General features: G+C 38.7%; 2 protein-coding genes and 3 pseudogenes across 6 annotated transcripts; 2 read left to right on the top strand and 3 right to left on the bottom strand.

Moving 5' to 3' along the window:
- The first annotated feature begins 17,725 nt into the window (after positions 1-17,725).
- On the top strand, positions 17,726-18,976 carry LOC105881293 (glyceraldehyde-3-phosphate dehydrogenase pseudogene; annotated as a pseudogene).
- An 8,708-nt stretch (positions 18,977-27,684) lies between these two features.
- Positions 27,685-29,609, bottom strand: LOC105881292 (SWI/SNF-related matrix-associated actin-dependent regulator of chromatin subfamily E member 1 pseudogene; annotated as a pseudogene).
- A 3,786-nt stretch (positions 29,610-33,395) lies between these two features.
- On the bottom strand, positions 33,396-77,142 carry VPS26C (VPS26 endosomal protein sorting factor C). 2 transcript variants are annotated; one of them, XM_012782903.3, is made up of 8 exons: positions 76,857-77,142; positions 50,668-50,811; positions 49,221-49,370; positions 44,142-44,222; positions 43,106-43,180; positions 39,453-39,603; positions 39,001-39,153; positions 33,396-34,922 (listed from the first exon to the last, which is right to left on the bottom strand). In XM_012782903.3, the coding sequence occupies exons 1-8, from the start codon at positions 76,911-76,913 to the stop codon at positions 34,840-34,842; spliced, it is 894 nt and encodes a 297-aa protein (XP_012638357.1). In that variant the 5' UTR covers positions 76,914-77,142; the 3' UTR covers positions 33,396-34,839. The 2 variants fall into 2 exon arrangements, with proteins under 2 accessions (XP_012638357.1, XP_075856366.1); XM_076000251.1 differs by lacking the exon at positions 76,857-77,142 and adding an exon at positions 66,316-66,395.
- A 48,093-nt stretch (positions 77,143-125,235) lies between these two features.
- LOC142875445 (uncharacterized) lies at positions 125,236-125,328 on the bottom strand (annotated as a pseudogene).
- A 22,384-nt stretch (positions 125,329-147,712) lies between these two features.
- DYRK1A (dual specificity tyrosine phosphorylation regulated kinase 1A) lies at positions 147,713-287,680 on the top strand. 4 transcript variants are annotated; one of them, XM_012782891.3, is made up of 12 exons: positions 147,713-148,745; positions 198,502-198,587; positions 247,367-247,563; positions 253,807-253,926; positions 255,937-256,125; positions 259,612-259,759; positions 264,091-264,377; positions 266,777-266,923; positions 268,681-268,821; positions 276,935-277,241; positions 277,749-277,873; positions 284,416-287,680. In XM_012782891.3, the coding sequence occupies exons 2-12, from the start codon at positions 198,578-198,580 to the stop codon at positions 285,034-285,036; spliced, it is 2,292 nt and encodes a 763-aa protein (XP_012638345.1). In that variant the 5' UTR covers positions 147,713-148,745; positions 198,502-198,577; the 3' UTR covers positions 285,037-287,680. The 4 variants fall into 4 exon arrangements, with proteins under 4 accessions (XP_012638345.1, XP_012638346.1, XP_020140351.1 ...); XM_012782892.3 differs by having other exon boundaries at positions 147,716-148,745; positions 253,834-253,926; XM_020284762.2 differs by lacking the exon at positions 147,713-148,745 and adding an exon at positions 188,347-193,779.
- Positions 287,681-288,358: the final 678 nt, after the last annotated feature.

Raw genomic sequence — 288,358 nt, 5'->3', positions numbered from 1 at the left:
AACAGGAAGTACCAAAAGTGGGTAAGAGAGGGTTAGGGCGACTTGTCTGGCTGGGGACTGGATAACAGCTGGGAGAAACTCAGGGACAGTGGAAACAGTAAGAGAGAAACCCCCAGGGCTCCACTCTCCAAGATAAACTTTTACAATCTTGGCTACAAGAGAATCCCCCAACCACACAGGGAGCTGCTTGGGGATTGCACAGAGACAGTGCTCCAGAGAGGAAACCCCCATGCAATCCCACAGGCCTCCAAGCTTAGAGCAGTCAGGTGCCATTCTGAGAGCCTAGATACCAGGGAACTGCGGGTGCACCTGCAGCCACTGTGTGGCACCAAGGAGGGATAGAGGAGGCCAGCACTCCATGCACCCCTGGGAAGGTCCCCAGTGCTTTGCTGCATGCTGCTGTTGAAACTGACACATGAGTGGACAGCATTTTCCAGTTTCTTGTTTACACTGCTTCCCCGGGGGGGAGGGGGTGGCCTTTCTGGTCTTAGGTCAAAGGAGCCATTTTGAGAGTGTAACACTGGGCTATGCCCCACCCTCAGGCTGAGTTCAGGCTGATGCAGCTGCAGCCCCCATCTGGCTGGTGAGGGTCAGGGAAACTAGGCTTTCCAGCACATGTCTGGGATAGGGTCTACCATCCTGCAGCCAGCTGCTGAGTCTCAAGCAAACTGCACTCCCCACAATTTCCTGCCAGTACAGCCCGCCAGAGAAGGGCCCCACTCTCTCTGGTCATAGGCCCATGCCCATTTGGGGAGTTTAAAGCTCAGCAGTGTCCATCCCTCAGGCTGAGGAGGGACAGGGAAGCCCAAACTCTCCTACATATCAGAGTACAACTCCCAACACCTTCCTGCTGACTGCTGTGACACTGAGTCACAAGTGATGGCACTCTCAAAGTTACTTACCCATGCTGCTTTCCTGAAAGGGGCCCTGCCCTCTTTGATTGCAAGCCCACAGCCAGGGCCATTTTGAGAGTTTAAAACCCCATCCCAGAGTTGATTTCAAGGTCATGTGGCTGCAACACCACCAGCTGGGAAGGGATAGGGGAGACCAAGCTCTCCTGAGCACACTTAGGACAATACCCACTGCCTTGTTACAGGCAGCTGTAGGACTGGGACTAGCCTGCCCAATCCACTGCAGCTACCAGTAACACCAGCAGAGAACACAAGTGTCCTAGTAGGTAGCTCCACCACTAGTAGTGCCACCTCTCACATCACACCAGCTGCTTAGGGGCCTGAGAACTCACTCACACACCTGGCCTTCTCCTCCAACTGCTACCTTCTGAGCAAGCCACCTGAGTGCTCAATAATTGATTCACTAGGACACATTAACAATGCTGCCAGCATAAGCTGCTCTGGGACATAAAATGAGGCATACTAAGCCCACTGCTTTTACCACTGGTACCCAAAGACTGGTTAAGCTGGGGTCCAAGTCTCCAGCAAAACTTCACCACAACCTCAACTAATAACTCTTCCCTAAACCAAGGAAATCACAGTTACTACTGACCTGTGTACTGCCTAAGAAATCATACAAAGACCATACTACTTCAGGCATCCAAAATCAAAGCCCAAGTATTCCTCTCAACCAATAACTGATATACATCTTCAAGAAACAATTCTCTCCCTAAAAAGCAATTTCAAACAATTGGAACAAGTGACTGCTACACATCAGATGTGCAGATATCAAAGGAAAATGTCTTTGTCTACTAACTCCATCACTTATATCCTTTTTTGATTTTTGATTGATTTTTATTGATTGATTTTTCTTATCATTATAGGTCATATTTCCTGGCTTCTTTGTATGCCTGGTAATATTTTTGTTGAATGACAGTGTGACTTTTGTTGTGTGCGTGAGAGTGATATTTTTCTATACCTATAAATATTCTTGAGCTTTGTTTTCAATGCAGTGAAGCTGTTTGGAAATAGTTTGGTACTTTTGCCATTTGTTTTAAACTTTGTTAGTTGAGACTAGAGTAGATTTTGGTCTGGGGCTAATTTTTTCCTCCACGACTGAGGCAATACCATCTGAGTATTTTATCTGACACCTTGTAAATTATAAACCTTTGTATTCTAGCTAGCTGGAACTATTCCCAGTCCTAGGTGAAACCTAGAGACTATTCTTTCTGGTCCTTTCAAGAGATTCTTTCTCCAGCCACTGTTAGTTTCTTCCTACGCATGTGCCAATAATTTCTCAGCTGAAGACTCTTTGCAGGAAGACCCTCTGCGAATCTCTGGGACTCTTTCTGTTTGGTTCCCTCTGCCTTCTTCACTCTGGCTGTGTTGGACTCCTTTAACTCCCAGAACCATTTCCTCAAACCAGGGAGACCACTGGCTTCCACTGGAGTCTGCCCTCCCTGTGCTGTGGTCTTGAGACTGGTCGGAGGGAAACTGGAGGGCTCCCCACCTTTGTTTCCCCTCCCTGAAGGATCACAACCTGTGCTGCTAGATTCTCACTGCTTGAATATCACTGTTTCATATATTTTTATGGTGTTTTGGTGTTTCAGGCATTAAGACACTCCTTGTCTCCATTATCCTGGAAGCAGTAGCCTTATGGGACATTTACAATGTAAATATACATAACATTTACTATTTTAACCATTTTTAAGTATGTAGCTCAGTGGCATTTAAATGCACTCGTATTACTGTGCAAACCATCATGACCATCTCTCTTCAGAACTTTTTCTTTTTCCCTCTTTTTATTTCATCATATTATGGGGGTACAAATATTGTTAAGGTTACATATATTGCCCTTGCCATCCCTCCTCCCCCCACGTCAGAGCTTCAAGCATGTCCATCCTCCAGGTGGTGCGCATCGCACACATTATGTAAGTATATACCCATCCCTTCCTCCCCCCTGTCCACCACCCGGTAAACTTTTTTGTTGTTGTTGTTTTGTTATGTTTTTTGACATTTCAGTTACATTTTATATCTTTGCCTCTCACTTAGAAGGGTTAGAGGTAAGCCCTCCCCCTCCACAGTGCTCGCCATATCCCTAAGACGTGAGTCTCCCCCCACTCCCGAATCCCTGGTGAGCACTACCACCATTTGAGAGCCATAGTTTTAATCAGTCAGTACCAATTTGATGGGAGTACATGTGGAGCCCATTTTCCTGGTCTTGTGTCGCCTCACTTTGGGTAACGGGCTTAAGCTTAATCTAGGATAGCATAAACAGTGCTAGTTAGCTGTTGTTTCTTAGAATTGAGTAATATTCCATTGTGAGCAAATACTAAATTTTGATTATCCACTCATGAATTGACGGGCACTTGGGTTGTTTCCATGTCCTTGCAATAGTGAATTGTGCTGCCATAAATATTTGGGTGCAGATGTCTTTATAACAGAATGTCTTATGCTCTTTTGGGTAGATGCCTAACAATGCTATTGCTGGGTCAAATGGTATTTCTATTTCTAGCTGTTTGAGGTATCTCCAAATTCTTTTCCACAAAGGTTGCACTAACTTGCAGTCCCACCAGCAGTGTAAGTGTTCCTGTCTCTCCACATCCATGCCAGCATTTGTTGTTTTGGGATTTCCTGATACAGGCCATTCTCACTGGGATTAGGTGGTATTTCATTGTGGTTTTGATTTGCATTTCTCTGATTGGAGATGTTGAGCATTTTTTTATATGTTTGCAGGCCATTATTCTGTCTTCTTTGGAGAAGTTTCTGTTCATTTCTGTTGCCCATTTCTTGGTGGGATTGTTTGCTTTTTTCTTGTTAATTCTTTTGAGTTACAGATAGATGCTTGTTATTAGACCTTTATCAGAGGTGTAGAGAGCAAATATTTTCTCCCATTCTGTGGGATGTCTATTCTTCAGAACTTTTTCATCATCCCAAACAGAAATTCTGTCCCCACGAAACAGTAACCCTCCTGGATTGTATGCCGGATATGGTATGTGTTTTATTGTTGAGAGTCTGTATTTTGTTCCCTTCCCTTAAAGAATATGTAGTTTTATTCTGAAAGCACTAAATTTGCTGATAGATCCTGACCTTCCAAGTCTTGCTAATAGGTTTTGTGAAGGAAAGGTTAGTACAGCTCTTACCCTAAGATTAGAATAGTCCTACTAATGAGGTCTATCCATCCTAGATCTTAACTAAATGGCCAGTGTTTTAAGCAAACTCTTTCTGTTCTTGGTGGTCAGAACTCTAATGTTTACCAGAAGTGTGTGATTTCCAAAGTCCCCATCCACTTCTCAGCCCCTCAGTAGCTGTTTGCCAGGCCTGTGGAGTCTTATCCTACACATGCAAAAGTTAGGATTTGGCTATAGCTCCAGGGAACCTCCACGTAGATTCCTGGCACTCCTCTGTGCAGGCCTTTTCCTCTCTCGTACCCTGCAAATTCCAACCCCCTCAGTAGCCCAGTTTCTTTTCCCCAGGGAAAGCCAAGCTGTTCTGTTTGGGCTCTACCTCCCCATCCCCTGTTATGGAAAGTGTCCCCCAGCAGAAAGCCATGGTGACTGTGGGACTACCTCATGTTCCACTTTCCTCAAGGATCATAGTCCTATATAAAGGATTTTTATCCAGTGCCTGACGGCAGTTGCCTCCTATATTTTTGTCATTTATATTATGTATTGTATTGTGGGAGAATAAGCCCAATACCTATTCTTTAACTCTGACCAGACCTGAAAGTCTTGGAGGATATTTTAAAATAGGATATCTAATAAACAATTTAAAGTTGTTCCCATTTATATAACATGAATTATTCCTTCTCAATTCTCCTGCTTCTTCATGAAGTCAATTACAGTCACAAATTCTCTATGTTAGTCAAGGTTTTGTGGAGGGGACAGATTGAGGAAGAGTTTCACCATTCAAGGAGGTTTGGAGCAGCAGACAGCTGGAGAGAGAGCTGACCTAAAGAACAGAAGCCCCCTGGAACCCATTAGTATATTTGGGGGAAATGTGGACTTCCACGTGGCAGAGAAACGGTAGATTCAACTTACTTTGCCTGACACTCACAGATCTAAGAAATCCTTCTGACACTAGGTTGCATTTACATTCCTCATGGCACTGAATGGGGGCTCCCACTTAGAAAAGTAAGAAATTATCACAGAAACATATTGAATGAACAAATGAAATATATTCATGTTCTCACTTCAAAGGCAAAGGAGAATAGTTTCTTATGTTTTTTTCCTCAAGTGGTCAAAACATTTTAGACTTTTAAATTCTGGTATCAAACTCTCATATGTTAGCCCATTTCCCCCATGCCATGTTTTGAAAGAGGTCAGCGTTTTCTTTCTCAAGAAGCTCTGTGTGTCAGGGCAGCCTGACCACCCAGATGTAGGTCATTAAGCAGCATAGCACTGCCACCCCTGACAGGGCCAGAGATATTTGAGCCTGCACTGTCTTGACAGGGCAGTTGGTCTGAGCCTTCATTTGCCCAAAAGGGCCCGGTGGGGAAGGGAGGAGAGGAAAATGACTGCGCAGAATGGAATCTGTAGCTTGTCGCCCAAGTTTCTGCTGCTCTGAAACACAGCCTTTTAGTCTCTGTCAGCCTGGGGACCAATCCTGTGAACGTAGAGGCCAGGGCAGGGGTCCTCAAACTATGGCCCGCGGGCCACATGAGGACATTTATCCGGCCCACCGGGTGTTTTTGCCCCCACTGCCTGTCCTGCTTAGCAGCCGACTCGTCCCGGGCCCACAGTGCGCGTGTGTGGAATGTGCCCGCACTCTCCAACGGCCCTCCAACGGTCTGAAGGACAGTGAACTGGCCCCCTGTTTAAAAAGTTTGAGGACCCCTGGCCCAGGGAGTACCTCCCATGGCATCTCCACCTCAGGCGTGAGCAGCCAGAGACCAGAGCTGGGGACAAAGAAGGGGGCAGAAAGGCTGAGGAGTTCGTGCACGGGAGCTGGCCCTGGTCCTCGTGGCCTTCCTGGTTTCCTTTCTTCCTGCTTGACTTTCTCACTGCCTGCTCTCAGTTCCTTTGCTCCCCTCCCTAGGATATCGGGAAAGGAGCTCTACTGTGGCCAGAGCAGGGACCTGTGCAGCAGCCCCAGAGTTTCTTCATTTGAGGAGGTGCAGCCAGGCTCTTGTGCAGCATCCTGCTTGGACAGGTCTGGGAGAAAGGGGCAGGAGGGAAGAGCCCACGAGCCACTGCCCATTGTCGTAAAGAAGTGAAGGGAGCCTGGAGCTCAGATAAAGTAGATAAAATGCTGGAAACTCCTTCTGTGCCTCTTGCCAGTTGTCACCACACTGAATCTAAAAATAGTCTCTTTATTCCTGAGGAAGCAACTGGAGGAGAACTTGACTGCATTTGCTTTTCAAATCTTCCACATTAGACTGGCTGTGGGACACTCCTTGGTTCTGTCAAATCCTACGGAGTTGGTGGTGTGGTGGGGAGTCAAGGAAACAAGAAGTGGCTAGATCATTGCTAAATGGCTCTCCAAAAGCCAGCAGCATACAAAGACAGGACTTTAAAATGAATAAAAACTACTAACATCCAAACATTGGGTGTTTTGGTTAAATACTAGCTTACTCTCGTCTTTCTCTCTCTTTTTTTTAACTGCTATGTTTCTTCACAGCCTGAAAGTCAGTATGGTTTAGCAGGAAGAGCTGAACTCTGCAGTGAAGCAGATGTGAACATGTCTGGCTAATGGCTTCTGTGTAACGAGCATCACTTTGGGCCTGGCATCGGGCTGAGCGAATTGTATGTGTGACCCCAGGACCACGCCAGCGTGGGGCAGGCGTCTGAAGTAGAATTTTCTTCCTGTCAGACAGTGATTCAACAGAGCAGTCCTCAGGGTGTCCAGTTCATATCACCAGTCAGAGTTTGTATGGCCCAGGGGAGCCTGCGTCACTTAAACTCATCTGCAGGTGTGAGCCCTTAGCCCCAGCTTGGCGGTTCTCAACTGTGGCTGCTCATTAGAATCCCTGGAAGCATGTGAGCATCCTATGACCAAATCACATCTTCAGTCTGATGAAATCAAACTCTTTGAGGGTAGGATCCGTGGAATGGAATGAATTGTGTCCCTCTAAAATTCATGTGTTAAGGCCTTACCATCAATGTGACTGTATTTGTAGATAGGGCCTTTTAGGAGGTAATCACAGTTAAATGAGGACACCAGGGAAGAGACACCAGGAATGCACAAATGCAGAAGAAAAGGCCATGTGAGGACACAACAAGAAGGCAGCTGTCTGCAAGCCAAACAGCGAAGCCTCAGAAAAAACTATCCCTGCTGACACCTTGGTCTCCAACTTCTACTCTTCAGAACTGTGAAAGGATACATTTCTGTTGTTTAAACCACCCGGTCTGTGGTATTTTGTTATGGCAGCCCTGACAAACTAATACAGTCCAGCATTAGCATTTTTCTTTTCCAAAATTACTTTGGCTGTTCTAGGTCCTTTGCATTTCCAAATACAAATTTAGAAGCAGATTGTCATTTTCTACATAAAGCTGACTGGGAGTTTTGGGATTGCATTGAATCTATAGATCAATTTTGGAAGAATAAACACCTTAACAATGTTGATTCTTCCAATTCCTAAACATGATATATCTTTCTATTTATTTAGATCATTTTAAATTTCTTTCACCAATGTTTTTATGTCTAGACTTTAACACTTTCTTTAAATATATTCCTAACTATCCTATATATTTTGATACTACTAGAAATGCTATTTTTAAACTTCATTTTCCAAATACCACACAAAAATATAATTTTTGTGACCTTGTATCCTGTAATCTTGACAACTATTATTAATTCTAATACTTTTTTTATTTCTTAGAATCTTCTATGTAGGTAATCATGTCTACAAATAGTTTTACTTTTTCCCTCTCAATCTTTTTATATCTTGTATTTTATTTTTTGATTTACTGCATTGACTAAGATCTTTAGTAGAAGACATTCTTGTCTGGTTCCCAATTTTAGGGGGAAAGCATTTAGCCTTTCATCATTAAATATGATGTTAGCTATACGTTCTTTGTAGATGCCCTTTATCCAATTAAGAAAGTTTCCTTCATACTTCTAGTTTATGAAGAGTTTTTTAAAATCATTAATAAATGTTGAATTTTGTCAATTTTTTAGTGATCATATGATTTTTCTCTTTTATTCTGTTAGTCTGGCAAATCATATTGATTGACTTTCAAATAATGAACCCCTGATTATACCCTATGTCTTACTCTGTTTTTTGTTGCTTTTAACAGAGTATCTGAAATTGGGTAATTTATAATGGAAAGGAATTTTCTTTCTTTTTTTTTTTTTTTTTTGACAGAGTCTCACTGTATTGCCCTGGGAAGAATGCAGTGGCGTCAGCCTAGCTCACTGCAACCTCCAACTTGTAAGCTGAAGTGATCCTCTTCCCTCAGTCTCCTTAATAGCTGGGACTACAGGCACGTGCCACCATACCCAGCTAATTTTTCTATTTTTTGTAGAGATGGGATCTTGCTCTTGCTCAGGCTGGCCTCAAACTCCTGACCTTGAGCCTTTAGCCTTGGCCTCCCAGAGTGCTGGGATTACAGATGTGAGGCACTGCACCCAGCCCAGCAATTTATTTCTTACAGTATGGAGGCTGAGAAGTCCAAGGCTGAGGGGCTGTATCTGGTGAGGGCCTTCTTGCTGGTGGGCTCTCTGCAGAGTGCTGAGGTGGTGTATAGAGAGGGGGTTGAGCATGCCAGCTCAGGTCTCTCTTCCTCTTCTTATAAAGCCACCAGTTCCACTCCCATGATAATCCAACAATACATTAACCCATTAATCCATGAATGGATTAATCCATTTACAAGGAACAAGCCCTCATGACCCAATCACTTTTTTTTTCTTTTTTTGAGACAGGGTCACTCTCTGTTACCCAGGTAGAATGCAGTGGTGTCATCATAACTCACTACAGCCTTGAACTCCTGGGCTCAAGCAATCCTCCTGTCTCAGCGTCCCGAGTAGCTGGGACTAAAGGTGTGAGCCACTGAGCCCAGCCCCAATCACAGCTTAAAAGTCCTCCCCAATGTTATCACATTAAGGATTAAATTTCAACATGAGTTTTGGAGGGGACAAATATTCAGACCATATTTGTTCATGATATATATATTGCTACATTAACTTGGTTACATTCTATTGGAGATTTTTGTATCTATTTTATGAGGCATATCAGTCTCTAATTTTCTTTATTGGGTGTTTTTGTCAAGATGTGTGGTTTTGTTGGCCTTATGAATTGCAAAGTGTTCTCTTCATTTACCTTTTCTGAAAGAGTTTGTGTAATATCAGTATTATTTCTTCATTAAATGTTTAGTAGTTGAGTTTTTCTCCTTGGGAAAATTTTTTATAATGAATTTTTTTTTTTTTTTTATAATGAATTTTTTTTTCTAGCACTTTGTTGTCCAGGCTAGAGTGAGTGCCATGGCGTCAGCCTAGCTCACAGCAACCTCAAACTCCTGGGCTTGAGTGATCCTTCTGCCTCAGCCTCCCGAGTAGCTGGGACTACAGGCATGCGCCACCATGCCCGGCTAATTTTTTTATATATATATCAGTTGGCCAATTAATTTCTTTCTATTTATAGTAGAGACGGGGTCTCGCTCTTGCTCAGGCTGGTTTTGAACTCCTGACCTTGAGCAATCCGCCCGCCTCGGCCTCCCAAGAGCTAGGATTACAGGCGTGAGCCACAGCGCCCGGCCTATAATGAATTTATTTAATAGCTATAGAACTATTCCAATTTCCATTTCTTCTTGAGTCAACTGGTTATTTGTGTTTTCAAGGAATGTTTTCAGTTCATCTAATTGATGAATTTGTTTAAATAAAATTGTTTAAGTATTTCCTTAATTAGCTTTTTAATATCTATAGGACCTATACTTTCTTCATTTCTGCTGCTCATTATCTGTAGTCTCTCTTTTTTCTGCATTAATATTGCCAGTTTATCAACTTTGCTAATCTTCTCCAGGAACAAACTTTTGACTTTGTTAACTTTTTCTAATACTTATTGCTCTTCTTCTTTCTAGGTTCTTAGATCATTGGTTTTAAATTTGTCTTTTCTATTATATGCATATAAGTTTATAAATGTCCCTTTGAAAAGTGCTTTAGCTACATCTTATACATTTTGATATTTTGTATATTCCTTTTCATTCAGTTCAAAATATTTTCTAAATTCCCTTGTATGTTCTTTGACCCATAGATTATTTAGAAATGTGTTTAATTTCCAACATCTGGAGTTTTTCTAAATACTTATTTTTTATTGACTTCTGCTATAATTAAATTATGATATGAGAACAGATTTTATATGATTTAAATCCTTTTAAACTTACTGAGATTTGTTTTACGGCCCAGCATATGAACTAAGATGTTTGATACTAATCTTCAAGTGTTCAATATTTGTGCTGGGTTGTTTTATCAATTACTATTATAAGCGTCAACATTTTTTACCATATTATGGATTTATTTCTTTCTTTGGTTTTGTTACTATCTTCAAGTCCACTGACTTTAGTCTTCCATGTCCAAGCTGCTGTTAATCCCTTTCAGTAATTTTTTTATGTTATAGTGTTCAGTTTTAGCATTTCTATTTTTTATAGTTTCCATCTCTATGCTGAAATTACTTATCTGTTCACCTGATGGACAATATTTTCCTCCAATTCTTTGAATATGTATTCTTCATCCTTTGAACATATTTATAATAGCTTAACATTTTTGTTTGGTACATCTGGGCCATGTCAGGGTCTGTTTGTATAGAGTGATTTTTTTCTTGATTATGGGTCACATTTTCCTGTTTCTCTGCATATTATTTTTTTATTATATATTAGACATTGTCAATGACATATGGTAGAGACCCTGAACTCTGCTAGCCTCCTCTGAAAAGAGTTAACATTTGTTTCAGTACATAATTCAAATATTGGATAATCACCTTTAAATAGTGATGGTCTTATGTTTTGTTAGGACATATTCGTGGAAAGCTCAAAGCTGTTTCCCAAGACTTTCTAACTTTGAAAGACTCAACCTCTAACCGTTGTCTTCTCTGAAGCTCTTGCCAGCACTTGCCTTTAGGTTTTACTAGGCTAGAGTAGGTCTTACTCATGGACCAAGTAGTAAATAATTTTTAATTTAAATTTTTTTTTGAGACAGCTCTTGTGCTGTCTCCCAGGCTGCAATGCAGTGGCCCTATCATAGCTCACTATAACCTCCAACTCCTAGGCTCCAGCAATCCTCCTACCTCAGCTTCCCAAGTAGTTAGTACTACAGGCACACTACCAAGCCCAGATAATTATTTTTTATTTTGTTTGGTAGAGACAAGGGTCTCACTATGTTGTCCAGGCTGTCTTGAACTCCTGGCCTCAAATGATCCTTCTGTCTCAGCCTCCGAAGTGCTAGGATTACAGGTGTGAGTCACCGCATCCAATCAGACAGGAAATGTTTTAGACTTGCAGGCCATAAAGTTTTTGTCCCAAATACTCAATTCTACCTATGTACCATGAAAACAGCTTTAGAGAATACATAAATGAAGCATTGTTGCTTCAATACAACTTTAAGAAAACAGCAGCAGGATGGACTTGGTCCATGAGTTGTAGTTTATGACAGGATCAGTATTATTGAATTTTTCTTTTATTAAGACTTTAACATGGCTCAGCACAGCACTATTGATCTTATCTATATTTAAAATTTTAATGTTTTGCCCACTACAAATTTTTTACATTTTGATTTTTAACATTATGTTAAAATATTATCTTGATTGCTGAGCTTTTTGACACTTCCTCAAATTTGTGATGAGTATCTCATTTGCACTTACACTAGTCCTGGCTCTGTCCACAGAACCTAGTGTGGGAAAGGGGCCTACAACAGCATGTTTAGTTTTGGTGCCAAAATCCAGAAACCTGTCCTCTCTTGTCTAAGCCACAGAATTTTCTGAGGGGCTCACATGGAGACTCTCTAACTGTGAAGACATGAAGACCCCAGAGAGACACAGTCTCAATGGTAAATTTCCCCAAGATGAGAAACCCAAGTACAGGGTACATGAAGAGAAGCAGCATAGCAACTAGGTGGGGCAAGGCAGAACCCTAGAGGACAGAGTCGCATAGGGCCAGGGCAGAGAAAGGAAGGCAGGCACAGGGAGAGGCAGGGGAGCTATAGAAAGGACAGGGGATGTCAGAGGACAAAGGAGATTTCCTGGATGTGCAGACACCCCAGCTGAGTTCTAACAGAGGAGGTGGGCCCTGGCTGGGGAAAAGGGGGAGATGAGGGCCTGGGCCTCTGCAGCATGGGCCTTGGGACTGGCTCCTGGGCAGGGATAACCTACAGGATTTCAAGGACAGGGGAGAGGCAGGGACCTGTACTCGTTCCCTATGGATGCTACAACATAATACCACACTTAGTGGCTTAAAACAGCAGAAATTAACTTTCTCACAGTTCTTGAGAACTGAAGTCAGAAATCAGTATCACTGGGCTAAAATCAAGATGTCAGTAGGGCCAGGCTTCCTTGAAAAGTTTAGGAGAGCATCCACTCCCAGTGTCTTACATTGTCTGGTGGCTGCTGTCAGCCTTTGACATGTATTGTGGCTTTGTCACTCCAGTCTTCAAGGTCAGCCTTTCCACTTCTCTCTGCTCCATCTGCATGTTGTCTTCTCCTGTGTGTTACTTCTCCCTCTGTCTCCCTCCTATATCAATACATGGGATTATATTTTAGGGTCCACCATGATAATCCAGGATAAAAAGTCTGATCTCAAAGTCCCGAACTTAAATCACATCTGCAAAGACTTTTTTTTCCCCCAAATAAAGTAATATTTATAGGTTTCAGGGATTAGGACCTGGTATCTTCGGGGGCATTATTTAACCTACTCCAGGGGCCAGTGGGAAAAGACAGGAGGAGGAAGTGTGTTCAACAGGACATAGTGGGCTAAGACCTAGACCCCCAAACCCCAATGGGACCTGCCACATTGCAGAAGATCCTTGGAAAGGGGCTGGGAGGTTTTTCCAGGGGCCTGAGTCTATGTGACTAGTAGGGAAATTTGAAACACTGTCAAAGAAGAAAGTAATCTAGGGGCAAACTCAGGGTCTGAGAGTCCCCAAGGAATTCACGGCTGCTAAAGCCTGAGTGTGAGGCTTCGAGTTCTGAGAAGAGGTTGGGAACTGGATGGGGCCAGACGCTGGTGGGCCCTGGGGAAAGGAGCTGGTTGTCACCCTGTAGGGCAGTGTTTCTCAACATGGGTGGTGCTGCACTCTCTGCCCCCTGGAGTATGTGGTTTTGGAGGTATGTGAGGGTGTCTGGAGTTGTCACTATGATGAGGAGTGAGGTAGAGGGCCAGTGATGGGGGATATTGTGCCATGAGCCTGGCAGTCCCATAGAGTGATGACTGGTTCCTGGCCCACTAAGACTTTCCAATGTCTCACCAAACTCAGTCTACATCAGTGCTGCTGCCCAGTGATACAAGCCATATATATAATTTTAAGATTTCTAATAACTACATTTAAAAAATGAAAATAAACTAGAATTTTAGCAATATATTTTATTTAATCTAATGTTTAAAATATTTTAATATAAAATCAATATAAAAATTATTAATGAGGCATATTACCTTCATTTTTATCCCAGGTTTTTAGCCATATTTTCAATTGCTCTATTTGTATCTGCCTCTTCATTTCACATTTTGAGAGAATAATAATGGCCACCATTTATCCAGCACTTTTTATGGGCCCAGCCCTGTGCCAGGTGTTTGAATCTTTACAGCAGCCCTTTGGGGTGGGAGTTATTATCCATGCTTTACAGATGAGGAAAGATTTATCTTTCTACTTGCCACAAAGGCAGGCCTGGTGATTTACATGCAATCATTTACTAAATATGGGTTGAGCTAATTTAGGTTTTAACCTCATCTGTTTTTCAAAACAATGACCAATTCAACTGTACTAACCACAGGCTGGTGATCTCATTAGCTCTTCTCCAGGCCCTGCTTCTCATTCTGCTTATTTGACCAACATTTGTTGAGCACTTGCCCTGTGAAAGGCCCAGAGCCAGAAAGCATACAGAAGCCACTCATGCTCTGCAATGGGAGGTGGGCCCATGGGGGAGGGAAGGGAAACCTTGTGCCCCCCAAATTATTGCTCCACATCTCAGGGTGAAGTTATCAAGCTGGTCAGAAAGCACCGTCCTCAGTGACTGAAGCTCCAAGGGTGCACCTGTGATCGCCTGGGGAGCACTGAGGTTCTGGAGTAGCTGGTCAGGTTGTGGCCCCACGGGCTTGTAAAAGCCCCACCCCAGGTACTTCCAACACACAGCCAAGGTTGAGAACCAGGGCACCTGTGGGTTGCTGACGTTTGCCAGGCAGACAACTGATGAATCACGTGCAGACCAAGCCTGAAAGGCACTTGAGAAGTGCTCTGGTGACTTCTCTCTGAAGTCAGGGACCTACTTGGGGATCAGCAGTGGCTGAGAGCATGAGCTCCAACACACCACTGGGTAAACTTGGGCAAGTTACACATACTTCTCCATGCCTTAATCTTCTCAACTGTGAGATGGGGGCACAAGAGTATGTCCTTCACAGGGCTCTTGTGAGATTTAAATGTGTTAATAGGTGTAACACTAGAGCAGTGCCTGGCACACACACAAAATCTAGACAGGTGTCAGCTGTTACTGTTACAAACAACGTGTCAGATGAGAGAATTGGACTCTCCTGCCTTTAGAGACTTTATAGCAAAATAAAAAAGGAAACTGACAGCTGCTATGGTTTGAATGTGTCCCCTTAAAAATTCAGGTATTGAAAATTAACAGCCAATGGGATGGCTTTAAGAGGTGGGGGCCTTTAAGAAACGATTAGCTCATGAGAGCTCCTCCCTCGTGAATCGGATCAAGTCACTTCTGTAAAAGAGTCTTCATGCAGTGTTTGCTGCTTGCTCTTCTGCCTTCTGCTACGTGAGGATGCAGCAGTAAGGCCACCTTGGAAGCAGACATCAGCCCTCACCAGACAACCAAAGATGCCATGCTTTGGTCTTGGACTTTGCAGCCTCCAGAACTGTTAGGAAATTTCTGTTCACTATAAATAATTCCTGTTCATTATAAACTTCTGTTTTGTTTTTTTTGAGACAGTCTCACTCTATTGCCAGGGCCAGAGTGCCATGGCATCAACCTAGCTTACAATAATCTCAAACTCCTGGGCTCAGGTGATCCTCCTGCCTCAGCCTCCTGAGTAGCTGGCATGTGCCACCATGGCTGGCTAATTATTTTTCTATATATTTTTAGTTGGCCAATTAATTTATTTATTTTTAGTAGAGACAGGCTCCCGCTCTTGCTCAGGCTGGTTTCAAACTCCTGACCTTGAGCGATCCACCCGCCTCAGCCTCCCAGAGTGCTAGGATTACAGGCGTGAGCCACCACACCCGGCCTAAATTTCTGTTCTTTATAAATTATCTGGGCAATTATGAAGGTTTTTGTCTGATGTTTTTTGCCAGGGCAGCAGAAATGAACTAAGGCAATAGCCTTCCTTATTCATCCCATCAGCTAGCTTCGGCGGCTTCATTTGGGCACAGATTTTCCTGACTAGTGTGGACAGGAACCAGGTCATGGACGTAGGTGTGACGGGGAAGCCTAAGCACTTGAAGGACATCTTCCCTTGGACTCTTTGAGTTAAACAATCTCTTCTTCACGGGTCTCAGTTTTTGCTCTTGGTTTTCTAAGTTCTCTGTGCTATTTTCTTCTGTTTCAAACAAGTTTATGTAAATCCCAGGATGAACTGTGTATGCTAGTAAAGATGTAATATGAAAATTATCATAGTATACTTTCTCTTTAAAAATATTTTTGTAGGCTGGGTGTGATGGCTCATGCCTATAATCCTAGCACTCTGGGAGGCCAGGGTGGGAGGATCGCTTGAGGTCAAGAGTTAGAGATCAGCCTGAGCAAAAGCAAGATGCCATCTCTACCAAAAATAGAAAAAATTAGCAGAGCATTGTGGCATGTGCCACAGTCCCAGCTACTTGGGAAGCTGAGGCAGGAAGATCACTTGAACCTGGGAGTTTGAGGTTATAGTGAGCTATGATGAGGCCATGACATTCTAGCCCAGACGACAGAGTGAGACCTTGTCTCAAAAAAGAAAAAAAATTGTAGATCCCTTTTTCCTTAATCTGTATATATATTTGTGTGTGTGTGTGTATACATATGTGCATATATGCCAGTGTACAGTCCTCTCAGTGACAGAACATGAGAACACATGGCATTTCTTACAATTTAAAATTGTTTTAAATATGAAAAAATACATGGTTAGGATAAAAATCCAAATACTACAGAAAAAACAAACAAAAACCCAAATTGTTTCTCTGTATCCCTCTACTTTTGCCCCTTTCCTAGAGGAAACCACTTCTAAAAGCTCATTGTGAATACTTCCATATCCCAGTTTGCTGTGTATCTATTTCATATACAGACATGATGTGCATCCTCAAAATTCACAAATGGGACCAATGAATATGTATTATTTATATACCTTTCTCACTGTATACTATACCTGACCTTTCCATATTAGCACATTAGGATAAATTTATCTGATTTAACAACTATCTAGCATAACATTGTGTTGATATTGATATAACATAATTTGACTGTTTTAATTTTCAAATTTGGAAAAATTTGCCATGTAAGTATTTTTCTACCCCCACCCAACACTTTTTTTAAAATTTATTTTTCTTTTTCAGAGATGGAGTCTCACTCTATTACCTAGGCTAGAATGCAGTGGTGCACTCATATCTCTTGGGCTCAGGCAACTCCCCCCACCTCAGCCTCCCAGGTTGCTGGGATTACAGGCATGAGCCACTGCACCTGGCCCAACACTTTTTTTTCTGGAACTTCAGTTATATGTGTGTTAGACTACTTGACATCACCCCACAGGTCACTAAGTCTTTGTCCATTCATTTTAGTCCTTTTTTCCCCTGCTCTGTGCTTCAGTCTGAATCATTTCAGTTGCTTTCTTTCAAATTCACTCTTTTATTCAGTAGTGTCCATTTGTTATTAAGCCAATCCATTTTTCATTTCAAAATTTTTATATCTAGAACTCTGGCTTTTAAAAATATATTCATTTTCTCATTATGTTCCATGTTTTGCCATAAATCTGGACATATTTCCAACAGCTGTTTTAAATTCCTTGTCTGCTAATTATATCATTGTTGGATATGTTTCTTTTTACTGATTTTTCTACTTTTTATGAATCATATTCTCTGGCTTCTTGAGAATGTCTAGTAACTTTGATTGGATGCTAGATATATTATCCTCTTGAGTGTCTGGATTTTGTGGCTTCCCTTAAAGAGTGTTGAGTTTGCTTTAGCTGGCAGCTAAACTGCTTGCAGATCAACTTGATCCTTTCAAGGCTAGAGTGGCCATTATTTTAGGACTATTTTAGGCCTGCTACTTAAGTGTGACCCTTCTGGAATCCTTATTGAATACCTCAGGTGTTTAGTGAAGTCTCTTTACTCTGGCTGGCTGGAATTCAAATGTCTCTTGGCACTGTGTTCATTCTGGGAACTGTCCAGTTTACAGATACCTGGTTATTTCCTCCCCATCTGGAGTTTCATCCTACACAAATACAACTAAGTTTTTAGCAAGATTCTAGGGGAACCCTTTCTGAAGAAATTTCTGGAGCTCTTTCTCTATTTAAATTTCTTCTTGCCAGTATTTTGGCTTTGACACTCCAATCTCTGACTCAGCAAACTGATGAGCTTGGCTTGGCTCCCACTCCAGATGCTGTGGCGCAGACTGTGCATCCAGGCACAAGCCTGGGTACTCACAAGGCTTATCTTATTTGTTTCCCTTTTTCCAGGGATCTTAGTCCTGCGCTAATTGTTGCAATGTCTAAATGCAGGTGTTGGCTCTCTGGTCCTCCCGTTCGACAGACAGCCGCATCTTCTCACGCAGCACCAACACCATCTCCGAGACACCATGGTGAAAGTGAAGGCCAGAATAAACAGCTTTGGCTGTGTTGGGCCCCTGGTCACCAGGGTTGCTTTTAACTCTGGCAAAGTGGATATTGTCACCATCAACAACCCCTTCATTGACCTCAACTACATGATCTACATGTTCCAGTATGACTCCATCCACGGCAAGTTCCATGGCACGGTCAAGGCGGAGAACGGGAAGCTTGTCATCAATGGCCAGCCCATAACTATCTTCCAGGAGCGAGATACCACCAAAATCAAATGGAGTGAAGCAGGTGCTGATTACGTTGTGGAGGCCACTGGTCTCTTCACTACCCTGGAGAAGGCCAGGGCTCACCTAGATGGGAGTGCTAAAAGGGTCATCATCTCTGCCACCTCTGCTGATGCCCCCATGTTTGTGATGGGGGTGAACCACGACAAGTACCAAAACAACCACACCATCGTCAGCAATGCCTCCTGCACCACCAACTGCTTAGCCCCCCTGGCCAAAGTCATCCATGACAATTTTGGCATCATGGAGGGACTCAAGACCACAGTCCATGCTGTCACCGCCACCCAGAAGACCGTTGATGGCCCCTCTGGGAAGATGTGGCATGATGGGCGTGGGGCTCTCCAGAACATCATCCCTGCGTTGACTGGCGCAGCCAAGGCTGTGGGCAAGGTCATCCGCGAGCTGAATGGGAAGCTCACTGGCATGGCCTTCCGCATGCCCACTGCCAACGTGTCTATGGTGGACCTGACCTGCCGTCTGGAGAAGCCGGCCAAGTATGATGACATCCAGGTGGTGGTGAAGCAGGCGGCGGATGGCCCTCTCAAGGGCATCCTGGACTACACTAAGCACCAGGTTGTCTCCTCCGACTTCAACAGTGACACCCACTCTTCCACCTTTGATGCTGGGGCTGGCATCGCCCTCGACGACCACTTTGTAAAGCTCGTTGCCTGGTATGACAATGAATTTGGCTATAGCAACAGGGTGGTGGACCTCATGGTCCACATGGCCACCAAGGAGTAAGAGTCCTGGACCATCAGCCCCAGCCAGAGCACCAAGGAAGAGAGGGGCCTCAGCCGCTGGGGTGTCCCTGCCTCCTCAGTCCCCACCTCACTGAGAATCTCCCCTCCTCACAACGCAGTTTCCATGCCAGAGTCCCTGAAGAATGGGAGGGGCCTAGGGAGCCCCACCTTGTTGCGTATCATCAATAAAGTTCACTGTACCAGGCCAAAAAAATAAACTAAAATAAATGCAGGTGTTTTAATCATTTTTCACAGATCTACAAAAAGTAATTCTATGCTTCCTATGGAACCAGAGAAGACCCGATATAGCAAAAACAGTCTTAAACAAAACGAACAAATTGGGAGGCATCAGTTTACTAGACTTCAAGCTACACTACAAGGCTGTACTAACTAAAACAGCATTGTATTGGCACAAGAACAGAGACATAAACCAACAGAATAGAACTGAGAACCCAGATCTAAAAACATCCTCATACAGCCATGTAATCTTTGACAAAGACAACAAAAACATACACTGGGTAAAAGAATCCTTATTCAATAAATGGTGCTGGGAAAACTGGATAGCCACATGTAGAAGACTGAAATAGGATCCACACCTTTCACCTCTCATGAAAATCAACTCATGGTGGATAACAGACTTGAACCTAAGGTGTGAAACCTTTAGAATAAGAATTCTAAAAGAAAATTTTGGAAAAACTCTTAAAGACATTGGCCTAGGCAAAGAATGTATGAAGAAGACCCCAAAGGCAATCACAGCAACAACAAAAATATATAAATGATACCTGATCAAATTAAAAAGCTTCTGCACAGCCAAGGAAACTATCATGAGAACAAACAGACAACCTACAAAATGGGAGAAAATACTCACATGTTACATATCCAATAAAGGGCTGATAACCAGAATCTATATAGAACTCAGGAAAATCAGCAAGAAAAAAATCAAACCACCCTATCAAAAAGTGGGCAAAAGACATGAACAGAAACTTTTCAAAAGAAGATAGACTAATGGCTAACAAACATAGGAAAAAATGCTCAACATCTCTAATCATCAGAAAAATGCAAATCAAAACCACAATGAGATATCACTTATCTCCAGTGAAAATGGCCTTTATCAAAAAGTCCCAAAACAATAAATGTTGGTGTGGATGTGGAGACAGGAACACTCATACACTGCTGATGGGACTGTAAACTAGTACAACCTCTGAGGAAAGCAATATGGAGATACCTCAAAGAGATATCTACCATTTGAATCCCATTACTGGGCATCTACCCAAAAGAACAAAAGACATTCTATAAAAAAGACATCTGCACTCAAATGCTTATAGCAGCACAATTCACAATTGCAAAGATGTGGAAACAACCCAAGTGCCCATGAATACATGAGTGGTTTAATAAAATATAGTATATGTACTCCATGGAGTTCTACCCAGCCACAAAATCAATAGTGATATGGCACCTCTTGTATGATCCTGGATAGAGCTGGAGCCCATTCTACTAAGTGAAGTATCCCAATAATGGAAAAACAAGCACCACATATACTCACCATCAAATTGGTATTAACTGATCAATGCTTAATCACACATATAGTAATAACATTCTCTGGGTGTTGGGCAGATGGGAGAGGGGAGGAGGAGATGGGTATATTCACACCTAATGGGTGCAGTGTGCACCATCTGGGGGATGGACATGCTTGAAGCTCTGACTCGGGTTGGGCAAGGGTAATATACGTAACCTAAACATTTGTACCCCCATAATATGCTGAAATTAAAATAAATAAATTAAATAAATGCAGGTGCTTTAGATATTTTGTCTAGTTTCTAGTTATTTACCATAAGAAAGCAGTTCTGATACCAGTTACTCCTCCATGGGTAGAAGCAGAAGTTCCTAAATACAACTTTTAAAATCTGTACCTTTCATTCTCTGTAATTGTAAATTCTATGAGGACATAAATGTTGATCTGTAAAGATCTAGGTTGTGCTTATGCTTAGAAAGTGTAGAAAACACTAATTCTTTAATAATATGTCTATTATACTTTCTGCATCAAGGAGATAATAAATCATAGAAGCTATCTCCCAAATTAGAAGCTTAATGGAAAACACAGAAAGCAAGAGGAAAGATGTGATTTCATATATAACATAGGTAAAAATAATAGGCATTAACTTGCGAATGAACATTATTTAAAAAAAATTTTTTTTTGAGACAGAGTCTCGCTCTGTTGCGTAGGCTAGAGTGAGTGCCGTGGCATCAGCCTAGCTCACAGCAACCTCAAACTCCTGGGCTAAAGCAATCCTTCTGCCTCAGCCTCCCAAGTAGCTGGGACTACAGGCATGCACCACCATGCCCGGCTAATTTTTTTCTATATATATTAGTTGGCCAATTAATTTCTTTCTATTTATAGTAGAGACGGGGTCTCGCTCTTGCTCAGGCTGGTTTCGAACTCCTGACTTCGAGCAATCCGCCCACCTCGGTCTCCCAGAGAGCTAGGATTACAGGCATGAGCCACCACACCCGGCCTAAAATTTTTAAATTAAAAATTAAAACCCATGTTCCATCAAACAATTCATTTGAAACAAGAGGTTGAAGAATATATTACATGTAGTTAAAGACTGTCTAGATTAAAATATTTAGTAGAAAGAGAATACTTTCTTTTTCTTTCATCTAATTAAATAATTCACCTATTTATTTTGTATTACTGATTAGCAAAAAGACACACAACAGAATTTGACACTTATGATGGAGCAGAGCCAGGAATTAGGCTTAGTGTTCTTTGCTTGTCTCAATGGGATTCATTGGCAACAGGTTATCTTCCTGAGTCATAAATATTTTGTATCCTTTTGTTTCTGTTGTGAGCAGAGAACAGAAATTTGTAACATAGAATCTGAACAACGACTTAGGCCATGTGAACTGCATTTTCACATTTCTGATTTCGTAGCTTTCTGAATCAAAGAAAATGTTTATATAATTTTGTTCGTACATTTCCCTTAATAAAGAGAACTTACTTACCTTTCAATTTCATAGAAACCATACTTTTTACTCCATCACTGGGTATCCATGAGCAATGGCAGACAAATGCTTAATAAGCATGTTTGTATACATGAGGAAATTAAAGAAAACTTTTTTCACATGTTTACTGACTTTGTGCTTTCCTTTTTATTTTGTGAATTGCCTATTGACATCTTGTCTTTTCTTTTGGAATGTTCATATTTTTCATATTGATTTGTAAGAATACTTATATGTTAATAATACTTATATGTTAATAATTGTGTGTCGTGTCATAAATATTTCCCAAATTTTTCCTTTCACTTTAAATTATGTATTAAAATTTTTTACTTTTTCTAGCAATATTTTTTCTTGATGACTTTTGTCCTTGGTATGATTCTGAAAGTTTCACCATCTAATGGATATCTGTATTTTCTGGTATTGTGTCATTATTTACTTTTACATCTTTATACATTTAGAATTGAAGGTGAGCACTGGCAATAACACAACTAATCAGTTTTTCAACTAATTTGAAATATCATTTTATAATATACTAAATTCTTACATATACACCCTATAGATTTTATATTTAACTGACTTGTCTTTCTGGCACCGCTACCACACTTTCAATTTTTTGTATCTTTTTAATACTGTCTGGATTGGTACTACCTTTTAATATTTCATTTTCAAAATGTCAATGAAATTCTGACATATTTATATATGAATTTTACATCCAAAGAAAATATTACATTAGGATTTTTGTATAGAATAAGGTTAAATGTTAAAATTTTTTAATTTGGGAATTAGCATCCTTTCTATATAATAACACTGGATTTATTTCAATTTTAAAAGTGGTTCTAAATAATATTTTAGAAAGTTCTTCAAATAGGTCTTGTGCATGTCTTATTAACAAGTTTGTTAAAATTATTCCTTGTATTTTACACTTTAGTCTCTACTGTGAGCAAAACATAGATAAAATTAAATGATTTCATGTCTTTTGCAATGTGCATACCTAGTACAAGGAGTAGAAACTCACTCAGGTTAGCTTAAGTGGAAAACAAAGTATAGTTGACCCTTGAACAACACGAGTTTGAACTGCACAGATCCATTTATATGTGGATTTTTTTTCTGCATCCAAACACAGATCCAAAATACAGCATCATGGGACACAAAACTTGCATATACAGAGACCTGACTTTTAGTATCCAGAGGTTCTGCAGGGCTGACTGCAGGACTTGAGTAAGTGCATGGATTTTGGTATCTGCATGGGACCTTGAACCAATACCCAGAGGATACTGAGGGAAGACTGTAGTTTGTAAGGATACATTTAGACAGAAAGGAATGCTGTCTGGTACCCAGTTAAAGTCTAGAGACTTCTATTTACCCGCTTTCACAGTCCCTATAATCTCATGCATGATGTGCAGATAGATCTACATCCCTTTCCCTAATCATGCACCCATGAAAAGGTTCTGGATTGATTTATCACTGTGTCAGGTGGAACTACCCTGCCAGGCTATACTAGTTTAAGTAGCTGGCCCACTCAGTTAAATCCAGGTTAAGAGCATTTGTTTTGTTAGAAACACACGTAACTATCACTATGAGATCTCCTAGTCCATTTAATAAATCCTTCTCTTATCTTACTGCATTGGCAAAGACTTCAAAGGCAAGTCTGAATAATTATTTAAGATGCATTAATTATTTAAGATGCAATCATTATTAAAATGCAATAATTATTTAAGATGATTATTTTAGCTCTCAAAATTAAGATATATCTAATGTTTTATTAGGCAGGGTGATGTTTCCTATTAATTTTTATAAGTCTATTATTTAAGATATTTAAAGTTTTAAAATTCTGTATATTCCTTCTTTAATGAGTTATTAAATGAATAATAGATGCCTCGATCAATTGCTTTTTTGAATATAGATGCAAAAACCCTCAACAAAATACTAACAAACCAAATCCTCCAACATATACTATTAACAAATGAGATTTATACCAGGAATGCAAGGTTGACTTAATATATAAAAGTCAACTAATATATCATATTAGGAGTAAATGGCAAAAGTCATATGGTCATCTCAATAGTTGCAGAGAAAGCATATGACAAAATACACTCTTTTATGATTAAAATGTTCAACAACTAGGAATAGAAGGGAACTTCCTCAACCTTATAATAACATATAACATCATACTTAATATTGAAAGACTGAAATCTCTCACCCAAGATCAGAACAATACAAGGATGTTCACTCTTACCACTTCAATTAAATAATGGGTAAAGGGTCCAAAAAGATACTTCTCCAGAGATGATATACAAATGGCTAATAAGCACATGAAAAGATGCTCAATATCATTAGTCATTAGGGAAATGCAAATCAAGATCACAATGAGATACTGCTTCATACGCACTTTTTTTTTTAATGATAAAAAATATGGACAGTAACAGTGGTGATGAGGATGTGGAAAACTAAAACCATCATGTATTGTTGGTGGGAATGTAAAATGTTTGGAAAACATTTTGGCAGTTCCTCAAAAAGTTAAACATACAGCTGGTATATAACCCTAAAACTGTATTCTTAGATGTGTATCTAAGAAAAAGAAAAACATGTCCACACAAAAACTTGTATATGAATGTTCATAGCAGCATTTCTTAATAGCCAAAAAGTAGAAGCAACTCAAATTTCTGTCAACTAATGAATGTATAAACACAGTATGGTATAAGGTCCTGACACATGTTATAATATGGATATAATATAATACACTATGCTAAGTCAAAGAAGCCAGTCCCAGAAGACCACATAACTGATATATGACTCAATTCATATGAAATGCCCAGAACAGGCAAACCTATGGAGACAAAGCAAATTAGTGGTTGCTTAGGGATAAAGGGAGAAGAAGGGGAGTATTGAGACTGACTGCTAATGGATTCAGTGTTTCTTTTTGGGGTGAAAAATGTTTTAAACTTAGATTGTAGTGATGGCTACACAACTTTGAATATACTAAGAGCCACTGTACACTTTAAATGGGTGAATTTTATGATCCATGAATTATATCTCAAAGACGTCAACAAAACAGAATGGAAATGACATGGGTATGACATCATCTATATGATTCCTTTTCTGTATGTTTGAAATTTCCAAAATATAAGTGAAAAGAATACATACTTTATGGCATCCATCAAGATGATCATGTGTCTTCTCCTTTAACCCATTAATGTGGTAAGTTATTGTAACAGATCTCCTAGTGTTGAACTGTCCTTGCATACCTGGAATAAACCTTCCTTTCTGGTCATGATATATGAAAGGACTTCAAAGAGTTCATGGAAAAATGGAATTAAAGTAAAAAATAGAAACAATTTCTCAACTTAAGCTCCATCAAGTTCAAGACACTTTTGTAAATGATGATACCAGCCATTTAGCCCATCTCTAAAGAACTGAGAATCTTAAGGAATTTAACCATGTCAATGCAGTCTTTCTTACATTATTTTCTCCTGAAAAAAAAAGGTACCTTTTAAAGTTTTTTGGCTTTTTTGTTTTTATTTTTTGACACAAAGTCTCACTCCATCACCTAGGCTAGAGTGTGGTGGCTCAATGATAGCTCACTGTAACCTGAAATTCCTGAGCTCAAGCAATCCTACTGCCTCAGCCTCTGACTACCTGAGACTACAGGCAAAGGCCACCACGCCCAACTAAATTTGAAAATTTTTTTATAGAGATGGGGTGTTGCCATATTGCTCAGGCTGGTTTAAAGATTTGTTTAAAATTGGGAAACAAAAAGAGGTCAGAAGGAGCCAAATTAGCACTGTAAGGTAGGTGCTGATTTTCCCACTGAAACTCTCACAAAATTGCCTTTGTTTGATGAGACGAAGGAGCAAGAGCATTGTTATGATAGAAAATGACTCTCTGCTGAAGTTTTCCTGGGTGTTTTTCTGCTAAAGCTTTGGATAACTTTCTCAAAACACTCTAATAATAAGCAGATGTTATCATTCTGTGGCCCTCCAGAAAGTCAACAAGCAAAATGACTTGAGTATCCCAAAAAACTGTTGCCATGACTTTTGCACTTGACTGGCCCTTTTTCTTTGACCAGATCACTTCCACCTTTTGCTAGCAATTGCTTTGATTGCGCTTTGTCTTCAGGATTGTGCTGGTAAAGCCACGTTTCATCTGCTGTTACAATTCTTTGAAGAAATGCTTCAGGATTTTGATCCCACTAATTTAAAATTTCCATTGAAAGCTCTGCTCTTGTCTGCAACTGATCTGGGCACAATGGTTTTGGTACTCATTGAGTGGAAAGTTTGGTTAACTTCAATTTCTCAGTCAGAATTCTGTTAAGTTGAAATAATTCAGATATCTATGATGTCATCTATTGTTTCTGCTGTTAATCATAAGTCCTCTTCAATTAGGGCATGAACAAAATTAATTTTTCCCTCAAATTGATATGGATGATCTGCCTTCATTTTCATCATCTTGTCCCTTCTTAAAATGAATTATCCATTTGCAAACTCCTAATTTCTGTGGGGGTACCATTCCAATAAACTTTGTGTTAAGTATCAGTGGTTTCACCAGTCTTCTATCCAAGCTTCATCATAAAGTTGATGTTTCTTCTTGCTTCACTTTTATTAATAGCAGAATTCATGATGCTCTGATAGGGACCTTTTCTAAAGTGATGACTTATCTATCTTAGTGCCTCAAACTAGATCCTGTTCAGACATGTTAGTGTTAGTTTATTTTGGTACAAAAAATTTTTGAAATCCATGCATAGTTTTTTCATAATGTACATTTTCCATTAATTTTTTGAAGATCCCTTATATTGGTCTTTTAATACATTGAAAAATCAACTTGCTAATATTTTATTTAGGATTACTGTACCCACATTGGGGATGTGAGTTTGTAGTTTTTTCTATCTTATTAATATTCCCTTTTTTCTCAAACCTCTGATTTCTCTTTTTCTTTTAGGCACATGACAACACTGAATAAATACAATGTTTCTATGCAGCAATGTGTGGCCATGTCAGGAGTAAGTTCTTGATTATAAGATATAGGCTGATATGTTAGCTACTGAAAACCTTCCTTAATAGAGAGCTGGCACCTGGCCTTTGCTTCTCCCAAACCTTTATTATTTTGCCTTCATCCCTCCCCCCACTCTACTGCCCAGAATGCAGATGTGATGACTGGAACTAGCTGCTACTATCCTAGATCATGAAGACAAGGGCCAGACCCTAGAAAAGGTGGCACAGTAAGCTGTAAGTAATCTAGGTCGCTAAGGACTTCACAGCTCTAAGTTGTCAAGCTAGCTCTGGACTCCCTACCTGTGGACTTTTATGCAAGTCTTACTGAAGCCACTCTTTGGGTCTCCCTTATTCACAGCTAAACCTAATCCCAATTTATACGTCAAGTTTTGATATTAGGGCTATGCTGGCTTCATAAAATAAACCGGGAGACTTTTCATCTTTTCCCATAACCTGTAACAGTTTAAAGAGCAGAGGAACTATCTGATCCTAAAGGTTTGATAGAAACTTGCTATAAAACCATCTGGGCTTGGCACCTTCTTTAGTGATATATCTTTGACAATGTTCTCAATTTCTTCCATAGGCAATCATTTTATTCTGGTAGTTTACCTTTTCTGGAGTAACTATGTATTTTATTGATGTTACCAAATTTATTAATAGAGATGGTAATACTGTACTATAATTTTTATCAAGTTCCTATCTGAAATTGTTCCTAGAGTTATATACTTTTCTCATTGCATTGTGTTTCATTCTATTAAAGATCTGCCAATTGAAGTAGACTTTTCAAACTATTATATTAATACCAACTCACGGCCTTATTTATAAATTTTCCAGTGTTTTTGCTTTCGTATGCATTTAATTCTTTTTTTTTTTTAAACCAAAAAACATTTTTCATTTAAAAAAGTATTTAGAACACATAAAACAAGGCAACATCTATTCCTTTTTCTCGTCTTCTGGTATGGGATCTGTTGGTGGCTCCTCCACTGTGGCACTGTTGCTCTCTGAGCCGGTGTTGCTGTCACTGGTTCCTTCCTCTGCCATACTGTCAACCCCCTCCTGCCCACTCTCCTTGTCCTCAGGAGTTGAGGTGCCTTCTTCACCATTCTGTTGGCTTTCTGTTGTTTCTTCAAGGTGTGTCTCCTCTGTCTCCATTGGAATGTTCTCGTCATCTTTCTTTTCCTCAGCTTTATTTGCCACTTGCTCTTCCTCAGGAACAATGCTGCTCTGACTGCGCTCCGCTTGCTCTGCTGCCTCCTTTTCCCTTTCCTCCTGCCTTTTGCGGGCTTGCTCCTCTGCCTGTGCAATCTCAGCTGCAGTCTTCTCCATATCCACTTCCACCTTCAGACCGCACAACCTTTTAAGTTCATTGTTAAATGAATCTGTGCTTTCCAGGAATTTCCTCTTCTTTTCCTGATGTCGTTCCTCTATTTGAAGAAGTTCAGCCTCTAGTTTGCGCTGATGAACCATTAAAGATTGGACCTGTCGTTTGAGGACCTGCATTCTGGCTGTCGTGACAACTGACCGAACATCTGGCACCGCACTCTCACTACGGATTTCACTGATGAGGTGGTGGTTTCTCTGGAAACGGGCAGTGGCTGTATGCTTCATTGAAAAGCCATCATCATAATCATCTGGATCTTCAGCAGGCTGAATGCTCATGTACGGTTCTCCTTTCTCCATGCGAGACTGTCTCTGTCGACTTTCTTCCTCTAAAGCAGCTTCTGCACGACTTTTTGCATTTATGTAAGCAAGGTAAGCGGGGGAATTATGATAGGCCTTCATAGATTCATTGTATTCTATCTTTTCTGCTTCATATTTGTTTAAATATTCTTGTTTCTCTTCATCAGTGAGATCTCGCCACATGCCACCAATAATCTTGCCAATCTCCCACAACTTTAGGTCAGGGTTAGAAGCCTTTACTTGGTCCCAGACCTTTCTGCTGTACCTCATGTAGGGCATCAGCGGCTTATCTGGTGGCTTTGGGGGTTTTGGAATCGTAATACCAGAGGATGCCGTGACCCGGCTGTTGGTGCCCGGGTTCCCTCCCAGCCTGTAGTTGTTGTAGGCGAGATGACTGTATGGATTGTATCCCACAAACCCTGGTGTGCTGGGCATTTGTGTTGCAGGAGCTGGGGTGAGAGGTGGGGCATAAGATGGTCTTTTTGACATTTTGGAAGATTAAGTTCTCAGTTCCTTAAGAATGAATCTGAGACACCGCGGGCAGAAAAAGCGCCCGCAGCTCCGGCTTCGCTTCCCTTTGTCCGGCGCCGCATTTAATTCTTTTTACTGCTATTCTTTCCTCTTTATTTCGTTCTTGTTTTTCTAGACTTTTAATCTGAATGTTTAATTTATCAGTTTTCATTTTCTCTGGTGCAATGATAAACATATTTAAGGCTATGAATTTTTCTCTGTGCACAGTAGCTAGCCATACTGCAAACCTTTTGCTATATAGTATGCTAATTTTCATTAAACTTTAGAGTTTTAGTTTTCTCTTTGAAAAATGTTACAAAACTTTTGAGTGGTCATATGAAATTTGATTTTTTCCTTTTGGTATTTCTAATTTTATTACACTAGAGCATATAAGGCTTGGGCAATTTCTACTTAATTTTATTGAGATTTTCTTTTTGGTAGTATAATTGATTTTTATAAAACTTCCATGGATATGTATTTGTTATAAGATACAAAGGACCATGGTGGTGAAAATATACTCATTTCTTACACTTGCCTTATCTTTTTTATATACAGGATTTTTAGATTTGACTTTTGGTTTTCTTAATACATCAGTATGTATTGAAAACAGTATGTGTTGAAAACTGTTTGAAAACTGTTTTAAAACACAAGTGAATAAGATTTTAATTTTCTGCTCTTTTCCACCACCTTCCCACAGCTAAGTCTGAGGGCATCCTTTTCTTGGTGTATTATGCAGCAGTATATCTGGGTGACTGGCCTCACCTCCAGGAGACCTCATCAGTGACTACACATCTGCAGACAGAAAAGATGGTCCCCTTCCTTTAAGACCCAGAGGTTGTGGTCTAGTTTTTGAATCTAGTCCTTGACCCAAGTGGGAGACAGTGACTACTAAGGAAGTGACTACAACCTACCTTACAGGGCCTTTGCTACACAAACCCAATGTTAGTAATCCTTTTCTCTTGAGCTGCTTTCTCCATAAGCCTTCACACTTAGCCTACCACAGCTGGATGTATGTAAAGGGAACCAAACAAAGACATCTTCTCAGGAGATGACGTAGATGCAGGTCACTGACAAACCAAACATTGTGGCATTATCCTAACCCTTGGTCTTGACCAAGCTGTCGCCCCTCATAATCAGACAAAATGTTGCAGACGAGAGCACAAATCATGTCTTTGTATTTTTCTAAGTACTTAAAACCTCCACAGTATGATTTTTGTATATTATATGCAAGGTTTTAGAGGGACTGGCTGAGTGTGGATATGAAAAAGTCTATAATGTCACAATCCTGCCCACCTGGACAGGGCAGGGGGTCTGAGGCATTCCCATTTTACCAGCAAAATTCACAGAAAAGTAAAGTGAGGCATCAGGGATCCTTGCTGAGTTTTATTTCCTGAGTCTGCCTTTTCCTCCTTTCTTTTGAATGATATACTCTGATTTTTCCACCTACCAAAGTGGCTAGTTTTTTTTTGTTTGTTTTTTTTTTTGAGACAGAGTCTCGCTTTGTTGCCCAGGCTAGAGCGAGTGCCGTGGCATCAGCCTAGCTCACAGCAACCTCAAATTCCTGGGCTCAAGCAATTCTGCTGCCTCAGCCTCCCGAGTAGCTGGGACTACAGGGCATGCGCCACCATGCCCAGCTAGTTTTTTTCTATATAGATTAGTTGGCCGATTAATTTCTTTTCTATATATACTAGAGACGGGATCTCTCTCTTGCTCAGGCTGGTTTTGAACTCCTGTCCTAGAGCAATCCGCCTGCCTTGGCCTCCCAGAGTGCTAGGATTACAGGCGTGAGCCACCTCGCCTAGCCAAAGTGGCTAGTTTTGACAGCATTGGGACTACAGAATTATATCCAAAAGAAGGTCTTATCTTCACACAGTGTTTTCCAAGGCAATTTCTCTGCCTTGCAATTTCTTCATCTTTACTCTTATTCAGAGATCAAAAATGAGTTACCTTGGATAAATCTCATAATGAAAACAGATTTTTTTGCATAAAACTTTATTCCACCTTTTTGAAAACCAGCTGGAAACTATGAAGAATGGCTTCAATAATAGTGGTTCATGAAGAACTGATTGTGGCCCCATGAACGAGATCACACCCACACTATAGCAATGGCTATCTACTATAATCCTCTCTTGCTTGGAGTAAGCAGTTGTGTGTGGGGGTAAGGGTGGGGATATTAGACCAGGAATCAACAGATCTATGTGGCATAGGCAGGTCATAGCTTCTCCGTGTCTCAGCTTGCTTAGCTCTCAGGTGAGAATAATAAAACCTTCAGAAGGCTACTGTGAGGACATTTACTAAAGGACATTTTAGTCCTTTCATACCCTGATATTTTTACTCTACAAGGAAATCCAGGACCGAATGTAATTTAGCTTGCACTTTCTGGTCATTTAATCACTCACCTCATTCTTAACTGAATCCAGCTGCAAAAGATTTCCTCAGTCTCATGACTTCATTTTCATTTAATTCAGCGGATCCAAACTGAGGCAATTAGAACCACAAACAAAGGTAGCAGAGCCCATGGTCCATCTCAACATATGTAGTGACACAGCTAATAACTAACATGTGATGCACAAACAGGCAAATACCTAGAAAAGCATGTCAATGCCATGGCAAAGTGAAACCCAAATGAATCAAGGTGAGGAGGGAACAGGCTTCATTGCAGATAAAACCGTACCACGTTAAATGGACTGCTTTCCTGGTATGGGAGTGGTGCATGAGGAGTCACGAAAAGGTGCCTTGGCTCTCCCTGGACTACAATTCCATCATCTGTAAAATGGGACTAATAACAGTTCCCTCCTCACAAAGTTGCTGTAACAAATAAGATAACACACAGCACTTAGAACAGGGCCTGATCCAGAGTAACAACTAATGTTCACACAGCTATTGCTCTCTCGAGACCAAAACCCTTACTGGTGTCTCCGGGCACTTCAGCAGCGCAAGACTACCAGGGTTGAGCTCCGCTGAGCATAGCAACGTGCCTCACGACCCTCCCCACAAGTGGCGCCCCAGAAGGCTTCAAGGGGTGGCCCTAGGCAGACCCACAGCGGACGTGGTCGCCCTGCCTCAGCTCTCCTCCCAAACCTCTGCTGAAAGGGAGAGATGTGTACGCTGCCACAACCAGGTACCCTTGGTACTAAGGTGACACTTCTGCCTGGGAAAGCCGTAACTTACTCTCTTCTGTCGCCTTAATGGAGAGCAGCAGTGAAACACGCCCACTTTCCTCCCACTCTGGTCAGAGTTTTGCTGGGAAGGGCTGGGCTAGGCCAGCGCCGGCGCCAGGAGAACGTGGTCCACACCCTTGCCCGGGAACGTGACCGCCGCCCGAGTCTACCGGAGCCCGGGTCTGGCTCGGGGGCTGGGCAGGAAAAGGAGCCCACCAGCCCGTCCTCAGCGCCACTCACGCCGCAACAGCAAGGCCCGGCCGGAGCCGGGATTCCTTCCCCGTCACCTTCGCCAAGGCTGGGCGGGCTGTGTAACCCCGGCTCCCACCGCACAGCGGCGCAAAGAGGGGTCACCTACCGGCCGCACCCGCTGCCCTCGTGCCATCCTCGGCTCAGCAAACACGTACCTCAGTCACCTCCCGACACCATTGCTAAGGGCGCCGGCCCTCTGCGCATGCTCCGCAGGCATGGCCACGCCCCACCACGTGCCACCGGGCTCGGTCACGTGACCACGCCTAACTGCCGAAGTACCTGAGCGACCCCAGGCCCTGGGGTCTGGGAAAAGGCAGCCCTGTTTTAGAGAAGGAAGGGGGAATCTGCTGCAGTACTCGAGTGACAGAAAGTGGAGGAAATCTGAGCCCCCCAATTTTTAAAAAGGTAATTCAGACAGAATCATGGTGAGGTTACGGTTCCCCTTGCCCAGCAAGCTGCCAGAGCAGGCGGGCTCCTGGTCCCTACTGTGGACGAAGCCCTCGCAGCTGAGAATTGGAGCCCGGCCGCATTTCTGCGGCAGCCATCACACCAGAGAGCAAAAGTGTGTTCCTGCCAAAACGGCATTTCCAAGACAGCATGTTGTTTTAGATTCACGTTCACAGCCTCTTTCCTTCATCCCCCTGTTCCTTTCCTCACCTCTTGCTCTAACTGGAGAACTTGACAACGCTGAGCCTCCGACAACGGACACCCCCAACTCCAGCGGGGCAATATTGGGACTGTTGCTGTCCAAGAGTGCCAGGCATCTGAGTTTTGTTTAATAATTGATCATGGAGATGTCAGGCCAAGAAGTGGAAAGAAATGGCCAGCGTGAGGCCCTTATCTGGGCCACTCAGGGTTGAAGGAATTGATAAAGGTAGTCAGGACGGCTGGCCGTTCTTCAGGGAATAATTATTCTCTCAGGAGAGCACTCATCATATTTATATCTATATAATCAGTTTACTAAAGAAATTATATAGCAATATACATCCCAAACCTTTACTCAAAAGTGTCATTAGCTTTTTTTATTCATTAAAAACATTTTTGTTTTATTAAAAATGATTTCTTAAGTTTTCCTAGAAAGTATGGCCTCTTTATTTTCTGCTACTCAGTTTAAACAATCATCAAAGACATAATTATTAATGTCATGTGAACATAAAGTGGAGATTTATAAACCAGAAATGTATTTTCTGGGAACCAACTTTCAAATGACTCAGATAGTAAGTTTTATCAATTTCAATGGTGAAGCCCTAGGATAAAGCAGTGCCTAAATCAGGATTGATTACCTGCAGCATTACAAGTCACCTGTCACTGTTACAGGACAATGGAAGTACAGCCCAGGAGGCCTTCAGCATAAGCTGACCTTGCCCAGGCCTGCCCAGAAGGACTATGACAGTGTGCAAAGTGGCATGGGTTATTTTGAGGTTCCATTAATTGTGAGCAGAATTTGAAGGAAGAAATGTAATGCAACAGACTCACTATATACTTCAAATCACAAAGGGAGACTGAGGAAAAACTGGCTTCAAGACCAAAAAATAACCCTGGCTCAAAACACAGGTACCCCAGGAGGGTCAGATGCAGGCCAAGTTTATCACTTCAAGGAAATTTTCCTGGCACCACCCTTAGTAGACAGGCCTTCGCCAACAAACCTTGGGCATGGATCTCCTGTCATTCAGAACACACCCAATAACAACAGGAGCAATGATACATTTTCCCCCCTTACATAACCTTCATTTAAATATATTCAAGATATATGGCAGCATGAGATTTTATGCCAGTTCTTGAGACTTCAGGAATACTCCAGCAACCAGCCAAATTCCTTCAGTTCTATGAGACCAAGAATCACTTTTTTCCAGTTCCCTGAAAATTCTAAAGTTATAGTGAAAAATATAAAAAGAACTATAGATTGGAGTGGAAAACAAAACCAAACCAAACCTCTGTACTCCTCCTTGGAGGGTATCTACAGACTTCCTAAGCAATGAATATGCTTATAGCCGTCCTGGATGTGGCCTGGCCACAGACACTTTGCAGTGGGGCGTTCCAAGCTTGATCCATTAGCAAGTTGGAGAGAGTTTCCTGTTATCCCCATGATCTCATTTTCTAGAAAAGCACAAATTGTCACAAGTGTTTCCCTGGGCCTAAAAAGGAACAGGTAAGTCAGGAGGAGCCATAGGAAATGTTTTCTGTGAAATGATCTTACAAATAGCATTAAGAAATCCTGTTAAATTTCAAAGAGAATGTCTGATTAGAGGCTCCTGGTGGAAGCAGAAGTCTCAAGGAAATGAAGAAAAGTAACTGTAATTTAAGGAGTCCATTTCATTTCTGATACAAAATAATCACGGAAACAAGTACATGCTGCTGGTTGTAGCTCCCTGAAAAAGTCAGAACCCAGCTGGATTTCCACACGGTGATGCTTGTTTTCTGTGCTTCCTTCCTCCCGGGCTATGTCCTGCAGAGCTTCAATGGGAAGTTCTCAGTGATGAGGTGATCAGCATGAAGGAGCACAACAATGTTCACCTCAAATTCTGAGAACAGAGGAAAGAGAGTTTATGCTTACACTGAGCAGTGGAAACCAGACACCAACTCATCTACAGCACAGCAAGCTCTATCAGTGAGGGGCGCCCAGCTGCTGTTTGGGTTTCTGTTATCATGCCCCAGGCAGTGTCACTCTGAACTTTCAGCAAAACCAGTGAAGGCAGCTACACGGACTGCCTTTGTAAACTTTCTCTAAGTAAATTTCCATCTTCTCATCTTGGAACGGTATGTCATCAGGCTTCTTCAACCACACTTTCCTTGTACTTTTTCTTTACTAAAGAGAATATTCTAGAATCCTTTCAATTCATTAGTATTCATTTGGCTTATTTTTACATTTCCTACAGTTCCTAATGGACTATCAGACTCTGAACTGGCCTGGAGCTATCTGAGTACATGTCTCCAATCCTCAAGTGAGAAACCATTTTCAGAAACAGCATACAGTTTAGTTTAACTACTCCTTTGAGTATTGGTCATTTATCTGAAACACCTGTTTAAACATTCACCTGTTACCTTCAGCAAAGAGCCCTTTAGCTGCTATGGGCAAGCTCTGTTGATCACAGAGGGAGCTCTCAGAAGACAGGCCCCATGTCCTTGCCCAGTGTGAAGGGGGTACTGTGTGTGGCAGAGTGGCACATGCCAAAGGGAAACGCCAAGCACCACACTGCAGAAGCTCAGCTGTGGGAAGGGTTTTGGGGTCAATGCCCCACTGGGACTACGGCCCTCAGGACAACATCCCCATAGTGGGTGGGAGGGGTCCAGCTTTGCCCAAACATAAACCATGACAGGAGTTGTGCACCAGCAGCGCCCATCCCATTTCTTTCCTTCCTTCATCATCACTACACTAGAGCAGCCCTCTGGGCCCTTCCCGCCACCATTCCCTTCAACCGTTCCTCCACCCATCTCGGAAGGCAGGAGGCTGTGGCAGGAGAGGACAGAGAGCAGGCAAGGTAAGGAGCTGGCGCTGGTGTTCCTTTTCAGCAGAAAACACTCGGCAGAGCAGCTGCGTCAGAACAGGCATTCTACTAGGTGCTTGCTATACTCCGAGTGAGTTCCCAGCCCAAGCCTGACCATGTATCTAAGGTCACTTGTGACCAGCACCAACACAGCTGAGGGGGCACATGCAGAGATACTGCTCTTAATGCAGGATGCAGTGCTCGCTCCCGGCCCCCCAACCTAGAGGAACCCAAGCCTTTTCGAATCACTGTCCACCTGTCCACCTCCCTGAGACTTGGAGCCTAACCTCAGCCAGCCTCACCTGCTCTCAGTAGGCGCACGAGGGCAGCACAGTGCTGGGATGGCCACAGCTGCCCTTTCTCCAGACTGCCCTCCACAGCTAATGGGAACAGCAGCCCCAGAGCCTAAGAGAGGCTGCAGCTATTCAAACAGGGATTACAGGTCACCTCTTTTCTGTAGAGACCTCCCAAACTAACAGCACCTGTCATTTTTCAAGTCCTAAACCATACTATACTCAGGCACAAGGATAAGAATATTGTTAATTCTTAAATGGTAGAATGGGGCATTATTTAGATGGCAGAATCAGAGGTACTGTAATAAGTGTTATTATTACAACTTATAATAATAACACAGTAAGTGTTATCATAAGTTATGGACACTTTATCAGATTTGCTGCCTCTGTAAAATTCTGATGAATCTAATACAAATAACATGCAAAATTTAGGTGCTTAACGTTTAGTACAACAGACAAAAATAATTTTTTGGGCCGGGCGCGGTGGCTCACGCCTGTAATCCTAGCACTCTGGGAGGCCGAGGCGGGCGGATTGCTCGAGGTTGGGAGTTCGAAACCATCCTGAGCAGGACCCCGTCTCTACTAAAAATAGAAAGAAATTAATTGACCAACTAAAAATATATATACAAAAAATTAGCCGGGCATGGTGGTGCATGCCTGTAGTCCCAGCTACTTGGGAGGCTGAGGCAGGAGGATCGCTTGAGCCCAGGAGTTTGAGGTTGCTGTGAGCTAGGCTGACGCCACGGCACTCACTCTAGCCAGGGCAACAAAAGTGAGACTCTGTCTGAAAAAAAATAATAATAATAATTTTTTGTACCTTTTGATGTTTAGGTAGGAAAAACAAGCTGAGAAATCAATAGATAATATCCTTCTCTTAAAGTTAAGGTAGTCTGTGGTCAAAAGACCACAAACTTCAGAGTAACATGCAGTGTGCCACGGAGTATAAAGGGAAAACCCACTCGACGCCTGTCACAGTGGGAGCAGCTCCAGGATGGCACATAAAGGGCTGGTGGGAGGGGCTGTGGCTGGGTGTGGAGACTGAGTTTAGGGACAAGGAACTCACTCTGCACTTAAGACCCCTGGTACCTTTGGGTTTTATACTTTGGGCATAATTACCTATGCGATAGTAATTGTACACACGTTTTTCGAGAAAAGTCGTGGCACCTTAGCTTGGGTCAAGTTTGACTCTCCACGGTGTCTCTCAGCAGACCTTGCTGTCCTTTTATGTGTTTGGTGAATAGCTGAGTCTCTTGCCTTCTTTGCTACTGACATAGGTGTCCTGACTCCATTAAGCTTTTGCTACCATGTAACATTTCATTTAAAGGACCGAAGGAACTCCACATATATTAAATTGTGCCTCTAACCCCACTGGGCCAGGTGTACTCTAGAACTCCCAGGCAAGAGCAGAAGCACAGAAAAGTCAAAGAAGCGCTCAGTGATTTAGTGGCAGATGCGACAAAATTTCCCTCTCGTAAAACAAACTTGGGTGATGGAAATGTACTTACGCTTTGAATTACATTATTTACAATTATTTAATGTAAAATCATGGCATAATTAAAAAAAAACAGATTCTCACTGGACTAATAATGATAAGGCACAAAGATTTAGGGGAATATGGCATTAATAAAAATGCATCAGCCTTAGGGCTAAGTTCCCATTTATTAATGAAGCAGTACACTGGCAGAAGCAACTACCAAAACCCCCTACTGCACATGATTTACCAGAGAGCTTCAGGCACGGCCAAAAGGATATCCCAGGAAAGCCCAGGAAACTCTTTTTATGGCCTTTTCTTTCTCTTTTTTTTTGAGACAGAGACTTGCTCTGTCACCCTGGGTAGAGTGCAGTGGAGTCTTTGTAGCTCACTGTAACCTTAAACTCCTGGGCTCAAGCGATCCTCCTGCCTCAGTCTCCCAAGTAGCTGGGACTACAGGCACATGCCACCATGCCCAGATAATTTTTCTATACTTTGTAGAAATGGGGTCTCACTCTTGCTCAGGTTGGTCTTGAACACCTGAGCTCAAACAATCCACCCGACTTGGCCTCCCAGAGTGTTAGGATTACAGGCATGAGCCACTGTGCCCAGCCTCTGGTCTTTTCAATCAGTCTGCAGAAGATCATGTCTGTTACGGCTGAAGTCACACACGATCCCTTCCTACTGTGTCTTTATTCCACTTTCTTATACTGTGGGGTGGTCTCCTAATTGAACTTAATTAATATGACAATTCTTATTAAGATGTATGTACCATTAAAATATTTTATAAGAATGTATATAAATGCAGAAATGTTCATGATATGATGGTAAGGGGAAAAAAAGCAGGATATAAAACTGACATGAGTCAGATCTTGTGGTTAAAGTACTTACACACAGATTCATGGAAAATGACTCGAGCCACCCTAAACTGGCAAGCTCGAAGCCTTCATGATGTTGAACGTTCACTTTGGGTTTCTTCATACATTCTGGGTCTGTACTCCAAGGCCACCCTTTCTGTGATGCCGACCCTGCACTGCCACCCACACCACCCCGCCACTCCCGTGCCTCTCACTCATGTTAGTTTTCTCTGCAACACTTGGTGTCACCTGCCCTAGTCCACACCGATGTAGGTACTGTGTATATTGCTACATTCCACAAGAGCCAGGACTGCACATGGCTGTCTCCTAGGGTCGGCAGGCCAATTCTCCACGAGGCTTTGTTGAGCAACTGAAGGAGAACGTTCTGAGCTGCGTGACCACAGCAGACCTGGTGCCCAGTGGTCCGTTCCGTGAGCCCTGCTCTCCACAGAAGCCCAGCAGGCCCTCAAGGGCTGAAGGTGGACGCGGCTTACCGACTTTGAAGTTGGTGGTCTCCAGCGTAGGGCAGGTGAACAACCTGGGGAAGACCATGTAGATGGGGACCGAGAGGCTCCTGCAAACATCCCCATCAGCGATCTGGATGTTCTGAATCTCTGTGGCATCGCGGGCGTAGCCTTCCGCACACCCTGGAGGAGAGAGGAAACGTGGCAAGATCAGGAAACAGCAACAGTCAGAATGAGCTAACACCAAGAACCTGCGTCAACACACTTAGCTTCTTTTTCATTTTGGATTCTAGAGAGTTCCCTCTAGAAAAGAGAGGATTCTAGAAGATTCTAGAGAGTTCCCTGCCTTTCCACATTTCGCTTTCCTCAAATATATATTTATTGCGATGGAGAGATCCCCCCCTCCTGATCCCCCCCCTCAACCTCGCAACTGCTGAAGGGGGAGGGAGGCAGGCAGAGCCACCGCCACCACGGGAGCCTACCGCAGGTCTCCACGCGCACCAGCTGCAGCTCTATGCTCCTGATGGCGGCCTCCGAGCTCTCCACCACCAGCTCCCCCGTGAGCGGCTGCGTGATGACACAGTTCGTTGAGTTGAGATGTCCTCTGATGAGAAATTTGGGGAGTAAGGCTCTCTAAAACAAAATGAAAGCAAATATACCAGGAGCAGAAGGAAAAAGGAGAAATTACTTAATCGTTACTTTGGTACAAATGAAAAATGGAAACAAAGCTGTGTGATTGTTGCATGAATATAATCCACTGGGACCCTGTTTTGCAAAATGGGAAGAAAGAAACAAAAGTACTTATATCTTCTTTCTGGACATTAACAGACTGAATTATTCAACTCTGTACATATTGAGGCACCAACTGACACTTCCTACCCAGAATGACCAGATATCCCGGAGAATTATCCTAATTGCCTAGACTCAGATCTGGAAAGCTCCTTCTTACTAAGCAGTAAGACATTAAAAAATAAAGTCTGAGGAAGTTGCCGTGGGTGTTCAAGGACAATCAGCCACATATAAAAAAGGTTTTAAAAATATTATCAATTTAAAGATATTCCCATTTATGCAATTTTGAAAAACCAGGACACTTATTTCAAGGAAATTTTTAAAACACTTCCTTCAATGCTTGATGAAAAGCCTATGGACCTTTACTCTGTAGACACAGGAAACTGGGCAAGGGCAATGGACAATGGTCTTGTGAAGAAAAACAGCTCTAGAGTTAGAGACAGTTGTCCCAGCAATCTCAACTTCTGGTGGTGTCCCAGTTCTTGAAGGTATCAGAGTTTAGCATGCCACTATCCAACAGAAACAGGGTGTAAGCCACACATGTGAATCACATATGTAATTTAAAATCTTCTAGTAGCCAAATTAAAGAAAAAAACAACAGGTAAAATTAACCAGTATATCCAAAATGTTAATACTTCCACATGTAATCAACATAAAAAATATGAATGACGTTTTACATTCTCTTTTTCATTCTGGTCAGTTTTTACACTTATAGCTCATCTTAGCTCGGCCCAGTCACATCTTAAGGGTCAATGGTCACATGCGGCTGTGGCCACCAGACTGGGTGGTACAGCCTTGACCCGAACAGTGAGGGGCTCTGGGCCTGGTGGTCCCCAAAGGTACACACCTCGGAAAAAGTCTCCATTGAAGACAGTTTCAAAAATAACAAAAAGTAAAAGAAGCTATTTGTTTAGAAAAATAAAAAGCTGTAGCAGTTCACATTAAGATTCTTTTAGGAAACTGATAAAAAGAAAAGCTTTCAAAGTCCAGCTCAAGATACTGACTCATTCTCCCCTCCTCCCACTGACATAAATATTAACATAGACAAATAAAATATAAACCCACACTATTTTCGGAGTCTGATCTCCAGCCTTCCTGTAGTTTCTGTAAGCTATCTTATATCCTTCCAATGAATCCTTTTTCTACTTAAAAAGCAAAACAAAAACACCAGTGATATTTTATGGATAAGCAATTTTATTTGCTTTACGTGTTATTTTCTCATTTTCCAATAATAAACACAAATGGTTCTGTCATAATGAAAGTTCTTTTTCTTTTATAAATAAATCTACACCTAGGGTAGCTATAGGGAACGCTCTGTGGAGACAAACCCAGTGAAGCGTATCTGTCAGATAAGAAGTGGATGGACAACGAAGCTCCAAGGAGTGCAGGGCACCCCAGTCCTCCTGCTGGCAGAGGTGAGTGTGCCTGGCAGGGCCTGGTGATAAGAGGCAGGGCCTGGGGAAGGGTATTGCAGGAGAACTCAGCACAGGGGGTGAAGCTGGGAGAGGGTGGCACCACAGCTTCCCTCTAGGGGGATCTGCCACCTGGGAGACTCCAAAAGCAGCTTGGGGCAAGGCAGGGCAAGTGTCCCCAGCCGTTTATGGTCACAGTGCAGGACAGCACACCTGTCGACCCAGAAGACAAGCTACCTGCACACACCTCCCTGTCCCTGTGCAACACGCGAGGCAGAGCTCCTCTGGTCCTGTGTGCTTATGATCAGAACAGATTCTCCCTTGGGCTAAGGACACATAGTCTCTTTAACAAGGCCATACACACTAGATCCTCATCTATAAATATACACTGACAACCAAGAATCAATAAACATTTGGGGAAAATAAAGGCAAGAAAAAGAGGCACACACTCAACAAACAGAAGACCCAGCTCCTGGGAAACAGAATCAATATAGGAAACACAGGAAAGGCCCCACATCTGTAATAATAGAAGGTGCTACCTTGAAAAAGAAATAGTGCTTAGAAACGGAGTTACACTGTTGTTGAAGTAAACCCTTCTACAGACGGGCTAAAGAGGTAGGAGAGGAATGGGACTGGCCAGAGGGCCGCGTGCTTTCAGAACCTGGCAAAGGAGAGAAGAGGGATGGACAAAGAGTGGCCGTTTCCTCCCCACGCCTCTGGAAGGGCTCCCTGTGACACACTCCTGTCCCAACTGTGCCTGCCAGGGACGAGGCCAATGATCTCCCCTGTGCTCTAATCCTCCCAGATGTGCCCTTAACCTGATTCTAATACCTATGGGCCAGAGAGTCAAATGTACACTTGGAGGAAGGAAGACGTTATGTCCAGAAAGAACTGCAGGAATTCACTGCTTTCTTTGAGACAGATATCATTAAAACAATACATAAATCAAAGTTGGAGGAAAACTGATGGCCATGGATGAAAGCGCTGGACCGAGGAGGCCAGACGCAGCTCTGGACGGGGCCTAACTCTGTCTGCGCAGCCCAGGCGGCAGCTGAGGCTCGGCCAGGGGCCGCCGTGGAGAGCCAGGCAGCCCTCGTCCTGACGCAGGATGCGGGGGCTGGGCTGGCACTGCCAGGGCACCCGTGTCCTCGCTCAGTCTGCCCCTGCTATGAGGAATCCGCCACCGAGGGAAGTGCTGGGCTCCTTAAAAGGCACGAGCACCCTCTGTGTGGTGGGGATGAGGTGAGAGAAGCTGCAGACTAAAACCAGGGGAAGACAGCACGAGGCCAGGTGGGCAAGCACAGGCTGTGGCTAAGTACAAGGGCGAAGGGCAGTGGGGGCTCGGGGCCCAAAATGCACTAAAACTGAGAGAAGAGAGCAAAAAGTAATAAACATACACCCTCCTTAAAGAACTTTTAAGGCCGGGCATGGTGGCTCATGCCTATAATCCTAGCACTCTGGGAGGCTGAGGCGGGAGGATCCCTCGAGGTTAGGAGTTCAAGACCAGACTGAGCAAGAGCGAGACCCCATCTCTACTAAAAATAGAAAGACATTAATTGGACAACTAAAAATATATAGAAAAAATTAGCCAGGCATGGCAGGGCATGCCTATAGTCCCAAGCTATTCAGAAGGCTGAGGCAGGAGGATTGCCTGAGCCCAGGAGTTTGAGGGTGCTGTGAGCTAGGCTGACGCCACGGCACTGTAGCCCAGGCAACAGAGCAAGACTCTGTCTCAAAAAAAAAAAAAAAAAAAAGAACTTTTAAAAAATATTCTTCTTCTAAGCTTCTTTACTGAGCTCATAAAGGAAATCAAATTGAAAATACAGACTAATCTGCAACAGTTAGGAGTTTCTTCTCACTGACGACTTGATTCCCAAATAAGGAAAAACTGGACGACAGCTGGGTCCAGTTGTGGCCGGCATGTTGCAGCTTACCTCTTTGACATTCTGTAAGGTTTCGGGTGTGATTGTGAAGTCCACAGGACTCGGAGTCAACTTCCCCTTCTGAGGCTACAACGAGAGGAAAAGCCACAGTGAGTAGGGTTCCACCAAGAGTTCTGCAGGCCAGTTATTTTCCCTTTAAAAAAACGAGCGGCAGCATAATGAACCAAGAAGGACTCGGGACTAAGAGGCAGGATACCTGGGTTCCAAACACAGTTCTGCCAGAAAACAACACTGTGCCCTTTGTCAAATTTCTCCATCCCCCTGGGCCTCAGTTTCTTCATCTATAAAATGTGGGGACAGACATCTTAAACTCCACGGTGACTTACAGGTTTAGAATTTTGAAATTAGATCTAAGAAACAGAGTAGTTTCTGGGAGGCATTTATTTTAAACCTCCCTTAGAATAGAGGCTAACACAGGAGTGTCTGTTACATGCCACTGAATTGGCACCATGGCTCTTGGAGGTGCTACTTGCACCTCACAGATGGTCCCACTTCACAGATGAGGGAGGTGAGGCACAGAGAGCTCAGAGACTTGCAGAGCTGAGCGTCAAGCCCAGGTAGTCTGGCCAGTGCTGTCCATGCTGAGCTATGCAGCTGTCTACCTGGAAGAATCACATGTATAATGAATTATAAATGTCACCCTAACATCATTAACCATGATCACCTCCATATTATATATAATTCCAGAATCCATTCATCCAGACAAGCTTCATTAGAACCCGCCTGACCATCTTTTTACTCAGGGGCCGAGATCCAAAGGGCCATGGCCACTATAACACCCCGGGAGCCAAGTGGAGGAAGGGCACTGACCAGTGTGCGACAAGTGTGGTGTCCCCCTGGACCCACGGCACCAACTGGGGGACCCTGGGCCAGGGGGGACGATGCATGTGTGGTTGCTCATGCTGCTCGCTATCTCTGACCCAGGAAGCAGCAGGAGGTTAACTGATTAGCTTGTAACCAGGAATAAACCCCAGACCCCACAGGAGAATCCCGTTATTCAGCAGCAGACCCCCCAAGTGAAGCTTACAGCAGAGTGAACGATAAATTCACAGGTCTTTGTCAAGTCCTTGGCCAACAGGGACCGCCTCATGTCACAGCGCAGTGTATACTAGAGGAAACAGTTGGAAAAGAAAGGGTCATTTGAGTGAGATGTCCTTTCATCTTGGTATTATATTCACAGAGACAAGTCAGTCAATATATTTTAGGGAGACTTTGTTCAACTAATGTATGAAATTAGTATACATTACAGGGAATTGCAAAATTATCTTGTTTCTGCAAAAGATAAGATGATTTGCTTGTTTTGTGATACTGCAATATCAACATTAAAGAAATTCAATGTTCATCAGCATTATAACTCATAAAGACCACAAATGTTTTAGATTAGAGGGAGAGGCATGAAAGGTTGTATTGTAGAAATTAAAAGATGAAAAACAAAAGCAAAGACAATTATTTCAAGCAGCAATAAGACCTGGAAGTAATGCCACTGAAGCAACTTACAAAGTAGCTTACAAACTCAGGGGAAAAAGGGAAGCCATTCAGTGAGGTAGAATTTGTGAAAGAATGCAGTTGTAGGATGCTTAGACCCTGATAACGTTTCAAAGTTCAAACAACTGCATCTTTCAAGGAGAATCATAAATGATCGGCAGCATGAATTAGCCTTCAACTTAACAACTTCATGCAATACTTCAAAAGGAAAATATATATTATTGAATCGCTTTGGATGAATCAACTGACACTACTGACTCAGCACAGGTTTTATACTTCATTCGGGTCATAACAGAAGATTTTCTTTGCTATAAAGAGTTACTCATTTTGGGCACTCTTGCAAACAGAACACAGGGAATAAATATCTTCAACAACTTTCCAGATAAATGTTGTGAAGTTGGAATGAATTTGGTAAATCTAGTGAGTGTATGTACAGACGGTGCACCTTCCATGACAGGAAAATACGAAGGATTTATTGCATGATAAAAAAATTATTAACAGATCCAGATGCTCTCATTTCTTTTCATCGTATCTTGCATCAGCAAAATCTCAGTGCTAAAGCTACTATTTTAAGTGATACTTTGTAACAAGTTATAAGTATTGTTAACTATATTAGTTTTATAACATGCTAACGTTGAAAGATCAGAAATTCCGTGTGTATGTGCTGTATCATTCGAAAATGTGTTGGCTATCACAGGGTCAAGTATCAGCCAAAATTTTATTTCTGCAAAAATGGTTAAATTTTATGAAGAACAGAATTAGCAATGTGAATTACTGAAAGAAGATTTCCATAGGAATGCAACATTTCTATATGATATCATGTCAAATCAAAATGACTTGAATATTTCTTTGCAAGGTAAAACTAAGTTTATATATGATATGTGGCCCAAAATCCAAGCATTTTGAAAAAAGCTATCTTTTTTCAAAAACTTTTTCTTTAAAAGGAAATTTAGGATGAACATTTTCCCTTGTTCTGGCTTGCCTGGTCTCTCTGATTCTTTTCCCAGTGGGGACTTCCCCTTCCTCATTTTCAGTCTCAGTTTGGGTGGGCTGACCTCCCCCTCACACTCCCACCTGGGTGCAAAAGTGGGCAGAAAGCCAGAACTGCCATGGCAACTATGAGAAAGAATTCCCTTTCTGCTGGGGTTACAAACCCTGTAGACTGTAAACCTGCAGCAGCTTGCTGGCAGCGGCTTTGCCATGGCAAAGAGGGAAGAGGCTGCCCGAGAATGAAGCCTGCAGGAAAGCAAGCTGAGCTGAGACACGACTGGAGCCCTGGCATCCAACCTGGCCTCGCTGTTCCTCTGCAATTGGAAGTTCTATGATCCAATATCCCTTTTTGGCTAAGTTGATTTGAGTTGGATTTCTGTAAACTTGTGAATGAAAGGATGTGAATTACAAGCATCAACTTTTGGCCACTAACTATTTGCTAAGTGTGAAAGCAATAATTAGTGATATAAGGCAGCTCGTAACGAGTCGAGGAGGGGAGGAGGGTGGAGGAAAAAGGAAAACGTGATGTTCTAGAGACAGTGGTAAGCTCGAACCACCTCAATTAATTCCAACAATACTAATAGAAGAATTGTTGGGCTAATATAAGGATAGTCACCATTAATTCGAGCAAACATTCACTTAGCACATCCCATGTGCCAGGCACACTATGCCCAGCATTTTACACAATTTCCTCATTAATCCCCTAAGAGAGAGGTCAGGGAGGTTGCTCCGGGTCACAGAGGTGGGATCTGAATTTACACCTATCTGTTGCCAAAAACTCATGTCCTGAATCCTTATGAAACTCCGCGGCAGAGCTGTAATTCAAGCCCAGATCTGCCTGCTGCAAAGGCCTAGATCTTTTCAGTTTATCATGATCCCCAAGTACTAAAGAGTGATCCAGGCGGTATGAGCAATAGTAGGTCAGAGGGGGCCAAGAGGATGTCAGCCTTGAGCAGGGCTTCGAAAGGAGGTGCAAGATTTGATCTTTCTCAACTGTCAATGAACAGGAATAAAGGAAGACACCTGTCAACAGATTTAAAGCTGACTCCTATAAAAGGTATTTTTAACTGTGAACAAGGATGACTACAATCTCTATAAATTAATTCTGAACATGCAATTTCAGCAGACATATTTTGTGTGATATTTTGTGTTATTGTATAAAACCTTGCTTGCATAGCCACAAGAGAACAAACATAATAAAACTTGTCTACAATTTAAATAATTTTTAAAAGAAAAATTAGCTACACAAAAGACAACTGCAAAAGAATGACAGATTCTCATATGAACTATCTAATAACAAAGATAAAGAATGAACTCCATGTGACTGAGAATAAGAGCAAAAAATCATGAAGCCTTGCTCTAAGAAATAACAAGTAAACCAAGCCTCTCTGCAAGTTATGAATTTAATACTGGTCATATTTTATTTTTGTTATTTTTCAACCTTTTTAAAGAGATGGGGTCTTGCCATGTTGCCCAGACTAGCCTCCAACTCCTGGGGTCATGTGATCCTCCCTCTTCAGCCTCCAAGTAGCTGGGACTACAGGCGTGCACCACTGTGCTTGGCATGGCTATATTTTAAGTCCTTTATTTTGTCTTATGATTTTTACCATTTTTATATTATGTTACAACACAATTCAAATTATAAATGAAAAATTTCTATGCGTCTATGTGATTTAAGAAAGACATTAGGGCGTAATAACAAAACTTTCTATCCAGAGAAATGTACCTATGTTAATCTTCCGAGTAAGTGTATGGGTGTCAAAAAAGGATGCTGGCCTGTGGACCCCCATGCCAAGATTGGCCTGTGTGACCACAGGAGTCATTGTCCTGTCTGGGTGGCACTTGCTCATGACAAATTTCAATATGGATGGGGAATTAGATGATATTTGAGAATTTTTGTTAATTTTGATAGGCATGAAAATGTTAATTGTGATTATGTAGGACAATGTCCCTATTTTTGGGGAGATGGACATTGATGTATTTTGAGATGAAGTATCAAAATTCTGTAACTAACTTTAAAATGATTCAGAAAAAATAAATACTGATTAACAAGGAGGACAAAATATTAATCTATGTTAAGTGGCAATAAGTATAAGGGTGATAAGCTCATAGAAATCAGAGGTTAAGCTAAGAAGAAATCTCTTCATTTTCAGAAATTTGTAAGGTATTTGCAAAGGTATAGAATTCCAAGTTGTAGCATTCTGGAGCAAACCCCCAAGTAGGGACAGCTGTTCACGTCACTGAAGAATTTACCACCTGTAACTCTCCAACTGCATTTTAAGTAGTCTCCAATTTACACACAGCTCTGCAGAAACACAAGCACACAAGTTTTATGTGTATATCTGTGCATTTTTCTTGGCAACATTTGGAAAAGGCTGGGATTTCCAATTTGATTTTAAGCAAATTACTCTTCTTTTAATAAGTCATAATAAATATAGGAGAAAGTAACAGTTATGATCAGTGAAAACTTGATCTTGTCCCATTCAGTGTCTAATGAACATAATTCTTATATTTTAAAATAAATAGTATTAAAGAACCACTGTATGGATAATGCAAGTTGATTCTGATTCTGGATAGATAATAAAAATCATGATCAAAATAAAACGTTCAAGATATCAATCATTACTGTTACTTCCTAGGAACCGTCCAAAGCCTTTGGTATATCTATATCTATATATATTGCCTGACACAGGCATGCTAATAATGAAGACTCAAAACATGTTTTTTCTTCACAGAAAGATATTTATTGCAATAGAGTACATCATAATACATGTGCTTCTTCTTGACAGATTTCTTAAGCAATAAAACCCACACAACAGACAAAACTTTGATGAAACCCTTGCAGGTGTTTACAAGATTTTTATTCTAAAGATGCTATTATTTTAAGCAGGGGAATGGTATCTATCATACCAAGACCAAATTATCCACTAAAACTTAATTCATAAACCAAAAATATTCCTAACTTTCATCCCTCTTATACATAAGACTGAATAGTTTTGTCTCATCTAGCAAGGAACCGGTGCAAGGCTATCACAAAAGTATCTTTCTTTCTGCTGAATAAAGGAAAGGCTTTTTCTCCTGCCCTGAGTCATGACTCCATACTGCTCCTGAGACAACAACAGCAATTGTGAAAGGCATCTTTAACTAGCAGAGGTAGACAGGAAGTCATAAATTCACTTCCCCTCATTGACAAGGTTTGTTCAATAAAGAATACAAGCCTATGTTAAAGTAGTAGCCTTTGGGTATTAAACAAAGAGATATTTATAAGTACAAAATAGACAAGTTAATGCTGGTGCCAGAAAGAAGTTAGGGCATATCTGCTACCAAACAATAAAAGCACCCCTTACAGTGTCAACGTGGTCAGAAAAGAGCCCAAAAGAAACAAAGGAAAAAGAAGCTACATAATAGCATGGGTCCTTCAGGGTTCCTATGAAAAATAATGGTCAAATATCAAATTAGTATTTTGCAGCGCAAAATAAGAAATCAACATAGAATATACAAGAGAGGTCTCAGCAATTAAGACAGTATTAAATTCTTGGGTCCATCTATTAACTTTCAGTGAAAGAAAGACCATGCTGTTTTACAGAAGAAAAACTATGAAGTCAATCGCATGGGATTAGGAAACTCTCACCTGAATGTTGACAAACACGCCGTGGTAAGTCTCATACAGAACTTTGTTACCCTTTACGTGCAGAGGAAATTCAAAAGGAACTTCTGTTTTGCCACTGGGAAATTTCCCCGGCTTCACCATTTCTATGGTGGTGTTGATAATCTGGATAGGCTGTAAACAAAAACCAACTCGGTCCATCAGCGTGTTCTTGTAGATATCCTTTCACATTATAGTGCTATTAATAATCTCTGTTAAGACACAACACCCTGAGCCCCTGGACGGTCCCATCCTGGTTTCTTGGGCAGCACAGTGCTGGGTTTAGAGTTGAACGGTGAGTCAGCTTCATTTTTTAAGTCTCTGGCACAATAATAGTTCATTTACAACATTAGACACTTAGGTGCTTAGCATGCAGCAGTAAGAACTGAACTGATATATCCCTCTCTCCTTCCCAAGTATCTCATTTAACCATCCTAACAGCCCCTATCTTCAGAATGAAGAAACAGACCCAGCACAATGAGGCCACGTGGCTAGCAGGGCTGGCATGTGAACTCAGGTGCCGTCCCCGCCTGGCCCTGGGCTCTTCTCGACGGTGTGCCACCTCTGCTCCTGACAGCACACCAGCCGCCTCTGAGCCTCCCCAGTGCAGCCACACAGGGACAGCAGGAGGCCTGTCGCTCAGCCCTGTGCCCCTGCACAGACCTCCTCAGCTGGGCCTCCGGGGAGGAAGAGGGTACTAATATTTGGAACCTACGTAAAAAGTAGGTTTTAATGCTTTTTAAGCTTTGGTTTAGTGCCATTCTGGGAAAATCCACAATTTATGAAGTGAATCTCTAAGTACCAATGGATTAAAATAAAATTATGGGAAAACATGAGTTCTAAATCTGAACACTGTTAATGTACTCTTCTTCCCTCTTAACTTTTCCCCCTTCAAAACTTAAAGAGTTAATATGTCCTTCAGGAAAAGAAAACTGTAAGTATAGAAAAAAAGGCACTCTAGAACACAAACCTTTACTCTAAACGACAATAAGAAAACAGTTTCTTGCTCTGTCTGCATCTTAACTTAATGTCAAATCCAACAGTAGCAGTATGCATAGCTAATAAAAAATCATTTCTGATTTGGGAAGGCAAGTACCATAAGCCACAGGTACAACTTCTCAGAAAAGAGCTTTGATCTTTTTAATGACTAAAATTAATACCATTATAGTTCGAATCCTGTTTATCAAATAGGAATAAATACAAGCAGACTTTCAGTAACAGGATATACGTAGAAACAAATATCTACATTTTTTCAGGTTGATTTTTAAGTACTGAAAGTCTGACTATCACCAGCCCTTGCAAGACAACAAAAGATAATACAGACAGACAGCACTCACCTACCACCAAGAATGGGGGCAAAAAGACAAACAAGTAAAAACCACCACAAACATTTGCATACTGAACTAAAAATGTGCAATCTAAGCATTCTTACCTTAACAGAATTATAAAAGGCTTCAAACACGCCCACACTTTTGGCACTGAGCTGGAGGTTTACAGTCCCTTCCATTGTCAAAGACACCCCTTGGTGCTGGATGGAATCCTTACTAGATATGACCACCACACCGGAGAGTATTTCCTGGAAGAGAAAAGAGAGCCACCAATCCAATTAGCACGTCTCTTTCATTTACCTCATTTATCAGCAAAAGTTAGTCTCCTTAACAATCAATTTGTTCGAAGATCCAGACATCCACCAAGATGCGTGGCTGCCGGGGTGGAGAAAGCCCAGCCCTGGTGGGGGCCAGTGCCCACTGGTATGGACAAGGCAGGCTAGACACGCACTGCCAGGGAGCACCGAGGTGCAGGCCGAGGAATCTCGTCCCACTGCTGCCTTCCAGACACGTCTTCATTCCCGGCTGGGAGAATCCCAACAGAGGTCTGAGTTCAAAGGCACAAAGAGAAGGCCCAGGGCAATGGCAGGCTCACAGTGATGTTATGCACGGGCATGTACAGTGATCCCTTCAGAAGGAATACAGAAGAAATACAAGAAAAGGAATACAAGAAAATAAAATCCTGGTGTCCGTTCTGCCCAGAACCTCACCGCAGGCAAGACTGGAGGTTATCGGCACAGTGCATGAGGGCGGCACAGAAGGACCGTCCTCATCCCTCGTGTTTCCGCTCATTCAGGGAGACATTTGAGCCTCAACTCCCCTGGTTCATAAATCACTGGAGAGGGACTTCACAGCAGATCATCTATTCATTTACCTGAAGATAATTACTGAGTGATACCACATGCACATTAACTACTTGCTTTATTGGACGGCAGTTTCTTCCTGTCGCCATAGAACTTGATAGTCTCAATTTGTCACGGGCTTGTGAGTGGAAGAGGAAGTTTAGGAGATTAAATAGCATCAACTGGAGTAGAAAGAGAATCCACAATAAACGCGAAAGAAGGTGTTTCTGAGATGACCTTCAGAATGTAGCCCAACCGCTGTCAAAGAGTAATAGGATGGCAGAAAACTGTTGGCAACAAAACCAAAGAAGAAAAACAAAACTTGGTCGGCAGATCAAGCCATCAAAACATTAAATCTGCTTACTTTCAATTTCCTCTGGTCATCCAGTGAAAATTTTTTATCACGTTCTTATATCGTGCGGAATTTTGGGAGCAGGGAATATTCTGTGTCTCTTAAATGTGCTAAGTATTTTTTTTTTGTTTCCCACTCCCCATCCAAGGCTCTGAAGCCTAATAAAAACAAACCCAATCCTCTCCATTTTAAGCAGAATTCAAGGAAAATCCATTTTGTTTCTAAGAACACATAAAGCCCATAAGTAAATTTAAGAGAAAATTCCTCTTAAATAATTTAACTTCTAAATTTAATTAAAGTAGTTTTTTTTTTTTTTTTTGAGACAAGATCTCACTTTGTCACTCAGGCTGGAGTGCAGTGGAGTGATCATAGCTCACTGCAGCCTTGAACATGTGGACTCACGTGCTCCTCCTCTCTCAGCCCCCCAAAGTGCTGGGCTCACAGGTGGGAGCCACCACACCTGGCCAATTAATAGTAATTCTACTAATTTTTGTACGATTCAATCCAATAGAAACCTAATTTGTTTTTTAGAAACCTAATTTTGAAAAGTTTAAATTCACTAGTATATTTTTAAAAATTTACTTGGCTAGTAGATCCCACAAATGTATGAGATAAAATGATTTTGTCAATTTTATCATAGAATAGCACTTGAGGTCAGTTCTCTTCCTATGTAATCATAACATTTTCAGTTAATATCACGGGAACAGATCTCTGGGTTGACCACTGATTAATTGGCATATTGTAATTATGACATCAATAGAGCCTTTTCCTTCCTTAATCTCGGTGGCATAAAAAGGAAAAAGCTTGGAAGGAAGCAGAGTAAATATTTTATGACTCAGGGATTCTTCAGTCATTCTTTAAGTAAGAAACAATATAATAGAGAAAATAGAAACGTAATGAAATATTTGTAGGCAAATTAAGCATTCTTATTATTTATAGGTTTATTCAATTCCTACCAACAAAAGGATACAAAATCAACCCAAGTGTGGCTAAGGACTTTAGAAACAGAAAATGGTTCAACAAAAAGTTAAGACCCACGGGAGTGAGAAAACAGACAATTCTTGATTAACCTCTGGCATAGGAGGCAGGAGGAACGTGAATAACTGAAATTAAGGAAAACCCAAGACCTCACCAAGAACTTCCACCTCAGACTTTTGTCTAGACTTTCAACAAGAAACAAGATTTATGGTCCAATCGGCTAACAAAAAAAGCAGGGGCCTTTCGCTGGAGGCCATGATGCCAAAGGGGACCCCCTGCCTAGACTTTAGGATGGCAACGAACCCACAAACGACACGTGGAAATTCTGTGCACACGTGCTGGTGTTTAGGGCGAAGAGCCACAGCTGCTGTCGCATCAAGGGGACCCTTGACTTGAGAAAGGTTTTATCGTCGGCAACACAGATGAGGGTGAGGCGCAGGCCCCGGGTCGTACGTGTGTATAAGACACACATAGGTGACGCCACGGGGCCCAGGGCTCTAGACTACATGTCGCCCTTTACAGGGACTTGCAACTGTGGGCTTTGTCACAGAAGGCAGCACAGACGCCTCGGGTCCACCAGCATTACGTAAAACTGACCTCTCTGTGAGGTGACGCAGCCAAGAGAAGAGAGCCACACCACCCAGAGCCTGAGCCTGGAGGGGCTGGGTGCAGGAACAGGCCCGCCGTGGCCGGTCTCCACCGCGGCCCACAGACCCGCCTGGGGACAGAGCATGAGGCAGGCAACCGGTCACTCTGGTCCGCTCCCTCTCGCTGGCTCCCACAGCATACACCACGACCACATTTGTCCAAAGCGGGGTAAAAGAGACTATTATTTTCTGACTTTGTCTTCTCTAAATGTAAAAAAGGTCACTACCGAATTGCACAACTTTCTTTGTTTCCTTTTTGTTCTCTGGAATAAAAAAAACAAAACCATAATCGGGTCTCTGGGTTTGAAGGTGGTGGAGTCAAGTCAGCGTTCCCCCCTCGGCTTCCTGGAAATCACCCAAAAGAACAAGAAACAAAACCACACACTCGATTTTCAGTGAAGCCAGGAGACAGTCGAATACCATGAAATAGGTGGAAGAGCTGATAAAAGCGAAGACCAGGCAGGGGACATGCAGTGAGAAGCCGAAACAGGGCCCCTCGGCGGTAGAACGCAGGAAGAACCATCAAATGTGCTTCTGGAAAGTGGGGGTGCCCCTGGGAGGGGCTGAGCCACACCCCAAGAGGACTCCTGTACAGACTCCACGAGCTGTAAGCTGTCGTCTCTGTGGCAGAGGGAGCCACAAGCCCCTGGGCATGGTGCAAACCTCCCCCAGCCGGTCATCTCATGGGCTCAAGAGAATGAAAGATACAAGAAACTCACACATAAAACCTCAGGCTTTAAGAACACTCCCAGCCAGCATGGCCTAGGAATAAATTCATGTCCTGCAGGAAGGATACATTAAAAAGAACCAGCAGAGGAGCACATGACATATAATGGATTAAGAAACGAGAGGGAAGAAGGGGGCGAGGGGGAAGTAGGAGAGGAGGGAGGAGAGAAATCCAAGTGGTAGATGATAACAGATCATCACGTCACTCTTCTACTTAAAAGAACTCTAAGCAGCTCCCATCTCACTCGGGGTAAAAGCCAAAGTCAGCTGATGGCCCATCAAGGGGGACCTGCCCCTCTTCCTTGCCTGTCTGACCTCATCTCAGTCCCTCCTGCTAGTCCTTTACCATGTGCACATGCTCTTCCCTCCACCTGGGGCTCTTCCTCACCCCCATCAAGTCACTGCTCAAATGACAACATCTGAGTGAGGCCTGCCCTGAGCCCCCACCCAAACACTCACTTATCCTCTGATGTGGTTTGGATGTTTGTCCCTCCAAATCTCATAATGAAATTTGATCCCCAGGGTTGAAAGTGGGGCCTGGGGGCAGGTGTTGGGGTCATGAGGGTGGAACCCTCATGAGTGGCTTGGTGCCCTCCCTGTGATAACAAGTGGGTTCTCATGAGTGAGTTCTTGCTTTATTAAGAGCCGGCTGTTTAAAAGAGCCTGGCACCACCTCCTCCCTCTTCTTGCTACTTCTCTTGCCATGTGACACGCCTGCTCTCATTCACATTCTGCCTTGATGGGAAGCTCCCTGAAGCCCTCACCAGAAGCAGATGCTGGCACTGTACCGCTTGTACAGTCCACAGAACTGTGAGCTGAATTAACCTCTTTTCTTTATAAATTACCCAGCCTCAGGCATTTCTTTATAGCAATGCAAACAGACTAATACTTTCCCCCTCCCCAACTCTGCCCTGTAGTACTTATCACCTAAAGTCCTACATATGTATTAATACTTCCCTATTTTATTTATTGTCTGTCTCCCACCCTGGAACATAAACTCCACAAGGGTAGAGTGATCAGCAAGAGTAGGTGCTCAGTGAATGTTTACTGAATAAATAAACGACCATTCACCAGAAAAAGCAGTACCATCAAGTAGATGAAAATTATGGACATGCATTTCACCATGAATTTTTAAGATGTAATAAAGCAGCTGCTTCTATAAAGGATGAGTACAACCAGACTGAGCAATATGATGAGATCTCATATAGGGTGTTCATCTTCCAAGTACAATACAGTTTTACAGAACACCCTTTTTTCTACAAAAAAAAGAAAGAAAGAAAGAAAGAAAGAAAGAAAGAAAGAAAGAAAGAAAGAAAGAAAGAAAGAAAGAAAGAAAGAAAGAAAGATAGATAGATAGATTACCCAAGCATGGTGGGGAACACCTGTAGTCCCAGCTACTTGGGAGGCTGAGGCAAGAGGATCACTTGAGTAGGAGGCTGCAGTGAGCTATGATGATGCCACTGCACTCTAGCCTGGGCAACAGAGCAAGATTCTCTCTGAAGAAAAAAAGAGGATGAGGACAAAACAGAGCTATAAGAGCTCAGAGATGAAATAGTAAGGCAAAAGTAAGAGATAAGAATAAAGAAGAGCTTAGAAAAGAAATGGAAAGGGAAAAATAAAGCCACTACAGAAAAGTAGGTGAAATTAAAAAGGACATAAAATACATACAGGACAGAAAAGTGAAAATCCAAATAAATTAAATGAAAATTTAAGAAAGAATTAAAAAAAGAATTGCAAATACAATAATAAAAATGGGAGACAGGTGAAGAACATCCAACAAATGCATAATGAAGTTCCCAAATAAGAAAACTGAAATAATGGAACGGAATAAATATTTACTGAGATAATTAAAAAATGCTGAAAGATCCAGTGAATCAGGAAGAGTCAAAGAAAGACTGTAGAAAAACAATGCTAATTCAAAAAAGAAAGAACCCTTTAGGAGTCAGGGTCACTTTTAAGTCACTTAGAACAGGGGAAAAAAAACCAAATTTCTTCACAGCAAAATGCAATTCAAACTGAAAGTAGAGAAATACAACAAAGCTCAAGGAAATAGACTGATCCTAGAATTTTACACCTACCTAAACGGTCATTCAATATAAAGGAAACAGGTTTAAACATGTGGAAAAGAAAAGCAGAAGACCCAACTAAACAAACAAACAAAAACCCAATGAATGCTATATGAAAGTCCTTCTTGAGAAATTTATTAAATAGTAAACTATAACTACCCAAGAGATGGGTAGAAAAGCTATGACAAAAGAACCAATTGTGCACAATGAATTCCATTTAATTGTAAGAATAAGACTAAGAGATATGTGATGATTTTTTTTTAAGAGATGGAGTCTTACTACATTGCCCAGACTGGACTCAAACTATTGGGCTCAAGTGATTCATGTGTCTTAATCTCCCAAGTACCTGAGACTACAGGCACATGTCACTATGCCCAGCTAGATGTGTGATAATTATAGTGGGAAAAAAAAAGAATGCGAAATATTAAGTCCTGACAGTGTAGAAATTATTTAATTAACATTAGTTAGGAGACTAAGGGAATAAGAATGTGGAAGGTAGTATAATATACATGGTTTCCTTTTCTTTGACAGCTGGGATTTTAAAATATATTAATATTATTAAGACCATACTTTTCACAGGATTGTAGGTATGAGCCATATATGGCTATTTAAACTTAAGTTTATATTAATATTTAACATTCCTGTCAACCCATTTCAAGTGTTTAACAGACACAAATAGATATTTCTCAAAAGAAGACATACAAATAGCCAATAGGTATATTAAAAAATGCTTAACATCACTAATCATCAAAGAAATGCAAATCAAAACCACAATGAGGTATCTATCATCTTAACCCAGTCAGAATGGTCACTATTAAAAAGACAAAAAACAAACAAAACAAAAAAACCACAAACAAAAACCAAAAAACTGAACAAACCAGAATTTGGTGAGGATACAGAGAAAAGTGAACTCTTATATACTGGTAGTGGGAATGTAAACTGCTACAGCCACTATGGAAAACAGTATGGAGATGTCTCAAAAAATGAAAAATAGAATTACCATTTGATCCAGCAATCACACTACTGAGTACTTACCCAAATGAAAAGAAATTCATATGTCAAAGGGTTACCTGTATTCACATGCTTACTGCAGCACTACTCACAACAGCAAAGATATGGAATCAAACTAAGTGTTCATCGATGGATGAATGGATAAAGAAAATGTGGTGTATATACAAAATGGAATATTATTCGGCTATTAGAAAGAATGAAATCATGTTATTTGCAGCAACATGGATGGGACTGGAGGTCATTATCTTAAGTGAAATAAGCCAGGCACAAAAATACAAATATTACATGTTCTCACTTATATGTAGGAGCTAAAAAATTTGATCACATGAAAGCACAGAGTGGAAAAATAGATAACACTGTGAATGGTGAGTTGACGGGAATAGAGAAGATGAAGAGAAGTAGGTTAGAGGGTACAAACATACAGTAAGATAGAAGGAATAAATTCAGTGTTTGATTGAGTAGGGTGACTATCCTTAACAAAACTGTATTATACTTGGAAGATGAACACCCTAAAAATCCTGACTTGATCAATAGATATTATATATGTAACAAAATTTCTCATGTATCCCATAAATTTGTACAAATAAAATAAATAGTTAAAATTAGTATATCAAATAATACAGTACAAATAAACTTAATGAAAGTAAATATCAATAAAAACAATATTGTAAATAACTAAGATCAGGAGGTAGAAGAGGAGGCAGAAAGAAAAGAGAATATATTAAATTTATCATTGTTCATACTAGAGAATTAATAAATCATGTCTAAAACATAAAGATTAGGGCATAAGAAAAAGTTGTAAGGATAACATTCAAAACAAAAATAAAATTGCAAATGACTAGAAAATCATACAAACAACATAAAGCAAACAAAACAGACTGCAGAGAGAAAGATGTTTTAAAGCTACTTAAAAATCACATCCCCCCAAAAAAACCGCATTCCCCCCAATGAAGTAGCAATGGCAGAATTAATGCCAAACATATGTCATATTAATAAGTGTGCTAAATTAATGTCTATTAAAACATTTATATTACAAAGGAAAACTCAATTTTATGTTGTATGACAGAAAATCACCTAAAATGGCAAGAGTGGAGGGTAGGTTTAGAAAGTATGAAGAAAAAAGGATAAGCAAAGATATATGAAGCAAATTCTAAGAAATAAATCATGGGTTATAATCTTAATATTAGACAAGGCTTAATATTAGACAAGGCTGAATTCAGAGGATGAAGACAAAGAAAAGCACTTTACAATTCTAAAGGATACAATTCATGATAAACACATGAGGTATTAATATCTGTGGATCAAATAACATTGCATCAACACTCATAAAGCAAAACTATAGGGGATATAAGGAGAAATTGAGTAAAACACATTAGTTGTGGGAGACAATAATTTACTCCTTTCAGATCATGACCAATAAAAGTAGACAGAAAGAAGCAATGATAAAGAAGCCCTAAGTTACATATTAATAAGGCATAACTAACCGGCATATGTAGAATTCTATACTCTGAAAACAGAGAATATACTCTTTTCAATGTCCATGGTATATTCACAAAATCTGACCAAACTGTGACCTAAATAAGTCCAACAGCTCTTTCTCTGGGGAGAAGGAAAAAAAGGCAAAACAAATCATTAACTAATCTAATCAAGAAAAAAAGATAAAAGCATACACAAATATCTAAAATATGAAAACTAACAGAGAGGTAATGAAAAACATACTAAGAGAATACATTATTTAATTCCATATAAGTAAATCTGAAAGGTTAACAAAGTGAAATATTTTTCTAGGAAAATATAATTTACCCAAAATAATTCCAAAAGAGACATGAAATTTAAGCAAATCGATCACTATAGAAAAAATAAAGTCATATATTAATCTAAGCCCTCCAAAAAGCACTAGGCCCAGACAGTTTTATAGGAGATCATTCTCAAATGTGTAAAGAACAGAAAATTCCAATATAAAACTACTCCAGAGCAAGGAACTTTTAAAAAAATAAAGCAAACATAACAATGACAGCAAAATAAAACAAAATCTATGTGCAGAGAGAGAGAGGAGAACACTAGGCTATTCTCACTTATATATATCAATGCAAAGGACCTAAATAAAATATTAGCAAATAGAATCCAATAGTGACTTAAAGGAAAACTATACCATAACCAAGTGGGACTGAGATGTAGTCCAACAATGTACAGATAGTTCAATATTGAGAAAAGCTAATAACACAATTTTCTCCATTAATAGCTCTTGAGAGAAAAATCATAGTCATCTCCATAAATGCTGAAAAGGCACTTGATAAAATTTAATATCCATTCTTTATGGAATTCTTAGTAAAATAAGAACAGAAGGACACTCCTTTAAAATGGCCAAATATATCTACCTTAACCAAAAGTCAGCATATCAAACTTAACGGGAAAACAAGACACAAACCATTTCAGTCAAGAACAAAACAAGGATGTCCACTATCACCACTATTAATGTACACCAAGTACTAGTTAATACAATAAAACTAGAGAACGAATAATACTACCTCAAAAGGAGGAGGTGAAATGATTATCTGTAGATGGTATGACTGTATACCTGAAAAAATCCAAAGAAATCCACTGAAAAACTACTACCAAACAAGGAGAAGATTTCAGAAAAACTGATAGTTGGGTATAAAATTAATACACAGAAAACAATTGGCATCATGCACAAACCAACGAGCAGTGAGAAGATACTGTGGAAGAAAAGACCTTATTTTCAAAAGCAATAAAATGTGAAAATATTATAAATCAACTTAATGGGAAATGTCTAAAACTTCCCATATGACAAAAACTTAAAACATGCCTGAAGGCCACAGAAGAAAACTTGAGCAAATGGAAAACCGCACCATGCATTTGAATAGGAAGGATTTAACACCCTTACCATCCCTACTTTCCCTAAAGTAGGTTTATAAACTAAGGCAACCTAATCGTAAAGAAAATAACATCAGAATTGTTTTTCTTTTGGAGTAGATGTGGTGAGGGTGGGAGGAATAGAGCTAGATAAGCTCATTCTAAAATTCATATGCGGCCGGGCGCGGTGGCTCACGCCTGTAATCCTAGCTCCTGGGAGGCCGAGGCGGGCGGATTGCTCAAGGTCAGGAGTTCAAAACCAGCCTGAGCAAGAGCGAGACCCCGTCTCTACTATAAATAGAAAGAAATCAATTGGCCAACTGATATATATATAAAAAAAATTAGCCGGGCATAGTGGCGCATGCCTGTAGTCCCAGCTACTTGGGAGGCTGAGGCAGAAGGATTGCTTGAGCCCAGGAGTCTGAGGTTGCTGTGAGCTAGGCTGACGCCATGGCACTCACTCTAGCCTGGGCAACAAAGCGAGACTCTGTCTCAAAAAAAAAAAAATAAATAAAGTTCATATGCAATAATATGTCTTGAAAAAAAGAAAAATGAGGGAAATCGCCCTCTGAGATATTATAATGCGGCAATAATTTACAAAGTGTTATACAGGGCACATGTACAGGCTGAAAAAATCAAAAGAACACAATAGGAAATCCAGAAATAGACCTAGATAGTATGGGAATTTAATATATGATAAAGGTAGCATTTTAAATCCATGGGAAAAAGATGGAATATTCAATAAATGATATTGGAAAACTAGCCAGAGAACTCAACCAAAAAAAATGAAGTTGGATCCACACTGCAAATCTTTGTACACACAAGTTCGAAATGCATCAAAGACTTAAATGTAAAAACTAAAATAATAAAAGTTTTGGACAAAACCATACAGAATGATTTTTTTTTTTTTTTTGAGACAGAGTCTCGCTTTGTTGCCCAGGCTAGAGTGAGTGCCGTGGCGTCAGCCTAGCTCACAGCAACCTCAAACTCCTGGGCTCAAGGGATCCTTCTGCCTCAGCCTCCCAAGTAGCTGGGACTACAGGCATGTGCCACTATGCCCGGCTAATTTTTTCTATATATATTAGTTTGCCAATTAATTTCTTTCTATTTATAGTAAAGACGGGGTCTGCCTCTTGCTCAGGCTGGTTTCGAACTCCTGACCTCAAGCAATCCACCCTCCACAGCCTCCCAGAGAGCTAGGATTACAGGCGTGAGCCACTGCGCCCGGCCGAGAATGATTTTTTATCACATCCAAATGGGGAAGGCCTTTCTAGGAATGACCAAATGCTGAACAATAAGACTAAAACTAAGTTTCTGTTTGACAAAATGATTATGAACAATATCAGCATATAAATGGTGAACTAGGGAAAATAACTACAACTTAATACAACAGGCAAAGGGCTAATTGCCCTAATATTTTAAGAACTCCGAAAAGAAATCAATGAAAAAGATTTAAAAACTCAGGAGAAAATGGACAAATGTTATGATCAAAGAGTTCACAGGAAAGGGAATGCAAATTTTTCATAAATACATGAAAATATGATCAATCTTATACTCTCATAAAAATATGGTCAAAAATATGAGAAATATTAAAACAAAGATCAAAATATGCGATCACAGAAGCAACAGGCACCCTCACACATGGCTGCAGAGAACCTAAAATGTTACAATCTCACCAGGGCTACGTGGCAATATCAAAAACATGTGACAAACACGTGGATCCCCCAGATACATTTCAGATGTGAAATGACTTATGAACATAGTTATTCATTGCAACATTGTTTGTAATAACAAAAGATGACTGTCAACAATCTAAATCCCAACAACAGGAAAACGATGGTTTTTTTCCCTTTAACAATAACTTGGAGATCATTTGCATTAGTACATATGGGAGTATGGGCTAGTTTCCCTCATTTCTCCTCTTTTCAGAATTTACTTACTACTGTGTATGAATCAGCTCATCTAATCTATCCTCCCACCCCAAGGCATTCTTTTTTTTTAAGGCTCTATATTGTACTATTTGGGGAAAAGAGGGAGAAAAAGAACATGTGTACATATTTACTTATATGTGCATAAAATATCTTTGGAAGGAATCACAAGAAATTGACAGCTTTGGTTGCCCCAAGGAGAGGACCTTGATGGACAGCGTTGGGAGGGAGCTAGATGGTATCTGTCTTGAAACTCATGAATGTTGAACCATGTGAATTAATTACTTATTAACATAATAAATCTATTTAAAAAATAATAAAATCCCTTAGTGGGCAGCCTCTAGACCCAAATTTACCAAGTTCTAAGCCTCTTAAATTTTGATAATCCAAAGGCACAGTGGTCTCTTCTCAGAAAAAGATCTGAAGATTTTGTGTTAAAAAGTCACATTTCTCTGGATCATTTCTTATTCTAGTTTGAACACAACTGCTAGAAAAATAAATGCCTCTTGGTTAAATGCCTCAGCCATTCTCTCTCCAACACCTTTCCTTTCGAGGGTCCTGGCACATGGTGAGCCATGCCAGCCATCTTTGTTCCTCAGAGTCCTCTGCACATCTAAACGAGAAGCACCTGGGATTCTCATTCCACATTTGGTCTAGAGATCTCACACTCTACTAGTGAGCCGCCTTTTTATTTACCAGTGAGGATTGAATGCACTTAATTAACTAACATGAAAACAAGCCACAAGGTAAGTTATTGAGCTGGGTGGGAAAACATGAGTAAGACAATTAATTGCTTGTTGAAACACTCTACTCTTTCTTAGTAGCACTTAGAGACCCATTTTGGTTGGAAATGAAAATCAGAAGCATTAAAGAGATTTCAATTCAGGTATCCCCCATTCTACTCTCTGTATAACAACTGGTTTTTTTGTTTGAAAAACAGAATAAACAGTCACCAGATATTTCTCCATATATTAAGTAATGGCCAGTAATATGTGGTATTTACTTACGTTCCAGAAAGGAGAATTTTGAAGAGAACGCACCACCTCCAAACCACCATTAAAACTGAGATAATGCAATGCCACTCCTAGATTTTACCCAAATGAAATGAAAGCTATGCTCACACAAAAACCTGTAGGCAAATTTTCCAGGAGCTTTAGGCATAATCACCCAAATATTCTTCTCTGGGTGAATGGATAAATAAACTGTGGCACATCCACACAAGGGCAAGTAACTAGCAATACAAAGGAATGAACTGCTAATACACAACAACTTGGATGAATCGCAAACCCAGTATGCCAATGACAAAGCCAGATTCAATGCCATTTATGTAACATTCTGGAAAAGGCAAACTAGAGGGCTGATGGTGGGAGAGAGGGTTTGACTACAAAGGAGCACAAGGGAATTCTGGAGGCTGATAGACTGTTCCATATCTTGTGATAGCCTCAAAGAACTCTACACTGAAAAGGGTGACCTATTGTATACAATTATGCCTCAGTTTTAAAAAAACATGGAAATTATCAAGTATAGAAGAAAATACAGTTATACTACTTTCTGCACAACAGTATTCTAAAAGTGATTAATATTTAACTAAAATCTACAAAAGTCAGTTCACTAGTAATGGAACTGTAACAAAATATCAAGATATCAATTTATGTGGCCTACATACACTTCCTGCCAATATAGCAGAAATATTATCACCACTAAACAAATATTTTTGGCCTGCCTACCACATGTCAGACACCATTCTAGGCACTCGGACACCGCAGTGAACAAAACAGGCAAAGCCCATGCTGTCAGGGGGTTACATTCTAGTATAGTATCTCACTCTGGTGCAACATTGATATGGTAAAACATAGCTAGTTTCTTCTAAGTATGGCATAGTATAAATACAGGTATAAATACTAAGTAAAATGGGCTGACAAAAAACAAGGCTAAGGCCGAGGTAGGAGGATCACTTGAGGTCAGGAGTTCGAGACCAGTCTGAGCAAGACCGAGACCCTGTCTCTACAAAAAACAGAAAAATTAGCCAGGTGTGGTGGCATACACCTGTAGTCCCAGCTACTCAGGTGGCTGAGGCAGGAGGATTGCTTGAGCCCAGGAGTTCAATGTGACATTACCCCAGCTAGAGACTCTGTCTCAAAAAAAAAAAAAAAAAGCAAGGCTACTGTCCGATGGTGAGATCTGAAATACCTAGTTCTGAAACTTTCTTGAGACCCTGGAAAAGAAACTTCAGCCACTAAGTAAAAGTTGAGAAGAAAGAGGCAAAATAAGATTGGCAACAGTATCCACAAAAAGTAAAATTTGACAAAAGTCCATAATATGGGGTCTTCACCACAGGAATAAAGTCTACTACTGGTGTGCTGTGTGGTTTCAGGTGTTAGCTACTACATATTAGCAAAATTATGTGTTAACAGAAATGACCTGTTTTCAGATTTCAATATGGGTTGAGCATCCCTGATCTGAAAATCCAAAATCTTAAATGCTCTGAAACCTGAAACTTTTTGAGCACTGACATGACACTCAAAGGAAATGCTCATTGAATTATTTTAGATTTTGGATTTATGGATTATGGATCCTCAATCAGTAAGCATGTGCAAATATTCCAAAAATTGAAAACAAAATCTGAAATCCAAAACACTTCTGGTCCCAAGCATTTCAGATAAGGGATACTCAACCTGTAACATTAAAACTTACAGAAGAGGCTAGGCACGGTGGCTCACGCCTGTAATCCTAGCACTCTGGGAGGCCAAGGTGGGAAGATCGCTCAAGGTCAGGAGTTCAAAACCAGCCTGAGAAAGAGCGAGACCCCGTCTCTACTAAAAATAGAAAGAAATTAATTGGACAACTAAAAATATATAGAAAAAATTAGCTGGGCATGGTGGCACATGCCTGTAGTCCCAGCTACTCAGGAGGCTGAGGCTAAAGGATTGCTTGAGCCCAGCAGTTTGAGGTTGCTGTGAGCTAGGCTGATGCCACGGCACTCTAGCCTGGGCAAAAGAGTGAGACTCTGTCTCAAAAAAAAAAAAAAAAAAACTTGCAGAAGATTTAGAACAGTGGTCCCCAAACTTTCTGGCATCAGGTACTCGTTTCACAGAAGACAATTTTTCCACAGATCCAGGTGTGGGGGGATGGCTTTGGGATGATTCAAGCTCTTTACATTTATTGTGCAGTCAAAACTCTCCGCGAATGATAATCTGTATTTGCAGGCGCTCCCCAGCGCTGGCATCACTGCCTCTGCTCTGCCTCAGATCATCAGGCATTAGATTCTCATAAGAAGCACACAATCTAGATCCCTCGCATGTGCGGTTTACAGTAGGGTTTGCACTCCTATGAGAATCTAATGCCACTAGCTGATCTGACAGGAGGCGGAGCTTATGTGGTGATGCAAGTGACAGGTAGCGGCTGTAAATACAGATGAAGCTTCACTTGTTCGTCTGCCACTCGCCTCCTGCTGTCCAGCCTGGTTCTTAACAGGCCATGGACTAATACCGGTCTGCAGCCCAGGGGTTGGGGACTGCAGGTTTAGAAAATTGACACTGGTTTGGAACTATTGGCATAAGTGCATAAAAAGACTCCAGACTATAAACCAGACATTTAGGAGGGCTCCAATTACAAAGGAGTCTGGAGCTGGCATAATTATATGCCAAAGTAATGACAGTGGAATATAGGGAGCTGGCCAAAGAAAATGCTTTGTATAACCAGCCCACACTTACATAACGAACAACCCGAACAGCCATCAATTTGAAATCTCAGAGTGAAATCATGTATGAAGGATAAATAATAGTGTATCATCCAAGTCTGAGCCAAGACACAGGCAAACTTCAGGAGTGAAAGACAGGAGATGAGTCCAGTAGCAAATGAGACCAATGGCCTAAAGGGCTGTTATCATAAAGCAAGAGGAGCTCAGCAGAAGCGCATCATAGGGCAGACTGTGTGTTAGGTAAGCAGCACAGAGCAGGGTCTCTGCCCCAGGTTAGTCCAGAGTGGGCTCCCTGGGCCAAATCACCCAACGCCACTTTAAGAATCTACAAGGGGATGGCAATGCCCTCATAATTAATAGTTAATTCTGGGGAGCGTTCATGGGGCAGTAGAGGAGAAGGGGCAGAAGAATGTTACTTTTCATTTGATACTATTTTATATTAGTTGAATTTTTCTTAGCAAGTAAAAATATATATTATTTAATTTGCAAAACTAGTTTAAAATTTTTTTGAAAGATCTGAAAGGTATGGTCAAACTAACACTACTGTACTTTTTTTACATTAGAAAAAAGTTGTTTTTTTTTTCCTGATTATTATTAAAGAAGGGAATTTCTGCTCATCTACTCCTACCTTTCCCATTGACAGAACTTCTGTTCCTTGCCCGGAGATGATCGTTTGGGTTTTAGAGTAATTGTCTTTAACAATCCTTCCTGACAAAACAAAGGAAGGGCCAAATTTTAGGATGACATCATGCCTGGTATGTGACAATAAAACTGTAAGCACAAATAAATACCACGGGGGCTGGGGGGGGGTGGGGAGGACAGCAAGGATTAACAGAGCTCAGCCATCATTGGAAAGCATGTGAGCTAATGCTGCACCACCACCAGAGACTGCCCAACAGATGAGAGGACAGCAGGTGTGACTCTCACAGTTATTCAGAGGCAAGTTCTACCTGAGCATCAGTAGCCCAGTCCGGAGAGCTTGATCAGGTGCACGTTACTATCAAGAGTCAAAGGGCTGCGAACTCATCAACACAAGCAAGGGGACAACAGAGAGGCTGGCCAGAGCCCACCAGCTCCTGCTGAGCCCAAGGACCCCAGGTAGCAGCTTATTAGGAAGCAAACTGGCAGAAGACTAACCAAGGAGGGTCAGTAAACTGGTGGGTCTAGACTTTTTTGGTTTAAATCACGTAGTAAATAAAAGCAAAAAGTTCAAAGCCTCATCCATGCACTGCATTATATTTGAAAGTTCATAGAGCCTGTAAGTTTTGGCAAAAGATCAAATAAAATGGGTAGGTATGAAAAAACTTCACCCTGTTGGCTCTGGCTGGTCATACGTTATAGGATGTATCCTACAACCAGTCCTTTTCCAGGGCTCTAGTCCCGTACAGACACCCCAGCAGGGGCTTTGAGGAAGAGTCAGTGAGGGCAGGAGGAAATGGATATTCTCACTTCAAATATGACAGCTCTGCTTTTATCTGTTTATAAAATAAACATGTACATTTATAAAAATTAATGTGTACATTTATAAAAATTAACATTAGAATTACATATAAGACTTCATTGAATATAAAAGAGTTTCACTGCTTGATTATTTTTGGAAGGTCTTTATCCTAAACAATGTTCATTTTACTGAGCTGTTTACAAGGAAACATTCATTTGTAACTGACAAGATGAAAGGTAAAATATATTTTCCATCACCTTGAGAAAGATGCTGTTTCTCTAAGCCTGGATTTTTTTCTACCTACAAGTGAGAGTAAGCTGCCTCTTCACCAAGGCACTGTCGTGCATGGTTGTTCACCATGTAAGTGTGTCTGAAAAATCTTCTGTGCACATAAATTAGAGGACAATAATTGAAACCAATAAAAATTCTTCATTTCGCAAAAGTATTTTACAAAAATTTCATCTGTACATGTTTATGTTTATATGAAAAATATCTAAAAGGACAAACTGCAGGAAGTGGGATTTGCCAAGGGAGGAGTTTTCACCTCTCTCTTTTATTTGTGGTAATGTTTAAGTCTTATCATTTTTATAATTTAAAAAATGTAAACATGGGCCGGGCGCTGTGGCTCACGCCTGTAATCCTAGCTCTTGGGAGGCCGAGGCGGGCGGATTGCTCAAGGTCAGGAGTTCAAAACCAGCCTGAGCAAGAGCGAGACCCCGTCTCTACTATAAATAGAAAGAAATCAATTGGCCAACTGATATATATATATAAAAAATTAGCCGGGCATGGTGGCACATGCCTGTAGTCCCAGCTACCAGGGAGGCTGAGGCAGAAGGATCGCTCGAGCCCAGGAGTTTGAGGTTGCTGTGAGCTAGGCTGACGCCACGGCACTCACTCTAGCCTGGGCAACAAAGCGAGACTCTGTCTCAAAAAAAAAAAAAAAAAAAAAAATGTAAACATGGAGCCAGGCATGGTGGCACCTGCCTATAGTCCCAGCTATTTGGGAGGCTGAAGTGGGGGCATCACTTGATCCCAGGAGTTCGAGACCACCCTGGGCAACATAGTGAAAGATTCCAGCTGAAAAAAAATGCAAATAAATGCAGTTTCCCAAAATGAGGTCTGGAAACGACTGATCTAGAAAAATTCTCTGGAAAACAGAAAAAAGGATGTGAGGTCAACCAGGTTTGGCAAGCGCTGCACACTCACCCCTGAGAGAGCACAACATCCTTCAGCATTGTGAAGGCTCCACAAAGTCCTGCCAGGAGCGACAGGGGGGCCCAGATCGCCACAGCCGGAGAGCAACCGTGCCCAGCACGCCACAGTGCCCAGCGCACTGGACCACACCACACACAGGAATCATGAGCCAGGACTGGAGCACATCGGTGCATTAACTGGCCTCTCCCTGAGCTCTAGACATCCGAACCGGGCAAAGTTTATTTCTGAGCTTTGGGACATTGCGGGTTTCCTTGTTGGCATACTACTGTCACTTGGTGATTTGTTAGCAACGCTCTTCTGAAACCGTGGCCCAATGGCCCACCGGCCCATGGCTAACCAGTCTGTTTTCTGAACAGAAGTTGAAACCTAGAAAAGTAACTGTGTTTGGGGGGGGGTATAGATATGTCTAGTAAAAGAACTGCATGTATGTATATTAACAACTACCTGATGAAAAAAATGCAAGGAGTTAAAGAGATATTCAGAGCTGGGGGTTACAAACTCAAGTGGAGCTAGAAAGAAAATGGAAAACTGCCTTCACCTGCGAATTTTTCTGGAATCTGTCTGGCTAAGAAGTTGGCTGCTGAGCAAACGGCAGAAGAGAAGACTGGAGAGAACGGGGCAGCAGTGCGACACTGATCCCAATAGAAGGAACACATAAAAGGAGCAAGAGGGCACATGCCTTAGCGGTGCAGAAAGACAAGGGGACTGGGGTGGGTGGGTGGTGCAACAGCAGCGATGAACTTCCTGAAACAGGCTGGGAGCTGGGACTATCTATAAAGGAAAGTCAGCCTTAGGTTGAGTTGGAAACCACAAACAGGTAGACCAAGTACAGTAGACAGGGCTCTGCTGGCTAAGGGTGGGACATTAATCAGGGAGAAGGCAATGAGGGGAAAGAAGATGAAGAAAAGAGAGGGCCCATCTCTCCAAAACCTGGCAGTGCTGCTGGCCCTCCAGCTTGTGAGCAGCACGGCTGGATATTTAGCACTGGGGGACAACTGCCCCAGGAATTAGGTGGAAGGTGTAGGCTGCAGATTTTGGGTCTCAGAGAGGGCATGGCTAGTGACACAGGGCAGAATCCAGGGCGATGCAAGGGCAGGAGGTCCAGACAAAACACTCGGCATTGGGAGGAGGGCAGAGGAAAAGCCAACCACCGTGGTTGAGGGAGGTCTCAGCCTAGGTGGAAGTCAGAGCAGCTTGCTGGGGGTGAAGGGTGCACAAGACATGCTGACACTTGTCCAGCTGCAGAGTCTGGAAGTCCACACATCCCCAGTGGTCAAGCAGGCTCTACGAATGCTCAGGCCAGTATGAGATCTGCTGCAACAAACACCAAATGAAGAACTACATGGACAAATTTATTGCATCCCAGTTTTCAAAAAGGCTCAGATCATTCTGAAAGTACCTCTCATGCATTAGGTAAGGGTTTAGGTTATGATTCAGGAGACAAGCTTTTTCAGGAGTATTAGATTGTTAGTGAAAAAAGAGACCCACTTAAAGTTTAGATTATTGTGTTTCTTAAAAGGTTCATAGCTCCCTTAATTATCTTGAGATCCCTCCTAGCTCAAAGATCTACATTTTTATACCCTAAGTCCTTGCAACAGCATTCCTTAGTAAATGATCATTCATTTACTAAGAATCCAGTAGGCCAATTATAGTAAAATAGTTAGGAGTTTTTTAAAAAATAGCATTTTGGCTTTGTAATTTTTCTTTATAATAATGAGCTGCTAGGTATGGGGTTTCTCCTCTTTACTTTTTTTAAAACAAGAAATTACATGCAAGCCAAATAAGACAAAATGCAAATATGGAGGTTCTTGTGGTAATGGTAATCAGCCCACAGTGCATAAATCCCCTGTCATTGTAACCTGGCTATGCTGGGGAGTAAATCTCTTATTTATGTTTTTCATAACCATAATATTTAACAGTGTCATTTTCATGAGTACGTATGCCAGGACTTAAGAATGTAAAACATTCTGAATTTATAAAAACAAATGAATTATATTTACATTATAGAAAGATTTACTGCAGGGTTCTTCTAACCAATACACTCCCCTACTGCACTGAAGACATAAAGTAGTCTACAAGATGCATGAGTCCAACTTTTTGATCAAGAGCACATCTACCACACCAAGCAATGTACACAGCAACAGCAAATTACACTCAGCTCTCAGGGCCCAAAATGCTATAATCTCTGTATATTCTCCTCAGTCACTGACCCTCCTTTCTCCAAGCGGACAGTAGGCAAGTATCTCACAATCTGTTAAGCACTGACAAGCACTCGCTATGCCGTTTCTAGGGTGTACTAGCAATGTGATTAATACTGTGGCAGACAAAGGCAGTTCTGGGGTGTGGGGAAAGCCTGGCAATGCCACCACCTACCCCTTGAGCCCTACTAGGGTTCAGAAGCTAGGATAAGTATCTTAAAACATTATCTCATTTAATCCCCAAAACACAACCTTTGAGTAGGTATCTTTTCCATCCTACAGACACAAATTAAGAGCCAGAGAATGCACACAGTTCCTGGACTTGGGAATAAAAAGATGCAAATTCAGATATTTGTTCTTATTGGTGCCCTTGGCATGTCTTTGAATTCTCTGAGCCTCGGTCTTCTCAACCACAAAATGGGGAATCACCACCTTTTCACAGTATTTGCAAGGATTAATGCACTCTGTGAGCTGGAAAGGGCTATACTAGCGTACGTTATTTTAAAACAATATCAGTTAAGTGTTCTCATGGAAAAGTAAAACTTCTGCTAGAAATATGGAATTAGGGAATTTTTATCACACATTCCCAACTGTCTCATACCACACATGGGGCTTTGGAAACAGAAGTGAAGTTTTTAGACTTAATGAGAAGGATTCTTAGGGAGAAGGTGGCATGACAACAATGCTCAAGCCATGAGAAAGGGTCTACGTTCACGCTGAGCAACGTGAAATGGGACAAAGGCCCTAGAGGATCAAACTTTGGACAATACTCTATTATTTTCTGTTCTTGAGTTTGAGAGAAAACCATATGTATAAGAATTCTGAAATCTCTACTACCACATTTATTTGAATCATTCTCTTAAAAATGACTATTCTAAAGCAAATGCAAGTAATGAGGGGTTCAATGTGCAGCTTTGGGGCTATGTCAAAGTAAGAATAAATCTTACCAACATCTGTCTAGAATATCTAGATTATTTACAATGACAAAGTAAAACCCATAATGCGCCTGTAAGACCAGTTTCCCTTTTCTAATCAATGCATTTAAAAAACTGTTAGTCTTATGAATTTTGTTTAAATACTTTAAGGCTTCAACTCATCATTTAATAAACAGTTTTTAAGCACCTATTAAGTGGAAAGTACTTCTAGGCCTAGGAATACAAATACAAACAAAACAAAAATATTTTAATTGAGTCACAGAACAAATTTATTACAGAATTTGACTACAGAAAGTAATCAGTACAATGAGAGAGGTATATACATGTTTATGAACTATTACCATTACTATTGAATTTCAGAACACATTTCCATGTTATTCTGTCTTTTCCTGATAACTAGACCTGATGTTCCTCTACTCCATCATAATCTCACCACTTTCTTGTTAATGTTACTCTTCATAATTCTGCTCTTAAGGAATTTTCTAAAAAGGAAATATTAAAATTAGGAACTATTGTAAGCCTATGGGCGAAAGAGTTGTTCTAACAGAAAGTGAAGCACAAATTTCTAAATGACTCATGTCAAAAAAAATCATAATGGAAATTAGAAGATATTTAAGGTGTATAATGATAAATGCTTGCTTGCTCGCTCTCGCACACTCTCTCTCTCTCTCCTGGTGCCCTGATCCTCTCCAGCATGAGTTGGGTGGGGTTACAAGGGTGTTTGCTTTATAATAATTCACTAATCTATTAAAAACAAAAAACTTAAGGGATGCAACTAATGTGGTACTTAAGGGGAAATGTTTGCATTTTTTTTAAAGGAAGCTACTATTTAATACGCTAAACAGTTAACTTATGAAGTTAAAAAAGAGAGAGAGAACCCAAAGAAAACAAAAGACGTATTTTAGAAAAATAAAGCCAAGTCTGATTTAAAAAATGCTGTTCCTGCCAAATTAGAGGAAGATGAGCAACTGTAAAAGCTTGAAGAATAGAGTGAAAGAAACCTTTTCTGGACTCATATTGCTTCTCAAATGCCTACATAGTCCTGCTCACTTGGCTCACACTATTTGTTCCTCCTGACTGGAACCACCATACACAGTGGGCAAGGAGACCCTGGTCTAATGGTTTTTGAACCTCCAGAAGGATCCCTGGCTTTCCTCTTGCCTCTCCAAAATGACTACACCCCACCTTTGTGCTCCTTCATACACCACAGAAGCTCCTATTCAAGCATTTTATTATCTTTCATTTTCCATATTTGCCTATCTCTACTGATCTGTAACCTTGTGAGATCAACAGACAGTGATTGAATGAATTTGATTGATTAAAATAAATCTAAAAAAAAGAATGGGATTGGTGGAAATGTGGTGATATGAAAGGTATTCAAGACACACTATTAAACAAGAACAAGTTTGTGTATGTGTGCACATGTGTGTCTGGAATAGCACACACACCAGTGGATACCTCCAGGGACAGGACAGAGGGTTGCAAAGGAAGAGGACTTAACTCTTCCCCTTACCTCTTCTGTAGGATGTCAAAATTTTAACGTGGCATAACATTTTTTTTTAATGCTTCGACTATGAATTTTTTAAAAATCATTTTTTTCAGGGATCATTTTTTTCTAGGAAAAAACCCACATATCAATTTTAAACCCGAGTATAATAGGCTTCTCTGGTGTCCACAGAATCAAAGCCATTTCCAAATGCTTCTACAACAACTAAGAGAGCACAGTCACAGAATCGGCATATATTCAAAGTGGAAGTCATATCAGTCTTTTATTGAAATATCACAATGTTATTCACAGCACTCCTAGGAAATGAATAACAACCATTTCTATGTTACAAATTCCTCCATTTTGCATAAAAATGGCCAGTCTTAGGGAGGCAGTATAATAGTGTTCAATGGACATGCTTTGAAATCTGAGTTGGAACCCAGGCTCTGTCATTAGTTGGGTGATGAAATTCACCTGTCTAGACCTCAGTTTCCTAGAGTGATGAGAGTGATCCTGCCTGCCTGTCACACCCTACTCCAGTACCTCTGCTGGAACACAAGCTTGCTTTCTGTGCGTACGTGGACAAACATGTTTTACTTAAGTGACAACCACTTATGACCTCAAGCAAGGGATAGTACTGCTTTGGACCAGGCTAAAGTAGGTGGCAGCCACCTGAAGCAAACCACGAGAATTATAGGCACTGTGATCTGGCAGGTCCATGGATAAGTCAAATCTTTAGTAACTGAATCTTTATCAAAGCCATTGAGATACACAGAAAAAATAGAAAATCTGTATGCCATTAGTGTCACTTATAGCCAGCTGAGGGTAGGGTCAGTATGAGACAGAAGCTACTCCTCCTACAACCATGGTGCAAACTACATTTGCCATGTGCACTGTCACAGGTACTGAGAGCTAACCAGCAAGGGTCCTGCTACCTGGGGCTTGGGAAGAGCCATGACAGTGCTGGCTGCCTACTCCACCTATCCCAAACCCCAGATCATGATCATGGAATCTAGCTCATGAGTCATGGGCACACATATCCACGTACAGATGTGAATCAACTGATTAGATTTATTGATTTATTTTTAACTTTTTCTTTTTTTCTTTTTTGCCTTTAAAAAAATATAGCAACCATCTACTTAATAGAAGTTATACTAGTTCTTCTTTTATAATCATCAGATAAGATCTCCTTTTAAAATGTATTTAAGTGTAAAAAGTGACTGAAAATTGAGAGACACTGCCTTAAGCCAACAACTGCAGATTCTGTTTCTGATACTAGCACAAGAAAAGTGCTCTAGATGGATGCAGCTGACACCATCTTCAACTATGCCATCCACGAGGAGTAGCCCTGGCTGTGTATAACTTCCGCTGGGGCAACGTTACAATTCCATTTCTTCCATCTTTTCTAAATGTACTTTTCATTACTTGTACTTTATTTATTTATTTGTTTGGTTTTTATTTTAGCGTATTATGGGTGTACAAGTGTTAAGGTTATATTGCCCATGCACTTGTACCATATTTAAAACCACAGAAAACATCTCAGCATCTCAGCTGGAGTAAAATCTCTGAATAGAATGTGCTAATTCTTTAATAAAACAAGAACTAAAGTTAAATGTGTATACTCTCCTGTCATTGTCCCCCCATTCTTATTTTGAAAATGTTCCAAGCTCCAGAAAAGTTATGAGAATACAAAGTGGTAGAGAAGTTAGAATCCTCAAATGAGGCTGGTGGACTGTGAAGGAGTGCAGGCACTATGGACAACAGTTTGGCAGTTCCTCCAAAAGTTAAACATAAAGTTACCCAGCAAAATGCACTCCTCGGTATAATAACAAAGAGAAATGAAAACATTTGCTCACATAAAAAATTGTACTAGAATGTTCATATTAGCGTTATTCTTACTAGCCAAAAGGTAGAAATAACTGAAATGTCCATCAACAGGTGAAAGGTTAAACAAAATGTGTTCTATCCATTCAATAGAGTATGAGGAACTGACACATGCTACAACATGCATGAACATTGAAAACATTATGTGAGGTGAAGAGAAGCCAGTCACAAAAGGCCACACATTGAATGATTCCATTTATATGAAATGTCTAGAATAGGCAAATCCATAGAGACAAAGTAGATTTCTGATCGCCAGGGATTGGGAGGGAGGGGGAATGAGTAGTGACTGTTAATGGGCTCAGAGTTTCTTTTTGGAATAATGAAAATGTTCTAAAATTAGAGAGCGGTGATGGATGTACAACTCTCTATACTAAAAACTACTGAATTGCACACTTTAAAAGGGTGAACTTTATGGTCTTTGAATTATATCTCAATAAAACTGTTATTAAAAAATATAAAGGAGACCTATACAGCTTTCAACTACATTCAGCAATTATTAATATTTTGCTGCATTTGCTTTCTTTCTTTCTACTATACAAATACATGTATGAACATATACACATACACAACTTAGGGCTGGACACTTTGCTCCAAAATACTTTAGGATATGGAATATTCTCCCACATAACCAAAATACAAATATCACACTCAGGAAATTCAACAGCAATACAAAACTATTAGTTAATATATAGTCCATATTAAGATTTATTTTTTATCAAAAATTATGTATTATATTTGGTTCTCATGTCCTTTTAGTCTTTTTTAATCTGGAAAAATTTTCTAGCCTTTATTTTTTTCATGACATTGACATTTTTGGAGAATCCAGCCCAATTATTTCACAGAATGTCCTTCAATCAGGATATGCCTGATTGTTTCCTTTTGAATCAATTTGGATTAAACATTTTGGCAGGAATTACTGCATAGGTGAGTTGTGTCCTTAGTGCATCATGCCAGGGGGTATAAAATGTCAGTCTCCCTAGTGGGGATGGTCAAATGTTCATTATTGGTCTTGGTTAGGGTGGTGACTACTAGATTACTCCATTGTAAAGTTAGCTTATTCCCTTAGTAATTAATAATGGGAGGGGTGTGACCATTTGAATCTGTGTAAACATCAGGTTTCCCCAATTGTCTTTTATTCCAAAGTTTTAGCATCCACTCAAGATCTTTGTCTGGTATTCTATCCCTTTTGAGATTGCTATGCACTGATGTGACCAACCACTGCTATCAATGTTATTCCACAGAGCACTGGAGCTAGCTGTGATTTCAACCCTAGATGCACATGAGACTCACTGGTATCCCTGGGTGTGGAACCCGGGCAATATTATTTTTAAATTCCCCAGGGTGATTGACTCTGATACAGAATAAAGGTTAAGATTCCCTAAGTTAGAGGAATCTAACAACACTGTCATTTTACAAATAAGAACACTGAGGCCCAAGAAGGTTAAATGACTGGCCAATAGCAGAAAACAATGGCATAATTAAGATTTTACTTTTTTATACTTGTGTTTTAACATGCCATACCTTCTGTATGTTATTCAAAGAATAAAACCAGAAAAATGAGTAACTTCTGTAGTATGTTGTTAGAAGTGACCACCACCTTAAGTATGCTGCCGCCAGATGTGCATATTTCCGCTTTCAATGGTAATTTTGCCTTTCGTTCACCAGACCTCTCAGATCATTTTAGGAGAGAGGGAAAGCGGAGTTTGGTCTTCGGGCTCCTCCGCCCTCTGGGATCACTGCAGTCTCAAGCTTGGGGGCCCCAGATGAGCGGGACGTTCAAGGGGCCAGACGGTCGGACCTGCAGCCCCGGCGCCAGGGGCTAGCCCACGCTCGCGCCACAGACGCGGCGGCGCCTCCTCCCGGTGTCCCTAGCAGGACAGCCAGCCTCGCGCGGGACTCACCTGGTGAAGATGCACCTGGCGGCGCGCCCCTGCCCCGCCCAGGGACACGCCCACGTGCGCTGGGCGCTGGGGACCACAGAACCTGCAGGCCCGCCCACCCCCCACTTACCCCGGCGTGATAAACCTTATTCGCTCTTTTAATCTTGATGTCGAGGGAAGTCCCCATCTCAAATTCTCCGCAGCGGCCACCACTTCCGGCAGCGCGTGACCGAAAGGGAACGGGGGCGGTTCCGCCCCTCCACGCTGACAGAGGTGTCACGTGACCCCGCACCGACGCGGGACCCACTCCCCAGCTCCAAGAGGGCGTACGCCCCACGCCTTCCTCCTTCCGGCGCAGGAGCCGGGCTTGGCGCGTCCAGAGGGGCTGTCACCCTTCACCCCGCCCCGCCGCGCGTGAGGGGCGGGACCAGACTAGCCCCACCCCTTCCGTAAGGACAGTATTACGCCGGAAGTACTCTTCTGCCCGGTTTAGGGCAGTGGGGGGGAACTCTCGGCTCTCCCGGCGTGCCCCGCGGCAGGGGGCCGGACCGGTGCTGGCAATGTCAGGCCGCGTCGGGCTGTGCGGCGCGGGGCTGCAGTATGGAGTTGGCTTTCGGGAGGTTGTAACTAGGGAATGCGTTCGGTCCCCAGATCTCCTTCCTCTCTTCGACTCTAGCCATCCCCTACTTCGTCCCTGCTCCCTGGGCTTCTGAGGAGGCGGTGCCCGCTCCCTGCCCTTCCCGCGAGAGTCGTCCGGCTCGCCCGCAGGGCCGCGACCCTGCGCTCCCGGCCTGCAGGGCGCTGATTGGCTGGCGGCCCGGCTGCTCCGCCCCCTCCCGCCGGGCCTGGGGCCAAGGTCTCGGGCAGCGCCGGGTGACCTCGCCCTGCTGCGGGCCGGGCGCCGGGGCGGCCGCCAGCCGGGCTCTGCGCGGCCGCGCGGGCTTGTGGGTATTCCCCAGGCGCGTGTCCTGGAACCGGGTGTCAGATTCAGAGCTGCGCGCCCCGCCGCCTGCCGCGCGGTCCCCTGCGCCCGGACGTGGGAAGCCTCGGAGATTGGCTGGCAATGCAAGGCTGTGGATCTGCCTATCCTTTTTATTCCCAGCAACAACTGACTAAAGTAGACTGGAGATACATATTGTGGTTTGGGGGGGCGGGTACTTCCTCCAGGCAGGGCAGGCAATGCAGTGTTAGGCAACATACTACGTTTATTGAAATAAAATCTTTGTAAATCTTTTAAATAAGGACTTTTCCAATAAGCAAAAGGTCAAATTCCATTATTTTGGTAAACAACTTAATTAAATAATGCGGTGAAGAAATGCTTGTTTAAATTCCTTGATTCTGATACTTGTTTTTTACAAGTGCATTACTTTGGGGAATGACATCAGAAATTTTCTATAAAATGGTTTCATGAATTAGTGTCACGAATGCCTCCCTCTTGAGAATTTAAGTGTTTTATACACCAACAGTGATGATACTACAGCTACAATTGCCCTCAGGGCTTTGGTCTCTGTCTTGAATATTTTCCTGGCAACTCAAACTTTGCAATTCTAGAGGAATCCATTAGGGACGTAATCACAGACTAGTCTGTTTGAATTCCAGAAGTGTATCCCTCTCCACTTTACCATCATTTTCAACTGGTAAAAAATCAATCTCAGTAGACAATGCAGGGAAACAGGAAAAGAAACATATGTGTCCAACATTATATGTTTGCTCCAGTAAACTTGCTTTATACTTAACTTTATAAAAGAGCACTTCTTGGTCCTTGAGGATGAGTGTGTCATATTTTACTCATCTTTGTAAGGTATACACAATTTTTATGGAATACCAGCGCAGCGTGAAGAGTTCTGGTTCTAACAGTTGCCTGTGTAATCAGGATATTAAGCCCTCTCCATGCGATGGCTTCTGAACTTAAAACATTTTTCTCCCATCGCTGCCCTTTTTAATCTTGCAAAACAGATCTGCAAGCAACAAATGAAATACCAGCCTCCCCTTCCAGTCAGCCCCTGATAGCTAGGAGAGATTATCATGCAGCCTCCCCCACTACATCGCTTCCCACCAGATACACCACACTCCAAAAGACTGACTGCCTCCTTTCCTTTCCCTGCCTTCTGTGTAGACTGGGAGGGAGAGCATTGGGGAAGTATTTGGTGGAAGCAGGACTAGATCTGCAGCTTTTTGTTAATCTCTGGGGACAATGTCTGGCCCCAGTTGTTGCATCTTTCATTAGACGATGGGGTACTATGCCTGTTTTTCAGTTATGAGCCTTGTGCCAATTCTGGGACAATAGGAGAGATCCCACTGTACCTCCTTGAGTGGGTGCTGTGGTTTTCTGCCCAGACTCCTCCTTCAGGACTGAAGGACATGTTCCCCGAGCTGCTAGGTTGTTGGTCTCAACAGCTCTCAGCTAAGTCACTCTTCAAAACTTGCCCTTAGCTGAAGAAAACTACCTTGCCCAAGGTCATGGCCCTTTCTCAGGGGCAGCCCACACCAAATGACTAACCGATTTAAAATATAAAGGCCTCTTTCCCTTGCTCTAGTTTAGGACAACTCTGAAGGGCCATTCCAGCTCCAAAGCTCCCAGTCTTAGTTGTATATCGCTGTGTAGCAAATTACCCCAACATTTAATAGTTTAAAACAACACACATTATTCCATAGTGTCTGTGGGTCAAGGAACTCAGGAGTGGCTTAACTGAGTAGTTCTTGTTCAAGGCCTCAGGTAGTTGCAGTCAAGATGTTGGACAGCCAGGTGTGGTGGCTCATGCCTGTAATCCCAGCACTCTGGGAGGCCCAGACAAGAGGATTGCTTTACTAAATATAGAAAAAATTAGCCGGGTGTGGTGGCACATGCCTGTAGTTCCAGCTACTCAGGAGGCTGAGGCAGGAGGATTGCTTGAGCCCAGGAGTTTGAGGTTGCTGTGAGCTAACCTGATGCCATGGCACTCTAGCCTGAGCAACAGAGCAAGAGTCTGTCTCAAAAAAAAAAAAAAAAAAAAAAAGATGTTGGACAGAGACAAGTCACCTGAAGGCTGGACTTGGGCTAGAAGATCCACTTCCAAGATGGCTCCTTCATGTGGCTGACATCAGGAGCATTCACCTGTGAGTCCTCTCGGTGTGGCAGCTAACTTCACCCAGACCAGCAGTCCAAGCGAGGGAGCAGGGGTTTGCAACACCTTGTACGGCCTACTCTCTGACGTCTCACAACTACTTTTCTCCTCTTCATTAGAAAAGAGTCACTAAATCCAGCCCACAGTCAGGGGAAGGGCTCTGCATTTGGGAGGGAGAGCCAACGAACCTGTGGACATATTTTATCCCACCATGTTCCCCATCACTGTTCAACTTCTTCCTCTGCCCAATCCTGCTTCATACACCCCAACCCTCTGCACTTGTTCATCCAGAGATCACCTCCAACAAACTTCCTGCACATTTAGACCTCCACCTCGCAGTCTGCTCTCCGGCAAGCCAACCTGCAACAATCCTGCTATGCTAGCCTCGTGACTTAGCCTCTCCTAACAATTGTATGGTATAGAACGATGACTATCACCTCAACTTACAAAAGTGAAGAACCTAGGCAAAGATGAATGTACTTGCCCAAGGCTGTGTAGCAAATAAGCGGCAGCCACCCATTCTGACTCTAAAGCTCACAGAGGCAATCACTGATCAACGTGCTACATATATGTGCACACAACTAATGCCTGAATGTATAACAAGGGGGCTCATGAGATCTTAATTAAAAGACTAGACAAAAGACTGCCAATCAAATATGAAAATCAAGAAGGCCTGCAATGTTGTAGTCAAAGGCAATCTTACAGAAGGGAATAGAGGGTCATTGTGTCAACTGATAGTGAAGATACAATATTAAAACCATTGCAGAATAATGCAGTGTTTTAGTTTGGCAGGATTTCCATTACTATAAACTTGGTGACTTAAAACAACAGAAATTTACTCTGTCACACTTCAGGAGGCGACCCCTTCAAAATCAAGGTGTTAGCAGGGTTGGTTTCTTCTAAGGATTGTGAGGAACTGGTCTATTCCAGGTCTCTTTCCATGGCTGGGAGACTGCCGTCTTCTTTACAAGGTCTTTTTTGACGTGTCTTCACTTTCACATGGTGTTCTCTCTATATGAGGGTCTGATTCCAAACTTTCCCTTTCTGTAAACACACCAGTCTTATTGGATTAGGGGCCCACCACTAATGACCTTTTAAAACTTGCTTACCTCTGTAGAGACCTTATTTCCAAATCCAGCCACATTTTCAGTACTAAGGGTCAGGGCTTGAATTTGACAGGAGCACAATTCAACCCAGAACGTATCACAACAAAATATATACAACAAAAATATCAGACATCTAATGATAAAAAGATAGAGACAGTTGTTAAGAGATTTTAGCATAGTCTATCTGAGATTGAGCCGATAAAAAGAAAGACAGGAGGATTTTAACAAAATAAGAAGTACAATTAGTAAGACAGAATCACAGGGAATTCACTTTTCAAGTGTCTGTGGTGCATTTATAGGCATGATTGCTTATAAATCATGCTCCATCCATGACGGATGGGATTAGTACCTTATAAAAGGGACTGAAGGGAGCTAGCTGGTCCTTTCACTCTTTGGTCCCTTGGTCCAAGTGAGGACACAGTGTTCGTCCCCTCCAGAGAATGCAGCATTCAAGGTACCATCTTGGAAACAGAAACCAGTCCCTCACTTTACAAAGAACCTGCTGGAGCCTTGATCTTGAACTTTCTAGCCTCCAGAACTGTGAAAAATAAATTTCTGTTATTTATAAATTACCCAGTCTGTGATATTTTGTTATAGCAACCAAACAGACTGAGACAATTGCATCCTAGGCCATAAAGAAAATCTCAAACTCAGTTAACTTAGTATGTTCTAGATAACTTAACTATCAAAACTTTAATCACTTGGCAATTAAGACATACTTTCCCAAATATATTAGGTCAAAGAACAAATAAAATGTGATAACCCCTGGCACAGTGGCTCATACCTATAATCCCAGCACTCTGGGAAGCCAAGGTGGGAGGATTGCTTGAGGTCAGGAGTTCAAGATCAGTCTGAGTAAGAGCAAGACCCTATCTCTACTACACCTGTAGTACCAGCTACTCGGGAGGCTGAGGCAGGAGGATCACTTGAGCCCAGCAGTTGGAGGATGCAGTGAGCTATGATGATACCACTGCACTCTAGCCTGGTCCAAAGAGTGAGACTGTCTCAAAAGAACAAAACTGGCCGGGCGCGGTGGCTCACGCCTATAATCCTAGCACTCTGGGAGGCCAAGGCAGGCGGATTGCTCGAGGTCAGGAGTTCAAAACCAGCCTGAGCAAGAGCGAGACCCCGTCTCTACTAGAAATAGAAAGAAATTAATTAGCCAACTAATATATATAGAAAAAATTAGCCAGGCATGGTGGTGCATGCCTGTAGTCCCAGCTACTCGGGAGGCTGAGGCAGAAGGATCACTTGAGCCCAGGAGTTTGAGGTTGCTGTGAGCTAGGCTGATGCCACCGCACTCACTCTAGCCTGGGCAACAAAGTGAGACTCTGTCTCAAAACAAACAAACAAACAAACAAACAAAAAAACCACACACAAAAAACAAAACCAATAACCAACTAAAACTAACAAAGTGTGAGTGCTTCCGGCCAAAACCTATAGAATACAGCCAAAGAAAGAATCGTCTGAAAAATTATTAAAAAAAGAGTTTGCAAATCTGGTCAGAGTGAAATGATATGGTATCTGGGATTTGCTTCAAAATAACTCGAGGAAGAGGAGGAAGGGCTTTATTGGCCCTGCCTTTTCATATGCTTGAATTCCACAATAAAAGGAGAGAAGATAAATAAATATACACAGTAGGATAATATTTTTGAAATATTAAGCTGAAGTATTTTTTTAATTCCTTGTAATTTCTAGTAGGTGCCACTCAAGTCTTCCTCCATCCGATGTGTACCCTGAGTCACACACTGTGTGATGAAGAGCACTTCCACACAGGCATGAGACAGGCTGGTCTAGCAGAAGGGCTATGGAAGAAGGGAGCAAAATCAGATCATGGGGTAGGGTCTGGACGCCTGTCACCCTTGGAGTCAGTGTCCTGGTTAGGGATGGAGATGGGTGGGGCTGTGGAAAACTCAGCTTGAGGGACAGGAGTAGCAGGGGCTTAGAAGAACCTGCAAGAGTGAAGCGTGGGCTGGGTGAGCCAGTGGGGAGCTCAGCCTCATTCTTGCAATCCCTCTAGCGTGTCGCTACCTTTGCGGAGAGATGGGATCGCAAATTACTCCAGCTGGGACATTGGCAGACACCCTAGGTGCATGGCAATTTTGAACCATGTGCCTCTCTTTCCATCTCAGGTAGAATATGTCAGGGGGAAGGTGAGGAGATTAGGGATGTGAAAAGAGAATTCTAAAACACTACTGAGTTCCAACTGAATAGTGAGATTGATTCTCCACCCCCATCCTCAGCAGAGATGTTTCTGGGTAGCTAAACTGGGTTAATTTATAGAGAAATGAAGACTGTTATTATTAATACTTTCTTGGCCATTTATGTGTTGCGCCTATAAATTTCAAAACAGCTACATATACAGAAATCAATAGGCATTTCTATTTAACAGCAATAACCAGTTAGAAAATAAAATGAAGACAGGGAGTAGATTCTCAATAGCAATAAAAATCTAAAATACTTGGAGTAATTTGGATGTGATATATGTTTGACTTACATGAATAAAGCTAGAAGGCTGAATTAAGAAATATAAAATATGAAAAACGGAGAGATTTACAGTATTTCGGAATAGGAAATATAAATATTTTAAATGTCCAGTTGTATAAAAGTAATTTTTAGATCTAATTAATTACTCTCAATAGCCCAAAACAATTTTTCATGAGGAAATTTAATGAAATTATGTTAAAATTCTTCTGAAAAAATAAAAGAATGTTTTAAAATGATATATATTTTTAAAAAGTTAATTGTAAGGGAAAGATTCTCATGAGGCACAAAACGCAGTAAAACTGTAAGAATTAAAGCAGCCTCATTTGGTGTAAGAGCAATTAGACAGGACAGGTAGGTAGATCAGAATAGATCCCAACATATTAGTGTGTAAGATTTTATTTTTTATGGTGTATATTTAAGTGGTATATAAGATTTTAATATATGATAAAAGAGGCATCACAAATCTATAAAGGACAGAGGATTACTCAGTAAATCATATTCGACTAAATAGCTTGATATTTAGTAGAAAATTTCATTTAGATTTTGCTATCACACCAAAAATTAGAGAGAGAGAGGAGAATAGACCTAGTTGGATTAAAGAGTTCAGGAAATAATAAAACAAGTTAAGGCATAGATTTAATGGGAAGTGTGAAAACCCTATATGAGAAGAATGATTATGTCTTGCACAAGACATAACAATAGATTTGAACGGAAGGAAACACATCCTATGCTCTTGGCTAAGAAGGTGTAACATCACAAAAATGTTAATTCTTCCCTACTTAATTTATAAATTTATAACAATACTAATAAAAATATATTTTACCCTCTGCTCTTTATTTCTAGAGCTAAGCAGGTTGACTATAAAGTTTATTTGGAATCATAAATAAGCAAGTAGAGCCAGAACAAGTCCCAACAAGAGATGAGCAAGTAGGGATGGAAGGAGCTATGAGCCTAAGCCTCAAAAAGGCCTGAGTCTTCTGCTTTTGCATGTCAGGAGCTTTAAGCCCCGTGCATGGAGCCCAGCACCCCTGATGGAGAGGCTATGTTGAGGGTCCCGAAGGAAAGGGAGACACTCTGGACAATATGGAGAGAGGAAGGGGGGATAGAGAGGAGGGAGAGAGAGAAAGGCCCAGCTCCCCCACTGCTTCTACCAAGACTGGCCTTCCTGCCACCTCCACCAGGACCCAACACGTGAATGCAGCCATCTTGGAATTTCCACCCCCACTGCCACATAACTGCAGCCACAGAAATGACATAGAGTCATTTGTTGGTGAGACCAGCAAAAGAATCATTCAGCTGAGCCTCGGTCAACCGACAGAATTGTGAAAAATAACCAAATGGCCATTGTTCTAGCCGTTAGATTTTGAGGACCAGTAGAGGACGAAGCCCAGTGATTAACTAAGGAGGAAAGACAGAGCAGGGTGGATGGGACGGGCACAGAAGCTAGACTTCTCTTGAATGTGCCATGTCATAGATTTTTGACTTTGGAACCATGTAAAGATTTTAGTTAATGTTTAAAAAACAATTTTAATTTTAAAACTTAAACCACACCCAGAAAATATAATTGAATTGTTAAAACTTCCATGGTATGGGGTAGAGGTAGAAAGACTTTCTAACTGGAGACTGATAGAAACGTGTCATGAAGGAACAAAACAGCCAGTTTAATACATACAAAAACTTCACGTGAAGGGGAAAACACATAATAAAAAAGGATAGAGCATAATGGGAAATATATGCAACAAATATGACAAGAAAAGATCGTATCATAGGGGGTGTATTAGTTCTATAGTTGTATAACAAATTAACACAAACTTAGAGACTTGAAACACCTATTGATTGGCTCATAGCTCTGTCCCTCATGAGTCTGGGTGGCCGTAACTGGGTTCTTTGCTTACAGTCACACAAGGTTGAAATCAAGGTGTCAGCCAGGCTGGGGGCTGTTATCTGGAGGCTCTGGGAAGCATCCACTTCCAAGTTCATTCGGGTCATTGGCAGAATTCAGTTCCTTGGCATGCTCCCTTGCTGGCTATCAGCAGGGACCACTCTCAGCTTTTAAAGACCTCTCTCTGGTCCTAGATCGAGGTCCCTCCGTCATCAAAGCCAGCAACAGCACATCAAATCCTTCCTGTGTTTTGAATTTCTAACTTGCCTTTCTGCCTTCTTTTCTGCTACCAGCCAGAAAAAAACGCCGAGGGCTTAGGATATTAGATTAGGCCCACCTGGAAAATATCCCTATTTTAAGGTTGACCACGCCATAAAATGTAACATAATCTTGGGAGTGATATTCCATCACATTCACAGCTTCCATCCTCACTCAAAGGGGAGGGGATTATAGAAGGGAGAAGATCACTGGAGGTCTTGATGACCAGAGGGGACAACACTCAAATCTATAAGAAGAACTCTAAGACACAGAACATGAATAACAATTTGACAAAGAGGAAATCAAGTAGTTAGTAGACATATGGGAAAATTTTCAGCTTCAGTAAAAGAAACAAAAAAATTTGAGTAATAATCTTCCATTTCATAGATTAAATTAGCAAAAATACCCAATATTGACAGATACGTGGTAAGACAGCTATTCATTGATGATAGCAGCAATGTGAATGGCACAACACAGGAAGAAAGAAATTGGGCAGTGTGTACCATAGCCTTTGAAATACACCTTTAAAAAATTGAATAGCAGATATTCTTAAAATCAAAGTGAGCTTGGCCCAGCGGCTCATGCCTGTAATCCTAGCACTTTGGGAGGCCAAGGTGGGAAGATTGCTTGAGGGCAGGAGTTCAAGACCAGCTTGAGCAATAGCCAGACCCCATCTCCACAGAAAACAGAAAAATTAGCCAAGTGTGGTTGTGTGAACCTGTAGTCCTAGCTACTCAGGAGGCTGAGCAGGGAGGATCACTTGAGCCCAGGAGTTTGAGGTTGCAGTGAGCTATGATGATGCTATTGCACTCTATCCTGGGCAACAGAGTAAGACCTTGTCTCAAAAAAAAAAAAAAAAAAAAAAGAAGAGGAAGAAGAAGATTCATAGACCTTTCTAAGACCTGATATTTGAATTTTAAAAACATTTAATCAAAATGTGCTGGGGTTCCCTATGTCCAATTGTTTGCCATCATGTATACAGAACGCAGGATAAACATTGAATCTTTGCCTTTTAGTTTTTGTTTTTGGTGCTTTGTCATCTTTGTTCTTCATAAGGAACTTATTGCAGATTTTGCAAATGTCTCTAAGAAATTAATCATTAAAATATAAAGTATGAACAAAACCCCCTTTGTACATTATGAAGACAGAGATTTTATCCTTTCTCCATTAAAGAACAGCAATACATTGGGACATGGGCATAGTGCGACCTCTTGTCACCAACCCCCTGTTTATAGTCTTGGGATTGGAGTTTGGAAGAGGCTGGAAGAAGTGGCCTTACAACCTGAAAGTCCCGCTTCCATTTTGCCTGTCTTAATGACTTGATTTTCTTAGTTTTGTGGTAAAGAGGGATATATGTGTGTATTGAAGACATATGAAAGTTAATTTTCTCATTACTATACAGTCAAAGCCAATGTTTAATACTTCAATAAATATCAATGACTTGTTCCTGACTTTGCTCCATTACAGAGACAAGGGAAGGAAAGATGTGCAACACCTGAAGAATGGAAGAGTCATAAAGCCTTAGCAGGGTTGCCTAACAGTAATTAAGAAGCAACAGACTCTTGCCAGGGATTTGTGTCCTCAGTGAAAAAGGCTTCATGGAATTTTTTCACTGACAGGAACCTAAGAATTTATTGACACAAGTTTCTACCTTTTCCCGATGAAACAACTGAGTCTCAGGGAAGTCAAAGTAGTGTAAAAGGTCATCTTGCTAATTATCAGCCAACACAGACTCAGCACCCAGGTTTTTTGACTCCTAGGTTGGAGTTCTTTTTAACAGTCCATATTCTTTTTATGGTGGTCACAGAAGTTTCATATCATCAAGGTTATGGTGAAAGATCTCCCCATTAGCTGCAGAGGTGATTAGATCCCCCTCAGAAAACAACTGCATCGGGCTAACTCACTCTCTTCTGATTGGAAAGAAAGTAATATTCTGGTGAAGCAAAAGATTTCTATCTCCAGAATAATGCAGAAAGCATTTTTCTACCAAGCCAAATCAAACCAAAAAAAGAACATTTAGGCTTCCAGAGCTCATTAGCAATACACAGATCACCCACGGAATAATGTCAAAGTCCTATCTTCTCTTGCAGGTTGTAAATTCCTTGAAGATGAGAATTACCCAACTTTGTATCACCTACAGCACCCAACATGTAGTTGGTGCTGAGATTTCTTTTTAATGAATGAAACATATAAATCTTTGCTTTGTACCCTGGCATTATGCCTTGTTCAAAAGAAGCACTTAATAGATATGTGTCTAATTTCCTGTGCTGTCAGAAATATTATTTAATCACGCTGTTAAAAATAAAGAACTCCAGGGCCCACTGAACTAAATTCGCTAAGCCACTAGATGCTCTTTCCTCTTTGGGCCTCTCAGCTGTGCAGCCGGAAATGGATCGTGGGGAGAGGAGCTGCTGCTCTTCTGCAAATACCCTGGAATTCTGGCTATGTCAGGAAGTGTTTGGAGAATGCCTCGGAAGCCGAGAAAGTGTTTCCAAAGCAATATGCATACAAAGATATTTGAACCAGAGAACATCCATTCTGGAATAGACGCATGGAGAACATTCAGAGAATATCAAATTTTCACCAGGTTTAGGAGCTGCAGTCCAGTACTCTGAACCCGAGAATAAAGGTAATTGTAAAAAATGAGTACCACAGACAGTTGTGTTTGCAATAGGTAACTTAGTTTTACATGAATCTTCTTATGGTAAAATACATATCAAATTATGATTAAGCTCAGAGGCATAGACTTCATGTTATAATGGTTACCTGATAAATGCCACTAGCATGTTGCATAAGCAATCATATCTTTTTAAAAAGATATGCAATGCTTTTTCACTGAAAAAAATGGTTATCATTAATTGAAAGCTAAGAATATAAGCTGAGTGTTGAACCAAACAGTCATGCTGAGAAAACTATCCTCTTCTCTTTTCTACCAGCCTACACAATCGAAATGCTATGCAGGTTTCCTCCGAACTTATAACACCGAAACAGCAAGAAATAGTCTGGGTTTGGAATTTCTAGTCATAGGAAATATCCAACCACACCAATGTGAAAACATTTTGTTTTGTTTCAGAGAGTTAAGAGAGCAAATCAAGCATCAGAAGGATCCACCCAATGAAATACTTCTCTGCTATAAAAAGGAGCAAACTACTGATCTATTCGAGAGCATGGATGAACCTCAGACATTTTGCTAAGTGAGAGAAGTCAGACAAAAAAGACTACATATTGGATGATTCCATTTATAGGAAATTTCTAGAAAAGGCAAAACTATAGATACATAGAATAGATCAGTGGTTGCCTGGAGCTGAGGGTGGGAGCAGGAGTGGCTGTAAATGGGCAAGAGGAACTTTCAGGACAGATGGGAGTATCAGAAAACTGCATGATGGTGATGTAAGTGTACGGTAAGCGTATCAGTTCACTAAAACTCATCAAACTGTACCCTTATAATGGGTGACTTCTATGGTATGTATATTACACCTCAATAAAGCTGTTTTTTAAAAAAGCAATTCAAGACCAGCCAGAGACTGTACAAACAAGTAGCCTTGCCTGTAATATTCGTTGTGGCCATCACACTTTCCAAGTGTGGGAGCCCCTCTCCTGAGCAGGGGTGCTTGGGGTACAAATCCAGATACCATTGTATCAACCAGGCTAAGTGACATTGCAAAAATTAGCATTTACAATTTCTAAACATAATTATAATTATATTAGTCAGTTCATAGTACTAATGCCGAACCGAGTCCAATAATATGAATAAATGAAATGGAGGGAAACAAAGCATTTCCCTAATTTGGGGGGATGGTGGCATGATTGGAAACCAAAGAGAGCTTTGTGGGCTTTTCCTGAACTAGGCAGCTGTTTGGGGCAGCTCCCAGAAGGAGGAAAGGTATTTAGGGTGTAGACTTAAATGCCTTCACTAACAACTGTGGAATGCTGGCTATACACATCAACGTCACCACAGAAATGTGGGGAAATTATTTTAGGAAATAAATGGAACATTCTGGGGTCAACCTGACTAGTGTTTCTGTCCACAGCAAGTGGTTCTCAAACTTGGGCGTGCATCAGCATCTCCTGACTTGCTATAATAAAAAGGCAGATTCTCAGGCCGGGCCCTAAGGCTGCGGAATTGAATGTCTGGGAACAAGGGCCAGAGTCTGAATCTTTAACAAGCTCTCAAGGTGATTCTTACGCTGACAGTCCTCAAAACATAGCTTAAAGAACACTGGCCTCCAGAAATAAAGAAGATGAAGGTAACCAGTCAGTCTTTGCTGTTTGGGCACCTCGGCTGAATTTAGTTCTATTTCCTTGCAAGCCCCTAACTTTGTCTCATGGCCACATCTCACACTGTGCCCTCGTCCTCAACTGCCTTATAGCCTTGCTTTCAGGCACTGGAGTCCCACCCATGGTGAACTGGAGACAGTTTTTAAAGGGTTTTCTCTCTCATCCCTGTCTAGTCCTATGGTCCCCTCAATGAGACAAAACTATACTAGAGGCAGATTAAGCCTTTGCCCATTGGCCTGTAGGGTGGTTGTCACTTTAGGATCACTGCAGAGGAACCTGCAGGGGAGTCTTGGATCTAAACCCTTGTTGAGGGGGAGGAAAGCACAGACTTGGCTGAATTTGACAACCAAGCCCAGGACAGAACCTCACTGAGGCCACCTGCTCTGTTGTCACATGGGAAGACAGATACATCCTCCTGCCCGCCAGACCCTGCACATAGTGGTCCACGATGCTCCTGGGTCTTTCGCTCCAGAGATACTTCTGCTTTCTGTCCTCCTTGGCAGCAGCCCAGCCCTTGAGCGGAGGCCCTTGGCTTCCTCTGGGAGATCTCCCCACTTGCCCAAGCCCACGGCGGAGCTTTTGGCGGCCATATTTGTAACCTGTGGCCCCACCCCCTCAGTCACTGTTGATTGGACCAGGAGTGGACACGTAACCCAAAGTGCCCAATCAGAGCCGCTTTTCCTGGGAGTCTGCAGAAAGACATTCCCCTCTTGGTGAGTGCCGGTTTCTACTACAGAGAAGTTAGGAAAAGCACGGGGGCTTTTTAGCATTGCTTTCCTCTGCTCAGGAGGAATGAGTCGTGCGGAAGTCCCGATGAAAGAGAAGCAGGTTGTGTCATGGAGAGGGCGTCCTGTGGCGACTGCCTTCCGTCACCCATTTTAGTCCCCTTCCGAGGCCCAGCTGAGGCCCTGAGCTTCAGTTCTGTGAGACACTCCAGAATTATTGGAATAAAGAGTCTTTTATTGTTGCTTCATCCAGCTCTGACCTGCAGTCAAAGAGGCCTCACTAATACAGGAACGATCGCATTTCCCTTTGCTGTCTCTGTCCTTGTTTTAACCTTCACCTTCCTTACAGGACAGCAAACCACATTGCCTCCACTATGGTGCAAAATGGAAAATTTCCTCAAAAAACTGATTGTTTTGAATTACTGACTCTATTTTTTGATAGTACGAAATTATTACTGGTGTTTAAGTGCAAAAATGGAACTATGAATGTTCTTTATTTTTAAAAGAATCCTTTTCTTTTAGAGTTACGTATTGAGATATTTATGCCTGAAAATGGTAAGATGGCAGGATTTGCTTCAACACAGTACAAGAGGGCAGGAAGTGGGTGAGGGTGCAAATGAAACAAGGCTTACCTTGAGCTGATAATTGTTGAATCTGGGTGATGAGGGTTCGTTGTACCAGTCTGTCTTCTTTGTGTATGTTTAAAATTATCCCTCATAAGAAGATTTAAGGATACTGATTTGGGGGAATACCTATAAAAATAACAAAAAACTACCAGTATTCAAAAGTAAGAAGTTTCTTAAATTAGAAGTCGAAAAGTGTGGCTAGAAAAGTAGTTACCCCTATGGGATTGGGTCGGGTACTGTATATGGCCAGTGTGTGAATAAAAACATGCAGGGAACTGCCCCTTTCTCTTGGATGAAAATAGCAACTTGGAGTTTCTGTTCAACTCATCTCTGATGATGCAACCCAAAATGAAATACTCTCAGATCTATAGCTTTCTTTTAAATTAATTAAAAAACAACACATTTAACTATATACTTTGTAGATTTTATTAAAAATTATTTGGTAGTTTTCAGCATAAGAAGTATGGCCTCAAAGTAGAACATTTTCCTAATAGGTTGAAAGCATATGTGTCACAAAATAAGGCATCTTGGGAGTTCTCCAGCAGCTATAAAAAGCTTGATGTATCTAAGCATACCTTCTTATTTAGAGGAGTGAGTGGGAGGTAGGAGGTGGTGGATGCTTGTTGAGTATTCAAGAGCATCTGAATTCATTTTTTATATATTCGTATGGTGAAGACCTACTGTCTAAGTTATGTCTCCGTTAGTTCCAGGAACTATCTTGTGGAAACAGGAGTTCATTGTGAGGACGCTTTTCATCAAGACACATTGACACCAAAATAAAACAAAACAAAAAACACCAAAAATCAAACACACACAAAAAATGAGTAAATAAATCCTATCTCTCTACTCAGGGGCCCAGTAACCCTTCTTGTCTGATCTCCACATGTTCGTGAGGTGAATGAAAGTAAAGGCTTAGAATTACAAGGATGGTTTTTTAAAATGTTTCTGTTCAAATGAAATATTTACAAAAGTAAATAAAAAAGTAAAGCAAATAATATAGCAAAGTCATGGACCAATTAATAGTCGACATCATTTTTTTCATGGACCAAACTCTCTTACAGAGAGGGTAATATTAATATTAACAAGAAGTAAAACCTGGGCCAGGCCTCTCATCACTACAGCCCCAACCCAAGCTAAGTTTTAGTTAAATTGCAGATTTCAGACCTTAAAATAATGCTTCATTTAAAACATTTTAAAGAAAAATGCAAAAGACTTTCCAACCATAATTTCTTCTATGGGTTAAATCTCTATAGATGTGTCTTGACTATGAAACCAAGTACTATAATATGATTCCTTTTAAAATAACACACTAAAATTGCTGAAAGTAAGATATAAGAAGAACTTTACTGAACTTATTTAGCATGTTCAGACAATAATTTCATTTCTTAGATAGCTTTTGAGTATTTTTGCCCACCACCCCCAGTAAAAAATGTATTTTTGTAGCAGTACAGTAAACCCAGAAGTAAAAGTTATACAAGGGAATATTTAACTTTCTACTGAAGTATTCTGATGTTTTCTATTCTATTCTCTTTTTTTTTTTTTTTTTTTTTTTTTTATTTTTTTTTAAGACAGAGTCTCGCTTTGTTGCCTAGGCTAGAGTGAGTGCCATGGCGTCAGCCTAGCTCACAGCAACCTCAAACTCCTGGGCTCAAGCAATCCTTCTGTCTCAGCCTCCCAAGTAGCTGGGACTACAGGCATTCGCCACCATGCCCGGCTAATTTTTTCTATATATATTAGTTGGCCAATTAGTTTCTTTCTATTTATAGTAGAGACGGGGTCTCGCTCTTGCTCAGGCTGGTTTCGAACTCCTGACCTCGAGCAATCCGCCCGCCTCGGCCTCCCAGAGAGCTAGGATTACAGGCGTGAGCCACCGCGCCCGGCCTTCTCTTTTGTTTTTAAAAAGGTTTTATTATGATCCACAAAACTTATTTCATAAGCCACTAGTGCGAAATGACCAGCGGTTTAGAAAACATTGCTTTGTTAACAAATAATGACATAGAATATTTAGTGATAACACCCTTGTAACCACCACTCAGCTTTGAAAAATCCTAACATTTTGCCATATCCACTTTAGATTCTTTTTAAAGATCATAGTGGAAGGCTCCTGTGTAACCCTCTCAGGTCTAATTCACCTTTCTACCTCCCAGCGGCAAGAACTATTCTGAATTTGTTGATAGCTATCCTCATGCCTATTCTAAATGTATGGATACATAGGAGATACATCACCTTTAATGGTCACAGATTTGAAAACAAATGTTATAATATTATTATATATTATTCTGCAAATTATTTTTTCTCTGTATGCTTTTAATATTTATCCATATAGATATGTTCACTCATTTTAACTGTTCTATGGTAACACTGTACACATATTCCATGTTTTATTACCCATTCTCCTATTAATGGGTCTTTAAGTTGTTTATCGTATTTTATTATTGCAAACAATGTTGCAAAAGCATTCTGTGCATATTTCATTCTCTAACCAAGCTGCAGTTTTCCTAGGATATATACTATGGAGGTGAAATGGCTAGATAATGAACTTTACCACATATTCCTACAAATTGCTCCATAAAGTAACTTTCACTCGTACTAGCTGTGTATGGGACTGGCCACTTCTTTCCATCCTCGGCAGTCCTACAGAGGGTGTCCTCTGAGCCGTGGCATCCACTGTGCCCTCAATAAGCCATTCCAATTTTCAGTTGGGCTCACTGCTTCCGTGTGGCGTGGTATGTGATTCTATCATTGGCGCAGGGTCACAGGTTCATCTGTACCTTCTTTGCTGTGAAGTGAGTACCTGGTCACATCTATGTGATGTGGGATATCTTGTCTGTGGAACAGGCATTTTGTAAACACCGGACCGTGGTGTGGCCTGGGGTTCTGTGGGCTGGAAAAGTAAATCCATATCCAGAATAAAATCTGTGCCTGTGAAGATGAATCCTTCAGCACGGGAGGGGGTCAGTGTAGACAATGCCTGCCAAGAGCTTGGTTGGTCTCCTTGAGGAATATTGTCATACGAGGAGCTCAGAATTGGGCTCTGTTGCTGGCAGTTGGACATTTAAAAGTGGCAGTAGCCTGATTGGCCTTGGTAAGTGCAAGTCTGTGCTGTTGAACCCTCATGTAGCCTCCATCTGTGCTGGGGGGGCACTCTTATTCAGGTCCCTTTGCTATGGACTGAATGTTTGTGTGCCCCCAAAATTCATATGTTGAATAAATCTCCAATGTGATGGTCTTAGAGGTGGGGCCTTTGGAAGGTGTCTGGGTCATGGAGGGGGTTGTTCCTCTGAATGGGATTAGTGCCCTTTTAAGAAGAGCCAGGAGAGCGCCTGCTTCCTCTCTCTCTGTATCTCTCTCCATACCATGTAAGGATGCAGCAAGACAACCTCCATCTGCAAACCAGGAAGAGAAGCAAACTGACTGGCAGCTTGACCTCGGACTTCCCAGCTTCCATGTCTGTGAGAAATAAATTCCTGTTATTTAAGTCAGCCCGTCTGTACTAATTTTTTACAGCCACCCAGACTGCCCCCCATCATGCTAATTCTGGAGTGGCCAGTGATGAAGGCTGGCTAATGTCAACAGGCTGAGTAATTTTGTCAACTTGGTTGTTCGGCGTCTCTCCTATGGTGGGTGCTTTCTTCTTCTTTCCCCTCCTCCACTGCTTTCTTGGGGTATAATTGATACACAATAAACTGAAAATGCTGTGTTTTAACATAAGTATACATCCATGAAACCATCACCACAATCAGGACAATGAATAGATCCATCATTCTTAAAAATATCCTTTTGACTTACTCGAGAGGGGAGGCGGGCGTGGGCAATATATGTAACCTTAACACTTGTACCCCCATAATGCGATAAAATAAAATAAAAATATCTTTTTGTCATGTTGTCATTTCTCCCTCCCTCCCCCAAAACATTTTAAGAGACACTTACTTGTTGGAATATACCTGTCTCAGTAGAAACTGATAAAATAGTTCAGAGTAGCTACCTGTTTTTCAGGCCCGGCATGGTGGTTCATGCCTGTAATCTTAGCACTCTGGGAGGCCGAGGCAGGGGGATCACTTAAGCTCAGGAGTTCAAGACCAGCCTGAGCAAAAGCGAGACCCTGTTTCTACTAAAAGTAGAAAAAATTACACTGGTGTGGCAGCACAAGCCTGTAGTCCCAGCTACTTGAGAGGCTGATGCCAGAGGATTGCTTGAGCCCGGGAGTTTGAGGTTGCTGTGAGCTAGGCTGGTGCCACTGCACTCTAGCCTGGGCAACAGAGTGAGACTGTTTCAAACAAACAATCTGTTTTTCCATAACCCCATATGTGAGGATCACCATAAGGCACACAGAATTACCAAAGAGGTATATTTTTCTTTTTAAATAATTTTAATAAATCAGATGTGATGGTGCACATTATAATCCCAACTACTTGGGAGGCAGAGGCAGGAAAATCATTTGAGCCCAGGAGTTCAAGACTAGCCTGGACAACATAGTGAGATCCCATCTGTGAAAAAATGAGAAAAATGAGCCAAGCAGGGTTGTGTGTGCCTGTAGTCCCAACTACTCGGGAGACTGAGGAGGGAGGATCATTTGAGCCCAGGAGTTTGAGATCAGCCTGGACCATATATAGCAAGACCCAATGTCAAAAAAAATTTATTTATTGTTATAACTCACATACTACAAAATTCACTCTTTTAAAGCATAAAATTCAGTGTATATATAAAAATATATGTAACTATTGCTACTATTTAATTTCAAAACATTTTTATCATCTCCCAAAAGAAATTGTACTTATTAGCAGTCAGTCCCCAGTCCCTTGTCCTTCCGGCCCTGGCAACCACAAATTAGCTTCCTGCATGAATTTGCCTATTCTGGACATTTCATATAAGTGGAATCATACGATATTTGGTTTGTTGAACTGACAGGCATTTTTTTTTTTTTTTTTTTGTGACAGTGTCTCATTCTATTGCCCGGGCTAGAGTGCCATGATGTCAGCTTAGCTCACAGCAACCACAAACTCCTGGCCTCAAGCAATCCTTCTGCCTCAGCCTCCCGAGTAGCTGGGACTACAGGCACACGCCACCATGCCTGGCTAATTTTTTTTATTTTTTTAGTTGTTTGGCTAATTTCTTTCTATTTATAGTAGAGATGGGGTTTCACTCTTGCTCAGGCTGTTCTCGAACTCCTGAGCTCAAACGATCCACCCGCCTTGGCCTCCCAGAGTGCTAGGATTACAGGCGTGAGCCACCACATCTGGCCCCAGGCTTCCTTTCACTTAGTATAGTGTTTTTAAGTTCCATCCATGTTATATTAGTAGCATGTGTCAGTACTTCATTCCTTTCTATGGCCAAACAATATTCCATCATATGGATATAACCACATTTTGTTTATCCATGCATTAGTTGATGGACATTTGAGTTGTTTTCATCTTTTGATTATTGTAAAAAATGCTGCTAGGAACACTTGTATAGAAGTTTTTGTGTGGATATGTGTTTTCAATTCTCTTGAGTATATATTTATTTAGGAGTAGAATTGGTAAGTCATATGGTAAACTATATGTTTAACTTTTTGAGAAACTGTCAGTGTTTTTCAAAGCAGCTGCACCATTTTACATTTCTGTGAGCAAAGTATGAGAGTTCTAATTTCTTCACATCTCTGCTAACACTTGTTATTACCTCACTTTTTTTTTTTTTCTGAGATGGAGTCTTGCTATGTCACCCTGGTAGATTGCAGTGGTGCCATCATAGCTCACTGCAACGTCAAACTCCTGGGCTCAAGAGATCCTCCTGCTTCAGCCTCCCAAGTAGCAGAGTCTACATGTGCATGCCATCACACCTGGCTAAGTTTTCTATTTTCTGTAGAGCTGAGGTCTTGCTTTTGCTCAGGCTGGTCTGGAACCCCTGGCCTCAAGTGATCCTCCTGCCTTGGCCTCCCAAAGTGTTGGGATTGCAAGTGTGAGCCACTGCACCAGCCCAATCACTTTTTGATGGTAACCAGTCTAATAGTGTAAAGATGTATCTCACTATGTTTTTGATTTGTATTTCTCTAATGACTAATGATGTCGTGTATCTTTTCTATGCTTACTGGCCATTTGTGTATCATCATTGGAGAAATGTCTTTTGGAGAAAAGTCCTTTGCCCATTGAAAAAACTGGGTTATTTACCTTTTCCTTATTGAGTTGTATTTACATATTGTACATACAATCCCCTTGTCAGATATATGATTTTTCATGGTATTTTCCTCCCATTCTGTGGGTTGTCTTTTGACTTTCTTGATAATGTACTTGGTGGCGCAGAAGATTTTAATTTTGATGAAGCCCAATTGTTTTGTTTTGTCTTTTGTTGCTTATGCTTTTGGCATCATGCCTAAGAATCCATTACCAAATCCAAAGTCATAAAGATTTACTCCTATATTTTTTTCTAAAGGTTTTACAATTAGCTCTTACATTTAGGTCTTTGATCTGTTTTCATTTAATTTTTACATATAGTGTGAGGTAGTGCTGTAACTTCATTCTTTTGCATGTAGATATCCAGAGACCCAGCACCATTTGTTGTAAAGACTGTTCTTTTCCCATCAAATTGTCTTGGCATTTTCATGGAAAGTCAATTGACCATGAATGTATGGGTCTATATCTGGACTCTCAATTATATTCTATTTATCCATGTCTATCTGTATGCCAGTACCACACTCTCTTGATTACTGTAACTTTGTAGTCAGTTTTGATCTGGCAAGTGGGAGTTGGCCATCTTTGTTCTTTTCCAAGATTATTTTAGTTATTCTAGGTCTTTTACATTTCCATATGAATTTTAGGATCAGCTCAGCAATTTCAACCAAAAAAAGGAAGGGCAGCTAGGATTTTGATAGGGATTACATTCCATCTTAGATCAAGTTGGGGAACATTGCTATCTTAATAATATTAAATTTTCTAATCAATGGAAATTAGAAGTATTTCCATTTGTATCAGTCTTCTTTATTTCTTTCAATGATTTCTTTCTTTCTTTTTTTTTTTTAGTTTTCAGTGTATAAGTCTTAATTTTATTTGCTTATTTTGTTAAACTTTTTTCTAGTGTTTTATTCTTTTGATACTACTGTAAATTTAAAAACATTCTTAATTTCAGTTCAGAATGTCCTTTACTAGTGTACAGAAACACAATTGCTTTTTGTATATTGATCTTGTACCCTGAAATTTTGCTGAAATCATTTATTAGTTTTGGTGGATTTCTTAGATATGTAAGATCATGTAGTCTTCAAATAAAATACCGGTACTTTTTCCTTTTTATTGCCTTTTATTTCTATGTCTTGCCTAATTCTTCTGTCTAAAACCTGCCTAATACAATGTTGACTAGAATGGCACTAGCAACCATACTTGTGGTTGTTCCTTATCTTGAAGGTAAGCATTCAATGTTTCAACATTAAGTATGAGTTAGCTGTGGGTTTTTCATTGATACTCTTATCAGATTAAGGAATTTCCTTTCTATTCCTAGTCTGTTGTGTGTTTTTATCATGAAAGTGCGTTGGATTTTGCTTTTTCTGCATCTATTGAAATAATCGTGGGGTTTCCCCCTATATTACATTAATATGGCATAGTATGTTAATTGATTTTCTGATATTAACTTAACCTATCATTCCTGACATAAATCCCACTTGGTAATCACGTATAATTTTTTACAGATTGCTGGATTTGGTTTGTTAGTATTTTGGTGAAGATTTTTGTATCCATATTAATAAAGGAAACAATTTAATAAGAAAATCACTAAAGAGCTAAAAAGTTAGTGAAGAATTTTTTGGCCACATTCCTGAGAAAACCTGGATCCAAGTGATAAAAGGAATATTAATGCACCTAGGATATTCTTGAACTTGGGACTTTATAATACCACAAATTAGAGCTTTGATATTTTTGGCTTCAAAAGGGAGGTGGAGGTCAAGGATCAGGACTCACTAGGATACCCACATTTGGTTGAAACCTCAAAGAGCTCCACCCTCAACATTGGAGCACAATAGAACCAAATCCATCATTGTTACCCCTGGTGAAGCATTTGAGATGATATATGATTTTTAGAAGAAGCAAGCTCAAATCTTCTCTAAATGAAAGCATTATCACCCTAGGTATTATAGAAACAGCATAAGTAATTTTTGAACAGGAATAATCAACAAGCAGGAAAACAAGAAAACATTAGCTAAACACAACAGGAAAAAAGATAGTAGAAACAGACCTAGGCAGACTGTAAATATTGGAATTATCAGACAGATTATTCAACCATGGTTATCATGTTGAAAGAAATGATGGATAAACTTAAACATATATTCATAGAATAAGAACTCAGTAAAAGCAACATACTAAAATTAATTACAATGTCTAGATATAAAAAATAAAATAAAACACAAAGGAGGTGCTTGGTAGAAGATTGAAGACTAATGGGAGAGAAAATTGGTGAACTGGAGGATCGATCAGAAGAAATTATGCATTATGTAACAAGGAAATTTTTAAAAAATGAAAAATAGAAAAGTTGGGAAATACGTAAAATAAAGTCCTAAATCTTATGCATTTGATGGGCTCACATAACAAGAAAAGAAAAATTAGGGAAGAATTCATACTTGAAGTAGAGTAAGAATTTTCTAGATGAGAATAAAGACATTTATTCACTAGTTTAAAATGACCAGCAATTTCAAAGTGGAATAAATAAAAATCAATATCTATATATATAATTAAACTTCAGAACACCAAAAAGAAAATCTTAAAAGCCAAGGCACAATATTGAGATAGATTGTCTTTTTTTTTTAAAGGGGTATTTAGACCATCAGCTGACTTTTGAACAGCAATAATGGTAACTAGAAGAGAGTAAACTGATAACTACACTATGCTAAAAAATAAAATATATAACTGCTGACCAGTAATTCTACACCCAGAAAATTTATCTTTCTATATTGAGGGCAAAATAAATAATTTTTCAGACAAAAACTATAGAAGTTTATTATCAATACTATAGAGAGTCTAAAAGATATACTTGAGCCAGAGGAATAATAAACAAAAAAAGGTGCTAATATATGGGGAAAAAGAAGAAAATATTATTAGTAAGTGCATAAAACAGAAATAATAAAATCGACCAGGCGCGGTGGCTCACGCCTGTAATCCTAGCTCTCTGGGAGGCTGAGGCGGGCGGATTGCTCGAGGTTAGGAGTTCGAAACCAGCCTGAGCAAGAGCGAGACCCCGTCTCTACTATAAATAGAAAGAAATTAATTAGCCAACTAATATATATAGAAAAAATTAGCCGGGCATGGTGGCGCATGCCTGTAGTCCCAGCTACTCAGGAGGCTGAGGCAGAAGGATTGCTTGAGCCCAGGAGTCTGAGGTTGCTGTGAGCTAGGCTGACGCCATGGCACTCACTCTAGCCTGGACAACAAAGCGAGACTCTGTCTCAAAAAAAAAAGAAATAATAAAATCTAGTGGAATTAGAAAAAAAGAATTAGAATACCTTACTACAGTACTACATAGATTGAAATCAGAATGAGGAGGTCAGTGAATGGAGTCAAGGGACTTTAAGGTTTTTATTTTATCTGAAAGAAAGGTAAAGGTTTTATTAACTTATTCTTTCATAAGTATCCATACTATGATTTCTAAGGTAACAACTAAAAAAATAGAAACAGTGTATAATTATCAAACTAGTAGGGGAAGAAATCAAATGTTAAAAAATACTCAGTAAAAAAAATAGACAATAAGGATTAGAAAGGGAAACATAAAAAGAGGGAATTATAACCTAGTTTGAAATAATGTGGCAAATTAAGTTACAAATTTACCAAGAGTTACATTAAATGTATGCACACAAATTGCCATAGTTAAAAAGCAAATAGTGTTGTATTAGATAAAAATATAAAATCCAATTATATGCTTCTGAAAAGACATACCTAAAACTTAAAAATGTAGAAAGCTTGAAAACAAAAGGTTGTAGAAAGATATATACTGTATAAATATATAACCAAAAGAAAAATGATCAGAAAAACGAAGAGATTTGAAACAAAAGGAACTGTGACAGATACTCCCTTCATAAAGTTAAAGGATAAATTTACCAAAAAAAAATTTTTTTTAATTTGTGAGGGCCTAGTAATATAACCTCAAAATATTTGATGCAATATTTACAGAAGTATAAGGAGAAACAGACAATCCACAATTATAGCAAGAGATTTTATTTAATAAGACACATATCTCAGTAATTAACAAAACATGAGAGAAAAAGTTCAGTTTAGATATAGAACATTTGAACAACAAAATGAACAAACTTGACCTAAAGGGCATTTATAGATCACCACATCCAACAATTACAGAATAAATATTATTTTCAATTGTACTTGAAACATTTATATAACTTTAGCAAGTATTGGATAACAAAGCAGGTCTCAATAAATTTCATATAACTGATTATATTAAGGGTATATTATGACTACAATGCTATTAAAATAGAGCTCATTAACAAAACAGTAATTTGAATATCCATAAATTAGAAAATTAAGAAATATATTTTATTTAATTTATAAGAAAAGAAGTAATCCTTTGAGAAGTCAGAATTAAAGGATTCATAAAGCAATGTATCTTAAAACTTGGTGATTTTAGCTAAAATGTTAATTTAGGGAAATTTATAGTCTTGGATGAAAACATTAGAAGTAAAAAAAGATGAAAATTAAATTAAACATCCGTCTCTAGAAGTAAGAAAATTAAATTAAATATCCTTCTTTACAAGAAAAAGAAATGCAAAATAAGTCCAACATAGATAGCAGGCTAAAAAATTGAAATATAAGCAAGGATATTATAAAACAGAAAGCAAGTACCAAATAAAAAGTATCTAGAAGTTGGCTCTTTGAAAAGACAAACCACTGATGAGAGTGTTATTAAAAAGAAAGAGAAATAATAATATCAGGAATGAGATAAGAACATGTTATTACAGATAGGGTATACATTAAATAAATCATAAAAGTATATTTTGCAATTTTATATCCAATAAATTTTAAAAATCAGACAAAATGGCAACAAATCTTTAAAAATGTATAAAACTCAAATAGAAATTTAAAAACTCAACAATCCTATAATCATTAAAGAAATCAAATCAATAGTTTAAAATATTCCCATGAAAAAATGGATTCTTTTAAAAGCCAATATGGATTCTTTTGTGAGTTCTATCAAACATTCAAGAAAGAAATGATTCTTATCTTATCCAAAATCATCCAGGTTATAAGAAAAGACTCCCTAACTCATTTTAGAAGGCTTAAATAATCATGATACCAAATTCAGGCAAGGATAATATAAGAAATACAAAACTCCCAAACAAAACATTGGCAAACCAAAACCATGAATAAAATATAATATATAAACAGTTGGGTTTTCCTCAGCAATTGGCTTATCTTTTGAAAACCAATTAGTATACTTTCTTACATGAACTGTTTTAAAAAGAAATAACAAAATATTAGATGAATAGAAATCTGACAAAATTTTACTTTAATATAGGTGTTTAAACATTACAAAAATACTTAATTTCTTCTTTGAAGAAATAAACAAGTACAATGGATACAAAAAAGTCACAACATGATAGATATTAATCAATCTGTATCAAAAAACACTTTAAAAATGAATGGTCTAAATACACCAGTTAGAAGACAGAGATCATCAGAGTGGATAAAGAAAAAAAACAAAAGACCCACAGCTTACATCCATCAGAATGGCTACTATCAAAACAACAGACAATAACAAATATTGACAAGGATGCAAAAAATTGGAATTCTTGTGCATTGCTGGTGGGAATGTAAAATGTTACATCCACGATGGAAAACAGTATAGTGGTTCCGCGAACAGTTAAAAACAGAGTTACCACACGATCCAGTAATTCCACCTCTGGGTGTATATAAAAACAAATTGAAAGTAGAGTCTTGCAGAGATATTTGTACATCTATGCTCATAGCATTATTCACTAAAGCTAAAAAATGGAAGCAAACCAAATATCCATTCACAGATGAAAGGATATACAAAATGTGGAATAAACATACAATAGAATATTATTCAGCCTTAAAAAGGGAAGGAAATTCTGACACATGCTACAACATGGATGTACACTGTATGCTAAGTGAAATTAGCCAGTCACAAAAATACAAATACTGTATGATTTGTACATAGAGTAGTCAAATTCACAGAAAGAGAAAGTAGAACAGTCATTGCTGGGGCTGGGAGCGGGGAGGGAGAGTTATTAATGGGTATACAGCTTCAGTTCTGGAGACTGGTTGCACAACAATATGAATATATTTAACACTGCTGCAACTGTGCATTTAAAAATGGCTAAGATGTAAATTTTGTGTTATGTGTATTTTACCACAATTAAAAAAAAAACATGACCCAACTATATGTTATCAACAAGAAGCCCACTTTAACTATAAAGACACAGATTGGTTAAAAGTAAAGGGATAGAGAAAAATATACCATGCTAACACTAGTCAGAAGAAAGCTGAAGTAGTTACGTTAATTCCAGACCAAGCAAATTTCAGAACAAGAAAAATTATCCGGGGGAAATAGGGCTTTATATAATTCTCCAAGAAGATATAACAATCCTTAAAACGTATGCAACTAACAACAGGGCATCAAAATATTAATACCTAAGGCAAAACTGGATAGAACTATAAGGAGAAATAGACAAATTCATTATTATGATTCAACACCCATCTTTCAGTGATTGATAAATCAAGCAAGCAGAAAATTAGTAAGGACATAGTTCAACTGTCTTGTTAGCCAACCATCAATCAACTGCACCATTAATCAACTGGATCTAACTGCCATTTTCAGAATACTTCATCTAAGAACAGCAGAATACACAGAAAAGAGACACAGATTACTAACATTAGAAATGCAAAAGGGCTCATCACTACTGATTCCATGAGCAGTAAAAAGATAATAAAGAAATACTATGAATAACTCCATGTGACAAATTTGGTAAGTTAGATAAAATCGATGAATTCTTTGAAATACACAAATCACCAAAGCTGATGCTAGGAGATACAAATAATCTGAGTAGGCCAATAATCAATCACCAATAATTAATAATAACCTCCCAAAGTGTATCAGGCCCAGAAGGTTTCACCAGTGAGTTCTACCAAACGTTTGAGGAAGAAATGTCAATTCTTTATAGTCTCTTCCAGAAAACAGAGTATACAAATCGCTTACATCTTTTTCCATTTTATTTATAAAAATTTAAATCTACAGAAAAGTACCAAAAAAAAAAAAATCCTGATCGACAAACTAAGAATGGAAAGGAAAAATTATAGAGTTTTATTTAGAAATATTAAAGAGATCCTAAATTTACAGAAAGATACATTATGTTCATGACTTGAACGATTCAATTTTGAGAAGCTGTCATTTCTTCCTGAATGGGTTTATACATTCAATACAATGTCAGTTAAATCCCCAACAGTTTGTGTGTGTGTGTGTGTGTGTGTAATTTGAAAAACTGATTCTAAAATGTTAACTAAAATATAAAGGACTAAAAGTATCCAAGACACTAGAAGACAAGGTAGAGGGACTAAGTCTTGTTCATTTAGTCTAGTTCATTTATTTGGTTGCATAGTTCCAAAAGCAGAAAGAGAGAGGAAGCCCCCTGACCTAGCAGTACAAGCCTCTACTTGTATTACATTTGCTATTGTTCAACTGAACAAAGCAAGCCAAGCCCAGGAGGAGGGTATGCCCAAGGGTATTCATTCATACACGGAGATGAGAATTTGTGGCCAATTTCACAATCTGCCACAACAAGGTCCCACAGCTAGCAAGTGGTGGAAGCTGTCCCAGTCAGGCCCAGGCAAGCTGGCTCCAGAGTTAATCTTTATCTATTAGAGCTGCACTGTTGAATATGGTAGCCACTAGCCACATGTGCTTATTTAACTTTAAGTTAATTAAGTTTTAATTAACTTAATTACTAAATGAAATTATAAAATTCAGCTTCTCAGTTGTACTGGCCACATTCAACTGCTCAGTACTGTAGATATATAGCATTTTCATCATCTCAGAAAGTTCTAGTGGATGGGACTGTTTCAGAATATACCACCTCTCATAATAATATTGACAATTTTTATGTTGAAAATTGAGCTGTAGATTAGTTGGATTCTTAACTAATATTCCATAAAGCCAAAAAGTTCTTTAAAAACCTAAGCAGTCCTGGGAAAGATGTGTCCTGTATGGTAGACAGGTCTAATTGACAACTGCTCCATCACCCATGCAAACATTACACTATTGCAACATAAAAGCAATATGGAAGTGTTCTCTACCCTAAAACAATAGGAAGAAACAAACATTCTTACAACTACATGTTGAAGAGTCCAGCTTTCTGAAACAGAAGATACACAGCTAAGGAACCTATAATTATTTGGCTGGACAGTTAACTACAAGTGCATTAACCGGATGGGAAAATATGCGTCCAATTGTTGCTTATTTTTGCTTCAAAGAGATTCCAGTCAAATGACAACTGTGCATATTCATTTCATAACCGAGGCCTGGGGGCTGTGACCCACATGTTATAGGAAATAATCAACGATTAGCATTCATGGGCTATGTGCTGGCAGTCCGAACAACATCCATGCCCAGGCCCTCTTCCCTCACTGCAATTACTGCAGAGGCCCAGCAAGCTAAACCCTCAGTTTCCCAACCTCGCCTGCATTCAGGGGCGGAGATGATGCACAGCTGTGGCTTCTAGGGGCCTTGGTTCTGGAAAAGTCTAAGAATCTTACAGCAATTAACTTCCATTCCCTCCTCTTCAACCCTTCGTGCTGTTAACGTTATTAATACATATTTTACTGCTACGTATGTCAACTCCACAATACTTCATTATTATTATTATTATTATTATATTTTGTTAGATTATGCAAGGAGTGATACTGCTCCCTTGTCAGTGGGTATGGAGGGGATTAATAAAAATGCTTTAAAAGATTGTTTGGGTTTTTTTTCAAATAAAAAAAATAATTGAGACGCACTGCTGTAAACAGTCAATTATATATTTATATATATTAACTTAAATATAGATAAAAATTCTATTTAATTCATACCCATATATTTACCGTTTCCAGTGCTTTATATGCCTTTGTGCAGATCCATGTTTCCATCTGGTATCATTTTCCTTCAGCTTTAAGAACTTTCTTTAATATTTCTGTTAGTGCAGGTTTGCTGGTGACAGATTTGGTTAGCTTTTATCTGAAAAAGTTGTATTTTACCATCATTTTTTTCTTTTTGGTAGACACGGGGTCTCACAATAGCTCAGGCTCATCTTTGAGCTAAAGCAATCCTCCTGCCTCGGCCTCCCAGAGTGCGAGGATTACAGGGGTGAGCCACCATGCCGGGCCTTCACCTTCATTTTTGAGGGATTTCTTTGCTGGATGTAGAATTCTAAATTGATAAATACATATTTAAGATGTTAAAGATGTCCTCCAATTCCATCCGGCTTTTATAGTTTCTGACATGAAGTCCACAGTAATATTATCTTTTGTCCTTTGTGTATAATGTGGTCTTTTTCCCCTCAGGATGCATTTAAGGTCTTTGACCTAATATTAGTTTTCAGCAATTAGATTAGAACACATTTGGATTGGAGTGTGTGTGTGTGTGCGTATGTGTGTGTGTGTGTGTGTGTGTGTGTGTGTGTGTGTGTGTGTGTGTGTGTTTATGAATCTTGTTTGGAGGTCATTGAGCTTTTTGGGTCTATATGTTTATGGTTTTCAAATTTGGATAATCTTCCAGCCATTATTTTTCAAATGTGTTTTCTGTTCCCCATTCCTTCCTCTCTTTATGGGTCTCCAACTAAATGTGTGTTAAACCATTTATACTTTCTGCAGGACATAAAATCTCTGTTCATTCTTCCTCAGTCTTTTTCTCTATGTGGTTTATTTTAGATGGATTTAATTTCTTTTTTTTTTCCTGATGGCAAATTTATTTTTTAAAATTTTGTTATTGATACATAATAATTGTACATATTTATGAGGTGGATTCTATATTTCTACGTCTTCAAGTTCCCTGATATTTTATTCTCCAAGGTCTGATTTTATGTTAGTCCAAGCTAGTGAAATATTTGTTTCATATATTGTATTTCTATCTCTGGAAGTTGTATTTGGTTCTTTTTTACTTTTTTTAATTTCTCATTTCAATGTGTACATGTTTTCACTTACAATTCTAAATATAGTTGTATTTCCTGTTTTAATGTCCTACTCTACTCATTCCTTCATATCTGTAATTTTTGGGTCTCTTCCCATTGACTGATTTTCTCCTGGCTATAGGTCACATCTTCCTGTTTCTTTTCATATCTAGAATTTTCAATTGCATGGTAATGGTGGACATTGTGCAAGTTATAATGCAGAATGTCTGGACTGAGTTGTTATCTTTTTTTTTTTTTTTTTTTTTGAGACAGAGTCTCGCTTTGTTTTCCAGGCTAGAGTGAGTGCCGTGGCGTCAGCCTAGCTCACAGCAACCTCAAACTCCTGGGCTCCAGCGATCCTTCTGCCTCAGCCTCCCGAGTAGCTGGGACTACAGGCATGCACCACCATGCCCGGCTAATTTTTTATATATATATCAGTTGGCCAATTAATTTCTTTCTATTTATAGTAGAGACGGGGTCTCGCTCTTGCTCAGGCTGGTTTTGAACTCCTGACCTTGAGCAATCCCCCCGCCTCAGCCTCCCAGAAAGCTAGGATTACAGGCGTGAGCCACCAAGCCCGGCCTGAGTTGTTATCTTTTAAAGACTCTGTTTTGGGCTGGGCATGGTGGCTTACTCTATGATCCCAGCTCTTTGGGAGGCTGAGGCAGGAGGATTGTTTGAGGCCAGGAGTTTGAGACCAGCCAGGGCAACACCATGAGATCCAGTCTCTACAAAATTTTTAAAATGTTAGCTGGGTGTGGCGGCAAAACGCCATGTGCCTATAGTCCTACCTTCTTGGGAGGCTGAGGTGGGAGGATCACTTGAGGCCAGGAGTTTGAGGCTGTAGTGAGCTATGATCGTGCCACTGCACTCCAACTTGGGTGGCAAAGTGAGACCCTGTCTCTAACAAAAACCAAAAAACTAACAACAAAAGACCCACTTTATTTCAGTAGGCAGTTAGCCATTTATTATTCCTTCTCCCATAACCCTTGATAACTACTGATCTTTTTACTATTGTCATTGTTTTGCCATTTCCCGAAAGTCATGGAGTCTGAATCACACTGTATGCAGCCTTTTCAGATTGGCTTCTTTCACTTCGTAATAATCATTTGAGTTTCCTGCATGTCTTCTCATGGCTTGATAATTAATTTCTTTTTAACTCTGGATAATATTCTATTGTCTGGATGTACGACAGTTTGTTTCCATTTACCTACTGAAGGACATCTTGATTGTTTCCAAGTTTTGGCAATTATCAGTAAAGTTGCTATAGACATCCGTGTGTGGGTTTTTGTGTGGACCTAAGTTTTCAACTCATTTGGGAAAACACAAGGAATGTGATTGCTGGATTATTTGGTAAAGAGTATGCTTACTTTTGTAAGAAACTGTCAAAATGCCTTCCAAAGTGGCTGCATCGTTTTGCATTCCTGACAGCGATGAATGGAGAGTTCCTGTTGCTTCCCATCCTTGCCAGCATTTGCTGTTATCAGCGTTTTGAGTTTTCGACATTCTAACAGGTGTGTAGTGGTATCTCATTGTTGTTTTTTGATTTGCATTTCCCTAATGATAATTATGTTATTGCTGGATTTTTTGATGTTTTTATCCAGTTGAGAGTATTTCTCTTTCTAAAAAAATTTTTAATTGTGGTTAACTACGCATAAAATTTACCATCTTAACCATCTTTAAGAGTACAGGTTGGTAGGGTTAATTACATTCACATTGTTATGCGACCATCATCACAATCCACCTCTACAAGTTTTTTGTTTTGCAAAACTGGAACCCTACCTGCTTGTTAAACAACTTCCCATTTCCCCCTCTCCCAGCCCCTGGTAACCACCATTCTACTTTCTGCCCCAGTGAATTTGACTATTCTAGATACATTGTACAAATGGAATCATGCAGCGTATGTCTTTTTGTGACTGGCTGATTTTACTTAGTATAATGTCTTCAATGTTCATCCATGTCGTAGCATGTGTCAGAATTTCCTTCCTTTTTAAGGTTGAATAATATTCCCTGTGTGTATATGCCGCATTTTGTTTATCCATTTATTTGTTGTTGAACACTTGGGTTGCTTCTACCTTTTGGCAATTGTGAATAATGCTGCAATGGACATTGCAATGTATGTAAATACACCTTAAAGGCCTTGCTTTCAAGCCTTTGGTGTATATACTCAAAGGTTGAGTTGCTGGATCAGGTAGTAATTCTATTTTTAATTTTTTTGAGAAACTGTGATCAGTATTGTTTTCCCTAGTGGCTTTTCCATTTTACTTTCCTACCCACTGTGTATAGACATTCTAATCTATCCACATCCTTGCCAACTTGTTATTTTGTGGGGTGTTTTTTGTTTTGATTTCTTTTTTCTTTTCTTTTTTTTTTTTTTTAGGGACAGGGTGTTGCTCTGTCACTCAGGCTGGAGTGCTATGTTGCAATTATAGCTCACTGCAGCCTCAAACTCCTGGGCTCAAGTGATTCTCCTCTCTCAGGCTCTTGAGTAGCTGGGACTACAGGTAGGTGCCACCGCGCCTGGCTAATTTTTAAACTTTTTTATAGAGAAGGGGTCTTGCTGTGCTGGCCAGGATAGTCTCAGATCCCTGGCCTTAAATGACCTTCCCATATCAGCCTCCCAAAATGTTGGATTATAGGAATGTGCTAGTATAGCACCTGACTGTTTTGATTTTTTTATGGTATCTATCCTAAATGAGTATGAGTTTTTCCCCCTAATAGTGAGTTGAACCCATTAACATTTAAGATAGTTTAGGATTTCTGATATCTTATTTCATGTTTATTGATACTGCTCTGTTATTTCTTTTACTTTTCTATTTTTTATTTCTCAATTTTTATAGGATAGATTAAATTTTCCTTTTTTCAACCCTCCTCTTGGTGTTTGGAATGTTAAACATACTGTTCCTATTTTCCTTCTTTTTTTATTTTTTAGAGACAGGGTCTTGCTATATTGTCCAGGCTGGCCTCCAACTGCTAGGCTCAAGTAACTTTCTCTCTTCAACCTCCTGAGTAGTTGGGACTCCAGGCATGAGGCACAAGGCCCACCTTTATTCCTGTTCTTCTCTGTCAGCCCTCATTTCTTTATCATTATGAAATGCTCATATTTATTGAACACTTGCTATGTTCCAGTCTCTATGCAGATCTTTTTATACTGATAATCTCATTGAATCCTTACAACAACTCTGTGAGGTTGGCTCCATTTTTAAATAAACTTTTTATCTTATAATTTATTTTAGAATTGATTCTGAATTAGAATTTAAATTCATTTAGAATTATTAAGAATAAATATTTTTATTTTAGAATAATATTTTTAACGTTTGGATTTGAAAAAGAAAAAAAGTGGCATAGATAGTACAGAGAGCTCCTGTGTACTCCACGTCGTCTCCCTTATTATTAATATCTTCCATTAATACGATAAATTTGTCAAAATTAATGAACCAAGGCTGGGCGCGGTGGCTCACGCCTGTAATCCTAGCTCTTGGGAGGCCGAGGCGGGCGGATTGCTCAAGGTCAGGAGTTCAAAACCAGCCTGAGCAAGAGCGAGACCCCGTCTCTACTATAAATAGAAAGAAATTAATTGGCCAACTGATATATATATAAAAAATTAGCCAGGAATGGTGGCTCATGCCTGTAGTCCCAGCTACTCGGGAGGCTGAGGCAGAAGGATCGCTGGAGCCCAGGAGTTTGAGGTTGCTGTGAGCTAGGCTGATGCCACGGCACTCACTCTAGCCTGGACAACAAAGCGAGACTCTGTCTCAAAAAAAAAAAAAAAATTAATGACCAATATTGATACATTTTATTAACTGAAGTCCATACTTCATTCACATTTCCCTGGTTTTTGTCAAATATCTTCTATCTGTTCTAGGCCAGCCAAGTGCAGTAGCTCATGCCTGTAATCCCAACACTCTGGGAGGCTGAGGTGGAAAGGTCATTTAAGGCTAGGAGTCTGAGACTATGCTGGCCAGCATAGCAAGACCCCTTCTCTACAAAAAATGGTCTCGGGAGTCCGAGACCATTACATTACATTAGTTGTCATGTCTCCTTAGGCTCTTCTTGGCTATGACAGTTTCTTAGTCTTCCCTTGTTTTTGATGACTTTGACAGTTTTATAATACATGACTCTTAATTTAATAAAACTTTTAAAACATCCTTCTCCACAAGCATTTAGAATGAATTAGTATCTTTAACTTTTCCATCTGGAGTCAAATGAGATCTTAAGTGTCTCATGTTTTGTAGGAAGAATCTGAAATTTCAGTTCCAGTTTATCAATAAACTTTCTACATCTCTCTCTCTTTTTTAAAAAAAAAATAATTTCTTAAATATCTTACGATTTAAGAGTAAGATTTCATTTAAGCTTAACATTTCAGTATAGATTTTACTAGCTTATTTTCCTTACCACTTTTTCATGTTTTGAATTTCATTCTCTTTCTTTATTTCCTTGTTTTTCCTGGAGGAATTTTTTTCAGAAAGCATGGATGAGTGACACTTTCTAAGTCCTTATCAGCCATGCTTTTCTTAACAGCAAAGTAGAGATCATAGTACCTATCCTGGATTAAGTAAGTCCACACGTTAAAGCTTGCAGCAGAGTGCTTGGTACTGTATATGCAATCTTAGATGTTACTATTACAACGAACACATGTTATTTTGCAATCATAAAGAAAAATAGGTACAAACGTGCCCAAGGAAGGAAGAACAGTGGCAAAGCAGGTTATAATGAGGTAAGAGATTTGATAGGACAGAAGAACAGGTGATGTCACCACTATTTTCAACTTGGTAAATATGGAAAAGGCCTGAGCATTTTTGCCAGCCAGTTGAACCTGGGTTGTGCCATCACCAGTGGTCCAGAAAGCCTGTGGGTGTGACAAATCACCGCAGCCCATCTGTCCCCTGGGAGGTCACTGGAGTTTATCAGCTGCTATGTACCCTTAGCATGAGTCAGGAGGGTTCTGGGGAAATGTCTTTCTGGTTGCGAGGACTGACAATTTAGTTCAAAGATTAATAAGCACAGAATAACACTTGCGAAGCATATGTCACGTCAAATACAGAATGTATCTTCCAGAGGGAGGGGAAAAAAGCATCAGAGTCTGCTTTATACAGTCTTGAAATTTCTTCAACTGAGTCTTTGTTATTCATGAGCAAGGGCGACAGAACAAATTGTTATGCCTGACACCAGATTTCAGGACTGGAATTTTGTAGTGTGATTCACGTAGCTATATTTAATATCTGCAGAGTCATACAGTAACCCCTGTCAGAGCCCAGGGAAGCCTTCACCCAGGGGCAAGTCCCTTCTCCACTAGCCCTGCTGTGCTTAGAGGCCCGTGTAGGACGGTCTTGGTGTGTCACCCACTGCACCCTTGCATGGCCATCTTGTGACCCTATAAACATTAAACCTGGCAAAACACATCCAGGTCCTTCCATCAACTTAAGAATGTATTACCCTTATAAAGATAAGGCATTTACTGCTCTTGACCTTGTTAAAGGTTTGTGACCAGTTTGGAATTTTTAATACCAGGGCCTCTGGTAGTTTCCTGTGCTCAGAGGGTAGAATCCTGGAATGTGAGATACAAAAAAAAAAAAAAAAAAAAAAAAAAAAAGAGAGAGAGAGAAAGAAATCAGATTTTCAAAAATTTGTGAGTTTGTGATCATTAAGGTAGGATATTATGTTTAAATCTTCTTATAATGTACTTGCAAACTTTGATGGCAATATTTAAATAACAAAAGACATGTTATTTGTACATCAATTTGTACTTTAGAAGCTTTCACAGGAAAGAGATAAAGAATAATGTGGCTAATAAAGGAAATGCTGATAAAGTATTAAGAAGAACAGGACGCTTCTGTGAGCACTGCACTGGCTGGAGGGTGGGAAGCACCCAAACACAAACTGCAACAGCTGGGTGGACTCAAAGGAACTAAGAAAGGGGTCCCCCCACCCCTGCAATTCCCTCAAACAGAAACTAAAAGGGAAAATAAAATTGTTTCAAATCATGACAGGGGAACGTTTAAGAATGCTGATATTATAAGTAGACATTCGGGCTGAGTTTTTCCATGCACAGCTTAGCACAGGAGATAAATCCTTAAGCATAAACTAAGAGACTAATAAAGAAATAAAAATATTTTCAGAGGCTCGATGTAGTTTTTTTTTAAAAAATGCAAAAACAACATAATGAAGACATTTTATCAGGTGTCGTATGTGATGACAAATGTACAAACCAGGATTTTCCAAGAGCCACTGAGATATAAAAGTACTTTGAAACTGCAAAACGTTGTTCGAATGTGTGGCAATGTTAGCATTATTTGGGAAAATAAAATATCAGGCTTCTTCTCCCTTCTCCCATTTCCATTTTTTTAATGTACCTTCAAATACAAGAGTGTATTTCTACCCAAAATACCTGAGGAGTTGCCTGATGTGAAATGGAGCACACACAAAATCTGGTTTTTCCTTCCGGTCGTGACAAGATTTGTTTTCCTGGTTGTCATTTTAAAAATTGTTATGGAAAATTTCAAACAGATATCGAGTTAGAATTTTATTATGAACTTCATGTACTCATCTCTCAGCTTCAACACATTAGCTTTTTGGCCGCTCTTATTCTGTCTATAATCCTATCCCCTCCCCAGCTCAGATTATTTGAAGCAAATGCCAGATATCACATCATTTCAGCTAGAATTCCTAAAAGATAAAAACTACTCAAAAAACAAGAACCTTAATACTATTATGGCACCTTACAATAACAATACCACCAAATTTCATGTCCCTGGTTGCCTGGTGATTTTTAAAACAAGTTGTTTGAATCAGGATCCAAAAAAGGTCCCAATCATTTTTATTGATATTATTGCTTAAGACTTTTAAAATCTAGAGGTGGCTGGGGCGCGGTGGCTCACGCCTGTAATCCTAGCACTCTGAGAGGCCGAAGTGGGAGGATTGCTCAAGGTTAGGAGTTCAAGACCAGCCTGAGCAAGAGCGAGACTCCATCTCTACTAAAAAATAGAAAGAAATTAACCAGACAACTAAAAATATATAGGAAAAATTAGCTGGGCATGGTGGTGCATGCCTGTAGTCCCAGCTACTTGGGAGGCTGAGGCAGAAGGATTGCTTGAGCCCAGGAATTGGAGGTTGTTGTGAGCTAGGCTGATGCCATGGCACTCTAGCCAGGGTAACAGAGTGAGACTCTGTTTCAAAAAAAAAAAAAAATCTAGAGGTGATGACATGATATCTCTCTGTCTCTGTCCGTCTGTATGTCTGTCTCTCTTTGTCTTTCTCCCCCATCTCCTCCACTCCCAACCCAAGAAGATCTGAGCTGGGGCCAATGATTACCTGACTCAGTCTGCAAAGATGCTGCACATCTCTGTGTTCCTTCCTCTTCTATATTTCCAAACTCTAAGGGCTCTGAGGATTTGGCAAAGATTTTAGGATCTAGGAATGAATGAGAAAATGGTTTTTTTTTGTTTTTTTTTGTTTTTTTTTTTTTGAGACAGAGTCTCGCTTTGTTGTCCAGGCTAGAGTGAGTGCCATGGCATCAGCCTAGCTCACAGCAACCTCAAACTCCTGGGCTCAAGCAATCCTTCTGCCTCAGCCTCCCGAGTAGCTGGGACTACAGGCATGAACCACCATGCCCGGCTAATTTTTTATATATATATATCAGTTGGCCAATTAGTTTCTTTCTATTTATAGTAGAGACGGGGTCTCGCTCTTGCTCAGGCTGGTTTTGAACTCCTGACCTTGAGCAATCCGCCCGCCTCGGCCTCCCAAGAGCTAGGATTACAGGCGTGAGCCACCGCGCCCGGCCGAGAAAATGGTTTTAAAGGGGCCTCCAAATTACTGAGGGTATTTACTTTTCCTTATTCTTTACTAAAACCTGTTTTGATCACTGGTGTAAGAAACTTGAAAGACACTCTAGTGGAAATTTCTGTGCAAATGTAAAGCAGTTGTTGGTAATGTTACCATTCGAGAATGTTTTAGAGGGGGAGGTCTTTGCAAGGGGAAGTACAAGCAAAACTGAATGATGAGCAATTTCTGTTATTGCCTTCAGGGCAACCATAAATTAAGCTGGATAATTATTCACAGGCTCTGAAAACTCTGGGACAAGAAGCCGTGGCTGTAAGCCAAGAAAGAAAAAACCGGATGTTTTCTTAATACTCGTTTTTAAAAGAGGGAAAGCAGTTAGAAAGTAGATCCTGTAGGTAAAGGAAGATGGGGAAACACCATTAAGTAGGTATCTGCCAAGTTAGTTGATACGCTGATAGTATAAATGACACAAAAAATATCATCTCTTGATTCCCCCCAAGTTTTAGGAACTGGCTCATTGAGATTTTTGAGCAGTAAAGAACTTTAGACATAACTCAGTCTACCGCTCCCCACCCCCACCATTTCCATAAATGAGAAAATAGAGGCCTGGAGGGTCCATGGGATCTGCCCCAAGTTGAAGAGCCACTTAACTGCATCTCGGGTTGTAAGACATAGGCCACCTGCTGCCTATACCAGGACTCTTTGTATCTTTTCTCCCTTCTGTCTATCAGATTTTGAGAGAGAATTGACAAAGTGTTTGCTGTAATTTTAAGGAAATAACACCAGCAATCAAGGTAGCCTGCTGTCACCAACAGTTTTGAGCTGGAGTTTCAATTAAATCTATGAAACATCATTGAGTACTACCTGATGATGGGAACACTTTGAGGTTTCCTTTGCTTTTGCACGTTAGACTTGTTTCTCAGGGGGTTTGCACGCCGCACAGCTTACTGTGGCGTGCGGTGCTGCGGCAGGTAGAGTTTCTGTCACCAACCCCAGCGCCACTGTCCCCGCCATTGTCTCTAATTTCCCCTTTGCACAGACCCCCAACCTACCTCTTCGTGTCCCCTTCACAGCCAAAGCTTGACTTGTGTCGTGCAGAGGCTGGCTGTGTCTGGCTGGTAGGAAGGCACAGAGGGACATCTGCTGAGGGTACACGTGGCTCTGTGCCCTTAAACCTCTAACTGTCTTTTCTGCTCACTTCAGAATGACGGTGTGAAAGGTCTCTTTCATTATCAACGTGCTCTAGCCCCTTCTTTTCACAGATAAGACCGCTGGAGCCGGGAAAGGTTGACAGCTAGCTCAAGGTCACCCGAAGAATCAATGACAGGCCCAGGCACAGAACCCAAGTCTGTGTAGTTCTCTGTCCTTGGATCTTGCCTATCGGGCCGGAGAATCAAACCTGTTCAGCTACCCCGGGATTTGTGGTTGATATAACGGACACAGGAATTTTCAGTAACAGGATTTGGGTGGACAAGGGGAAAAGTCCCCACTGGGAACAAATTTAAAATGAAAAGCTGTGAAAACCTATGCCTCTCTGAGAAAAGGTGTTTAACCTGCTTCCTGGAGTGACTTGTGGCCGGGAGGGAGTTAGGAAGCGCAAGCCAACACAATTAACACAGGGAGGCATCCAACTCCGGCCACAGGCAACCTGAGAGAGAAGGCGTCTTCTTTTTAATAAGTGTAGACAAATGCCATCTTCTTTTATTCATTCAGTTTTGTCTATTAAAGTAATATAGGCACATAGGCACAATTCCAATAGGAACCTGAACCTAATCATGAAGAAACATCTAGCATGTGAGCTGCTCTACAAGAAAACCAGGTTCCTGTCCTCAAAAAACTCAATGTCATGAAAAACAAAGAAAGGCCTGATGGGGCAGAGACTGTTTTATGTTTAATTTCATTTATTTCTTTATTATTTTATTTATTTATTTTGAGAGAGAGTCTTGCTCTTTTGCCAGGGGTAGAGGGCCATGGCGTCAGCCTGGCTCACTGCAACCTCAAACTCCGGGGTTCAAGCGATCCTCCTGCCTCAGCCTCCCACATAACTGGGACTACAGATGTGTGCCACCACACCCAGCTAATTTTTTCTATTTTTAGTTGCCTGGCTAAATTTTTTTCTATTTTTTCAGTAGAGATGGGGTCTTGCTCTTGATCAAGCTGGCCTCAAACTCCTGGCCTCAAGTGATGCTCCCACCTCAGCCTCCCAGAGTGCTAGGATTACAGGTGTGAGCCACCGCGCCTGGCCTGTTCTATATTTTAAAAGTCCGAAGAGACAAAACAACCAAAAAGTGTGAAACTTGATGATAAAATCCCAGATGATAAAAAGTATGTAAAAGATATCTGGGAGACCACTAAGGAAATGCAACTGTGGATTATGAAATGATCATAGGAGATTATTGTGAGTTTCCTTAGATGTGATGATGAGTCTCCGGGTATGGAGGAGAATGTCTTTGTTCTCCAGAGACACCAGCGGGAGTATTTATGAATGAAGTGTTGTGATGTGTTCAAATCACTGCAAATGGTTCAGAAAAACAAGAAGGAGAGATAAAGTTCACGAAGAATCCGGGTTAGGGGTATGTGGGTGTTCATTAAACTATTCTTTAACTTTTATATAGATTTAAAAATTTTCAAGATAATAGGGGGGAAAAGTCTAATCCAAGAAGGCTCTTTACAAAAACTGTGGTCTCCTGCTCCCATCTCTTTTCTTCCCCAGGATACCTGCTTTCAATGCATCTGGTTGCTTGCTCTAGTACTTACCTCCACATTTGAAAGTAAATGCAGCCCCTGCTATTTCTTGAGTCTATAATTGTAGATCTATCCAGTATTTTTTTATGATAATAGGTGATGATTTTAATTCTTTTCACATCCCATTTCCTTTCACTACTTCCCCTTGGGTTTATATTATCAAATTTTGTGTTGAGAGACATAGTCAACATTTTCATTTTTATAACTAAACTACATGGAACCATATACGGATTAACAAAAGAGCATGTAATGATTACAGTTCCTTTATTGTAAAACCTGCCATTTTTTATTGAAGTTCATATTTGCTTTCTGCCTTCAGTTACATTGCTTTTACCAGGTATTGTGAAGTGCTTCCTCATCTAAAGATATAATAATAGCTTGCTTAAACCCCACTCAATGTCATTCCCTTCCCCCACCCCAATTTCTATAAATTCCATTTTGCATGTGTTTATGTGAGGATCTCGAGCTCTCCAACCCCCTTCTTTGGGCTGGAGGGAGAACTCACCAAGTTTGCTGCCATTATTGACTGGGGCTTTCCTTCAGCCCCACCCTGGGAATTCCCTGTGCATCTCTCTTGCCTTGGGTCCCCTGGCCCTGCCATCCCATGCTTCTTTGCCTCTTTATCCTATAGCTATCAGTGTTGTGTTGAGAAGTTGAATTCCATTCCAATTCCTGACACTTTGCATGTGACCTACTTTTTCTCTCTAAAAATTCTTGGGATATTTTCTTCTATCTGATGTCCTGAAATTACACCACGATGTTCTTTGATGTTGGTCTTTTTCATTCAGTGTGCTGGATGCTTAGTGAAATTTTTCATTTGGAAGCACATACTCTTCAATTCTGGAAAAATGTATTAAACTATTTATTCAATAATTTTCTCCTTTCTAGTTTCCCACATCCATCTTTCTGGCACCCAATACCTGGAAGCCGGATATAGAGTTTCCACATCGAACTTCTAAGTTTGTTACTTTTTTTCTTGGGACGGTCACATAGTTTTTCTTTACATGCACAGAGATATATTAAATGTAATCTTTCAGCCCTTTACTATTTTTTCCATTTCTGCTATCATATGTATTTATGTTTATATTTATAATATTTTTAGTTTTTAATAGCTCTTTCCTCTCCAATCTCAAATCTCCATTTTTAAGTATCCTATTCTTGTTCCATGGATACAATATTTCTCTCATTTGTCTCATGGTTGTTTTTTACATTTTATTGAGGTTTAATTTATATATAATTTTTTTTGAGACAGAGTCTCACTGTATTGCCCAGGCAGGAGTGCTGTGGCCTGATCATAGCGCACTTGAACTCCTGGGTTAAGCAATCCTCTTGCCTCAGCCACCTGAGTAGCTGGGACTACAGGTGCATGCCACCACACCCAGCTAATTATTTTTTTTGATAAGGACATGGTCTCACTATGTTGCCCAAACTACTTTTGAATGCCTGACTTCAAGCAATTCTTTTGCCTTGGCTTCCCAAAGTAATGGGATTGCAGATATGAGCCACTGCACCTGGCCAATTTATATATAATTAAGTACAACTTTAAGAGTACTTCTCAAAGAATTTATATATATATAAATATTATCTTCATTATATCTTATTATATTTACCTGTTGAATATTATTATATATGTTCATATATTTTTTTAATTTTAAATTTTATATCACTATATCTATTATTTCATTAGACATAACAAATTGTATATTATAAGAAAATAAATGATATAACAATATGATTTATAGTAATATTGTTTATATATGATTTATATTGTTTATATATGATTCATCTTTATATGTTATATGTATTTACAATAAGCTACATATAACATATGTGCACATATACATAATTTAAAAGCATCTACATAACTACCAGTCAGATCAAAATATAAAAAATTTACAGCATGCCATCAGACTGCCTCTGCCTCTTCCCAGCCAGTTCTCCCCATGAAATAAAAACTATTGTTATCTCTATTATATTATTCCATTCCCCCTTTATTAATTTTTTCTTTTTTAGAGACAAGATCTCACTCTCTGCCTAGGCTGGAGTGCAGTGGCAAAATCATAGCTCATTGCAGACTTGAACTCCCGGGCTCAAGTGATCCTCCCCCTACCTCAGCCTCCTAAGTAGTTGGGAATACAATCACATGCCACCATACCCAGCTAATTTTTAAATTTTTTGTAGAAATAGGATCTTGCTATGTTGCCAAGGCTGGTCTTGAACTCCTAGCCTCAAGTGATCCTCCACCTTAGCATCCCAAAGCACTGGGATTACAGGTATTGCCAGGTCCAGCCTCTTGGTGGACAGTTGTCCTGGTTCTTTGGCTCCTTGCTTGGAAGAATCACAAGTAGGCCGGTGCGATGGAGTGATCACAAACAGGAAGCAATTCCACACAAACAGATTTATTACAGAAAAGAAGGAGGCTATATAAAATGAAAATACCTTCCAGGGAGAGAAACAAATCAGTCTCCATGAGTGGAGAAAGACATTAAGGACTCTCAGTTGGTTCTCTTTTATTGGCCTGGTCCGCAGAGGGCTTACAGGGCAGCGTGGGATGTTACCAGGTGATTGATATACATGATTGTCAGATGTTCTGCATTTTTCTGTATTTCCTTCCCCTGATTGGTCCCCTGGCTTCTCCACCCCTAGGAACCACCCTCTTGGCCTGTATCTGGCACTTGCAGATTTGGTCTTTGACTAATGGCATGAGCCACCATGCTTGGCCTTTATTAACTTTTAATTATACTATTCTTATATTTTTTTGTGTGTGAGAGAGATCTCAATATACATTCTTGACTTATTATGGTCTGCTTTGAATTAGTACTTTTACCACTTACAAACAATATAAGAACCTAAGCCAACTGAACTCTTTTCATCACTTTGTGCCACTCTTGTTATGCATTATACTCCTGTATATGTTGTGGAACTCAGAAGGCAATACTATTATTGCTGATTTATACAGTCAATGATCCTCTGTATTTTCCCATTATGACCCTTTTTGGTGCTGTCTGATGTTTGTGGTGGTTATATACTTCTTTCAATGATCATGTTACTTCAATTTCAAGAAGTTCCTATGGTGTTCCATTGAGTACATGTCTGATGGCAACAAATTCTCCTAGTTTTTGTTTATGTTGGAATTATTTCATTTTGCTTTCTTTTCTGAAGGATATTTTCACTGTTTATAGAATTCTATATTGTCAGGTTTTTTCTTTTAGTACCATAAAGATGGTCTTCCATTACTTTATGGCTTCCATAGTTTTGGTGAAAAATCAGCTGTAAGTCTAAGCTGTGCCATGTTATTTTTTATTCTAAGAGCTTTCAAGATTTTCTGTTTTTCTTTGATTTTCAGTAGTCTGGATATAACGTTAGTGAATGTGAACTTCTTTGTATTTCTTCTGCTTAGGGTTTGCCAAGCTTCCTGAATCTTTATTTAATGTCTTTTATTCTCAAACATCATCTCTTCAAATATGGGTTCATTCTCTTTCTCCTTTCCACATGGGACTCCAATTTTACATGTGCAAAACCTTTGGCTATGTCCCACAAGTCTGTTATGGCAAGTTCTATTATTTTTTTCTCATTGAGTTTCAGTTTCAATATTTTTCTACTGACCTTTTCTCACATTTATTATTTCTATCTTTTGCATGTCCAGTCTTCTGTTAAATTCTTCCAATAAATTCTTAACTGCAGTCATTGTATTTTTCAGTCCAAGAATATGCATGTTCTTTTTATAGATTTCCATCTATAAAAACAATTCTATATATATATTTTTTAACAATTCTATATTAAAATTCTCTTTTTTGCATCCATTTTATCCATCATCTTTTTTCCATTTACCTTTGCATAGATTATAGTTATTTGAAAGTCTTTGCTAATTCCAATATCTGGATTCTCTGTTGGTCTGCTTCTATAGTGTATTTATATTTTTATTTATTATTGATTATATGATCTTATCCCTTTGAAAATTTATTTACTTTTTATTATATACCAGATGTTGTATATAAAAGAACTGTAGATAATATTAATTTCCAGATAATATTATTTTCCACCAGAGAGGGCTTCATTTTTCCTACATGAAGTGTATATATAGTGAACAGCTTAATCACTTCAATCCAGTTAGAGATTGAGGTGGATCAAGGGTGGGTCACAGTTTCAGTAAGACTCAATTCACCTCTGATTCATCTCTAAATCTTGGGAAGTTTTCAACCTGACTTACAGTATTTCATTGTTCCCTCTCAAAAGCATTCAATTAAAAACTTTGTTTTATGTGCTGGGGACTCTGAGTTGACACTCAATGAATGCCTCTTCTTCCCTACCCTACTTAAGAACACTTTGAAGAGAAATGATGGAGTCCAGAATACTATCTTTATTAGTGACACAAGTCTTGCTAGAGAACAAGGCTTTAAGCTTTTTCAACAAGTTAGCTTGTTTATATTAAATCTCAGATTAGGCAGACTTTCTTTTTTCCCCTTTTCTTTATTTTCTTTTTTCTTTTCTGAGACAGTGTCTCACTCTGTCCCCCTTGGTAGATTGTAGTGGTGTCATCATAGCTCACTGTAACCTCAAACTCCTGGGCTCCAATGATCCTCCTGCCTCAGCTTCTCAACTAGTTGGGACTATAGGCATGTACCACAACACCCGGCTAACTTTTCTATTTAGTAGAGACAGGGTCTTGCTCTTGGTCAGGCTGGTCTTGAACTCCTCAGCTCAAGCAATCCTCCCACCTCAGCCTCCCAGAGTGCTAGGATTATAAGTATGAGCCACCGTGCCTGACCTCTCTATTTTATTTTTTGAGTCAGGGTCTCACTCTGTTGCCTGGGATGGAGTACAGTGGTGTCATAGTAGTTCACTACAACCTTAAACCCCTGTGTTCAAGTGATCCTCCTGCCTCAGCCTCCTGAGTATCTGGGACTACAGGCAACTGCCATCACAGCCAGCCAAATTTTTTACATTTTTTGTAGAGATGAGGTCTTGCTATGTTGCTCAGGCTGGTCTTGAACTCCAGGCCTCAAGAGATCCTCCTGCCTCAGCCTCTCAACTGCTAAAATTACAGGAATAAACCACTGTGCTTGGCCTAGGCAGACTTTCTATCTAGAACCAGGTAGTCCTGGATGGGATCAAGTCTCCTTATATGTGAGTACCATGTAGCACGAGGACACTGCAGAGGAGGTTTGGTCCTTGTAAGCAACTTCCTCCCAAGAAGAGGCAAGGCAGAGCTAAGCTGAGCATGCTCAGTTATCTCCTTAAAGTTATCAATCAAATTTATGGTTCAACTCCCCTTGTAGTAGAAGAAAAAATATCTCATTGAGGAAAGCAGAAGTGGAGAAAGGTATCCCTCCACCCCCCAACAACACCCACTGGACTGCGTTCCTGAAGTGGCCCCAACACCGAGGCAGACTCACCACCCTCACTTGAGTAAAGAGTCTCCTTCATGCACTCATTGCCTATCCAAGACTTACAAAATGGCTAAAAATTTGTTATCCAAAGGTTATCTTACTGCCACTGCCAGCCCTCCATACATTCTCCTACACCAAGGATTGAGAAACTGACACACGAGCTACATCCGGCCTGCTCTCTCTCTCTGTAAACAAAGTTTTTTGGGGGGGATGCAGCCACGTCTATATGTCCACATTTTGTTTGCAACAGTTTCCATACGCTAATGGCAGAGTTGACTGCTTGGAACAAAGACTGTATGGCCCTCAAGGCCTAAAATGTTTACTACCTGGTACTTTACAGATAAATTTTCTCAACTCCTGTATTAGACTACATTTGATTCTGTACCAGCATTTCTCTCTCTCTTTCTTTCTGAGGTTTATGAAAAGAAAGAAGGTATGACTGGATAAAAGGCCAACTACATTCTGCTCTATCTATGAAAAATCTAGCCCCTGAGGATCTCTGAATATCTCTCGAAGTTGTTTCTTTCTATCTTTTAAACAATATAAGTCTCAATCAAAAAATCCAAGGTAAGGAGGGGCAAGGGCAATATACATAACCTTAACATTTGTACCCCCATAATATGCTGAAATAAAAAAAAATAAAAATAAGAAGTGATACTATTAAAGAAAAAAAAGAAGAAAATCCAAGGTATATGGTGTGGACCTGGGAGTTAGAAGGAAACATGCCTTCTATGATCAATATCAGCCCTGGTTTCTTGCAAAAGAAACCAGGAGCACAAAGTTAAGGAGATTTATCCACAGTTCTCCAAGGCAAGTAGCAGTCGACTGGTCTCAAACGATATGGTGACCCTGAGTTTATTGTTTCTGAAGCTTGGAAATCTCACTCTGGGCAGGTGGGATAGATGTTTCTACATGCCTTAAGAATCTCTCTGCAGTTTGGCCAGAGATTCCTTCTCCTTGCCTTCTTGACTTCTTGACTCCTTGGCTCATTCACTTCAATTCATTCAGCTCATTTATTCCCCAGGTAACACAAGCAGCTGGAGCTATGCCAGTTCAAATGTGCTATTTCTCCTTCTGTAAAGACCAGTGGCTGGTGTTGGTTGTGGATTTGAATACAGGTTGGCCTCCTCAAATGTCCGCTTACCCAAGATTTGTACACCAGCACGAAAAGGAGAATGCTAAGAAAATGAGTTAATGTTTGTACATGTGAAAAGGAGAATGCTAAGAAAATGAGTTAATGTTTGTACATGTTGTATCCACATTTTATTATCAAATTATCTATTCTTGTGGATGTAGGAGATGTCAGCATGAATGAAGCAGTCCCAGTCCCACAGACTTTAGGATGGGCCAAGAGGCAAACTCCCACGTGACCCACGCTCCAGCAGTTGCCATGAGTGGTAGTGGGGATCGTGCTGCCGAAGATAGGTCGAATTATCTTCAATATAGTCATTGCCTCTCTTGTGGGGGACATCCCCACAAGGTCACTCCCTACAGCAGGATTGTCCTCCCCTTTGATGTCAGACTTTGCCATCTGACTCGCTTCAGCCACAGGAATGTGTGTTGCATACAAGCAGACGTCTTAGGAGCTAGCACATGGTCTTTTCCCTCTACCTGGAGATTGTCGCAGATAGAGACTCCCCTCTCTGGCTAGGTTCTGGAATAAAGAACCCATGGTCCAGGGCCTTAGCTGGCCCGGGAGGGACATGTATTATGAGGGGGGAGAGAAGTCTTAATTGCGGGAAGCCACTGAGCTTTGGGGGTGACTTCTTACTACAGCATAACTTAGTGGAAGTCAACCAATACGACGAGAACTTGAATTTTGGGTGACTGGTCTGCAGTGCTCAGAGTACCAGAGGTGTCAGTTCCCCTGGCCGAACATAAGCAATGTAGAAGAGAAGGGGAGCCATACATTTTGACTCTCATAGTGTTACCTAATCGATTAATAGTTAGGATGAGATCTATAGACCATCTATCTTCCATACTCACCAAAACTTTTTTGCTTCCACTGTGTGACCCTCTTCAGTGACAGCTGCCTACGGGTACAGAGGCCAGGCAATGGTTCGGAGCCAGTTTGCTTTGGCATGGGTCACTCTTGCTGGTTTCTTACGCAGCCTTCCGGAGACCACCTATGGAAATAAAGGCATTAACATGTATGTCCTTTCATTTTTTCATGCAAATGTAGCATGTTCTACAGATTTTTCTTTAATTTCTTTTTATTGAATAAAGCTTGGAAACCTCCCCATACTGGTGTTATCAGTGTATGTGAGCCTGCTTTATTGTTATTAATGTGTGGCATTGTATTTCATAGGTGTGCCAAAATTTAATTGGAATCTTATTTAAATACTTTCCAATCTTCTGCTGCTATAAACAGTGCTGCAATGAATATAATTGTATATAAAATTTTGCACGTGTGACTATATTTGTGGTGTTTTGGACCTTATAGACAGTTTCAAATTTTATGTAGTACACTTTGTCAATCTTTTCTTGTATGACTTCAGGTTTTTGTGGTCATATTTAGGAATATCTTCTGTACTCAAAACTTATTTAAAAGTTCTTCCATATTTTTCCTAACACTTATAAGATTACTTTTTTTTTTTTTAGACAGTCTCACTCTGTTGCCCTGGCTAGAGTGCCATGGTGTGAGCTCACAGGAACTTCTAACTCCTGGGCTCAAGTGATCCTCCTGCCTCAGCCTCCTGAGTAGCTGGGACTACAGGCATGTGCCACCATGCCCGGCTAATTTTTTCCACATATTTTTATTTATTTATTTTTTCTCTATTTGGCACATATTTTTAGTTGGCCAATTAATTTGTTTTTATTTTTAGTAGAGACGGGATCTCGGTCTTGCTCAGGCTAGTTTCAAACTCCTGACCCTGAGCTATCCTCCCGCCAGGCATGGTGGCTCACACCTATAATCCTAGCACTCTGGGAGGCCGAGGCGGGTGGATTGCTTGAAGTCAGGAGTTCAAAACCAGCCTGAGCAAGAGCAAGACCCTGTCTCTACTATAAATAGAAAGAAATTAATTGGCCAACTAACATATATATAAAAAATTAGCCAGGCATGGTGACTTAGGGGAGGATGTATATCTTTATGCTATTAAACCTACCTATCTCCAAACAAATTATAAACTTTCTAATAGCATTTAAACAATTTATTTACATAGGTCTTACACATCTTTTTATAGTGGGTCAAATTTTATCACTACTTGTACTTGAGACAGACATTTTCTTTTAGCAAGTTAGCTTTTTGAATGGAGGAAAACTACTAACTTTTTGTATTAATTTTCACCCAGCCACTCCACAGAATTCCTTATTCTTTGTACTATTTTTTCATTGATTCTCTGGAGATTTCTATGTAAATAATAATATCATCTACATATAAAAATTGCATAAACCAACACCCTCATAAACTCTCAAATAAGAGTTATGAGACATGACATCTTTATCTTGTTCATGACTTAAATGACAACGTTTCAAGCATTCAATATCAAGCATGATGCTGCATTTAATTGAGATTTTATTGTATCATGTTGTAAAGTACTCATCAATAGTTTTTACTGAGGGTATTTAAGAATACCATGATGGCACGAGACCCCATCTCTACATCGATTTAAAAAGCTAGCTGGGTGTGGTGGCGCATGCCTATAGTCCCAGCTACTCAGGAGGCTGAGGCAGGAGGATCACTTGAACCCAGGAGTTGGAGGCTGCAGTGAGATATCAAGAAATCACTGCACTGTAGTCCAGGCTTCAGGGCGAGACGCTGTCTCAAAAACAAACTAAAAAAAAAAACAAAAACCAAAAAGTATTTTTAAAAAATCAAAAATTATGGCTATTAAATGCTTTTTCAGAATCTATAGAAATATATTAATTTTTTTAGTATTTTAATATTATGAATTATTTTAATAGATTTTCCAATATTGTCACACCCTTTAATTCTTTGACTATATTCCACTTGGTTGTGTTGTATTAATAATAGTCATGTAATGTTTGCCCAATATTTTATTTGGAATTCTTAACTCATCAGTTTTAAATGATATTACTATGTAGGTTTGTATGTGCGTGTGTGTGTGTGTGTGTGTGTGTGTGTGTGTGTGCTATCTATCATCCTTGGGCTTTTAACAATAAGCTAACTTCACAGAAAAGCCTTGGGGAGTTTTCTTTTACTTTATAATCTAGAACAATTGAGCATTGGAGTTATACATCCCTTAATAGTTTGGTGGAATTCCCTTGTTAGACCACCTGGTCACAGCATTTTTTATTCGGTGATACGTCTGTTTTGTTTACCAAGGGTCAATTTTGGTCATTTACATTTTCCATGAAAATTATCTATTACATTCTGGTTTTTGCATTTTTTGTCAAAGTATTTAAAATTGTTCTTGTTGTTGTAGTTGTTTGTTTGTTTCTTTGTTTAGAGACAGACTCTGCCACCCAGGCTGGAGTGCAGTGGTGCAATCATAGCTCACTGCACCCTGGAACTCCTGAGCTCAAACAATCCCCATGGCACTACAGGCTCAGGCCTCCATGCCTGGCTAATTTAAAAACAAAAAAAAATTTTAAAGCTATTGTACCTACTACTGAAAAACTCATCATTTTCATAGAGGAAACTAATGGGAAGACCAAAATTAGTAATAAATTGATATTATCACATTTAAAAAAAATTTTTTTTTGTAGAGATGGGGGTCTCTATGTTGCCCAGGCTTCTCTTAAACTCCTGGCTTCAAGAGATCCTCCTGACTCAGGCTCCCAAAGAACTGTGAGCCACTGTGCCCAGCTCAGAAGTCCTGATAGTTTATTTTTAATTGTGATTCTTTCTTTAGATATTATATAATTTAGATTTTTATGTATTATGTAACCCAAATGTTGTTTAAGAAAGAACTTTCCAACTTCTAGGAGGTAGAAGTTTTGGTTTTTAGTATATTACTAAATCTAGTGTTGTATCGTGACCCGGAACTGTTTGTTGTTCCATTTCTATTTTTTGAAATTATTGGTAATTTGGGGGAAGAATTGAGATTATATTTGTGGCCTTAATGTTATAAGTTTTTGTGAGTGCTCTGTGGGAACTTTAAAAGAAGCTTATTTTGAGAGTAGAAACATCTATTAATATATCATTGTCACCAACCTCAATAATTATGTTATTTAGGCCTTCTATATCCTTGTTCATTCCTTGTTCATTTTTATTAATTTGACCTACTGTGGACTGAGAGTCTTGTCTCATTCCCTTTACGTTCCAGTAATTTTTGTTTTGTACATGTTGATAATTTGAAAAATGTTCTTCTTTGTCTCTCTTTGCCCTAAATTGAACACTGTGTGATATTAAGATTATGACACCTGTTGTCGTTGTTTTTTTTTTTTTTTTAACCTAATATTCCTTTACTGGTTCTTTTATTTTCAATCTCTGGGTAAAAGCTTCTGAAGTTTTCCATCTCACCCAGAGAGAAAGTGAAGTCTTTACAATGGCCCACAATGTCCGGAGTGGCCTGGCTCCCCTCTACCACCTCTAATAATAGTGACTGTCTCATCCCCCACCAGTCCCTGCACGCCTTTATCTGCTTTATTTTCCCCCCACTGGGCCCATCATCATGCGACATGCCATATAGTTTACTTGTTCCTTTGTTTATTACCTGTCTCTGTCTTCTAAGCTGAAGCTTCGTTAGGATAAGAGCTTTGCGTAATGCATGGGTGTATCCCTGGCACCATAGTAGGACAATAAATATTTATTAATGAACAAGTCAACCTTTCAGAGTCACTATGTTCTTAGCTGTGTCTCTTGTGTCAATAGTTTTGCTTATCTCTTCCTATGCCATTCCATAACTTGAGAAATAAAAGAAAATAAATAATTGTAAAATATATTCAAGGAGGAAAAAAAAATAGTTTTGCTTAGTGATCCACACTGAGATTATGTTTTTTCTTTAAGATATCATGTTTTGACTCTACCATGAGCAATGCTGGAATTTTGTCTACTTACACTGTATTCCTCTTCCCTTTCTACTTGATTATTACGATTTCTTTTTTTTGGAAGCCAAATCTTATCTTGAAATGTGCTTATACTGCATTTATCAGCTTTAATTGATACCTTTTGATCTTTACTCATATTAATATAAAAATAAGGAAATATATTTGCCACCTTCTTTCTACACTGCCTACAGTTTTTCTAAGTTATTTCATTTCTACTTTCTCAGAATTTTTAGTGTTATTTTTCCGTTTGGTAACATAAATCTCCCTATGTTCATTTAACATAGGAATGGATTTATTTATTTATTGAGACAGAGTCTTGCTCTGTTGCCTGGGCTAGAGTGCCGTGGCGTCAGCCTAGCTCACAGCAACCTCAAACTCCTGGGCTCAAGCAATCCTCCTGCCTCAGCCTCCCGGGTAGCTGGGACTACAGGCATGCACCACCATGCCCGGCTAATTTTTTCTATATATTTTTAGTTGTTTGACTAATTTCTTTCTATTTTTAATAGAGACAGGGTCTTGCTCTTGCTAAGGCTGGTCTAGAACTCCTGAGCTCAAACATCCTTTCGCCTTGGCCTCCCAGAGTGCTAGGATTACAGGCGTGAGCCACCACGCCCAGCCCATAGGAATGGATTTAATGCTTTTTAGTCCTTTATATGTAGTCTGCTATCTTTTAGTTGGCTAACGTTCAGTCTTTAGTAATTTCTTCAAAAAGCGCTCATGGGAAGTGTAGTTTTAAGTGCAAAATTCTTAGGGTACACATATTTTCCTTGAGGACTCTAGGAATGCTCGTTGAATGATTCTGTGGAGAAGTTGGGTTATCTTGACATTTCTCTACTTACAGGTGGGAGGACAATATATCTGGTTTGCTGAGGACAACCATAGTTTATGCTATTGTACCAATATAATAATTAATAACACTCACCTTTGCTTTCACAAGTATCTCAATTTGTACAACAAATTATACAGTCATCCTACTTATAAATAACTTGATATTTTGACAGGATACCTGAAGGATCCTTTGTTTATCTTTGAAGATCAGAAACTTTGGAGATTATGTCTTAACACTTATCTTTTCTTGAGCAAATTATTTTCTGGAGCAAGGTACTTCCTTATGATCTTTAGATCGAAGTTTTATTTCTTGGCAGTTTTCTTGAGTTATATCTTTAAATAATTTTTTTTCTACACCCTCCCTCCTTGGTTTTTTTGTTTGCTTATTTGTTTTTTCCTAATGGAATGAAGGTTATGCATCTTGGATGTTCTTTGTCTGTCATATATAAAACATATTCTCTGTAACCCTTTAAAATATTCATTTTTATTTCATATTTTTCAAACTTTTCTCTTCCCTTCCTTCATACGGCTTTATTATGTTTTTCACAGTGTTTATTCCCTTTTGTGTTCCTTTCAGTTTGACCTTCATTTCTAGGATTATTTTTTCAGTTTCTCGGCTAAGCTTTCTTTTTCTTTTTGAGACAGTCTCACTTTGTTACTCCAGCTAGAGTGCAGTGGCATCATAGCTCACTGCAGCCTCAAATTCCTGGCCTCAAGTGATCCTCCTGTCTCAGCCTCCTGAGTAGCTGGGACTACAGGCATGCACCATCACGTCTGGCTAATTTTTCTACTTTTTGTAGAGATAGGGTCTCACTTTTGCTCAGGCTGGTCTCTAACTCCTGACCTCAGCGATCCTCTTGCCTCAGCCTCTCAAAGTACTAGGATTACAGGTGTGAGCCATCATGCCTGGCCCAGAAGCTTTTATTTATTTGGGTTGTCTGGCCATCTTTCCTGAGCTCTTGATCTCTGTTTATGCTTTTGTATTATGGAGGAAATGTTTTCATTAGACTTTAATATTAATAATTTAGTCTTATCTGTTCAGAACTAATTTCCATCTACTCTGTCACAATTTCTGTCCGCTCCATGACAATATTTTCCTATTTAATGTTCATCATATGTCATTTTTTTCTTTTCATCATTTCTTCCTGCCAACATAAGTATATAGATTATATATATATATGTGTGTGTGTGTGTGTGTGTGTGTGTGTGTGTGTGTGTGTGTGTGTGTGTGTATGTTTTTTTTTTCTGAGACAGAATCTCACTCTCTTGCCCTGGCTAGAGTGCCATGGCATCAGCCTAGCTCACAGCAACCTCAACCTCGTGGGCTCAAGCAATCCTCCTGCCTCAGCCTCCCAAGTAGCTGGAATCACAGGCATATGCCATCATGCCTGGCTAATTTTTTCTATATATTTTTAGCTGGCCAAGTAATTAGTTTCTATTTTTAGTAGAGACGGGGTCTCGCTCTTGCTCGGGCTGGTTTCGAACTCCTGACCTTCAGTCACCCAACCATTTTGGCCTCCCAAAGTGGTAGGATTATAGGCGTGAGCCACTGTGCCCTGCCATAGATTACATTTTAATTCATTTTTTAAATTATAAACTTTGCTTAAATAAACTAAGTTTATTATAAACAAGTTAATTTTAGAAGATTCTGATGGAGGAGAGGCCAGGCTTATGTTACTGAGTTATCAGACAAAGTGTTAGGTGCCCGAGTGAGCTCGTTCAGCCCTGATTTCCCCAATTATCAAAAATCAGCTCTGAGTTGCTGTCCATACCGCAGAGCGTCTGTGTCCCACCACTCCTCCCCTACACCACGCTTCCTGTACATACAGCTTCTCTGTCTGATTCTGTATTCAGTAGCATGCTCCCGGTTTTTTAAAAACCCATGTCCATTTAAACTACTAAAATCACAAAAAGGTGACACTGAAAAGATAGCAGAGAAAACACAATGGAATTATATATTTATTTTATTTACCCAAAAGAAAGCAGTAAAGGAAGAAAGAGGGACAAAGTACAGATTGCATAAGTAGGAAACATATATCAACATGGAGGTATAAACTCAATCATAGCAGACCGTAAATTAAATTAAAATGGACCAGATCCTATAATTATAAGGCAAAGATGGTCAGGCTCAGTAAGAAAGGATCCAACTATATAAAGAGTTTGGCTGGGCACATTGGCTCATGCCTGTAATCCTAGCACTTTGGGAGGCTTAGATGGGAGGATTCCTTGAACTGAGGAATTCGAGGCCAGCCTGGGCAACATAGTGAGACCCCATCTCTACAAAAGATAGAAAAGTTAGCTATGCATGGGACTACAGGTGTGGTAGTCCAGCTGTAGTTCCAGCTGCTTGAGAGGCTAAGGAAGGAGGACACCTTTAGCCTGGGAGTTGGAGGTTGCAATGAGCTATGATGATGCCAGTGCACTCTAGCCTGCTTGAGACCCTGTCTCAGAAACAGACAAACAAACAAACAAAAAATATTTTACAGAGTCACACTCTGAATATACAGGCAGTGGTAGGTTGAAAGTATAAAGGTGGAAAATGACATGCCATGTAAACACCAGCTAAATAAGTTTGGTCTGGCAAATTAATCTAAAAAAGTAAGTGGAAAGGCAGGAAGTATTACTGGGGAGGATGAGGGGCATTTCATAACACTAAAAGGGTGAGTTCAGCAGGAAGACATAAGGATCACAAGTGCACATGTGTCTAATAATATATCTTCAAGTTATTAAAAGGAAAATTTGTCAGAAATTAAAAGAAAAATAAGCAAGTCCGATCACCTCTCTCAACTGATAGAACAGGCACACAAAAATTAATAAAGCCACAGAAAATTTGAATAGCACTAGTCACCAAATTGACCTAATGGATATTTGTGAAGCTCTTCACCCAACAACCTCAAAAGACATGCTATTTTCAAGTGCATGTGAAACATTTGCCAAAGCAGACCATACACTGAGCCGCAAAGTGAGTCTTAACAAATTTCAAAGGATTGAAATCATGCAGAGAATATTCTCTAAATATAGTGGAATTAAAGTTGAAATCAGTAACAAAAATTAACTAGTAATATTTGAATCTCAATTAACCTATTCCTTAATAACCCATGTCAAACAAAAAAGCACAATTAAAATTTGGAATATATTGAATTCAAAGAATTATTTAAAAAATAATTAAAATATGATCCATCTCAATATGTGGGATGTAACTAGAATCATGCTTTCAGGGAAATGCATCGCTTTAATACACAGACTAGAAGAAAAGTTAAAAGTCAATCATGTACAGAAGGCTGGGGCAAGAGGATGGTTTGAGCCCTGGAGTTCTAGACTGTAGTGCACTATGCCAGTCCGATGTGTGCATTACGTTTTGGCATCAATATGGTGACCTCCTGAGAGCAGGGGACCACCGTGTTGCCTAAGGAGGCATGAACTGGCCCAGGTCAGAAACTGAGCAAGTCAAAACTGTGTTGATCCATGGTGGGATCTCACCTGTGAATATCTACTGTACTCCAGCCTGGGCAACATAGTGAGACCCTGTCCCTTAAAAAAAAAAATCAATTATCTAAACCTTCATCTGAAATTGTTGGAAAACTAAACTAAATTTAACACAAAGAAAGTAGAAGGAAAGAAATACTTACAATAAGAGCATAGATCAATGAAATAAAAAACAGACCTACAAGACAGAAAATCAACAAGATCAGAAGTTGGTCTTTTGAAAAGATTAATAAAAGGTAATATAACATATACAAGACTGAGTATAAAAGAGAAGACAAGCCGGGCGCGGTGGCTCACGCCTGTAATCCCAGCACTTTGGGAGGCTGAGGCGGGCGGATCGCTCGAGGTCAGGAGTTCGAAACCACCCTGAGCAAGAGTGAGACCCCATCTCTACTATAAAAATAGAAAGAAATTAATTGGCCATCTGATATATATAGAAAAAATTAGCCGGGCATGGTGGCGCATGCCTGTAGTCCCAGCTACTGGGGAGGCTGAGGCAGGAGGATTGCTTGAGCCCAGGAGTTTGAGGTTGCTGTGAGCAAGGCTGACGCCACGGCACTCACTCTAGCCTGGGCAATTAAGCGAGACTCTGTCTCAAAAAAAAAAAAAAAAGAGAAGACAAACTATCAATGACAGTCATGAAAAGGAGATATCATCAGAGATCCTACAGATATGAAAAAGATAATAGGAAGAAATTAAGAACAACTTTATGTCAATAAATTTGTCAGGTTAGAACAAGTGCAGAAATTATTTGAAAAATCAATTTATCAAAACTGCCATGAATAGGAATATAATATCCAAATATTATAAAATCTATTAAAAAGAATTGCAACCTGTTATTAAAAACAGTTCCTTGTGGCCTGGCCTGGTGGCTCATGCCTATAATCTTAGCACTTTGTGGGGCCAAGGTGGGAGGATCACTTGAAGCCAGGAGTTCAAGACCAGCCTGGGCAACATAGCAAGACCCCATCTCTACAAAAAACTTAAAAAATTAGCTGGGTGTGGTGTCATGTCCCTGTAGCCCGCTGCTCAGGAGGCTGAGGTAGAAGGATCACGTGAGCCCAGGGGTTTGAAGTTGCTGTGAGCTATGATTATGCCATTCCACTCTAGCCTGGGCGACAAGGCAAGATTCTGTCTTTAAAAAAAAGAAAAGCCCCTCAACAAAAACTTCAGGTTTCAGGCCCAGGTGACTTCAATGGTAAATTCTTTTAAAAATTTAAGGAAGGAACAATACCAATCTTTAACAACTCTTTCACAGAAAGGAGAAAAGGGGATATTTCCTAATTTATTTTATGAGGCCAGGAGAACTCTGATAACAAAACCTTATAGGAGCATTGCAAGGAGAGAAACCTACAGACCAATATTCCTGATGAACACAAAAATCCTAAAAAAAAAAAATCAGTAAATTAAATCCAGCAATTTATAAAGAAGTTAGCACCATCATGACCAAGGGGGTTTACTCAGGATTACAAGGTGGGTTTAACATTTTAAAGGCAATTACTAACAGAAACTCCCAGGCAAAATAAAGGAGAAAAACCATATGAATGTGTCAATAGAAGCAGAAAAATCACCTAGTGAAATTCAAACCTATTCATGACAACGACACTCAGTGAAGTAGGAATAGAAAGAAACTTCTTCAATTTGATTCAGGTATCTACAAAAGCCTATGGCTAACATCATACTGAACTGTGAGTGTGAAATATTCAGTGTTTTTCCCTCTAGGATCAGACAAAATGTTTGCTATCCCCTTTTATGTTCAACATGGTACTAGAGGTTCAAGCAAGTATAGTAATGGAAGAAAAAAAAAAAAACAACAAAGAGCATATGGCTTGAAAATGAAGATTTAAAAGTGTCATTCACAGAAAACATGATTGTGTACACAGAAAACCCACAGGAATTTACACACAATCTATTAGAACTAATTGGTGAATTAAGCAAAGCTGTGGGATACATGGTCAATACGCAAAAATCGATTGTTTCTGTATTAGCCACAAAAAAATTGGGAAATGAAATGTAAAAACCATATTGTTAACAATAACAAGTCTAAAATATCTAGGAATTAATTTAGCAAGGTCATTACGGTGAAAACTGACATAAAATGTAGCTGGGAGAAATGAAAAGACCAAAATAAATGAAGACATATCATGTCAATGGGTTGGAAAACTCAATATTGTTAACACGTTGGTGTTGATTGCTGCAGTAATGGCCCCAAATTTGTTTGCATTCCTCTGATCCCACGTGCTTGAATAGACATCCCCATACTGGCTTGGAGTTAGTCATGTGACTCTAGCTGGTCATGTGACTTGCTCTGGTCAAGGGGACAGTAGCAGTGGTGAGGCAAACAGAAACTTGGGCAGCTCTGTGTATCGAGCTTGTCTTGGCCCACTCTCTCAGAACCCTTTGACGGCCACGTGGATGAGTCTGAGCTAGCCTGTTGGTAAATGAGAGACCATTTAGAGAGGGCTTCAGGTCGGCCCTCCTGTCCCATAAGAAGTCAGGTACTTTTCTTTCCATGACACTCTTTGCAATGTTGGTGACATAATGTGAGTAACTGCTTAATCCTGATTCCCTGCTAGACTGTTCCCTGCTAATAGTTTCACGAGGCCAAACAGGACTCTTGTTCATCACCGTAGTCAAAGTACCTAACCTTGGGCCTAGCAGATAGTAAAGGGCTCAAAACCGTCTGTTCCCAAATGAGTTTGGATTAGGAAGGCCCGCTGCACAACTTTGGCTTTGCCAATTATTAGCTCTGTAGCCTTGAACCATTCACCCCAGTTTTCATAGCTTCAGGTTCCTCACCTACAAAATGAGTTGCTGTGAGAGGCAATCTTCATACAGACTCGTTCCTCCTCCTCAGTTTCTCACTCCCACCCTCTGCCAGGCACCCCAGAACTGCCACCGGCTGAGAGGGTGGATAAGCCAAAGAGCATGAAATAAAAACCTCAGAAGCCGGGCGCGGTGGCTCACGCCTGTAATCCTAGCTCTCTGGGAGGCTGAGGCGGGTGGATTGCTCAAGGTCAGGAGTTCAAAACCAGCCTGAGCAAGAGCGAGACCCCGTCTCTACTTTAAAATAGAAACAAATTAATTGGCCAACTGATATATATATAAAAAAAAATTAGCCGGGCATGGTGGCGCATGCCTGTAGTCCCAGCTACTCGGGAGGCTGAGGCAGGAGGATCGCTTGAGCCCAGGAGTTTGAGGTTGCTGTGAGCTAGGCTGACGCCACGGCACTCACTCTAGCCTGGACAACAAAGCAAGACTCTGTCTCAAAAAAAAAAAAAAATTTAAAAACCTCCGGCCATTGATCTGGGAACCCCCCAGACAGGGTTCGGCTCCTCTTTCCTTCTTACCGCAGAATTTATCGTGTTGTAGTTTGTTTCCCTTTGGTCTTCTCACTGGTCTTAGACTTTTTCAGGTTTGGGATCCTTTCTAAATCATCTTTGTATCCCCAGCACCGATCAGAGTGTCGGACACAGTGCAGACACTCAAAAAATGTGAGTAAACGGTTACACACTGAGCTGCGGGGAACCTGTAATTCAACTTGTAGAAAGGCGTTCGTTACAGGTTGTGGGGTTTGAGAGGACGGTGGCCGCATCCGTGAAACCCATCTAAGAGAGCCAGTTTGGGGCAAAGATGAGTTCTGGCTTAACAGGTTGAGTCCTCTGGAGTTTTGTTCCATTTGTTTGGCCACTTTAGACATCCTTCTTGGAATAAACATTTAATACACAATATTGTGAATGGCATGTTGTATTTGCTTTTCTCTCTCCCGGGCAAACGATGCTAGTCCCTTTAGCAATCCAGTGACCAGAAACTAGGCTATACTCTATGGCCGGGTGTAGTGGCTCACGCCTGTAATCCTAGCACTCTGGGAGGCCAAGGCGGGAGGATCGCTCAAGATCAGGAGTTTGAAACCAGCCTGAGCAAGAGCAAGATCCTGTCTCTACTAAAAATAGAAAGAAATTAATTGGCTAACTAATATATATATAGAAAAAATTAGCCGAGCATGGTAGCGCATGCCTGTAGTCCCAGCTACTTGGAGGCTGAGGCAGGAGGGAGGTTGCTGTGAGCTAGGCTGACTCCACGGCATTCTAGCTGGGGCAACAGAGAAGACTCTGTCTCAAAAAAGAAAACAAACAAACAAAAAACCTAGGCTATACTCTAATAAGGATGTCATGGGTATGATGGAAGGATTAACACCAGGCCATTCTATGTTGTTATATTCTGGGATTTTATTGGTTTAAGAATACTGCAAAATGGTGAAGCTGGTGTTCCTTCTATACTTATCTCCCTTGAAGAGAAATACGTCTGTTTCTTGCTGTTGGAGCTTAGCTACTATTAGGTACTTCTGACCAATAGCCCAGACAAAGCTTGGGGTTCAGCAAGTGTCCTTTGTATAATAATATGGAGTAGAATCGAGTCAGAGGAAGCAACCGAGAGAAGGTTCAACGAGAAGGAAGGAGATGAGAGTGGTTTTCCAGTACTTAGGGAAGTCAAGAAGGAAACATATTTCTTGGGTGCCACTAGACTCCTGGTACTCTAGGACTTACTGCCACATATTTTTATTTCTGAAATGAAAGTGGGAAGAAGCTCATTTTATGATATTCTGAAGAGTAAGGTCACAGGCCATTGGATTATTAACAAAAACTATAAGGACATAGTGCCTATTTTTTCTCCTAATTACCAATAGCTGATTGTAGAAACTTTGGTGGGAGGGGGGGCACGAAAAAGACAAATTATTACCTGTAATTTTACCGTCCAGAGATAAACATTACAAAAATTCGTTGTCTTGTATACACTTTTTATTACAAAATTGAAGTCATACAAAATATACTACTTTATAACTTTCTTTTATCATCTAACAGACTGTGATTTTTCTCATGTTGTGAAATACGGCTTATCATGTGTTCTGTTGCCACAAGTTGATATGCTACATTCTCTAATTGAAGCTCCACTGCCGGACAGTTAGGTTATTTCCAAGGTATCATTTAATGATGTCCTTGACGAGAGTCGCATAGAGGGGGGAGGATTGGCCTGGGGAAACGTACCGAATGAGCAAGTGTGAAAAGAAAAGGTGTTTAGCCCAGGAAGGCCAAGACTCAGGTGGGAAAATCACAACTTTCTTAAAATATTTGAAGGTTGTCATTTGGACGAGGGGGAAGACATGCTCTGTGTGGTCTCAAATGGGAAGATTTAGAAACAACGGGTGGAAAGTGAGTGGTGGAGATTGATTCACAGTATGTGCAGGTGAATTTTCTAAAGTTCAGGGCCACCAAAGATGGTCTGGGCAGCTTTAGGAGGTAGCGAGTTATCAGCTAGTGAAGATGCTTGAACATAGGCCAAAAATCACTTCCACGAATACAGTGTGTTGAACACATTTACAGCCGAGAGACCTGAGTGCTTTGAGAACATGAAAGAAGTTGTTTATTTATTTATTTTTGAAAGGGGAAATGGTCTTAGAAAAGGCATCGAGAGTTAAAATTTGAATTCAATCCTCTTATTATTTATATCGGGGCCCAATATTTATATGCTGAGTTACAGTTTACAAAGTATTTTAAAGACTCTCCTTTTAGAATGAGGAAATAGATTCAGAGAGGTTAAGCAAACCACCCAAGTTCCTACTGCAAGGAGGTAGAGACTAGACTACATCTGCACGTTCTCTGTCCTGACAAACACTCTCTTTTCCAGTTGCTGTTATTATTACCCAGGTCACCAATCCCTTCTAGACAATCTGGACTCACAAGGCACTGCCTCATCGCAAGAAAATGAAAATGTCTCTAACATAAGTAATGTGAACAAAGTGTCACTGTATAATTCACAGGTTAGGCTTCGTGTGTGGAAATTCCACGTCCTTTCTACCCCACAGCTGTGACTTGATGATTAGGGTTTTTGACAGGTAAAGGTGGGGCTCCAACATCTATGTGTGACTCTACGATGTTTCAGGTGCCTTCTACGCAGGACAGGGCCTCCTTCTTTGGTGGCCTGAGAGCCTTGAGTGAATATATCCCTCAAGTTAACCTATGTCTTGTCCATAGGTTTAACCCGGTTCAACCCTGTTCAACCCTGTCAACTCATAACCCTGGAAAACAGGCCTTCCGCCCTCCACTCTCTCTGTCCAGCTGCGAAGCACATAGCCCAGGAATTTATTCCTGTCTCCTGAGTCCATCCTGAGCCCTGGCCTCCACCCCATCCCTTTTGGGCAAGACAAGCTAGAAGGAAATGCCAAGGCCCCCTTTTGGTTACAGGAGGGGCCTAGCACCACCCTCGGGTAACCAGCTCCCTGCTGCCACTCCTGGGGTAATCCTTTCTAGCAAATCAGAGGGTCCAGGTGATAGTGCCCCACCCTCACCAAAAGGCACCCTCCCCCAACACCCCACTAATGCCACTGCAGGTCCACAGCCCTCCCGCTGACATGCCCCTGCTATCTGCAGGAAGCCTGCATCCACTCCAGAGGGAAAGGAAGGCCGGAAGCAGATGGCCACCCCTTCAACCCCAGAGTGAAGTGCCCTCTCCTTGTTTTGAACCATTTCCTGGCTTTAATTGCTTGCCTCCTCCATCCTGCTCTTGCTGTTTTGCAATTCTCTGGTGACTCTGTTCTTTCAAAATCATTTATTTGGTGCCCAGTATATACCAGGCACTGGGCTAAGCCCTGAGGGTAAAACATGCAGGCAGCCAGGTTTGTAATCGTGGAGGGTTTCCTTTTCTCTTGGCAGATGGAAAAGGAACCTATGATGAAAATCAGGGAGGTAAGTGGTTTGACAGTGAAATGGGGCCTTCCAGGGGAGACAGGAGCAGACAGCAAAGAACCAGTTGTGTTCTGGGAGCATAAACCGGGGAAGCCACCGCACAGACGTCCTGAGAAATCAGATCACGAAGGGATCGGGATACCAAACTAGCATGTTCCAATGTTATTCCCAAAGCAAGGAGGAGTCCTTTCAGCTTTTCAGCAGGCAACGATATGACACTGAAGTTTAGAAAGAGTCCCTGCAGCCCTGAGGAACAAGATGAGGGATAAAGGAGTCAGGGTGGCTGAGAGAAGGCTCGGACTCTTCATTTTATTCTTTTCTGTTCTGTTTAGATTTTTAAACCATGTACTTGAATTTTTTTTTTATCTTGAAAATAGTTATTATGTGGAAAATAGGATTAGTGGCTACTTTTACTCTTTATGTTATAATTTTTAAAGGAAATATAATAAATGATGGTTTTCTTTGTTTTTGGTTTTTTTTTTTTTTTTTTGAGATGGGGTCTCAGTATGTTGCCCAGACTAAAGTGCAGTGGCTATTCTCAGGTGTGATCATAGGGCACGATAGCCTTGAACTCCTAGCCGTGAGTGATCCTCTCCAGTAGCTGGAATTACAGGTGAGCACCACCCTGCCGGCTCATGATTTTTGCTTTTGAAAGTCTGGGAGCAAATATACAGATGGGAGCAGACAGATGTGTTTTTTGTCCTGCATAAATGTACTTTTTGCTACTTGACCCTGTCCTTGAGCTGTGTGCAGGTGGAAGGCTATTTTTTTTTGCATTTGAGATATAGAAGTTAATGGGCATGGCCACCCGGAGGTCCTGCCTCTGCCTCTGTCCAATGAGAATGCCCAAATCTATAGTTTCTCAAACCAGATATTGCCCGCATAAGCTACCGACTGGGCAAGGACACTGGTTTGAGAAACAGGGATGTAACAGAACTAACTAGCTATATGGTGATCACTAACATTACTGTATCTCCTCAGTGGCATTTTCTTGTTCCCACTTTGCTGACTACAACAATCTTAACTCTGGCACTAGAGAAATTCTATCCATCTTACATTGAGGAAAAAAACCATTTCCTGCTTCTATACAAATCACTGAACAGTTTCCTCTAAAGTTTTATAGTTGTTGAAAACTTTATACAGGATGGAGGAAAACAGGGAAAAATAACAGCTCATCATCCACTTAAAAATATAACTCAAAACAGTATTTACAATATGCCAGATATGGTGCTTGTGATAAAAAGATGAAAATATAGGATCCTTGCCTTAAAAGCACTTAGAGTTTAGAAACATATATGCAAATATAATATAATAAAATAGTAACACCGCTATAGCCACTTAAACATATTTGAATTGAATGGCAGCAAAAAATGGAAAAATGTTGAAGACAGCAATAAATATGCATATCGACAAATACTGTAGGAACATCAATGTCCACTACATACATTAAAAAGCCAAGAAAATAAGCAAAACTCTCAAGAACTCTTGAGCTAATGAACCATTGAAGGAAGTGATCTTTGTGGAAGCCTGTGCCTCCTACCTAATTTTTAATCCATGTACTTAATTGTTTTTCATAGCTTCATTATGACATTTTCCTCAACCTGTTAATTTTGAGGAAGCTATTATATATGTATGAATCAATATATAAAAGTGGATTTCATTTCAAGTCCTGCCCAAATGTTGTAATATACTATTTCAAGATATTCTGAAATAGTATAGTGTGAACTAGACACTTTAACAATTTCATATTTTCTATTTAACTTCACCTTAATATCATAGAAAAAATGTTAACGATAATTCATAAAATATTGGTACACATGCTTACATGATAAGGAAAGCAATGAATATTGTCCTCTTTTTTTTTTTTTAAAAAATGGCACCATTAGAACCATATTTGGCATAAAACAACCTTGTAATCTTAAGATGCTGGGAGGGAGCATTTGGTCCAGGTGCTGGTTGAGAGGAGGTAGGAGGGCTGGGTACAGTGGCTCATGCCTGTAATTCTAGCACTCCAGGAAGCTGAGATGGGAGGGTCCCTTGAGGTCAAGAGTTCAAGACCAGCCTGAGCAAGAGTGAGACCCCTTCTTTACTAAAAATAGAAAAATAAATTAGCCTGGTGTGGTGGCACATGCCTGTAGTCCCAGCTAGTCAGGAGGCTGAAGCAGGGAGATGATCACTTGAGCCCATGAGTTTCAGGTTGCAATGAGCTAGGATGATGTCACTGCACTCTAGCCTGGGCAACAGAGGGAGACCCTATCTAAAATCAAAAAAAGAGGAGGTAGGAGGGCTGAGAGCAGGAAGGGAATATGGGCTGGCTCCACTTGGGAGATGGCTAGAAATGGAGGTGGCCCCATATAAACTGACTGGGGTAATGACTGTATGGCATTGATATCCATACACCTATCTAACAACAGCATATGGCCTTCCATTTTTCTTTTCTTTCTTCCTTTTTGTCATAGTAAAATTTCAAAAAAGAAATCAATTTAAAAAATGACACCTCTCTCTGCCTTCCCTAATATGCATCAGATTTGTACAGGCAGGGCACAAATATCCAATAAACATATTTTTAAAAAGACACTAAGTGGTCAAAGAAATGCAAATTAAAACAAGAAAGTCTGGTAGGATGTAGGAAAAAGTCATTCTCACATACTACTTTTTTTTTTTTTTTTTTTTTTTTTTTTTTTTTTTTTTTTTTTTTTTTTTTGAGACAGAGTCTCACTTTTGTTGTCCAGGCTAGTGTGAGTGCCGTGGCGTCAGCCTAGCTCACAGCAACCTCAAACTCCTGGGCTCAAGCGATCCTCCTGCCTCAGCCTCCCGAGTAGCTGGGACTACAGGCATGCGCCACCATGCCCGGCTAATTTTTTTTTTTATATATATATCAGTTGGCCAATTAATTTCTTTCTATTTATAGTAGAGACGGGGTCTCGCTCTTGCTCAGGCTGGTTTTGAACTCCTGACCTTGAGCAATCCGCCCGCCTCGGCCTCCCAAGAGCTAGGATTACAGGCGTGAGCCACAGCGCCCGGCCTTCACATACTACTTTTAGGAGTGCAAATTGGTGGAATCTTTCTGAGGGACATTTTAATAACATGAATGAAAAGCTTTTTAAGGACATATACTTTTATTTGAAGGAAATAACTGGGCATTGTTTAACATGTATATATGCCATGTTTATGCAACTTTATTTGAGCAACAACAACAAAGAAGGAAAACTTCCTTCAAAAATAGAGGAGTGGTTAAACGAATTATGGGCCATTCAACTGATGCAATACTAGGAGCTGTTAAAATAATTATCTAAGTTTCAATTGATCAACACAAAACTCTGTTCATAGAATAACTGCAAGTAAAAACGGCATGAAACATACCTGTATGTGTTGCATATGTGTTGTATAGGTGTGAGTATGCTCATGTCTCCCTAAAAAAGTCTGGAAGGGTATTTGAGAGCTTTTCGGAAAGTATCCAGCCATAAACTATAAAAACCAGAGACATTTACTGAAGAAGACACAAGTTACACGAAACATTGTACACAGCACCATGGTGCCTCAGTCCTCTTCAAAGTAGGCTCCTTGGGACCTCACACAGTTCTCCCTGTGTCTCTTAATCTAACCCCTACATGTTCAACATTCTCAGGTGTTCTGCCTGTTTGCAGACCTTCTGGAACATGGATCACTTTCAACAGATTCTCGACCATTTTCGAAGCATTTGTGCCACACTATTGTTTGTGTTGTCCTCGCTGCATTGTCTCTGAAAGCCTTCTGAATCATCTGAATAGTTTCCGTGGAGGAATGTTCAAGCTTCATGCAAAATCTGGTGCAGATTCATTGTCCTACTCGCTTAGTCATGTTAAGTGGGACAGCCACACAGTACACATGCTCACTCAATGGCGTCCAGCACCCCACTGACTAGTGCAGGGAAGTCGTCATCGTTCATGCAGGTGCATTCCTGTCCACTCTCCTTGGTTGCCTGGTTACATCGATACCGCATAACCGCTTGGGTTATATCAATAATGGCTGGATATTTTCTGGACAGTCCTCGTAGACTGTGAAAATACTCGTAAGGATTTTTTTCCTCGGTGAGCTGTATGAGTAATCTTTACCGCTTTATTGTTTTCCATATTGTAAAACCATCTATAAGGACCATACGTTACTTTTATATTTTGTTTTTGGGCCTCAGGTGTAGAGAATTGAGGATTAACTTCTTGGTTCATAGAATGCTACCATTGTCAGTTTATATAACATCTCTCTCTCTTGTTTTAATAAATTTTGCTTTCTTTTCGCTTGTCTTATATACATGAATTACTTTTAAAATCAGAGTAAACCATAAAGTTTGTCCAAGGAGAGTAATCAAGGGCCTTCACCAGGAAGTCTGTAAAAGCAGCAGGAATGTCAGGTTTCAGACCATGCAGCTGACCTGGAATGAAGTGCAAATTGTTCACCTTCTCATCTGGTGTGAGAGGCAGAGATAAGAGTACTAGTTTGTTTGCCTGTCCTTGGACTATCTGGGTTATACCTCCCAGCAAGATTCCAACTACTGAACTTTTAGGCTTAGAATAGTGCATCACCAAGAATGGTCCCTACCAGATGTGGAGCCAACCAAAAGAAAACACCATCTTGGCTGGGAATTGTGTTAGTTTCCTTTAGTGCCATAACAAAGTACCACATGCTAGGTGGATTAAGCAACAGAAATGTACTGTCTCACAATTCTGGAGTTAGAAGTCCAAAATCAAGGTGTGGGCAGGGTTGGTTTCCTCTGATGGCTGTGAGACAGGATCTGTTCCATGCCGTGTTGCTAGCTTCTGGCAGCCTTATTCCTTGGTTTGTAGGTGGTGGTCTTCTCCCCATGTCTTCACAGTCATTCCCATGTACATGTCTGTCTCAGTGTCCACATTTCTCCTTTTAATAAGGATGCCAGTTATTTAGGATTAGGGTTCACCCTAGAGCCCTCATTTGAACTTGATTACCTCTGTAAAGACCCTGCCTCCAAATAATCTTGCATCAGGATGGTGTGGTGGAAAGAACATGGTTTTTGTAATCATGCCTGGGTTTGAATTCTGGCTTTACTGCTTAACTGGCAGTCTGACTTTGGGAAAGCCACTTAATTACTCAGGACTTGTTTTCTTGTCCATATAACGGGGATGTAATGTTACTGTGAGCATTAGAAATACTCTAGAATGTGCTAGATAAGTGAGGGTTATTACTATCTATGGGTTGGGGGTCTTTGATTTTCAGGTTAACTTTTATGAACAGATGCGTCTGTAAGTCAATCTGATAGGGGAGATCCTCAGATGACAGCAAGGATTTAATATCCAAACTTGGTCAACACTAAACTGGCATCTGTTCTAGAGTCCTTCTTGCCTACATGTTTTCACTTGTTTGGAGCCGGCCACAATTTACAGGTTACTTTTTAGGTGAAGTCTATATAAAACCATTTGACAGCATTCCAGGCTTACGTGATGGCTCATTGGTCAATGTTGTGTAAGGCTGTATCATTGGGAGGAAAAAGAAGGGTGCAGCCTTCTCTATATGAAGACCAGCAATGCCTTCTATTTCTGCATGTCTGTAATCTCAAGATTCTGCCTCACCCTGATAATCTAGATTGATTTGACTGAAGACGAGGACATATTTCTTGAGATATTGTCATATTCTGCTCAGGTTACCTACGAAGATTAATCATGCAAGTTTCCTCTATTACTAGGAATAAAAATTTGACTCAAATTTAGCATTAAATGTTGCAAATGCTTACGTGTTCTGATAGAAGTGAAACCCTGGTTTGTGGTGGGGAGCAGGGAGAGCAGCAAAACGCAGGGAGGAAGGAGTTGGTTGTATAAGTGGAAGTTTGAGCTTGGGAGGATCCAGGTAGTGACCTCTCTTCTGAGTAGGGACACTCTTGGGCACTTCCTCTTCCTTCAAAACAATTAAGTTGAACGTGGATTTTAATCATATTAGCTGAGCAATTTTGAAAAAAGTCAGTGTCTTTTGTCAGTCAAGGCGACTTTTTGATTTCACGGAGAATCACTCTGAAGCAAGCTATTTGCCTACTTTTTGCCTAATTTATTAAATATTTTAGGTTTAGTCTGATTTCTTTCAGAGCCCATGCTAATTCGAATGGTTGCCTTGGTACATCAATGTTCTATAATTGTAGAAAGGAGACTTTCATTGGAAACGATATAAAGCAAGTGTTTTTCCTTGAGTCACATAGGATAGAGACTAGTATTTATTACAAGTTTTTTTTTACACTTAGTATAGTTTATAAGATTGTATCTGTTGTATTTGTGAACAGTTTCAGCTTTTGAAAAAAATGGCATGAAAACACTCATAAGACAGCAATCTTAAAAATCAATAGATGAGTGACTTGCAGTGTAAAATTATATGTATATATACACCCTTTTTTAGCTGTACAATTATTAAATGCCATTAGAGTCGGTATAAAGTACAAATTTTAGCTGGTGGCTCTCTACTAATTACAAAGTAGCCAGCACAGCATACTTTGGTTTTAATGCCTAAGGAGCACACCCAGCAATATTTAGCCAGGCAGAAGGGGTAGACAGAATAAAAATAAACGAAAGCCAGAATATTAATAAAGAGTTTTGATTGTTAAGGACAAGTGTGCAAATCAAGAATCTGGAAACTGAGAAGGTGTATGGAAAATAAAACAGGGAGTTGGGTGACAAGGATACAGTAATAGCACAAGAGGATTCCTTTAAGTGGCATTCCGATGGAGGAGGCAGGCTGCGCCCAGAACCACGGGGAGGGGTTTGAAATAGACGGGAAGGTAGGGGAGAGCGTGCACAGCCTAAAAAAGTTTTAATCATGGCTCCGTCCGTAATTTTTGAGGGCTGGTACTGGGAGCCGCAAAAGCCAAGCGGCAGGATTTATCAAGGTGTCCGCCGCAGGGCCACCCCGACCCGGGCGAAGCGTCCGGAATTCCTGAGATGTCTGAAACGTGGAGGCGCCTCCTCCCCGCCCCCACCCCGGCCTCCGTGCGCATTTTCCGGCGAGGGGGGCACGCGCGCCCTCCGAAGAACAGTCCAACGCGCGGCCGTCCGCTCCCCGGGCAGAAAGGCGAGCGCCGCGCCCGCACGGCGGGAGAGCCGCGGGCCCGGGCGCGCCGGGCAGGTCCCCGGGTCCCCCGAAGGCCGCGGCGCCCCTCCCCCCGGCGCGGGCGGGGCTGCGGGCGCCCGACGCGGAAGCGCGGGGCTGCGGGGGCGGCGGCGCGGGAGGCCGCGCGCGCTCCCCGGGCCGCAGTCGGCGCGGCGGGCGCGGCGGGCGCGGCGGGCGCGGGGCGGGGCGAGGGGGCCGGGGAGGCGGCGGCGCTCGCGCACAGGCCGGGCCACCGCCTCGCCCCCCTTCCCTTCCCCTTCCCTCCTTCGGCCTGTCCGTCCCCCTTCTCTCCCCTCCCCCGGGCGAATCACGCGCCCTCCTCTGACACTCGTAGCGGGCCCGAGCTCCGAATTTATCCTTCACGTGACCTGAGGGGGTTGGGTGGTTGGTCGGGACGGAGGGGGAGAGGGAAAGGAGGGAACGGAATCTGCCGTTACCCGAGCAACAGGCCCCGCCCGCCGGCTTGGGGCCGGGGGGCGGGAGGAGGACGTCAGCACGTCAGCCGGGGTTTTGCGTTTTGATTGACAGTTGCTATAGCGACCGGGTCGGTCCGTCGCCATTTTGTTGGTTGGTTTTTTTTTAAACCCTTTCGCTTCCCGCCCGAATAATAATAAAAAGCCCCATTGGAGTGAGGCGGGGGTGGCGGCGGCAACCGCGGCGGGGGTATCCGGGGAGACTGCTGCCGTCGCTGCTGCTGATCGCGGCCCAGGTCGGGCTCAGGGAGCGGACACCCCGAGCGGGGGGTGCGGGCGCCGCCGCCGCCGCTTCTGCTGCTGCTGTTCCTGCTGCTGCTGTTGGTGCCGCTGCCGCCGCCGGCGAGCGGGCGGGACCGGTGTGAGTGTGCGAGTGTGTGTGCGAGTGAGCGTGTGCGAGGGCGAGTGTGCGTGCGTGTGTGAGTGTGTGTGCGAGTGTCTGTCTGTCTGTGCGGGGACTGGGGGCGGGCGGTTCGGGCTCTCCTGGCGGAGGAGCCGCCGCCGCCGCCGCCGCTCGGGCCCCGGCGCTTCTCGCTGCGCAGGTTCGGAGCGCGCGCCATTTTGTGAGATTTACAAAATCCTCCTCGGGAAGAAGCCGCCGGGAGCGGCCGCCACTCGGCGCCCGGCCTCGCCGCCGCCGCCCTCAGAGCCGGGCCGGGCCGCGCGGCCCCGCTGCCGGGACTCGGGGTCCGGGGACTGCGGTATTTGCCGGGGAGGGGGCTGTCGCCTCCCCGGCCCCGGGCGCCGCTGGAACCGCGAGCCGGAGAGAGACTGAGCAGGCTGCGGCGCGGCCAGGAGCCGGGAGCGCCGGGGGCGGAGAGAGGCGGCCGGGGCGGCGCTGGCTGCGGAGGCCGCGGCGGGAGCGCGGCGCGGGAGCCGGAGGCTGAGACTCACCGGAGGAAGCGGCGCGAGCGCCCCGCCATCGTCCCGGTGAGTGTCCGGCCCGGCCGCGGCCCCGCCCGGCCCGGCGCTCGGTTCCTCCGGCGGCCTGCAGCCGGGCCCGCGCCGAGGCCGGCCGGGCGGAGGGAGGGACCTGCCATTTTAGGAGGAGGCGCCGCCGGCCCGGGGCCGGCCGCCGGGGGAGGGAGCCCGAAGGCCCGGTCCCGGAGGAGAGGCGGATGCGAGCGGAGGGAAAGTTGCGGAGGGTGGGAGCGGGGGCCGCGGCCTCCCGGGAGCCGGGGCCTGGGGGGCCGAGGAAAGCGCCAGACCTTCACTGGTCGCCCGAGCGAAGGGGTGGAGGTTGTCTTCTTCCTCCTCCTCCTCTTCCTCCTCATCCTCTTCCCCCAGCTCCTCCCTCGTCCCTCCTCTCGGTCCCCACCAGTGTGGGAACCGCCGGGGTTCTTCGCAAGGACAATGCACGGGTTAAGAAAATGGGGCTGGCTGCCGGGTAGGCGAGGACAGCAGGGCCAGCCTGGGCGCCGGAGAAGGTCGGCAGCCCGCTCCCGCGGCGGCCCTTTGGGGTCGGCGCCGGACCGAGGGGCCTCGGCTTGCTCTGAAGTTGGGCGGGGAGTGCAAGGAATCCCGGCCACTCGAGATGGAGAGATGACCTCCTTAGCAGCCGCAGGAGTTGGTGGTTGAGGAGACGTGAATTAGAATTGATACCTGTGCATTGCAACAAAACTTCACGGGTCTATTTATAGGCACAAACCCACTCTCGCATCGGAGCCACCAGAGCTGCTGAATATCTCAACACTTAGCGAAAGGCTCCTCCCTAGTCTGAAATAGTTAAAAATGGTGAAATTAGTGAGTCAGGGACTCGGACTACTTGTCTGTGCCTTTCGCCCAACCCTAGGTTATACGAATCCTGTAATCTACGTGCAGCACTTGAATGCCAGCACCATTTGGTTCTTGAATTCCGACCAAATTGTCAGAAAATATGTCTTATGACATTGTTTTCAAACTCAAAGGTTAGGACAAATAGTGCCAGGCACTATTCTCAGGGCTTTATGTGTATTAACCTGATTACCCTGCCAGTAGGAAGGAGATCTTACCCATTTTACAGAAGAGAAAAGAGAGAGGGGCATTGACTGGTCTAAGGTCTTACGTCTCTGAGCCAGGAGTCTGTAGCCAGCCTGGGCTCTTAAACACTAGATTATAACTCATTATTATAAGTATTGGCAGATTTTGGAGCGATTTGTGTGTAATGACTCAGGATTCTAACAGAGATTGTGTGTGTCCACGTGTAGTTGTTGGTGTGGAATTACCTTTTTGGTTGCAGAAGTGAAAAGGAAAGGTTGAGAAACTTTTCAGTTCTTTTTTTCCCCAAAGAAAACCATGTAGCTAGTTTTTTAATATAAGGAATTAAAAAATATTCTGTGGTGTGTTTTGTTCTTCACACTTAATTTTGATTATAAGCATCCTTTAAGTATTGATGAGTCATAAAAAAAGTTTTGTGTGTATTTTTAGTCATTTTTTTTCTTTGAATACTTATGACCCTTTATACTTTACATATCCAAAGTGCTTAGGAATGAATATCTTTAGTACTTGAATTTTGGGGTGTTTTAATATAAATTTAATGGAATTACCTTTAGCTTTTGTTTTCTTAAATTTTTCATACCTTGATCAGTTACATTGAGAATATTATTTTCAGATAGACTTTTAAAAATATGAGACTAGAACTGAAATTTCGTGTGCTATGGTTTTAAACTGAAGATTGTTTCACAGAAACAGCGGTTAAGGAAAAAAAGCTTACTTAGTTATAGTTAAGATTTTTAATGTAACTTTTGGAGGATTTGCCTTGGCATAGCAATAGTGTTTATGGTAGCTGTCCAAATTTATTTAGACTTCAAACCTTGCCAGAAGTTAAGTACTCCTGTCAGTGTCTGCACCGGGTTTTGTAAAATTGGGCATAAAAAGTTCATTTTTATCTTAAGAGAGGCATAAGCTCAGAAATTATTACAGGAGAAGGGGTCACTCCTTGTGTCAATGCATACTGCTTTTTAGCTGGTGGATATTGAAAGATTTTAGATTTGAAGAAGTAGACTTGAATGAATGAATGGTAATTGTTGGTAGTGGTGGGGAAGGCATTAAATCATCTAGTAAGATATTTGTTATTGTTATGAATTTAAAATTTAGGTATAAGATCATTTCTTAAACATTTTAAAGACATTTTGATGGGACTTACTGGAAACAAACATACAAAATTACTATGTGCTAGGAATTTGAAAATAAGTTAGTCCAGTTTTTTTAGAGGCACTATTTTTTAAGATAAATGAAAATATTCCATTTTAGTGCAATGTCTTGTTAGGGAATGTGCATAGTATAAATGACCATCGGTTAAAAATTTTTTCCCCTCTAGCATAGTGTCTGATACCTGCTTTTTAGTTGTATTTATTGAGTTATTGGTTTATGACTTAAAGCTTTACGGGTGGAGTGGAAAGTGCAACAAGGTATTTAAATAATTTACACAGGTTCTTATAGTGCTATGAATATTTCCAAAAGCAAAATTCAAGATAACTTGTTAGAAACATGATATACAATGACCTCTGGCATTTTGTTTTGTAACTACATAAAATGTTAATTTGTATTGAATCTTGATTATTACTTGAAAACAATTTTACTTTAAAAAAAAATAGTTTAGAAATTTAGACTGCCCAGAGGTGTTTTCACGTGTATGTTTAAGGTTAGCAAATATCTAGTTATGGGAAGAAAATTTGGATAGAAGTAACTGTATTATGGGTGAGAACGGAATTGCCTTATATAGGATATTAAAAACAAGACTAATGGAAGAAGCAACTTAATTTGGGACTTTCTTGGTATTCGTGATTAGGTGTGTGTCAATGTGTCCTTTGCTTTGGCATTAACTTCTTACTGCAAAGAACCTTCACATTTCCTACATACACAGACACACAAAGCAATTTCTCCTCTACCCCTACCCCCAAGAAAACATTTTAGTATCCAAACCCTGCAAAACTCCAAAATTTCCTGAAAGAATCTTTATCAAGAACTTGGTTTTTCATTCCCTGAACTTTATCAGTTATTTTGTTGTATTCTTAAGCAGTATTTTAATAATCTTTATTCACTTTTGAAGAGTGTTTTGGTAGTTTTACCTCTGATACTGCTTGTCTATTTTTGATTTAGGAGTAAAGATACTGCTTGAAACTTATCAGACATGGTCACCTGAAACTTGATACTGGCAATTGGCTCTGTCAAAATGAATTGTGTGACTAGTATAATAGCACCTTATGTATACCTAGTGGTTATGCCTTTTAAAAGACTTCTTACCATATGTTATCTTGACTTTTAGGCAGATTTTTTATGGTTAGAGAAGTTGTAGTACTTCATAATCCAAAGCTTGCTCAATTTTGAATTAAAAATTTGGGGAGTTAAATTTGGTATTTAATTACTTGGAAAAATTACCAAATTATTTTAAATTACCTAAAATTTTTCCTCATATGCTGCCAGGTGAAACAACTCTTGAAATCTTGCATTATGTCAATGCTGTAATGTTATGCTAGGGTTGTAAAGTTTTACCATTGGGTGCTTGAAAGTGAAATGTGGACTTCACATGACTAAAATAATAATTTAAGGTTCATATTGGGTAATTGAAGACAAATCTTGCTTGCTAGTGGATATAAGCAGCCTTAGTTTCTTTTATTTATTTAGGTATCTGAAAACAAAATGACTTGGGACTATTGCATTGTATAAACCAGCTAAAGTTTTTAAAAAGTTATGCTTTTGCTTTGAAATCCTACTTCCATAGTTGTATAATGAGTTAAAATTCTTTATTGGAGATAATATCTTTACACTGAATATCTAAAATGATGTGGTTCCTTATAGGCATACATTTGCTAATATAGAATATTTTGGCTTGTTGGCATTTGGTTCTTCTGCCAGAGCTATGTATCTTCTCTTCTAGAAGGTGATTTTTTAAAAGTTTAAAAGTTTGTATTACTGTTAAAACTAAGTTTTGACAAACATACACTTTTTGTTTGAGTTACATGTGCTCATATCTGATACATATACAGATATACATATCAGTAATGGTTTAAAATATGTCTTTATTCTTGTTGATGAATTGTTATGAATTTTATCTCATCATAGTTGAAATGTTTAAATTGATCTTTTGAGAGGACCTAGTGAACCGGTTTAATATGGAGTGAAACTGCTTTGCATCATCAACTCTTATTTTAAATAGCACTCCTGGTCATTAAATAACGGCATAATTTTTCTAAGTATATAAAATTTCCAGTAACAAGAGTTGATTTTATTTTTAAAATTTTATAGACATTTATAGTTAAGGTTTGAATCTCGGCCTGTGTTTTGGTCAAAAAATGCTCAAACTGTGACATCTATCTAAAATCTGCTTGTTATCTAGTTATAGATGGCAGTTGAGGCAGCATAATGCTATGCAAAGATTACCTGCCTGTGAGACAACGAGCAGAGGCTCCAGAGTCAAGTAGATTTGGAGTCTCACAAGTTCTGCTGACAATGTGACTTTAGGCACAGTGGTTTTCACTATATCAGTTTCCTCGTCTATAAAATGGGGTTGATCATACTTAATATAGGATCCTTGTGAAGATTGAGGTAATGCATGTCAATTTGTTCATGGCCTTCTTTCTCCCTTTTTCTCTCCCTTCCTCTTCTTCATTCATGCTCAGCCTGTGGTCTCAGCATAAATATTACTTCTTCAGAAAGGTCTTCCCCAAACTCCAGTCCAGGTGAGATTCCTTGGCCACGCATTCTTCTTGGCCAAGTAAGGACCTCTCCTTTTCTTTCACAACCTTTATTGCAAATAGCTATATAATTATTCGTGTATATTCATATATGTAGTTATTCATTTAATGTCTGTCTCTTTCACTCCGTTAGATTGTAAGGTTCATTTGGACAGGAGTAAGTCTTTTTTTAGAAAAAAATTTCTTTTAAAAATAGAAGTCTTGTGATGTTTCCCTGACTGGATTGCAGTGACTGTTCCCAGGCTTGATCATAATGCATTGCAGCCTCAAACTTCTGGCCTCAAGCAGTCCTCCCACCTCAGCCTCCCAAATTGATGGGACTATAGGCACGTGCTGCCCATTGTGTCTGGCTCAGGAGTAAGTATTCCTTGATCATGACTGTAATAACTCCAGCACGTAGCAGGTGTTATATATGTGTGTACATTGAATGATGGAATGAGCAACCTATATACTGAAGCCTGCCTTAGTACCAGTCCTTAGCTTTGTAATGTTGGGCAAAACTGTGTCTCTTCCCTTCAGTATCCTGTATGCCAAACGTAGACAGCACCACCTACCCTGCCTAGGATTTCGAGAATATGAAATAAGATGCTATAATGAGGTACTTGTCAGAGTGTAAAATGCCGTGTAACTATAAGGTGGTACAGTAGCAATAATCTCTGTAGTGGGGTTATCCAATAGGAAGCTTTATTGTGACTTCAGAATAATTCTTACTTCAGGAAGTTTAGGCCAGGCATGATGGGTGGCATGTGCCTATAGTCCTAGCTACTTGGGAGGCTGAAGCAGGAGGATCGCTTGAGCCCAGGAATTGAAGTTGTAGTGTGCTATGATTGTACCACTGCACTCCAGTCCGGGCCATAGAGACTCTGTGTCTAAAATAAAATTTAAAACAGAGTTTTAGCTTTGCTGAGTTGGTAGGTAACTATTATTTAATCATTACTGTAAATTTAAACTTTCTATATGTATTAGTTAGAATGTAGATTGGGCCTGTGTGTTAAGTACAGTGGCTTACATGAGAAGTTTATTTTTCCTTAATAAGACAACAGTATAAGCCAGGTGTCCTCAAACTATGGCCCAAGTGCCACATGCGGGCCGCCTAGCACATTTATCCAGCCCTCCGGGTGTTTGCCACCGCTGCCTGTCCTGCTTAGCAGCCGACTCATCCCGGGCCCACAGTGCGCACTCTCCAACGGTCTGAGGGACAGTGAACTGGCCCCCTGTTTAAAAAGTTTGAGGACCCCTGGTATAAGTAATGTAAGGCTGGTATGGTAGCTCCAAGATATGAGGGACCTTGGTTCCTCTGTCTTGTTGCTTTCCTGTGCTTAAGGAGATTCCATTTTCTTTATAGTATAAGGCAGCAACCCACCACATCCACCATCCAGGAACAGGGTGTGGGGAAGGCACATCCTTCTCTTTAAAGACAAACCCGGAAGTTACATACTTGACTTCTGTTCACACTCTGTTGCTCAGAACTTAATCATGTGGCCATATTTAGATGTAACGAAGGGTGAGATAATGGAGTCTTTGGTAAGATAGATCTTTGGCTGAAAATCTGTCTACTGAAGGAGAGAATGAGGGATAATTAAACATTGCCTGTCACACTTTCAAATGCTTTGGAAGAAACTTCCAGAAATGAACTTTGAAAAAAGAACTTATTGCACTGGTTAATAAGTTTTACTTCTGTATTTGGTCATTAATCTTTTGAACTATGGTATACAAATTCACTTATGCAGCATATACATATATGGTCAAGTTAGAAAAACATAGTTATGCTTTTAGTAGTGAGGGGATATTGGGTCTAGTAGTATATTATCTTACACTGTATTTTCTGATAGAAACATTCTTGATTGCTATGATAATAATCATGTGTAAACAATATTTGGAGTCTAAGCTTTTGGATTTGGTTTTAATAGTATTACTGGACCATCCTGTATTCCTGCTCATATCCTCTGCAAATAATGCTGGAATAACACTTGGCATCTTGTCAGGATTCCATTAAATGTTTGAGTCACTGAATGTTGCAAGAAGGACGATAGCAGTGATGTTTACTTTATATTTACTTATTTATTTATTTGGGGGGACAGGGTCTCTCTTTTCCCTGGGCTAGAGTGCAGGGATCATTGTAGCTCACTGCAATCTCAAACTCCTGGGCTCATGTGATCCTCCTGTCTCAGCCTCCTGAGTAGCTGTGAGACTATAGGAGTCCACTACCACACCTAGCTAATTTTTCTTATTTTTTTTGTAGAGATGGGGTCTCATTATTGCCCAAGCTGGTCTCAAATTCCTGGACTCAAGCAATCCTCCCACCTTGGCCTCCCAAAGTGCTAGAATTATAGGCATGAATCACTGCGCCTGGCCTAAGAGTGATGTTTAAAGATACATTTATGTCTATCCAGTCTCTTCTTTAATTTCTATGTGTTTGAAAAAAGAGGAAGAACTAAGACTCTTTTGAACTATAGAGTGTTATTAGATCTAGTAGAGACTTGGGAAAACTAATGTGTTCTCAGGCAGTCTTCTAGAGCAGCAGTCCCCAACCTTTTCGGCACCAGGGACTGGTTTCTCATGGAAGACAATTTTTCCTTGAGGGTGGCAGGTGGGGGGGGGGGTTGAAGGGGAGCTCAGGCAGTGATGGGAATGATTAGGAACAGCTGTAAATACAGATGAAGCTTTGCTGGCTTCTCTGCCTCTTACTGGTTCCTAAGTTTCATGTAAGACAGTTTTTTTCCAGGAAGGGGGTGTTGGTGTGGAGTTCAGGCTGTAATGTGCACCTGATTCCTAACAGGCTGGGTACTTGGGGTTGGGGACCACAGTTCTAAATAACTGTCAAAGTTGTAGGGTTCCCAGACTTCTCTTTCTGTAGGTTTGGAGTGATGCTCTGGAATCTACTTTCTTAGTAAGGACCCCAGGTAATCCTGGTGGAGTAGAAACATTTTGAGAAACACGGATATAATTCTTTTCTCACATATTAGAGAAGGAAATGGATGCAAAGAAGCTAAGTGACTGACCAGTGCCTCAGAACAAGCAGGCCTGGGACCAACATTATTTTTCCTGACTCCTGGTTTTTTGTTCTTTCTGCAAGGATGAAGGGATACAGGCATACCTTGTATGCCTTGTATGATAGTTGTCATCCCCAGAACATCCCAATGTACCTTTTTTATATGTGAGCTCATTTCTAGTAAATGGTTGGCTCAGTTGTCCTTTTAGCCCTGTAGAAAAATAATCTGAGTTAGTCAAATGAATATTTAAAGGTGAGAAGTTGAAACTTTAAGTTATTGTTAATATCATTGCTATAGTGGGCAGTGTATATACAGCATTACGATGGATATAGGAAGCCACTTGCTTGGCATGATTAGAAGGAACAAAGGTAGGTCTAATCCCAAGATTACTACTTTTCCTTTTCATCTGGTTGCTTGCAGTTTTTGTTGTTGGAATTCATTCCATTAGATGAAGATAAGATTTGGATTTCCGAGGCTAACACTTTATTTTTATCAATTAGCTGACTGTCATTTTAAATATCAGAGATCAGCATCTGCACTAAGCTTTTTGAAAAGAAGGAGGGAAGAGTACAGTACATGTGTTCTTTCTTGAGGAAGATGAAGGGTGTTTGAGAAATGTCAGCTTGTGGTGTTCAGTCATGCCAAGGTTCATGTGAGGATTCTCTGGTGGCTAGAGATTGGTTGCATTAGTCTGCCTCTTGATGGCTTCCAGTCACTGAGAGTTGGTAATGACACTGGATAATTCTGCCTAGGACCCACTTTTTTCTTATTTTATCACTTGTGTATGGGCTCCTATTTGAACAGTCTTACAGCATATCAAGCATATAATGTACAATTCTGATCACCTAGGAAATTCTAGTTTTTAAAGATCAACACGTAGTATATATTCATAGTTTAAAAAAAATCAGTCCTTATGGAATGGTGTGTCAATCATCTCCCCCCTTCCTGTGCTCCATAGGTAGTAACTATTCAGTTTTTCCTACCAGAAGTGTTCTTTACTTATACACACACAATTATATTTTATACATTTAATATGTATTATATTACAAAACTATATGTTTAATATGATCCCATTGTTTTTAAGTGAATAGACATTAGGGTGTGTATATGTACACAGTGTCTATGCTCTTAAACTAAATGGGATCATACTAAACGCAGTTTTGCAACTTCAGCTCTTTACTTGGTCTATCTTAGAAATATTCCCGTATCGGCTGATAGAGCTTCTCTATTGTTTTTGATGGTTGGGAAATATTCCATTTTATGGATGTACTTCAATTTATTTAGTTAGTCCCCATTGAAGGGCCTTTACATTCATATTTTCCTCTTTTAAACAATGCTGCAATACATTTCCTTGTACATATAATTGTATTCTGTGAGCATTGGCCATAGGATATGTAATCACAAGGATAACTGCTGGTTTGCCAAGTATGCACACCGTAATATGTATTGCCAAATTATCTTCCAAAAAGTAGCACCAGTTTATACTTTGACCAGCAATATCTGAGAGTGCATAGTTTTCCAAATATCACCAACACTGGTATTATCAAAGTTTTAAATTTTTGTCAATTTATCTAATCAGTGGTGGCCAGCCACAAAAAAAAAAAAGGTCAATTTAATAGGTGAATAACTATGTCTACTTTGGATTTGCATTACTTTAATTATGACTGAGTTTGAATATCTTAAATGGTATTATAAGCTTTTTATTTTATTTTATTTTTTTATTTTTATCATTTAATTATATTTTATTTTATTATATTTTATTCTTTTTTTTCTCCTCTGCAAGGCTCTTGGGTGAGAGCTTTTTATTTTAAATAACAAAATATTCTTTATCAAATATACTGTAAAGTATTTTCTGGCTTTCTTTTATTTTTTTACTCTGTTGAATGAATAACTGATATTTTGATAAGTTGTAAATGCCTACAGAAAAGGAGATTTTTGTTCCTCTTTGGTTGAAGAAACATTTGAGTGTAAGAACCAAGAGCACAGGGGGAGAAGTAAGATAGACTGGGGATTTGAGCATGCAATTGTGGGAGGAGGTGGGACTGGATCTTGAACTTGAAGAAAGGATAAGCTTTTTATGGTGGAACCTGAGGACCTGACAGTCCACTGGAGGGAGTCACATGGGCAACCAGTGGTGGTTGGGGAAATGATGTGACTTTGGAGAGTGACAGAGACATGTGCCTGGAGAGCATGGGTGTGTGTGTGAGAGAGAGACGCATGCACACGCACTTGAGCGAGAGCGCGCTGCACTTGGTATGGTCAGGAAGGGATGGGGACAATTGTAATAGAAATGAGAGTGATGAGTGTTAAATATTATAAGGAATTTGAGTTTGGGGTGATTAAAAGATTTCTGTGTTTCTGTGGGTTAAAGAAAGATGACGTTGTAAGAAGGAGTGTTTCGAAAGCAGGACACATTTGTTGTATAGGCACCTAATGGAAATTAGAAGAGGTGAAAATTAGAAGACAGATGGGAAAACCTTAAAAAAATTCTTAATTATACTTTAATTTTCAGCAGAACAAAGTGAGTATTTCTGAATTCAAAGAGCAATGTGGCCAGGTTTTTTGGAGAAAAAAGAAGAGAATTAAACTTTGTTGGCAGTATAGTAAAAGAGGTTCTAGGAGTGCAATGACTGGTGATTGGTTTAGTGGGACAGTGGAGAATATGTCCTACTGAGAGGACCTGAAGGAGCTGTTGAAAGACTGAAGATAGAATTATTATTGTACTTCAGACCATCCATTAGGAATAGGTGGAAACAATTTGTAGCACCATGAAGGATGAGCTAAAAAATGGGGCAGTGGGAGAAGGCAGTATTCATAACTGTGAATCTGGAAGGTAAGAGGTTGTATCATAATTCACGGTTTGGAAAATAGAGAGGAAGGAGCTGAGTATGTGAGCAGTTTATCTTACAGGGTGATAAAACTATTTATTGAGTACCTGCTAGTGCCAAACATGGAACTAGGGCCTGAGAATCAGTGCTAAAACAAAGCTCCCCCTGTCTTGGCCATCATGGAAGTTATATTCTGTAGGGGGGAATCTTTAAGTATCTTCAGTAGGTGTAAGGACTCAGTCTAGTATAGACATAAATTTTCATTAAAGGGAACATAGAGTCTATGAAATAGAATAATTTTTGGTGTTGGTTTTTGAAGGTCAAAAAATTTTTTGTCTCATTTTTTATGGCATAAGATTGTTTTGTAAAAGTTTTTCAAGATGGCATTCTAAGAAAACTTATAGGATCTCATTGAGTATGTTACAATTTAATTTTTTTCATTTCCTTATTGTGGTTCTATACTATAGTTCATAACAACAGTAAAGTAGGTACATTTACCTAGGCATTGGCCTGAAGGCCTATAGTTACTCAGCAATGTTAGAGTCAGCTATGAAGAGGGAAAAACATTGAAGACGGGAGTCTAAGGATTCATGGGAGACAATTTGGAGGAAGGCTGCTTGCTGAATAAGACAAATATATGGATACGTAAGGATGTTGGCATATAGGAAAAGTCAAGGAATGTGGAAAGTTTACTGGAGTGGGCAGGAATGCAAGAGAGATTTGATCAAGCAAATGAAAAAGAGTTCTCTGTCCTTCAAGAAAAACCTTTTTAATGACTTATGACTTTTAGGGTAAAGACCAAAGTAGTCACAGGACCTGTAAGCCACCCCCACCTGAATGATTTGGCCTCAGTTTGCTTAGGGTTTCATCTCACAGGTCTGTGGATCATGTGGCTTTACTAGCTCTTGCTCTTTCCACATGCTGCTTCCTTGGCCTGGGATCATTGCCTCTTTCTTTTAGTTAACTTCTTTTCCTCCTTCAAATTCATCTCAGATACCAATTTGTCAGAGAAGTTCCCCCTCCCCCATTCCCCATCAGCTTTTTGTTTCAAAAAAGCCCATGCCTCCTTGTACCTCTCCTTTTCCCCTTTATAATGCTTATCTCAGAGTTGGTAATTTTTTTTTAGTGCTTATTTGATTAATGCCTTCCAGAGATCAGGTGCAGTAGGGTTTTGCTCCCTCTTACAATCCAGGGGTTGGCACATAGTATGCACTAAAAAACATTTGTTGAATGAATCAATGAACTACATGTTTTGATCTTTACTAGTTGGTCTCAAGGACCAAAGAACTATAGCAAAAGGATGTTTGCCCATTTGGAGTAAGAGCTGAACAGGGAATATGGGAGCCTTGAAGAAAAAGGAAAAGGTGAAGTTTTTTAGAAAGATATGATTGGGAAGCTCTATGTAGTTAAGCAAAAGAGAAAATTATTTATTTGCAGATTAACTCAGCAAATGCATATGAAATGCCTTCTATGTACAGGGAGCTAGATATTGGAAATGTGGAGTGGAAAGATTCTGCCATCTATATTAAAGGAATACATAAATTTTAGTGGTTTATTGAAATGGGTACAGTCCTCAGTGGTCATTTGGAGTGATTTTAAATTGTGGAGAGGAGCCTGGATAGTCTCTACCATTCCTAGCCAACATAACAAAGTTCATTTAGCAATGATAACTGGCATGTAGATCCAGCATTTGTAGTAGCTGTCAGATGCACAGTTAAAATAAGCTCTAGCTTTGATTTTATTTAAAAAGTGACAGAAAAGTTAAGAAATTGGTTTGTTTGGATGCTTTTTGGCTTAACTTTTTCAAGTTCAGACAACAGAACATGAAGAATGTGATTGAAGGAAAGTTCATTGTATGGACAGGTTTTCAAAAGACTGAGTCTTGTAGTTAGAAAGTTTTTGAAGCTGTTGATCTTGTCAGGTGAATGAACTTTTTAAAAGCTTATAAGGGATTTGTTCCAGTGTAGATTTACAACCCTTTTCGGTGACTAGTTTCCATATTAAATATTTGGAAAAGCAAATGTTGAGATAATTTGTTGAAGATCTACTCTCTGTGCCTGGTCCTATGCCAAGCGCTTGGGACATAGTGAGTCAGATGGATGAATGTGGTCCCTGCCCTCATGAAGCTTTTTGTTACAGTCAGAGCTCACTGGAGAGCAATGTAAAGGTAAACCTGGCTTTTGGCTTGGGTGAGCGGGTTTGTTTTATTTATTTATTTATTTATTTATTTATTTATTTATTTATTTATTTATTTGTTTGTTTGTTTGTTTGTTTGTTTAGTATTGAACTCAGTTTTGATGGCAACATTTTATACTACTATAAGCTACTTGTTGCTTTATCTCCAGTAACATGGGGGGTGGGTGGGGTAGCTAATACCAAGGTAATTCATTGTTAGTTATGTTAATATTCTCAGCAACCCTACAAGATAATTGGTATTATCCCTATTTTATAAGTGTAGAAAATTAAGATGCAGGAAAGTAAATTTGTTTTAGGTTAATCATAGTAGAATTGCTTATGCTACCTCCAGATAATAAAAAAAAAACCCAGTGAACAGTTAAGTGCCCTAAAGTTAAACATTTAGAGGGAAAAGAAACATAGTTTCTATAACTCATTATTTGAAGAAATTGATAAAAGTTTTTGCATACTGGGATTGATGCCTTTTGCCACTGGTTCATAGTCTTTTGGATGATAAACAAGAAAATCTAACACCTTTCTGTGTTTGGGGACTTCTTTACCTTAGGAATCTTGGTGGGAGATGGAGATCTCTTTCCATTATGAAAGCCTGTTATTGCTCGCTTTTCCTTGCCTCTTGCAGTTAGGGTACAATCATGTGACCTGAGGCCTCCACTCCCGCCTGTGCCTGACTACCGTCAGAAGCCAGTGATTTGCAGAAACAGACACTTTGTAGAATCTGTGTTCTGTAGTGCAAGGGGATGGGGAGGGGGTGTCGCAGCTATATGTGTTTTCCAGAGGCAGCTGTCATAGGGATTCCAGCTGCAACACTTAGTTCCTGGTGTTGGTGGTATCAGTACAAGTTGCAGTGACTGAATCTTAAGTTGTCTTCACTGGACTAGATCTGTGGTTTGAATTTTGGGTGTTCTTGACTATGTAGCATTCCAGCCTTTGCTCTTTCAGGGTTTTCTGTGAGTTGCCTATGATACTTTAGTAACTTTCTTTCAGCTTAAACAAAGCCAAACCAGAGCTAGTTTCTTTTGTGTGCAACTAAGAACCTTTACTTGGAAATTGCTAATTAAGATAATAGAGAATGCTAAGGAGCTCTTCATGGTCAGGCTTACCTGCATCTAGATTAGAATTTATTATACTAATGAGAAGAATACCCAGTATATATTGAGGGAAACACTTGTAAAACTGTTTTTGATATAATTAGTTTGCCGAATTTGAGTGCCAGTTCTTGGTCAGGATATGTTCTAGGTGTTAGGGATGCAGAAATGACAAGACAGACAAGATCCCTGCACTCACAGAGCTGGACAAAACACAGGGAATAACTTTTCAGATATTGGATAATAAGTAGCACAGGACTGTGATCCCTGACAGATGGGAACCAAATGAGTGAGACCCATGATGGTCCAGCATTCTTCTTGGAGACACTTTTCAGACCTCAGTGAGGGAGAGGGATCCTAAATGGAGTCATGTGGCCTCACTGAGTTGAGGAAACAAAGGTTGGAGTTAGGGAAGGCCAAAGTGGACCTAATTTGAGGAGCACAGTTCTGGAGAGGAGGGAGCTATGGCAGAGAAAGAGTTCTATACACCTGCTTAGTGGTCACCTTAAATATTTGATTGCATACCAATCTGTACATGTATAAGGTACAGTTTTATAAAGGAACAATTTCTGGGGAAGCTGTAAGCAGATCAGTTCTCCATAGTTACTCAAGGCTGAGAATTACTTGAGTACCTTACAGCCAGAAGGGAAAGAGTTCGTTAAATGCAGGGTTTTTTGAGACCTCAAAAAGGTCATGTCCGAATAGCCGGGCTAAACCAGTCCTAAGATAAAGGCTGGTCTAGCTATGTCTGAAAAAAGCTTAAAAGCAGGCCTTGAAAGGAGCAAACTAATCTGAAAGTAATGTAATTGCTTGCCATTACATTGTCTAATACTCTTTGAAGAAATATAACATCCTAACACTAACAGTGTGAAATGTCCAGCGTCCAGTCAAAAATTAGTACTAAATATGTAAAGAAGCAGGTCAACAGGACTCATAATTAGGAGATCAGTTGAAACCATTGTAGAATTGACACAGATGTTAGAATTGACAGTCAAGGACATTAAAGCAGTTACTATAACTGTATTCCATATGTTCAAAAAGCTAAACAGAGGCATGGAGGGTATACAAAAGACCCAGATCAAACTTCTAGTTGTGAAAACTGTAATATGTGGCATGAAAAATACACTGGGTGTTATTAATGGCATTTTAGACATTACAGAAGAAAAGATTAGTGAATTTGAAGATATGGGAGAGAAAACTCAGTCAAATGACTGAGAAATGACAGATAATGGGATTAGCAGACAGAGTTGTTAAAGTGGCTATCATAGAATGCAGGAGCAGATTGTGGTTAATGTTGACATCTTGGTACATGAGTTTTGCATAAGAATATTTGTGACTGTGACCCGAAGTTGGCTTGATGCATAGTAGTTGAAAATCAATATGTCATCAAAATGGTGGGGGTATGTGCAACAGTGCACATATATTTATTTATATATATAAATATATATGCACATAACATTTATTGTGCAACAGTATATTTATCTCTTGCTACATAATGATATCACCACAAAGTTAGCAGCTTAAAACATACACATATATAAGCCAGGCATGGTGGCTCACACCTGTAGTCTAAGCTACTCAGGAGGCTGACAAGGGAGGATCACTTGAGCCCAGGAGTTTGAGGCTGCAGTGAGCTATGATTGCACCACCTCATTCCATCATGGGCAACAGAGCAAGACCCCATCTCTTTAAAAAGAAAAATATATGTGTGTATATACACGTACATACATTTATTGTCTTACAGTTTCTGTGGATAAGATGTCTGAGCACAATTAGCTGGGTCCTCTGCTTTAGGGTCTTAGGATATAAAGATACTGATGGGAGCTGTGGTCTCAACTGAGACTTGACTGGGGAAAAGATCTAACCTCAAGTGGTTGTTGGCAGTATTCTTTTTGTGTGCACTGTTAAACTGAGGGCCTCAGTTTCTTGCAGCATCTCTGCTCAGGTTCTTGCCATGTGCTTCTTTCCAGTGTGGCTATTTACATTTAGTTTTGCAAAACAATGAAAGTGAGTCGCCTTGCAAGACAGGTGTGCGATTATTATTATTATTTTTTTTAATTATAAAGTCAGGTCTTTAGTCAAAGACTTAGAAATTGGCCAGGTGTGATGGCTCACACCTGTATTCCTAGCACTCTGGGAGGCTGAGACAGGAGGGTCGTTTGAGCTCAGGAGTTCGAGACCAGCCTGAGCAAGAGCGAGGCCCTGTTTCTACATAAATAGAAAGAAATTAGCCAAACAACTAAACAAAAAAAATTAGCCGGGCACGGTGGCGTGGGTCTATAGTCCCAGATACCTGGGAGGCTGAGGCAGGAGGATTGCTTGAGCCCAGGAGTTTGAGGTTGCTGTGAGCTAGGCTGACGCCACAGCACTCTAGCCTGGGCAACAGAGTGAGACTCTATCTAAAAAAAAAAAAAAAGTAGACTTAGAAATTATATATCATATATTTAATTTGTAAGCACCATCAGCACATTATTTGTGACAAATATAAGAAAAATTGATCATTGATACTTCTATTTCGGTAGGTTTAGGAGTGAGCTATTTTTCAATACAGGAAAACAATTCTGTTTGTAAAGTTCCACTTTTAATGTTCTGTTGCTGTGGCAAATCACTGGATTTGGACAAATCACTTAATTCTGAAAGTCTGTCTCCTTTTCTGTAAGATTAACAGGTTGACCTACACTAGTGAGTTCTGTGTGTGTTTTTGTTTTGCTTTATTCAAATCAGTATATCATCACTGAAAGATTTTATGGCTTACCATTTAAGCAGAACACTTTGAATTTTTTTTTCTATAGTAAGCAAGACAGTCGTACAACCTTATGTATTGTAACTGTGCAAATGACATCCCATTGGCTTTGTTGTATTCTATTGGTTAAAAGCAAGTTACAGGTCCTGCCCACATTCAGGTGGAAGGTCTGCACAGAGCATGAACACTAGGATGCAGGGTCACAGGGGCCACCTTAGAGTCTGTCCATCAAAGCACCCTGAACTTTTCCTTCTCGTCACTTCATCACTTGTTCCACTTGAATTTTATAGTTGTTTGGTTTTGTTATTTTATTTTTTTTTTTGTATCTGCTTTCTTTGGATCAAGCTGTATGTTTTGTTCACTGCTTATATCTTTAGGGCTTAATGCACTGGCATATAAAAGACTCCTTAAATGTTTGCTGAATGATTGGAAGAATGAGGGTAAAATGCGTGTGTTATTTCTTTGAGAAAGCATTTTTAATGTTATCATGCTATATTCTTCCAGGTACTAGAGAAATTAGTCTGAAAGATACTTGATCTGTTTCTAAGATGGTCACAGTTTAGCAGGCACAATTGAGGCGTAATAGTCTTGTAACTTTGGCTGTAAAGGTTTGCAGAGTGGATGCCAAGTAGTGGTAAAAAAATTTAAGAGGCTGAAGGGATAAGGACACAACAGTCAATCTAGTGGATTAGAAGCAGGACAGATAGTAGGAAGCTCCTATTGCTCAGAATGTGCTCTGCAGAATACTCATTCTTGAGATGGTATGAAGGAAATAAGCTTGGCGATTCATAACTCACATTAGCATATTATAGGAAACCTTTTCCTCACCTGTTAACATAATTAGGGCAATCTTTATAAAGCCTTTAACACTTTATAAACATACATATACCACCACACTAGTAAAGCATTGTTTTTATTTAACCTGTGATGAAACCGAGGCTTAGAGGTGAAGTAATTTTCCCTAAAATGGAAAGTGGTTGGTAAGGTAGAATTCAAACCAGGCCTCAGCCTTCATCCTTAGTTTTTATTTTATATTGCTTCTGTGGAGCATGTTTTAGCAAAGGCTAGACTAATTGCATGAGATCAGAGACCACCATGTACATTTTTGCATATTGTGTCTCCTGGACTAGAATTTTGCTTAGGCTGTAATATATGGCTGAATTGAAGGGGTTCTAGTATTAATTTAGTATCTAAGTACCTATGAACAGTATCTGAGCTTCCCAATTTGAATTTCTTGCAAAACTTGAAGTTTGGTAGATAGCAGCTGATATAATCCAATCAGTATAATGCAAAACAAAATGAAATTTTGTGTTTCACTTTGTGATTGAGTAGTTATGTCCCCAAAGAACTATGTGTAGTCCCTGACTCCTTGTAACTCTTCCTGTTTACCACTTTCAGATCTACTCTGTCGTCAAGTTGCCTTGAGTTTTGTTTCTGAAATAGCTTTCAATTAAATTCTTTATGTTATCATTAGTGATCTCTTTATAGATTAGATCTTTAGCCTCTTTTTGCTTACCACAGTAATTTAAGAATTTATTTTTGGCATGTATGTAATAAAAACCAAATACAGGTTGAACGCCCCAAATCTGAAATTTGAAATGTTCCAAAATTCAAAACTTTTTAAGTGCCAACATGTCGTTCAAAGGAAATTGCTCATTGGAGCATTTCATATTTGGGATTTTCGGATTTGGGATGCTCACCTAGTCAGTATAATGCAAAATTACAAAATTTAAAAAAAAAAAATCTAAAACACTTCTGATCCCAAGCATTTTGGTTAAGGGCTATTCAACCTGTGCTCCTTACTGAAAGACTCATAATAACAAATAGGTATCCACAGGCACACCCTCACTGCTCTCCAGTCCTATACAGCAGTACTTCCCAGACTTTTTCATATGAAGGCCTTTATGGGCAAAATTGAAGAGGCTGTTTTAGGTGTTCTGAGGTCTTTAGGGGATCTTGGCACATCTGAAACATTTGTGCTACCGTGTGCCACGCAAACCTGTTGTCCAGCTCTGCCTTGTAGGTAATCACCTTCATCTCTATTCTTTTAGCTGTTTCTTGATTTACTTCTCTATTTCTAAATAAATAATATGCCTGTCATATCAGATAGGATGCTTTGGATGTAAATATTGAGACCCTAAGCCAAACTGGTTCTAATAAGAGGATTTAACTTATAATTGGAAGTCCAAAGATGGGCTAGGCTCAAGGACTAATTGATTTGGTGGCACAATAATGTCTTCATGGTTCCAGTTTTTTCCATCTTCTGTTTTAGTCATTGGCAGGCTCCATCCTCATAGATGGCTGCAGCAGTGTCAGGACTTGTATTCATACACAGCAATGTCCATAGAAGAGAAAGTTATTTTTCTTGTAGCTATATAATAATGTGGAAACGTTGCCTGGGAACTCTTTGACAGACTTATCTCCTGGGTTAAATGTTCATTTCTGAAACACTCAATACAAAGGAAATGGGATACATTTAGACCAATTAGGTCTACTCTTGGAACTGGCCATGCTTCTCCCAGTGGAGGTGGGTGTGCAGATGGGTTCTGAACAAAATTAGCTTCTGTTACAAAGGAAGAAAGGGAGTTTGGAGGCTGGGTAGGTAACCCTGACTCTACTTTTGTATTTAACTTAAAATTTAAGACATTATCTGTTGACTTTGTTAAGGTACATGAATATTTAACGTTAAGCCACCTGTGTCACACTTTTCTTCTTCTGTCTACCCATTATAGCTATATAACTTTCTTGCAAAATCAATATTTAGTGCTTAATTTTGCCTATGTAAATTTTGTTCACCAGAAGCCAAATTATATACTGTGACATTCTCCCTCCTTGTATAATTTTGTTTGTCCTAGAGTTTACAATTGTCTTGTGTTTCTGTTTGCTTTGTTTTCTAGTACTTGTCAATAACTTTTCCCATTCTTTCCACTAGCCTCTCAAAAGTTTTCAGTACAGTCAAACATATTCATGAATTAGCTGTTCCCCACCCTTAAGAACCTCATATTGAAGCCTTCATCAAACTACTTCTTTATGAAATTCATACTCTCTAGGCCTAATAGAATTGCTTTTGCATATTTCCCAGCAGGTTTGGGTCTTCTGTTTCTCTGGCCATTATCTTTTGTGTTTTTATCCTTCATTTTGCTGGAGGACATCTTTCAATACTTTCTGAGAAAGTATACATGGGAGGCTAATTTTTTTGAGACATTGTCTGAAAATATCTTTAATCTGCTTTTCCCTCATGATTTAAAGTTTTGACTACATATAGAATTACAGTTTGAATATAATTTTTACTGAGAACTCTGTATTGTTTTGTGGTCTTCTAGCTTCATACAGCAGATACATTAATAATTTGTATTCAGTATTCCATTTCAAAAAACAATGGGAAAGTTAGAGAATATAATGAGCTCCATGTACCTGTTGCTCATCTTCAGCATTTATCAACTCATGACCTCTTTATGAAAATCTGTGTTAATATTTGTCCTTCTTCCCTTTGAATGTTTTAAAGCAAACCCAGGCATATAATACCACTTTTGAATATTTCAGTATGCATCTTGATAAGATAAGGACTCTAAACTATAATCCCAGTACTATTATAATACCTTCAGAAAGATTAACAGTGATTCTTCAAATATCCAGTAAGAATTCAAATTGCCTTGATTAGCTTCATCAATATATTCTTTAAGCAGTTTATTTAAATTTTGGATCTAAGTAAGTTCTAAAAATTATCTTTGGTTGATAATCTCTCAGGTCTCTCTTCTGTATCTTTTTTACCCCTTACAATTTATTTGTTGAATAAACTGCATCTGTTTTGTAGTTTCCTACATCCTGGATGTTGAATGAATCCTCATGGTGTCATCAGCATGTTCCTCTGTTCCTTGTATTTCCTGTTACTTGGTAGTTAGATCTATAGGCTGGATAAAATTCCTCTTCGTTCTCTTTCTGCCTTTTTTTTTTTTTTTTTAATGAGGGAGTGATGAGTAGGGAGAATACATTATACATCCTGGATGATATATTTCCTTTCAGAGGTAGAGAATATCTGACCCTGTGATGTTAGCAGCCACTACATACTATTGCATAGATCCGTGGATTTATTAGGAATTTTAGAAAGCCTTCCTTTTCACCCCTTCGGAGAGTTTTAAGGAACTCTTCTTTATCTCTAGGGTTCTGAAATTTTGTAGTGATGTATTTTGGCATGGGTGTTCTCATTGTATTCTACCCACCCTTTCATGTTGGAGACACATGTCCTTTAGTTCTGGGAATCTTTTTTATATAATTTCCATGATTATGTCTTCTCTTTGGTCTTCTCAAGTGACATGCAAGTTTGTTATTTTGTCTGTTTTTATTTATTTTATCCCTGGGAGGTATTTTTCAACTTTTATCTTTGATCCGGGTATCTTTTTTGATCTGTGATTGCTCCTTTTCCCCCCACTAGCAATTTGTTTTTACTTCATGGTTACACATATATTATCTCTTTGAGCACGTTTCTATTATATAATTGTCCCTTGGTATCTGGGGGATTGGTTCCAGGATTCCCCTGGAATACGAGAATTCATGGATGCACAAGTCCCTCATGTAAAATGGCGTAGTATTTGCAAATAACCTATGTACATTCACCTCCATGTACTTTAAATCATCCCTAGACTACTTAGAATACCAAACACAGGGTAAATGCTATATAAATAATTTTTATGCTGTATTGTTTAGGGAATAATGACAAAAACAAAAAGTCTGTACATGTTCTTTTTTTGTAGAGGGGACAGGGTCTTGCTTTTTTTTTGTAATATTTTTCACCAGGTGCCGTGGCTTATGCCTGTAATCCCAGCTACTCGGGAGGCTGAGGTAGCAGGATTGCTTGGGCTCAGGAGTTTGAGACCAGCCCGGGCAACATAGCAAGACCCCAAATCAAAAAAAAATTTTCCCACCATCTGCAGTTGGTTGAACCCATGGATATGGAAGGCTGCTTTTTAGGGTTGATTTTTTTTCCCCCTCTTCCTGGCATTGTCTTAGTTTCCTCTGTATTCCTGTTCTGCTTGTTTTGGTTTCTGTCCTTCATGTTGGCAGCTTTCCTCAAGTATTTGGCCATCCTTGGGCTGTTGGCTTGTGTTTAGGAATAAGGTATGAGAAAGCCGATGGAAGCTCTTCCTGAGGGTGAGGCTTGTAAAGTGATTGGGTATCCCTAGAGGTTTGCTGCAGGACTCCCAGTGTGTCAGACTGAAATTGTAAATCCAATTCCTGAGGGAGAGAGATAGTATACATTCCTGTTGCTAGTGTTCTGCAAGCAGCACTGGGGAAGGAATACTGGAGTGCACAGTTCTGTTTAAAAACTGTTATTCACTGATGTTTTAGCCTTGTGCCTCAAACTTACTTTCTGTTGTGCTTGACTTCTTTAAGTACAGAGTCTCTATTCACTTGTGCCCAGACAAATATGCCTTTGGTATCTTTGGGGCTAGGGTAGTTGCTAGCCTGTATGGGGTTTGGGCTGTAATTTGGGATCTTAATACCATTATTTTATTTTTGTTGAAACTAACTCAGAAAACTTGGAAGCATAGTACAAATAATTTCATTTCTACGTAATTTGAAAACTGTTGACATGAAGTCTGTTCTTTTATGAATACTGTAGTGCATTTATCCTACAAACAAGGGTATTCTCTTGCATAATAGCAATATAACCATCAAAGTCAGCAGTTTAATATTGATACATTATTGCTATCTAATCCATAAGACTCCATTCAGTTTTTGACAGTTCTTTATAGGGAACTGTAGTGTTCTTTATAGGGAAAGGATGCAGTCCAGGAAGACTTACACATTTTGTTGTTATGTGTTTTTCAACTGTTTTGATCTACAACAGTTTTTCAGCTGTTCTTTTGTGACATTGGTATTTTTGAGGAATATAAGCCAATTATTTTACAGAATCACCCCCAATGTGTGTTTTGTGTTCCTCATTAGATACAGGGTAGGCATCTTTGGCAGGAATGGTGCTGTGTTTTGATAAAGTCCCAGTTCCTAAAAGTTTGTTTTATAGATTTTGCATTTTGTTGTCAATTCCAAGAACTTTGCCTAGTGTGCTGGTTCTTTTTAATAGAGAATGGCATTTAGACACCAAGATGTGAGCATTGGGCTCATGGCTTGTTAGTGTATGGGTGTTTCTGGGCTCTCACAGTGGATAAAGCTGGAATGTGTGTATGTCTTGAGCCTTTCCAGGTTTTGGGGTGCAGTATCTAGTTTACTTGACATCTCCAACTGTAGACACTTATTCTCTGGCTTCCTTCATTCTCCTAAGTCTGCTACCATTGTGTCATCTTTTCATTGTTTAAAAAAATTGTCACTGTCTCCTTTCTTGCTTTGTTGTATTTTAATCACTGATTTTAGGTGGGTTTTATTTTCAGTTCAGTTTTGTGAGTGAAGCAGAGATAAATATATGGATTATTTGATATGTTTAAGCTTTAATATTCTCCTTTTAAACTAGTTTTTGTCTTTCATCATCAGTTTTGTTAGTCATCATCAACCCTTTCTACTATACCTGCCCCAGTCCTGATTGTGCTGTTCTGCAACCTGTCATCTTCCATGACTCCCATTTCTAAGCACCAGAGACCAAATTTATTAAAGTATTCAGATCCTCTTTGTAATCTGATCCTAGTTTATTGTTCCGGTCTCCTTTTGTGCAGTCCTACCATCTTCCCTCCACTCCAGAGCCATTCTAAGTAGCTTACATTTTCCCATATGTATTAGGCTCTTCTGCTACTTTGCTCTCGGCTTTCCTTTGGAGCACATTGTGCTTCTTTGTTAACATTTTCTGTATAGCATAGAGCCTGACATATGGTAGCTGTTTGCATTAAACAAATGCTACTTCCCCTAAAATAATAATGCCACCCAAATTTTGTTGCTAATTATTATTTTCCAAATACTATCATGTATTATTTCATGTAATTCTCAAAGCAACTCTGAAAGCCATTATTCATCTTATAGATCAGTGGTCTCCAACCTTTTTGGTACTGGGGACTGGTTTCATTGAAGACAAATTTTCCACAGACCGGGGGTTGGAGGGGATGGCTTTGGGATGATTCAAACTTATTACATTTATTATGTGCAGTCAAACCTCTCTGCTAATGGTAATCTATATTTGCAGCAGCTCCCCAGTGCTAGCATCACCGCCTCACTCCACCTCAGATGATCAGGTATTAGATTCTCATAAGGAAAGCGCAACCTAGATCCCTTGCCTGGGCAGTTTACACTAGGGTTCACATTCCTAGGAGAACCTTAACGCCGCCCGTTGCTCATCTGACAGGAGGCGGATGCAAGCAATGGGGTTGACTGCTGCTCACCTCCTGCTGTGTGGCCCGTTCCTAACAGGCGACCCTAACAGGCCGCAGTCTGGACCACAGGTCATGGGGTTTGGGGACCACAGTTATAAATGATGTTCAATAAATTGCCTGAGGTTACATAGCTGTAGATGTCAAAATTAAATTTAACAAATGTTTTTGTGCCTACATGTGACAGGCCCTGTTTTAGATGGTAGGAACAGTTGGGGAATAAAGCAGAGAAACATGCCCCTAAGGGAACCAATGGAACCAATATTAAAAATGCTTAAGCCGGGCGCGGTGGCTCACGCCTGTAATCCTAGCACTTTGGGAGGCCGAGGCGGGCGGATTGCTCAAGGTCAGGAGTTCGAAACCAGCCTGAGCCAGACCCCGTCTCTACCAAAAATAGAAATAAATTAATTGGCCAACTAAAAAATATATATACAAAAAATTAGCCGGGCATGGTGGCGCATGCCTGTAGTCCCAGCTACTCGGGAGGCTGAGGCAGTAGGATCGCTGAGCCCCGGAGATTGAGGTTGCTGTGAGCCAGGCTGACGCCACGGCACTCACTCTAGCCTGGGCAACAAAGTGAGACTCTGTCTCAAAAAAAAATGCTTAAATTTCAGACCTGAAGGTTGGTTTTGGGGAAGGTCTTCCATAATCTTTAGTTACTCATTTCAGATGTCCTCTCCTTCATTTTTCCTAACCTTCCTGGAAGGAGACAGGGAAGGAGTAGAAAGAAAGCTCTATCTTCTGTTCTCATTAGTTCCCTTTTTCTGTTTTTATTGCTTTATTATAAATAGCATTTATAAAATGATCATTTGTATTTGGGGCCCGTCTTGGTCCATTTGTGCTGCTATAACAAAATGCCATAACCTGGGTAATTTGTAAAGATTAGAAATTTATTTCTCATAGTACTGAAAGATGGGAAGTCCAAGATCAAGGTGCTGGCAGGATTGGTGTCTGGCGAGGATCTGGTCTCTGCTTCCAAGATAGCACCTTGAATACTGCGTCCCCCAGAGGGGAGGAATGCTGTGTTCTCACATGACAGAAGGTCGAAGGACAAAGGGGGCCAAATTATATCCTTTAAACCTTTTTGTAATAGCATTAATCTGTTTGTGAATGTGGTGTCCTCATGACCCAAACACCTCCTGACACTGTTGCATGGGGATTAAGTTTCTAACACATGAATTTCGGAGGGCATATTCAGACCACAGCAAGACCATGACAGAGCCTTTGCTAGATTGAGCTTCTTTGGGCAGGAACTATCTTTTTCTGATACGGAGGATGCCAGCCACATAATATGTCATATTCTCAATAAATGAATGCATTAATAAAGGTATATCCATGGTTGTCATTTATTCTTTTTTTTTTTTTTTTTTTTACAGCCATGGGATAGGATGCATGTCATTTATTCTTAATAAGTAACAGTACTCTACATTACTCTTTTTTTTTTTTTTTTTTTTTTGCGACAGAGTCTTGCTCTGTTGCCCAGGCTAGAGTGCCGTGGCGTCAGCCTAGCTCACAGCAACCTCAAACTCCTGGACACAAGCAATCCTTCTGCCTCAGCGTCCCGAGTAGCTGGGACTACAGGCATGTGCCACCATGCCTGGCTAATTTTTTCTATATATTTTTAGTTGTCCAATTAATTTCTTTCTATTTTTGGTAGAGACGGGGGGGGGGGTCTTGCTTTTGCTCAGGCTGGTTTCGAACTCCTGACATTGAGCGATCCTCCTTCCTGGGCCTGCCAGTGTTAGGATTACAGGTGTGAGCCACTGCACCTGGCCCTCTACATTACTCTTTACTGCCTCTTTGTAAGGATGTAGACCAGTTTTTACAACTCTGACCTGTATTCTTAGTTGGAAATGCATGCTCTCAAAGAGGTCACCTATGGGCAAATTTTTACTGAAGTTTAATAAACGAGCTATTGTTTCTGGGTATGTATAGGTCTCTGGTTTGGAGATGGAGTCTTGATACAAATACTATCTGGTAGTTTTGTTAACTTCTTATTTGTTAAAGATGTATGCTAATATAATATGCAATGTTGAAATTTATTTGCCTTTTTTCCATATTCAAGAAGATAAATTATTTCAGAAAAGGGAGAATGTTTACTTTGAAACATTTTACAAACAGATTCATTTAAATTTTTTCCTCATATTTGTTGGCATACAGAATGTTGAGGTTACCTATTACTGCTTAACAAACCATTGCAAAGTTGATTGGCTTAAAACAGCAATACTCATTTCTTCGTCCACCATGCTCCAATTTGGGTAGGGCTTGTCTCCATTCCACATGGCATCTGCTGGCACTGCAAAGTCCAGGCTACTTACTCCCCCACTTGTGTGGTGCTTGGGCATCTTTCTGCACACAGCCTTTTTCACTGGCTATCTTGGGTTTTCTACAGCTGTACTTCTTGTGGGGTAACTTGTTTCCAGAGGTGCCAAAAGTTGAAGCCATCAGGCTTATTATGCCTGGAACTCTACAGTGTCCTTTCCACCAGATTCTGCAGGCCAGAAGCAAGTCATAGGCCAGCCCAGATTCTAGAGGAGGGGACTGTATAAGATGTGGATATTGGCAAGAGTGGCTTATTGGAGCCACCAAGGAACACTATCACATGAACCAAGTATCTTTCTGAAGGGAAAAAAGGTGACTTTTTTATTCTGTTTTTTATTGTTGGATCTTACTGGCCTATTCATTTTATAATTCAATGATGTAATTGTATGTCTTCTTTGCCATAACTACAGTCAAATGGCTGTATAGTATTACTATAATTTTTCAAATTGAGTTACACCGTATTTGATAGGGTTCATAAATGCAGATTTGGGAGTAGAGGAAAAAGGGATAAACGAGCACTTTATGGGATACTCAGCTTCAGGTTGTACCTAAATTAAAGTACCAACATACTAGTTAAAAAGTCTGAATATGTAGTTTGTGAAGTGACAGAAATCTCTTTTTTGGCCACTTGTTACAATCTATAAAGTATCTGAAGTATTTCTACAGTAAGCCTGTAGTTGTCCTTTGTACAGGTGAAAGAAAGGCATAGACAATCTCAGATTCCCTATACTTGCAAAATTGCAACTCAGACTTTCTTTCTCCTGACCTTCAGCAGATCATTCCTTTTTTTTTTTTGCTTGCTTTGTTTCCCAGGCTGGAGTGCAGTGGGCAGATCATAGCTCACTGTACCTCGAACTCCTGAGCTCAAAGCACTGCTCCTGCCTCAGTCTCCTGAGTAGCTAGGACTGCAGGTGCATGTCACTGTGTCTGGCTAATTAAAAAAAAATTGTGTGTGTGTTTGTGTGTAGACGTGGTCTCACTGTGTTGCCCAGGATGGTCTCAAACTCCTGGACTCAACTGAGATCCACTCACCTCGGCCTCCCAAAGTGCTGGGATTACAGTTGTGAGCCATCATGGCCTCCAGATCTTTTCTTCTTTAATGCCCTGAATGTTATAGTATTTCATTCATTTAAATAGTTCTCATCTTGATTCCAACTTGAGAGATAGTGATTCTGTTGTTTAGATTTGGTTGTGACAATAGAAGTTTGTTAGAAACATTTTGGGTCATAGGCCATATACATTAGAGTTCTGGAAAGCTTATGATGAAATGCATATTCTTGGGTTTAACCTCAGACTTAACATATATCTGGGTGATGTAAAGTTTGAAGATTCCATTTTTAGGCCCTGTAATATTAATCCTCTGTGAGGATGTTATCACCATCCCAAGGGGCCCAAATTGTTCTTAGGGAGTGCATATTCAGGGCAACTTGAACCTATGCTCCAAACAAACAAACAAAAAACTGTTCATGTGAGAGGTGGTGGGAAATCTTAGATACTACAGTGGTCTGTGGATTTCCATAACCCTACCTGACAAAATTTTAGTTTTTTTTTTTTTTTGAGACAGAGTCTCACTGTGTTGCTCAGGCTAGAGTGCCATGGCATCAGCCTAACTCACAGCAACCTCAGACTCCTGGGCTTAAGCAATCCTTCTTTCTCAGCCTCCTGAGTAGCTGGGACTACAGGCATGTGCCACCATGCCCCGGCTAATTTTTTTTTTTTTTTTTTGAGACAGAGTCTCACTTTGTTGCACAGGCTAGAGTGAGTGCCGTGGCATCAGCCTAGCTCACAGCAACCTCAAACTCCTGGGCTCAAGCAATCCTTCTGCCTCAGCCTCCCGAGTAGCTGGGACTACAGGCATGCGCCACCATGCCCGGCTAATTTTATATATATATATATATTAGTTGGCCAATTAATTTCTTTCTATTTATAGTAGAGACGGGGTCTTGCTCTTGCTCAGGCTGGTTTCGAACTCCTGACCTCGAGCAATCCGCCCGCCTCGGCCTCCCAGAGTGCTAGGATTACAGGCTTGAGCCACTGCGCCCGGCCTAATTTTTTATATATATATATTTTTAGTTGTCCAATTAATTTCTTTCTATTTTTAGTAGAGATGGGGTCTCATTCTTGCTCAGGCTCGTTTCGAACTCCTGACCTTGAGTGATCCGCCCGCCTTGGTCTCCCAGAGTGAAAATTTTACTTTTTAATTTCTCTTTTTAAGGAGAAATTTAACATTAAATATAAATTAATTTTCTCTCCTGGGGGTGGGGATAATCAAAGAAGATTGAGAAACATTGTCCTGTGTTATTCTAACAAAGTACCTGTCCCATAGTACAGGTGTCACCTCTCCCATCTTGGGAAGCCTTAGGATGTGATTTTGATAATGTTGTTGGTTTTAACACCAAGATTTTACCTTCATTAAATGGATTTTCTTTTAAAAATTGTAGAGGCGTGAAAGCATTTACTCTATGGAATATTGTATCCAAGCCAACTGATTTTATCCTTATGAACAAAGCACTGTTAGAGTAGACTCTGTTCTGGGATTTGGAAACCTTTTGTCTTTATTATGGAATTGTATACTGAAAAACTCTTCGTGTTCTCCAGCTTGTTAACATACAACCAAGGATCCCTTGCATGCCACAGGAAATACTGGAGGTGTTCCCTCAGGGACTTGCTCCTAAGCCATTTCTGTCCCTCCCTCTGGGAGTGAGGCCTGTCCCATGCATCTGTCTTCTGTACAGGGCAGACCAGTGTGTGGAGGGGTGGAAGACAGGGACCGAATAGATGCTCCTCCTCTAGGAGGAGAAAGGTGTGGGAGGAATAGTGCTATCTGGGTTTGCTGGTTTCTTGCTTTGGCCTAGGTACGAATGAAAATGCTCCCCCCCCCCACAGGCATGGGGGTTGGGGGATTTATTGGAGGACAGTGGTAGGTGAAGTAGAAGAGAGGTTTCTAATATATTACTTTTTTCTTTAAAGAAAACTTCCAAATTTTGATTTATTTTTAGGTCCTTTAAACTAGTGTTAATATCTTTGTGTTTGTTTTGTTTTCTATGTAATTTGTCCAGTCTCAGGAGAGTTAAAGGCATAGTACAGAAAACTGAAGGCTTCTGGAAATCTCCATTCACCTGAAAACACATTGCTTGGCAGGTGACAGATGCTGGTGTAGGTTATTTGTTGAGTTAGTGAATGAAATTAATCCAAAGGTTATTTATGTGTTTATTCATTAGAGGCACTCTTGCTCTGTCACCTGGGCTAGATAGAGTGCGGTGGCATCATCATTGCTCACTGCAACCTCAAACTCCTGCACTCAAGCTGTCCTCCTGCCCAGCCTCCCAAATAGCTGGGACTGCAGATGTGCACCACCACTCCTTAATTTTTTCTATTTTTGGTAGAGATGGGCTCTTGCTCTTGCTCAGGCTTGTCCCAAAGGTTATTTTTTAAACTATAGTTCTCTTTTGTATGATTTTAAAATCTAGTCTTTAGCATAATATTGAGGGAAAAGTGGGAAATTAAGAGACCTTGGGGTCCAGTGTTCTTCCTACCTATTTTGTTTTTAAACCTCCCTGGTCAGTATTTTTGTCTATAAACTTAAAGAATTTGGCAGATGATCTTTTGCCCTTCATTGTTCAGAATTTTATTAAATATTGTGAACACATTAGAAATCAGTCCTCACCTGATGAAGTTATCAGGGGGAATTATTAGTTCCTGTCATCATGCAAAATGTAATGTATTAGAGTAAGCTTAACAGTTACTTAACTGCTAAGCTTAACTGTTAGCCACTTAACTGTGGCTCCAAGAACATTGAATCATCCTGAGGTGAGTGCCCTGTTTGGTGGCGGTCACTGCCTCATTTGGTCATTCGGAGACACAAGTTTTTTCCATCTTGTTGCTCTGCTATACTCTAGGGTACTGTCATCATCTGTGTTGTCTGTACACCAGCTCATAGGAAGGTGAAGAGACAGAGTAGAAGTGCTCACTCAGTGTCCTGAGGCCCAGAAATGGCATTGCTTTTCACATTCTGTCCTTGAGAACTTAGTCACATGGCCGTATCCAGGTGCAAGGGAGGCTGGGAAGCTTTAACCTAATTGGACAATTATATGCGTGACTACTGTTACTAGGGAAGATGGTGACTAGTGTCTCTGCCACAACTTGTATATATGGAGCCATTTCATTTTCTTAGTACGTTTCTGAGGGATGCTTTTTTGCTTAACATTTTTGTTGAGCAAAAAATTGTGTAATAAATACAAAGAGATGGTAAATTATTTTGGCAAGTTATAGATAAAAATGCTAAGGACAGTATATTGAAAGCAAGTTTTAGAATTAATTAGAAACACAAAACCAGCCCTAACTGATTATACCTTTGTCTCCTCTAAGTGTAAGCCATGTAAAGAGTTATAACCTTGCTACACTCTATTCTTAGAAGCACTTAGGTGCACATTTTAGTCACAAATGACATTTCTTTTCCAAAGGAGTAGCCTATAGTTCTCATCAGTAAACTAATCCAATAAAAGTAAGCTCCTTCTTAAATATCATCAGGCCTCTTAGGGCACTGAATTCTTATTCTAAGTCTTCAAATTTGGCCATGGGTCAGAATCGCCCTGGCGTCCTTGTTCAAAATGTAGGTTCAGACTCTACCTTTTGGAGATTCTGATGGTTATGTGTCTGAATTTGAATTTTTAACAAGCCCCCAAAGGTGATTCTGGTGCAGCTGTCAGTGGCATGGGAACCAAGACCTTATTAGGGCTCCTCAAATTTTTTAAACACGGGGCCAGTTCACTGTCCCTCAGACTGTTGGGGGGCCGTTGGAGAGTGTGTTGCACATTCCACACATGCGCACTGTGGGCCCGGGACAAGTCGCCTGCTAAGCAGGACAGGCAGCACGGCAAAAACACCCCGGGGGGCCTGATAAATGTCCTGGGCAGGCCGTAGTCCCTGCCTTAGTTGCCTTGCATATGTAGGTGTGTAATGAATCCCTGCCTGGCTACTGTACTTCACAGAGTTCAGAGAGCATGAAATGAGTTGTATTTAAATTGTTTCATAAACTAAAAAAAATGCCATAAAAATGTTAGGTGGTATTATAAGTCAAGTCTGTGTGAGGTATTGTGCTAATTTGCACAACAGTCCTAAAAAGGAAGTCCTGTTATCCCCATTTAGAAATAAACTGGGAAATAATAGGTAGAAATCTAGGCTTCTTTCTTTTGCATAATTGAACAGGGTCTCAGAAAAAGTCATTTGCCTAGTGTACAGATACTTTGTTTTTATGTAGTTTATAAGATACCAGGTGTTAGTCAACTTGATGCCTTCAGTTAAATACATGTTAAGTGTCATCTGTGTGGAAGGTTGTACTTTGGGGATGCCAAGCTGAATAAGACAGTCTCTGATGGTAAGGAAGTTATTAATTGCAATCTAGTAGAGGAGAGAAGACTTACAAATCATGATCATGTTCTTAAGAATCATTTTCTTTTTAAGAATGAATCATACAACCATAATAAGACAGGTTGTGAATATGATGTACAAGTTCAGAAGAAGGGAGAGGCCATGTGAGGTGATCTTTTTATGAAGAGCACAGCCTGAGACAGGAGGAAAGACTTCCTTTTCTTCCTTTTTACTGTAGAGAGAACAGTGTCAGGTACTGGGAGGACTCTTCTCTCTCCCCTAGTGCAGTTGCCAGGACCTTGTAGGCAAGTAAAATGATAGAGAAACTTGTATAGGTTAAGGATAGGTCCCCTTCCTTCCCTGAAGTAAAGGGAAACAACTAAGATTGGTTGTGCAGACCATGTGGTAGGCATTCTGTGCATGCCTCTTTAGTAAATCCCAACAGTCTTGTGAGTTGAGAGAGAGGGAGTATCCTTTAGTGGAAAGAGTATGGAATTTTTTAAAACCTAGAAGCAGTTGGTGATGGTGGAGCCAAATCTGGATTGTGTGTAGATTTAAGTGGCTTTTCCTGGTGAATCAGCTTCATCAGATTCTTCTTTTTCATTACATTAGGTTTGGCTTGGTTTTGACAAGGGCATGGTTGCTGCTAACCCATTATGACCTGGGTTCATTATCAAGCTGGAGGGTGCAGGCAGGGGAAAAGCAATGTGGGGACCCTGCAAGGTTTGGTAGTAGGGGATCTTTATAGGAAATATAAAGGCTGATTTATTTGATAAATACTGTACTAGATGTTAGGGGTAAAGTAATGGGGAAAGAACAAATACAGTTTGTACCTTCGTGTTATTGATAGCTTTGGTTTGGCATTTTAACATTTGCTGTTTGTAATAGAATATGTGAGAACTCTCTTGACTGGTATTTAAGATGGGGTAGTTCAGTATTGGGTTTCACTGAGCATGAGAGAGTGCCTTCCACATTAGAAACATTACATGTCTTCCAGTGGTTATGTCTTTTTAAAGCTTGAAGGTGCTCAGTCAAAAAGCAGTAAGATTATAGATCATTTCAAATGAAATACTGACATAAATTACGGACAGTTTTCCATCTAAAAATACATATTGTCCAAGAATACAAATACAGGTTAGAGCATTTTTCATAGGTGACATTTGTAGAACGTATATATTTTAAGAAATTTTGAAAATGTTTTTCATACCTCCTTGTATTAGTTTCCTGTGGCTGCTGTAACAAATCACCACAAACTTAGTGACTTAAACAACAGAAATTCTCTCATAGGGGTCTGGAGGCCAGAAGTCCAAAATCAGTATCACGGAGCCTAAATCAAGGTGTGTGCTGTGCCAGTGCCAAACTTCCTCAGGAAACTCTAGGAGATAATCTGTTCCTTGACTTTTCTAGCTGTTAGTGACTGCCGGCACTGTTTGACTTGTGGCTGCCAGCATCACTTGACTTGTGGCCGTATCACTCCAATTTCTGCCTTCTCTTCTGCCTGTGTCAAATCTCCTGCCTTTCTCTTATAAGGACACTTGTGATGGCATTCAGGGCCTACCTTTGTAATACGGGATAATCTCCCTATCTCAAAATCCTTAACTTAATCACATCTGCAAAGACCCTTTTCCCAAATAAGATAACATTTATAGGTTCCATGGATTAGGATGTAGATATCCTTTGAGGGATGGCCATTTTTCAATTTACCACCTATAAATTATAAGGGCAGGAAGGTTGCTTTTGAAATACTAACTTTTAGATAATATCATAAGTCTACTTCCAGCTGTGGTAAGAATTCTTAATAATTTTGTAACTTTTCAGTGTTCACCTGAAGATCCCAATTTGGATGCCAAATTGGGAGGCAGCTTTTTAAATTTTACCACCTTACATGTTATTTATAACAATGATTTTGAACTGCTTTTCTCTGGAAGTTATTGTTCTTTCAGGGCTGGGTCAAGCTGACAATGGTAGTATTTATCAAGTATTTATTAAAAATGAGTCTAATTTAGGGAAATGATATAAATGATGGGGACTTTTTAGCAATCTGTTAATGAGAAGGTGCTGATTGCAGGAATATACTATGATGATACTTTTTCTAAAGTTGCTTGGTTGAATCAATGTTGAAATAATTAGATTATATTATTCTATATTTTAGGTAATTTTGGAATGGTCTGATATAGCTCATTTTGAATAAAATGGTAACATATATTCAGTGGTGCTGTTAACAAAAGAAAAGATATTTGCACTTGGAGGGTGCCAAGTGAGTATTTTGTAGTCATGAGCCAGTCATGAACATAAAATGTATGTGTGTGTGTGTTAATTTTAATACTTGGCATTTTCTTGAACTTGTCCATTCTTTAAGAAATAGATTCTTTCCTTTTATAACTCTAAATATCTTAAGATACATATTTTGAAATTCTTTTTTAGATAGTCCAGTTATTCTAGTTCCTTGGGTGTAAAATTTGGTTGGTTGTTGCATGTCTTCTGTGATGAAAGATTCCTTGTATGTATTGTAGTTACTGTGTATGAGCTCTTCTTCATATGAACTTTGGAGAGTGTTCTGCATTTTGAGGGATGCAAACATTCCACATCTGCTTTTAAATATTTAGAGTCAATATTGTTCCAAGTCCCACTTCATACTGACACTTTCCACTTGAAATCTATTTACCTGCTCTGCCTTTGTGTGCTTGTTGACAGGTTTTTACATACATTATATATTATATTGATATAAAATGTTATTTTTTCCTTACGCCCATATCTTAAGCAACTTAGAATTTATTTTTAACAAAAGTAAAAGTCTTTTAATGAAATTACGAGAAAGAAAGAATACTCATTTACGAAAATTTACCCACTTATTTACTGTTTCTGGTTCTCTTCATTCCTTTGTGTAGATTTTAGTTTCCATCTGGTATCATTTCCCTCAGTTTGTGCAAAGAGTACTCTTTAGCATTTCTTGTAGTGTAGGTTGGCTGGCAAAGACTTCTCAGGTTTTCTTTCCCCATCTTTCTAAAAATTTTATCTGCAAAATAAAATTTCACCCTTGTGTTTGAAGTTTATTTCCATTGGATATAGAATTCTGGATTAATATTTTTTGTCTTTCAGCATGTTAATGGTGGTGTTCCATTGTCTTCTGGCTTCTATTGTTTGTGATGAGATGTCAGTGATAATTACTATCCTTATTCCCCTGTATGTATTGTACCTTTTTTTCCTCTGCCTGCTTTTAAGATTTTCTCTTTTTCTTTGGTTCTAAGGTGCTTACTATGATGTACCTAAATGTGGTTATAATTTGAGGGGTTTTTAGCCATGATTTCCTCAGATATTTGTCTAGCCTTTTCTCACTTTTTTGATAAAATTTATATGTGTTATAAAATTTGATAATATGCAGATCTCTAAGGATCTCTTCATCTTCAGTCTTTTTTCTCTAGATTGGATAATTTCTATTGATCTGTCTTCATGTTTACTATTTTTTTTTTCTTGTCATCTTCAGTATGCTGTTAAAGCCATTTAGTAAATTTTTCATTTTAGATATGTTACTCAGTTTTGAGATTTTCTTTTTGTTCTTTTTTTATGGTTTTTATTTTTTCTGGTAAGATCCCTTCTCTGCTCACACATTAAATACCATATGTTCATTTAAATTTTTGAACAAAGTTCTAATTCTTTGAATGTGTAAAATAGCAGCCTTAAAGTCGTTGCTAGATCTCACACGTGTTCTAACTTGGGTTTGGTGTTCTATTGACTTCTTTTTCCCCCTTGATTGTGGATCACATTTTTCTGTTTGCTTGTCTACCAATTTTTGATGAATATTGTTTTTTTCCTTCTAAGAATTAATTTTTATTCTAGATTCTGGTTGGTCATCTTGACTTTGTATAGGTTTAATGTTAAGCTTTATTAAGGCAAGAACTGTGAAAAGCTCAAGGTAACTTCTTGCTCTCTCTAATATGATGTGGCATGACCTTCAAACTGGGTCTTCCTGTGGATCTTGTCTGGATTTGGTTTTTGATATTATTAGTACTGATAGAGTAGGCTATCTTGAAAGGAGGATGGGACTCCTTCCTGTTAAGGTGGTGTGTATTAGTCAAGGTTTTCTAGAGACAGATTTAATAAGGAAATAAATTAGCTATCACAAGGTATTAATGAGATTTCTCCACTATGGCTGGACGGGGACCCAAGATCCCCATGCCTACGCTCAACCTCTAAGCAGTCACTCTATGCCTCAGGTGGTTTCACCCTGCCCATGTGCATTCTGCTCCATGTGGGTCCCCTACGCAGACTTTTGGAGATCCCCTTTTGTACAGCTCTGTTCTCTCTGGTGCCATGTTCCCTTAAAGATTCTAGTTGTTTTGGCCTCCTGGAACTCTAATTTTTACCTTCACATCTCAACGTGACTGCCATGCTTTGCTTTGGACTCCAGCTCTTTCAACTGTGTTAGGAAATTGTCCCCAGAGAACCAGGCAATTCATGCCCCTCTCTTATGCTGCTATTTGTCAGTGGTTGGAAAACAGTTGCCTCAAATATTTTGCTCAGCTTTATGGTTGTTTACAATGGGAAAGCCAATCAGTACCATTTATTTTCTCATAGCCAGAAGCAGGATATTTGAGGATTACTATTTAATACTTGTTAGGTGTACAGCTCCTTTGTATGTGCTTAAAGGAATATATAGGTTAATACAATTAGGTTCCTGTTGAGCAGGGCCGGGGTGGGATTGTGAAGTAGAATGTATGGATTCAGAATGGTTCAGTATAAACAAGTATTCAGCTTCAAGATTTCAAATACAATTTTGCTCTTATGGCATGAGCATTCTCAGAGAGTACAGAATCCAAGGATAAAAAAATAGGCTTAGTGGTGGAGACAATTTTCTTTTAAATTTTAGCTATTCCCCTGAATATATTTCAGTGGAGTAGGCAGATTTTTGAATAATGTTTTAGTGATGAGGGCCTTTGGGCGAAGATCAGGCCAGTTGAGTAGACTTCAGTACAGTCAAGCCAACGCTGGTGCTGTGGGGCCCAAGCTCTGCAGGAATGACTGGGGGCTGCCATTCATGAAGCAACTGTCCCATTATTGGATGCCTTTGTTCTTTTATTTATTCTCTGCCTACTCTCCTGTAACATTGTACTTATTCTTGGTGTTGGTCCTGTTTTCTTGAACTATAGGGAGCAAGCCAATTCATTCCATCTTTGTGAAACTTGCTTAATTATTTAAAGGCATCCATTCACAGTTCCTTCAGTCTTTCATTGTCTTGACTGAACACTCTCAGTATTTCCAGATCCCCACCCACATATTACTTTCTCACCAACTCTTTAGGTGGATCTAGAAATTAAAAGAATTGTGAGCTTAAAAAACTTTATAAAGGCTACAAATTCAGGTCTAACCTGTAAAATTGTTGGAAGGGTTATTTCTGATACTCTCTTTTCCTCAAATCTAAATTGGCTTCCCTCGATATATTCTCTTTGGCAATCTGGACTTTCCTCTTATAACAGTTTGTTGTCATATATGAGTGTGATTTTTGTCTGTTTCCCACATTGGACTCTTAGGTCCATGAGGGAGAGGCACAGTGATAGTATAAGTCTCACCCTGTGTCTCTAGTGCTCAGCATGTATTTGTTGAAGAAATGAATGATGAATTTGAAACTCTATATAGTGTCTGGTGTCAAGACAGCATCTGATTTTTTTTCTATATATATTAGTTGGCCAATTAATTTCTTTCTAGTTATAGTAGAGATGGGGTCTCGCTCTTGGTCAGGCTGGTCTCGAACTCCTGACCTCAAGCAATCTGCCCGCCTCGGCCTCCCAGAGTGCTAGGATTACAGGCGTGAGCCACCGCGCCCGGCCAGCATCTGATTTTTAAGATATTATTTGTGTTCAGTTATGTAAAATTGTTTCTCAGTTGTATCAATAGACATAAATGTGTTCTCATTTTTAGAGTTACTGAAGTGTATACAGATGCATGTGTGGCTGTCTTTTTCTGCTCTCTTCCTCTCCTACACCACCATCTCCCAGTCCTGTTGTCCTGACCAGAGGTACTGCTGTTAAAGGTTTTTTTCTGGATCCGTTTTTGTGCATTTTCATTTATATATGTTCTCATGTTGCTGTTATATACAAATATATTTACACATGTAGGTTGAGTATCCCTTATACGAGTGTTTGAGACCAGGAATGTTTCAGATTTTGGATTTTTTTTGGATTTTGGAATATTTGCATATACATAATGGGATATTTTGGGATGGGTCCCAAGTCTAAACATGAAATTTGTTTGTTTTATATATGCCTTATACACATGGCCGGAAGGCAATTTTATACAATATTTTAAATAATTTTGTTTGTGAGAGAAAGTTTTGATTGCAACCTGTTACATGAGGTCACGTGTAGAATTTTTCACTTGTAGTGTCATACCAGTACTGCAAAAGTTTTGAATTTTGGAGCATTTTAGATTTTTGTATTAGGGATGCTAAACCTATACTTCTGTGTTACAGTATAGTTGGAATGCTTAATTAAAATGGCAGTGGAATATTAAATTTTGTTTTTATCATTGGTTTTATGACCTAACCATTTCACAGTATTTATGTTTCTTTCACATAGTCTCTCACAAGTAAAGCACATAACCTCTGTAGAGCCCAGTTTTGTTATCTGGTAAAGGATTGATTTGAGTTAAATGAAATTGAAGACCTGTTAGCTCTAAATCCGATAATAAATTCTGTGTTATTGTATAATTCATCTATATTAGATATCATGAATAATGTGTTCTGTATAATAGACAAATATGAAGTTAAAAATCAAATAAGACTTTGGCTAGCAAAAGGAAATTTGGGGGGAAGTTGTTAAAATGTCTAATTTTTTTTTCTCAGAGAGGGATTAGAGAATGTCAGCTGATCAAACTAGTAGATCTGTTTGTGTTGTAGACTTTGGCACTAGGAAGTTTTGGCTGTATTCCTTCAAAGCTAGGTGATGGCATCCGAAAAGGAATTTTACCACAGGGCCCTGAATTTTCACATTATAACTACATTTGTTAACACAATGCTTCAAAAAAAAAAAAAAGTTATAGAAACCAAAGATTACATAGGTATTTGTTTGTGACTCAATTAAAAACAATATTTCATGGAAAATAGTTTCCCATGCTTTTTTAACCCTTATCCCCCATCTCAAAAGAGAAACAGAAGTATAAAAAACTCCACACATTTTGCTCAGTCATGGTATTTTTGTAAGCTCTCTTTCCACAAAAGGTCACTGAATATTTAAGTTTTTTTTAGTTAGCTGCTTTTTAGTAGCTGACTTATTTTATAGTTTGAAGATTTCTGTACTTCTAACACTTTTCTTACATATACCTGCTTTTCAGTTTAAAAAAAACTTTTAATTATCGAAAACTTCAAACATATGCAGAAGTAGAGAGAATAATATAATGAGCTGTCATGTCCTATCATCCTGCTTTAGCAGTTCTCAATATTTTGCCAGTCCTATTTTCTAATACTCCCCGCCCCCTCTTTAAGACAAGAGTTTCGCCCTGTTGCCCCAGGCTATAGTGCAGTGGCATCATCATAGCTCACTGCATCCTTGAACTCCTGGGCTTAGGTGATTCTCCTGCTTCAGCCTCCCAAGTAGCTGGGACTACAGGTGTGTGCCACCATGCCTGGCTAGTTTTTCTGTTTTTTGTAGAGATGGTGTCTAGTTCTTGCTTAGGCTGATCTTGAACTCCTGACTTTAGGTAATCCTCCACCCTCAGCCTCAGCCTCCCAAAGTGTTAGGATTATAGGCGTGAGCCATCACGTCTGGACCCATATTTTCTAATCCTTTTAATGTAAGTAGTGCCACATTTAAAAATATTCTTTTTAGGCCGGGCGTGGTGGCTCACGCCTGTAATCCTAGCACTCTGGGAGGCGGAGGCGGGTGGATTGCTCCAGGTCAGGAGTTCGAAACCAGCCTGAGCAAGAGCAAGACCCCGTCTCTACTATAAATAGAAAGAAATTAATTGTCCAACTAATACATATAGAAAAAAAATTAGCCGGGCATGGTGGCGCATGCCTGTCGTCCCAGCTACTTGGGAGGCTGAGGCAGCAGGATCGCTTGAGCCCAGGAGTTTGAGGTTGCTGTGAGCTAGGCTGACGCCACGGCACTCACTCTAGCCTGGGCAACACAGTGAGACTCTGTCTCAAAAAAAAAAAAAAAAAATTCTTTTTAGAAAAGAGACTTGGTATTTTAAAGGGGGAAAAAAACCAAACTATTTCCAAGCTTTATCTGGTTATAACTAACTATTTATATAGAGTTGATAATTATAAAATATGTTTTAGCTCATATAACAATTTCTCTGTAGCAAAAATATTAGCTTTTTGTGCCATTTGCATTGACTGAGTTATGGAGTGAAACCACAGCAAACTCATTGGTTCCACTGCTAGGTTGTAGGTATCACTTAACTGTGCTTATTATTTCATCTTAAATATTTAAAAATTTTCACTCACTTTTTTTCAGTAAAGCAACCCAAAGTAGACATTTTAGGAGATTGGTTGGTTTAGTGGTTATTATTTTCTTTTTCTCCTTTATTGACGGTCAGCTATAGTTGATTATATTGGCCTTCTGGAGGATGAGGAAAAAGAAGACTTTTTCCACTTTCATGGGTTAGAGGTCAACATGCATACAGTTACCTACAGTGCACGGCAGAGTTGGGATTAGGGTGGTAGTTGTGGTATAAATAGGCAGTTAGGGGTGTGGTAGGAGACTTTCTGGGTGAAGAAAGCATTGGCGGTGGGCTTAGAGCTTGGTGTTGACAGGCAGAGGTGGATGTGGAAGGCTCATGGAATACCTATGAGTACAAAAATGGTGTTTGGGAAATGGGACTTTGTCCCTTACAGTTGAAGTGCAGATTTGGGGAATGTTTGTAGTAGGACATAGACTGAAAAGGTAGAAGTAAGAGTGATACAAAATATGACAGTATAAAGAAGTTGAATATGTATCGAGCACTCACTGTGGTGTTTTTTTTTTTTTTTGAGACAAAGTCTTACTTTGTTGCCCAGGCTAGAGTGAGTGCCGTGGCGTCAGCCTAGATCACAGCAACCTCAAACTCCTGGGCTCAAGTAATCCTACTGCCTCAGCTTCCCGAGTAGCTGGGACTACAGGCATGCGCTAGCATGCCCGGCTAATTTTTTCTACATATATTAGTTGGCCAATTAATTTCTTTCTATTTATGGTGGAGATGGGGTCTCGCTCTTGCTCAGGCTGGTTTTGAACTCCTGACCTCGAGCAATCCTCCCGCCTCGGCCTCCCAGAGTGCTAGGATTACAGGCGTGAGCCACCACGCCCTGCCTCACTGTGGTGTTTTAAATGATTTATATGTGCCGTCTCATTGATAATACAACAATTTCATGGGTCCAGTGAGTGATGAAACCAGTTCAACTGGGACAGGCTGACTCTGGAGCATCACTGATGGCTTAGGACCTTCAGTGCCAGGTTAAGCAAAGCTAAGCACTTTTTTGGGTCTTATTAGGATATTAACTGATTTTTAAAAACAAAGAGCTTTGTGCATTATCATGAATGTTTTACTCTATTGGAGTTTTAAAAATTGGAAATAATTTGGCAGTTATTTTCATTGTGGCCCATAGCTAGATTCTGTGATGCCGGGACTTTTTTATGTTAAGATGGAAGCTGAATTTCTTGGACCATTTTTCCCCTCATAAAAGATGTATATATGTGTAAAAATTGTGATACACTGAATAGCATAAAGAAGAAAATTAAAAATAACTCAGAATTTTATTAGCCAAAGATATTCATTATGAATAATTTTATGTGTTTTCTTCACAGTTTTTTCTCTGCATTTAATTTAGTTTTCTGAGACTGTGCTCTGGGGAAAGTTTTGAGTCCTTTCTAATACAGTGGTAAGACTTCCCCTCATGTAGTGAAGTTATAAGAACTTAAATAATTATGTGATATTTTATCATGTAAGTGTGCCATAATCTGTTACCTTTTCTATGTCTTGAACATTCTTACTGATTTTTTATTTTTAGTGATAACCTTTTTGTATATAAATTCTGTGTTTTCCGTCCTGAAATGGATTTCTAAAAGTGGAGATTGAACATGAGGCAAAATAGACTACAAAAGGAACATGAATCTGTGCTATAGACCTAAAGACTATACTGAAGAAAAGAAAACTATAGGAATAATAACTGTTGCCAGGGCTCATGTTTAAGTATACTGTGTACAGATTTGAAGATCATAAATTGAGAAGGCATGAGATTTGAGCAAGAAAAAATTACTTACATTTGTTAATAAGATTTGAGAAGAAAGATTGAAAGTCTGGATGGTCAGTTGAAGAAGCAACCGAGGAATAAGTCCTTGTGCATGTGAAGAGTGTTTTGTAGGCTGTGTGTAGCTATTTTCTGTTTCTTAAAGTGCAGGAAAAAAACTAGCATGAACTTAAGTTGGTATAGAGGAATTTAGGATACAATTTGTGATTAGGGATTAAAAGCTATTGGAATAGTTTATCATGAAAATTCTTCTTTGAAATGGGTGAATTTTCACTGTATTTAGAATTGTATTCTGCTTAAGGAGAAGGGGTGGTTAAGTTGATGTGTTATACCTTTTTTTAGACCTTTATTCTTAAAATTTATTTTAATATTTTGGGGTTTTTTTCCTCTTATGTGTCTCATAGTCTTATATGGAAAATAGAGAATAGTTACAGTAGGTGAAGGTTTGTAGTTTTGATGAAAAGGACAAATCAAAACAAGAAAACAAACAAAACTCCACCTATATAGCTAAAGGAATAGCTTGCCCATGTATAATTGATTTGCAAGGCTGTGAATGAGGTCCCCAAAATTGGATATTCATTTAGTGAGACCAGTGGAATTTGAAGTATAGGTATGGAAATGTTGACATTAACAAATAAGTCCTATGTGTTAAGATTGTTACAATATGACTGCTGATAAGGTACCGTGACAGTAATTTTTACAAAATTTTCTTTTATCAAGAAAATTCTAGGATAAAAGTTTTAAGGTTTAAGAGTCTAAGGTTTTAGGCCGGGCGCGATGGCTCACGCCTGTAATCCTAGCTCTTGGGAGGCCGAGGCGGGCGGATTGCTCAAGGTCAGGAGTTCAAAACCAGCCTGAGCAAGAGCGAGACCCTGTCTCTACTATAAATAGAAAGAAATTAATTGGCCAACTGATATATATATAAAAAATTAGCCGGACATGGTGGCACATGCCTGTAGTCCCAGCTACTCGGGAGGCTGAGGCAGTTGGATCGCTCGAGCCCAGGAGTTTGAGGTTGCTGTGAGCTAGGCTGACGCCACGGCACTCACTCTAGCCTGGACAACAAAGCGAGACTCTGTCAAAAAAAAAAAGAGTCTAAGGTTTTCATTTGATCACACTACACATTTTAGAAAATTTAGAAAATACAGAAGACAAGAATAACAGTTTCCTGCAGTTCCTCTCTCCTGAGATAACTACTATTTACATTTTGTATATAACCTGCCAGTTTTTTTTTCTACACTTAACTATTTTTCTCTCCTTTTGTAAACAAATGTGATATGGTATCTGCATACTCTTTCTACATAAAACAGTATTTTTTTATTCCACTATATGAATCTGCTTATTGAACATCTATGATATAATAGAAATATGAGACCTAGTATCACTTCTCACCAAGCAGTAGATATCACTGGAGTGAGTACATAACATAAATAATTAACAGAATACAGTGGTAGATAATTAAATGCAAGTTCAGAGGAGAGGCTGGAGTAACTTTAAGCTGAATGAGCGTGAATTGAGGTGGATAGGCAAGAAAGGACAGATGTAGTGAAATGACCTAGGCATTGGTGCAGAAGAGGTTTAAATGCATTTTATGGAATGCCACATTGAACTGTGAGTTGAGGGCAGCAAGATTTGATGGAATGTTCCTAAATCAGAGAGGAGTTAAATCCCAGTTGAAAGTGTGTTTCAGGAAGGTGTGTGTAGCAACTATATCAGGGATGATGTAGGTAAGGGGCAAGATGCCTTTAAGCACAGCAGTTCCCAAACCTGGCTATGTGCAGGAATCACCTGGAAGTTGTTTAAAAAAATAAAATACAGGTTCTTGGCTTCTTGTCCAGGGTTCCTGAATGAGGATTTTAGGAGTCTGTGATCTAGTTCAGGGAACCTCCCCTAGTGATTCTGACAAATCATCAGGTCTAGGAGATGCTTAATTCTAGGAGGCACTTATAACACCTTGGGTGAATTAAGGACCTGGACCAGAGTGACTGAAGTGGACAGGGAGAAGAATGGAAAGGCATGAGGCATTTTGAAAATTGATAGGATGTAGAACGACCATTTAGAGTAAAGAAGTCAGCAGTTTTAATGAAGTTACTGCAAGAATGGTGGTGCGGGGGAGTAGAGATGGAAATTAGACTGGTGAGTGAGTTGTGTAGGAAGATAAGGAGGATGCATTTCAGGCAGCAGTGTGGCCCTGTAGGCAGCCATCCATCCAGCAGCATGTTGGGCTGGATGTAGAGTGAGAAGTTAGAGAATTCAGAATTATTAGTGCAGAGTAAACTTTTGAAAATATTTCTTTAGGAAGGAAAGATGAATAGAGAAATGAGTGGAGAGGCCAGGGGATAGAACCTAAGTAAGGAGGTAGCATTTCTTTGTAAGTTCTATGAAAGTATAGCAGGGAAAATAAGTAAAACTACATTCATTTTACTACTTTTAGTATAGACTTGTTGGAAGAAAATGTAAGCCATGACAGTGTATTTTTGGTTATTTCTGGGCCTTGATATTATTCTATAGTTCTGAAATGCAGGAATAAAAGCAATGGTTTATAAAATTATATATAATTATATGTATAAAAGTATATATAACCAAGTAAGTATATGTATGCATGCACTTATATAAATTAATTATAGATAACATTTTATATATAAAATTATATATGTATGTGTGTGTATGTTATACTTTAGAACATCTTATTTAGAAAAGTCAGTGCTACCAGAAAAGAACAGAGCAGTTTTACATTGCATTTATTAGAAAAGAGTTATGAGAAGGACTTGCAGGCTACTGATTCAACATATTCTTCCTAAATGTCTTCAGTCTGATAGATACTGCTTTGTTTAGGAAATACTTACATAAATGAGATTACCCCAAATGTTCAGGTTAGGAGGGAAACATAACAATAAAGTTGGAAGTGTACTAAGCACTGGATCTCAACCTTCTTTGATTCCCAGAACACCTAGAGGTCATTAGGCAACCACTTTTAAATTCCTCTTATGATCTAGAACTTACTTGAATAATAAAAAGTTTGAGCACATTATGTGTAGGTGACATATAATATCTGTAAGCAAGCACATCAGTAGAAGAGATTTGAAAAAAATCTTCATGGCTCTTGCTGTCTTGTTAATATCACTTTTTTCTTAATTCCTATTAGCAGATGGAAAGAAGCGGGCTCCAAAGTTTAAAATTCATGGTAGTAAGAAATTTGGAAACAGTTACATATCCCCCAGTAAGTGTTTGCTTAAAATACATTTGTATCAGCCGGGCTCGGTGGCTCACGCCTGTAATCCTAGCACTCTGGGAGGCAGAGGCGGGCAGATTGCTCGAGGTCAGGAGTTCTAGACCAGCCTGAGCAGGAGTGAGACCCCGTCTCTACTATAAATAGAAAGAAATTAATTGGCCCACTAATATATTTAGAAAAAATCAGCCGTGCATGGTGGCACATGTTTGTAGTCCCAGCTACTTGGGAGGCTGAGGCAGTGGGATCCCTTGAGCCCAGGAGTTTGAGGTTGCTGTGAACTAGGCTGACGCCACTGCACACACTCTAGTCTGGGCAACAAAGTGAGACTCTGTCTCCAAAAAAAAAAAAAATGCATTTATATCTTTGCAGTAGAGTTCTATGCACATGTTAAAATAATGATGCAAATATAAATTGTTAATGTAAAAATATAAAATTTTTTATAAAGAGCAAGGATTCTACTACCAAACTTATCTTTGGGAGTAGAGTTTTATGTGACTTTTAGTTTTTTTATGTTTATTTTTTATCCTTTCTTTAAAAATTAGACTTAGACACACCTTGATTCTTCCATCTTTATAATTTTCTCAGAACCATTTCAGTGATCCTTAATGAGAAGGATCTTGATATGATGGTGAACTTTGTGCAACCAGAGTTCACAAACTGTGACCGTAGGCCGGTTAATCTCTCTGACCCATGCTTTCCCCGTTGATGAAATAGAAATAACACTATCTACTTGTAGGGCTGTTATGAGGTGAAATGTGTCAACATCTATAAAGTGTCTCAGCTGAGTGTTTTGGTGCATAGTAAACATTCAGCAAGTGTTCTTTTCCCTATAGTTGTACTAGTAATTTTGGGATGATATCACATTCTAAAGTCTTGTGGTATTTGCCTTTCCCCTGTTAAAAGACTATGACTTTCCTAGGGAATCTAATGGGAGTGATAAATATTCCTGATTTTTAGGATTTCACTTGAAATCCCTAGTTAGTGTAATTGCTTTTTCTCTGTAAGATGGTCTTGCTTTTTCTCTGTAAGATGGTCTCAATAAGATGGTCTACTTGACCATCTTATTGAGAATTAGAAAGATTTTTTTTTACCTATGTATTAGATATCAAAATCATGACATTTCCCTGTTTTATTTCCCTTTGGCTTCTTTGGCTATTACACTTCCAGAAAGTCTATCTCTAAAATTAGTATGTGGGGAAAAAAAATCTTTTTTTCTTCTGTCATTTCTTTAATTAATGTAAATAAGCAAAAAGTTATAAGAAATGTTAGTTACCTTATATGAACTTTAGAAAATCACATTGTAATTTTAATTTGTGCAGTCAAATTTTAGATCTATGTTTTTCTTCATTTCTATTTTGTAGCTTATTTTTTTGTAGTTGCTTATTTTTAATTGGCATCTTCTAAACTATCTAAATTGTCCTTTTAAATCACATTGTGCATTATATTTTATCTTTTCATATGGGTCAAATTTTTAAAGTGAAATATGCAAGAACATCTATAAAATACATAAAATTAAAAAATAATTATAAGAAAACTATGTACTTTCTTTCAACTTGGATAAAACAATACTTAACCAGTACTTTTGAAGCTCCTTGTATCATACTGATTTTTTTCACGTGCTACTTGCAATACTTCTCAATTGCTTTAGTTATTTTGAAATTAGCTATGAATGTCATTACAAAACATTGTCACATTAGAGAATACATTGTACCTGCCATTTAGTTTATTAGCTCCTGAGTTAATCTGGACTTGCCATATCATGCTAATACATTCATTTCAATCACAGTCTTTCCACTCTGGATATTTGTGGATGAGTATTTTTTATAAATCTCAGTACTTCAGTGGTTTTAATTAGATGTCTTGATCAACCACTTCCCCCACCGCCTTAAAGAAATACACCAAGAGGCTAAGCCCAGTACCTACCTCAGTATAACTGTGTGCTTAACAACCTGTTGAAATTTTACTATCTCTGAAGATATACTGTAGGTTAATTTTATGCAGTGATTTTTCAGACAACTAAGAAATAAATGGTTTGTAAGTTTAACTTGAACAAAACCACTTAAGCTCAGTTCCTGGATTGTTTATAGACCATTATGTTGCCATTGGCAAAATGTGAGCTAAAATGTATGAGAGGTTCCTGGGGTAAAGATAGATATTTTTCATTAGCATCTAATTTTACTCCATAGTTTGTGAATGACTCCATTTGTGGAGAAAAAGATGAAAAATTTACATTTTTTTCTTAAAACAATTTAAAATATGACTTAGATTTTTAAGGTTCTTTAGGAAGAAAATTGTATCTATAGCTTTATATGCAAAGCACATTTGGTGTTTGGAATTATGTACTTATTGTCATAAAACTCTGACCAGATACAAACATTGTTTTTTGAAAAATGACTATCCTGAAGGAAGGATTTATGGAATATTACTAGAATCTTTGTTAAAGTAATCCAAGGTCAATATTTCTGGAGTTGATCATTACTCAGTATATGATGGTTTAGTTGCTATGTAAGTTACAGCAAATTTTGTAACTTATGGAGATACTTTACCCTTTGCTAAAGCCTGTTTTTCAAATGAATAGTGATTAATGGATGTGATTAATGATGTTTCAAAAATGTGTCAGAAAATTTTGTTGTATATTTTTTAGTTTTAGGTATTTGAAACAGTAATGAAATCTGTTAATTTCTAAAAACTTAATAAAATAAAACAAATACTGATATCTTATTTGATTCTGTATAGATTTTATGTCAGTAACATCTGTTTCTATTGAAATTATTCAAGTTAGCAAGGTATATAGTAATATTGTAACATTTTATAGGTGAAGAATATTTTGATAGCCTCAAGAATTTGATTATATGTATAGTTCATAGATAGAGATTGAATTTATATTTTCTTTCCCAGTAGTCCATGCCAGAGTTAAAGAACAGTCAGTTTTTGAGGAAAAAATTATTAGAAAATGATATATTTGTAGTAAATATAATTTAATTTTGAGTCAGTTATTGTTTTTATAAAATAAAACTTTAATGTTCATCCATCCATCTATCCATATACACCCCAAATTGGGTACCATTTGGTTCCATATCTAGGGCTTTACTTGATACAGGAGCAGTATCTGAGTTGGAAAGGTAGTCCTTCAGAAATGGAATCTGGAATATAGGTAATGATTTCTGGACACAGGCAATTCCTAATTTAAAAATAATTTGCACATTTAAATCCCTGTCCCTGAGGTTCTCTTCTATTGAAGTGTCTACTGTTGCTATTTGGAGTATAGATTTGGAACTTTTAAAGAACCTGACAGTTCAGAAATAGAAGGAGAAATCTAAGTGAAAAGCAGAAATATTTTGAGCAGTATATATAGACTCAAATCTCTATTTTGACCCACTTGCCTAAAAATATTTTTCTTCGAACTACTGGAGTAGCGGGTTTTTTGTTTGTTTTTAACACTTTTGCAACACTACTCGGAATTCTACCAGTAAGAGGTTTATTTGGGCTAACTAGCATTCTTTTTGAAATTGCAATTAATAATGTGAATTATTTCAGTCTGGTTGATCTCTTCCTATCACCTAAGTGAAATGAATGAACTTCACTGAGGCAGTAGGAGCTTTGGATAGTAATTTAGGAAAATAGAACTACTTAGAGAAAAGGATTATTATGCAGGGTGATTGAGATGCCATAATATAAAATTTTGGGAATACAGGTATCAGGAATTAAGAGAGTGCTAACAAAGGAAAACAACGTATTTTAGAATTTGTTTAGAGGGTCTAGAGTTGGGTGAGTGTCTGTGTCTGTATTTCTTCTGCAGGGTCCCAAGTGCCTTTGACCAGTAATATCTTTTGGAATCAATAGTTTCTTTTGACTTGCATGGGGATTTGGCCAACATAAGCAACATTGTTTCATTTGGAATATTCATTGAATTCCACAGAATCAATTCAAAACATAAATTTTTGACTCAACCTAAGTTGAGTTTTGCCTCTTCTGCTGTTGTTACCATCTGTTCTCACTGAGGTTACTCAGTTCTCACTGAGGTTACCTTTACTTTCCCATATGTCATTGTAGAACTTGCTGGTCAGTCATGAAATACCAATGGAAGCAATAATTAGAAGTACTATAATAGAATTGCAATAAATTTCAGAAAAATATACTAGAAAAAAAAAGAATTGCAATAAAGTAAGAGAAGCTGCTTGGAAAGCAAAAATGAGCTTGTAGACTTGGGGAGCAGTTGTTAAGAAGTGTCTCCAAACCTAATTTACAAATAACGTTGGTAGATTAACATGTTTCATATTAAGTAACTTCATTACTTCTGCTTTGACAGGAAATCACTGTGAAAAGTGAATTCACATGCATATTGATTTGTGAATTGATGAAGATTACAAAGTTTTTTTCCCAGATAAATAAATTCTATAGAATAGTGGACTATTCAGGTTTATTTGATACCTGGAAATGCCTGAAATTTTCAGTGATAGTAGGCACATTTTAAAACTGTTTTTCTTTTCTCAGACAACTAAACACATTTTACATATAGTTGATTTTGATTAATGAAGACTAAGGAAAATTATTTTCAAGTTAAGGTTAAATGTTAGAAAACTAATTTTGTAAATTTGAAGTAATTTTACCTATATGTTTTGGGGATTGTAGTTACATTAGATATTCCTCAATTAGGGGTAATTGTTTTGCATCATTATCTCTTATCATAATCTGTTTTTCTTCACACAGTGTTATAGTTTTGCCGCTGGACTCTTCCCTCCCTTCCCCCACCCCATCAGGATGATATGAGACTTGAAAGAAGACGATGCATACAGGTGACTCAAGTTTTGAAATACAGTAAAAATATGGCTAAGAGAATGTGTGGGAACTGATGGTATGTTTTGAATGGGGGAACTTTCTGATAAACAGCAAGAAATGGGGGGAATTTTAGATCAGTAATGGAAAGATAGTTGAGATATTTATTAAACTTGACTTTGGGACTCAGTTTGATAATTACTGCTTTATAGTAGTAATATAAATGCAGTGTAGTAATTGCTACTACTTGAGCTTTTCAAGGTTGGCCAATACTTTGGTGGAAAGAGAAATATTTCTGTTAATAAGTCAAATAAAATAGTCACTTTTATGGTTGAATGCATGTCTCCCCCAGATCCCTATTAGAATATAGCAAATCTTTTACGGGAGTAGATGTTAATAGGATATCTTTGATGAGACTCTGACAATTAAGTATATTACATCCGTATATATGATTCCTTAAAAAACATGCTCTGGGGTTTTGTTTTTTCTTGTTCCCTTCCTCCCTACATCCCTGCCAATCCTCTTTTTCCTTCTTTCTCTCTTTCCTTTTCATCCTTTTGTCATTTGTATTTATAAGGAGAAGCAGTGTGAAGTCATATCTGAAAGAATAGTTTTGATTGGTTTATAATTAATTGAGATGATCTTTTTCATGCATGGAAAACTGGAGGCTGTTCCATGTGTGGCTATGCTCAAACTCCTGAAAATGTAGTATCCAGCTAATGGATAAAGTATTACTAACTTTTAAACTTGGATGTTCTAAATTAGGCAGATTGTGAGGCATTTTGTTGAACCAAGTGACTATATCGTATACTGTGTCAGAGATATCTTACTTGATTATATTTATAATGTTTGGAAATATCGTATACTGTGTCAGAGATATCTTACTTGATTATATTTATAAATTAATGTTTGGAAATGTGATTATTGACTGGAAAAGAAAGTAGTTATATAAATCTTGAATGGATATCTAATTACATTATTGGTGTAGTTTTGTGATTGGTTTTTATTTTTGGTGATCTGCATTTTCTAAAGGAAAAAATTAGGAGTTTTCATTGTACTGTAGAATGTCATTTTTAAAAATACTGTTTCAGGTGTACCGTTTTGTATGAATAAATGTGCTTAAAAGTATTTGTAAATTAAATTATAGATCCTATAATACTTTACATGCATTTATTTGGAACTTGCTATTTGTAAGACCGATGGTGATCGAGTGGTCTTCTCCATAACGCATCTCTCATGCATGCGCACAGGCGTGCAGTGTGTATTTGCCTGTACATTTGTATTAGAGGTATGCCAGGTACAGATTCTGGCTGAGTGGCTGATTGTTAAAACCAACATTGTACCGAGGCTGAATATCACCATGATAGAAAAACAAATAGGAATATTTACCGAAACATTTTTAGAATTTTGTGAACAGTTTTTGTTGTCAGGTTTTATAAGTTTGACCTTTTAGTGCAGAACAGTTTCTCAGCATTGTCTGCTCCCAGATGGTTCCTGGGGCACTGTGCTGCACATTGGCTATACCAAGTAGATGCTCAGTTTCCGTTGAGGTCAGTAGAGGTACAGAGTATTTTTTGGTATTTCATAGATTTATCTATGAATACCACTGATTTTGGAGATTTTTATCATGAAATTTTGGAGTTGCAAAGTTGCTGTTTATCCTCATAAAATATGGAGAGTTCTCAAATATCTCTTTTTCTTGGAAGGCATATGGCCTCAATGGAATTAAATAACTAAAAAGTAAATACAGTTTACAAAAGTTATCTAGTTAATTTTATGAATGCTAGCTAGAACACATTCTATGTATTAGATTTATAATAAAGTCTAGTCTCTTATTTGGCTTTGTATTCTTTAAAAATTATCAACATTTATAGGCTTACAAAGGAAAAAGTAACCCAAGAAAGAAGATCTAGCTCTCTGTGTATTAGCTGTGGATGTATTTCCTTAACAATTTGAAAGTTAATAATTATTAACAGCTTTCATAATCATTAATTAATGCAGTAGTTTGCTCTTGTATTACTATGCACACATTTATTATATTTCAACTGATAGAATTTTTATACATAGAAACTCATCAGTTTTTCACTGAAAGTTATTTCTAGAATGCTTATGCATATTTGAAAGCAACTGTTCTGCTTTCCCGTGCCTTGTTTTTCCCTCTAGGCATTGTTCGTGGTACTGACTTTGTTATGTTGGTTGCATGTGATGGTCACTTACTCCCTCATCCCATTCCATTTATGAGGCACAAGTTGAAGGAGGCTGCAAAAGGATGTTGAAGTAGGGACTGGCTGATTGGCCTTTCAAAGTGAAAGCTTAATAGTAGATTTTTATGGCAACTGTGAAATGATAGATATGTTAATTGGCTTGATTGTCGTAATCATTTCACATTGGACATGTGTATCAAAAAATCATGTTGTATACCTTAAATATATATAATTTTTATTTCCCAGTGACTCAGTAAACCTGGAGGGTAATACAAAAAAAAGAGATTTTTAGTGAACACCAATCCAAAGGCAAATTTTCACATATCTCTAATACATATGTATATATATATGTACTTGTTTGAGGGTCTTTTTATATATTTTTAAATATACAGTGTGTCCCAAAAGTCTCTGTACAAAGGTAAAATTTGTAACAAATATTTTGTAAATAAAGGTACATTTAGCTACAATTCCCCATTTCCCCTATGTATGGTGACTTTGGGGGCACCCTGTAGTTAGAAAACGAGGTAAATTTGGATTTTCTTTGGATTTTTGGAATAAAAATTATTTATGAACAAGCATTTACTTGGATAGCATTTGCTTTGTATAAGGTACTATAATAAGTGCTTTACTTGCAAGGATCCCTGTGCTTAGGGATCAAGGAACAAGTTGGAGTAGGGGGTAGATATGTAAACAAATAAATGATGCTGTGGAGGTTTATGATAAATTTTTAAGCCTTACCTATTGAATTCAAGGCATGTAGAATGAAAATAGAGAAACACTCTCCAGGTAACAGCATTCACAGTAATGGCTTCAGCTTGCACCTATTTGCCAGTGTTAAAAATCTGTGTCCCATTCTTCTCACCTGAGCTCCAGACCGAAGTATTATAACTGCTACCTGATGTCCCTCCTGCATCCTCCCTCCCCTCCCATTCAGTCCACTTAGTGATAAGTGACACCATTCTACCCAAGCAAACTATCCTTTGGGAACCTAGGAGCCTCTCTTTACCCCCTTGAATCAGTAAGTAACCAATTCAGTTTATTTAGGATGTAGAATCACTGGTGTAATTAGGTTCGGAAAAAGCACTGCCTCAGAGATTACCATGAACATTAACATAAAGGCTTTTATATAAAGAAATAAATTTATTTTTTTATAAAGAAAATAAATGCTACTTAAGCTAGTATTCTTGAATTAAGGGACCTTACCTCCTTTTTATTTTTGATTTATATCCATTAATATCCTATGGAACATTATTTGGGAAAATCTGGATATAGCAGCTGATATACTGCTATATATCAATCTGGATAATACCATTCTTTGTTTTGTTGAAATGAGCTTTTTAACAACTAAAATTTTTTTTAACAATAGTAATACAGTAGTCACTTTAAAATGTGAAATAGTTCTAGAGGCATGCAGAACTATAGTTTTTTGAAGATAAATAACCATAGAAATTTATTTTAAAATGTACCAGTTCATTTTATCTTTGTCATAATTCATATATATAAATATATTAATTTAAGTGCTTAAAACCATTTATAGCAGGGTTTTTAATTTTAGATTCTCTAGCTCATTTTAAAATGTGAATTTTGTAGGACAAAATTTTTATACTTTCAGTGATCACAAAAATGTGGCACATTCATTACAGAACAGTTAGAGTCCAATGATCACAGAAAGGAGGCATATTTATTACAGAAAAATTAGAAATCAGATCTGTAAATTACCAAAAATAAACTCAGAAAAACTCAGTTTCTTTAATCCCATTGAATGCTGGGTACATTGGGAGAATCAATAAGTGTGTACATTTTAATATTTTGGTGCCTATTGCCAGTTTGCCTCCCTGTGGAGTTGTTCTTCATGTGGTCATGTGTGTCTGGTCTTTTCTGTATCTGGAAATTTATTAAAATATGGATAAGTATAAGGAAACATACCCAGAGTTAAACTGTCAACTGCACTGTGGTACATCCCCTTCATTTTATTTTTCTATGCCATTTTTAATTAATTGAGAGCATCTTAAATAGCCATTCAAGATGGTATGCTTGGGTAAAATTTGTTTTATATTTATATTGACTAATAAATATTTCCCTATGTCATCAGAAAGTGATCTGCTGTCACTTTGAACTTGGCACACATCTAGAACGTTGAGAACTATAACAGTTTTTGAGGATTAACTACTTTAGACATTTAAAGTATTGTTATTTGACCCTTTCATTGTATGCTTATTTTCTAGTTAAGTTAGATATCTCTTATTCTTGAGCATTAAGTTGTTTCTGTGCATAAATGTTTGGCTATATGTTAAATTATTTTCTTATAACTGATTCCTAGGAGTATAACGATTGAGTTATAGGGCTTGAAAAATATTAAGGGTCTTGATACAGCTTTTCAGAAAGCTATTTGGTAATATGTGCCAGTTTGTACTCACTAGTGTTACAGTAATATCTCCTTTGATATATTCTTGTCAGCATTGAGTATTATAGTTAAAAATAAATCTCTAATTGAACAGGCAAAAAGAATCTTTTATTCCGAATAATACAAAAGTGGTAATGTATACTCAGTGGAGGAAAAAGTTTAAGTGCTTTAGAAATGCATAAAGTAAAAAGTGACAGGCACTGCCCTTTTCTTAATAGTTTGGTGGGTGTTCTCCTAGGATTATTTCTTTCTAGCAAATTATTTTTGTTTAATGCTTTAATGGCATTTGCACATGTTTACAGGCTTTATGTCCTAGCTAGTCTGATAGTTCCTTAAGGTTGGGGGTTATGGTTATCTTCTTTGTATGCCCTGTGTCTGTGTAGCAGGATTTCTGGGACACATGAAAGGCTCAACAAATACTTGCACAAGGAACAATTTTTGCCATCCTACTAATGCCTAAAATTAAATATCTTAATCTTTATGGTTGCTTTAATAAATTTTTTTCGTATGATCTTAGAAGTTCCTCATTATTTTCTATTCATTTTTATATTTCATAGTTTTATCATTTAAGTTTCTAATTTCTAAGTGGAAGCAATTTTAACACTGATTGCATTATGCTTGTGTATTATATAAAAGAATATTTAATACTTATAGAAAAAAAAGATGAGGGGAAACCTGAGGGTAGCCACATTGTAAATTTCAATTTCTTAGGCTGTAGTGCCTTCATTCAAAATCCAATTAGAAGCAAATAGATTTATATTCATTATCTTAGATTTTAGGGATACTTGTTAAGTGTATCTCTGAAAGAATGTCTCTGTTCTAGGAAGATGAGAGCAGGGCATAGTTTTTTAAATTCTCCAATCTTCTCTAAAAACAGAGCAACTAGGTCAGCAAAATCAAAAACTCACAGGCAACATCTGCAGGCCTAGGTGAACAGTGCCCCTGCAGAACCAAATACAGGTGGGTGAGAGCAAATCTCTGATCATTACAATTCTCAAAACTAACTAGTTTAAGCTACCTTCCCAGTCTGCACTAAGGAGTCACTGCTGGGTACAGAATCCAGATTAAGCAGGATGGAGACAGTGGGGGCAAAGGAAAAAAGTCAGATGAAGGTGGGAGAAGAAATTCAGCATTTGTGCAGTTGGAAGCAAGAGTGTGTCTTCCAGTTCTGAGAATAGGAGAACCTCAGGGTAGCTAACAAAGACTCAATGGGAAGTGTGGCAAGCAAGTTTGATAATAGCAGCTGAAGCTAAAGAGATGGTTTTGAGTTCCATGGAGAACACAGTTCTGAAGGAGTTAAAGCCATCTAATTCCTATGAATTCTCAAAACTAACCAGTTTAAGCTATCTTCCCAGGCAGAGCCCTGCACTAAGGAGTCACTGCTGGGTATAGATTCCAGATTATGCAGGATGAAGACATTGGGGGCAAAGGAAAAAAGTCAGATGAAGGTGGGAGAAGAAAAAAGCATAGGAGATCTTATGCATGAGTCTGCATTTTGATATCCTTCATGAAAATAGAAGTAAACTCTTCAAGAAGTCTGAAAAGCTACTCCAGTTTCCCAAAAGTGTTTTATTTTACATAGAAAGGAACAACAGACAAGGATCATAGTCAAATTCCCCACAGAGTTTTTATAAGAGGAAAATAAGGAGCAGAATAATAGTATTGCAGACAATGAAAGCATGCCAGAAAGAAATGTCCAGAAAACAAATGAAACTATAACCTAATGTTTCAGAACAAACCTAGAGAAATTTGGCAAATGGTACAAATATGAGAGAGCAAAATAAATCTGAATGAGGAAAACTTCTAAAAGTGGTGGTACCCTGGGAAAGAATATCATTTTAAAAAAATGAAACCTAAATGAGAAACCTAAACATGAGAATTAAAAAAAAATCAATAGAAAAATTCTTCAGAGAAACAGAATAGCAGAAAATAATTTTAACCAAAGATAAATGAAGACAAATAGATTAAGAAGCATTCTAGAGAAATTGACAGTTATTAAAGATAGGCAAAGAAGTTTCAACATACAAATAGTAAGAGTCTCTGAAGAACCAAAGCAATGAAACTTAACAAATACTAAGAACTAAAACTCAAGAAAATTTCCTGAAATTAAAAAAAATTACCACTACATGTTGAAAGGGCACCCGGTATATCTAGATAAGTTGATTCAGAAATGACGAACATGTAGATACATTCCGTGAAAAATTACTGGACTTTAAAGAGAAAATTCACTGGGTATCGACATAAAAGACCCAAGTCATTCAGGGGAAGAATATTATATTACTATGTGATTTTGATAGCAATGCTTTATGCCAGAAGTAATAGAGTAACATCTTATATATTCAAGGAAAACAGATGAGAGCCAAGAGTTTTATATCCAGCTAAATTGGCTTTAAAGTGTAAGTACAGCAGAAAAAATGTTAAGAACACAAAAAATTTTGAGGACTAGTATTTCTGTGAGCACTCCGTAAGGAATCTACTGGAGAACAAACTTAGGCAACCAAAAGGACATTGATACAAGAGATACATTAAATATATACTTGTGGAACTTAAACTAAATGATGATTATGGATGAATGTGGTATGTAATAGCTGTATTCTCTACAATGAAGATACAGTATAAGTAATAATAAAAGTAGAATAAAGTTGCTGATTGCTTTATAGTTATTAACTGAGAGTAAAGGGAATTTTCTTCAAATCAGATGTTGGGGGAAAGGAAAGGGAGTGGGAGAAAGGTTACTAACTAAATTTCAGTGTTGTTCCTAATATATATGAATCAGCAGGTCATACTCCTTCCTTCTCCCTTAGATACATAATGAAAAAAAAAATAAATAAATAAATAAAGGAGAGAAAATAGAGAATTGGGGTGTGATACAAAGGCATTAATGTAAAGGTAACCATGAGAACAAACATACAAAGCTCTAAATCTCAGTTTCTTCCTAGAGAATGAGAATAATAGTAATGATGCTTCATAATACATATAGCTCCTAGTACATAGCATATGCCCAGTAGATGTACTCTATTTTTATTAATATTTTTATCTCTTTTCATAATTGTTCCCATACTATTTATGCAAGTTTTGAACTTTTCTTAAATTTTCTTGAAATTTTCTTAAATTTCCCATTTATGTGAGAAACAGGTATGTCTTCTCAAATTACATGTTAATGTCTCAAATTTTATTTTTTCTACCTGTGTTATCAGGCTTATATTCAAGTTCAAATTTGTCTCTCATATACATGATTTAATATTTGTATTGAGTGACTATTTTATTTATTAGATACTGGAACTATGTTGATTTTCCTACTTATCTGAGACTACTTTGTGTCCTGTGGTTTGGACTCTGGATTTATTCAGAAAGGATTTGCTGGAACAGGGTTGATACAGAGAAAAATATGTGTCAGGGGTGAAGGGTTTCTGGAACCAAGTTAGCTGAAAAGTTAACAGTTTGTTTTTCCTACTGATGCACTTGAAATGATTCTATAGCATCTATTTTTGTATGCATATTGTTGAAAAATGTTTTGTTGGAGTTATGCAAATTTATTGTTGAAAGATATCTGAAATACTTAAGTCCTCCCTGTACCTAATAAATAAAACACATTTGTAGTTTTTCTCTCTTTGAGGGCAAGGATCTTTTCTTAACCTCTTACATCTTAATAAGTGATGTGTGTATATGTGTATATAAAATTCCTTGAAACATAATTTACACACCATAAAATTCATCCATATTACAAGTTGGAGTTTTTATTGAATTCATATAGATGCACAGCTATCACCACCACAATCTAGCTTAGATTTTTTTAATTAAAAATACTTATATTTCGGATAGAACTTCTATAAAGAAGAAAATAAAAATCACCACTACTCCTAACATTTAGAGATGATCAATGTAATGATCAATGATGTAATGATTTTTGCTATATGTATTGCCTGTTACTTTATATAAATGTGGCACCTGCAAACAATATTTATAAAACAAAATTGGGATCATGTTTTACTTGCTGTTTAGTCTGTTTTTTAAATTTGGGCTTTTCTACATACTAATATTCTTTTATAGCATTTTAAATGACTAATTAGTATTCTACAAATGAGTTAATGTTTAACCTGTTCTCCATTTTTGCTAATTAGTTTATAAGCAATGTTTTAAGTGGACATTATTATGTCAGTTTTTGTGTTTAGCTTTGATTTATTGCCTTAGGTCCAATTCCTAGATGTTGGAATTATTAAACTAAAGGATACATACATTTTAAAGACTTCTGATAGACATTTTCAAATACCTTTTTTTTTAAGACAAGGTCTTGTCCTGTCACCCTGGCTGGAGTGCAGTGGATAGTCATAGCTTACCGTAGCCTCAAACTCCTGGGCTCAAGTGATCCTCCCACCTCAGCCTCCTGAGTAGCTGGGACTACAAGCACGCCACCATGGCTAATTTTTCTTATTTTTTGTAGAGATGGGGGTCTCACTGTGTTGACAGGCTGGTCTTGAACTCCTAGCCTCAAGTGATCTTCTCACCTCAGCCTCCCAAAGTGCTGGGATTACAGGCATGAGTCACCATGCCCGGCCTCGGATATCTTTTAAAAGCATAATTTATGCTTTTACCAGCTACACATCAAAATTTTGTATGCCCTAGAACCCTAGGTACTTAAAAATGTTTGCAAATTTGATAGAAAAAACATAATTCAGTATTTTAATATATGTCTATTTGGATATTAGTGAGATTGAGTATGTTTTATTTGGTTTGTTACTCATATCCTCTTTTGTGAGTTTCCTAGTAATATTATTTGTTGATATTTCTCTTGGGTTTTAATTTTTTTTTTTAAATTTATGAGGTTTCCTCATTGAATCCTAACTATATGCCAAAAACCATTCTAAATGATTTACATGTATTAACTCATTTACTGTTGATAACTCTGAGATATAAGTACCATGATTGACACAACCAGAGGTTAGGTAGCCTGCCCCAGCTCACACAGCCAGTAAGGGATGGAGCTAGGATACAAACCCAGGTCTGTGACTCCCTGCTCTTAACTGTTGTGTTTTGTTATTGTACTTATTGCTGATATATTTTCTAGTTTGGATTTGTCTTTTAATTTTGTTCATAGTATTATTTTATACAGGGGCTTTAACTTTTTATATGGAGGGACTAGATTTTATTCATTAGTGTAAAGCTTGGAACATAATAGAGTCTGTATCTGAAAAATGAAAATAAACCTTTATCAATCTGTTGATAGTGATGACCTTTTGTTTAGTGTAATATATTTCCTCTTTTAAAGGGATTCCCGAGGGCTTCATAAATAATTTACACTTTGGTTTTGATAAGATACAATAAGCTTATCAGTATTAGCTTTTCTAGAAAGTCTATGGAAGTAATCACTGCTTTCAAAAGGAACATATGTTCTTAAGCAGAGTTGTGAAGACTGTGCATGTATTGACAATGATTCGAATTATAGTTTGAAGTGAAATGAAATATTCATTTGGTTCTAGTAATAATTAATAATAAATAATTTATTTTTGTATTTTTAGAAACTCAATAGATTTGACAATTGTCTAAAAAGTTTTGAATAAATTTGGGCTTAGCTTAAGAAATAAGATTTTTTAACAGGAAAAGTAAAACTAAGAAACCTAATGTAAAAGGTTATTGCGTAAGGTGTGGACAGTGTAGATGAACTCTTCAAAAGGTATAACTTAAGATTTTACTTTTCTCTAAGTATTCTTTCTTCCTTTTCCTTTGTTGGTTGACATCAGGTTACTTAGTGGTACCTCTTTAGTTTGTTCTAGGCTTGTGTACCCCTTACTTTTTAGTCTTTTAAAAAAACAGATCCATTTTATAAATGTATGTATATTAGAGAGAAACACAAATAAGTATATTTTATAAACCATCCACAAAATATACTACATAGAGTCAAGTACTCAAAAAACAGACGCCTCAAAATGTAAATATTTATCTTGTTAATACAAACCCAGATCAGCTTCGTATAAAGTTAACAAAAGTTTAAAAAGTTTTTGAGTGCTTGTTATTTCTGTAACTTGCTGGTTACAACCACCTTTTTCTTCAGGCCATTCTCAGCTGAGATGTTAAATTCACACTTGTATATTAAGTATTAATCACTTGATTTACATGCATATGTTAATGAAGTTTAGTCCATTATGGAAGTTTAAAAAATGAAGCATTAGTTTTCCTTTTCCTCATTCTCACTCCTAGGGATAACCCCTTTTAATCTTGTCGATTTTTAAATTCTTCTCTTGGTTATGTCCACTTTCAACACAGTAGTATGTTCATAGCTTCATTTTATCATTTAAAAAGTTATTGACTTCTCAGAAAGATAAAACCAAATAGCTCTCTATACTACCTCTTCTACCAATTTCTCTTATTCTTCTTTTAAGGTTTTTCTGTTATTATCAAAATTTTATAAAATTGATTTAAACCCTCTTTCTTGACTCATTAGTTTTAGGTGTTTTCTCTTCCTACGAAACGAGTGCTTTAGTGCCTTTCATATTTCTGTCTACCTTATAGCCTTTACCTACCAGATAATTACTTTTACATGGTGTGTATGCCTATACACCTTTCTTTTTTAACTTAATTGAATTCTATATTTTTGTCTTAAAATCTTCTGAAAATGGAAAACAGAAAACAATACTGGGAAAAACACATAGTGTATTAGGACCCATAGAAAGGGAGATGTATTATAATACTACGTCACTACGTTTGTTCCAGTCATGGGAGAAATGTTAACATGAGGTGTAGCACATTTTAAAAGATGATTTAATTGTATGATGCTCGTTCAGCTTTCACTAGGAAAGCTTTTTTTGTTTTTGTATTTACTCTCAGATTCAGGATAGTCATTTATGATGCTTATCACCTTTGTTTCATGCTTGGCTTTTTAAAATAGTATTTTAACCTGTGAACACCCATTGCCCAACTCAAGAGCCAGAACTTCCTCTGTCGTCATCTGCTTTTCTCCCAGGCAAGAATACTGAGTACAGATTTAGTGTTTATGGGTGAGGCTTTTGGACTGGTAGGCTTCAGTTTAGTGAGTGTGTACTGGGTCCTTGGGAAGAAAATTCTATTCCTTTTGTTGCCAGGTTCAGGAGGCCCCATTGAGCAATATGGACCTGTGCTATTGACTGTGTAGTCCTTAGGTGACTTAGTATCCTTGCATTTATTTGGCCTCTGCCTGGAGGTGACTGTTCACCTGTGTTTGAGTGGTTGGAACTCAGAATGTTGACTGTGCAGTAGGTACTTCTTCAGAGCTGTTGGCGGTGGCCGATCCTGCAGCAGATGGTTGTCTGGTAAATCAAACCAACCTCTGCCCTTCTTTCTACTCCGGTTTTCCTTTTCCACCTAGAATGGCACCTGACATTTCTGCTGTGGTTCCTGCTCTCAACTTTCAGCTCTAGATCTTTTTGACATTCCTTAAATTATTGGTCTGACCCCATTTGCCTTTTATCTTGTAGAAAACTGTCAATCTTTGGTTCACCAGTGTATCTTCATCCCATACTTTAATTGGTTTTATTTTGTGATTCTTCACTGGCATTTCAGTGGATAGTATGGAGGATATGAGCAAATGTGTTTATCTAGTGTTCTAGATTTTCTTGTTAGAAGCATCCTCCTCCGCCAGCTCATGAAAACTAAGCTTCTGGGTATGCTGTTGGCTCCTTCTCTTGCTGTTAGTTTTCAAGGATTTTTTTTCAAGCACTATTTCAGTTGTGGCTATCCTTGGTTCTCTGTTTACTAAGGAATTCCAGTGGTACGTACTAAGAACTAGGTGGCCTTCCTGGCCTCAATAAACATTTCCTGCTGCCACGCAGCTATAGTATGCTACTTCAGGTTGCCCACTGGAGTTGCCACTATATTGAAAGTCAACATCTGTACTTTAGTGTCTGCCTTTGTAAGTTTTGGTTTGGGCTCTGAATTTAGAAGCGCTGTTTCCTCTGTCCTTGGGGTCCGTTCTACATGTTTTACCCATTACTTCCTGTGGATGGACACAAGGCCTTTCCTTACTATCCAGGTTTTAGCTGCTTTGAGGATGACCACTTATCCCTTTCAGACACTTTGCACCTAAGGCTTTTGAAAGTGAATTTTTCGTATTTTTCCTTTTTTTTTATGTTAGATCAAATATACCCCCTAAAATTGTTAAATCTGTCCACTTGTTTTCATATGACATAGAAATTGACAAGAAAATAAGGCAGTTTAGATAGATGAAGTTGCTTAAGGAAGATGACAACTGTTACTGTACTATTTTATTGCCTTAGTAAGTATAGTACAAGAAAGGTTCTTTTTAACCTCAAAGTTAAATTGCAAGAATCTTTTTGTTTTGGCAGCGTACTATCTATTATGATAACTTATGGCTGAATAAAAGCTTACCTAGTCAACTTTTATATTTTCATGGTACCTGGATGAGGGAGCAAAAGTATATTTAATATACAACAGTGAATAGTCATAATGCTTTAGGTGCCTTTTTTATTTTTGGGAGCTGAGGGACAAAGAGGCACTATTACCCAAACGTGAACTAGTTGATCCAGAAGAAAGAGTAAATAACAGTCCAATATTTAACAATTTATGTCTGTAATCCAGATTTAAACAACAGTTTACCTTCTAGCTTTATAAGCAGGTTTATGAGAAATAGAGGGAAAAAAGCATCGAGATTGCTCTTAAGTTGGAGAATACAAATATCTACTGGGCTTTAATCTTTTGTAAAAGATGTCCAACAAAACAGTATGGTGACAGCCTCACTTTTTAGAATCAGGTATTAAAAACTTAACCTCAGGGTAGTTGTTCCAAATTTTTTTTGAATATTTTTGCAAATAGATGGCTTTAAATTATAAAAGGAAAAAATTTTTTTTATCTACTTGCCATTTTTCAAAACTATAAAGCTACATTGTATTTCTTCCTTAAATACAAAATTGTGGTATGATATGATTTGTCATTTGAGATAATCTTGGATATTATTACTGGACATAATAACAGTTGTTATGCATTGAGAGGACAGAGGCTATTTCTATATCTCAAGCATCATTAACTACAGATTAAAAGTTACCAGTTATTCTACATATATTTCTTACAAGGAGAACATATAATTAACATACTGTATTTTTAAAAAGTTAATGATTAATTGTATACTTAGAGGACTTATTTTCTTTACTAGGAATTCTAAAAATATATTTTATGTAATGAATATTCTAATTTAGTGAGTTAACTATCTTTAACATTTTATGTTTAATTTCTGATTCTAAAAGTAGTACTTACTGATGCTTTCCTAAACTCCACAGTTTAAGTAACTTTAAAAAGGATTTATGCTAAGCTAAACATTTAAATTCAGGATGTTTTATCCCAGAGCATCTGTCACCAGGCAGATGATGTTTCCTTGTGTCTGTAGACCCCAAAGGAAAGTAGGAGTGCCAGAGTTTTAATTTTTTCACCTTCAAGGATGGGAAAGTTTTGTGATATGAATAACATATAAGAGGTGGACCAGGAACAGTCCTTGTTGACATGGGGGGAAATGCCCTGTTTACTGCTGTAGATTGGAGAACAGGGCTGGGTTAAGATTGCTTTATCAATGTGGAGGGAATATGAACCTGAGAGAACTAACCAAAATGTTAAAGATGCCTGGATAATGGTATGAGTGAAATTGGCTTTAAAACTTTTCTATTTCTCCATTTTTCTTTATCTTTCTGAATTAAAGGAGGCTCAGGAGGGTTGTACATGCTTCAAAAACACACTAAATGATGTCAGAAGTTTAAAGTTCTGAGATGAGTCTCTCGGGGAATGGATTAAATACTTTGAGTTAAAGAGAGTGATCTTCAAAAGTGTCTTAAGCGTTGGCTAGTAGATGTTGTGGATGATATGATTTTACCTTTAAATATGTTTTCATACAGACAAGAAACCAGGAGACTTACTGATACATGACTGATAACATTGATTACTTATAGCTACTGTTAAAAGATTGTTTGGGAAAGCTTTCATTTTTATCTTTAGGATCTTTATCTTACAGTTTCTGAAAATGTAGTTTCTTTGCTTATAGAATGAAAGGTTAATATTAGATGATCTTTAAGTTTCCTTCCAGCTTTAGAGGTCAATTATTGATCTCTCTCCCCCCTCTAAAAGCTGACTTTTTCAGTCTTGGTTTCACGTAACTTTAAGAGGTTTCATCCAGAATTCCTGAATTGAGAGAACATGGGAAGAAATTAAGGGACCGGTTTGGCTGATAGGTGCTTGGAGATGGTGGAAAAGTGGCGTCACTTTTCTTAAGGGGTAAGATTAGTGTTAGGGATAGGACCAACATGGTCTTCTCTTGGAATCTGATGGTTGAAATGTGCGCTGTGTCTTAATGCAGTGTATTTTATTTACACATGCTAGAAGTTTTTCTGGAGACATTTACAGACATTCTCTATGGAAAAATATATTGAAAAATCACTAACTTCTCCATGGTATGAAATGAATCTACTTCATTTAGAAGGAGATAATTGGAAGGATAGGTGGGACAAGTTGATCTATTTTAAAATAAAATTGTATCTTTTATAAGGCACAAATGGGAACTGTGTCTCCTTGACATGTTTCAAAGTATTTCTCTGAATATGTAAGATTAAAGAAACTCTCTACCACTCAGAATTGTCAGAACACTGATGTTCTTTAAAACTATCTTTGTAGCTGTTAGTATGTACTGGCAGAGTTGGAGTTTTTTTTAATGTTTTATTCATTATTAGAAATTTTGCATATGACTATGTCTTTATATTATGATTATGTCTTAGTTGATCTTGGTTTCCAGATATGAGTGTATACTTGGTCCCAGTCTGCATATTTTTAGCCCAGTAGGTTAATACTTAATTTGGGTTTTACTTTAAAATTACTTTTGAAATTAATATATATTAAAATGTATGATAAACAAAAGGTTATCTTTTTCAACCTGAGAAAGCTGGAGAGTTCAGGGAGCTGTGCTTTCTGTTACACCACCTCTTCAATCTTTCCATTATAGAATTAAAATGCTTCACAGAATTTCACTAAAATGTAATGTTTGAGAATCTATTTTAATGTATAGAAAGACATTTACATAATGCTTTTGAGTAGGTGGGGAAAAGTTGAAATGTCGATGGCAGCATCTTTTAGAAAAACTCATAGATCTATATAGTAAAAAGTTAAAATTACAACAAATGCACTACTTTAACTGTATTCTGTGTGTATTACCATTGGATTGCCTTTGGAGTGAAAAGTAGAATGTTTCTCATCCTTTATAGTTGTTGTTAATTTTGTTCTAAACCTGAAAGTGTTAACAGCAACTTGAAAATGTGACAAAGCTCAATTTCATTTCTTGTTTATTGCTTGTTTTCCTATTGGACAATTGGAAGCAGCTCTGCCCTGGCAACTAAAATAGGCTATTTGCATAACCTAGTTTGATTGGCTAGCATTCTGACTAACAGTTCCAATCATATGGTGTCGGTTTAGTGGTAGGCTATGCTAATTAGCCGCTGTTGCTGGGGTTCAGGATGGTTTCTGTGTGCTGTTCTGCTGCATTGTGTTGCCTGGTGAGAGACATTGATAAATGAGTGTTTAATGATCTGCAGCAGTTCCCACTCACTGCGGGCAGGCGGATTTTAGAACAGAAGTGGAAATAAGGATTTAATTGCTCTGTTAAATACCTGTAACCAAAATATGTGTATTAAATTATAGAAATTAAGTTGTGTAAAATCTTTATCTAATTAAATACTTTATAACACAAAAGGAAAATACTTCAGCTTTGTCTGTTAAATATAACTCAGGTAGCAGCACTATGCAGGCTTTTTAAAACTCTGTTCATTAAAATTGATCATTTTTTCAGATTAGAAATAGTACCATTGCAATAAGTAGCATATTTGATTTTTCTCATGGATGGTGACCTTTTATAAAGATACATGTTTGTATTTAATAAAATGGTGCAAGCGTTCGGGCAGAATTTATCTTGTACTGCCCATATAATCTAGCAAATAGGAGCTTGAACTTGAATCCCCTGTTACTCAATTGAAGATCAGTCACTACCTCTTGCTATCATTACCTTTCTAATTTAAGTCAGATATTTTAACTGTTGCCTGTACTGTTATCTTTGGTTTATATTAAGTCTTTATTGGGCTGTTAGATAGGAGGTTCTGCAGGAAAAAGAACCCTTATGTTTTTTGTTCAAGGAGAATAAACACATGTGATGTTAGATAAAAATGCAAGATAACTATACAGAAAAGTGACACAAGGATTTATCTGGAAGGGTATAGAGAAAAAAATTTCACTAGGCGTTTTGATGAGAGGGACATGGGAAATGCTTAAAAAGGAAGTCCTTAGAACTTGTGTTAGATTTTAAATATAACTTAAGATTCAAATAGCCAGAGAGTAATAAGGAAGAATGTTTTAGGGTGAGGAATACACAAGCCAAAGTGTATGTTTTTGGTATTATTCAGTTATCAAACATAGGTGGGTCACCATGATCAAGACCTCCAGTGTTTTGGATGTTTCACTGCCCAAGTTTCTAAGCAGGGTAGTGTCATTCCATTCCCTTAACACAAGTGCTGGTATCTTACTGTTCCAGCTAGCATTGTCTTTGGCTTTTCTTCCCTTGGTTTTGTGTTAAGCAGTGTTCTTTACATCTGTTGGTTAAAGCATAGGGAGGGACTCTTTTACCTTATCTTATCCTTCCTTTTGGCCCTAAACCATTGAAATGCAGGCACCAAAAATATTCCATGTGAATTTAGATGTTTGCATTAAATTTTCTAAAAAGTTTACTCCTTTAATTGTTCTTTCCTTTATTTAAGAGCCTAGTAAAATTAGATAAGCTAATTGAACAATCTTAGAGACTTGCCAAAAATGAAAACAAAAATTAAACCTTAACATTTCATTATTAATTATACTTTTCTACGCATATATACTGACAATGTATTCCAAAATAAGTTTGCAAAAATGCTTTATTCAACCATCAAAGAGGCATAGACTCTTTAACAGGTTGATGAGACATATCCTTACATAACTCTATTACATGGTAGAGTATCTGTGCTGCAAGAGAGATTCAGAAGAGGGAGTGAGTTTTGCATCAGAACTAGGAAAAGATTATTGGTTAAAATGTTATTTCACATGGTCTTGATGAATGGGTGGTAGGTTAACAGGTGATACCGTAAGGATGCAGGGTATGGAAGATGCTATTTGGAGACCTGTTTAGGAAATTTCGTTCACTAAGGGTATGTTTTTGAGGGCCTTCAGGGTTGGATAACATAGGCTCTGAAGTTTTTCTTGTAAAAAGTGGGGAATTTTTGAATTTTTAAAGCAGTTTTTCACAATGTTTGCAAGTTTCAAAATAAACATTTCTTTGCTTTTTAAAATATGAAAATAAGATATTGAATAATTCCAAGGTGTTTGGTGTAAGCACCTGGAAGGTTTGAATTGCTGTCTCCTGAGATGGGATATGTTGTAGGAGAAGCAGGTTTTGGGGGTGGGGGGCATGGGGAGTGTACCTGTAAAAGGTCAGGTTTTGAATGGGATAAAACTTTTAAGAACAACTTTATTGTGTAATGATTGGTATACAATAAACTTCACATTATTAAAATTCAGTTTGATAGATTTTGACAGATATTACCTGTGACACTTTCACCACAATTAAGATAAGGAACCCATCCATTCCTCAAGTTTTCTTGTCCTTTTTTGTAATTGTGCCTGGGCCCCCCCCACAACCTCAGTCCCCTAGATAACTACTGATCAACTTTCTGTCAGGATTCATTACTTCACCTTTTCTAGAATTTTATATAGACAGAATTATATAATATGTTCTCCTTTTTTGTGTGGTGTTTTGACTCAGTGTAGTTTTTTTTGAGAGTCATCCATGTTGTATGATACATAGACAGTTCATTCCTTTTATTGCTGAGTAGTATTTCGTTGAGTGGATATACCGCAATTAATTCATTTACTTGTTGAAGGACATTTGGATCATTTTTGTCTGTTACAAAATAAAGTTGCTGTGAAGAATATACTTTTTTGTATTGATACATGTTTTTATTTCTTTTTGTTTCCTAGCAGTGGGATGACTCGATCAGATGGTGGGTGTATGCTTAACTTTTTAAGAAACTGCAAAACGGTTTTCCAAAATGGTTGTGCCATTTTACATTCCCACCAGCTCTCGAGGAGAGTTTACTTCCTTTACCTCTTACCATATTTGATGGTCAGTCTTTTTAATTTTAGCCATTCTAATACCTGCATAGTGATATCTCATTGTGTTTCCCAGTGACTAAAGATGTTGAGCATCTTTGCGTGTGCTTATTTGCCCTCTGTATGTCATATTTGGTGAAGTGATCAGATTTTTTGGTTATTGAGCTCTGAGAATTTCTTATATACTTTGGATACAACTCCTTTATCAGGTGTATATTATTAATATTTGCAAAGATTTTTTTCCTAGTCCGTAGCTTTTCATTCTCTTAAAAATGTCTTGAAGATCAGGTGTTTTAATTATTATGAAGTCTAACTTATTGATTTGTTATTTTATGAAACATGCTTTTGGAAAATTTTTGCATAATTGTCCTATGATCAAAAAGTTTTCCTCATATTTTTTCCCCCTAGATTTTATAGTTTTAGGTTTTACATTTAAGTCTGTGATCTATTTGGAGTTAATATTTGTAAATGGTCTGCTGCAAAGTATAGGTCAAGGATCACCTTTTTTGCAAATGGATATCTGGTTACTGTAGAACTATTTTTTGAAAGGACTGTCTTTTCTCCACTGAATTGCTTTTATACCTTTGTTGAAAATTCTATTCTGTTAATCTATTTGTCTGTCTTGATGCTAATACCATATTGTCTTGATTATTGTAGCTTTATATAAGTATTGCAATTAGATGGTGTGAATTCTACACCTTCCTTCTTTTGAAGTTTTTATGACTACTGTAGGTCCTTTGCATTTCCATATGAATTATCAAATGAGTTAATTTCTTCAAAGAAAGTCTGGTAGGGCATTGATTGGGATGGTGTTAAATCTATAGATAATTTTGGGAAGAATTGATATTTTAACAATACTGATTCTTCAGACCTGAACACATGATATATATCTCCATTTATTCAGCTTTTTCTTTAATTTTTAAATTTTCAGTGTATAAATCTTTTATATATTTTGTCAGATTTATGCCTAAGAATTTAGTATTTTTGATACTATTATAAGTGATCTTTAAATTTCACTTTCTAATTGTAGTTACAGTGCTGGTACATAGAAATACAATTGATTTTCATATATTGCTCTTATATTCCGCAAACTTGCTATAAAAATCACTAACTCTAATGGCTAGATTATATCATATTTTCTCCAGTCATGTTGTGATGAGCAATAATTTTGCTTTCTTTCCAGTTTCGTTACCTTGTGTGTATTTCATTTTCTTGCCTTACTACATTGGCTCTAATCTCCATGGAATATGGAATATGTATGTATATAAAACACCAGAATACAATGTTGAATAAAAGTGGTAAAATAGGACATCCTGTCTTGTTCCTTATTTTAGAGGGGGAAACAGTTTCTTACCACTAAGTATGATGTTAGCTGTTGAGTTTTTTTGTCAGGGTCCTTTATCAGATTGAGGAAATGAGCCTTCTGTTCCTACTTTAATGAAAGTTTTTTTTTTTTTAATCAAGAATGGATATTGGACTTGTCAGATTTTTTTTCTGTATCTACTGAGATTACTATGTGGTTTTTCTGTTTTAGTTATTTTGATGAATTATATTGATTGATTTCTCAATGTTAAATTGATACTGCATTTCTGAAATAAAGGCCATTTGGTTACAATATATTGTCCCTTTTTTTTAGATTGTTGGATTTTATTTATTACAATTTTGTTTACACTTTTTGCCTCATGTTCATGAAGGATAGTGGCATTTTATTGATTTTTGTTTTATTGATATCTACTCTGGATGTTTCTTTGTTCTGTTAACTTTGGATTTCATTTGTTCTTTTCTAGTTTGTTAAGGTAAAAAGCAGAAATCATTGATTTGTGAACTTTTTCTAATAGAGGTGTGTAGTACTATAATTTTCTCCCTGAGTATTGCTTTAGCTATTTCAAATATTTTGATATATTTCATTATCATTCTGTTCAAAATACTTTATAATTTACTATTTGATTTGTTCTTCTGAGTTCCTTATTAGAACTGTTTTGTTTATAAATATTTGGGAACTATATATCTTTCTGTTACTGTTTTTCAATTTATGTTCATTGTTATCAGAGAACATTGTTTGACCTTACCATAGTATGCTTTGATTTCTCTTCTACTGATTTTTTTTACTGCTTTTTAATAGAGTTTATTTTTACATATTTTGTTAACCCCACACTACATTATTATTGTTGTTTAAACGTTTACTGAACTGAGATTTAAATAAGAATTCTTATACTATTATCCACATAGTTAACTTTTCTGATGGTCTTCCTACCTTTGTATAGGTCTATATTTCCATCTAGTTTAATTTTCCTTCATCCTGAGTACTTCCATTAACATTTTTTATAGTGCAAGTTTACTAGTGATGCATTCTTTCGCCTTTTATATGTCCAGAAATACTTTTTTTTTCTTTGATTTTGTTTTTGTCAGATATTTTTACTGGGCATGGAATTCTAGGTAACACTCTTTTCTTTCAGTAATTTAAATTCTAGGTAACACTTTTTTCTTTCAGTAATTTAAAGATGTGACTCCACAGCTCGCATTGTTTCTTACAGGAAATTTTCTTTAATTCTTACTTTTATGCCTTTGCATATAGATTTGCCTCTTTTTTTTCCCCCGTTTTAAGATTTTCTGCTTATCATTGTTTTTCACCAGTTTGATTATGATGTGCCTTGGTGTAGCTTTCTTTGTGTTTCTTGTGCTTGGTGTTTGTTGAACTTCTGGGTCTGTGGGCTTGTAGTTTTTATCAAATTTGGAAGATACTTGACCATAATTTCTTCCAATTTTTTTTTGTTCCTCTTCTCCCCTCTATCAGGAACTTTAGTTATATGTGTATTAGGGTGCTTGAGATTGTCTCAGAACTCAGTGAATGTCTGTTAATTTTTTTAATCTCTTCTCTCTTTTATTTTTTCTGTTTTGACATCCAGTTTCAGTTGTTGAGTAGTCAGTTGGAATTCTGAAATAGTTTTATTGCTGTGTCTTGAAGGTCACTAGTTGTGTTTTTTGTTTTTCTGCAATGTCCAATCTCTTATTAATCCTAGTGTGTTTTTTTTTTATCTTTCACATTATAGTTTTCTTTTCTAGAAGTTCAATTTGGATGTTTAAAAAAATGTTTTCTATGACGCCCCTTAAATATTTGACAATATAGAATACAGTTATAGTATCTGCTTTAATGTCCATGTCTATTAATTCTAACAGCTGTGTCAGTTCTGGATTGGTTTCCATTGATCAATCTCTCTCCTCCCCTTTATGGGTTGTGTGTTCCTGATTCTTGGCATGCCTGGTAATTTTTGATTGTGTACTTTGTTAGATGCTGAGGAGTACTTTTATGTTTCTGTAAGTTGTCTTTGGCTATTATTCTGGAATAATCAGGTTACTTGGAAATAGTTTGACCTTTGAGTCTTAGAAGATTTTTTAGATGGGACTAGTGAAGTATTTAAATAGTTTCATGATAATTATTCTTCACTACTGAGGAGATACCGCCCTGTGTAATTAATTATCTAATGCTCTGTGAATATTGATCTGGTTGATGAGTCTATCTCCTAGCTTCCAGTGATTTGCTGGCAATCTTGGGTATTCCTTGACTTCTGCTGCATCATCCTGATCCCTGCCTTCATCTTCACATGGCATTCTCCTTATGTGCATGTCTGTCTCTGTCTAAATTTCTCTGTTTTATAAGAATACCAGTCGTATTAGATTAGTGCTTACCCTAATGACCTCATCTTAACTAATTACATCTGCCCCACAACTGTTTCCAAATATGATCGCATTATTGAGGGTACACAGTTCAACATATAAAGCCCTACCCCCCATTGGTATTTCCTGAACATGCCACTTCTGTGCTTTTAGGCTCTTACTCATATTCTCCCAGCTTGGATTGCCCTCTTTTCTTTCCTCTACTTGTCTTTCTTAAAAGCCACCTACTAATCAGAATTAATCTCTATTTAGAAGGTTTTTTTAAATTGTACCTTTTATTACAAGTATTTATACACACTTGTAGTATTTTTGAAAACCTGCAGAGGATTTGTTTTTGGTATTGTGCCCCAGTTCTTTCACCATCCCCCAGTATCACCTGTAGTAACTCTATAACTAGTGGGTTGCTTGATTTGAACATAATAGTATGTCTGAGCAGATACTTGCAGGAATGAGATACTCCTTAATAACTTTAGGAGGGATTGGAGGCTTAGGACTTAGCAATCAGGGAATTCATTTTGAATGTGATTATAGTAAGTCAGGCATGCATTAATTTATTGATTGAGGCCGGGCGTGGTGGCTCACGCCTGTAATCCTAGCTCTCTGGGAGGCCGAGGCAGGCGGATTGCTCAAGGTCAGGAGTTCGAAACCAGCCTGAGCAAGAGCAAGACCCCATCTCTACTATAAATAGAAAGAAATTAATTGGCCAACTAATATATAAAGAAAAAATTAGCCGGGCCTGGTGGCGCATGCCTGTAGTCCCAGCTACTCAGGAGGCTGAGGCAGAAGGATTGTTTGAGCCCAGGAGTTTGAGGTTGCTGTGAGCTAGGCTGACACCACGGCACTCACTCTAGCCTGGGCAACAAAGCGAGACTCTGTCTCAAAAAAAAAAATAAAAATAAAATAAAAAAATTTATTGATTGAGCCTACTAAGTAAAGAACCTTTTACTGGTGGGTGTCTGGAATAGGCCAGTGAAAATTTCATAATTTGCCTGTATCCTGATGGGTGTTACTGTGAAGAATTATGAGGTAAAAGAACAGAGAAGATGGTTATGAAAGGTTTTCCAAAGGAATCCTAGACACAATGATGGTCCATGCAGGGTGGAAGATAAAGAGTTAAAGAAGCATAATGTCAAGCCTCTATGAATGGGAGGTTGGTGGAAATGGGAAGTCAGGCAAAGGCATTTTGGTGGGGAAGGGAAGATAAATTAGTTTGCTTCTAGATAAAATGAGTAGAATGTATAAGTGGAAAATTCAGAATGAATGGTGAATCAGTAGATGTTCTTGCTTTGCCATGAAAGAGGGGAGAGAGAACACCAGCAAGTTAGTTGGGTGGAAGGGCTGACAAGAGTCAAGAGCACAGAATTTTATGGGTAGGTGATAAATTGGAAACATTTGAAGGAAGGCTGAGAGTGACTGGGGAAGTGGGAGGTGACCTTGCAGTGATCATTTATTTCCATTTTACAAATGAGGAAACTAGGGCACAGAAAATTAAGAAAGGTACCCAAGGACACAGCTAATAAGTAGTGGAGCCAGAATTCAGGTCTGGACAGTATGCCTTTAGAGTCTGTCCTCTTAGGCACTTCCCTCTGCAGCCCTGTGATTATTTTTGTTTATTGAAATTCAATTGAGGGTAAGGGCTTCCATGCTTCTAAAACAGTAGGTAGATTTTGCTACCAGAGTATCTTTGGCATTAAGAAAAGAATTTAGTAATGTGCAGGAAAATTTAGCTAATGCAAATCCTTGATAGTGACCAGTGCCTACTATCCACAATTCTGAATGGATAATGTGGAAGACCATTCTATTTCTGAAAGTTTGAAAAAGTTTTCCTGAGCATTTGGTCTCTTAGTTCACTCATTTTGCATAAAATAGATCACACTGCAATGTCTTATTTTAGTTATCTCCTAAGAAGTAATATCTCCAAAAACATGGACATATTTACTGTTTTCCAGGGAAACTAAATGTGTTACTATTAAGATAAATACTGCAGTGGGTACAACTCAGGAAACAAACAGCATTTTTTAAAATTTCAAAATGAAAATAGCCTATTCAGGTCCATGGGGGAAATTTTTTAAATTTTAGTTGACTTCTTTTTTTTTTTTACTTAATAAAGTAGTTAGTGGGAAAATTGGCACTGCTTTCTAGCAGTTCAAATATTCTTGTCCTGACATTTGGGGATTTACAACATAAAGGCAGATTTCAAATTCTTCATTTTTGAATTATTGTAGTGTTTTAGAGTTTGTAAAGTTTGTTCACATGTGTGATTTTATGTGCATGTCACAGAGATGCTGGTGGAATGGCTTATCATCCCCACTTGACAGGAATGGCAGATGAGCCTTGGAGAGGGTCATAGTCACACAGTGAATTAGTACATCTGAGGCTAAAACTGGCTTACTTCATTTAACATAGTATTTACTAAATGCCTGTTGTATGTTGTAGTTACTGTAGAGATGAGAATTATAGGTACTGTGCTGGCACCCCTGCTTCTGGGTGTCAAAGCATACTACACAAGACAGGTGGATGTTCTGCTCCCGTTGTGCTCCCTCAGTAAGTCTGGGGCGTGCAGTTCTTGACAAGAAAGAGTTCCTGTTCTGCCTCTTGATATTAGTCTTGCTGCTGTTCCTTATCATCAGTACTGTCCTCATCAGTGACAGTGATGGCTTGGGAGAGGAAGAAAGGGCACTTATCATCTGATTATAGAAACATATAACCTTCTGTCTACTCTGCCAGTAGAAGAACTTCCTTCCTTCCTGTTAACTTGTGATTGGATCTCATGATTTGAGTCAGTGTTTTTTGAGTGCCTGTTATGTGCCCATTCACTAAAGATTTGCGGTGAAGCAGCAGTTCCATCCTCAGGACCTTATGTTATAGTTGAGCAAAGTGACAATAACACAAATGCATGTAACATAAAAATAAATGTAGAAATGTTTTTTGTCATATTTATACATATAGAAGCATACATATATACAAACATTTTTATATGGGAGCCTCACACCAACTTTGCTTCTCTTCCATTCAAGCCTCAAGACCGCACATCCAGCCTGCTGTCTCTTTTTGTCACCAAAATTTTATTGGAACACAGCCATGCTCATTGGTTTATGTATTGTCCATGGTTGCTTTTGTCAACTAGGGCTGAGTTCTGATTAATTGCAACAGAAATTGCATGTTCCACAAGGCCTAAAACATTCACACCCAGGCCCTTTAAAAAAAATGTGCTGATCCCTGCTCAAGATTTTGCTTGTCATTGTACTCAAAGATATGGTTCAGCTTCAGAGCTAGAAAGTAAAGCTTGATTTTGAGTAGCTAACAGAAATGACATGTGGTTGGAACTTTGAGGTGGAGTGGGTAGTTTTCATCCTGTAGGTATGGGATCACTATGGTAAGTGAAAAGGTGTAAGTGACTAATCTTTGCTTTGAGGCAGGGAACCTGTTGTGCTTTCAAAAGAACATTTATTGTTGGTGTTTTCTAGTAAATGTGAATTTTGTGTGGTGATTGTTAAAAGTGTATTAGAATTAGGAATTAATAAGTATATATAAACTAGACAATGAAAGCTCTAGTTACTAAAGAGTAAGGAAGAGGAGATTTTTGTTACTGTTTGGCTTTTATAGTAGGAACTATGGCTTTTTTGCCTTCCATGATTCTTTTGAACTGTGAAGGGTATCTAGATACCACATAGCCAGAAAAACGACAAGTCCCTACTTGAGAACCTTTTTCATCAGGAGAGATATGTTGTGGTATAAGGTGAGAAACTATGTTCCAGTCTTGATTTTGCCACCAGCCTTTGATAGTCTCTGGGTTGCAGCTGCCCCCTCTGTAAATTGAAGTGGGGGAATTAGATGTCTTCCAGGGGTCCATTCATTCACTCACTCATTGAACAAATATTTAATGAGTTCCTTTTACGTGCTGACACAAAAGAGTTGCATAGGACACCTTTGCAGAGTATGGTGGATGGGTGAGCAGAGAAATCATTCTGATACAGTTGGGTAAAGTGTTCATATGGTCTAGCCCAGGGCAGCCGGTAAAGGAGCTTGTGAGGGTGCCCAGTCCAACCTGAGTGGGGAGTGTTGTGGTCAGGGATTTGGGATGGCTCTTTGCTTCTTTCACTTATTTGTTTATTGTTTACTTTAACCCTTTGCATTGTTGTTGTTATAAGAATACAAAAGGTAAATAAGACCAGTCCTTCCCTTAAGGGCATTAGTTGTGAGAGCATACTGATGACTTTAGCGGGTAGCATGCTTGCTGTGTTGAAATAAGGACAGAACATTGTCATGTGCCAAATAATATTTTGGTCAATGACAGACTGTGTGTATGACTGTGGTCTCATAAAATTATAATGGAGCTTAAAAATTCCTGTTGCCTCATGATGTCTTGATGATCTTGACCCTATATAGACCTAGTTAAATGTGTGTGTTTGTATCTAAATTTTTAACAAAAAAGTTTAAAAGGTAAAAATAAAAAATTTAAAAAATAAAGCTTACAGAATGAGGATATAAAGAAAGAAAATATTTTTGTGCAGCTATACATGTCTGTTTTAAGCTAGGTTTTGTTACAAAAGAGGCAAAAAGTTAAATTTTTAAAGTTTATAAAGTAAAGGTTAACCGTAAGCTAAGGTTAGTTTGTTATTGAAGAAAGAAAATTTTTAAAAATAAATTTAGTGTAGCCTCAGTGTACAGTGTTTGTAAAGGCTACAGAAGTGTACTGTAATGTCCTAGGCCTTCATACTCACTCACTATTCACTCACTGACTCACCCAGAGCAACTTCCAGTCCTGCAAGCTCCATTCATGGTAAATGCCTTATATTTATACTTTATTTCGACTGTACCTTTTCTGTTTAGATATGTTTGGATGCAGAAACACCATTGTTTTAAAAATACCTACAGTATTTAGTATATACCACTATACAGCTCAGGCTCGTAGCCTAGGAACAACAGGCTATATACCATATAGCTGAGGTGTGTAGTAGGCTATGCCATCTGAGTTTGTATAAGTATACTCTATGGTGTTCACACAACAACAAAATCACCATGGACACATTTCTCAACATATCCTTATGGTTAAGCAACACAGGCCTGTTCTAAGGGAAAGAGGGAGCAGGAGAGCAATTCCCTCTTAAGTTTCTGGGAATGTTTCTTAGGCAAGATGACATTTGATCTGTATCTTGAGGTTTGAATTTAGGATTTCTAGGAGCAGAAAAGGGAGCAGGGACAACATTCTAAAGAGAGAGCAGTTGTGCTCTGGCACTGTTGAATGGTGAGGACATCAGTGTAGCTGAGGGAAAGGATGTCACAGGGGAACAGGATGGAGAGAAATAGTGGGAAATGAGACAAGAGGTGTAAACACTTAACCTGGAAACTCTGGATGTTTAAAGTGTTAATGATTTTGAAACTTTTTTAAAGACATGAACTTTGACAGTAGTGGGGAGAATGAACTGAAGGGGTGGAGACTGGACATGGAGCAGTCACTGTAGGACACACACACACACACACACACACACACACGCCTGGACATGGAGCAGTCACTGTAGGACACACACACACACACACACACACGCCTGCCCCTACACCTCCTGCTCTGGATTAAGATCTTGACAGAGGGTTTGGAAATAAGCAGTTGTGTTTGTGAGACATTCCAGACAGTGAATAAGACTTAGGTTTCTAGCTTGAGTGGATGGATCCGTGGAGATGCTGTTTATAGAACTGGGTCAAACTTGGCACTACCGCCTGCTCCCAAGCCCATGCAGACATAGTTAAATATAGCATGCCATGCTTTCTGACTGAGGCTGAAGTTAGCTTTGGAATCTTTTCTAATAGTGAGTGCTCCAGACAGCCACTGCCAGTTTATTGTGCTGGAGAGGAAACCTATTTGCCTTCCCTATTGTAAGAGATGAAGAGGGGCAGGGGAAGAGGGAGAGGAATCCCCCACCCCACTCCAGTTCCTCTTTTCCCTGTTTTATCCTGTTTTATTTTCTTTAGAACACATCATTTTCTGATATCACATTCACTTGTTTATTGTCTGGTGATTCTTCTCTCTTCAATAAAATACAAACTCTAGGAGGCCTGAGATTTTGCCCATAATTTTCACATTTATGTCTTTAATGCGAAGACCATTGTCTAGAACAGCCCTGTTTGATAGAAATAAAAGCCATTTATGTAATTTAAAATTTTCATATTTTTTTAAGAAGTAAGAAACAATAAAATTAACTTTAGTAATATATTTTACCTGGTCTATTCAAACATTATTTCAACTTCCAATCAAAGTAAAAAATTATTAGTTAGAAATTTTACATTTTTGATTTTTTAATACTAAGTTCTTGAAATCTTGTGTGTGTTTTACATTTATAGTTCAACTCATTTCTGACTAGCAGCTACATTTCAAGCATACAGTAGCCACATGTGACTGTTGGTTACTGTATTAGACAATGCAGGTTTAGAACATAGCAGGGGCTCAGTAAATATTTGTCTAATGAATGAACAAATGAATGAGGAAAGTGGGCTGGTTGTTAAAGGTTACCTGTAGTAGAATCGAGGAAGGGTTTTGCTCTCATAATGAGGCAGTTGAACATATTTATGTGTTTAAGACAGAACTAGAAGAGAGGAGAGGTAAGAGGTAACTGGAGACAGTGCTAATTGATAGAGGGGATCCTGAGGGGGTGGTTGGGAATGGGATCTGTGACTTAGACGGGATGAGTGACTTCTTGCTGTCTCTCCCCTTTGAAGAAAGATATTCTTCAGTTATGTTAATATTTTGAGGGGCCCAAATCCAGTTTATTTAGCATAAATTCTAGTTGAATTGTGTTATAATTGTTCCTTCCTGCATTTTAGGTGTTGGATAGTTGAGGGTCATTTTTAACGTCTTAAAGGTATTTTCATAGTGACTTAAAGAAAAGAAAGGAAAAGAAAAACATCCTTTTCTCGGTGGGAAGTAGGAAAAGTGTTATTGGCATGTATCATCGTTTTTACGTTGGTTATCATTCAGCTAGAAAAAATATTTTCTATATTAAAAATTAACTTATCAAATCTTATTTTTAGCATTATGGTTATATTTGGAATTATATAAAATTATATATTTTACAGCCTGAATATAAATCAACGTTATTTTCCCAAAATTGCCCCTCAGTCCTCACATACTTGAGTTCTTGAACAGTCCTCCTACATATTATTATAGTCTCACATATTATGAGGTGTATTCTCCACGACTTTGAGTAGCATGACTTTGACTGTTTGAGGATGACACATAGGCATGGAGCACCCTCCTTCTGTGGTAGTTTTGAAAACTTACAGAGGTCCTTGATGGAATAAATCTGTAAATAGTGAAGCAAAGAAGTTTAATATAGATTTTTGAGGTTATAACTTCACATATTCAGGTATTGATACTGTAAATAAAACTTTTAAAGACCCGTTTAAAAAAGTATTATATAAGTGGAAATCATGAATATACCTGTTGTATTAATGGAAAACATTAGTGTTGCTAATGTTAAAAAATTTTATGTCATTGTTCTTTGGGATAAAATGACCAGTTATAGGAATTCAAAAAGTGTTATATCTAAAAGAACTTAGAATTTGATATGCTCTGGAAAACCTAGATGACTTAACAGGGATTTAATGATGACACAGGCACTGATGTTGAAGATGGAAGTAGGCTTTTAACTGTATTGATTGGCTCCTCTCATACATATACAAACAGATTTTGATATGTAATACTGATCTTATTAGTAAATGTGATATCTCTTTGCTTCGGGGACAGCATTATGTTCCTGATGTGGTATGCTCAGGCAAATGTGATAATGTCCAAACTGGAAGTAACTGTAGAGGTGGTTATTCAGGCATGCTCAACTTTTTCTTCTGCTGCAGCATACTAGAGCAGGTTAGGTTGCATTCTGGTCAAAAATAGAGGCTGCCAGGACAATGCTTGGGTGATGGGGGAGGAAGGAAGAGTCGCATGTATTTTGAAGAAGCTCCCCATGAATAATGATACTAGCCCTATATGTGAGGGGATACCAATGTCATGTAGTTAACCTCAGAGCTAGGACCAGAACCCTGGACTTCTTCCTGGGCCAGTTTTCATTTTCTCTGCCACACCTTTTTCCTTTCTTTTTGTTATTTTTGTACCTCTTTTTCCTTTCTACTTTCACCAAAATTTTAAATGTCATATGCTTGATAAGATGATAACTGCTGAAATATACTAAGAAATAGTCTTTGAATTTCAAAGCAAGATCTGTTTACGGAGACATCAACCATTATGGTTCTCTTTTCTGACTTCTTAGCAGTCACCACTGTTTTTCAAGTTACCTATGCTCAGAACTGCTGAGTCATTTTTTAATCCAGCTAGTCTCTTATCGTCCGTATGTAAACAAGCTTTCAAGTCCAGTTAGTCTGCCCTCATAGCGTCTGTTCTTGCTTCTCCTTTTCCTTTTCTGATAATACACTCCTGAAGGCTCTCCAGTCCCATGCTTGGACTGTTGAAATAAGCAATGAATTATCTCTATTTGTAGTTTCTCCCTGTTTCGATCCATTTACGCATCAGTTCTGTTATTCAGCACTTTCAGGGTACCACTTTAAACATTAACTTTCATTTTCATAATACCCTTGAGGTTTAAGTTAGTTGTAAACCCATTCTGCAGATGGAAAGGGAGGCACAGGTTTATTTAATTGACTTATCTGTAGCGACACAGAAGCTAGTAGCTATCTAGTACATAGCAAAATTGAATCCAAACTCTCCAGAGTGTCTGTTGCTATAAGTAAACACACATCTGGAGTTTTGTCACTCTTTGCACATCTTCCCTGGCACCCATTCCTTAGCCTGCCATTCTTTTGGCCCAGCCTGCCTTTCTAGCCTTAACCCTACTCACCCTGTCTGTATTCTATTTTTCAGCCAAAGTTGAGGTGGCATTTAAGCCGCTACTAGAAAGAGAAGTGGGAGTCAGTTAGGAAAAGCAGTGAAGGAATGGTATTTGAGGCAGAGCAGAGAGTGTTGAGAGAGTATGGGGGTGCCTTAGAGGAACTGGAGCCTAGAGAAGGAGGGAATGGCACAAGATGAGGCACGAGGCAGGAACCAGGTTATGGAGCATTTATTTGCTAGCCATCTTCCTGTTTTTGTGACTGTTATTAGCTTCATGGCTCATGATAGCTAGCTTTTTTTTTTTAAGATACTTTTCTAAAATTCAATGTGAAATTCTTTTTTCCTGGACTCGTTATTTAATTTCCTTCTTTTTTTGGCCAAAGTCACCCACTTGCCTGTTTTTACCTGAATGTGATCGGGTTGTATCTGGAAAGGACATTGTCAAGCAGGGTGCTGTTTCCTAACCCGTGTTTCTTTTCCCTACTGGCTCAGTTAATCTTCATTCCTTTGCAGATATTCAGCAGTCTTGTCTTTTGGGGGAATTTCTAATGTCTCTTGAGCACTTCCTTGCCCCTTCTGTCTTTGAGGTGCAGTTCAGAGTGGTAGAATGGGTACTGAAGGCCAGACTACCTAGAGCCACTTTGGAGCTGTTTACCTTAGTTTCTTTCTATGTAAAATGCTTACATCTGTAGGATTTCGTTCAAAAGAAAAAAAATAAAAATAAAAAAAAATGCAATAATGCCACCTATTCTATAGGGCTCTTTTGGGTATGAGGGTATACTGAAACAAGTTTGCATGGAATAAGAGATTGGTGAATGTTGTCACTGCTTTTTATTACTTTTTGTGTAATTATGAAAAACTACTCAGACTCTCTGGTAAAGGGTCATAGGAACATTTTTTATCCTTTATTGAGGGTACTCTTTCTGGTTTGGAAAAATTGCTTGTTTGAAAGGTGAAAATGAAATCTCTATTTATTTATTTGTTTATTTTTGACTACTGATAAGTTTGAAAGTTTTCCCATATACTTACTGTTGGTTTGTGAGAATTGTATCTTTTACCTGTTTTAGAGGTAGGGGGAGAGGGAGGAGACCCAAGAGTTATTAATTGTATTATTAGAGAGCTTTCATTATATATTAAGGATATTATATAACCCTTAGGTGAGTAACATTTTCCAGACTAGTTCACTATAGAATTGAGATACAGATGTTGATTATGTTTACATGTATGTATGGAAGAAGGAAAACTAATTATGAGCTTTAAAGTCATGTGTTTATTTACTACATAAATATTCTTGTAATGCAGGGCTACTTTTTATACTATTAAATTTTATAACCACTATTGAACAGTTAATTTGCTGTGTTATTTTTTAAAGTGTCTCTGATCAGGTGAAATACTTTGTCTTTTTGGGTATTTTTTAAATGGAAAACTCTCATAAATATACAGTGTTTTAGTTGGAATCACAAAGCCAAGTTATTGCCTCATTGGATAATTTTAAGTATTATGCTGCAATTCAGTATAGGTACTCAGTACTTAACTAGACTTAAAAATATCCTGTATGTTTAACAGCTGTTCAGCTAGAACTAAAAAAGAGTGAAGAGTATGCGTATGATTCTCTTTTCTCCCTGGGATAGAAGAGTTAAAAAATTTCAGGGGTGGGGGTCAGGTTGCTGTTGCTTTAGGAGGCAGAGGTAAAGATTAGGGAAAGCAGCTTTCTTTCCAAAGAAATCTTATGTACCTGAAACTTAGTAGCATCTTCAGACACTTCTTAAAATAGCATGGGTATGGCGTAGTTGAAGGTCATGACAGTGACCAGCGGTAGGTTGCCTTTCTGCTTGTGTTGTATTCCTAGCTGCCTCCTGTGTTCTTACCCTTCTCCTCTACGGGGCGGGGGAGCAGCTAAGCAGGCAAGTCCCCCCCCCCCCCCCCAGACAAGGTCTTGCTCTGTTACCCAGGCTAGAATGCCATGGCATCATCATACCTCACTGCAACCTCAAACTCCTGGGCTCAAGTGATCCTCCTGCCTCAGCCTGAGTAGCTGGGACTATGAGTGCAAACCACCATGCTGGCTATTTTCTGTTTTTTGTAGAAACAGGGTCTTCTTCTTGCTCAAGCTAGTCTTGAACTTCTGGCCTCAAGGGATACTCCAGCCTCGGCCTCCCAGAGTGCTAATATTCATAGGTGTGAGCCACCACTTTAGGCTAACTTTCAGCTTTTTAAATGGCTTCATAATATTTCATCATTTAGATGTGTTATAATGTGTCATTTCCCCTGTTTTTGTACTTTTAGGTTACTTGGAGGGCAACTTTAGTATGCCTATAGGCCCTGACAAACTTATAGTCAAGGATATGTAAGGAAAATGAGAAAAATCTGGAAGTAGGGGAGAGTATCTTTGGATAATCCAAGGTGTGTGTGTGTTTATACATATATGTACATTATTATGTACTACATTTTTAAAATGTTAGATAATGTTTTACTGTCTTTTTGTTTAGACTTTGAAAAAAATGAAGTTGAACTAATTATCATTTATTAAAATGTCTATTTTAAACTCTAGACATTACAGACTCTAGAGTATATCTTAGGCAAAACCTTTCCTGTCCTCTGGCAATTGTCTGTAACATTTCAAATCCATGGTATTTTATAAGGGAAAGAGTACTTTGGATTTACATGATTGAGCTTGGTGATGTATCATCTCATTTTACATAAGAGGAAACTGACTTATGTGCTGCCATGTTGCATTGATGCTGGTGCTAAGGTAAGCAAGAGTAGGCTCTTAAATCCTAGCCCAGTGTATTTCTATGTAGCAAGGTGAGCTTCCCTAATATATTTCTTGTTTTACCTGTTTTGTAAACTAATATGCTAAATCTGCATGTTACAGAGGAATCTGAGATTGAGAAAGCAGGCTTAGGGCCAAGGGGCTTTGTAAAGGTGATTATGAGCAGCTGAGAGACCTACAGCTGTGCTGTCTAGGTTATTCCAGTGACTTTCCTTAACTGTCCCACAGATGACTCTGACCTGGGAGGAAGTAAGTGAAGACCTCATCTTCTGACTAAAAATGGAAAGTGGCATTCATTGCATGCACTTGTCGTGTTACTGCCAGTTAGGCTGTTTCATGTGCTGATGACGGTTTCCAATCTCATCTCAGGTGACTGTATTTGTTCAGCCATAAATAAGCACATACCATCTGACAGGTACTAGTGCAAGGGTCAGCTTTGAAATCAAGCATGATAGCCTTGAACTCTATGGTCACTGTCATGTATTTTCTCCTTTTGAAAAAAATTAGAATCTCAGGACCTAGTCTGACGGACATTAGTTTATTAGCTTGCTTGAAAGAATTAGTTTCTTGATTATAATTACTATAGTCTTTCAATTTGAATGACTACATTGTTTTGGTAAAAATTCTGAAGTCTTTATGAAAGTTAAACTTGCTGAAGGCTCTATGATTGCAGTGAAAGTCTTAATCCTTTAAATAAGTGGCTAGCATTTATATAGGCAATCTAGTCAGGATCGCAGTTGTTGGCTCGTTTTCTTTAGTACTAACCTGGATTCTTGATAGAGTAACTGGCACTGTCCTGTATAGATCTAGATTCTTGAAAGGACTTCCATTCGCACAGTGGTTATAGAGTTTATTTAACTTTTTAGGACCATGGTCTCATTTTATCGTCATAATGAGTTGCTTAATAGTTATTCTAGTACTGTGCTAGAAAATTTTATGTAATTTAGTTTCTGATTTGTATGCAACATTCTGTTTTTGTATTAAGACAAGATAGTGACTGACAGGGCTGCTTCAGCCACTGTTTTTTCATGTTTTTGCTGTTTCCTTGTGGTGTTTGTTATCTGGATTCTGCTAGTCTAAAAGGCATCCTTTTCTGCCCCTCTGCAGGGCTGTCCAGTGAAACATCTAAAATTAAACTTTGCCAGAAGTGAATTTACTTTTTTTTCCCCTAAGGGGCTGGGGTGAGTGGGTTAGAGAATACCTGTAAATAAATTTTTAAAGATACATTCATAATTGGGAGCATTAGGTCAAGTGCCCAGTTAAGTCAGGAAGGAACATGCAGTCACAGTCAGGAAGATAAGCTGTTTTTTACTGCATTTGCCTCAAACTTAAAACATATTCATGAGCATTTTGTACAAGTGGCCATATTTCAGTTGATATGTTAGATACATTGTTTTCTTTACCATAGAATTTTTCTAATAAAGTATTAACTTTCAGTTTTTCAAAGGCTTTTTTGGGCGATCATTTAAAATCAATTTTCAGTTAATCATATCTAAAATTCAGCCGTTTGTATATTTCATTTATTGCAGTATATTAAGACTCTTCCATTTCATGTTGACATTTTCAAATCTTCTCTTAATGACTAGTTCACTTGTCTGTGGTCTTTATGTACTACCCATTAAGTTGGTTAGGCAGCACATACTTAACTCATTGGCTACCTTGTGTTAGGTACTGTTCTCAGCCTTGGAGGTGCAGTAGCGAACAAGGGGCCTGGAGTTCTTGTGGCCTTTACATGTCAGTGATGTTATTGCACCAGGAGGTAGACTTTGGCTTCTAATCCGCTACCAGCGCTGGCCACCTGGCAAAGTTAAAAAATCACTGATCTTCATTCTCTTGATCCAATAATAGTTGTTGGACTTCTCGTAAAAGGTTTAATCTCATCTCTAAACTTTCTCTTGAAATATTGTGTACCTTTGTTTACCTTTCTTTGTTTCTAAGCATCCCCTCCAATTCCTAGATATTAAGAGCTCAATGACTGCTTGATAACTTGTTTTCTATTAAATGGTACAAATTTTACTTTGATGGTTTTCATTACTGATTAAATATTTAAAAATTATGGATACTATAAGAAAAATGTTTCTTCACTAGGAATTTTTATGACTGCCAGTGACTCAAAATACTAGGTGTATTATCTGCTGTATTTATTTTTACTGTTTAAAAATATTTAATAAACTTAGAATATTAGGGAAAATATAAGTTTACCCATACTATATGTTATATACAGTATAATAATTTATGGAATCTAGCAGCTATATCTTGGGTGACTATTTTAATCTTTTCTGGGGTTCAGATACTGTTACTAAAAATAAATTCTTGGCTTCCTATTTCATCTGTAAAAATTTGGTTTACCTTTTGTAATTGTAAGAGTTGAAGACCCCTTTACCGTGATCTCATTGCTGAAGAGATTATGGTACCTCAGAAATAACATGTTTGTTAAATATAGAATGATTAAATGCATTCATCTGTGTGTTAATCTCAAAGTTTCAAGACTATTCTTTTTGGTTTTTAAATATAGTTAGTATTTCATTTTAGTTCTTCTAATTGCTCAATAGTAATTTATTTCTTCTCCCTCTGTCCCTCCCTCCTGTAGGGCTTACCATATGTATCTGCTAAGTTGTATACTTTCATATTAACTTCTCCTGCCCTTTGTACTACAGTTATTGTTTTACTTTTCTATATGTGATAAACTCTATAGTATGTTGTCATTTTTGCTTTAAACAATCAAATTGTCTTTTTTTATGTTTTATTTTCTTGAGACAGAGTCTCACTCTGTCACCTGGGCTAGAGTGCAGTGGCATTATCATAGTGCACTGCAGCCTCAAGCTCCAGGACTCAAAACAATCCTCCTGCTTCAGCCTTCTAAGTAGCTGGGACTACAGGCCCATGTGTTGCTTTCGTTTTTGGGAAGGATATTTTCACTGGATATAGAATTTTAGGTTATAGGTATTTTTTTCCCATCATTTTAAAGATGTTTTATTTTCTGCTGGTGGTGCTCATGGTTTCTGATGAGACATTGGTGGTCCCCCTGTATGTACAGAGAGGTTTTTTTGTGCCCCTCCCTCCAACTGCTTTTACAAGTTTTTTCTTCATCGTTGGTTTTCAGCAGTTTCGTTGAATGACTCAATATGATTTGTGTGTGTGTGTGTGTGTTTTCCATTATTTTATGTACTTGTTTTCAGTTTGGTTAATTTATATTGCTTTCTTTTTACATTCATTGAACTTTTCTTCTGCAATGTCTAATCCATTAGGTCTGTTCAGTAAATTTTTCATTTTAATTACTTTTATTTCCTGAATTTTCATTTTGTTCTTTTAAATAAGAGTCTATTTCTCTATTAAGATTCAGTTTTGGCTGGGCGTGGTGGCTCATGCCAGTAATCCTAGCACTCTGGGAAGCCGAGGCAGGAGGATCACTCAAGATCAGGAGTTTGAGACCAGCCTGAGCAAAAGTGAGACCCTGTCTCTACTAAAAATAGGAAGAAATTAGCTGGACAACTAAAAATACATAGAAAAAATTAGCGGGGCATGATGGTGCATGCCTGTAGTCCCAGCTACTCTGGAGGCTGAGCCAGAAGGATTGCTTGAGCCCAAGAGATTGAGGTTGCTGTGAGCTAGGCTGACGCCATGGCACTCTAGCCTGGGCAACAGAGCAAGATTCTGTCTCAAAAAAAAAAAAAAGAAAGAAAAAGATTCAGTTTTTTCCTTTATTTTGTCCATGTTTTCCTTTATATTTTAAAACATTTACAATGGCTGTATTTTTTCTGCTAACTTCATTATTTCTATCAATTTCTGAGTCAATAAATGGATTTTTTCCTCCTGAATACAGGTCACATTTTCTTGCTTTTTAGCATGTATAGTGCATTTGGATTGGATTTGGCCTTAAGAATGGTAGGTCTTAAGTATCTGGTTTTTGTTGTTCTTTTTAGAGAGTGTTGAATTTTGTTCTCGCAGGCTGTTAATTTACTTGTGGACCATCTTGATCCTTTGAGGTTTGTTTCAATCTCTATTAAGACAGGGCCATTCTTTACTCTAGGGCCAGGTTAGCTCTAAACTTAAAGGTAGATTTTCTGGGGTCTCGAATGAATGAATGACTGTGGTGTTTGTCATGATTTCTCCACTGCAGCTGTTTGGAACACTTAACATATTTCTGTCCTACGTAAGTCCTAGTAGTAGTTCTGCTCATAGCTCCCGGGTAGTTGTTTTTTGCCTGACCTCATGGGCCTTTCTTCAGCACTTGTGCAGCTTAGCGTTTGGTCAAAGAGTCAAGCAGATCCCTATATATAGATTAATGGAGCTCCTTCTATGCATAGCTCTTTCCTTTCTGCTACCTACGGCACAAATTCCAGCCAACCCAGTGGCCTTGAACTCTTACCTCAGTGCAGTGAGACTGCTGTGTTCTTTTTGGGCTCCCCTCCCTATACTATACTCTGGAAGTTGCTTCCAGATAGAAAGCTATGGTGACTGTGGGACTCACCAAGACTAGTGCTTTTTTCTCAGAGATCGCAGTTCTATGCTGCCTGTTGTCCAGTGTTTGAAAACAGTTGTTTCATATGTTTGAGCAGTTTTATAGTTGTTTATTTATGATGAGTGCGGTTGTCTGGTACCAGGTACTCTAAAAAATGGTCAGAAGTGGAAGTCTGATATTACAGGCTTTTACAGATATGTTTTTATCCATATCCCATTGTTAAAACAATTTAATATACAGATTTAATTAATGTTTCATGCTGAAAACCCTGAGCTTCTATTTAGTTATTATAGGAGTAATTTCCTCATGTGTCTAGACAATTGAATATGCCGTTTTGGCTAATAGAGTATGACAAGTTCGTGTGTGTGTGTGTGTGTGTGTGTGTGTGTGTGTGTGTGTGTGTGTGTGTGTGATGTGTTTATGCATCCTGTAGTGACATATATTGGCCACTAGAGGGTAATAAGATATCAGTTAATTTGTTCTTATCATTGGATGACTATTACTTGATAGTCTTTATCATTTAGACTCTTTGCACAGTCACAGTCATTGCATAGTTTCACTTCAGTATATATTTATTTAGCACCTACTGTGGAGTCAGGCACTGCACTATGTGCTTGGGATATAAAAATGAGTAAGAGAAAATTGTTTAAGCATTAGCTGTAGCCTGTGCAATAAGACTGTTCTTTATTTCTGACTCATGAGCCCCTCATTTTAAAAATATTTCTTTCATCCTTACTCTCTGTAAGCTTCCCCCTCTCTCAACTTTTCTTCACTGTCTAAATATTCCTGATGGATTCAGTCCATTCTTTCATTGAACAAGTATTTATTGAATGCAGGCCATGTGCCAGGCACTGTTCTTGGTGCTAATGATAAAATGGTGAGCAAAACTTACCCATGGATTTAATTCACTTACCCTCCTAATCTTGTACTTTTATTCCAATCATTTTTAAAAGTGCAGTTGGCTGTTTCTGTAACATTTTGTCTTCTTCATTTTGGATGTGTCTTGTTGCTGACGACCTTGCAGGTTTCTTCTCCCATAAGATTTGTTGCCCTCCTCATTTCTTAGAAGATTTTGTGTCAGAACCTCATCCTCAAAGGAGTTTTCTACATCGGAATGCTATGGTTTAAATTAACTTGAATTATTTCCATTTTTTTGTTGTTGTTCTTTATTTAATATTGCTTTTTCATTTAACCGTTTCTCTTTAAAATCTAATGTCAATTAATACTGTCACAGGAATGATCCCATATTTACACATTAGTAATGAAGAAATTCAAGTTTGCAGAGTATTATAGTATACCTTCAGATTTACAAGTGGAACTGCATGTGAGTCTTATATCAGAAATTAATGGCTGTTGAAACTTGTTTTCACTCAGGTACTTCTCCCAGGCTTTTTGTATCCAATATTTCCTTTGTGTCTTCCACTATCTTTTTGAATCTTATCATGTCCTAATCTCTGAGATCAGTTTATGAAATGTTTCTTTGTAAAGAATCAGTGCTAATCTGTACTAGTAATACAGTCTCTAGTTTCTTGCTAGAATATAGTAACTTGATTGGAGTGAGAAAGCTATATCATTTTTTAAATAAAATATTTAACAACAAAACTTTTTATGAGCTTTAAAAAAGTCCTAGAAACATACTGATTGATGGTAAAAATGATCCATACAGGTCAGAAGTATATAAAAATGCAAATAGAACCCTGCAGTGCATACTTTGCTCCAACTTCTCATACTATTTGGCATCAATTAAAAATATTTTGAAATAACACTCCAAATAATAATTTTAAAGATAGTTTTGAATTTAATTCATTAAATTATAACATCTGATATTATGTATTGTGATACATTCTTAGACTAAAATATTATACCTAATTTTTAATTGAGTTGAATAAAGATTATATAGTATAGTAGGTATTAGGTTGAACCATATGAAATTGCTATTTTGAATTTCATATGATTCTACCTAATAATTTATTACCATCATCTCTGTTATAGGATGAACAGAGTCCTTTCTTTCATTAACATTTGAATTAAAAGAGAAGATAACTTTCTTCCACTGGTCATGGAAAAAAAAAAAGAGAAGATAGTAACTTTAGAAAGAATAAAAATACAGTGGTTTTGTTTAATTATAAAATCAGGTTGACTAGAAATACCCATATAACTTTGTCCCGTTGGAAGCTTATCATAGGAAAGGAATGAATAAGTGGATAACTTAAATACTTTTTTGCCTCTTGGAGGAAATTAAACTCCTAAGTTTTATATTCTGGATTTCATACATAGCAGTTGAGCTAAGAAAGGAGATGATGAGCATGTGCTGAGCATAACTATATATATATGCGCTATAGTTACTACACCTCACCGCCACCCCTGGGATGGAGGCTTAATCCTTCACTAAATGACAGGGAATGTTACTAACTAGTTATGATAGATGGTATCATAAATAGCTGGAAAAGGTCTGAAAAGTGAAAAACATAAAATTATTGCTAATTCACATTCAGATTACCCACAGCACATTTTAAAAAGGACATCAGATTATTTGTCCCCTAGCAGACCACCCTTATAAGTGGGAATGTGTGTCAGTATAAAAAAGCAACAACAATAATATAACTAGAAAGGGAAATCTATTGAGGGGGGAAAAAGCCCTCTAGTGTATTGTATATTTAGACTGTAGCTTATTTTTGGATTATCTGCTACTTATATTAGTTGGAGAACAGCTTTCTTTTATTAAGGTGAACAATTAAATTGTCTTTTAGATGCTGTTCAAAGCAGAATTGGTATCATCTGGTGGCTTGTTAGAAATGTAGACTCTCAGGGTGTACCCTAGGTCTGCTGAATCAGAATCTGCATTTTTTGTTGTTGTTTTTGAGACAGCGTCTCATTCCGTCGCTAAAACTGGAGTGCAGTGGTATAATCACAGCTCATTGCAACCTCCATCTCCTGGCCTCAAGTGATCCTCCTGCCTCATCCTAGAATCTACATTTTTAAAAAAGATTCAAAGACAACTTGTAAGCACATTAAAGTTTGAGAAGTGCTATTATAGATCATGAGTCGCTTTGTCACCACACAATGCCTATGTAGCTCCACAGTAAGTGCTTATTGAATTAAATGCATGTAATTGACTGAATCTAGATTCAGAAAATCAAACAAGTATTTCAGGGGGGTAATTATAACAATAATAGTTAAGGAGTTACCTATTTTTTAATTCTTTCATAGCTATTATCTATTATTTGAGATGTATCCTTGAGTCTGATTCCATCCATGTTGGGTGGTCAGTTGGATGTCTTTTGAATTGTGTGTGTGTATGAACACAGAAATCAACAGTAGTATATAAGTTAAGGGGGTAATTAGAATTTGATGAGTCAGTGCATATTGTAATATATAAGGTAACTGAAAAAAATATGAGAGGGTGTAAAAAATTTAATCCAGCAAAAGGTAAGAAAGGGACATAAAACAGTTGGAACAAATGGAAAGGTTCTTAGTGTTCATACATAAGTAAAACCCAACCACATACTGTTTACAAGAGACAAACCTAAAATAACAAGGAAATAGGTTGAAAATAAAAAGATGAGCAAAAAAACCACACAAAAATTGATTAAGAGAAAGCTTGGTGTAGCCATACTGTTATCAGACAAGGCAAAAGGCATTACTGGAAATAGAGGGCAGTTTACAATGGTAAAAGGTTTTATTTATCAAGAAGGTATAACAACTCTAAATTTGTATAATCCAATAACATATCTTAAGTGGGAATTTTTAAATAATACTTTTTGGTAACTGATAGAATAAGATGAGAGGAGAAATTTTAAGAATGCATGTAAATTAACAAACGTGATGAGGCTGATCACAAAGAAAAAGACCTTATTAACCAATCTAGAGGCGAAGGGAATATCACTACAATTATGCCTATATTGAAAAGCTTATAAGAGGATATTATGAGAACTTGATGTCAATACACTTGAAGTTTAGATAAAATAGATATTCTATTAGAAAAATATAACTTACCAAAGCAGGCACACAAGGAAATCCGAAATCCGAATAGTCCTGTTAAAGACACTTGATCTTTAATTGAAAAAGCTACTCACAAAGAAAACTCCAGGTTCAGAGGTTTCACCAATGAATCTACCACAAAAAGATAATCGTGACCAAATTGCATTCCAGGAATGCAAAGTTTAACATTTCAAAAATCAATCGGTGTCATTCACCACATTAACAGAGAAAATGAGAAAAGTCATGCTGTTCCAGTAGATGTAGAAAAAGCATTTAATAAAATTCAGCATCCATCCATGAGAATGTTCGGGCCTTAGAAAGCTAGCAGTAGAAAGGAATTGCATTAATCAGATAATAGTAGCTATTAAAAAGCTACAGCAACCATAATACTAGAGAAATTTTGAAAGCTCCATGGTATCTGTATCTCCTCTTCTAATCATCATACTGCTGGGGGTCCCAGCAAGTAGAATTAGGTGCATAGGAAAAACAAGGATTGGGAAAGAATAAATAAAACTGTTTAAGTGCTCAGTAGCCCCATGTGGCTATTTGCTGCTTTAATGCAGATAAATCCATCATTGCAGAAAATTCTGTTGGGCAGCACCATTTTATAGTGACAATGCAATTTCAGCCCAGATGCCAATGTGAGTCTGTTTGGTGGATTTGATGGGATGATTCTGATATTCATATGGAATTCCAAAGGGCTAAGAATAGCCAAAAGTTGGCCGTGTGCAGTGGCTCACACCTGTAATCCCAGCACTCTGGGCGGCCGAAGTGGAGGGATTGCTCAAGGTCAGGAGATCGAAACCAGCCTGAGCAAGAGGGAGACCCTGTCTCTACTATAAATAGAAAGAAATTAACTGGCCAACTAATATATTTAGAAAAAATTAGCCGGGCATGGTGGCTCATGCCTGTAGAGGCTGAGGCAGTAGAATTGCTTGAGCCCAGGAGTTTGAGGTTGCTGTGAGCTAGGCTGACACCACGGCACTCACTCTAGCCTGGGCAACAAAGCAAGACTCTGTCTCAAAAAAAAAAAAAAAAAAGAATAGCCAGAAGTTTCTTGAAGAAAAACAGAATTCTCTACTAGGTTTTAAAGCTCTTATAATTTAGATAGTGTCTGGTTCTTGAACAAAAAGATCTAGATAAGTAAGAACAGAGTAGGGAGTCCAAAAACAGATCCAAGCATATGTGGGCATATGATTTATGATAAAGGTAGCATTGCAGAGCAATGGAGAATGTTTGTCTTTTTATTTTTTGAGACAGGAGTCTTGCTATTTTACCCAGGCTGGATTTGAACTCCTGGACTCAAACTATCCTCCTGCCTCAGCCTCCTGAGTAACAGGGACTACAGGTGTGTGCCACTGTACTTGGCTGTTTTTAATTATTGGTTCTGGGTCAGTTGGGCCTCCATGTGGGGGGAGGGGATGAAACTTGATTGCTACCTGATACACAAATCAAATCCAGTGGAACGCCCATCTAGATGTAAAAGGTAAAACCTAACTTTTGGAAGATAGCAATTTCCTTATGACTTTGGTGTAAGTAAAATTCTTAAGACACCAAAAGTACAGTACTAATTCTAAAGATAAGTTGATAAAATTAAGAACTTCTGTTTATCAAAGAACACCATTAAGAGTGTGACAAGACAAGCCACCTATACCAATAAGGGGCTTATATCCAGAATATGTTTAAAAATGTCATAAAAATTTATTAGAAAAAGACATACAGTTAAAAAAAATGGAAAAGCAGACATTTCACAGTATTGTCCCAAGTATCAGATACACATGAAAAGATGCTGCTAGTCACCAGGAAAATGCAAATTAAAGCCATAGTTGAGCATCACTACACACTTACCATAACAAGTGAAATTAGAAAGGCTGATGATTCCAAGGGTTAGTGAAGGAGTGGAGCTGTAAGAATTTTCATAAACTGCTAGTGGAAAAATAGATTGATTGGAAAAAGCGTCTCTGTGTATACTAAAAGGTGCATAACAAGAATCTTATGAGTGGCAGTATTCATAATAGCCCTGAACTGGAAATAATACAGGTGTCAATCAAAAGTAGAATAAACAAATCATCCTATGTTCATATAATGGGATATTATTAAGCAGTGATAGTGAACAAACTACAGCTTATAGATGTAGCATTAGGCAAACAAACCCATTTATATAAAACTAAAATAAACCTGGTTTTGGAGGTCAGGATAGTAGTAACTTTTGGGGAAAATGAAGGGGCAGCGGTATTACTTAGAAAGGGTCATAGAGTGGTGTGGTGGGCTTCTGGGATGCTTGCCTTTTTTTTTTTTCTTGTCACAGATTCATTTCATAATTGTTTAAGCTGTATGCTAATGAATTTTGTACTCTTCTATAATATTGCAATAAATAAATTTGACCATAGTGTGTAATGAAGGCATTGATAATAGAAACATAAGTTTACATTTAAAAAAGTGCTTGTGTGTAAGTTTCCATCCTGCATGCCTATTTGTGATCTCTCATTTAAACTTCTTAGTATGGAGTAGAGGTTAGTGTAGGTATCGCTGCTTCATAGGTGGGGAAACTAAGACCCAGAGTGGTTAAGCAATTTCTCATTCACAGCCTTAGCCTTTTTACTGTTTATAAGAGCTCTTTATATATCTTAAAGACCTCAATCCTTTTCATTTGTTTTTTGTTTTTAACATAAAATTTGAAGGCCTTCTTTCTCTCTGTTGTTTGAATTTAGGAATTTTTTGCTGTTACAGACTGTGCCAGGATAAACATGCTTGGCATCTTTGTGCTCATCATCAAATATTGCATTAAGATAAAATTCTTAGAAGTTTTTTAACAAACAATAAAGTAAACAAAGTTGCTCCGCATAATTGAATTGAATAAATGTATTTTTCACTATGCGTAATGAATGAAATGTTTAGCAGAATTATCCTATATATGATCCTGAGTACACTGTCTTTTAACTTACTTAGCAAATACTTGTTTATCATGTAGAATGGACCAGTTAAGGACCTCACACTGTAGTGGAGAGAGAAGCTAAGGTCTGAAAGCAATGCTAAGGGCAGGTGATACTCAAATTCAAGTTGGGGTAGATGACTTGAGATTTGCATTTTAATTATAGAAAGATCAGTTTAGCCATTATATTGAAGAAACACAGAGTTGGAAATAGAATCAAGACAGAAAGCTATTAGGGATCTATTTTGGTAATCTTAAGCTAGAAATATGGTAATGGAATGAAAAGAAGAGATGGTATTTGAGCGTTCTAAAGGAGATGAAATCAGCAAGATTGGGCAGCTGTTTTCACCAGGTGGGCCATGGGGGGCGGGGAAGAACTGTAATATGACCCCCAGAGTTTTAATTCTGGTTGACTGGGTAGAAAGTGGTATCATTCACTGTGGTAGGAAATAGAAACAGAGCTTGTTTGGGTGGAATAAAGTTTTGTTACCTTCAGTTTGCAGAGTCTGGATCATTCAGGTAGAGATTGTATGCTCCACAAGAATAGGCACTAGCCCACTATCCTTTACTGTGTGTTATAGCACATTCACTGTACAGTACTATACAGTAATTGCAGATAATATCAGGCCATTTGTTAATTGCCACAGCTGCTCTTGGTACATGTGTTAAAGCACTTAATGTTTACAACAACCTTTTCAGGTGGATATTAACAGCATTTTCAGGAATTAGGTGTGTAAGGCCATACAACCAGTAAGTGGTAGAGCTGTGATTTCAAGCCCTGGCAGCCTGGCTGAGAGTCTGTGCTCTTCACTGTTGGGCCACTACTATTATGTGTCTTGAAAATAGTAGGCTTCAGAAAAAGTATTCTGGTGTTGAACAGAATGGTCTGTTGTATGGTTGGGAGTTAGCTGATTCATTCAGGAGGACAAGCACAAATATTCTGAGTCTGGAATTTGTTGACCAGGGTTTTGTGCTTTACCTTTTGGCTTTAGTCTGTGATTACAAATTTGGCTGAATATAAGAAGAAAAGTCTTTTTCACTCTTTTCCTTTTTCTTTTTTTTCCTTAAAGGAAGAATTGCCTTTTATTAGTCAGACACCAATACTTACGGACCAAAGTGTTAATTTTTCATTCCTACTGTGGATATCATGATCATGGCCCCAGCCTACCTTGGGATAATTATTTACTGTTCTTTCTTTGTGGTGAGCTTGGCAGGTTTAAGTTCTCTTATGACTGTGTTGGAAGGATCCAGAGGAATCCAACAACCTTGGGTTGAGAAGTTTAGTTCTGTGTTGTGTATGGTTTTCCTGTTTTTATGCTCAACCTTTGATTACCTGTGTCAATGGAGAGCCCATTAAAGCAGATCTTTCAACTGGTTTGGGAGATGCTACAAGTAGTATCTGCCATATCCCTGGCAGGTGCAAAGCAGCATCTCAGCAGTGTGTTTGAATTGGTTTGTGAAGAGCTGAGCCATTGAAGAAGCCTCTCTTGAGAATTCAGAGATTAATTCTGTAACTCATGTTTTGGTTCTCAACTGATGAAAATCTCATGTGTGAAAATAAATGTTAAATGTTGTTGCTTTACAAAAAGATTTTCATAAGATTTTTCTCAATAGATTTATATTAGGTTATTAAGTATGGAATGTTCAATTTCCTTAAGTACTAAGTTTGAAAGTTGATATCTGACATTTATTATTATTTTTTTATTGTGAAGGTACATCCTCATTCTTTCAAACACATGTTTGGGCTTGTGATTCTCTTTCAAAGATTTTTTTAGAGCAATTTTTGTGAAATCATGGATAAGTCAAAAATTCGTGGTGTTTTTTAATATGAGTTCCATTGAGGAACCAATGTAGCACAGACAGCTCAAAATATCAACGAAGTGTTTGGGAAGGTTGTTGCTAATAAATGCACAGTTTGATGATTTGACAAGTTCCATTCTGGTGATTTTAATCTTAAATGAGCCACGTGGGTGACCTGAGACCAGGGTGGATAATGATGAGATGAAAGCTGTGGTAGAAGCGAATCCTACACGTGAATTAGCAGCAAGGTTTGGCATTACTATTCCAATGATATTTGAAACAAATGGGCAAGATAAAGAAGCTGGACAGATGAGTTCCACATGAATTAAACTAGTGACTAGTGTCAGAAAAGAAATCACCTTGAACCTTGCCTTTCTTTGCTGTCACCACGTAAAGGTGAACCATTTCTACACTGTATTGTTTTGTGTGATGACAACTTGATTTTTTTGACAATTATAAGCATTTGGCACAATGATTGGATAAAGATGAAGTGCTAAAACATAGTCCAAAACCTAAATATTCATCAAAAAAAGGTAACGGTGTCTGTTTGGTAGTCCAGTGCTGGTATTATCCACTCCAGCTTTATGAAACCTCATCATTCCAGTACAGCAGATGTCTACTGCAACCAATTGGACAGAATGATGAGGATGCTTGTGATTAAACAGCCGAGATTGCTCAATAGACCAAGACCACAAATTGCAAAAAACAAGGCTGTTCAAATTACAGAAGCTGGACTTGGAAACACTCTGTCATCCACCATACTCCTAACTTGTACCAGCTGACTACTTCCAGGCTTTGAACCACTTCTTTTTTTTTTTTTTTTTTTTTTTTTTGAGACAGAGTCTCGCTTTGTTGCCTAGGCTAGAGTGAGTGCCATGGCGTCAGCCTAGCTCACAGCAACCTCAATCTCCTGGCTCAAACAATCCTTCTGCCTCAGCCTCCCAAGTAGCTGGGACTACAGGCATGCGCCACCATGCCCGGCTAATTTTTTATATATATGTATTAGTTGGCCAATTAATTTTTTTCTATTTATAGTAGAGACGGGGTCTCGCTCTTGCTCAGGCTGGTTTTGAACTCCTGACCTCGAGCAATCCGCCCGCCTCGGCCTCCCAGAGAGCTAGGATTACAGGCGTGAGCCACCACGCCCGGCCTTTGAACCACTTCTTGCAAAGAAAAATATTCAATTCTCAATAAGTTGTGGAAAATGCCTTTTACAATTTCATTGCCCCACTCTCTCCAGGCTCCTTTGCTGCTGGCATAAGCAAGCCAACCTTAATATGGCAAAACTGTATCAATAGTTTGGGCACATACTTTGATTAATTGCTCTGCTTGTTTGAGATATATGTTACATTTTGATTTGAAATTGGACATTTCATATTTAATGACCTAATATTAATTTTAATCACTACATATTTTATACCATTTAACATATAAGTGTTGTATTGAGTGTCATATACCTGTTTATAGTTATAAAGGTTTTTAATATATTGAACATACTAAAATCCTTAAAGAACCAATTAGATATGTCAAATGATATAAACATTAGGATATGACTATTTCCTTTAAACCTGACTTATCTACTTTTAGGAGGAGAGACTTCAGCATGCAAACCTTCATCTGTTCGGCTTGCACCGTCATTTTCATTCCATGCTGCTGGCCTTCAGATGGCTGGACAGATGCCCCATTCACATCAGTACAGTGACCGTCGCCAGCCAAACATAAGTGACCAACAGGTTTCTGCCTTATCATATTCTGACCAGATTCAGCAACCTCTAACTAACCAGGTAAGTTTGTGGAGTATTAGAAATGACTTTTGGAATAGTAGTTTATTCCTTTAAAATGTTGGGATATTAAATAGGCAAAATACTTTCATGGTTTTCAGTTTTACATGTTACATGGGATTCTGGATTGACAAAACATGATGTTAAGAAGTTTGCGTTGAAAAGTTTTTTGGTTTTTTTTCCTTTTTACTTGGCATTTCACTTAATTAAAAAATACTCATAAACATAGCCACAGTCTCTTATTCTAGAATAGAGAGGAAAAAGTTATTTCTGAAGAATATTAGTTAAAGGAACTTAAATTATGGACAGGTGGTTAAGTAACAAAAATATGTTACGGGAACACATCAGAATCCAATACAGCAAACTTGCAGAACCAACTCTATGCTGTTATAAACTACTTTACTACACATTTATAAAAGTAAATATAAAACTCCTTAAAATTAAGAAGAAACATATGCAAATTAACCATGCTATTTATTCTTATATTCAAACTAGAGATTCACCAATTTTCCATAAAGCTAATGGTGTAAAGTAATGAATACTGAAATCTCTTGAGAGAGACACACACACACACGTATGTATTTATATCATCCTGAATTAACTACACCTACTACATTGATTTTTGGTTTGGGAAGAATTTTCTTGTCAGCTGTAGCTGTGAGGTAAAGTTCTTTTCCCTCTGGTGTTGGATGTTTGACAAGCACTGAAAATGGCTGCTCTTCCCTTTAGGACTTAGGAATTTAGTTTGCCACTGTTTGGTTTAGGTCTTTTAGTATATGAAGTGAAGATAATAAAAAGTTGGGAAATTTGGAAGTATTTCTTTTCCTGGATTGTTTGAAGGAATTGTATTTTCGGTAATTCAGTAATATGTGATTTTAATGAACAGGTGGCTACAGTTAAGTGTCTTCATTAATGTTAGCAGGTGTCTTTGTATAAGATCTAGCTAGTAGTTAAGCCAGCATTACATTTATAAAATATATATAACATGTGAATAACGTTCACAGTTAAATAGTTAATAAGATAAATTATGGCAGGACTTAGGAAATTTTTTGTGCGGTGAATTGACTGAGAATTGAGTTCTGTGTTTGAGAATTGGAGCAGTTGATCAGAATGTTCAAATTTGGGAAGTGTATATAACTGTGTAACAGAAGAAAGTTCTCTGGAAGTCCAATAAGTAACAATAGCACCATATGATCCATTTGCACTTTGGAAAAACCAAGTATGTTAGATTAATTTTCCCACTTGTTCAAAAGCAGCCTATTAGGCAGGAGTGCTATTTTTAATGTTTTCCAGCTGAAGGGACTGAGCTCCTGTTTGTCACTTCTCCGCCTTTGTGTGCAGTAGACTATGGGGTCCAGTCCAGGCTTCTTTCTTCTTAGATACGTTTCTGTAAAATCTAACCTCTGGCATGTATGGAGGGCTAGAAAAAATTCTAGTTCTGGTTATTTTTATGGTAATATTATTTTAGTAGGTAATTTAGTTAGCAAAGTATACCTCATTTTATATGCAACTGACATCTTGTTTGTCTTTGGATCACTTTAATAAAGAGGTATTTCATTTAGTATTTCCATTTTAAGCTATAACATGGTTTACAAGCATATAACATGGGCACAAGGTCATGGCTCATGATCTGGTGGTAGGACTTGAGTCAGGTCACCTGGACCCTTCATATCTATTCCTTGAATGTAAAATCGGGACCTTAGACTAGACCCCCTAAAGTACCTTCTAGCTCTAAACTTCTATAATTTCATTATTTGATTTCCATTGTTTCTGGTTAATCATCTCATAATAAGGTTTATTGTACAAGTAAATTGAAATTAACTAACTTTAACATTTTATTTCTAGTAGTTAATTATTATTATTATCTTTTTTTGAGACAGAGTCTCACTCTTGCCCAGGCTAGAGTGCCCTGGCATCAGCCTAGCTCACAGCAACCTAGCTCACAGCTCAAACTCCTGGGCTCAAGCAATCCTTCTGCCTCAGCCTCCCGAGTAGCTGGGACTACAGGCATGCACCACCATGCCCGGCTAATTTTTTCTATATATTTTTTAGTTGTCCAGCTACTTTCTTTCTATTTTTAGTAGAGACCGGGGTCTCACTCTTGCTCAGGCTGGTTTCGAACTCCTGACCTTGAGCGATCCTCCCACCTTGGCCTCCCAGAGTGCTGGGATTACAGGCGTGAGCCACCGCGCCCCACCTCTAGTAGTTAATCTTACATGAGTATGTTTGGTACAAGTTTTAAAAACAGTTTTGTTCAAAAGATAAACTTAGGAAATGAGAAATGTAGTAAAAGTAAGTGTAGAAGAATTATGATGGATATTTGGAATGCTGAATCTCTGTGGGCTGTTCTAGTTTTCACAGTACCTTTTGTGGTTCTTCAACTGAACCGTGGATATGTATTATATATGTTATTCAGTTTTGTTAATAGTTCTCAAAATAGCAACAAAGGCCACTACAATGGCTCATGCTTGTAGTCCTAGCATTTTGGGAGGCTAAGGTGGGGGAAAGCAAGTCCCCTGTCTCCACAAAAAATAAAAATTTAAAAAAGGAGCCAGGTATGGTGGCATGTACCTGTAGTCCTAGAGACTTGAGAGGCTGAATGGGATGATCACTTGAGCCTGGGAATTGGAGGCTGCAGTGAGCTATGATTGTGCTACTGCACTCCAACCTAGGCAACACAGTGAGACCCTGTCTCTTAAAAAAATGCAGGAAAGGCAGAATACTGTGATTCTAATGCTTAATTATATGTGTAAATATTAGGTAAATATAAATCAAATGAACGAAATAGGTATTATTATACTAGAGAACAATTTTTGAGTAAAATCCTAGAGTTTACATTGTAGAATCTTTTCAGGATAAAAAGTTAACTGTTTTATTATAGCTCTTGTAACTCATCTAAGCAGTAGATTTTTTTTTATCTGGGTGAAGAAAAAGGGCAAGAGGTGTAAGCATTGAGAGCATGGCATTTCTAGCTCCCAGTGCCACATAGCTGAGGGAGCAGAATGACATCTCATCCACTTTCATTTTTGTAGGTTACACACCACCCCCCTCCCACCTTGCTGCAAAAGGGGTAATACCTACAGCTGAGTGACCTCCCGGATCCTCTGAACACCATGGACTTAATTTTCAGCTGCAGAAGGGGAGGAAGGGAGCTCACTACATTACATTCTCTTGGCATTGTGACTATGAGAAGCAGAAAGTAGAGAAAGTATCGAATGCTTAGGGATGGCCTTGGGTCTTAGAGATGTGTAACTAGATATTTGGAAAAATTATTTTCTAATTCTGGATTTGTACATATGGCAGCACAATTTTGCAAAACAAAATTGAGTTAACTGAGAAATCATAATGAAAGCAAAGTAAATGTTATTTACTTTGTAGAAATTAGTTTTTTCCATGTATTTTGAGCATCTCTATACAAGGTGCTTTTTGAATCACTAAAATATAGTCTGAGGCTAATTTTTTGTGGGCAGAATGCATCTGTTTATGTATATAGATGCCTTGAAATACTAACCTCTATTACCAAAGGAGATAAGAAAAATAAGGTTCTAAGAATTAGCTAATTGACTTGGCCTTGTAGTCAGAGTTTGACCAGTTGTGGAAAAGGTTAGCAGTATTGTGAAGTGTTAAGCACACAACACACACTGACAAATGTGATCACAGAACTCAAAATCATGTTTACATTCAATTTTTCTTGATTGTGTGATTTTGTTGTTTTGAGTGAGCACTTGAATGGTCACTGATTCTTTTTTCAGATATCAGTGAAATATCAGTGGAATTGTAAACAGGCAAGTTAAAAACTTAGATATTCCGGTTTTTTAATAACTACTTTTAAATTCATATGCTTATTTTATGCATGCTTCAATTACTTTGCCCAACAAATAGCCTAAAAATGACTTAACTAAGAGGGTAGAATAGAAGCCTGAAATTGGAAATTGCTATGGTGCACCTGTCATATGTCATTGTGAAGAGCATGGACTCCTCAGCTCTCAGCTGTGTTCCTCACTTGCTCCAGAACCTTGGTTAAGTTAATGTTGGAGACTCACGTTTCTCCTGTCTAAAATGGTGACAGGAATAGTACTTATTCTCTTGAGATTGTTGAAAGGATTACATGAGAGATATATAAAAAACAATGCATGCTATAAAAATATAGTGTTTAATAAATAACTGCTACTATTGTTATTTTATTTTTAATTCCTCAAGTTATTCAATTGATTCTACCAATAGTTATACTTCTTATCAACTTTTATTATAGTGGGAATGAAACATTTCACTGCTTCAGAGTTTGTGAAACCTTACATTTAGGCTGCCTTTCACCAGTCCAAGAAAGGGCTTGTGAGTAAATTACCTGCATAAAACAATGCGAGGGACTTAAAAAAAGAAAACACATTAAGGGAAAGCTCTTTTCATTCATTCACAAAAAAGAATTAACATGTTTATTACCAATATTATCCATTAAATCCCCAAGGAGTGGTGTAAGAATATTCTGGGTCTGGTATGGTAGCTTATGCCTATGATCTTAACACTCTGGGAAGCCAAGGCTGGAGGATAGCTTGAGCTCAGGAATTCGAGACCAGCTATCTCTACTAAAAACAGAAAAAGTTTAGCCGGGTGTGTTGGCACGTATCTTAGTTAGTACAAGCTACTCAGGAGGCTGAGGCAGGAGGATTGCTTGAGCCCAGGAGTTTTGCAGTGAGCTGTGATGTTGCCACTTCGCTGTACTTGGGGCAGCTGAACAAGATTCTCTCCAAAAAAGAAAAAAAAGAGAGAATAAAATATTCTGTGAATTTAGCTCTGCCTACTGTTTATATTTAGAAAAATAAAACAATATATATTTGAAAAATTAATTCACATTGTTTATAATTCCAGTGATTTTTTTTTTTCAGAGAAATAGGTATAATCACGGAGTTTTTTTCCCCCCTTTAACTTTAAGGAGGAGATCTTGAGAAAATATATTATTTAATTAAGTAATTCAGTGAATTTACCATCTGTCCAACAACTTTTAGAGTTTGAGTATACATGCAGAGGAAACTAATATTAATACTATTTTATGAGAAAGTGTACCCAGGTAAATGCTATGGAGTAGTGATTATTTTCTGTCTTGGCCACTGTTACAACCCTCCTCTCTTCTTTTTGTTAGTGTGGGTTAAGTTTAACAGTTGTACCAAAAACTCTGAACATTTTGTGAGGTCTTGGTGTGATGTGTTTACCATCAGTCTACCCTCAGATTGACCCGAGTGTCCTTTTAGAGGGGTTGCATCAGGGTCTTCTGGCTGAGTAGATTTTACCAGTATAAATGTCCATGAGAGCGAGGGAGGAACACAAAGATGGGCTAATAGTAATGACTATAGGTCATTACCTTGATGTAATTAATTAGTTTTGAGGATCTGTTGATTGCAAGGAGTCCCATTCAGAACCCTTCTACTGAGGTGTGACACTTGGTGGAAGAGTAAGGCTGGAACAGCAGTCCAGTTTCATTGGCATGCTAATGGTAGCAGTCATGGATATGTGTGTAGAAGTTCATGCCCAGTCATTATTGCAGTGGAAACAGTGTAGCCACAGTTGAACCCCTCACTGCCTATTGGATGATGAAGAGAACCATGATTTAGGATTGTGGAAGGGGAATGTGAGTGAGGGCAAGGTTGGGGATATTACTGTGGGTGGCATGTTTTGCTTTGTGTTAAAGAAATATGTGCAGATTTTAGCCTTGCTTAGGGGGCAGATACTTGTCAGAGAGCAGGGCCTGGAGTTAGGAGCTGAACTTCCTCAGCACCCACTAGTTAGAGGGAATGGGGCTCTGCTGCCAGCGTACTTTTTGGGGCCAGCTGGGTCTTGAAATCCTATCTTAGGAAGCTAAAAGTTGTCTCCAATGGCTAGGTTTATCTTTGCGTGTTGTGGACCAGGTCAAGTTTTAGGAATAATTCAGAAGTTTTTCTTTGGGCTAATTGTATGATAGGGGGAAGCCCACTTGGTCTGTATCATGGGTGTCTTCTAGATCCAGGGGTATGTCTATATTTCTACTATATAAATTTCCCAGCCTTGGGCAGCTGGGCATATTGCCTTCTAATTTCGTTTATTCGTTCCAGTGGTTGTCTTCATTGGGATGCAGATGAAAGAGATAACTTTGAAAGAAAATGTATACTCCTCTAATGTAGATGTCTTTTTTAAAAATAGATAATACACAAGTTACAGAAGAGGGAAATATCAGAGCAGTATAGTTAAAGTGCTAGTCTTTTCTGTCTATTTAAGGTGATGCCTGATATTGTCATGTTACAGAGGCGGATGCCCCAAACCTTCCGTGACCCTGCAACTGCTCCCCTGAGAAAACTTTCTGTTGACTTGATCAAAACATATAAGCATATTAATGAGGTAAGACTTGATTTGTTATAATAGCTTCTATCTTGTAATATATCAGGGGGCAAAAGTTCTTTTGTGACATAGTTAAACATCTTAAACTTTCCCCCCCAATGATTGTTATATTGGTGGTTATTATGAATAAGTTAATGATTTAGAGATAATATAATTACAACTATGTAAAAGAAAAGCTACATTAGTAAGAACTGCAAAGTATAAAGGTAATTGTGGTTAACTCCTTTTTTTGTTATTTAATATGCTATTTTTATAATAACTCTTACCCAAAATTAAAAAGAGGGGGAATGACTCTTTAAAAGTATATATATGTTAGAATTTTGCTTAAATTTTTTTATATGTTTCTTCCTTCGCTGTGGGTGTCAGGAAGCTCTAAGATATATTTAATACCCAGCTTTACATGCATTTGGCCTATTTGATCTATCTATATTTCTGTGATTTTTATTGTCTGTTAAATTTTATGTGTGTTCTTTTATCTATATCTTTTCATGATAAGCTATCCAAAAACTTTTTTTGGTAGAAGTAAATAAGATGAAAAATATACATAGTGCTTCAAATTAATTGTCTTATAACTTGGCACTTTGACACTAAAACTGATTTTTCTGGTGTCTTGGACCTTTGGGTTGATTGCCATTTGCTTCTGGCCTCAACTCCCACTCCATGATTAATTAGTAAATGAGCTTTTCTAGAAAAGAGTAGAAGAGCCCTTTCTTTCTTTTCTCTTCCAATGGGAGCCTGCATCCTTTCACATTAAAGCCTTATCCTCTGCCAACTTTAGAGCTACTTAACTCAAAAGAAGTTCCTAGGTACATGTGAATCTTATAGCAGTTCAACATTTAATGCCAGTGTCACTATATTACTGTGGAAATGTGGCAACATAAAATTAGAATTAACTCAATGAGAAACATTTCTGAGTTAGATTTTGTACTGTTATATATTATGAAAGATGTTCCAGAATAGCTTGTGATTATCTGAAAATGTCGGATAAATTGTTGCAGTGTATTAATATCAATTTGTTACTATCTGATAAATTGTTGTTAACAAAGCCATATTAAAAACTGGTTAAAAATAGCTTGTTGAAACTTGTTTTTAAATGTCTTGCCACCTTGTAAACTAGACTTTTTCTGATGTTATTCTATGCACTGTAATACATAGTTTCCTCAAAGTTAGTTACCAGTTACTTTGACTGTTGCATGGTTCACCTATGAACTTTTTTTTTAAGTAGCCTTAGAAACTGTCATAAGAAAAACAGGTATAAGGAAAATAACTTGGTCTGTGACCCCAAGGCTTATGGTCTTGGGTGAGAGTGGAATGGGCATGGCTGTTTTTCATTAGTTTTTATATTTTAATAGGCTTAAAAAGTGGGCATATCTGTGAGGACCTTTTGGCAAAACATCATTTCATGTACATTTAAACTTATTTTAAATTATTTTGCCATATTCAGGAATAACAAGATCCCAATAAAAAAAAAAAAGAAAAAAAATTATTTTGCCATAAGATCAAATATAAAGTTGGGATTGACTAGAGAGGGACATGAAGGAACTTGAACTTGAGGGGAATGAAAATGTTATTATTTTGTTTGACATTTATTCATTATATTAGCGTATACATTTGTCAGAATTCCTCATGTTGTACTCTTGAAGTCTGTGCCCAACTCACTGTATATAAATTATATCTTGATTTAACAAATAAATGTAGACCAGGCCATTTTACTCTATTGAATGCGATATAGGATACTTTGGACAAGTCACTTAATGTCTCCTGTTTATAAGATGTATAAACAGTATAACTATAAAGTGAATTTCACATTTTTTCATTGGTCATATCAGGGTTATTTTCTAACTCAAATATTGACTATAGAAAATTCTTCATTTTTTAATTCTTGTTAGCAAGAATTAAAATTCATCAGTTTTCTACTGATAGATTTATCTCAATGTCCTCTTGATATATGCCCTCCCCCTCATATAATGATTTAAATTGTACAGTTAACACTTTATGTTCTCATTTCAGGTTTACTATGCAAAAAAGAAGCGAAGACACCAGCAGGGCCAGGGAGACGATTCTAGTCATAAGAAGGAGCGGAAGGTTTACAATGATGGTTATGATGACGATAACTATGATTATATTGTAAAAAACGGAGAAAAGTGGATGGATCGATACGAAATTGACTCCTTGATAGGCAAAGGTTCCTTTGGACAGGTAATTTAATGTACAATACCGAATTTCGTTAATTAGAAAGAATTTCTAAAGTGAATCATGTTGTTAAATTCTTTCCTTGGTGGTACACTTTTAATATTTATAAATAAATCTAAACAAATGAATATGTAATATATGGATTGTTATAGTTCCCAAAGATGGTAAAACTATCAGTTATAAAAACTCCATTAAGCCAGGTTCCAGCTACTCAGGAGGCTAAGGCAGAAAGGATTGCTTAAGGCACTACTTTGAGGCTGCAGTGAGCTAGGATTGCACAGCGGGAATAGCCGTTACCCTCCAGCCTGGGCAACATAGTGATACTCTGTCTCCATAAAAAACAAACACAACCTGTTTGACTTTTGATTTTTAAACTTTTTATGGCTACCAAGTACTTATTTTAGTAATGCCTAAGTGGTTAATTTTAATCACTAATAGGTAGTATTGCCTCTTTCATAGGGCTTTATGTAATCTAGGGATGATTCTTTATTATGTATGCTAGATATATTTACCTACCCTATTGACAGCTTCAAAGAGAAAAGAATTATCATCTTTAAGCCTCACAGCAGGTGCCCTCTCACTTTTCCAGAGGCTTAGAAAGTCTGGGTCTGTGCCCTGGATTTTTCTCCCAACTGATGTTCTAACTATGTCAGGACTTGAAGTGGGCAGATGGTCGGTCATTAGGATTCCTACTTCCAGGCCTCAGAGCACTGGGTAATTCTGATGGAAAGCACCATCGACCTTTTCTTCCATAAAGGGACTCCAGTGGAATTGGATTTTTCTCTTCATTCTTGGTCTCTTTTCTACACCCACAACTTTGCCCTCCCTGCCTGCTCAAATACCCCCATTACAAAGTACAAAGCCCTAAAAATGTTCGTCTCTTGTATTAGTCATATGCAGACCAAGAGCTCTCAGTCATTCCTCCTCATACTTTTAAAAAGCCTTTTCTCTGGCTGTGGTTCCCCTAGCTGTTCCCACTCGGTAAATCCTCCTCTCTCCTCAAATCACAGAGCTGTTCTTTTGTTTGAGGTATGATTTACTCTTAATCCCAGTCTCCTCTGCCTTGCAACCCTTATGGAGTAAGTGAGTTATTAACCTGAAGTCCAAATACTTCTTTTGACTTTTCAGTGATGAGGATAGAATGGGAGTCAAAATGACTTTTTCTGAATTACCCCCCCCTTTTGTTTGTTTTTTAACCTCTGGAACCTGCATGTGCTTAATTCCTTCTCTGTTCCTGCCACAGAGACAGCAAAAGATGCCCCCTTTTCAGACTATGAGGGAAATTCGTCTTGTGTTAAATTTGATCATGCTTAGGACAAAAAGTACACTATAGGCCATTAGCAGCCACACGTCCAAACCCAGAAAGATCTAAGCTGTTAAACATGTAAGCAAGTATGAACTAGTGCATTAAAAGACCTTTGTAACTACTGTCCTGCCCTGCCAGGCCCTGGTGTCACATGTATGACATGTCTCCTCCGTCCCATGATTAGAAGGCATTTTGATAATTATACATAATCCAGAGGGTTTTTCAGGGTTTGGGGAGTCCCTCTTAATGAAAGTATTCTTGTTTTGTCAGAAGCAGTTTCTGACAAAGCTTCTTAAGGACAAATGGCATTTCTAAGGCACAGCTTTTAACCAAGGCTATGAACATCCTCGATCTGGGGATTGCTTGTTCCACCTTGAAAATTGCACCAACATTTGGGTAGTTGCTCTCAGTAAGACATTTTTCTAACTTTTGTGACATCCACCATGAAAATTGGGGCCACACAGCCTGTTCTCGAGCATAAAGCCTCGTCTTTATGCTCACAGTTATATATTACTCCTCCTCTTCACCTCAGGATTGTGTACCTTAATTCCACCAAACAGGTGAGCATAGTAATAAACCTGTGAAAATAATAGGCCTATTTGACATTGAACTCCTTTTTACCAAGTCAAACTGATACTTCCCTCCTGGGCTGAGGTGTTATGCAGTGTCCATGTCCATGTTCAGGTTCAGGGTCTATCACTCACCAGAATAACATCTTCCATATTGATTTGGTCACACTTTCTCTGAATTCTCTGCCAGGGTTTTGCCAAGTAAGGGATGTCTCTATTTCTTCAGCCAATAGTGATCAATCCTGCTCATTAAATTTCCTGGGGAGCTTTTTTTTTTTTAAAAAAAAAGGACTAATGCCTAGGCTCCAAACCAGTTAAATTCTGGGCATTGATATTTTTAAAAACTCTCTATTGAATTTGTAATTCAGGATAAAAAACCACTGCCTTAGCATTTAGCCAGTTAACTATTTGCCAAGTCAGTAAATACTTGGGCCCCTGTGAGTGGCCTTTGTCCTGGAGACCATCGGGATTTGGGCACTAAACTGCAACTCTTGGTACAGTCAGTATATTCAGTGAAACAGAAGAATGTCAAAAACATTTGTCAGATGTTTACATGAGCAGCCTCTAATATAAAAGACAACAGATAATATCAGAATTGGGTGAAACCAAAGATACTGCATTTTTCATTCCAAGTTTGATTTCAGTTCAACCCTTTATAATCTGTCATTCACAGCATATTTAGCTTTGGCTGATGCAGACCTTGAAACATATATTCCATCCTCTTCCTCTAATCTAATGGTTTTCATCCTACACATTGGAATCATTTGGAGTTCCACCCCTATCCCCAGACTTTTTAATAGTATGAAACTTACTTTAAATTAGCAAAATTTAAAATAAGAGACGTCATGCTGATGTGTACTAATGAACACCCTATTTTCCTTAGCAGTGATTCTCATTTTAAAACTATCATAATCCCCTAATTATGGCAGTGAACTTACATTTACCAGGAAAGTGGAACTTCCCTGGTAATTTGTAATTGATTTTTTTAAGTGTAAACTAATTTTTCTTTTATATACTTACGTTTTTATGTATGAAAATGTAATTGAAAGTTACCTGCTTTCTGAGAGGAATTAGAAACTTAAATATTTCACGTATATCTTAGGATTTAAAACAGGTTTTTCTCTCATTAAAAGAATAATTGGATGAATTGTTTTATAATGTTATTTAATAAGAAAGAAAAAACCAAAGCAGTTGTCAAGATTCATAGTTTATTTATGAAGGAGGAAAACAGTTAATCTAATTTTGTTAAGAAACATGTCTATGGCCGTACCACCCTGAACACACCCAATCTCGTCTGATCTTGGAAGCAAAGCAGGGTCGGGCCTGGTTAGTACTTGGATGGGAGAAAGTTATCAATTTTGTGGATTTTTAAAATATCATAAGTATGTAAAAAAGAAACTCAATTTGAAAGATTGACTTAAAGGTACTGTGTAATACACGGATGATACGTTGAATAAAAACAATCTTTTTTACTTAGGAAGAGCAGAAAAATGAGAATTAGGAAACTATACAATTAAATGAAAATTAGGTAAATGAACAATTAAGGTGAATTGTAAACTGTTGAGAAATTGTTGCCATTAATGAAATAGAGAATTATTCATCTTTTTTCTCTTTTAGGTTGTAAAGGCATATGATCGTGTGGAGCAAGAATGGGTTGCTATTAAAATAATAAAGAACAAGAAGGCTTTTCTGAATCAAGCCCAGATAGAAGTGCGACTTCTTGAGCTCATGAACAAACATGACACTGAAATGAAATACTACATAGGTAAACAAACAGGCAAACAATGCAATGCCCCCCTGCCTCAGACCAGAAACTTGAGTTAATGGTTATTTTTATATAGAAATATGTTGATTTTATTTTAAAGTGGCTGATTGAAAATTTTTTGAATAGTGTAGATTTATATAAGTTACTTGATCTGATAGTAATATTCTCAGTCTTTAGGAATGTGCATTTCAGGTGGCATGGAATAGAGAAACAAGTGAGAGAACAGTGTCCCCCACGACCCCCCAACTCAGTGGTGCCATTTGTTTGCTTTAATGATGCATATTTATCCAGAGTAATCTTTCTGGCGACTTCAACCATTTCTAATCTAACTCAGAAGCTACATGTAAGTTAATGCATTATGAATGGTTGTACAACCATTTTTGTAGTGTCTAAACCAAGATGATGCTCTTCCCCAGTCTGTTGGTGAGTTTGGCAACATCAGAAGCTATTAGAGTCCGGGTGTGGTGGCCGCTCCTGTAATCCTAGCACTCTGGGAGGCTGAGGCAGGTGGATTGCTCAAGGTCAGGAGTTCAAAACCAGCCTGAGTGAGACCCCATCTCTACTAAAAATAAAAAGAAATTAATTGACCAACTGAAAATACATATACAAAAATTAGCTGTGCATGGTGGTGCATGTCTGTAGTCCCAGCTACTCAGGAGGCTGAGGCAGTAGGATCACTTGAGCCCAGGAGATTGAGGTTGCTGTGAGCTAGGCTAATGCCATGGCACACACTTTAGCCTGGGCAACAAAGTGAGACTCTGTCTCAAAAATAAATAAATAAATAAATAAATAAATAAATAATAAATAAAAATTAAAATTAAAATTAAAATTAAAAAAAGAAGCTGTTAGACTTACTGCGACAGAAAAGTGGTACTGAAGTCATGCCATATTCTTTTTGCTTTCTGTTCAACATCTGTAATAATCATAGCTATCCTATAAGGAAGATGGCAGAATGCTTAAATAACAGACAGTTTGTACAAGGAGAGTAGCATACCCAAGGTCACAGGCTTTGGAGCTAGGAACTGAGCCTACCTTAGCCTAACTCCAAAGCTCATACTTGTTTCATATGTCACACCATCTTACTTCTGAAAATAAAACAGAGACAGAAGAATTGTGAATACTGAAGTCTAAGGCCAGTTGATCCATGGATGAAACATCTTCTGATTATACCTTCTTTCGTACTATTTTTAATTAAATCCGAGATGTCAGTGATTGTAAGACACCATTGTTTTATGTACCATCAAGAAAAAAATTATTGCCAAGTATATATATAAGATGCCATTAATTTTAGGACGTAAACCTTAAGATCCATAAGTTACAGAAATGCCTATAGGCACAGATACATATAACTCATATTCAGAAATGCTAGCCTTACCTAATAAATGTATAGTTAAACTTTATTTAATATACTGCTTTTGAGAAACAGGAGATTACATTATGTTCTTTAGTCCCCTCAAAATGGTAGAAGCAAATAATGAACAATGGGGTAAGCTTCAGATTAGATTTCCTCTATGAAATACCCCTCGTTTCCTGTTGTTACAATGAAATGAACTTGTACTATTAATTTTTCTTCCTTAGTTTCTTCTCTGTAGATAATCTGATATAATCCATAATAACATTTATATCTTAAAACCTTTCTCATCACACTCATTGATATTTTGCTGTTCACTGTCAGTTATAACTTACATAGGTGGACCCATTTCCATTCAATGGTTTTAGAAACGAAATAGGGACAATTGTAAGGATGTTTGACTTTCGAAGTCATCTCTGGACATGCCTCCCCCTCTTCCTCCTTGCTATTGTTTGTTGTATTTTGAGTGTTTACTTAAGTAGCAGAGGAAGTGTTGATAGCATTGCTGTAACACTTTAATTCTGCCTTATTGAAAGATGATATGGCTGGCATATAGTAAGTACTCAAAAAATATTAGCTACTCAGTTGTATATAATAATGGCTATCATTTTTGTTTTGAATAAAGTGATTTTAATGATCACTTTGTTAATTGCATTAGTCATTACAGATACTCTTTTGGATAAGTGGGTTTTTAAAAAGTTTTTATTTAGCCGGGCGTGGTGGCTCACGCCTATAATCCTAGCACTCTGGGAGGCTGAAGCGGGAGGATTGCTCGAGGTCTGGAGTTCGAAACCACCCTGAGCGAGACCCTGTCTCTACTAAAAAATAGAAAGAAATTAATTGACCAACTAAAAATATATATACAAAAAATTAGCCGGGCATGGTGGCGCATGCCTGTAGTCCCAGCTACTTGGGAGGCAGAGGCAGGAGGATCACTTGAGCCCAGGAGTTTGAGGCTGCTGTGAGCTAGGCTGACACCATGGCACTCACTCTAGCCTGGTCAACAGAGTGAGACTCTGTCTCAAAAAAAAAAAAAAAAAAAAAAAGTTTTTATTTAAGATGGTAAATTCATAGTGTCTCAAGAAACTGGTCCTATTTTAGAAATTTTAAAAAAAGAACTTTAGACAAGGCCATGTCAGTTGACTTAATGCTTTAAATTTAAGGTGTCTGAAAGTTGCATTGCTTTTTATGATGCAAATAATTTATTTTAATTTTAAAATGATCAATGAGTAAAATTTGTTCTAAGTTTTATTAAGTCCTTCAACTTGAAAAAATATTTACTTCTTTACCATATAGAATAATTTCTTATCTGGATTATTTAGTACCTGCCATGGTCTAGTTAAAAGAAAATTCAGTTTAGGTCTGCTACAAAGTTCTGCCAACCCTCTGTTCTCCCCAAAATCAATTTAAAAAGACTGAACAAATATGCTCATGTATGAGCTTTTCTTTGACACTGTCTTTAGTGCTTAGCACATTGTAGATACTAAGTAAATGAATAATGAATCATGAGGTCAGGTGAAACTGAGTGGATTGATCCTTCATTGGAAGAACATTCTAATCACAAAGTTTCTTAAAGGAATTTTTATAATCACATTGGAATTCTGACATGAGTTTACTTTTTGCATTCCTTTTCTGGCTACTGCTTAACCAGGAGGTTATAACCCATGCCTGGACCATATCTGTGAGGTATCATGGAACTATGTTTTTAGTTTTAAACCTGTGAACTGAAGTGATTAAGAGTAGATATTATGCATTATGTAACCTTTTAATTATTCTTTTTATTATTTGCAGTGTCAAATAGTGCTGTGGACTCCTATTATATATAGCCATGGAGTTATTTTTATTGTGCTGCTTATTCTAACTTTAGATCACCTGTATCATGAATGATCTAAAAGCAGTATTGATGTGCACTGCTTCAAACCAGGGCTACCACCAGGAAAATGCAATGTAACCACAGTTCTTAGTGACCAGATATTGAATACTATCAGTTATTCCAGTTAGATTTGTAGAGAAACCTCTAGTTTTGTGATACTAAAAGATCAAAATGAAGGTAACCTTGGTAGATGCCTGTTTTGTGTCATTCCATTTGAGTTACAAGTGCTGAATGTGGTATATGTAAGAATGTTTATAGTGAAGAGCAGCACTTTATTGAACGACCTCGCCTGATGTGAAGTCAGTGTTAATACTTAAAGCATAATCTTTGAAGCAATTTAGTGAATATTCAGCCTTTTTAGAGGGTCAGCAGTGATAGCAAGTCATGTATTCTCTACTGCTTCCCCATTTATAGGCCTACAAATTATTTCTTCTTGTGGTTGAGCTTTATTTTGAATTTTTCCCAAACCTTCAGTCTTATACAAGATTTCCCATTTTTCCATTTCCCACAAGATTTCCCAATTCCTTGATTATGTACTCCTATACTTTACAAAGCCTGATTTTCAGACATTTACTGTATTTGCCTAAAAGAAAAAAAACCAAACAACTCTGGTAACTGTTAGTGAAATCTGAGGCCCAGCAACCGATATTATGTGTTTATATATGAAAGCCTACACAGAGAGGGCTGCCAAGTGGAGAGCATAGAGCATTGTCATAAACCAGAGATCTCAGTAGGTGCAGCTTAGATATATGACATTGTTGAGGGAGGGTTCTCAGGAAGTAAAAAGTGTTTTCTTTTATAAATGTAGATAAAGATGCTAAAGTATCTTTAGTACTGTTTGTCAATTTGCCACTTGTGTTTTCAGACCCGACTTAAAAAAACAAAACAAAACAAGGTATTTTCATGGTACTTCTTACCTTATATCACTTATTGACGGTATACCTGTTTAATTCAGTAAAAACTGGACTGTTACTTCAGAATGCTGATCTTCAAACTTTAGCTTCATTTTCACTCTGCATTTTGACATTGTAATGTTATAGATTAAGAGTGTGTATGTTACTCTCATTTTATTGATATAATTTAAAATAAAACTTTTTTCTCTTTCAGTGCATTTGAAACGCCACTTTATGTTTCGAAACCATCTCTGTTTAGTTTTTGAAATGCTGTCCTACAACCTCTATGATTTGTTGAGGAACACCAATTTCCGAGGGGTCTCTTTGAACCTAACACGAAAGTTTGCGCAACAGATGTGTACTGCACTGCTTTTCCTTGCGACTCCAGAACTTAGTATCATTCACTGTGACCTAAAACCTGAGAATATCCTTCTTTGTAACCCCAAACGCAGTGCAATCAAGATCGTTGACTTTGGCAGTTCTTGTCAATTGGGGCAGAGGGTAAGCATTATTTTAGAACTTGTGAATTAAATTGAATTAAGTGAAACATTATGATATTTGATATGTTATCAATGTGTACATACAGTTTGGAGGCAATAACAGGATGGTTATTTCTTAAACATAACACTTGAATCACCTTGTGTTTGGGGGAAGTACATTTTAAAATGAAAATAGCAAAACTTTGAATTAAAACATAATGATATTTTCAAAATGGATACATTTAAAATTATGTGTGTGCTAAAATTGAGAGAGAATAGAAAATGAAAGAATTAAATATTAGGTGATTTGTAACTATATTTCTCAAATTGAGATTTTAGTATAAATTTTAAGACTTTCTATGGCTGGGCGTGGTAGCTCAGGCCTGTAATCCTAGCACTCTGGAAGGCCAAGGTGGGCAGATCACTCAAGGTCAGGAGTTCAAAACCAGCCTGAGCAAGAGCGAGACCCCGTCTCTACTATAAATACAAAGAAATTAATTGGCCAACTAATATATGTAGAAAAACTCAGCCAGTCATGGTGGCGCTTGCCTATAGTCCCAGCTACTCAGGAGGCTGAGGCAGTAGGATTGCTTGAGCCCAGGAGTTTGAGATTGCTGTGAGCTAGGCTGATGCCATGGCACTCACTCTAGCCTGGGCAGCAAAGCGAGACTCTGACTTAAAAAATAAATAAAGTATATTATGAATGGAAAATACATGCCTATCTTGAGAGTAATTTGAATGGATTTAGACTTGAGAATTTTTTCCCCCTGTTTAAATCAAGTCATATATTCTGTCCTAATATCAAATACTGTTTTCTGTGTCCAGCCAAACTGAGACAACTATCCCTTTAGCTCAGTAAGTTTTTAACTATTCGGGTTGATCAGAATCACGTGAGAAGTTATTTCCAAAATATACATGCATTGACCCCTGCCCCTAGATCTACTGGATCAGATCAGAAGGTGGCAGGGCAAGTGTGAGATGACAAAGCCACTGCTTTAACCAGACTAGATAGGAAGGTGACGAACTTTCTGGCATAAACTGTGAAATATCACAGTCTTAGTAATAGGGAGGCTTTTGGACCTGGAGAATTAACTGGGGTATTGGCTTACGAAAACTTGGAAATGGTAGTACTTCTTCCTGGTTCTTTCTAATTAGTCTTTCTTCTCATGTGCGTTACGGTTGGGCTGACCTGCCTGTGAAGGCCTAAGTTTGTTTTTGAAGACTTTGCTGGAAGTTCCAGTGGGAGCCATGGATTTCATGAACTTATATGGCAGCATGGTTTGAGTGTTAAGTTAAAAAGTTTAGTTAGGATTTTGTTTGTTTCTCTCTTTTAATAAGTTTCTTTGCTTTAATGGTATTTCTAGAAACAAATTTACAATGGCTAAGGGAAACTAATTGGTTTCTGAAGACATTCTCAGATTACTTCATTGAAAATAGTTCATTTCAAGATTTTCTTTCTCTGAGAAGTCTTGGATACGGGTTTCTTGGGTCTGATGTACAGTGTGAATAAATGCTTGCAACTTTTAGCCCTTTTTTGATCAATGAAGCACTTTTTAAATATTTTCCTTTGTATGTAAAGGAGGAACCGTAACTCTCCGTAGCTGTACATATAACCCTTTTCTCCTAAAGAGGAGTCAGTCATTGCTCCTATATTTTTTATTTTTTGTCAAAGCAAGAAGTAAATACTTTAGAATTGTTAAATATATAAATAAAGTGAATAAAGTTGAGTGTTCCGCATGGTAAAAAAAAAAAAAAATAGTGGAGAGGGCAGGATGGAGAAGAAATGATTAGTCAGAAAAGACCAGTTGAATCTTTATATGGCCGTGTGTTTTGAATTTATGAGACAGTGGAGTACAAATGGTCTGAATTTTAAATTACATTGTACTGAGGTTATTTGATTCTCAATGCTGAAATACATTATTTAGGTTAATTTAAATACAGTTTAGCTGTTAATGGTAAATCAAATGCCAGCCATAGCAAGAAGGAATAATTAATTGAGGAATAAGTTTTCAATAATCTTTTCTAATAAGGTATAATTGTTTTAAGATATATATTTATTTTAATTTAGAAAGGAGAGCTTTATTTCTCATAAAGGGTTGCAGCTTGTGAGTGGCCATTCCAGCAGGCTGGACTTGTTTTAAGATATATCTCGATTATCAGTCAAGACTGGACTAAATGAAAGGGCTTGAATTTTTATATATTATGTATTTCGTAGCCAGATTAACCAATCCCTTGAAATGTTTACTAGTTCTTTAATTAGTATTCAGTCTAATGTCAAAATGAGTAAATGGAACCCTAATCCAGGAATTAGCCAATTCTTTTTGTTGTTGTTAGTATCAGATCAATGTTCTTAACCCTGTGTTGACCAAAATTATAAGCAAAACTTATATTCAATTAATACTATTTTGAAATACATTTCAGATATACCAGTATATTCAGAGTCGCTTTTATCGGTCTCCAGAGGTGCTACTGGGAATGCCTTATGACCTTGCCATCGACATGTGGTCCCTTGGGTGTATTTTGGTTGAAATGCACACTGGAGAACCTCTGTTCAGTGGTGCCAATGAGGTAAATGATATATTGCTTTAAAAACTGTTTTTGTTTTTATAATTTTTTTCTGCTTTTCATCTATGACAGTATAATCTGAAAGTTGTTTTTAGGGAAAGATGTCTATTTAGAAGCTTAATCATTCAAGTGTTAGGCCAGTTTTGAACTTACTTTATGTTGCCCATTTTTCATGTTTGTCAGTTGTCATAATGGTGAGTTTAGAATTATGAGATGGGAAGTAAGATATTTTCATTCCCCTAGTGAAGAACAATTAGACTGGAAAGTTTTAAGTATTTGTTATAAATTTTATAGGGTTTAAATATAATAACAGAAAGCTTAAAGATGATAATGAAGGAATGAGAGCCACCCTGGAAAATTATCTAAACATTGCTATACATTTTGAGAAAGTAATGACCAATAAGATTGATGGATACTCAATAGGAAGATTCAAAGTAAACTAGGATTATAGAATTTTAGGGCTACAGAGATTGTGTGCAATTCTGTAGTCCACGGGTTTTCAGTCAATTATTAGGGCATTTTGAAGTCAGGCAAGGAAGAGGCCAAACTGCCCTGCAGTCTGAGAAATCGGGATTTTATTTGTTGTAAAACTATTCGCTTGTGGGGTTTTGTTTGTTTTAAAAGAAAATTTAACCATTGCAGATCTTGATCAGTCTATTCATTAATAAATGAGAAAAGAAAAGCCAGAGATGTTTAATGACTTGTAGGATTATGCAGCTGTTATTAGGTGGTCTCAGATACTTGTCACTTCCACCCTTTTAATTCATTTCAACTTCAGCTAGTGAGCTACTCTTTGGTAACAACTGCTGTAGTATTTGTTTTTGTTTTTATAATAAATATTATTACCCCATAAATTAGTATCTTTCTTGGGCTTAAACAATATTAGGATCACCTGAAACTTTCAGTGGTTTCCCATCTCATTGTAAAAGCTGAAGTCCTTGGAGTAGCTCACAAATTTCTGCTGCCTTTGATGCCAGTTCTCTTTCCAACACCTGGTCTCTGCCTTGGTTCACCTCAATCAGTGATTCAGACACAGCCTTCTCTATGATCCCTTGAAAACACCAGCCATGGGCCCATACCAGGCCCTTTGCATTTGTTCTTTCCTGTACTTGAAATGCTCTTTTCCCTGCTAGCACTTGGCTCTTTCCTCACTGACCTGAAGTCTTTGTTCTAATGTCACCTTCCCAGTGAAACCTGTACACCCTATTTAGAGTTGCAATACCCTTCTCCCTTATCCCCTTTTAACTTTCTCCATAGTTCTTAGTCATCATGTGACATAACGTATTGTTTGTTTATTGTTGGTCTCTTCCCACTGTAACTTCTTTTTGAAAGAGATTTTCGTGTGTTTTTATTCCTATATTCTGCTACTGAGCAGACACACTCAGTATTTGAGTGAATGAATCTGCATTCTTATATTAAGCCTTTGAGGTTTTTTTAAATGGTTATTTAAAATTCTCCAAAAATTGAAACTTTACGACTTCCTCCCATCCTTTCTTATTGTTCACCATTGTATCCATGGCCCCCTGAGATACTATAGATTTATGTGTTTGTTAATTGTCTTCCCTTCTGAGGAATGTTTGGCTGCAGGAAGGCAGGGCCTTTCTCTCTTTTGTTCATTAGTGTATGCTCAGTGCCTAGAGGAGTGCCTGATTCATAGGAGATGTGAAACTTATTTATTTATGAATGAGTGAATTGGTGAGCAGAAGTAGGATGTACAGTAGAAATTAAAGGTTTTATTTTTGTTTTTATTTTTAATACAGGTAGATCAGATGAATAAGATAGTGGAAGTTCTGGGTATTCCACCTGCTCATATTCTTGACCAAGCACCAAAAGCAAGAAAGTTCTTTGAGAAGTTGCCAGATGGCACTTGGAACTTAAAGAAGACCAAAGATGGAAAACGGGTAAAATAGGGATACATTGTTTTGAGCCTGTGTTAGTTCTTTACCAGAGGTTTTTATAGCTCATTTTGTATTTACTTGAAATCAGTGTTAACAGTTATCAATTGCATTGATAATTCAGGTAGATATTTTATTCAAAAGCTGAATATAGGTTGACCTGAACAATTTGTATGGACCAGTGTTTCATTAATGGTCATTTTACAAACTGTATGCCTGCATTTTGAGACAGCTGATCAAATCACCATGCTTTGTTTCAACAGTAGAATCAATAAGTTTGACCTTTGTTTCTCACAGCTTGTGCATATAGTGAAGTCACAGTTAATAATACTGCAGCTGTGAACAGAAGTCACGATTGCAGTAAATGATTTTTTTAGTTCAGTTGGTGAAATATGTTAGAAGATTTGGGGCTTAAGCAATTTGTGATTTCTAAGGATATTAGCTGACTTAGATGGTCCTTTAGTAGAGTTCAGATTCATAGCTTACAGACCTGGCCAGCGGAAATTTCACATTCCACAATCTTTAAAAGTAAAGTTTTAAAAACATTAGATTTGTTTTAGTAATTTTCTTTTATCTGAGGACTTTCATCAGGTAATTAAACTATGTCAATTAATAGAGTAAATGATGGCAATTTTGCATCTTGATTTATACTTTTGTTTTATAGATCTATAAATCATATATTTTGTAATATAGTTTAGTCCTGGTATTAAGTGAATATAATGTATAAATATGTGATTGAATATGATATACACATACATATATACACAAGTCACCTTGTGATTGTAGTTTTGCATTTTTAACATTTAAGAGATGTTATTTTTGCTCCAGTTATTCTGCCCTTGCGTTTTGGTGATGCTGCCACCAGGTGTCATTTTCAGTGAACTGAAGATGATGGTTGCTTTAATTCATTTCCACATAGTTATTGAGTCTTAACTTTTAATATCAAGTGATTTTCTTTAGGAGATTTAAAATACATATGTAATTTTATCCTTTACAACTGATTTGTAACTTGTTGCACTCTGCCTTATTCTCTAAAGTTACAGGCAGTGCAATTTCCAGCTGCTAAATTATGCCTACTCCTTATAAGGAAGGGATGGAAAATACCAAGCAGACATCCTGAGTTCCTCGTCTACCTTTATCCACATAGCTTATTAATCATGGCTCCTCTTCCTACTGAACCAAAACATAGCCTGGGAATCCTTCTTAGCCTCACCAGCATTCAAGATAGCTTCTACCTTGAATTAGGTATAGGATGAATTAGGATGGAGGATGTGAAATTTTCTTAATAATGTTTTCTCTCTCTGCAATACAGCATGATACTTCTCTCTCCATTTTGGATTTATTTATTTGTTTGTTTTTTGCTTCTGTTATTTTTTTTATCTATTCCATTCCATTTCCCAAATTTTTGCCTTATAAAACCACAATTAAAGTATGAAGTAACTATTTCACTTTTAACAAACTGTGCAACAAAAAAACCCAATCCATAATTACATTATAACATTATGAAGGATACACTAGGAATTTTAGCCAGAGATTTAAATAGTTGTGCACACACTTCATTGGCTATTTTTGTGTAGTTGATTTGCTTAGTAATTTTACTTTTCTTTTTAATTTCTCATTTTATGTTTCAAAAGTCCATATGATAGGCAGATAATGAAACTAAAAAAAAAAAGAAAAAAAAGTCCATGAGAGTTTTCCAATAATGAAATCCATACCAAACTTTTCCCCCCTTTTTTTTTTTTTTTTTTGGTGGAGGAGGGGGATGAAAAAATAAGACAGTAAATGATGTTATTTTGTTGAAGGATAATTTATATACAATAAGATACATATTTTGGATGTTCAGTTTTTCCTGTTTTAACCTTTATACTGGAATGCATCCACTATCTAAAACAATATGGAATATTTCCATCATGCCCAAAGTCCTCTTTGTGACCTTCTCTGTCATCCCACCACTGCTTTCTGTCATCATAGGTTAGGCTTGTGTAGTAACAGGCAAACTTCACATAAATGAAATCTTATCGTATTATTTTGTTTGATTTCTCTCACTTAGCAAATATATTGTTTTTGGAGATTCCATTCATGTTGTATGTCTCAGGAGTTATTTTATTGTTTCATAGCATTTCATTGGATGAATATACTATAATTTCTATATTCACCTGTCAGGGGACATTTGAGTTGTTTCCAGTTTGGGACTACCAAGAATAAGATGGTTGGCAACATTCTTGTGTAAGTTTCTGTACATACACGTTTTCATTTCTCTGGCAGCACTACCAAAGAGGAGAATTGGCAGGTCATAGGGTGTATATGTATGTTTACCTTCACAAGAAAATACCAAACAGTTCTCCAAAGTTGTTTTATCATTTTATATTTCCGTGATATATCAGGATTCCAGTTGCATGACATCCTGACCATTTAATATGGTTGGTCTTTTGGATTTTAGCCATTCTAGGGAGTATGTGGTGGCTGTATTTGTATTTCTCCATAACTAATGATATTGACCACCTTTTCATGTACTTGTTAGCCATTCATCTGTCTTCTTTTGTTATAGGTCTTTCCACTCTTTGCTCACTTCTTATTGAGTTTAATCATTTGTCTTTAAATCCTTTGTCACATATCAATATTTTTTTCTCAGACTATGGTTTGCCTATTTCTTTTCTTAGTATGTTATCTTTTGATGAGCAGGAAATTTTAATATTAATATTTTAATATTTGTCAACTTTTAAAAAATAGATCATACATTTTGTATCCTAAGAAATCCTTGCCATCCCAAAGTTTGTGAAAATACTCTACTGTATTTTCTTCTAAAAGTGTTTTTGATTGTAGTTTCTATGGGTAGAATTCTATGGTCCATCTTCAATTAATTTTTGAGTATGGATAGGGTGAAGGGTTGAAGTTCATTTTCTTTCATATGCTTACCCTAGTAGTTGCAGCAGCATTTGTTGAAAACAGTAGTGTTACCCTATTGATCTGATTTGGCACTCTTGTCCAAAATGCATTCAACTTTCATGTGTCTACATTTGGGCTATATTCTTTTCCAAAGATCTTTCTGTCCTTAAACTGATAATATTTAATAGCACGATGTCGATTACTGTAGTAGCTTTATACTAAGTCTTAAACTCAAGAAGTGTAAGTTGTCTAGCTCTTTTCTTCTGTTTCAAAATTATTTTCTTTTCTAGTTTATTTCTATTTATATATGATTTTTAGAATCAGCTTGTAAATTTGTATCAAAAATTTGTGCTAGAATTTTGATTTAGTTTTATTCAGGAGAATGGACATCTTAATAATATTAAGTCTTCCAATCTATAAACATGGATTATTGCTCCATTTATTAGATCTTTTATTTCTCTCAGCAATATTTTATAGTTTTTAGTGCAGAAGTCTCACATATTTTGTTCACTCTATTTCAAAGTTTTTAATTTTTGGATGCCATTTTAAATGGTATCATTTTAAAAAATATAATTTCCTAATGTTTCGTTGCTGATGCATAGCAATTGATTTTTGTGTTCTACGACCTTGCTAAATTCACCTGTTCTAGTACAGTTGACCCTTGAACAAAATGGACTTGAACTGCATGGGTCCACTTATACATGGATTTTTAAAAATAAATACAATCAGCCCTTCGTATCTGAAGGTTACAAATCCCTACAATCAAACACAGATTGCAGTATTCAAGGCATAACAAACCCTATTCGAGGGATACGAAACCCATACAAGGAGGGCTGACTTTTCTTATTTACTAATTCAGTAGGGTTGACTATGGAACTTGAAGCATGCATGGATTTTGGTATACATGGAGTGTCCTCAACACAGTCCCCTGTGCATACCAAGGGCCAGCTGTGTGGTTTGAGATTCTTTATGGTTTTCTCATTACACATCTTATCCGCTATGGATGAAGACAGTTTTATTCTTTCCATTGTATATCTTTATTTATTTGTCTTGATCTATTATACTGTCTAGGACCCTCATGTGTTGAATAGTAATGTTGAGAACAGACTTATTTCCTTGTTCCTAATCTTACAGAAAAAGCATTCAGTTATCCAACATCAAGTATAATGTTAGTTGCACTTTTTTTTGGTAGATCCCTTTTATCAGGTTAAAGGAGCACTTTTCTTCATCCAGTGTTTTGAGTTTTTTTTTAATTATGAATGGGGTTTGAATATTGTCAGATGCTTTTCCTGCATCTATAGAGATGATTATATGATTTTTCTCATGTTAGATGATAGAATACATTAATTAATTTTTGGAATATTAAGCTCCAACCTATGGTAAACCAAACCTGGCCTTGATATACTATCATCTTATATATTGCTAAATTCAACTGGCTAATCTGTTGGTAAGGAATTTTGTTCAGTTTGTTTCTATATCACTAAATATTTCTCTAAGATCTGGTATCATCATTAAGGCTTTGATCTCAGGATTATGCTGGCTTCATAAAACTGTTGGAAAGTATTCTTGATTTTCTGAAAGAATTTGTATAAGATTGGTTAGTATTATTTCTTTTATAAATGTTTACTAGAGTTAATTGACGAAGCCATCAAAACCTGAGGTGTTCTTTATCAAAAGGTTATTAATTGTAATTCATGTTTTTTTGATAAAAATATGGTTATTCAGATTCTCTTTTTGAGTTAGTTTTAGTAAGTTGTATTTTTCTTTTCTTTTTTTTGAGACAAAGTCTCACTTTGTTGTCTAGGCTAGAGTGAGTGCCGTGGCGTCAGCCTAGCTCACAGCAACCTCAATGTCCTGGGCTCAAGCAATCCTGCTGCCTCAGCCTCCCAAGTAGCTGAGACTACAGGCATGTGCCACCATGCCCGGCTAATTTTTTTTTCTATATATATTAGTTGGCCAATTAATTTCTTTCTATTTATAGTAGAGACGGGGTCTCGCTCTTGCTCAGGCTGGTTTGGAACTCCTGAACTCGAGCAATCCTCCCGCCTCGGCCTCCCAGAGTGCTAGGATTACAGGCGTGAGCCACTGTGCCCAGCCTAGTAAGTTGTATATTTCAATAAACTTTTCTTTCTTATATAAGTTGTTTGTTAGCATAAATTATCTATAATACTATTTTTTTATTTTTCTCTGATATTATTATCTTTTTATTTTCTAGAAGATCTGTAGTGATACTCTTTCATTCCTGATGTCATTGTGTTTTCTCTTTTTTCCCCAACTAGTCTTGCTCAGGGTTTATCAAGTTCATTAATCTTTCCAGACAATCAGCTTTTGACTTTGTTGATTTGTAGTCTAGTTTCTATTCTGTTGGTTTTTGCTCTTTATTATGTCCTTTTACTTTGGGTTGAATCTGTTCTTTTTTCCTTAGCTGCTTAAAGGTGGAAGCTTAGATCATCAATTTAAGCCTTTCTTTTATTATAGCATTTAATGGTATAAGTTTTCCTCTAAACACTGCTTTTGCTGCTTCCTGCAACTTATAATGTTTAAACAGTCATTTTTTTTTTTTTTTTTTGAGACAGAGTCTCACTTTTTTGCCCAGGCTAGAGTGAGTGAGTGCTGTGGCATCAGCCTAGCAACCTCAAACTCCTGGGCTCAAGCAATCCTTCTGCCTCAGCTTCCTGAGTAGCTGGGACTACAGGCATGTGCCACCATGCCCAGCTAATTTTTTCCTGTATATGTTAGTTGGCCAATTAATTTCTTTTTAGTTATAGTAGAGACAGGTCTCCACTTGCTCAGGCTGGTTCGAACTCCTGACCTGGAGCAATCTTCCCGCCTCGGCCTCCCAGCCACCGCACCCAGCCTCAGTCATTCATTTTCAAATGTTTCTAATTTCCCTTGTGATTTCTTACTTAACTGATCATTATTTAAAGCATGGTTACTGTATGCAACATGTGGTTGGTTCATGTCTTTTAATCTTGTCTAATAGTCTCATTTACAGTATTTAGCCCATTAAATTATCAGAGGTTTGGGTGTAAGACTGTTGTGTTATTTATGTTCTATTTTCTTATCTGTTCTTTGATCCCTGATCCCTCTTTCCTGCCTTGGGGGTGGGGTATTACTAAGTACTTTTTGGTATTTTATTGCACCTTTTCTATTGACTTTTTATTTATTTCTCTGTGTATAATTTTTGGTGTTATTTTATAATATGCATCTTTAACATCAGTTTACCTTCAAATAATATTGTGTCACTTGATAAACAATGTAATAGTCCTGTAGTTCTATCTCACCCCTTCCATTTCTTGTGCACTTATTGTCATATATTACTTCTGCGTGTTATAAACCTCACAACAGCTTATTGGCTGTTTAAATACAAAATAGATTGGAATAGAAATTTAAAAACACATAGAAAATAAAGATAATAGGAAGATATTTTGTATTTATCCTTTTATTTGGTCATTCTGGTGTTCTTCATTCCTTTCTCCAATTCCTAGCTTTTATCTGGTATTTTCTTCCACCTTGAAAACTTCCTTTAACTTTTTATTTTATAGTGAATGACTTCTGCTAATCTGAAAATATTTTAAAGGCTGGGTGCAGTGGCTCACACCTGTAATCCTACCAGTCTGGGAGGCCAAGACAGGAGGATCACTTGAGGTCAGGAATTCGAGACCAGCCTGGGCAACAGCGAGACCCCATCTCTACTAAAAATAGAAGAAATTAGCTGGGCATGGCGGCGGACACCTGTAATCCCAGCCACTCAGGAGGCCTAGGCAGAAGGATCGCTTGAGCCCAGGCATTTGAGGTTGCTGTGAGCTAGTCTGATGCCACAGCACTCTAGCCCAGGCAACGGAGCTAGACTATCTCAAAAAAGCAAAGATTTTTGATAGATGTAGAATTCCAGATTGAATTTTTTTTTCTTTTAGCCAAAGTAAAAGATGTTATTTATGGTGGTGTTTTCTGGATTATATTGTTTCTGAAGAGAAGTCAGTGGTTATTCTTAGCATTGTTCCCCTGTGTATGTTTCTCCCTCATCCCCTAGCTGTTTTTAATTTTCTAGAATTCTGGTTCTGTTCGGTCCTCAGACAGCTCTCTGATGAGTTTTTGTTTTGGTTTTTTGGGTTTTGTTTTGTTTTTTGAGAGAGTGTCTCACTCTGTTGCCTGGGCTACAGTGCCATGGCATCAGCCTAGCTCACAGGAAACTCAAACTCCTGGGCTTAAGCAATCCTTCTGCGTCAGCCTCCCCAAGTAGCTGGGACTATAGGTATGTGCCACCTTGCCCAGCTAATTGTTTCTATTTTTAGTAGAGATGGGGTCTTACTCTTGCTCAGGCTGGTCTCAAAACTCCTGACCTCAACTCATGCTCCCGCCTCGGCCGACCAGAGTGTGCTAGGATTAATATGTGTGAGCAACTACACCTGGCCTCTTCTTGCTTTTAAGAGTGGGAATGTTGTGAATTTCTATATTGTAACTAGAAGCAAAAGTCCAGTCATGCTATTATAAATAAATTCAATATTTATAGAGTTTAAGGGTTATACTATTTATTAGACAATGAACTTTCAGAAAATCTCAATATGTGTTAAAATTATTATTAAACATATTTTTAAAGGGGGGTGTAAATAAGTGACTTTTTAATTTCTGTATCTACTATAACCAAGTAAGGTTAGACCAGTACTTCTTTACTTAGAGTGTACTTGGAGTGATCTTTACAGCTTGGAGCCACTGTTACTGAGGGAAGTGTAGCAGTTTTCAGGTGTGGCCAATAAAAATGAGGTCTTGGAGTAGAGCTTGGCGCGCTTTCTCTATGAAGGACCAGGGAGTAAATGTTCTCAGTGTTGTGGGCCTCTGTTGCATATTTGTCTTTGTTTTTGTTTGCTTGTTTGTTTTTACTGCCTTTAAAAATATAAAAACTATTTGTAGTTGTAGCTATACAAAAATAGGCTGTAGATCTGGCCACATGTTACTGACCCCTGGGCTAAATGATCTTATAATAATTTTTGTCTCAAAATTATGTTCACATCTTCTAACCAGAAGTGTATTTGGTATAGTAATGTGTGAAAAGGCAGAGGACCTAACTATTAAGTGTCCTTTTTAATAAAGGCCTCAGCATATGATATATTTAAACATATTTGAAATTAAATTATGTAGGCTTTAAACAACTGTAGGCTAATTTTAAAAATTTAAAAATTATGTACTCTCTTACATATTCCATCAGATTTAGAGAAAGCCTTTTCTCTTTCAGGAGTACAAACCACCAGGAACCCGTAAACTTCATAACATTCTTGGAGTAGAAACAGGAGGACCTGGTGGGCGACGTGCTGGGGAGTCGGGTCACACGGTAGCTGACTACTTGAAGTTCAAAGACCTCATTTTAAGGATGCTTGATTATGACCCCAAAACTCGAATTCAACCTTATTATGCCCTGCAGCACAGTTTTTTCAAGAAAACAGCTGATGAAGGTACAAATACAAGTAACAGTGTGTCCACGAGTCCTGCGATGGAACAGTCCCAGTCTTCGGGCACCACCTCCAGCACATCGTCAAGCTCAGGTCTGTCCCCTTCGTGTGAGATTGGGCTTGGGAATATTTAATATATTTTTTTTACAAAGCAGAATTATTTTAAAAGTGTTTATTAAACTTATTAATGAGGTGGCAGGAATTGTTTAGTTAAATTTGTTCTTTGTAGTTAGTAATATAACAAATTGATCTCCCCCAAAGCGCAAGTATTTAATTATGTACCTAATAAATTCTCTTGATGGTTAGAAACAGAAGTGTTTATTAACCAACATTTTAAATTGTTTTTTAACTGGAGTTTTTGGTCACATTCTTTTGTTTTCCCCTCCCTTAACCCACCTTGTGATTGTATTTTAGTTAAGTGGTTCATGTGAGAGAACCCAGTTGTAGTCAGAGAATCCAAAGACTGATGTACTTTCAAGTTAATGCTATAGATTTTTTTTTCTTGGTGGCATACTTTCAGTTTTAATGGTATAGTTTTAAAATATAAACTTGAGCAGAATTAGCTTTGAACCCAAAGTTGTACTGTGTATGATATTTAAGGTGGCTCTTCGGGGACAAGCAACAGCGGGAGAGCCAGGTCGGACCCGACGCACCAGCATCGGCACAGTGGCGGGCACTTCACGGCTGCTGTCCAGGCCATGGACTGTGAGACACACAGTCCCCAGGTAAGCTCGCACGCAGTTGTTTGCTTGTGTCACCTGCTGTGCTCAGGTTTAGCAATATTGGGTGCCAGGTGCCTTTGGAATGATTATTTCATTTACTCTAAAGGTTCATAAAGTCGTCATGTCTAACTAGACAAGCACATTCTTAAAATTTTCCCCTCATTTAGAAATGGCTAACATGTAGTGGTGCATACTAGTTGTTCTTTTGAACATTTTTTCCCTGTGTTTATCTCATTGAGCAGAGCAACATGTTGAGCTTCATGCTATTTTGATCTCCATTTTACAGTGGGAACTGGGTCTTAGTGGGTTAAGAAAGTTTCCCTGGGCTGTGATCTTAATTACTACACTAGATTTCTTTCCATGATCTTTTCATAATCTCAAAGTCCTAGATTCTCAATCAGTTTCTATTTTGATTTTAGCCTCCATTTTTTTGTTGTTTGTTTGTTTTAAACTCTACTAAAGAAGAAAATCTAATAAAGTAATTTTTTAAAGATTGAAGTAAACAGGTGGTGGTGGTAAAAATGTTTAAATACCCTTGTAAAGTAAGTTGGTTCATACTGAATACTGCATTATGGTGTTTTATGGTGACAGACCAGTGTATTATTTGATGGATGAAGTAAAACTGATGTTTATTAATATCACTCTCTATTCTTATGACTGCAGCAGCTGAATGCTGCTGAAGAAAAATCACAAATGTAGCTCTGTTGTCACAGCTATTAATTAATATTCACCAACCTGTGCTGGGCAATCTTACATGTTACTCAAGACTTCCCATCTCTCTCCCATTCTCTTTAATAATTATTCTGCCTGTAGTACCAACTGCTCAGGAGGCTAAGGCAGGAAGATTGCTTGAGGTCAGGATTTTGAGGCTGGCCTGGACAGCATAGTTATGCCCTGTTTCTTAAAATTCTTAAAATAATAACAGTTGTTTCAAACTTTTCTACTCTTCTTAGAAACCTTTGGCCTCCCCTTCTCTGTTCTCACCCCGTCCTTGCTTTGCCAAGAAAAGAGTCTTTAGACAGGAACTCCCTCCACTTGGATCGTTAAATACATGGTCCTTCCTCCGTGTGCACTTGTCCAACTTCTCTTCCACTCCTTTTTTGTTAGAAGCATTGTGATGTATCTTGCCTGAGTCCAGGCCCACTTGATGCCCTGATCCCCTTTCCTTTTGTTTCGTGGGGACTTTGTCCTTTGGTCTCCCTCTGGTTCCTGTGTCTTCAGTCTTACCTTCTCTCTTGGGTCTTCTGTTGATCAGCATTTACTCATTCTCACATCTCTTCCATCTTAGGCAGAACTTTTCTCTGGCCCCCTGTCTGTCTTTTTTTTTCTTTTTCTTTTTTTTTTTTTTTTTTTTTTTGAGACAGAGTCTCGCTTTGTTGCCCAGGCTAGAGTGAGTGCCGTGGCGTCCTAGCTCACAGCAACCTCAAACTCCTGGGCTCAAGTGATCCTTCTGCCTCAGCCTCCCGGGTAGCTGGGACTACAGGCATGCGCCACCATGCCCGGCTAATTTTTTATATATATATCAGTTGGCCAATTAATTTCTTTCTATTTATAGTAGAGACGGGGTCTCGCTCTTGCTCAGGCTGGTTTTGAACTCCTGACCTTGAGCAATCCGCCCGCCTCGGCCTCCCAAGAGCTAGGATTACAGGCGTGAGCCACAGCGCCCGGCCTTTTTTTTCTTTTTTTGAGACAGAGTCTCACTCTGTTGCCTAGGCTAGAGTGCCGTGGCGTCATCCTAGCTCACAGCAACCTCAAACTCCTGGGCTCAAGTGATCCTGCTGCCTCAGCCTCCCGAGTAGCTGGGACTACAGGCATGCGCCACCATGCCCAGCTATTTTTTTCTATATATTTTTAATTGGCCAGTTAATTTATTTCTATTTTTTTTTTTTTTTTAGTAGAGACAGGGTCAGGGTCTTGCTCTTGCTCAGGCTGGTTTCAAACTCCTGACCTTGAGCAATCCGCCCGCCTCAGCCTCCCAGAGCATTAGGATTACAGGTGTGAGCTACCTCACCTGGCCTCCCCTGTCTTTCTTATGTTATACTTTTGTTGCTGTGGTCTTCACCTCTTTACCCTTTAAGAACCTTTTACCTGCTCCAGTTAGGTTCCTGGCTCCTGGCTTCATTGCCAGTGTCAGCATGGTTTTTATTGGTGAGTCCACTGGACACCCTAATGCTTATCTTTCTTCATTCCTCGATGGAATTTGACAGTGTTCACTTTCCCCACTCTTTGAAACAATCTCTGGTTTCCTTGGGAGGATATGCTTGCTATGCCCCCACTTCTCTGGCCTTTCCTTTACTGTCTTTTTGGGGGGTTCTCTTCTACCCACCATGAAACCTGGGTGTTTCTCAGGCATCATGTGTCCTGCCCCTTCTCCCCTCTCACACTTCCCAGATGATCTCATCCACTTCTAGCAATGCCTGCCGTCACCATCTTCATGTCGGTCATTCCCAGCTTGATTTCTGACTCAGATTTCACTCCTGAGATCCAGGAGCTTTATTTCTAATTATTTACTATAAACATCACTTTGAAAATCTCAACACTATGACACTACAGATATGTCACATAAACTGATTTCATCATTTTCACTTCCTTTCCAACTCTTGTATTGTTATCATTTATAAAAATGGCCCTAAATTTATCCACTTTTAAGTCATAAACCTGAGGATACTTCTTCTTTCCTCGTTCCCCACGAGTGAAACCATAAATTATGTGGATTCTCGGCATCCTAAATATGTTTTTATTCTCTCTCCTTCCCTTGACCCTGTTGCTATGACCACCTCTGGCCTGTCTCACTAGAAAGTCTCTTGACTGGTCTTCGGGGTCCAGTTCCCTTCACTCGTCAGCACTGTTCTCATCTCTGCAGTCAAGTGACCTTTTACTAAAGGAGTCGATCTTGTCATACTTTAAACCAGTTTGTAGCCGGCCCTTGTACCTAAAATAAAATATAGACTTCTTACCAAGGTGTCAGTGATTTCCATGCACTGGCCCCTACCCAGGCCATTATTTTTCCTCTTTACTCATTCTGGTCATAATGACTGTTTTCATTGTTTAGAATATACCGTGTTCTCTCTCTTTTCTCATATTTACTGTGCTTTCAGTCTGGAACACTTTTCCTCCCTCTTTTGCTTTGGTAACTACTATTTATGCTTCAGGTTTTAACTTAAATTTTCCTATTCCCAGAGGCTTTGCCTAATTCTTTGAAGTATCCTCCCTCCCTCCCTTCCTTCCTCACATTAAAAGGTACTAAGAGTAACATAAGACACCTGTGTACCTCCTGCCTACCTGTATTTGACAGAAGTCAACATTTTGTTTCAAATCATTTTTCATAATTAATTCTTGAATAGTTACTATAGTCAAATGGTTAAAAAATAGCTAAATATAAAAGGAGATTCAGTGAAAAATTTTATTTCCTTCCGTATCTTCTAGCCACCATGTTTCTAAACCACTGTTCTTAGTTTTTTGTGTACTATTTGAGATATTTATATTTTGGAATTTGTATAAGCAAATACAAATAATTTTTTACCCAACCTTTGTACATGGATGATAGCATATCAGACTGCTTCACATCTTGGTTCTTCTGTATGTTTGACGTATATTTTGGAACTCTTTCTGTATCGATACACAGAGAACTTGCTTGTTTACATTGTTCAGCTGCCCAGCATTCATTGTTTCATTGTTCTCTAAGTCACTGTCCCCCATTAATGGACATTTAGTTCATTTCTATCTTTTTTACTATTTACAAACGATGGTGTAATAAATAACCCTGTACAGTAGTCTTTCCTTATCTGTAGTTTCACTTTCCACACTTTCAGTTATCCATGGTTAACTGCAGTCCAGAAATATTAAGTGGAAAATTTTAGAAATAAACAGTTCATGAGTTTTAAATTTTATGCTGTTATGAGTAGCATAATGAAGTCTTGTACTGTCCCACCCTGTCTCACTTGGTACGTGAACCATCCATTTGTCCAGTGTATTCATGCTCTGTATATGCTTAGTAGCTGTCTAGGTTATCACATTGACAAAACAGTATATATAGAGTTTGGTACTATCCACAGTTTCAAGCATCCACTGGGGGGGTTTTGGAATGTATCCCCTGCAGATTAGGGGGACCTGCTATACAGGTGTCATTCGCACATAGGCAGTGTATCTGTGGTCTAAGTTCCTGGAAGTGAAATTGCTGTGTCAAAGAGTAATGTGATTCGTAATTTTGATTGCCAAATTTCCTTTCATAGGATTTTATAATCCAGCAACTTTTTTTTTTTTTTTTTTTTTTTTTTTTTTGAGATAGAGTTTCACTTTGTTGCCCAGGCTAGAGTGAGTGCCATGGCATCAGCCTAGCTCACAGCAACCTCAAACTCCTGGGCTCAAGCAATCCTGCTGCCTCAGCCTCCTGAGTAGCTGGGACTACAGGCATGCGCCACCATGCCCGGCTAATTTTTCCTATATATATTAGTTGGCCAATTCATTTCTTATTTATAGTAGAGACTGGGTCTTGCACTTGCTTAGGCTGGTTTCGAACTCCTGACCTCACAATCCACCTGCCTCAGCCTCCCAGAGTGCTAGGATTACAGGCGTGAGCCACCGCGCCCAGCCAATCCAGCAACTTGAGCAGCTTCCTGTTTATAAACCATTCGAATTTTCTTTTCTGGAAACTCATGCCAGTTTTCTGGATTGTTTTCAATAGTATCCCTAAAAGTTTGGTTCTGGCCTGGCGCGGTGGCGGGAGGATTGCTCAGGAGTTTGAAACCAGCCTGAGCAATAGTGAGACCTCGTCTCTACTATAAATAGAAAGAAATTAATTGGCCAACTAATATATATAGAGAAAAAATTAGCCAGGCATGGTGGCACATGCCTATAGTCCCAGCTATTCGGGAGGCTGAGGCAGGAGGATCACTTGAGCCCAGGAGTTTGAGGTTGCTGTGAGCTAGGCTGATGCTACAGCACTCACTCTAGCCTGGGCAATAAAGTGAGACTCTGTCTCAAAAAATAAAATAAAAGTTTGTTTCTCAGACCACCTTCACTGAATAAATAATTTGTGTTAGCCACTGGTGATAGAAACAGTCTTTGCCCTTCCTAGAACTTACAGTGACACAAGTAAATAAACAACAGAAATGAATAAAAATTGCAAGTAGCATTAGCTGTTAAAAAGAAAATAAGAAAGGATAGTGTGATAGAGAATGACTATTTGCAGGGCGGGATATATTAATTAGAGTAGGCCAAACTCTGATTACAGACCCCCAAAATATGGTAGTTTAAAGAGTATGAGGTTTTTTGTACAACAGTCCAGAGTGGGTGTTTAGGTTAGTAGCTTGGCTCTCTTCCATGTCCTGGTCTCTTATCATCTTGTGGCTCCACTGTCCCGAGGGCCTAGTTGTTCACTGTGTGCAGTAGGCAGAAAGACTAGGGAGGTGTTTGTTGTGCCAGGCTAGCAGTGATGTACAAACTTTGATTCGCATTCTTTTGACAACTTAGTCACTCAGCCATACCTAAATTCGAGAGAAGCTGAGAAGTATATTGTAGCCATGTGCTCAGGAATGAGAAGAATATATTTTTTTGTGCACAACCAATAGACTCTGCTGCAGGGAGCAGTATTAGCCAGAGTGGTCCGAGAAGACTCTGGAACTGAAGTGATGAGAAAGAAGCTTCCAAGCACAGATGAGAAAAAAGGTGTTCTAGGCAGAAGGGAACACTGAGTACAAATGCCCTGCAGCATTTGAAAGATTTTGAGCAGATTGAGGAAAGGAAGGCTGACAGTGGTGGAACCCAGGTAGCAGGGGGAAGGACAGCTTAGAGAAAAGTTGGAGAAATAGGCATTGGCCAGATTTTGCAGACTGCTTTATGAATTTGGGATTGTCTTGTTTTTCTAAGTGCTCTGAGAAGTCTTCTTAAAGGATTTTAAATAGGAAAGTGATTAGATTTGTATTTTAAAGGGTTGCTCCTGCTACTCAGTTGGAGAAAGGCAAGGATGGAAGCAGGGAATTTGTTTAGGAGGCTGTTGTGTTAGTATAGGCCAGAGATACTAGTGGCCTGGAATAAGTGATGGTGGTGGAAGGGGAGAGGAAAGGTCAAGGTTTTGATCTATTTTGAAGGCAGATGCCCTAGGGCTTGCTGATGGGTTGGATGGAGGAATTGTTGAGCAGCTGGCTGGGTAGTAATCCTAGTCCTTTTATTGAAAGAAGAAAGATGGAGAGAGAAGGGACTTCAGGGGGAAAGTAAAGAATTCCTTTTGGACCTGCCAAAAATCCTTACAGAAAAAGTTTGCTGACCCCTGACATAAATAGGGCTCCCAAAGAAAGACAGTGGCTAGTGAAATATATGAGCCTTTTTATGGGTATGACTTCTTAAAAATTGTAGCTTTCATCATAAAGTACTTTTTACCCTTTAATATATTTGGAATTTTGTATTATAAAACTGTCTAACACACTAAAAGTTTCAAAACCCCTCTCTCCAAGATTAATATAAATGCTAGTGTCATAGCTTTTGATTGAAGATTAAAACTTGCAAACAGTACTTCGAATAATCCTTTTAAAATCTGTTCTTAACAGGTGCGTCAGCAGTTTCCTGCTCCTCTTGGTTGGTCAGGCACTGAAGCTCCTACACAAGTCACTGTTGAAACTCATCCTGTTCAAGAAACAACCTTTCATGTAGCCCCTCAGCAGAATGCATTGCATCATCACCATGGAAACAGTTCCCATCACCATCACCACCACCACCACCACCACCACCACCATGGACAACAAGCCTTGGGTAACCGGACCAGGCCAAGGGTCTACAATTCTCCAACGAATAGCTCCTCTACCCAGGATTCTATGGAGGTTGGCCACAGTCACCACTCCATGACATCCCTGTCTTCCTCAACGACTTCTTCCTCGACATCTTCCTCCTCTACTGGTAATCAAGGCAATCAGGCCTACCAGAATCGCCCAGTGGCTGCTAATACCTTGGACTTTGGACAGAATGGAGCTATGGACGTTAATTTGACCGTCTACTCCAATCCACGCCAAGAGACTGGCATAGCTGGACATCCAACATACCAATTTTCTGCTAATACAGGTCCTGCACATTACATGACTGAAGGACATCTGACAATGAGGCAAGGGGCTGACAGAGAAGAGTCCCCCATGACAGGAGTTTGTGTGCAACAGAGTCCTGTAGCTAGCTCGTGACTACATTGAAACTTGAGTTTGTTTCTTGTGTGTTTTTATAGAAGTGGTGTTTTTTTCCAAAAACAAAGTGCAAAGCTGCTTGAATCAGAAGGAGATTAACACACTGAACCGCTACAAGAGGGCAAAGCTGACTTTTTTTTTTTTTTTTTAACTTGAAAAGATTGCAAAGGGACAATGAAGTGTTTAAAAGAGCCATGTCCAAACCCATCTTCACGGATAGCTCAGAGGTATCCTCTTTTTGCCTCCCTCATTTTAACTTGCCACATCCCAGTCATAGTGGGGTTTTTTTGTCTTTCTATTCAACAAAAGTTAATGTTCAGATGTTGGTCTTGGTCATTTGCCAACTAATTTTAAAATAAAAAGCACTGCACATAATTTGCATAAAGGGCCCCATGAGGGTGTTTTTTTTTTCTTTCTTTTTGCCCCCCCCCCTTTTTTTTGGTTTTGTTTTGTTTTGGGTGGGGGGTGGGAAATTTGGGTTTTTTAGTCCTCTAAACACACTTGGGCACGGAAATGCAGTACTGTAAGGAAGAGGGACCTCCAGCTTACACAAACATCATCTTCAGCTGTATGAAAGGGACGGTTGTATTGAAGTTTGTAAGGCACATTAAGCATGTTAAGTGGCGGGGATCAGAACTCTCCTATCTGAACCTACTGAGGAGCAAAGCAGCAATCACATGGGATCCTGTGGGTCTCCTGTTGTAGAGGCCGCAGTAAGATAGGAATGGAACGTGACTGGTCTCCTAACCAAGGTGCACTGAGACGCAATCAACGGGTCAGTTGTGGCCAGTCCTGGGGAGGTCTGAGTGGTGGTCTTTGGGATAACCTTTGGCCTTATGGATTTGGACTCAAAATTAGAAGAGCCTACCATTTCAGATGCAATCACTTTTGGACATGCTTTTGCAGACAGTCCTTAATGCTGAAAACACAGAGAATGGGTAATTCAAGAGGCCTTTCTTTTAAAATAGACTTTTGTGACCCACTAATTGTAAGGTATTGCAAGGTCACTTTGCGTGTGTCATAAAGTTGACTTCCTTATTGGTTGAAGGTCACAGAAGTAGTGGTTTGCTTTGATGGAAATAGCTACAGCTGTGTCCCTTCCTGCTTTTTACTTTTTCTTTTGCTTTTTCTCGGCACGTGGTATCTCCACCATTTCTTCTGCACAAAGATGTCTTCTGTTCATCCTGAACATTTTTAAAAAATGCAGAATTTTATGTGACTGCTTTTTTGCCTCACAATTATGCTGTGAATTTTACAAAAATTTATTTTCTTTTTTGATAATTTATTGTACCAAAGCTGTTTTTATAGCACATAGATGTCTGTAACCAATAATGTAGCAGTTCTGCACTTTGACACAAGGTGTAACTAGACCATTTTTAAATGTCAGTTGAAAATTATGGCTGTACTATTGCTTAAACAAAACTGGAACTGTTGTTGAATCCATAGCCAATACATTTACAGCAATCTGTGTACTGAACATAATAGATTGACATCTAATTCAAGATTACAACATCTGTTACATTCTAAATGTGTTCAGGCTTCTGAAGGTAAAGGGACACTGGATCCAGAAGCTATGGAACCAGCAGTTGATTCTTGTATTCCTGATTAACCTACTTGTAAACTTGAAAGCAAGACCTTGATTGCACCAACAGGTCCAAAATGTGAGCGCGAGTAAAGCAGAACTCTCATGCATGACCTGAGTGAGCAGGCTGGTATTTAACAGGTGCCTCGTTTTGAGATTATGCTGCCTTAATGTAACACAGTCTGGCAGTTGCTAAATTTGTGTTCCCATTTTAAATTGACCAATTTTAGGGTGTTAGACTTTTGAGCGGTTGAATTGGGAGAATGAAGATAAGTAATTTACCTGTCCAGGATCAAAAGAAGCCTAGAAAAGAAGCAGTAATCTACCTCTGCCGATAACCCTGTTCAAACAACGCAGCAGAACACCACATTACTTTTTATTGGTCAATTCCATGTGGCTGACTAGGTCAATTTTTTCTGAACAAAAGCAGGTTTTTATATGTAAACAGTGACAAAAGAAAGGCTTAAAACTATGTAAATGTGAATGGAAACTTGGAAATATCCATTTTTATAATCCACAAATTTTTTTGCTGTTAATCAGGAAATCCATATTTATTTTGTAATTAAATGTCAAGCCTGTGGATGATTTTTTTGAACTTGGTAGTTCATAAAGGTTTACAGTGAATAAAAGGATATCATCTTGAGTATAGCAATATCAAAAGGAATTCAGTAGTTACTGCTGTTTAGGAATATAATCTTAAGATATTATATGGGTCAGGTCATTTTTTTTCTGTGCTGGTTGCCACATCTTAGCAAGCACCAAAAAACTAAAGCAGTTTTTTAAACCAATATTTACATAAAGAAAATCATAAAATCCAATGCTTCTGCATACTGTGTTATGTTACAGTCCAGTTTTGTGTGCTTTACTACACAGTTTGGTTACAGGACTTCTGTGCATTGTAAACATAAACAGCATGGAAAAGGTTAAATACCTGTGTTCAGATTGTAAGATCTAGTCCGGACTTGCTGTGTATATTGTAACGTTAAATGAAAAAAGAACCCCCTTTGTATTATAGTCATGCGGTCTTATGTATGATAAACAGTTGAATAATTTGTCCTCAGACTCTTTACTATGCTTTTTTAAAATTAATTTAAGAAAAATGTAAACATAGTAAAAAATCTTCCTATGCAATTAACCTGGTCCAGGTCTGGTAGGTATACCAAGTTATAATAAGTCTAGTTAAATATGTAAAAAGGAAAATATTTGAGTTACATCAACATAGGCTTCAAAAATCTCTGAAAGTAAAAATTGGAGGTTTAACAGATCACTTTGATTTTTCAAATGGATTCTTTATATGTATGATTACTCTATTCACACATTTTCTGTCTGACTCCAAGTGCTAACATTTTAGTTTGTAGTGTGTAGAATTGATGTGAGGGTATGATGGTTTTCTCTAATAGGCTTTCACCTGCTGGGACGAAGGAGGGAATGTAGACACTTCCTCCATCCCCAAATCCTCATATGGAACATACCAAGGACTTTCTGTATGACTTCTAGACCACCTGCCACAGCAAGTCAATTTCTAACCTAGAATCTTCTCTTTTTACCAATTAACCTGCAGAAGTATATATTAAGGTGGCTTTCAGAAGGTAAGGAATTTATAAGTGTGATGCTGTAAAATTCAGGTTGGCTGCGTGTAAGAAAGGAAAACTTACTCTAGTTTTTCCTTAGGGTATGAGAATTTTACTTTGGTCAAGGGCACATTTTATGATACCAGACTCAAAACAAGATTTAATTTTA

This window comes from Microcebus murinus, chromosome 1 (genome assembly GCF_040939455.1).
Source record: "Microcebus murinus isolate Inina chromosome 1, M.murinus_Inina_mat1.0, whole genome shotgun sequence".
Taxonomy (NCBI): Eukaryota; Metazoa; Chordata; class Mammalia; order Primates; family Cheirogaleidae; genus Microcebus; species Microcebus murinus.
Note: the sequence above shows the minus strand (reverse complement) of the source record. Positions and strands in the feature narration are given on the sequence as shown.

Excerpts from the sequence above, each read along its gene's own strand:
- DYRK1A (XM_012782891.3), top strand. Across the intron at positions 256,126-259,611 it reads GCAAAGGTTCCTTTGGACAG|GTTGTAAAGGCATATGATCG; the intron begins GTAATTTAATGT and ends TTTCTCTTTTAG. Across the intron at positions 268,822-276,934 it reads AGACCAAAGATGGAAAACGG|GAGTACAAACCACCAGGAAC; the intron begins GTAAAATAGGGA and ends TTTCTCTTTCAG.
- VPS26C (XM_012782903.3), bottom strand. The coding sequence starts at position 76,913 with ATGGGGACTTCCCTCGACATCAAGATTAAAAGAGCGAATAAGGTTTAT. Across the intron at positions 50,812-76,856 it reads ATAAGGTTTATCACGCCGGG|GAAATACTCTCCGGTGTGGT; the intron begins GTAAGTGGGGGG and ends TTTCTCTTCCAG. Across the intron at positions 43,181-44,141 it reads AATTTATCGTTCACTCTGCT|CCTCAGAAGGGGAAGTTGAC; the intron begins GTAAGCTTCACT and ends CTCTCGTTGTAG.